Below are 288,358 nucleotides of genomic sequence, written 5' to 3'. Positions count from 1 at the left end.
GATTAATTCCAACAAAAAATAGGTTGGGTTGAGTTTGTTATAAGCAGGTGGGAGATAGTTGAGTATAGAATGTAAAACAAGTGGGTACACATTATGGTAAGAGATATCATAATCCTACAAATCACTATTATTATTACTGATAACAGACAGTAGTTAAGATACTTGCGCTTGAAATTAAGAGCCTATAACATAATTTGATTAAATTATCATCAAACAGAGGAACTTTTTCTGCATAATAAACATCCCTTCAGAAGACAGAGACCAAGCAGTGTTAATATCTCTTCCAACCTGACATCATCTGATGCTCAGCCTACAACCCCTGAAACACCATCTCTACTCAACCTCGGATAGCGACTCTTAGCACTTAGCTGACAGAATAAAGACAAGATGGTGACAAAGGTCAAATATCAAGGTTGAATAATGTAGTGGGAGCATGGCAGAGTGAGTAAATGAGAGAGGTGTGTGGCTTACTAAGAGTAAAAGGGCAGCAGGGCAATAGCAGTGAATCACTTCGTTTGCCGTTTGGCCATGAATGGCAAATACATTGTATTCCCATTCCTTACACTTGGTTACTGTTATGATACAACTGTCAGTGTGCAGTGACTGGTGCGCTGTCAGATTAGAACAGCAAACCTATTATTATGGCTGCTCCTATGTATTTGATTATGTATTACGATTATGACGGAGAAATGATATCATGAAAGTTACAGTGCTTATGTGGTAAGTTGCCAAAGTGCTTTGTTTTGAACGTTTTTACTGAGCTGTGTGGGGTTTGTTCAACTTTTAAAAGATGTTTGAATGGTGATATACACAGTGATATATGTTAAGGACTAACGTTTATAATAAATACATTTGTATTTATTTTAAGATCTTTTCATACAATCATACGTATTGGGATCATTTGTATTAATGTGGACAACAAATGTGACGACTCTGACGAGCATAAATGTAACTTTCCTTTTTTATTTCAATTCCAACTTTGGTCATGAATAATATGTTTCTCTGTTGTCCACGTTCATAAAGCATAACACAACAGCATCAGAGCACGGTGCAGAGTCTCTGAGTTTACAGTAGTCCCTCGTTCTTATTGAACATCCATGTTGTAGTCCACTGTATAGAAAACTGTAGTTTCCATAGTTTCCCCACAGCAGCAGACGCACAAAATGACGTCCGCTGGCGCATCATAAACACGTCGGATAGTGCATTCGGATTCTCTAAAGTACCGCAGTCTCTTCTCCTAAATCCTTTTGAATTCTCCTATCCACTATCCCTTAACCCTGTGACGTTTCACTCAGAGGTCAAGGAATAGACGATAGGGTTATTACATTACATTACATTTAGCTGACGCTTTTATCCAAAGCGACTTACAATAAGTACATTCGACCAGGAAGACACAACCTTGAAGAAAACAGAATCATATAAGTACATCAGGTTTCATAGAGCCAAACATTTCAAGTGCTACTCAACTGGCTTTAGGTAAGCCAGTCCTTTATTAGTATAAAAGTGCTTCGTTAATAGTTCTAACGCTCGAAGTGGAGTCGAAAGAGATGAGTTTTCAGTTTGCGCCGGAAGTTGTGCAAGCTATCTGCCGTCCTGATGTCAATGGGGAGCTCATTCCACCATCTTGGAGCCAGGACAGCAAACCCACGTGTTTTCGCCGATGGGAACTTGGGTCCCCCTCGCAGCGAGGGCGCAACAAGTCGTTTGGCTGATGCAGAGCGTAGTGCACGCGCTGGGGTGTACGGTTTAACCATGTCCTGGATGTAGGAAGGGCCAGATCCATTCGCAGCATGGTAAGCAAGTACCAGTGTCTTGAAGTGGATTCTAGCAGTTACCGGAAGCCGGTTATAATTTAGGAGCTGATTTTTGGACTATTCGACTGCAGCCGCGGTCTCTAGCTTACAGTCAACTTTTACTAGAAATAATTAAATATTTAAAACAATGGTGTACTTAATATGGATGTTACTTTTTCCAGTGAAAGAATAATTAACACTTGCAAAGTGAGTTATTTGACAAAAAATGTACAACAAATATAATTTTAGAATAAATAACGAAGACCACTTTCAAGTTAAAGTTCTTATTATACAGTAAAGAATATTAACATCAAATCCTTTCCTTTCAGTATATATCTTTACCCATCATTAAAAAAGAAAAACCTTGCATTAATTGCCTGGTCATTTTTAATTATACATTTAAAAAGAAAAAAGGTCCTCTCAAAACTGATCATGTATGGTGCATTGCCGCTATACGTGCATTTAAAAATGTTGTGGCTACTATAACAACATACTAAGTGTACAATAAAGAAAGATCTAAAGATAATGTACACAACTGTTAGGATCTGTCTGTGTTGTAGTTTTGTATGTCTGGTTATGGGTATTTTCATCCTTGTATATTGTCTGGTCCTTCTTCCTGTGTTTTTCCTCCCGTCGTTAGTTTCCCTGGTGTGTCTAGTTGTCTGATTGTTTTCACCGGTGGCCCTTGTGTTTCTCCTCCCCTGCCCGGCTGTGTCTCGTCTTGTGATTACCCCTTCCTGTATTTAGTCTTGTCTCTTCCTGTGTTCAGTGTCGGTTCGTCTTGTGTTGTGAGTAAACTGCGGTGAGTGTTCTGTTCTGTCTCTGAATATTGTAGCCTTGAAATAAAGGAATTATTTTGTCACTTAAATCTGCATTTGGGTCCTGCTTCCTGCACACCGTAACAACAACAGGGTGTCCTAATAGGTGAAAACCAAAACATGGAGTGTTTTGTTTTCTGCAGCGGGACACTTTTGGCAACATAATTATGTCCGGATTTTGAACAAGAAACACATGGTTCAACATTTGAAATACCGTTCTTCTAAAGTAACAACATCTGGCACAGTCAATATTCTCCTAAAATACAGGTAAGACAATTAATAAGTGTATTTCCCAAATTGTCTACTTTTCCTTTGAAAGTGTATTTTTTCTGTTTCACCAGTGAAGTAAGCCTAACTGTAACAGTAATAACCGTTTCTGTGGGTAAATGCAGTACCTAGCCCACTGATTCAGAACAGTGGTCATGTTTGGTCGACAGGAAACAGGTTTCACTATGTGAGTGGACACCTGCCAGCCAATCAAGCTGCTTCTAAGCATGACGTGCAGCTGGCTGCACGTCATGCTTAGAAGCACACACAGCTAGAAACAAAAGTAGCAGAGGACAAATGTGCGAGTGGTTGCAAATTCCCACCAGATTCTGGATTGCCGTAGGCCTATCTCCACAACACAGACACACACATAAACAATAATGTGTATATCCATCAAAATGTTAGCCGCTACAATGACATTCAATTCATTTTCAGAGTATGGCCCACACACACACACTTCTGCCAAATCTCTGTCACGTCCCATACCCTGGCTGGCATTCCTCTAATTTGTCACTTGGCCTTCCAAAAAATGCTTCACAGGGAGTGTGAGACGAGCAAATAATTTGATTAAAGTGGGGCATTACAGTGAGTGTGGAAATCAGCATGACAGGAATATGTCCCAGATGTTAGCTATTGGACAATGGATATGTAGAGGGATGGGGGGGAGACTGTTGGCAGTTGGCACAGGTTCATTCCCTACATCAGAATGGCCTCATTCCTGTCCTGTCCGTCTGGAGACTTAAAAATAGTAACGGGGGCAAAGAACAGTGGATAAATGTGCTCTCTTAAGGCTTCATTGACCTGAGCCCAAAAGTTGCACTGTCATACATGATTGTGATATTTTTCTTAGAGTAGTGTATAGAAAGCTATGATCAGACTATATACCTTCAATTTGTCTTCTTTGTTTTTACTGTCAGCTCTCCTTGGAAGACAAAACACCAGAAATTCCCCCACAATATTGCGTCACATGCCTGGCCGACAGATCACTCTTTCTGATCATCAAAACAACTCTGCAGCATTTAGTTTTTTTTGATGGCTCCTCACTTATTGGAAAAAGGACCGTAGTGCCATCGACCATCTGCAGTCATTATTGTTTTAGCTCTTTTCCTCCAAATGTTCATGGTTGACTCTCCTCCCAATTGTTGACTCTACCATCTCAGCTCTCCAACAGCCCCCTCTCAGTGCGTACAGCCGTAAAATGTCTAGCCTGCCCAAGCACAGTCGCTACAGTGGTTTCCAGGAATGTGTGCTGCTTCCTTGCGTCAACTTACAGTAAGATACACAATTGGTATTCTTAGCAGAGGCAGCAGATTTCACCCTGCTTTTCTCCCTCTCTGCAGATAGTATCCGTTTCATCCTTCACTACCCGCTTGAAGAACCTTCCCCAGTCAATATCAGTTTGCCTTTCATCCAGATAATGAATTGAATAGTTGTGGGAAAAGCAGTTTTTTCCTCTGCCACTACCTGTACAAGTCAGTTGATCCTGCTGAGCTGGATCCTGCACTGTTAACTTTCTGCCACTACACTTTTAAGTGAGACGTCCCAAACTTTGTTTTAAAACTCAAACATGGCAAAAAGGGTTGGTTTAAAAGCTGGGCACGACACCTTTTAGTTTTTCAGCCAAGGAAATGCAAAGACAAGAACAAATACAATTAAAATAGGCTAACTTTCAGGCCTAAATTCAGAGCATAACAGCCAAAAACTGTTTTCTAGTTCTGCCTTTTAGGTAATTTTGGAGGACCAAACAAAGACTTCCTAATTTTAAAGGTCCCATGTCATGGCCATTTCTACTGATCATAATTCCATTGTTGAGGTCTACTAAAATATATTTATGTTGTGCAATTTTCCAAACTCACATTGGTTTCGTATACAGCATCTCTGTATAGTATGTGTATTCACTCTCTGTCCTAAACGGCTTGTTGGAGCTCCTTCCCCCCCCGAGAGCCCACTGTGCTCTGCTTGGTCAGCTCGCCCACTCTGTTCTGATGAGTCTACCACCGTTACAGCGGAACATCAGTGATTATGTGTTACAATGGCGTTAGCAACCAGAAAATGACACCAGTAATGACAAACAGATGAGAATGCTGCGTGGGGTCTGGGTGCCGTGTTGGCGGGACGTTGCGCGGCTCGCTGCTGTGAGGAGTGGACAGTGTGAGCTGGGTTCATTTCCTGGTTGCTGTGTGGGGTCTGCGAGACAGCGAGACATCGCGAATGGACGCGGAAAGGGGGGGGTGCTGAGGGGGCTGCAGCACCCCCATCTGCGAGGCTCCACTAGCACCCGCATTCCCCTCGCCCGCACCCCCACATGCGGTACTCCTACAGTGTAAGTGCGCCACAGTTTCGCCGCTGCAATGGATGCAGAAAGGAGCAATTCCCATAGACCCCATGTTAAAATGCCCAACTTTACAGCAGAAATAAATATGTTTCTAGCCTGGATCCAATAAAACTTATTCTGGATATAGTTAGATTCCACCTTCGTGACTATGGAATAGGGAGTGCATTTTTTTACCGTGAGTAAGTAAAGTAAGTTTTTCCGTGATTGAATGAGTCTTATTTCTTCTTGAGGTCTGCAGTGAAGTGTGTACACATTTACTGAATATGAAAACACTCTCAGTGTGTGCCCACTGTGCGACTGTCAAGGATAAACAACCTGTAGCCGCCGAGCCAGTCAGGTGGATGTCAGTTTTACACACATTCTGAGGCCGCCGTGCCTATGTTTTTGTTTTCACTGCTAGTTTATGCTTATGCTTATGTTTAATCGCATTAAAAAATAAATAAAATCATTAATGAAGTTTCAGCTCAGACCCCACGCTTAATAAGTCTTCCCCTGGCCCACCTACATTTCTCCAGGCCCACCCACACAATAATTCCTGGCTACGCCACTGCAATACGCACAAATAAAGAACAACATACAAATCACCTTTGCTACTGCGCATTATCGGCGGCACAGACACCGGTAAACAACAACATGCACGAGCATAAAGTGGAAAGTCAACTCACAACAAGAAACATCACAGCAACAGCTGCCCCGGCCTTAGATTTGGCCAACCACTGACCACAGCAGCAAATGCATTTACATAGAGCAGGGGTCGGCAACAGGCTGACCGCGGTCCGGACCCGGACGTCGACCTATCAGCGTAAACTAGAGCTGTGTGGGTTGTCTGATTGAAAAAGTGGCCTTGGTCGATTTTGGCTGAATCTACGTCTAATTTCTGGAAACGCCAGGTGAATACCCCACTTGTCACAATAATATTATCATTCCATTGCATATTATGTGGTATTTTAGAGTTGACTAGATATTGATTAAGGCAATAGACTATGATATTCAGTACAGGAAGCTTAGCAACACCTAGAGCAACACCACATAACGCACAAGGCAGCAGAGTATTTAAACAATGTGGAAATAGTTACTCACTGTTTGATACTAAAGCTGCAGACGCCGTTTCCTGTTGAATGAAATCTCCTTAGAAAATCCTCATTGTCCATCCTCTCATCCCTGCATTTTACAGTTTGAGTCCTTTTAGAGTTAAATCAGGTGATTCGGTGAATCCGTGGACTGTCGGAAATCGCTGTAAATGTCTCGGCTGTAAACGAGTTCTCACATTGGAGGCCCCGTAAATTAAGAGACTTCCATGGTCTCTAGAATCGCGGGAGAGTAGTGTAACGCATACACACTTGCTTACTAGATGTGTTCTGATATGTGATTGGTCTATATGTGGGCTAATCACAAATAGTCTTTATTACACACGTATTCGCTTTATATGTGTTTTGGATTTGACTACCCGGCCCTCCCTACAGTACATGGAAACTATAGAAATTAAAAAGCACTCGCATCTAATAAAGGAGATGTTCTTTATTTTTCCACTGCAGTAATTATGGGGTATGGATTCGGGGTAAATCAAGTGGCATGTAAGTTAGTGAAAATAAATGAATACAATAAAAAACAAATATTCATCGAAAGTCATGGAGTACATTTAAATAAAAAGTGGTGTGTCTTTCTTGTTCATTGTAGTTATACAATGCTGAATATATTTGGAGTTACCAGGTCACATGACATGGAATATATTGAAAATACATTTTTTTTTTAAATAAACATTTGAGTTTTCATAAAAATATCCATGTAACAATAGAAGTATACTAAATTCAAATAAAACTATGTTTGTCATTTTTGTCCAGTGTAGTAATAATAGCTGAGATGACATTAGGAGTGATACCGTATGACCTGAAATATATTGATACAGCTATTAAAACGTTTTGTTTCAAACAAATTCATGCAAGCACATTTATTACATTTTTTTGAATAATTTTCACCAAAATGGCTAAGATAGCTGCTACAGTATATCCAACCTATCTAGTCTTTTCTCATGATTTATCAGCAAACATTACCAACATGTGTCGTGAGGGTTACTGATTTGCAGTAAGCAGAGTTGCTGTGTCTCATCTGTTGTTCCTCTGCTGAATTTAATTGATTAAATCCTGTATTGGATTTGCAAGAGGGCCCATTTGCCCACATGCAGTGCAGTCTTGTATTTATATATGTGTATGTTTGTCGTTAAACAGCAAGCATTTTATAGACAGACAGTAACAAATGAAGGTCTACTTTACAGTGTGAATGGGCCTCAGCTCTCAATCTGTGATGAATGGCAGCCTAATATTGGCCATAAGTTTGAAGTGAAAAGTTAATACAGCGTATTTTTGGTATATTCATTTTAATGACACCTGATATATAAGAGGTGTGTTGCATCATGTTATCACTAATATATGTGTGGTTTTATACATTCCTGTGTGTTAATAGTTGAAGGAACAAAGTACATTTTTCCTCTTAAATATAGAGGTTTTTTATATATTCAACAATGTTCCCTTTTTCTTAAAAGTAGATTAGCGCAATAGTCTTTTTCTTCCACTTTTACATATAATCAAAAGGGTGGTTTTTTTGGCTATTTGTGAGTAAGTAAGGTGCAGTATAACTGGTGAGTTCTGTTTTGAGTGAAAAGATTACCCGTTAAGTGTTTTTCAGAAAGTCTTGTTGCAGTTAGAGGCCATCTTGGTAAATCATCAATGGTCTTTGCAAATTAACAAGGGAACTGCAAGGGACATTTCCCCCAGATATAATGGTTAAATTATTTTTAAGTTAATAATGCACATCCTGCAGGCCTTGAGAATTGAGTCACACAGTTAACAAGACAATAGTCGGTCTGAATTGTCAATGAATGCATTCATTCCAGTAAACGCTGACTTCGAGGTGAAAGGAAGTTCACAGAAGCCCTTAAAGCTATAAGAACAATTAACTTCTGTTAATGCGAAGGAGTGTGTGTCTATTTGAGCAGCTATATGTGAATTCTGCTCAAACAATACCTGTGTTTGTGTTTTATATTGATTTCTCTGTTTTATTCTTTCATGTGTGGGTACTAAATTGCTACAACATTATGGAGTGGTTGGCTTAAACATGTTTAATTACTCTGTATGAAATAAAAGCAGCTTTTTCATGACAGAAGACTAGAGAGGTAGGGGAGGAAACATTCTTCTTAAAATCTCCACCATGTCAGGGAAGTCTACATATCTTGAATAGTAGATGTGTGTGTTTAATTACTTTGTATTAATAATAATCAGTCTGTGTAACCAGAAGTTGGAAATATGAGAGATGAAATCTTTGTGTTATCTTTGTGAGCAAGGGAATATTCTTTAGACACAACTGAAGTTTCTGGAATGCTGCAGGATGGGCTCTGTGGGAGGAGAATCTCACCCGACTCCTCCCCGTGGTACCTCTATACCTCCTGTTTGTGTTCGTGTGTTCACTCTCTCTTCCTCCTGCTGCCAAGACGAAGTAAGTTAGATCTCCCGGCGGGAGGAACCAGAGCCGGAGTAATCCGGATTACTTCGTGATGTTGTGTTATTGTATCTTTTGCCATTAAATCAGCATATTTGTTATAACCTTACCAATGGTTGCTGTGAATTCTTCCTCTGTTAATCTGACCCATTCACAAAAGGACGCGCAGAGGCAGAGGGGGGCCTTAGAGCCCCCGCCAAAGAATGACGGCTGCCACAATATGACACATGTGGTTTTAGTTGTCAAAGTGGACAAAATGTTCTAAAGTCTTGTTCTGGTATGTTGGAAAGAGCATGTTTTTCCTATTGGTCCAGCTTGTTGAAGTAAATTATATTAAATGTTACACTAGATATCCCTCTTAAACTAATACAATTCTTTACATATCACATTTAAAAACAATAATTGAGAATATCTTTCCATATATTTAAAGTTTGCCAAATGATATTGAGGAATGCTGAAATCACTTGCACTTCCTGCCGCCAGCAATGTCATTGGAAAGGAAGTACTGTACTTCAAACATTGTAAATAACATTGCAGGAAGATTACTTTTCAAATGCTTCTTTAAAAATAGAAAAAATATAATTGAACATTATTCCCAGCTTTTGGTTGAAATGTAGCACAAAATGCGAGACAAGTATTCTTTCTGTGAGTTCCCTCATTCTGTGTCGGTGAGTGAACATGAAGGCAATTAAAAAGGTAAGAGGGAACAAATGAATCAGTTCTGATGGTAAACATGCCTCCAAATAACTGTATTCCTCCTTCATAAAAGATGCAACACAGAGACAGAGATTTTCAGTAACATGAAACCATTCTGTATCATAAAGATCAATTATTACTAACTGTGTTAATGACATGCATAAGTCAAATTCTGATATAAATCTAACTGGGCTACACACACACACACACACACCAGGAATGGCCTAAACACGAAGTGATGCAATCTATCTGACACATCCTTCAATAGGTACGATTGGAGAAGCTAACTATTCACTCTTTTTTGAGCTTGAAGTCTCATGCCCATGCCTCTTCCCTCTCTCCCAGTTCCTGGGTGATGAGGGTGCAACAAGCATTAAAGGGCTGCTTTGAACAAAAATATTCGGTATGAAAAGGAATGGGATATTAGGCTCCATCAAGGGATCGTGAAGCAGCAGCTCTCCCCCTCTTGAAGCTGTCATATAATTAGATAAAGGTAGACGCTCCGCTGCGAGTCCATCCCCGTTGAGAATTTCCTGCGACCCACAGGTCAGCCTACAGATAGAACGGCAGGGGGAATGCAAGATGTTATAGCTTCATGTCAAGGTGACATCACCTCACAACAATGAGGGAAATAATAGAGAAGAAACACTCAAAGAATATTGAATGAGGATAATTTGATGATACAAGAAAGTACGAGAACATGTCTGTAAGGTAAAAGCAGAGTGATTGAAGTTATCACAGTGTTTCCCCCATGCAGGGAGCCTGCTGCACAGTGCAAATCACAGTTTAAATAGCAAGTCATGCTTACCTCTATGGCATGGCCTATTTTTATATAAATCTCTCCTAACAATGAAGTTATTCATATAAGCCGTGTGGGGAGGCAATGTGAATAATAAATATTTGGTTAAAAAAATCTTTACATCTGTAATCTCTCACATCTTGGCAGCCACTGTTCTCTGAGAGCAATCGATGTAATGCTACCTGAAATATCTTTATCTAAAAATATAAATGTTCTTTGCCTCAAGTTAGACACGTTGTGTAGTTCAATCAATCACATAGCTTGACAGGCTTTAATAAGCATAGGTGCACATTTTCCACTTTCAAATCTTTCCCCTCATTCTGACCCAGTTTTCACAAACCCTGTGTAATTTACTGACAGGCAAGCTCCTGTTATGCACTCAAAAACTTCACGCAATGCAGGCCTTTGGGCAATTGTTATCTTTGAATGTGATGTAAAATCCTGGATATTCTGTACAGCAAAACCTTGGAAATAAATCTAACATCCACTCCAAAACATCGTCTGTCATGTCATTATCATAAGTCAGTTAAAATGTGAACTGCAGCAATAACAAATCCAAGAACAGACAGTATATTAATGTACTAATTTAAGTGATATGAGAGTACTTTGCCTAACTGAAGGAGGTTAAATCTGTGAAATTATGGAGTCATTTGAAATGTTACCCTTGAATGAGCTTAATTTCTCCACAGCGCTGGCAGTTGTATGCTTGTTACGGCCCAGCTCATAGGCTGCAACAAAGATGGGAGACAAGTTAAGTATAACAAAAGCATATTTATTTACAATACCACAAAATGTAACCAAATTATGATATTTTCCTTAACACAACTAAGTTGTTTTGTTGCCTAAACGCATGTGTAACTTGCTTCCCAAAATGGATATGTTGCGAATTTGGTCAGAGTCAACTGGAGCTGATCTAATTATTTTTTCTGAGACTTGGCTTTCAAAGAAAATATTGGATAAAGATGTCGGAATTTACGGCTTCAATATTTATTGTTCGGACCGCCCCAGGAAAGGTGGTGGCGTGGCGATTTACGTAAAACATAATCTTGCTGCACAGGTCATCTTCTCCAAATCTGCTGTTAAGCAGTTTGAAATCTTAGCGCTAAAGATTGATTTATCTGGTGGTCAGTTTTTAACTGTTGTTGGTTGCTATAGGCCCCCTTCTGCTACAAACGACACATTATCCTCGCTAATGCAGCTTTTATCTCAACTACAGTTTAAGGAAATCATCCTGGTAGGTGATTTTAACTGGGACTGACTTTCACCAGTGTCTGATGATTTTAAAGCTCATTGTATGTCTCTAAATGTTACACAAGTAATTGAAAGTCCTACTCGTCTTAATACCAGGTGTCTAAAAAAATCATCTCTTATCGATCTTTTAATTACTAATCAACCCCATAAATATACTGCAACCGGGGTCTTTGCTAATGACCTAAGTGATCATTGTCTAGTTGGTGCTATTAGGGATACCAAAATCCCCCGTACCAAACCCTGTGTTCTGAAAAGAAATGTTAAGCACTTTATAAAGCAAGCTTTTCTTCATGACTTAGTTCATTTTAAATGGGATCGTATTTTATTGATTGGTGATGTTGACCATGCTTGGAAATATTTTTATGACCGTTTTAGTAATTTTTTAGATAAACATGCTCCGTTTCGCCGGTTCAGGGTGAAGGGCCGTGATAACCCCTGGTTCACTTCTGATCTGGCAGCCCTGCGCAAGAGGAATCTCCTTTGGGCTGCTGCGAGGAAGACAGGTTCTGAGGCTGACTGGCTTCTTTTTCGTCAACTGCGTAATCGCTGTACTGCTTCCATTAAAAAAGCCAAAAGCGATTTTTACTTATCCCAGACCACAGACAGTTTAAATGATCCTAGGAGATTTTGGCATACCATAAAATCCCTCTCTGCCAGCTCTCGCTCCTTAGAGCTGCCTCCTAACATTGTTGTTGACTCTACCCCTGTGTCAAATAAGACAGAGATGCTTCATTGTTTTAATAAGCATTTTATTGCCTCCAGTTCCTTGTTTGACACAAGGAACTGGTAAATCATCTCCCTCCATCACCACCAGTCATGCCTTCAGTAGCCTCACTTTCTCCTTCAACCCCTTCAATGTTGGGGAGATTTGTAAGGCTCTAAAGGGCCTAGACCCCAAAAAATCAGCAGGCCCGGACGATCTCCCCCCTTATTTCTTACGGCTAGCTGAAGATATTATAGCCAAACCACTGTGTCATGTTTTTAATCTTTCTGTAACATGTCATTCCAGATGTTTGGAAAACTGCAAATGTTCTCCCCTTATTGAAAGGTGGTGATCCCATGGTGATGAATAATTACAGACCAATTTCCAAGCTCTCTATTTTAGCTAAAGTACTTGAAAGGCTGGTGAATGATCAAATCAAAGAATATTTAAGCTTGAACAACATTCTATCTCCTCACCAGTCAGGCTTTAGGAAGCAGCACAGTACAGTAACGGCTGCTTTGAAAGTAGTGAATGGCATGGTTGAAGGCTTGGACGCAAAGAGCTACTGTGCAGCCCTTTTTATAGACTTATCCAAGGCATTTGATACTGTGGACCATGGCATTCTATGCCAGAAGTTATCTCATATAGGCCTGTCTGACCAAGCTGTTGGTTGGTTTGCAAACTATCTTTCAAATCGCAAGCAATGTGTAAAATTCAGGAGAAATTCTCTCCTCAAGCTTTCTTAATGTGCCCAGAGGCGTTCCTCAAGGTTCGGTATTGGGACCGACCCTTTTTACTATTTATATAAATGACGTGGGTCAAAGTATTGATGCCTCTGTACATCTAGATGCAGATGATACTGTTGTGCTAGCACTGTTGCCCTTGCATTTGAACATCTGCAGTCTGCTTTTGACACTTTTCAGTCACATCTGTTCCACCTTAGGTTGGTGTTAACTTCAGATAAAACAAAAGTCATGTTGTTTTCCAATAAGAAAAGATTACCAACTGTTCTTCTCTGTATCATGTCTGCACAGCATAACCCCATTGAAGCTGTTACCTACAGTACAGATACTTAGGCATCACCATAGATGAACATCTCTGCTTCAAACCACATATTGACAATCTCTTAAGGAAATTGAAATTTAGAAATAAGGCCTGCTTCTCCACAAGTGCGAGGAAACGGCTTGTAGCTGCCACATTTTTGCCGCTCTTGGTCTACGGGGATGTTGTGTACATGAACGCCTCAGCTCTCTCCCTTCATCTGCTGGACGCTGTCTGCATGGGGCTCTGAGGTTCATAACCAACTGTAAACCCTTCACACACCATTGCACGCTGTACTCTTTAACTGGACATCATTATCAATGCGCAGAATCACTGCACTGGTACAAAGTCATCTATACCACTATGCTTGGACTGCTGCCCCTCTACATATCCACTTACATATCACACAAACAGTACAGCTATAGACTACGATCTCAAAATTACATCACTCTGTCCGTCCCCTCAGTACGCACGGTGCTTGGGAAAAAAGCCATATCATACTCTGCCCCCTCGACCTGGAACACACTTCAGCAGGAACTTAAGCTGACCAGTTTGATACCCATCACGGATTTTAAACTCATTTTAAAAAAGCTGGAGAAATCATCTGTGGGTGTTTGCACCTGCTATATCTGACTGCTGTATATGGATTTCAATGACTACTTTTTTTACGATGTTGTATTTGAGTGTTGCCTCTGTGTTTAGTGTCCTGTCTGTCTGTAACTTTGTGTGGTAGTGTTACCACTGAACAGGTCTCTCTTGAAAATGAGACCTTGTGTCTCAATGAGATTTTACACCTGTATAAATAAAGGCTAAATAAAAAAAAAACTTAAAACTGCTACTGTGCAACCATTTCCCAATGTTAAATAGAACGACAATATATACTTTTTGAGGGGTCCTCTGCAAACCACCTTTTCTGTCGTCTAGGTCTGAGGACGTTTTGGTGCTGATCCATCCAAATGTAATGTGGTCCCTCATTTATGTTAATAATCACATCTGTGCGTGTCAGAATGTCTTCTGGGAAAATGTCTAAAGGCACAGACCATGAAAGGAAAAGAGAGAAGAAAAGAAAGTCCTAAGAAACAATAGGGTGCCACTGCACCTTTGATGCTTGGTCTTCTAATAATGATCAAACGTAGACTTTAAGATCTCTCACAAAGGCAAGGGATTGAGAACCATGACTCATCTCACTAAAGTCACTGATCCCCCTCTTTCTGTTCTTTAAAGTTTGCTTCAGACACACAGAAATTCTAAAACTGAAATAACTGTGACATAGAATTATTTTTCATTTAAGGTTAATGCCAATGGAAGACAATCTGTTATTTCTGTGAGAATGTTAAGGAATGTTTATTAAAAGCCTTAAATACCAAAGGTCCAACTACACACAAGTGTTTTTACTAAATGTACAGGATCAGAATCCTGCTGTGTTGGCCTTAATGCAACTGATTCCTTCAATTACCTGTTCCCTGTTTGTTGGACCATTTTTTACCTTTAAAACTGGATGCACTCAATTCATCCTGTGTACTGTATATATATAATTGTATATAAGATTATTCCTGATGAAGGATTGTTGAGTGTTCAAATCTGGAATAGCATCATGCAGAGACGTGTTTTCAGCATCTGTTCCGGTATCCATCTCCTTAGAAAGAGATTTCATTTGGATGCAGCTTATCAAATTCCGCAAAAAGCCGAAATGTCAGCGTTCTCTCATAGGCAGAGCAGATGGTTGAATCAGGTCAAACAGCAGCCTGCTACACAACACAAGAGCCACACATGTCTTCCTGCACATCCTAGCCAGCACACAAATTCAACAGGAAAATGGTGGCAAAGACAGTAGAGTGATTTTCCATTTGGAACATAAGAAATGTGTTTACCCATTACATTGTTTAAAATGCTCTTTGAACAATAAACATAGAGCAGTTCTACCTACGCCAAGGAGGTTATATTTTAAGTATGTTTCTCAGAAATATGGAATAACTATACTGGCTTGGTGTTCATGAAACTTTGTTAAAGAGTGAAGCATGGGCCGAGGAAGAACCCATAAGAACTTAGATTAGATCTTAATAAGAGAGCTGACACATGTATTATTTTTCAATGATGGAATTGACCTTCGCGGACGCCTGTGTTATCTGAGTTTCCTTGTGGTTTCTCCATTTTCAATAATTTTCTTCAAATCAATGCCATTTAGCATGCCAGTTTTACATGATGTACATTTGAATATCAAATTCCTAGATGGCATTTTGATGAAACCCTGTAATTCCCTGCATACGTAACTATCTCATCCTGAGCACAACTCTGATCAGACAGAGTAATTTAAGTCATTTTTGTGATTGTGAAGGTCCTAGAGCAGGGGTGTCCAAACTTTTTTCTCCGTGGGCCACATACAGAAAAACATACAAAGGGCTGGGCCACTTACTAGAGGTGAGGTAAATTGACTCATACATTGAGTTATGAGTTAGCAAAATCAATCAAATGTAGGCAAATTATGCTTTATACTTGAATATGCTTTAAGAAAAAAACAGCCAACATCACAGCTCTCCAGAGGGTTTAATTTATTTATTATATGTTGGTCATTCCTTAAAACAGAAGCCTCAGATTGGTCATAATAAGGGGAAATATGAAGGGTATATTTTGAGCTGGTTATGGAAATAAGTGATTAGGCTTTTTTTTATCAATTTAGATTTGTTAGAAAAAAAAATGCAACTTTAATTGATGGAATTCATTTGAAAGTGGGTTTATTAACACGTGAATACTACTGTGTAATATATGTTTACATATTTAAGAAGTATAATACAAGCAAATATTTCATTTGTGGGCCAGATTTCATTATACTTTTTGAATTAGCTGAGGGCCAATTCAAAATGGCCTGCGGGGCGAATTTGGCGCCCGGGCCGTGGTTTGGACACCCCTGTCCTAGAGGATAAGGGAGAAGAGGTTTTCACGGTTAAAAGGAAACAATATTGACTTTGGTAGTGAACTGACTTTGTGGCCTGACCTTTTCACAGCAGCTTTTGCTAAGCTATCACATGTAGGCTACAGACTTTCACAATAGTGTCTGCTTTGACACAGGATTTTTTAAGAATGTTTCTAGGTCTTTCCTGGCAATACATTCAAATTATCGGGATTATAATGCAATCTTACCAAACGTTTGAGGTAAATAAACAAAGTTATTTAGGATGAAGGATTTCAAGGGTTGTTCAAGGTTGAACAAACTGACAAGGAATTATTTTAAATATGTATGTAATCCTTGCCTTTTATTACATCGAAAATACTCAACTTTATTTTTAGAAGCATTTAATTAATTAACGTTATAAATGATCGTATAGTGTGTAAGCTAAATTACACTTTGTAAGCAAGGCTCCCTCCCACACTAACAGCGTACTCAGTAAGCAAGACATTCGTGGGCCGGGGTTATGTCAAGCCTACCTCCCTTATGCCTTAGCCAACCCCAGAGAAACAGCAGTTGGTGGCTCCAGCTGGAGAAGTAAGACATCTAATAAACCCAAAGAACTTCAATGCATCATTGAAAGGTGCTGTTTGAAAGTTGACTTCAGTAGCCACTCAGTGTCCATGGGTTCTAGCAAATGTATTTATTTTCACATAAATTGTGCTATTGTTTGCCAATATTGTGTGATTCTCTTTTTGCTGAATGTGCATTTCATAGCTTAAAAATGTGGTTTCATTTGATTGCCAGTACAAAGCCCATTGTCACCAAGATGGATGTTGCACTTGGAAATTATTATCCTGAGATCGGGGCAGGTTGTGAAGCTGGGATTATATGCAGTGTCAGTAAATGTGGTGGTGGGTGCACCAGAGTTGAGATCACTATTTGGAGAATATATATATTTTGCTTGGAGCAGAAGGTGTGTGAACATATTGTATAGCTTGTAACTCTGGGTGACCAAGATCCACAGTAGGTCTTATATCAGATTCTTACTATTTAAAGTCTACTTCCAAACACCTACCCTCCTCCAAATATCCCAGAGTGCCTTTCTCGTACGCATCCATGGCCTTTCCCCTGTCCTGTGCACGAGCATGAACACCCCCTGTTTTTGATTGGCTGGAGGATTATTTTGTGGCTCAGTACTCGTTTTTTTACTTCTCCGCAAGATAATTATAAAAACATTTACTATTTCAAACATTGATTTAACAGGACACATTGCTCTTAAAGGCATATTTTTATTTCAGACCTTGCTTAAAATAATAAAAAAGGCCCCCCAAAAAACGTTTCAACCAGAATAGATTTTTCTTTGCTGGTGGCATTTTAATTTAACAAAAAGGAGGAGGAGAACTGCACAGAAGATTGACTCTTTCTTGACTCTCTTTTAAATCAAAAAGAATGATGCTGTATCAAAGGTCACCATTTTGGCATCATCTGCATTACATTTATCTCTTTCATTATTTTCTTTCTCCATATCAGTGCCATCTTGCAGTCCAACTCATATATCTACATGGAAATGAGCCGAGGATGAATGAATAGTCATTTACTCATAAACAATGCCACAGTTTCTCAGTCTTAACAGGAATTTTGTGAAGAGTTTGAAAGCAAATCAAAAGGCAACCTTGTGTCCTTTCTCCACTCTGATGCTGTACACTGCTGTGGGCTATGAGTCCTTAATTGTGCTCACTTACAGATGCTGGCCGGATGGTCAGTTCTTAATCAATCACCATTTTATCTGAAAATTAACTTGGTGGTTGTCCAGTTGCATTCTTGCATGAAAATGAGGTCTCATAGTGTTTGCCGGCAGCGCTTTGTTTAATTTCATAATTTTATGCAAATCAGGTTCAGCCACAACATCATGGTTCAACAGTGATGTTGTTCTAAAGCATACAGTCCCTGAACAAAGAGGTGAGGCCTTTTGTAGCACATGTTTCATGTGATGATACAGAATGGTGAATCATGGGAATAGCCTACAGTAGGACAGCACAGTGGGAATTTCTGTCAGGAATTCAAGGAATTTTTATGAAAAGTAATTGCAAGCTATTTTGTAATTGATGCAGTGAAAATTGGTGAGCTGAGCGTATGCATGTATGTCATATGTATTTAGGCCTCAAATTGTAAGAGGGCAGTAGAATAATTTATAGACTCCCAAGCCTGTATGTTTTTTAATTGCCATTAAGCTAAAATCCCCATGCATCATTATATTAATAATTAACCTTCTTAAAATTGTTGCTGCTCTCCCTCATTCTGTTTTATTTTAAGTTTAGCCAAAACTAAATAATCAAATAAAAAATATATTTAACATTTCTGTATTCATCTTCTCATCCTTGATCCTTGTGTTTCTCTCCATGGGATGCATTGTTTTGGAGGATGCCTCTCACAACAGGTTTGAAAGTTAAGAGCTGCTTTCAGTGGGACTTTAATAATAGTGCCAAACAGCACTTTCTGGTTGAGTAAATCACCCAGTTGGAGTGATTTGATTAATCTTTCCTTTTGTGATTCACAACTGACACATCTTTAAATTAATTTTAATCAGGAAGAATGAGCCTTGCCCACCCGTCTACATGCCAGGCATGCAATATGCTTGAGCACCTGGTCAGCAGATTATTTCTCATATCTAGAGCAATGAGCAGATAAACATCCTGGCAAGTGTTTGAGAAATAACAGTCTTTCTTTATCAGTAAGTTGAAGCCTCAAAGTTCCCTTAAAAAATATATGAAAATACCATGTTGATAGCCAAGACGCTGTTGTTCTACTGTAGCTCAAAAGTGACAAAAAACTTGACATGTTTAAAAGAGTACTATACTATAGTATATACAATATATTTCCAAAAATAAACATTGCATTAGGGCTGGGATCTATTTTCATACAGGTAATTTCATGTCTCAATAACAAAACACACCCAAATATATCGTGTTTTCTTGTAATACAGTTAATAAATAGTCTATATGAAATGACAACACGGTAAAGCATTTATTTTGTTACTCCTGTGTGAATTATGAACTTATTAAATAAAATGTACCAACAATTTTTCTGGTTTAATTAAGAATTTTTGTGCAAAATGAACAACGCAGTTTTACGTGAAAATATAGAGAAGTATGTACAGCTGTACACTATGTTTACATGCATGGACACAAATGTGGAGTATTCGAATGAAGACAATAGTGAAATGTCTGACCAGATCTTTTGTGGAATATTTGCCTTAGTTACGTCAAATTGACTGTCATATCAAATCCAGGCGACTGTTTACCATAATATGTGGATGTGATTTCATCACTGTATATTTACATTGCAAGATGAGAAATAAACATAATGCACTCAGCCCTAGCTTGCATGATGCACTGTCTTTTTTTGCATTGCTGTTTTTTTTATACATTTCCCAAATAGCATAGACTTTTCTGATCCGAATCCTTTGTGGAAGATTATATCAGGCATTGTTCAACATTCTGCAACCTAATAATAGAAGTTAAGTACATTTGGTTGGATGAGTACTGTTGGACTTATTATCCTTGGCTTGTTCCAGGACTAACACTCATGTTTCTTTAGACAATTTGCCTCTTGCTGCTGGATCCAACAGAGGAACATAATGCTAATAATCCCTTTGTGTGGTCTATTCAGACATCAAAGGAGTGAACACCATTGGCGTAGCCTAGTTTTTGAAGGTTTTATCCAGGGAATACAAACAGTGACATCTGGGACACGAGTATGTAATTGGGAATCAAGGATCCAAAAAAAAGTTTGTCATTTATTGTATGCTGGAAATATCAATTTTAAGATTTGGGGAAGAAACATGAACTGCAGCTGGTTTAGACATTGCTGCATCTCAGGAGCGCTGGTCTGTTCGGCTGCAGCACTTTGTAAGGATGCTAGAACAGAAGACTTCTTGTTTCCATGGTAACTCTACGAGTGTACAGTATGAATGAAAAAGAGGGTGCCGCGGTGTAGATGCTTTAGGTGAGTACATGGAACAAAATGATTGGACCATGTACTATTCTTCCTATTATAGCTGGGCTGGTGCTGTGGCATCTCAAATGTCCGTGCTGGAGCCCCCAAAGTTTTTATTTTATTTTGGCTTCCAGCTGAGCATGTGGCCCACACTGTAGTTTCTCCAAAAATAAAACTTGAGACTGAGGGTTGCTGGTGGGAGACTGTTACGTTCCCTATTAGGCTAGGGGAACTAAAGGGAAGAAACACAACCAGATTGGTATAATTATAAGTGATTTATTTTAAGTATCAGCGGTAAACAAAATGGACGGCATGCAGCCTGGAACAAACAAAAGTGCCAAAAGGGCACCGGTTGACAAATAACCAAACAAAGGGAGGACTCTTAAAAAGGAGTCTGTGTGTATATACAAAGAAATAACACTCACACTAAATAAATAACTAAACAAAACCTCACTTTAAAAGTGGTACAGACTAACACAGGGAATTTATACAAAATACACAGCTAAACTAAAGGCAACAGTCACAAAACCCTAAGCTACTCTAACCTCTAACTAAGATACTCTAGACACTACTAACACACAAGATCACACTAGTTAACCACTGGTTACACATTTGCACACAAACGAGAGCAACAAGCGAGAGGCCTCCGCTCACACAGCAGAGCCTCCAGAGTGGTGATAGTCCGCAGCCTTTGTACTCCTCCCCAGCAGGTGTGTGCCGGCTGTGCGCTGCGATTGGACGACGTCAATCCAATCCCCATCTTCAGAGGCGGACCAGAGGATGGGCAGCTAATGATGTTGGGGCAACCACACAGCTCATTTGCATAATCACACACACGCACACAGCTGCAAACAATCCCAGCAGATTAAGGAGCAGACAAACCGCAACCGTAACAACCGAGACTGACATGTCTGATGAGGATATCTTCACTTTTCCCCCCTCCCTGATTATTTCAGAAGGAGGAAGTGCTTTGATGTGTAAGAAAACCCTCCAGAGAGTTGTGAAATGTGTGTATGATGCATAATATATTTAAACTTACTGTAGCTGGTGAGTCTCCAAAGACTTCCTCACTAACTCTTATCTTCTGTGACCTCTAAAACTGACATGCTTATTCTGTACAACACTGAATTGTGGAATATCCAGAACTGACTAAAAACAGATAAAATATAAAGAGTGGAAAAAAGTTCAAGATGTCAAAATGTGACCTTCTTGCAAAGGCATACTTTGTTCATTAATCTTAAATATAGAACAATAAGTATTGTAATTGTCCAACTAATTGCTTGCTGAATATATTATTAAAGTAAATGTCAAGTATGCTTAAAATGTGGTGAAAAATGCAGCATGCTTTAGTTTGAATCTTCTGAATTGAGGTATATAGTCTGGGTTTCCAATTTCAAGGCAGTAATTACACATGAAATATCCTCTAAATTGAAAAATAACCACTTAAATCTATGTGTTAATCCATGTCTCAAATATGAAGTTTAATTAAATATTTCATGTCTAGAGATAATGACATTTCCAAAATCTAGATTTAACTGCGATAAATAAAATGATTCAATTGCCTCCAGAATATTTGTAGCTTTTACATACTTATCTAAGAGAGTATAACAAAATCCCATCACACTTATAATGGTCCTTTTTTTCTTATTGCTGTTCAATTTTGTTTAAAGAAGAAAAATGTAAATGAACAAAAAAAGAGTCCTCCTAGTTTAATTCAGACGTCACATGCTGAAAAGGTTGAAACCCACCGGAGAGTTATGCCCCTGCCAATCAGCTGTCAGGCACCAACAGCTTGTACTTCAAGGGCCACTGAAGTGCTGCTGTTTCTTCCCTCTAGCTTTTGGAGAATAATTTAGCGGCCCCTTAGTTTTTAAATGGGACTACGGTAAGTACCACACCATGTCTTGTGTCCACTACTGTTGTGGCTTTTGCTCATGCAATACAATAAAAGCCAGTACTCATGATGCACCACTGCTGGAGAGCAATAACACATACTATGTAGACATTAATGGGCGGCTTGATGTACCATCACCAGGCTGTGTCGATGCAGTCGTCTTAAAAGCTTCTCGATTTTCAGTAGGAAAAAGACCAAAGTACTTCAAAAGTCCATCTGGAGGCAAATATAACAGATGGGAATGTTTTACAGGGCCATTTATACATGAAAATGATATTCCTAAGGCCAGATTCAGCCATCAACTGGCCATCATTTTTATATAAATGATTGTTGTTTTGAGAGTGTAGGCTTGGATCCAATAACTGACTTTGAAGTAACACACAGTGAGTTGTGTTCGTAAAATAACTGCCACCCAGCAGTAGCAGAAATGTTACATGGATTAGCTATAAGATTAAACGGTAAAATAAACCCAACTTTCATTCCGGTCTTTATATCCCTCGTTGCTTTCTCATGCTTCCACCCACTCCCATTACAAGCTGTGTGTTATGTTGTTGTTGATGTTTATTGCTCTAGCTGCTGGCCATGTAGCTCTGAAAACTGCAGCTCATCCCTCACTGACACACAAATCCTACTTGTTGTTCTCACTAACATGCGCCCATAGGACCAAACCACATCAGTAGGTGCCGCACCAGAAGCCATTTTACCAAAGGAGATGCTGGGCTGCTGTGGGAATTATATCTAGGATCAAGGACAAACCTTTGGAACAACTAGAAAAACCATTATGAAGTTCACACCTATTGGTTTCCTGCCGAGGGCTTATTTTGTCATTCCACACTGTCCTTTGCTTCGATTGCTACTATAGTAAAGATGAATCCTTTTTTAATTCAGACGTTATTGACAGTATATGATGAACAATGCCGTCTCTTCACCCAGTCTTTGATTTGATTATAATTTGTGCCAAAAACGAAACACCCCTGTCTTTCTCCCCATGATATTTGTTTGAGCTCATGTCTGATTACAATACACCATGCTGCGAGTGCCAACACAAGCAGATAATTATCATAAAGTGGAGTGCAAATATCAGGGGTTTGTCTTTCCCTACACATTAACCTCTATCAAAACTGCACTGCATTTGCACCAAACATCGTTGTCACTTAACCGATGAGTCAACTTGTTATTTGACACTGTAATGATTTTCCTGTGTCTGAGGCTGAGCATAATGCATTTCTGCTGCTCTTTGGTGTAAGTGCTACCGTGACTTGAATTAGAAACCACTGATGTATTTTGCAATTTCTGCTAGTTTCATTAAGAATAATTTATCAAATGTGGCTGTCTCTACTATCTGTGAGAGACATGTATTTGGTATTCTGTTTGATCTGAGCTATAATTTGTTATGCAAAGACATAAAAAGTCTCTTGGTAGAAATGTTTCCACAAATGTTCCCCTAAATACAGAAGAGAGTTACTGAATTTCTGACTAAAGTCAAGCAAACTTTAGTTTATGGGAGATTTGTCATCAAACTGTGATGTATAATGTCAAAGTGATGGTCTTGTGATGTCACCAGTATTAATAAACCACATTTCTGACAAAATCTCATCACAACATTCAGGTTTAAACACTCTGGAGACATCTGTAGGGTAGATGGTTCTCAAAAAAGAAAACTGAAATGTGTTCTTAAATCTGCATTACTGATTTCCATTCTACATTTGGATTCATTCAACTTGGAGAATATAAACCCACAATTAATTGACCTTTTAGCTTCTTGGTTACTATATTTTTTATATATTATAGATAGTTGCTAGCTTTGTAAGTTAGATTTTTTCGCTCAAAACAGCTGCCTTCTAAATCAGGAAACACGGTCGATGTGAGCATAAGGGAACTGAGGAGTTAGAAGATATTTCTCTGTCACTGCCTCACCAGGAGAAACCATTTTCACATGAAAGTAATACTTTGATCAATTGTTGTGAAATATTATAGAATCTAGATGTACTATTGCAGTGATTTACTGAATCCTATACAAAATGCAGGGACATTTCTAAAGTCCTACTTTAGAAACTCCAGGAGACCATACACCCTTTGGAAAGTTTGGATGAGCATGAACGTTTGCGTTTAAGGTTTTGTATTTAATACATCTGTTACACTGGACACTTGTGCTTTCTGAAAGTTGTGTAACTCATAACTCAAGTGTAAGATAATTAGATTATTATCAAATCCTGCAAGTATCAACATCTCATAAAAGCTCATCCCAAAGCAGATGTCTGCTAGAATTAATGACTTGGCCTTGTGCACTGAAAAACATTTCAATATTTAATTCAAGTCACTCCCACCACACCAGTGCTGTTACCTAGTGCTTCATAATCTTTTACATGTCAATACTAATGTTTGTAAGGGTAAAAGGTGTACCTGTAATCACCAATGTGTTGGATTAGCCTAAACAGCGTTGAATGTGTCTGGACCATAGACTGGTCTGGACCCTTGGATTTCAGTCATTCAGCAGTGGCCTGAATGAGCATGGGCTCCTTTTGAGCTAATTCTGACATTCGCTTTTCCACTTTTGCTCCATGTCATTTGAGAATCCATTATTAAATGATTAAAAATCCAGATGTTTGATCATGTTTGATGTCTAATTAATACCTCACAGAATGTTCATCTCAGGATGCTGGAAGATGAAACAAAGCTGCCGCTGGCCAATATTTACTTGATGTTTTCAAGAGAATATTTGGACATTTTGGAGAGTACTGTCGTACTCATTTTGTTCTTTGATGGTAGTTTACGATATATTTTTTTCTTTGGAGCACACAGAGGTTACATTTTGTGTTATATTACCTTGGATTTGTTTCTAACAGCAGTCTAATACACAGCATTGAGATACACACATGTTAGCTTGAAGACACAACATCATTATTGAGTATTCACACTTTAATTCAGTTTGATTCAGTGGTGGAGCAAGCTTCTTCTGTGGCTCAAATAACCTTGACAAATAATGTTGCATGAAAATTGAGAACTTGAGCCATGACACTTGGATAACAGGACTGATAGATAGATAGATAAATCATCATGTTGTTCCAGCAGCAGAGTGTTCAGGCATTAACATATTTAAAAGATGGAAAAAGGTATAACATATCTACAATAGAAAAGCCATATATCACAAGCAATATAATAATAACGTTCTATAAAATACCAAAAATACTGTAGCAACAGAAATATAGTATACTCTAGGAGCAGAGACATATATAGGATAGTATACAAATTGCAGATGTACTGTACTGTTCATGCCTGAACAATTCTCTCTGGGACTTTTTATGCCACAGCGTTTCCTGTGATCAAGTGGCGGCAGTAATAATACACGGAGGACCTTCAGGTACACAAAGGGTCCATTTGAGCGATCAGTGAAGCAGACACTCTTACTCTCTGTAACCCCACTGCATATTTACATCTGTTATACTTATATACACAGTATGTTTTTAAATGCACTAGCATCTAATGACTTGTTCCATAATTGAACTATTGAACATCATGAAAATGTTGTAAAAAGGACATTTTGTACCATATATATATATATATATATATATACAAATGACTTTTTTTTTGATGATCGTTTTTTTTAAATTCTTCTTTCTCTTCACCACATAATCAAAGGCAGGTGTATAAAGAGGTGTTTCATTATGCTGTTGAAACGACCATAGCCTTCTCAGTTTGAGTCCTCAGTATGTTCACATCTTCTTTGAAGAGCAGGTGCAAATCTGAGATTGTCTGATAGAGGCCTACTGTTAGCAATGGTTTTAGACATTTGTGCAAACTGGAGACACGCTGTTTATGACAAATAGATGTCCTTATGGTGTCCCACACTGAATTTCATTTCAGCTTACTGTAAAAGACATTGTCACAGAATAGCTATTAAGCAGTGCCTCCCAACAGCCTTCTCATTCACACTCTATAATAGTCAAGCTCCCGCAGGTTGTTTTGCTCTTTCTCAATGTAGACCAGTGCACACACTAAACACAGCTCTTATTTGAAGCCATGAACGCAGGCATAAAATATACTCATCCATAATGCTTTAATGATAAATTGAAGGTGATGGGCTTGAGATGCTCTACCAGCAGGAAGATACTGTAGCATTGAATATTTTAGCAAAAGCCTGATTTTTTTTTCTGAGCAGGTGCTCTTAGTCGGGAGAATAGTCAACGTTGGTAGGGGGTCTGCTGGGATGCACATAACCAACCGGTTCCAATACATCAACTCAGGGAATATGTCAAGTACCGACTTGATACTACTATTTTTCACATATCTAAAATATAGACCTTACTGCATGCAAGGCTCCAGTTATTTGCAGCAAAATGACATGAAAGCTGAAAAGTATAAAATGATTCTCCATTGCATTGTTCATAATCTATAATTGGTTTGCACTTATAACACCTCAGAATAAACCTCCCACATCTCATATACTGTCCATACATGTATGGTATTGCAAGGGCTAATGTTAGTGCTTTAATTAAGCAAACACACTTCAACGTATTAAAGTCATTTCTATTGAGGTTAACATTGTGAGATTAGTTAGCACCATAAGTTCAGTATGCTACCGACTGAAACAGAATCAATGCAATTTATTTCAACACAGATTTTTATATCAACAAAGCAACTGTAATTGATTGTGAACCAGTGACGTTATGAACAATAACAATCTGTTTAATAATTTCAGTGTCGGCACTGTTAACAATCCCATACACTGGACCGGGACCAGTGTTATCTTAAGGCATGGCAGGGCAAAGGGAAGGATATACAGTACAGTGCTTGATTAAAGATTTGAAAGTGGTGTAAATAGGTCAGATATTGTCTCAAAAATTACTTGCCTTTTGGTGAATTACTGTAATATCAAACATGGCCAAGTAATAAACACCCCCTCCGCAGGTAGTAAAGCCAAGAGGTATATGTTTGAACAGCAAGGAAAACATTTAGTAATTTATGAATATATCTTGATTTCAAAACTGCAATGCTTATACACCTTAGTTGAATTTACAATCGGAACAATAACACAATAAAGGCTCATCATTCAGAAAAATGCACTAGCAGAATGGCTACAAACTCATATACAAGTATAAAACAAACTACACATTCTGCAGAGAAATTAGCTACATTTAAAGTTGCATTAGGAAATGGGCTTTTACTAGTTGTCACGGCTAGGCAAACCAGTATGAACCCAAAAGCACGACTCGACAAACAAAGTACAAAAGAAAGTCTTTACTGAAAAATAGTGGCACTGTGAGCTCTCCGTAGAGGTAACAGTAGTGATGTTACGTATTGCGCCGAGGCTTCGGAGCGTGTGTCGAGTAAACCCCGAAGCTTTTTGTGAAGCCTGTATCGAGGTTTGTATCGTTTTGTGCCAGTGACGTCACCGATGACAAACGAAGCCTCGCAGCCTGTCGATACCACGTGACTGCTTCACGAAGAGATTCAGATCGGTTGAACCGTTGAACCACAACGCTCATAATACCAGAAGAACTATATTACCCCTCCTGTACCCGGGCCCGGTGACACGATGGAATCAAGAGAGCTCAGACCCTCACTTATATAGAGGTCGGAACATGTCATAACGTATAAATAGATACAAGCATAAATAAATGTAGGAATAAAAACATGAATAAATACAGAAATAAATACAGGAATAAATATGTTCCAGTGTTTTCAGGGAGCTGTAGTGTGTGTGCTGTGGCTCAGCTGGAAAGCAGTTGACTCACGACCGCAGGGTCTCTGGTTCAACGACTGAACAATACGTATTTTTTGTTGTTTATAAAAGCTACAGCTAAATGAGACAATGTAGTTAATACATGTATTCTTTGATATGGTTTAGCCTTTCTCAGGCTACAACATGGTTACGTTTATGAAGGAATGCAAATCCCTCTTTGCAATGTTTACCAGCCTCCTTAGACTTTCCAATCACAATCATTCAACTGGAATAAAAACAATATTGTTAACATGAAGATATGATTTAATGTTCGTTGTTAATAGTTATTCTAAGGCTTTACTCATTGGGAACTCGGTATGAGATAGAGCACACTGTTGAGATGTCCAATCTGCCTGTTTTACACACTTTGACCAACAGGGGGTTTGTGTTCAAATGAAGCCCATGATGAAGCCTCATGAGATGAACCCTTTTGCAAACCAATTGGCTGGAAAGCTTCAAAGCTTCATAAGGCTTCATCTCACCATCACTAGGTAACAGGTTAAAATAACAAAAAACACTCTTACGAGGAAAAGGTTAACATAGTATAAAAAAGTCAAAAGATAAAGTAACTTCCAAAACCTTGGTTCTTAGCTCTTAGCAGAAAACATGGACTTCGCGCTGGCAGTCAGGCACATGGGACGAAACGAACTGGCAACAAGACAAGGGAGACAGAATCTATATACAGTATAGGCAGGCTAAGGGGGAACAGGTGCAGACAATTAGGGCGGAGTCGACAATCACAGTGGAGGGAAAACACACAAAGGGAGGTAGTGAGGTAATCTGCAACAAGAAGGAAAGGTTACTACAAAATAAAACAGGATACAAGACTGAACTAAAAACATTAACTTAACAGATTTTACGAGACATAACACTAGTCTATCCAATAAATAAAGCAACACTAACATACTAAAAAATATGTTACTTCTTCTGAATTATTTTCTTAAATAGATGCCACAGTTATTTTCCTTAAGCATAATCAATGTGTGCACATGGACGAATTGTTATCATGTGATATTTGTATTAGTGTCTACAGACATGGGAGACTGCAGAGGGAGGAAACTGGGGCTATTATAAACAGTGGAGGAGTAATAAGGGCGACTGAAACAATTCAACAAGATTCAGGTGGTGACATGTGATGCAGAGGAGTCAGCCATGACATTTCATAATGGAAAACACTGTGCATCTTGCAGCTAAAATAGGGCAGCTGGAGTTTTTGTTTCTGAAGGGCACATTGCTTTCAGCTAGGGAATACAAATGTCTTTATGGTTGGTGGTATTTTTCGTTTGCATAGTTAGGGCTTGGTTTAAAAATATGTCCATGAAACTTTTGCAGTTCTGAATTTAAGATGAGTGAAAGTGGCAAAGAGGATTTGTTCATTCTGACAGCAGGAACATTTCAAACAACAATCAGAGAAGTGGGGGACAGAGTGTGGGTGGAAATGAGTGCTATTTTGAAAACTCCAGATGTTTAAATTTACAATAAACATGTATTGCACAAAGTATACATTATTCCTTCTGAATCGTTCAAAAATATATAATTGGTTTTCTCTTAAGCTTCCTTTCAATCAACCCACATCTCATAAACACTATGTGTTGCAATGGCTCATGTAAGTACTTTAAAAGAATCAATCTAATCACATTAATAACACATTATGTCGAGTAAAGACGCATCAAGGTATCTGTTGATTTCCAATTATTGCCTAAAAATTGTGTCACAGTGGGTAGCAGAAATAAGGATAGTGTGTGTGTGTGTGTGTGTGTGTGTGTGTGTGTGTGTGTGTGTGTGTGTGTGTGTGTGTGTGTGTGTGTGTGTGTGTGTGTGTGTGTGTGTGTGTGTGTGTGTGTGTGTGTGTTGTGTGTCTGTGTGTGTGTCTTTTTACAGCTCTCTTTCAGTTTGTACAGTCAGTAACAATACATCATTATGAGCTTTGATACAGGGAGAAAAGCTAATAAAGGCTTTCCACAACTTTTACTAAAACGTATTCCCCAAGTTACCTGCATTTCATCTCCAAATCCCAAATGAAATGTTTATTAAGTACATTTGATGCATAGGTTTTAAGGGACCTCTCTTATCACAATGCGGCATATTTGAACTGTGCCAAAGTAATATTTTTGAATGCTTTTTAATTAAACTATAAATCTAATCTATTCAAAAACATTCCCCGTATACCATTCCCCCACGTGCAAAATATATAAAACCTTGTATGGTCAATCCATACATATATCTTCCACAAGGGTGACATACGTTTGGAGTAGATACAAAGAGGCAGGTGATCTCTTGCCTCTCATTTGCTCTGTATCCTCTGAAAACAACATCATTTACATATTCAGCTTGCCTTGGGAGTTTCTGCTTGAGGCTTGGTCTCTTGGTTTTACACCACAAAAGTCTCCTAAGTTCAAACACAACAATAGAGGGAGGCTAGCCTCCTGAGAAGAGACAATTAATTAATTTAGCATGAATAATAAAAAAGGTTTTCCTTCTAACATTAGTTGTACAGTGAACTGAACCGTTTATTTTGGCACATGGCCTTTTATGCACACAGGCTATTTTATTGGTACAAATGTGTTCTATGCTGTAATCCTCAACAAGCGTACAACTCATACCTGCTGGGACTCATGGTTGCATCATTTCTAAACATTTAAGCTCCAAAACTCTGTAGACTGAATGACACTGCTGGCTCAGAAATCCTTTGGGTTAGTCATTTAAGCTGTACACATGGTTTATCTGGATAACTCCGGTTGAGACAAGATAATATAAAGTCACTTTAGCTTGAAGCTATGACTAACAGTCACTTGCAATTACTGACTGTGACTAAGAGGACAACATCATAATATGTTTTAGTGATTAGGTGTCATTGCAGCTTTTAAAAGCAGGAATTAAATGAAGACGTTTTAAAATAGCAAACAAATCTCTGCACTATACTTGAGTTGATAAAGCCTTCTAAATGTTTTCAGTTGATGTTTTTGTTGTTTAAATGTATAGACATTTTGATGGTCAGAAATGAAACGCTACTTTATGGTAATACATTTAGTTTTCTTTACTCTTGTCATGATGTGCACACTATCTAACCCTTCAATTGAACCTTGAACAGATGAGTTCTATGTTTTCTCTCTCAAAAACCTAAAACAAACTTCTCAAACAGCATTATTTGTTACATTACATTACATTACATTTAGCTGACGCTTTTATCCAAAGCGACTTACAATAAGTGCGTTCGACCAACAAAATACAAACTTGAAGAAAACAGAATCATATAAGTACATCAGGTTTCATAGAGCAAAAACATTTCAAGTGCTACTCAACTGGCTTTAGATAAGCCAGTCCTTTATTAGTATATACTGTAAGTGCTTTGTTAATAGTTCTATCGCTCGAAGTGGAGTCGTTACAACCCGCTGAGATTAAACCCTCAGATGTACTGTGAATCTGGATGAAAGCGCACAAAGCCCAAACATCCATAGAAGAGACTAGAAGTCTGGTGAGAAAGATATAGGAGGATCTCCTAGAATGTAAGTAGCATAGTAATCACATGACTGATGGCATTTCACCTAATATCCAATATCTGAAATATAAAAAAACATACAACTATTGGCACAAAGTCAGATGATATAATCGTTTTACAACATGCAAAGTCATACACTCCATGACTTGTCATGTGCTCTCCCACACTCCATTATGTCTTACTCTAAAAGCTTAGCCATCACCCTGGGGGTTTGAGGTGGAGCTAACAGACTCCCAGATCCTCTCGGTTGTCTGCGTCAGTATCAGATACAGGAGATTATGGAGCAGGGAAGTCCTCCACCTGCAGTGACCCCTCAGTAGTAAAGCACACTGAGAGTCAGTGTCCCACTAGCATAGGCTTAACAAGCGAGACTGAGCAGTAACGAGAATATGAGGTGAGCCCCTCTATCACAGAGACACACACAGTTTCTTTGTGGCTTTCCACCCCAATTACTGCCATATTTCCAAATGTCTAGTCAGCAGAGACAGACTGAAAAGTGTGTCTGAGAAATCTTTGATGAACTGAATCTCACTTACCAGATGCAAGTCAGATTTCTTTCTGCTGTGAAAATGCATTTTGACATATTGAGCTTAAAACCGTGGGAGGTTCGAGCTTCCTGATTTACGTCACGTTTTTAAGCAAGATAATTCATTTAAAATCTAAGTGGCATTTTGATCAGGAAGACTTAAAATATACTTTTCACATGGTCTAACTATAAGTGACCTTTTCTGTGCCAATACAAATGACCTTTTACATGCAATATGCAGTGTCAAAGGTTAAGATGTGTCGTTTGTATCTGAAAGTCTGTTACCCATTCACCCAAACAACAGAGGATGAACAAATGGAGGAGATACTCAAATACAAGGACATTACTTATATTTGCCAATTTGATGGAGCGTCCTATTGATGAAGGTGTTATTGTCCAGGATTGTCTAGTGATCGAGCTGAGTAGTGCAACCAATACTTATTGTATTTTGTTTAGCAAAGCACTGCCAGCAGAGGGAAGGGGTCCTGCAGCAGCCGCCCCACAAGATGACCCGTTGAGAAAGTTAATAATATTTGGTTCATTATGAAACTGTGGAGGGCGGTGATGCTGTGATGTGGCCCACTACATGGTTAAATATAGGGCAATGTCCTCCTATTGGTTTTTGTGGCTTGTTCTTTGTCAGATAGTGATGAGGAATTGAAAGTCAATACATATAAATATAGTCCACATAATGACCAAATCATAATAAACCGTGATAATTGATGTCTTAGTGAAAGATTACACCTTTGATCAAGTCAAATCTGATCTGTCGGTGGTTCATTATTTACATACATTAAATCATTTTAATTAAAATGGAGCCCTTCCCAAATAAGATCTGGAATATATGTCGACAATAATCCTCGTGCAGCGTGAGAGGGGATGCCAGAATTAATGGGCTGCCAGTTTTTCATTTTTTTTTAATAAATGCTGAGTAACATAGAGCAAATGAGGATTAATTCAGTACAATGAACACTAATCAACATACATTCCAATGGGATTTACTTTTGTTTAAATGCTTGTGTCTGCAGAGTAGTTAGGCTTGTAAAACTTACAATTCTCCTCCGGCTATCAGCTCAGAGGGTTCTCAGTGGAAAAATAGCAGCATTGTTCATTTTATCTAAAACAATCTATATTTATGTTTTACTGACAAGCATCCTCTCGGGCTGTGCAGATAATGATAGGTGTCCTTGAGAGGAAAACTGTAAGAAGCTTAATGTTGTGATACAGCAGGTACACCACCAACATGGGAAGTTGGGGTGCATGATGGAGTTACATTTGGTTTATTTTACCACAACCAAGTTTGTTCCCTAACCGTAACCACATTCCCTAATGTGACCCACATTCCTTCCGTTATCTTAACTAAGACTTAAGAGTCTCCATAGATTGCATGCATTATTGACATTAAATGTAATGTTCCTTCTCAACAATTTGCATAAGGTGACTGTGACGGAGCGGGTCACAGAGTGACTGACTCCGCCACTGACAGCCGACACACCAAACATTTCCTGCTCTCTTCCGTCAAATGAACCATGCAATTTCTTATTTATTTTTACTTTTGTTAATTATGGGGAATGACGGTTAAGAGGTAGTTAACCTGTGTATGTTTGGTGCAGATAGTTTCCTCATGTTGGAGGAAATTACATTTATGTTGACAATGTGGTTTGGAGTTGATTGTGTCACCTGTTGACGGTGAGCCTGTGGGAGGGGCCATGGGTTCAAAAGGGACGGTGTTGGTTCCTTGTGGGGGCGGACTGTGTCACTCGAAGAATGTTGTAGTGAAGGCAACAGCTGGGATGTGTTCGGGGGTTTGTTGCAGAGAAGGCAACAGCCAGAACACGTTTACTCTGAATGAGTGATGGACGGCCTGTTTTTGTCTTTTATTTTTGTTGTTTACATTGTGCTGGTTCCGTTTTTGTTTTGTTGCTGTAAATAAAGTTGTGGAGCTTAACCCAACCGACTAGGCCAGTGGTTTTTGAACGGACAAATAGAGCCCCGTCACAGTGACACTGTAGCATTGCTCTTCATGTTATGAGGTAATGTGACGGTTCTTCAGGGAAGTCTGGGTAATGCTTGCAAGGCTAAAACTTATTTTCTTTGACCTTGACACCTTGTGGAAGTCAGCCAACCAACAAAAACTCCCCTCTTGTGTTGTGTCCTCTCTTTTGTCCCCTCTTGTGCCTCAATTTGATTCCACTCCCTTATCCTCCTCCTCTCTGCCTGCTGCACCATGCAAACATTTGCTGTACTGTGAATAACTGGACATAATGAAAAAAAGAAGTCAACAGTAGTCCCAAATATGTGTCCATGCATGCCACAGCAGTCCTGACTTCTGCTCCCCTCTCTTAGAACTAACGTTTGTAAACAGAGAACTAAAAAACGTTATGTTATGTAATTAAAGTAATGACACAACTTATCAATTTAAATACATTTGTTTCCAGAGTTAGATGGCCAAGTCTGTTTCCTCTCTTGTTTCATATTATATATCAGGTCACACACTTTCAACAGTAAAAAACAACAAGTAGCTGATCAGCTCGTCTCAACACATCACGTCCGGAACAATTTATATTGCAAGGCTCTGTGGAGCCCTCTGTGGAGCAGTGGGCTCCACAGAGGGCGATTTGAATAGCTTCTGGTCTGCCCTACTTGCTATAATTAAACTAATTCAGTGTATCTCTTCTGTGTGAGTTATTCCTTTCATTACGGGGAAACCTATGCAGTATTGCGTGAGCATGTTGCAAGTTACTGGTTTAATTTCACAAAATACAGGAGACCATGCTGTGCGGGTCTGCGGTATATGTTGGTCTTTTGCATATTTTTTTAATTTAAATCTCCAAATCCACCAAAACAAAAAGAGATAAGCGGCAAGATTATGCAGTTTTTGTGAGTTTTGCTTTCTGAGTAACTGTATCATCTCAAACAACTGAAAACATTTGATTTGCCGTGAGAAGTGGAAGGGAAGTGTCGGTGGGGTGAGCGGTGACTATTGTTTACTACTATAGTCTGTCAAACAGCATCAAATGTGCTCTAGCCGTGCATTTATTCAGACACTCTTACATTTGCATTAATTTACATGTTTTTGTTTTTCACATACAACTTTGCAAGTAGATCTTTCAGCCAGTTTAGTTTTTGTATAGCTTGGTCCAGCTGCTTAATCACATGTATTCCTGCAGCAACATACATCTCTATTAAGCACTGCTAACCCATTATATACAATCTGTCCAGCATAAATGGCACATATGAAGTGAGTGACTACATTCTCTATTAACTTGAATACAACCCAAGCTCGTGTTTCTTCTAAAAAGACGAGGTAATCTTACCTACAGTCATATTAGTCAGATATACCAACCCAGTCTCACGGCATTTCGTGTTCACCAACACGATTTTTAATCTATTGATTCGTGTTCACCAACACGATTTGCCCCTTTTTTTTGTGTTGCACAGCACGATTTTAAAAGCAATGTATTTCTACTGTCTGCAGCACGTCTTTTTCTCCGGTCGGGTCGTGGGAGACCGGAAGCTGTGTGGTTCATAAAAACATGTTCTTACTCAATATCAAGCCACAATTATTGCTTTTATTTGAAATCGTATAATTTCGGACTTTTGTTGCCGTCTGTGAGGAAAATAAATGGGGCTCAGAGCCTCAGAATACGGAAATCTGTATTTTTAAATATTTGTTTCCTTCTAATTCGTTATTCTTTTCAAAATAACACACTGTTATTTACTCACCAATAACACACAATTATCCTTGCTTTTATTTATTGGTTTAATTCCATAATCTCGGGCTTTTTTGGCGTCCGTCAGGAACTGAATTTCAAAATAAAAATAACCGGAAACAGACGTAGGCCGTTAAGGGACATTTCGAGTATCATTGCGATTGTCAACATTTCTGAGTTTAGGATGGTCGAAGACACTACACTACCCATAATCCCCAGCTATCGTTTAGGACTACAGTCCCGTAAGGTTACGCAGAGCGTCAAACAGCTGTGTGAAATGGAACGAAACCACGCCAGACTATCCAAAACTGGAATCGAACGCCCCCCCAGAACTACACATGCTGGCTATTGTGTTTCGCAAAATGTTCTATGGGACGTCTCTACTGAACGTTTTCGTTTTTCCCACAATTAGAAGTTGTCAGTATTAAACACATTGGTGTTATCAAATGTAAAACATATAATTAATAAATGGGTTAAAATCGCTTGTGTCCATAATGCGCAGCATTAATACCCACATGACAGCTCATTGTTACTTTGTAATTATACTACAATTCAGAGGTTAACCTGGTATTTTTACTCCACTGCATTTATTTGAGTTACTTTGCAGATTCTGATTAATTATGTGAAATATAAACAACCCTTAAATCAGATTTTAGTTACACCTGAGTAAAATTCAGGTAAGGTGATTGTCAAGTGCCAACAATCAGGAGAGATATTTGATAGTTGGTGCTTGAGAAGACTAAACATGTATCTGCAATTGACATGAATGGAAACGAGTAATAAAGTATATTCATTACTCGTTATTCTCTACTAATAGTTAATTAAAGACTGTATATTATGGCTATTTTGCACATCCCTTTCAAGATTTTCAAAGGTTTATTGACATATCATATACACAACTACGGTGTAGTTATGCAATGAATGAAACACTTGGGTCACAGGTTCCTCAACAAGACATCTATCAATATGTGTGTACCTCCACCATCAAACTGTCATATTCTGCAAATGTATTATTCTATCTATCTACATAAGAGAATAATCCATATGTATAATATCAGTTAAAAATAAGTGCTTCAACATAGTTAACATTGCAGGAAAGCAATATATTAGACGTTAAGTACTTTGTCAGGCTTAATATTTATCTGTAGATAGATACCCCCAAAGTTTTTTCTAGGGGCGTGGTCAGCTGCTGCTCAGAATTCTCAAAGACAGGCTTGGAATAGAGCGAAAATGAGCGAAACGAGGCGTGGCTAAAAAATGATCTGTTTGGTATTTTGAAAAATAAAATGTATAAATATACCTTATATAGGTATGGTCATACACTATATCATTTAAATATAGCATGATAGGTCTCCTTTAAAAGAATACCTTAATCTGTTATTTAATGTTTAAATAAAGGTTAATTCGTTTTTCTGTTTTGCACCTCCTCCTATTAATATCTTTGTACATTCTGCACTAAACTGTTTTATTGTAGAGATCACTTAGAGTATCTTCTTGATTTTTTACATTCTATATTTATACTTTCCCCCTATGAAAGTATGTACTCTTAATATTTTTTTAATCAAATATAACAATAATTCAATAACGTGCTTTAACCACTAGGAGGTGCACACAAGGTACACACAGCCATAATAACTTTGTATTATAAATGTAGGACACTTGTGTTTTCGTACAACATCTGAAGATGTGTAGTTTTATGCATGCTTTCACATAATTTTACAGCATATTGCTATACTATTTCAGACTCAGTATTTACATTCTTACATTCAAAGAAAATCAGTAATATCTTTAAAAACTACAGTCCTTTTATATCAGCTGTGCACCGTTATGGTTTAAATATAACCTATCTGTGAATTAGATCAAATGTAAAAGTCAGCCGAATTAGTGTTGATACTGCAAGGAGACGTATTGTGTGAAGATAAATTGAAGATGTTGTTTAATTGTTGAATATATTTATGATCCACTTTCAAGTATTCAGTTTCGGCGGCATTTTCTCAGTTTTTCCAAATGTCTTCTCATCAGGGCTCTATAAATAAAGAACTACGGCAGATCTGTAATATGTAATGCAGCCGAACCGTGTATTACAATGCCGTTATGTGATGACTTTCAAAGAGAAAAGCAAGAGCGCTCGGAATTAAGTATTATTTTATTCTTTTAAAATGTTTTCCGGATTTCATATCATATAAACACCAAATCCCAGCATGCATTGCGGCTAAAACATCCAATAAGCGAGCTTAAAACCATAGCTGAGGATCTTGGGTAATCGCTCGAAATGCCTACGTCTGTTTCCGATTATTTTTATTTTGAAATTCAGTTCCTGACGGACGCCAAAAAAGCCAGAGATTATGGAATTAAACCAATAAATAAAAGCAAGGATAATTGTGTGTTATTGGTGAGTAAATAACAGTGTGTTATTTTGTAAAGAATAACAAATTAGAAGGAAAAAAAGATTTAAAAAATATAGATTTCAGTATCCTGAGGCTCTGAGCCCCATTTATTTTCCTCACAGACGGCAACAAAAGTCAGAAATTATACGATTTAAAATAAAAGCAATAACTGTGGCTTGATATTGAGTAAGAACATGTTTTTATGAACCACACAGCTTCCGGTCTCCCACGACCCGACCGGAGAAAAAGACGTGCTGCAGGCAGTAGAAATACATTGCTTTTAAAATCGTGCTGTGCAACACGAAAAAAAAATGGGCAAATCGTGTTGGTGAACACGAATCAATAGATTAAAAATCGTGTTGGTGAACACGAAATGCCGTGAGACTGGGTTGGATATACAGTATACGATGGATGATAATGTTGTTCTGCATCTGCTTGAACACAGGATTGTTTTTCCATTATATTATTTCAATGATTCATTTCATGTTTGGTAAAGAATGTTGAAAATAACTGAATTATTGGGGTGATTAGATAGCAGTGGTAAACCGTCAGGGCCTTCAAGGTATTCAGAGAATACCCTGACACACTCAGATAAAACAAACACAAAATTGATTTAATTATATAAATACAATGTAATACAATTTAAATAAAATGAATAAATGAGAATGGTATCTGTGTTGTTGATCTGTAATATTACAGTGTTACATTGATTTGTTTGTCCTTCTCGGACCATGCACTACGCATTTCAGTGGTTTTGTGTTAGAAAAGAAAGCAACCAATCAGACATTTTTCTGGGTCCCTGGGTAGAATATCCTTCAACCAAGGTATTCTACATCCTTGATAGAATGCCCTGGCCGTTGCACTGAATGAGAGCGTACGTTTGGACTGACAGTTTGATCAACCAATCATATATTGATTTGTAGCCAATGAGCGTATTCTTTCAGAGCTTCCCTCGGTTCCAGGGTATTCTAGAAGGCCCAGTAGTTCAGAAGTCAGTTGTGATAGACACGGTTCGCCACTGTATAGTATGTGTTCATTGAAAATATCAGAATCAAAAGATATTTAGGTAATTATCATACAAAGAAAAGCGTCAACTGCTGATAATAAAAAGCCACAACAAGAGGATCTTTGATGTTCTTGGTTTGAAAATGTTAAAAGTTGTCAAATTAGTAAATGATCAGTTCCTAAACTGCCTAATGGTTCCCACAACTGTGTCAACTGACCTAACAATATTTTCCATAGAATGACATTTAGACACTGAAAAGCATCATGCTGATGATGAGTTTGATTAAATAGGATCTTTAAAGAGAGTTGCCAAATATCTTGGATCCTGCGGCAGCATAAAGTCAGCCTTCTTTTCCAGAAACAATTATTGTCTGTGCCCAACGCTCTGCACAGCTTTCTCTCCAGACACTTTTACTAAAAACTAGCTTTTTTTATTATCCAGCAAAAACATGCAAATGATTGCTTGCAGCTGCAGAGTGAAGAGTGTACAGTACACAGTAATCTTTGTTGAGCTGCACAAATTAAATATTAAAATTATATTTCCTCCTTTCTGTGATCATAATGTAGTTATTTAAAGACCCACGGTATTGCTCAAAGTAAGAATTAAATCCCTGCTAAATAATGTAGTGTTATTATCCACCACATACAGTCTCTCAAAAATGTTGGTGTTTATCCGCACTGAGGCGTTAAATCCTACCTGAACTTTATAAACATTGGCCTTTGTGCTTTGAGTTGCTAACTGGCTTGAGAGAGGAGCAAGATGCATTTGACCATTAAAGTGTTTTGCTGTGCATTCGACCAGTGCAGGTTACCCAGAGCCATGTATGCAGGAGGATGTATTTTGTATGGCGTGGGCCGTAATTAGAGTGTTGACAGCTATTATAAGTTTGGGATGGTTGAGGGGTTTAATGAGCATTTTCACAGCATCGAAAATAAAAGTGCATCATTCTCTGCAAAGGCCTGTATATAGTTATTGGTCAATTATTCTAAAAGTGTTGTTGTAGCTACAGCCTATTTTTAAATCCAGCATTTAGAGAAGGTCTGCTGTTAGGGGAACAATTGTATTCATCCCAACTTTAATGGTGCCTAGTTGTTTACCAAAACATTTCGGACTGCTCTCAGCGAGTGCCTGACTGTGGAACATTTTTACTGGAAGCTGAACAGTGGCGTGGGGAAAAAAATAGGGGAAGCCAATAATACGTCCTTTCTTTTGGGTCGGGGGTGTGGTGGTCAATGTAATAACGTAACCAGATGAGTGATTACAGCACCCGGTATCATTTTACACACATTTGTATCATACAGATGCAGGACTTACACACGCCTGTTATCTAACCGACAGGTCCGCACGCACTCTCCAGCCGAAACTCTAATAAGCATTCATTCACAAACAAAATCAGGAGACCTTTAACGTTTTACGTCCGATTCGCTCCTTTGTTCCTCACTGTACACAGCTCCAGTTTGGGCATTGGCCTGTCATCGGATTTTATTTGTTGTTGCTGCTGTAGCGGAAGTTTAGTACAATTATGTTTGAGTAAATACTCCAAATCTTCACCCTCCATATTAATTGCACTTGCTTCAGTTGCTTGCTACTTTCTAACAGCGGTGAGAGTGGTGCAGTGACGCTATCTATCTTCTATCGATTAGATTTATGATTAGAAAATTATAAAAGTAGAGTAGACATGTGGATATTATCCGACTGAACAAAACGTGCATTTATCTAACAGGTTCGTTTTCCACTGACCTTATTTCGAGCTATTTTCCTAAATCCTATGGAGAAATCCCATTGCTTTTTTGTCGAGGGAAACCGAGCGCAGCTTACTTCCGGGTTTTAGGACTCGTCACTGCAACACTAAGTTGATGCGATTTGATTGGATTGTGAGGCAAGGGAAGCCAGCAACAGAGAGTGCAATCTACTGTTTCACCATAACATCTAGAGGGGCGCTGTTTCACTATTTGTAAAATATTCAATGAGAATGGGGGAGAGACGGGCCGGCAGCAACACACAACAAAGAATTTCCGAAACTAAACGAAGTGTTTTTATTTATTTATTAAAATTATAACTACAATCCGAAAAAACCACTGAAGCTGAATGCTTTGAAGCCTTTTGTTTGAACCCACCGACCACAATTAGTTAGTGCTTCTGCATCTTATTCTGGGCTGTAGTAAAGGTTGGATAATTATTACATTACATTACATGTCACTTGTTAGACGCTTTTATCCAAAGCAACTTACATACTCAATACTGTGGGCAATCCCCACAGGAGCAATTTGGGGTGAAGTGTCTTGCCCAGGGACACAACGACATGCTGACTGCAGTGGGGTTTGAACCTGTGACCTCCTGATCCAAATACCAACTCACAACCCACTGCACCACACGCCTCACGCCTTATAGAGCAGAAGCATTAAATGACCCAGGACTTTTTGTGATTTCAACTAACCTCACTGCTTTGTCCCGAGCTAAAAGTCCAATAATATTTGAATCATTCCCAGAACATTAATCAGCAGCTTATTAAATAATGTCCTTTAATCATTTTTCAAGTAATCATACCAAACATTAGCTTGTGCTTAAATGTGATGATTTGATTATTTTCTTTGTCGTGAAAGGTAGTAGATTGAATAACTTTGGACTGTTATTCCTCCCTGGTGGTGAAAGCCGAGGCTAGAGGCAGTACGGTCATCTGTCTGTCAGTCCCTTTGTTGTGAACACAATATCTCCGGGAAGCATTAGAGAGGGTGCAGTGGTAAAGTGCTATTTTTATAAGTGGGGAGTGGACCTAGGGGTTCCTCACCTCCTCTAAGGGGGTCCCCCGGGAAGATTTTTTTTTAAATATTTAAGTTAAAAGCATCAATCTGGTGCACTTTGAGAGCAACATTAAGAGATCTATGGATGTGCTCTTTGCTTGATTCATGCCTTCCCAGTCCCTTATCACGTACAAGAGCATGGCGCCAGTTGTTGTAGCCCGTTGTGGTGAAGGCATCTGACTTACTTGAACCGAAATGTCTACATGCAAAGCAGAAGATGGCATCTTTTTTACATGAATATTCCAGCCAATCTCTGTTTTGAAACCATGAGCTGCAAAATGAGCGCTTCACCCCACTGTACACGCGAGTTGGGTACTTTTTTAAATATACCTGGGCAGGCTCTGTTTTGCCGAGGTCCTCTGGCACTTGTGTGGCGCCGAGGGGTGGCGGTGTTTGGGGCAACGAAGACGGCTGCGGCTGCTCCGCCTCCGTGGGCGAGGCGGGGAAAGCCGGCGAGTCGGGCAGAAGGACGTTAGTGTCCACGACAGTGAGAACAAACGTAATGTCCCCATGATCTGAACTGTTATTACCTGCAGTAGATGCAGTGTTACTGCTGGCGATTAGGGCTGGTTGTTTTAACCATTTTCTGATGACCATCATTGACTGCTGTGTAAGCACCTTGCAGATGACGAACGCGCAGCGGCACAGGTCACGCGCACCTGACATAATAACGTTACTTACTGTTTAAATTGACCAAATAAATGCAGCAGACAATGTTATTTAACCACAATTACAATTTATTTGATTTCAACTAAATTATTCTTATTATTATTATTACTACTATTATTATTATTATTATTATTATTATTATATATGTAATGTTTTTCACTTTTCTTTTTTTTTTTCATTTTTTTTTTTTTTTCACTTTTCATTTTTCAAATGAGGGTGCATAACGACTCAACTGAGGGTGCAATGCACCCGTAGAACCGGGCCTGCCGGGAAGCCTTGAGGGGATGTCTTCAAATTTGATACATTGTCGACTCAAGAAGGAACTGATTTTATTTTGGTGGTCAAAGGTCAGGGTCACAATGACTATAAATTAATAAACTAATCGTGAAACAATTGGATTAAATTAGCTTTCATGTCTGAAAGGTCAAAGATCAATTTCACTGTTAAATCAATATAATCTGCAAAAACTAAATTACATAACTCAGGAAGGGAAGAATAGACAGTTTGTATTTTTTTGTTTGCTACAACCCGCTGCTGCAGATACACGCTTTACAACATCAGGAAGATACGTCCCCAGCTGACTCAGAAAGCGACTCAGGTTCTGGTCCAGGCTCTCGTCATCTCACGCCTAGACTACTGCAACTCCCTCCTGGCTGGTCTACCTGCATGTGCCATCCGACCTCTGCAGCTCATCCAGAATGCAGCGGCTCGTCTGGTTTTCAACCTTCCTAAATTCTCCCACACCACTCCGCTCCTCCGCTCCCTTCACTGGCTTCCGGTAACTGCTAGAATCCACTTCAAGACACTGGTACTTGCTTACCGTGCTGCGAATGGATCTGGCCCTTCCTACATCCAGGACATGGTTAAACCGTACACCCCAGCGCGTGCACTACGCTCTGCATCAGCCAAACGACTCGTTGCGCCCTCGCTGCGAGGGGGACCCAAGTTCCCATCGGCGAAAACACGTGGGTTTGCTATCCTGGCTCCAAGATGGTGGAATGAGCTCCCCATTGACATCAGGACGGCAGATAGCTTGCACATCTTCCGGCGCAAACTGAAAACTCATCTCTTTCGACTCCACTTCGAGCATTAGAACGATTAACGAAGCACTTTTATACTAATAAAGGACTGGATTACCTAAAGCCAATTGAGTAGCACTTGAAATGTTTGGCTCTATGAAACCTGATATACTTATATGATTCTGTTTTCTTCAAGGTTGTGTCTTCCTGGTCGAATGTACTTATTGTAAGTCGCTTTGGACAAAAGCGTCAGCTAAATGCAATGTAATGTAATGTAATGTAATGTAATGTATTTCACATTTAGTTAAATACTGAATTAGTATCAATACATTTTGGCGTCCACCTTAAACCTTGGGTGATTGTATAGATTTCCTGCAGAACCGTGTGAAAGTTGAGTGTAAAGCATCCATTTATATATATCCTTTTTTCGGAGAAAAATAGGGTGGCCGACAGGCGCCAATGTGTTACAACGGCCCAAAACACTTCCATGAGGAGACATTTGCTGCGGTTTAAAAAACGATGCACATACATTTTTTTTTTTGCCAAAACACATGCAAATTTAGTAACATCTTCACCATCTTCACAAAACTTGCGCTGTATAAACAAACTGCTGCAAATACAAAACGCTGCAAGAAGTTCAAAACACAAGGGAAATGGGGACAATAATGAGTGATGGACACAACTGGGACCAGAGCACTTGACGTTCAGGGATTATAGAGTTGGCCAAAGCTTCTTGCAAGGTTTTGTATTTAGGGTTTAAGCGTGATTGTACCTGTCGGCCACTGTAGGACATGCACACTTGAAGCATTGTCTACAGTCAATCAGTCATGGCTATGTTTTTTATCAGAGTCAGATTTCTTTGCCAAGCATGAGAAGGAATTTGAGTCAGTTTTTTTCTGTCTCTCAGTTAAGCTACAGATGAATAGACATACAGCAGAGCAAGGACAGCACGGCTTAACAAAGCCAAGGCAAAGCATTCTTATTACTTGTCCCTCCATCAGATCAAAAATGTTCCTCAAGGGTTTTCCGAATCAACCCAGCAAACAACATGTGCCAGGTTTTGATCTTGTTGGCCTTAACAACTTATTGAGACTGCTGACCCCAGAACCTTCCTTAATGCCGCAGCAGAAATAACCGAGCTCTACAGACAGATCTACAGGAACCCGTTTGACACTCTTAGGGGTCTGAGTCTCATCAGGAAGAATAGTGCTCTGTCTCTGTCTTGGACCATTCCCATTTTTTATTTTGCTCCACCTGCTTTGACCACCCCAATCCTAGAATTCAACCTTTATTTTGATCTGAACTACACATCAGTAAAGTTTTGTTACAGCATCTTGCACCCTCACAAAATCTGTCTTCAGGCATTTAAACAACAACTAAAATACCTCCCGTGGTAGTTCCCTCTACAGTACGGGCCTCCAAGATCAGATATTGCTATGATGACACACACTCCAGCGCACACAAAGAGTGAAAAGAATACCACTGCAGCACTGTTTGGGGCTGGTAACAACCATACCATCACTATGGGTGGAGCCTTGGCTTTATCAATATTTATTCTCTCTACAAATAGGTTCAAAGACCTGTCCCTTGCCTTTAGCAGAATATTCTAACTTTATGATGTTAAAATGCGAGTAGGTAGGGAATAAGGGTGTCAACCTCAGACGACAGAGAGTTCTTTTTGGGTTCCAACAGTGCACAGACCGGAAAAATTAGTTTTGTAAGCCACAAATCGAGCTCCTCTTATTGGTATTGATCAACCACCCCATTCACCCTGGGCAGATATATTAAGGTCATTTTTTGCTGTGAGGTAATAAAACCTTGCAAAAGCTCATTTGATATAAACTTTGACAGAAAACTGTCAATGAGTTGCAACTTCCTGGTCACTTGATATGTACATTAGATTATTGTTGTAAAACGGAAAGGATCTGTTCAGATTGTGCCCTTAGAATGATTATTATTAATAACTAACCTCATTTTCAATTCATGTCTGACACGAAGGGCTCACAGGAACTCAGATGCACGATTCAGTTGACTTCAAAATATATTTTATTTATAAAAGACTTTTCAAGCTACAAACAAAAGATCACTAGGTTCTACTAGGATTCTCATAAGATCTCTGGGTTCAACTAGGTTGCTCAACAGATCACGTTACAGACATGGGCTGAAGTCGAATAGTCCATTTAGCTTAGGAACCTTCCTAACGGAGTGAAATGACCCGGAAGTCTCTCAGTGGCAGCCATGATAAGTGCCTTTCGAATTCTCTAGATGAAAGGAAAGGAGGTTTCAAACTTCCTTTATAACCTCCTTTAGCTTAGGAACCACTGGACCTCCCTTGACGAAAGGAGAGGAGAAAATGCTGACCCACAATGCCTTGCGGCCGCAGCATTTGACCGATTATGACCGAGAAATTATATCATGAAAGTTACGGTGCTTATTAAGCTTTTTGTGGTACTTATGTGGTAAATTGCTAAAGTGCCAAAGTGCTTTGTTTTGAACGTTCATCAGTATTATAATCAAAGAGAAATATGAACGTTAGTTTTTACTGAAATCATCAAATAAAGTCAACATTTCACAGTCTTTACTGAGCTGTGTGGGGTTTGTTCAACTTTTAAAATATGTTTGAATGGTGATATACACAGTGATAGATGTTAAGGACTAACGTTTATAATAAATACATTTGTATTGATTTTAAGATATTTTCATAGTTCATACGTATTGGGATCATTTGTATTAATGTGGACCGGAGGGAGAGGGTGACGACTCTAACGAGCATAAGTTTCACTTTCCTTTTTTATTTCAATTCCAACTTTGGTCATGAAGAATATGTTTCTCTGTTGTCCACGTTCATAAAGCATAACACAACAGCGTCAGAGCACGGTGCAGAGTCTCTAGATGAGTTTACAGTAGTCCCTCGTTCTTATTAAACATCCAACCGCAACCATGGACTCGACGTGGAGACAAGACGAACTGACAAAAGACAAAAGGAGAGAAGGGCTATATATACACACACACACACACACACACACAGGTTGCGTTCGGAAAGTTTAAAAATCAGCTCCTAAATTCTAACCCTATCTCCTATTCCTTGACCTCTGAGTGAAACGTCACGGGGTTAAGGGATAGTGGATAGGATAATTCAAAAGGACTTAGGAGAAGAGACTGTGGTGCTTTAGAGAATCCGAATGCACTTTCACTATCCGACGTGTTTATGATGCGCCAGCGGACGTCATGAATGTGCGTCTGCTGCTGTGGGGAAACTATGGAAACTACAGTTTTCTATACAGCGGACTACAACATGGATGTTCAATAAGAACGAGGGACTACTGTAAACTCATCTAGAGACTCTGCACCGTGCTCTGATGCTGTTGCTTTATGCTTTATGAACGTGGACAACAGAGAAACATATTCTTCATGACCAAAGTTGGAATTGAAATAAAAAAGGAAAGTGAAACTTATGCTCGTCACCCTCTCCCTCCGGTCCACATTAATACAAATCATCCCAATACGTATGATTGTATGAACTATGAAAATATTTTAAAATCAATACAAATGTATTTATTATAAACGTTAGTCCTTAACATCTATCACTGTGTATATCACCATTCAAACATCTTTTAAAAGTTGAACAAACCCCACACAGCTCAGTGAAATGTTGACTTTATTTGATCATTTCAGTAAAAACTAACGTTCATATTTCTCTTTCTGATTATAATACTGATGAACGTTCAAAACAAAGCACTTTGGCAACTCACCACATACGTTTTAAAATGCTTAATAAGCACCGTAACTTTCATGATATCATTTCTCCGTCATAATCGTTTGTGTCCGTGAACGGCCGACTGTTGTGTGACGTCAAATGCTGCGGCTGCAAGGCATTGTGGGGCAGCATTTTCTCCTCTCCTTTCGGTAAGGGAGGTTCAGTGGTTCCTAAGCTAAAGGAGGTTATAAAGGAAGTTTGAAACCTCCTTTCCTATCATGTAGAGAATTCGAACGGCACTTATCATGGCTGCCACTGAGGGACTTCCGGGTCATTTCACTCGGTTAGGAAGGTTCCTAAGCTAAATGGACTATTCGACTGCAGCCCCACACACACATGTCAAACACACATTAGGTTATGGGGCACAGGTGGAAACAATCAAGAGCAGGAAACAACAATCAGGCTGACAGGTGACACACAAGGACAGGAAGTGTAGACACCTGAAACGAGAGGGTAGAGTCATTTACCAAAATAAAATGAAAGGTCACAAGATATGAAGACAAAACAATAAACTAGAAGGATTCTAACGCTGAAACCTTACAATGTCACATAGCGATATTTAACCACATATTATATTCTTTAATTGTTTTACACAGGTGGAATGAATTGAATAGAATAAACACAGTAATAGAAGTGCTTATTCTTATAAATATTGCCCACTATTATGTCCAATCCATTTACTATTTCTGAATGTACAATAGGTATTGACAGGCTCAGGTCAATGGGCAGAAACAGACTTTGTTCTGAGGGTCACCTAATGCTTTTCTAAAATAAATGAAAAACTGTGTTTATATGAATGAATACCAAACGCAATCAAAGCTGAGTGCCCCTGCAGCGAATCGATGTTTCTAAAACATTGAGAAAATGGTAATTACAATTCTATTTTTCCTTTGAAAGCCCATTGAAAAGGACACTTCCTCCAGTGACAGTAATATAAAGCAATTTCAATGATTAGGGCCCGCAGAGTTGCTTTTATGATAGGAAATCATTTGTCTAAAAATATAAATAATATCTATATGACTGTTATTCAGTCAGATCCCCTTTTGTGTTGTTTTGCTTTAAACTCCGTGAAGAGATTTATTTATTGCTTTTATAATTGACTTGAAATGACTGAAGAGCAAAAGCTGTTAGATGTACACTTTTACATTGTCACGTATAAGTCTCACATTTTGAAAACAAGAAACAAAATAGGCAAATGTTTTTTATTGCTTATTCAATGACATTGGAGCAGACCTTGCCTCTAGCAGCATCTTTATCTGAATTTCAATGTGAAATAATGTGGGTCTCAGCAGTGCAAAGCCACGTTTAACATGTGACTTTTAAAGCTTGTCAAATCAGAAAGGAAAGGAGAATCTTCAGCGTCACATTAAGTCAAGCGGTGATGACCCTGAGCATCCTTCTTCCTTATTATCTCTTTGACTTTTCAGGATGCTTTCAAAGTACTTTTTACAGGTGTTCAGGGAGCGAGTGTTAGGAGAGGGAAACTGCTGATATTCGCAAGAAGAGGATAGGAGTGCAATGACATCATACTTCATATAGATATTGGTCATGATGACAAAACAGCCAGGTCAGCAAGTAGAGGCTACCATTATCACACTTAATTAGATTTCTTTCAGGGACCAGGCAGGGAGCCCTGCTCTCTATGAGGTTGTAGTTATCTTCTTCATCTTACAGGGAGAACTGTTTCTGTTATTTAAAAAACTGTTTTGGTTTTTCCATCTTATTCACCATGAGACATTACCAAATAAAAAATGTGCCTTGTGTGCCTCTATTGAAATGCATACATGGTAAGATGAGTGTAGTGGATTTTTTACGTACCAAAATTACAAGGTGTCAAATATGTATACGCTCATACAGTTAATTATGCATAACCCAGGTCTGCCTTATGAATACAACAAAATTATTGGGAAACTAAGTTTTAAGTTTAGATATTTGCGATATATATTCCAGGTCATCTGTTTAATGATGGCTAAATGTTCACGAGAACAGACATTTCATTTGGTCCAGATTGTGGAAACAAGACCTCTGTAGCCTGATATTCTGCTGTCTTGTTTTTCTGAAAGATCAATGAAAATATAACTAAAACCAATGCCGTAACAATTTAGCCTAAATTGTTTTAACTCCTGGTAAATTGAAGCAAATTGAGAAAATGAACACATTTGAAACCCCTGGAGGTACAAGGGGGGTACAAGACATTTGTATTTGTAAATCGTTTCCTATGACTGCAGTCTCATTAGGAGCCGGTGTTTGTGCAACTGGGAGTTCTGGCAGTAATGAGTGCCAGACAATCATACAGTAGGAGAATATTAAAGTCAATGCTAATCTGTGACGGACATCTCAACACTGGCCAATAAGCGGGTGCTCATGTGTTCCTTATTCTGTTCCTCAGCACAGGTTTAAGGTAATGCTAAAAAAAAACATGTGTCCAGATTTCTGATTGGTTCCCACGCGGTTCTGAATTGATGGGAGTGCGTCGCAGCTCTTCCATCACAGCCCTCCACCTCATTAAAATCATTTAGTCTCTCAGCGCATTAGCAGGCTGAGCTTTAAGTGTTGTGGATAAAGGAGCAGATGAAGTGGGCAATATCGACACACTTGTGCGCTCTCTATAAAGATTTTGCAGTCATTTGTGTGTGTCGCAATTCAGCATCTCAACTGCACATGTTTAAATAGCGAGGGCTATTCACAGCCATAATGCTGATGACTTCGGCTGTCTTGAAATCGAATTCTCCGTTTGTAATTTAAAGCCATGTTTTTCTTGAATGCACTTCTGGGTTGCTAAGTGTGTGTAGTAAAGAAATGAAATCACTTGCTATTACCCTCAATGGGAATATGTCTAGATGAAATATTGCTTTCAAAACACATACTCATAAGCTAAAAATGTAAATGTGATTTTTATACAAAGGGAAAACAAAGCGTTTTAAAAAACAAAAATCATAAGGAAGATTGAGGGGAAGGTAATACATGTAAATTAGTCTTTCATAGTGAAATCACAATAAGCACAAACAGAAATATCTCAACAGCAACTAGAAATACTACAATTTCAGAGTTCAAGGGCACTTGAATACAACAGATCTATTGTGTGTTAAAAGTGACCTGCACTTTTCCCACTATGACATTTACAAATGTCTGCTGTGAAAAGGGCCTTTTCATTTGACAAGTGGAAGATATGTCCAACCTGATGTAGGAAACAACCCTCCCAGGGGATATTTGAATAATGTTTTGTGATTACACAATTTGTATGTGTGTAAGTGGTCCAAATTGCATTGTTAAAATCAAGTTTTGAGTGAAAACTAGCATGTAATTCAGTGAATGCAACCCACTAATCCTACAGTAAATTACGTTATAGACTTTTCTTTTCGTCAATTTGTGGCTATGTTCCTCCCACAGCTGGATGAATTGCTGTGTAATTAAAGAGAAGCAGTTTCAATTTCCAGCTAGTATAAAAACCCATGCCTGTATCTGCAATTGTGCCAGCCATGTTGTAAGGTTATTTTGTAAGGTTATGTTGTTCTTGATTCAAATGATCATCCTTTATTATTGCATATCCTGATCCAATACCAATATTAGCCTACATGTTGATACAATATTGATCCAACACATTAAAATGCTTTCAGTAGTTTTCCAACATATATCCAGTCTGCTTGACCCACATACTAAAGCCCTGGTGCAATCTATAGGGGGATCATGTTAAATTATTGATATGCTCTGAGTTTAGAAGTACATCTCTCCTGAAATTGACATGAAGCGATCCACTACAAGAGAAAAGACCCTGCTGGAGTTTGGCCTACAAAAACACACGGTCCACTAAAGGGTTCAGCGACAGTGACGCTTCATTTAGCTCCAAAACAATCTTTGGCAGACACCGGCTCGCAGAGCGCTCACAAACCCACATTTGAGTTTATATTGGCGGTCCTCAAGTTACTAACAGAACTAACAAGGGGTGGTGGTGGCAAAGTCGATAGGGAGTTGGCTTGGCAACTGGAAGGTTACCAGTTCATGTCCCGGCAAGACCAAGTGCTACCGAGGTGTCCCTGAGCAAGGCACCGTTCCCTACACTGCTCCCCGGGTGCCGTTCAAAATTGCAGCCCACTGCTCCTAACACTAGGATGGGTCAAATGCAGAGAAACAATTTCCCCACGAGGGATTAATAAAAGTCCATCTTCTTCTTCTTCATTAATTAGCAACAGCTGACCTGCAGACGGTAACGGTTTTTATGTCACTATTAGAAAGGGTAAAGTGTGATGAGAAGCTGTTTCCTGAAGGTTTGTACACTGATCTCGGCTAATGAGAAAGAGAGTGGAGGGATAATAGATGTATTACCTGTTGATTAAAGAATCGAGTCAATCACCGAAGCAACTGAATACTCTAAACACTCAAATTGTCCTTTGCATATGCAGTTAAAGGCTAAAAGTGTGAAACCCAGCTATCATTATAGAGAGCAGTACTTCAACACTAGCAGACTGTGGACACAACACAGTTAGTAAGGGATTGGATTGTGATCTGATTTGTTTAGCAGAGACAGATCCATTAAAACATGTCTGGATCTGGACCTTAAAGACCGCTTCGGGAGATCTTTAGCTTCAACACATAACCTCTGCAGTAAAAGGCATGGCTTGTTATGCTCATATCAGACATCATGACAGATTATAACAGATATAGCGTTTGCTTTTTTTCCACATATGAAAAGTTGCTGTACGGTTTCGACAGATGGGAGAGTAAAGATTTGTGTAAGAGGATAGTTTGTGCTGCAGTTTTGTCCTGTTGGCATCTTTACTTAAAACGTTAACAAAGCAAAAAGAAGGCACACTGTCGTAACTGTGACCCCTAAATAGTAAAGAAATACAAGTGTCATGTTTACAATAGGCCCTTTTTGTATTCAAATAAAGACGCTATTTTCCCACCGACTGATCAGACATTTAAAAGAGGTTTCAGCTAGAATGAATAATTCTGAGTTAATATCTTGGAAAATACAACATGTCCCATAGCTGAAGGCAGGGACATGAATATGGCTTACAGAACCCACTGTTCCTTTGATCAAATCCCAAGCTTGTTTACTTCATAGCGAGCTCTCCATCTTTCCTCTCCCCCACTGCTCCGGTCACCGGCAGCTCGGAGGTTTAATGGCAGCATTTGCAAGGTCTGCCTTCAGTCTCCAAATCCTGGCGACAGGCCCTTTTGTTTGCTCTCAGCAAGACGTAGAGCAGACCTGGAGGAGGTTTCTCAAACTTGCAAAAAAGATGGATTACAGGCCTTAAAATAGAGCTGTGCACCTGTCTCCTAACATTTTCCAGCCTGGACCTTCGTGGATCCAGTGACCGCGGCAAATGTCACACGATGGGGATGCTGTGACCACAAAGCTGATTGCTTTCACAAACAAATATAGACGCTAAACATATCGGAGTGATGTTTCTCAACATGTAAATTATGTTTTAAAATGGTGACAATGACATTGTAGAGATGAGTGGTACTGTATGGTGAAATAGACAATAGAAAGTAAGGGACTGGCTGTGGCTTTCTTTTGTCAATTCCAATACTTTCTTTGTGCAAATGTATTGTGTGACTGCTGTGTGAGTGACTGATCTCATATCCCCCTGTGGACGCCCCTATTTCTGTTTCTTTCAGTTTATTTTCTTTATCCTCCTACCAGACATTCACAAAGTAAAGTCATTCAGACCCACCATAAGCCCAAAGGATTTGATCGTTTGAAACCATTTTAACTTACTTGCCCTCACAGGCATCATTTGCATCCAATTTGCATTGAGTTTATAGGCAACAAGCCACCTCTAAAACCTGCTTTGTGTTAGTTCTGAACACACCCTTAGCGTCATCATCATGATCCCATTATGAGCTCCCAAAATGATCTTCTACAGCTTGTGTTTGAAGATTTGCAGTCATGGAGGTGAGTAGGAGTAATTAGTTAGAGGAGGCCTGGTTTGTGTTTTGGACAATAAAGGTCATAGTGTGACCTTCCTCATTCGTATCAGATCATTATTCAAAGTACATTTTATTATGTATGTAATGAATAATTTAGTATTAGTACTTTATTTTTGGGAAAATACGCATTTACTCTGACCTCAGACATGTCAATTCCGCCTCTTCTAGTAATGTTTGACGTGTAATTGATATTCACAAGACGCAAATCCTAATTGCTCTTTGCACCGTGCAAGTTTTGCCTCCGTAGATCACAAACATACTCACTCATTTCTTTACCACGAATAACCGTTTATTTTTCACACATTTACTGAAAATTACAGTTTATTGAAAGGACACAGAAAGGTCAGATAACACAGATACATGTAGCTAGGAGTTACTACTCAGTGCATGGCACATTCTCAGGGAGACGACCCATTGTGAGTCTTTGGCTCTTCGCCTCTGGAGTGTTGGAGGCAGAAAGAGTGCTGAAATATTAAACGTTGAGCAGTTGGCCAGCCAACTGGAGCCTCTATATTTCAAAATGTGGAGGAGTAAATTAACCTTTTTACAATGAGTGACAAACAATAGTTTAAGTTGGGTAGTAGTAGTAGTAGTAGTAATAATAGTAATAGTAGAAGTATTTTTTTAATTGTCAATTGATATACTTATCACAGGATACAGTGTCAGACCTCACCAGTACAAAGGGATTTTTTCTATAAAGATCACACATTTAGAAAGCAGTGTCCTCACTCAGAATAAAACTCAGAAAAGGAAACAACAAATAAACAATCATGAAACAAGTTACCAGTGCCATTGCTACCTTTAAAAAAAGAATTTCTAGAATGCATGCCATTTTACTATGGAGGTTTGCAGATGACAGTTTGAAATCCAGTGTCTCAGCTTTTGCAAACAATGCTGATATGTGTGTCTGTGTGTGTTTGTGTGTGTGGGCGCACAGAGGTTTTTGTGTGAGTGCGCAAGTGTGTGCTCTTAGAAAGATCCTTCAGGCAATGCAGGAGCTCTGCATTTTGGATGATATGCCGTCCGCTCAGTCGTAGTCATGTGGCTTTGTCTTTTTGCTGCTGCCTCCCTCTGCATCCTCGCTCGCGTCGTCTGAGAGCTTTGTGGTGGATTTTACAGTCTGCGCCTGGCTCCTCTGCTGTTAGGTTAAAAAGATAAAGATTCTTAATGAGACTGCACAATAATATTCCACAGCATGCGCGGTGGTCTGTAATCTGAGCAGGAAATGCCTCTTAATATATCTATGGGATGCAAAGGAGGTTATTTAAATATAATATTCATGGTTACTGCTGGGCATCTTAAACAGACTTCAGTCCTGCTTCTGAACACACAACTGCTGTCCTATTTTAGGAGCTCCATACTTAATTTGGTTCAGCTAAATGCTAGCTTTTGAGAGGCTGAATGCTATTGTGGTCTGAACCTCCCCATCCCCACCATTCAGACTGAAGGCAACATTCAAAATATTGTCATTGGCAGTTTGGTCCTCTCCAGCTGAACAGACATTTTTAGGCAATCACAATAATACAATACACGTATGAACACACTGTGAAGGGTTACATTTCTAAGAGAAAATACTGGTAGCCACACCCTAAGGCATAATCTGCTTTATCGTAAATAGGACGATAATTGACTAAATTATCATGACACTGAAAATAAGACTTGAAACTAACCATTGAAACTATAAACAGTTCAGGAAGTGGTGATACATCAAGTGAGAAATAGGATTTTATTTCTCATATTTTTCTATACAATGTGAATTTCTTTGCAAGCGGTTCCCCTGTCATGGCTGTTAGAGGACATGCAAGGTTGCCGCTGGCTTAACCTTCAGTTTTATCCGAAAAATGGCCATGTCCAAAATTCTGAAATCGTATTTTGTGTGACGGGGGTGAACATGCTGTGGCCTTACGAGGAGTAAGCGGGCACATAATTCATTTTGACTGATACCTAGGTCGCAATACTTATTATATTCTTGACCCTTTATCATACTCTGTTTTAAAATGCTGATTTTGAATGTTGTATTTTTTGTGGTGGGGGAAGCACCTACAGCTGTTTTATATTCCAGCTGTTGAGAAAATGAGTTGCACTTGGAATACATGCATTAACTACCTGGCGGGATGGAAACCATCAGATCCAAGGTTTTGAAGACAAACTGTAAATGTTTAAAGCCGAGTGGCACATTGTGACACGGAGCAGTTAAGTGTGTGCTTGGAGGATGTGTGTTCATGCATGTTATCACAAATTCCCACTAACATTTTAAGGCAATATTATTGGGATGCAATGTTTTTTAACAGAGTGCCATTTTATTTGGTATTTTTAATAATTAAGTTTCAGCAATGACATTTGTAAGCACTGCACACAGCTTTAGGAAATCAATTCCCCCAGCAAAGCATCTGTTTAGTGTTTACCAATGTCACTTTGGAGAATGCCTTCAGGCTTATACTGGCTGCAAACTATTGAGTTACACATCAGTCTGCATTGCAGAGGGTTATAGCTCCAACACCTGGCTGCAAGCATTTACAATTGGAATCCTTTCAGGACAGCGTTATAGTAAACTCTGAATTCCACCATACTATATCAATTATATAATAATATATTATCAAGTAGTAGATTTATTTTAGTATGTACCATCATTTGGTGACTAAGTACTCAATGACTCATTTCTATCTGCAGGCAAATTATTTCTCACTCTTGTGGCTTCTTTCCAAACTCAGTTGCCGCCCTCTTTGATGCGAGTTAGGGGTTTTCCTTTTTATGTGTGTGTCTTTATCACCAGCTGAAACTCCCCTAATGATATCCAAAAGTTTTTGTTTGAGAGTGGAGTTTTTAATATACTTGCAACAACTTTGTAAGTAGAAGCAGTACCACAGAATGTCGACCGTGAAGCTTTCTAATTATGTTTTACTCTAATCTCAATAGTACAGTATATGACATTCTGATTTATTTTGCTGTTTTAGGCTTTCTTTTCATTGGATTGAAAGATAACTTTTGATATATATATTTTTAAGGCTATGTTAAGATGATATGAATATATAAACACTTTGAAAAAGTAAGCTACCCTCTTCTTTGCCCCGTTTTATTTTGGGTGTCAGTGATATTGCAGGCCAATAACTAATTATCTAAGTGTCTGTGCCACAGATGGTGTGTTTGTATTTATTGGTATATTCTAGAAGCCAAAACAAATTCAACACATTTCTTATTGGTATTCTTGGATATTGAGCCCAGCTTTTTATAAAATCCCAAAACACATAATTCTTGAAAACCCTGCATCAAGAGCTGACAGATGTCTTCATTTGAATGATTCATTGTTGAATGAATTGATGATTTTGAACAAGTACATCAAGCTCAGATGCATTCTTCGGTTGCTTTTTCCTACATTTACCCTTTCTGATTTGTGATTTTTCAGTTTACACCTTTAAAATAGAAAAAAACCGGATTTAGAATAGGGCGAAACAAACAACGCTTGCTCCACTGTGCTCCAGGGATATGCTCTGTTGTTAAGTATGCCAGGGTTTTTGCTGAAGTGTTATGCAGTTATGTTTTTGACTTCAGAAAAAACTGAAATAAAACTTTACTCTCAATGAATCTTAATCACGGAGTCGAGCAGATACGCCTAACATTTGAATATATCCTACAGGTTGGATTGCATAATGTGGCTTTAACACTGTATATTTACAGGCTTGAACAATGTTATTATCCTCCGTGTTGTTGACATTCGAGCTAATCTGGCTGGAGGTCCTGTGTGGGTTTGTGCTGTTGGACTGTCAGCCTGTCGATGTTCAGGCCACATCAATGAGCCTCTCTGTCTGATCACTCTGCCAGGGGAGACTCAGTGAATAGGCGAGAGATTATTGTACAATATGTTGCAGCTAAAAAGTGCCGATGTTGCTCTGTTGTTATTTAAACCATTCATTGTGTTGTACAAAAACACAACAGGTGCAAGACTACAAAAATAGCCTTTTCTTCCAAAAGCAACCTAAGGAGAGATGCCTCCCAGGGTCTCACACTCAGGAATCGAACACATAATGAAGGTGGAGTAGTGACAGGAATAGAAGGCACTTTAATGCAGATTGATCCACAGAGACCTGAATGCAAATCATTACTAATCAGATTGTTTACTACACCATAAATGATGAGTGCTGTGCATGAGGGATGCCGACCGACAGCAGAGAAAGAGAGACGATTGTTGGTTCACTGCTGGAACACAACGGGAAGATTTCCCAATTATTGAGATAAAAAAAGATTTCGCAAGAAACATTTGCATAGATGTCTGAAATGGGATTTGCTGAACTGAGACGTTTCAAGTTATCTCTCTTGTTTGTCAACTTTGCAACTGCTCCTAAAATATTAATCAAATAGAAGTCAAAATGTATTAAAACATTGGAAATCACAGAAATCGTCTTTTGTGTTTAATACAAAAACACAATTTAATCTACAATGTTAATTGTTTAAGAAATGTCAATCATTATTATGTTTTTTGTTCCACCTTGCTTCCTGTGTTGACGCAGAGCAGCATAAATGCCTCTGGGAATAAACTGCTTTTGACTCAATGTGTTTATTATAGTACATTGTCTTAATTCTACACATAATACAATTATCTTGTATCATTATTTGTTTTATTACATACAAAAAAAAATGTTTGGACTCTCACAGAAAGTCTCCCAGGCACAAGACAAACAAGTCAAATCTGCCCATTTGTCGAGATCTCTTTTGGAATATTCTTGTATTCTTGAACGAATAGTGTGAGCGTCTAAAAATGGATCGCTGCCACTTGGAATGCAAGGCGGTTGCTCAGTTACACGGTATTGCACTGCATTGAAATGAGATTCATTGTTTTGTTGCACCATCTGGCAGCGCCAAACAGGTGTGACTCAATTCAATAATTTGATGAGGGAAGCAGTTAAGCATAGGCTTTGGCAAGGCATTGAATATCACATATTATAGGTGACAGTGGCACACTGAATACAAGGTTTTATCAGGTTGGTTGCCTTTTTATTTAGAGACTTTCCTTCTGCGTTGTGTGTCACACTGTGTCCCCTGCTGTGCTTTGTCTCACGTGCATGCTGAGTTTTACATTACAGTTAATTGTCAGTCTCTGTGTGTATTCACACTGGGATGGTCACATCTATTTCTTTCCATAAAGTCCTTTAAAACATGATTGTCGTGCTCCTTCGTTTTCACATTTTAATTATGAGATTGTAGTGGAATGGAATTTATTTTTAAATAGCTATAAAAAGCTCTCTTGTTGTCAAGAATCAAGAAACAAAACAATTAATGACTTAACCCAGTAACAATGATTTCTCTGTGAATATTTATCCATCCAAAAAGATTAAAAACACATTAATTAACCACAAAGATGCCCTGGCCGACGTGTTCCTTCATTATCATGAATACACACACACTGTAGTTTATCTTCAGTCATAAACGATGCCTTAATGAATCCAAAGCTTGATATAGACCACCAATAAATTCCTAATTTACGCCTGTTGGGGTAGAGTTGGCAAACAACTGCAATTCCCAATTGTTTTAAGAAATATCTAGGCCTTTTAAAAGATTTGATTTGTGAAACTGTTTGTTAATATTCACATTTTAATTGGGAATAAGTGTCAGACATGATAGGCAAGCAGAAATGTCTGGACTACATTGTGGATTTTGGTATTTTAAGGGATTTCCTGACAATTAATACAAATCTATAGGTAATATTAGATTTAGCAAGTATGGCATTTCCCATTATAAACTGATATATCTTTAATGTGGAGCAAAAACAGCAACAAGTAAACTTTGAAATGTCTGCATCTATTATGATCTAATCTGACCGCGCTCACCTGCTGTGGCTCTGGTAGCTTTTTACTATCTGGAGCGGATTCCTTCGTCTGATTCTGAAGGCAGTCGCCCCCGGTCTATAGGAGTAGAGAGAACATATTCAGTGCAGTGTAGAGAGTACATGCTGTTTGTATTCAGTGAAAACACAATATGAACAGACCTTTGTATGGGACATTCAAATCCCCCTTTTTATTTTCACTAGAAAGCAATCAGGAGTCTTATTGACTTCTTCTCAAAACCATTCAATAATCCAAATATGTTTCTCACTGTATCGACAGTGATTTATTTAGCCTGTTTACTTGTGTACAGGACACACATGTTGTATTCTGTGTGTCCTGTACACATTTACTAATTAGTCAATCAACAGTTATTCAATCAACAACCAAATTGTAAATCAGAAAACCAATGCCTGATATTTGTTGGTGGTTTCATAAAGATCTGCTGCTCTCCTCTTTTCTTTTCTTTTCACCGTAGCCTACTGGTTGGTTGGAAAAAAAAAGAAGCAATTTCAAGATGTCACCTCTGGCTCACAAAACCTCAAACAGACCTTTTTTGCAACTTATGACGTAAAAACAATCAATCTTGAAATGATCAATAAAGAAAATAATGATACGCTGCATCCCTACAGGATCATGTGTTATTGTTTTTTTTTTAAATGTGTGGGAGCGCCAGGGTCTGATAGGAACGGAGGATCCTTCAGACACAGGAAAGGCTTCCAGCTTCATCTTCCTGTACTATCAATGACCTGGCGACGAGGACGCCATGATCACTTTCGATACAGGGTGGATGTGTTAGTGTTGATCTGTTACAAAGTTGCACACGTCGCTAAAAGCATCGTCAATCATTCCCCCCCTTCAATAGACTTGCCAATTTACCAGCTAGGTAATAGCTTTGCTTTCATGTAACATTGCTGCCAATTATTATGGCTAAAACTAAGCTTTGTACAGATTGAAAACTAAATGTGGACATTACAAAATACATGAACTGCTTCTTTATAAAATAATAAGGTCAATTATGAATTACTTCATGGACCTGCTGTATAGAAGAACATTTGGATGCATCAAACCACATGTAAGATAAGTGAACGCAGTCTCCTGCATGCATTTTATTTGAAATATAGAATTCAAACAGTTAGGTGTGACTTCTTTCTACAGTGTGACAAGCTGTTACGTGCTCTGTGTTTTTCTCTGTCTCTCTGCTGCGCAGGTACACCTGATCCACCCCTGGCTCCGCCTCCCCCAGGTGTCCTAATTGCATTCTGCTGGGGATGACTTAAAAAGGGAGAAGCTGGAGGAGAAGAGGTCTCTTTTCCTGCCCTGATGCGAAGGGAATACGACCGTGGATTTCCTCCCACCTCGTGTGGATTTATATATATGTTGCTGTATTTTTTTTGTGTGAACTCTGGAGGATATTAGTATAGGTTTTTCGCGGCTTTGTTTCCTTCCCAGTAGGCTGTGTTTGGACCTTTGGGTAGAGGAGGGAAGTCTGGGTCCTACGGCTCATGGTGTGGCTGGCCCAGGCCCCCTTCTTCTTTTTTTGTTTGTTTTATGATCCTCCAGACCTGGTTCCTTATTGCTGGTAGGCATGCATGTGAGTTACGGCTGTGCTGAAAATAAATGCCCGTCGATAACTAAATTCTGTGTTTGGCGTGGTTGTTTTTATGTTGCGGGTCTTCCCACGAGCCACTACCGCTTGGTAGAGGGACGGGACGTAACACAAGCAAATCATTTGACAGCCGCAAATGTATCACATTTCATTTTCAAACTGAAACACAGGCCGTACGCTACACGCTCACACAAACTGTCTCTTGTCATTTCCTCCCGTCCTACAGGGGGGGAGGACAGCGGGAGACGTGGCGGTGCTCACGAGCGGACACCATATCTGAGTGTCTGTTTCAAACATGTCTCCTCTTATCTGTATCAAAAATGTTTCTCCCTCTCGCTGTGGGATATTTTTCCACCCTGCCTAAATGATATAAGCAAATATGGGAGACTGCTGAACATTGTTCTTGGCATAATGTCATTAAAGAACAATCTCTTTGACGCGGTTTCCACAGAGGGTAATATCCTCTCTGGGTGGCATCTGTCCGGGCTCCCCTGTCTTCAGTGGTCTTTCAACTTTTATCTGTAATAGTTTTTGATAGTTGTAAAAATCATTAGGCTTCCCCATCAGAGATACAAATTCAGAGCTGTCCTCAAAACTCAATCGTAGAGAGGCAAATCTGTGACCATTAAAGCACCTCCAAAATAATCTGAACATTAGAGGTCAGTTTCTCCTTCTGTCTCTCCTCCCTCAGTACCAGCGTTCAGAGTGCTGTAGCAACAATGCACTCAATGAAGATCCTCAGTGTAAAACACAGTGTCTGTTTGCACTGGGCAAGTTGAGCTGTAAGTGAAAAGCTCTTTGAAGTTGGGTTGAGAGTGAAAATAGTATCTTCACTGAAACGACAGTTCTCTTTCAGCGCAGTTAATGAGTTGCTGAAATCTTCCCTAAGTGAGATTTAAGGCTCTAAGAAACAATGATGTGGAATAATCCATTGTGGCATTTTGTAGATGAATGAATCATCGAAAAAACAAAAATATCCTCAGATTTGAGAAGCAGAAACTCGAGCATGGTGCTAATTGATTTACTCAAGTTACACATCATTAATTTTACCAATTTTCTGCTGATTGACAACTCATTCATCATTTCAGCTGTGAAGTGTATAGTTATTTCCTGCGGCGAACGCAAGGCTCCATGCGAGATATTTTTATTCCTCTTAATTTTAGCTTTCACAAAGAATAAATATGCTCTCGTGAGGTTGCATAACCTAAGCAGTGTTTTAAATGCTTGCGACCAGGGCAGATCACAACTAATTACCATCACATTATTTTTATTATCATAAAAGACGTAGCAGAGAGGCTGGATTAGAACTAGGTGCTGCAAGAAACACTCAACCTTCATACAAGGTGAGGTACTGGCCGCCATTAGCCAATCATATTTGACGATAAATCAATCAACCATTTAGTTTCTATAATCTGGAATACACTCAAAAATGGCCATCACAGTAGACACGTGTCAAACCAATTTTCCAATACCTGAAAGATATTTAATTAAATATGAAATCAAATGTTGCAAAAGCACAATTGTCAAAAAATTGTTTATGATATTTTCTGTTTCGATAATTGTTACCATACCTGTTTATGGTCAATATTGCAATCTAATAGCACAGTATAATTATTTGAAGTGATTTAACTCAAGTGTACAAGTTGAACTTGACTATATTGACTGAAGAATGATGGAAGAATACTTAAACATTTAGAATTTTTTGCATCAAGTTTTTTGCATCAAGTTTTAGAACAAATAGACCTACTGTAGAAGAGGCTTGTCTGATTTCAGATGAGGGGCTTGAGCATGGATTCAGTGAACAGATGAACTTTATGGACACAAGCCCCCAGGTAACATATGCCATTATAGTTTAATTACTCTAAAGACTCACCTTTTCCATCTGGCAGTCCTTATCTCCGCCACTCTCTCTCCTCATTACTTCCATGTTCATGGGTGATTTACTGGCTGTGACAATTCTCTGAACTTTAGAGATATCCTGTTGGCAAAGAGAAGACAACATTATAATTTAGGGTTAAAAATAAAATGTGTAAATGGCGTGTTAATGCAGCTGAAGCAATGGGGTTCTTTGAATGTAAGCAGTTCTGACTCAAAGGTTCACAACGGCTTAATTTATACTTGTTCATTTATATTAATTCAGCTTATTTATGAGTAGTGAATAAATCATTGTTGGTGTGACTATTTCCCAACAAGCAGCAGAAAGGGCAAAAAACTGCATAATGACAAATTAAAACATAATTACTGAAATATTAAGGAGGTGATTCTAGTCTAGTTATTTCAGTCATTACATATCCAATGACGGGGAGACTGACAAGTGACTAAATAAATTACTAAAAGTCATCACGCTGACAGGAAACTGCCTTTAGCTTTGATGCACAGCAGTGCATGTAATTCCTTTTTAGCATAGCGTTAGTTTTTTACTTCTGGGAATTGCATTTCCCTTAAAAAACTGGTCTTAAAGGTGGGGTTGGTAATTTTGGAGAAACCAGCTCGAGTGCGCTAGAATTTGAAAATACACAGCCGGAAGAAATCTGCCACTTCCTCACAGAGCCCCTCCTCCAACACACACGAACGCGCACATGACCAATGAGGGCACGAGATAAGTTTGTGCACAGATGGAAGGCTGACAGGCAGGTAGGCCATCCAGTTATTTTAGCCGGGCCGGCTAAAATGATTGGTCATGCTTTTTATAGTACTACGGCTTCCACTGATGACATTTTTTGTCAAAGCACAACATATTCATTGCTATTGGGATGTTATGAGCATTCCATGGAATATAACAAAAAGTGTATCTCAAGCCGGTTTCTTACCTACCCCACCTTCAATATGAGGAGAATATCTGCTTAAAAAAACCTGTTAAGTATCACTAACATGTGTTGGCCACAAAGCTCATTTGGTGCAATATACTGTAACCATATCCAATGGGAAAATCCTATTGTATTTTGTCTAGCAAGCACTTTAAGATGCTAACTTCTGTCAGCAGCATTATGTACTGTAAACACCACTGTTGGAAATGTTCATGAGTTTGGTTGAAGGGTATATTATTCTTTAGAGCAGATCCAAACTACAGGGCATAAAACACATTATTTTTCACTTTCGTTTAAAAAAACAGATAGAACAGTTAGCTTTGGCGCATCGCTCCGAGTGCCCTCTTAGTTTTGTTATGAAATTACATGTAGTTGTTGTAGGAGCCACATTTTAAGTATTTCGTCCCCCATGTTGGACCTTCAAACCAGCATGTGATTGATGCCTGTACTGCGAGTGAAAAGTAAGCATAATCCTGGGTGGTAGATTTGAGCATTACAGCTGTGAGAGCTTCACATGATGGACAATGATGTTACAGTGAAGTGACCCGGTGCAAAAACAGCCAAAGCAATTTCAAGATTGTAGATTCTCTCTGGAGAATATAGAGCAATCTATATCTCTACAGAAGGAAAATGACTTTAGTGAGGTTGATGTGCTTTGAATCGGTGGTGAAAGAAACGCTCTATGCGTATAAAGAAAAAAGAAAGAAAAATAAAGTAAATAAAAACAGATTTCAGAAGTGTTACATGGCAGGGTTGAGAGAAAATTATTTTTTATTTCATAACATAATCCATCATTAAAATAATGATGATTGATCCTTTGGCAGGCTTCTTTGCAGAGACCATGTTGTGGTTTGTCAAAGTGAACTTTTAGCCTTGCTTGAGATGAAATTCGTAGCCTGTTTTGAATCACACTGTTAAACCCCAGCAGGATCATGTTGTCATTTATAACTTATATGTATAAGAAAATATTTCAAACCGCATTATTTTAACATACACAAAATTGTATCTACCTTCTAAATGTTGACAGCAGCAGAGTTGTTGAGTTGTTATCCTATACAGTAGTCAAAGCTTTTCTTTGAGAACTTTGTTGTAATGCCAACAGGCACCATTGAGTGTGGCAGTGCTAACATGAATGTGTGATAGATATGTATCAAAACTAAGTATCCACAGATAGCAAGTGCCAAAAAAGTTAGTGGATAATCTTTGCCTTCAGGCTCCCTGGCAGTGTAGTGTGGAGAAGACTGATGTCAATATCTTGATTTTATGAAAAATGTTTTCTACTTAGAGGCCCAAGTACAGCAAGGGCCTTCAGTTTGACCCTCCTGCATAAGGAATATTGACATTATTTAGTGTTGTCCCAAGTTCTCACCCAATGTAGTAAACTTCTTACTACTACAGAAACAAGCCAATCCAAAAGTAAGATACTTGTATTTGGTACAATCTATCCCTGCTAAATATACTGCTGATCCATAGGCCAGTGACTTACGCAGGCGTTGAGACTACAATTCAGCAGGAAAGGGCATCCCTGTCATGTATTCTGTAATATGCCAACATTTACAAGCAGTGCAGAAAATGTACGGCGTGGATATTATTTATTTAGCATGTTTCCAGACACAGTCAATTTTGAATAATTCAGCAGTACTATTCATAAAAATAAATATAACAAATCATGCTTAGATAAAACTTTTGTTTTGCTTCAGTATACAGCAATTTAGTTAGTTGGCAACAAACAGTAGAATATGAACTACATTTTTTACAGCAAAAACAATTAAAATCCTCTCCGTCTCCTGGAGCCGGTGTTCTGCACCAGCTACATAGTACCTTACCTAACTGGGTCAAAAGTGGTCTCTTGTGAGATGAAGCAATGGTTTCAGGCAATTGTAACCTGTCACTGTCATATCCCATTCTTACTTTGTCAACTGAAATAACATATGGCTTTACTTGTGAAAGTGTCCACTTTGGAGTGAACACTTGATGCATTATATCCTGACTTTTGACAGCATACGTCAGATCGAGGAAGCATTTGACAGTACAGCAATGGAAGAGGGAGGGCATTTAACAAGCTGTTCTGTCTGCAAAAGTGTTTCTACAGTAAAAACTTAAAAAGGAGCTTAAACTGTGAACATTAATAATCATGGAATGTCTGTTTAATTGTAGACTACTTTTGTAAAGTAAAAATAAAATAGTTTAACGAAAAAGAGCTTAATTAGAAAAAATGACTTGGACTTCTTAGTCATTTCTTGCATTTTGACATGCATGATGCAAATGGAATTTACCATTCAAATTCAGCCGATAACTATCTTCTCCGTCAGCCCTACTATCTCCTCCCTTCGTGGAAGAGATTAATATCCCGTTGATTTATAAAGACTAGAAAACAATCATAAAAGTAAATATTAAGTGCTGAGGGCAAATAAATTCCTGATCTCTCCTCCAGCTTAGTAATGTGAGCATCTAAGACATCATCTACCATTACTTTGATGAAAATTGCATGCTATCGGACCACAAGGCTTGGCCCTCTCCCCGAGACTCTTAAATATGAAGTAACTTCTACTCCAATCTTGCTGATCTCTGCATCCTCACACTAATGAATCTTTCACCAGCGAGAAGAGCTTTGTGTGTGTGTGTGTGTGTGTGTGTGTGTGTGTGTGTGTGTGTGTGTGTGATTGATTGATTGATTGATTGAAAAGTTTATTAACAGCTTGTATATTGGGTACAGTACAGTACAGCTCAAAACATACAATTGTTAAGGGGATGCAGACCAGAGAAAGACTTTCGTCTTGTTTACATCAGGGTCCCCCATTTCCAATTCATCATATCATTTAAGACATTTAAGACATATTTGACATACAGATGGCTTATTTACAATTTACATACAGGTGGTTTTTTACATACAGATTGCTTATTTACAATTTTCATTTTAGATTTCGTTCTAATACATCCTAACCGGACATTTAAGACATACCAAGTCTACAGATATACAGTTAGTAACAGAGTCTAAAATGCGAGTATATACATAGATGGGGGGGGGGGGAAGCTGTCCATTGAACGACAGGTTGAGATGTGTACCATTACCGGGGCCAGTTTTGCAATGCTCTCCCCCGAAGGTGCTCTTTAAGAGAGGTTTTGAAGGTAAGTATAGTTTTACTTTCCTTTACAGTTGTGGGAAGAGCGTTCCACCTTGATGTGACATAATTGCGAAACGTGTATTCCCCCTTTTTTGTGCCAAATCTGGGTTTCACATGATTTGTGTGTGTGTGTGTGTGTGTGTGTGTGTGTGTGTGTGTGTGTGTGTTTGTGTGTGTATGTGTGTGTGTGAGGGACAAGGCCTGGGAGAGTCTTATTTGTGACTTCTACCAGAGCTTAAGCTCCATTATGTAAACGCTAACTACGAGCGTGAAGCTCAAAGTGGTATCAGTGAGTGCTTGAACAAACATCCCTGTCCACTTTGGATTTCAAAAACACAAAGCGGAATTCAACTCAAAGTGTTCTCATGAAACTAAAATGTAAGATTTATCATCCAGGTACTGAATAAATGATTTCTCCATATGTTAAACGCCTTAGGGGAATTGATTTTTCGCGTTTTTTATTGTCGGTATAGCGATAATACTCTGCTGTGCGCATAATTATTGCCTTTTGATCATCAACAATATTAGCATATGATTAGCCATGCATTTTCAGAAAAGTATAGATACATATACAATCCACTTATACTAATATGTCTTGTCCAAACCTACACAAAAGAAACTAGGAAACAAGGATAGAATAATAAAACTACTGAGTGTTTGATCCTGTTAATGAGCATCATGACCACGTGGTCATCAGAGACCCATGTTCCTGACATTTGCCTCTCTGTCAGTGAATTGTTTCCTAACTTCTTAGCTGCAGGTGATTTGGCTCGTTTATGCACAGTAAGTGCTATTTATATTTATAGTAAGTGCTGTTTTTAACCACTTCATTTGAGATACATTTGGCAGTGGTTAACATTTGCTTTGACCCACCTCTACTTGCACAGGCAAAGTGGACAGATGGAACACCCCGGCAATCTTTGCAGCGGAGGTGTGCTCAGATTTATCAGACAGCCCGTCAAAGTGTACAGCGGCTACAGGAGTTAATGGAGCTAGCAACAGCTCACAAGTGAAGTGCTGCTATTGGTATGCTAATAAAGTAAGAAGCATACACTTCATTAGCATAAGAAAATCAACCCACACCTACCTTGAGTTTCCTTTACCTCTTATTTAATGAGATGCCTATTGTGTCCATGTGCTTGCATTTATGTAGCTCTCACTAATGAAAGGAAGATGACAGGGAATACACTTTTGGTATAATGGGATTATGTGTTTTATTTTTGGCAACTCCTACCAGATTTCCAATGTGGACAGAAAGTGTCAATTACAGAATATTGCGCTGTATGAAGGCAGAGCAGAGGGACAGCGGTGACAGTGGTGCTACTGCTGCACGATAAGAAATGAAGAAAACAAAATAAAAATCCTCTAAGGCATGTAAAATCTCTTAGGCACCCTTGAAAAAGACGCAGGGTAAATTGTCACTGCCTTGCTGAGAGAAAAGCCTCTTTAAGACAGAATTGCTCACCAGGATCATGGCAGATAAGGCGCTGTGGTGCTGCGGCTGACTTGATGATTTCTAAGTGACTGCAGTGACTGCTTTTCAGGGACCAACTCAATCTCTGATTAAGGATGACATGAATGCTTGGTAGACGGACAAATAACCACAGGTTCTATGAGCGACATTATGAAGAAACAAAAATGATGTGTATAACGGCTCCATTTCGGTTTATAGATCTATAGAATAAAACATGTATGTTTATAACACTGTTACATGTTTTTGAAATGTTGACATGAAGTGTTTGGAGAATAAAAACATGTGGACTGGGAAAAATCTTGACACTTGAAAGGAGTCCTAACGTATCAGTGTTTCACTAGCAACACAAAAGATAATATCTTCACTGAAATGGATTAAATCCTGAGCCTGTTGTTTAATCTACTGTGACCTTGACTGTGAGAATATCCCAACAAAGCCTGTTTCATATACCTCATTCACACCAACGGTGTTTCAGGGCCGGTTCGGAGCTGGAGCTTCAAAAGCACCAGGTTTTCCTGTTCACACCGCAGCGGAGCAGCCTCTTAGCTCCGGAATCCGGTTCGTTTCAAGCACCAAACATTTTTCCGGCCAGAGCAAAAGCACCGCATACGTCACGCTTACGTCGAGGCGGGGGCAGGGGCGGGATCAACTCCTGAACAACAACAAAAAGCCCGCGTTTTATCCACTGAAGAGACCAGCTACCTACTGGGAATCTGGTTTTCCGAAGAGGTACAGAGGATGCTGGAGCACAATCGGCCATTGTTGTTGTTGTCGGTGTGAGCTGTGAGGGGTTTCCGCGCGGTTTGGCTTTATGAAGCAGGCACATAGAGCAGGCACGCAAACGGTTACATCATGACGCAAACGATGACGCAATGACGCAGCACCAGTCGGACTCTGGGCAGTGTGAAAAGAGCCTGAGCTAAACCGAAGAACCGGTTCTGAATCTGAAAAGCTCTAGCACGGAGCTTGAACCGGAGTTGCGTTGGTGTGAATAAGGTAATAGTGACTTAATCGTATCTTAGCGAACAGACTTTAAATCTAAAATATGAAACTCTACAACCCTGTCTCCTCAAAATTACGTAATGTGGGAGAAAATACATTTGTAACTAAACATAATTGAGAATGCAGTTTAGTTCTGTGGGAACGTCATTTTGAGGAGACAGGGTTGAACTCTAACAACACGTTCAAATAATTAGGCTTGTAAACTACAGCACCATATTAATAAAATACTAATATTTAAGTGACTGCTTGATTTAGACATGTTATTATTCTGAACAACCTCCAGAACTGTGTTTGCCTAACCTGTATATTTGGTAGTAATTATTTCCTGGGCTATTTCTCTCTGGAGAGTGATACACAGGGCATCAGATTGACAAATAGCCACTTATACACACACAAATGGCTACCACTTAAATACATGTCTCATACAGTGCATTATGTGCTGTGATGTGTGGTGAGGTGAAAATGTTGGCACCAAGTTATATTCCATGATGTCACAAGGCTGGGACATCATGGAGTTACAGTGTGAAATGAATTTTAATTTGAAAGTGTTTACACAAAGAGGAGCAGAAAACAGCAGCCGCCTGCTTTATCTTATCTGAAGAGTCAGAAGGAAATTATACTCCGCCATTACAGAGGCAAATCCTTAATCCTGCTTGCATTGCATTTTCAATGATTGCACTTATCTTATGTTCCTAAAGCATTGTAACTGCTGTGTTTAAACTGGGGTCACTAACAGTCAAACTGACCAGATATTGTGACACAACTTCAGGCCTTTTCATTGAAGAGAACCACAGGTGTAATTAATAACATGATTGAGTGCCACACTCCATTTAGCTCTACCTGTTTCAGGGCACTACTGATTAATTCTGGCTGTGTTTCTGACACTTCAATGGAATACAGTCAATGTTAATGGTACCTGAGTTTGCCTGCTATTACAAGTCAAAATGTTGCCTGTGAAAATGGACCATTGTGTTGCTGGTTATTTCAATGGGCTGAGGAAATGCTTTTTGCCTTCAGCCTGCAATGTTTATTCATAGCCACAGTGAATTAGGCTGCCTTGCAAATGCAATCAACCATGATTACCACAATGACCTGAATCCACGCTACTAAATGTGTGGCTTAGACTTTTTTCTGATTTCATCTACACTAAATGTTCACTCGGATTAAGTTAGAGAACAGCATAGTTAATTCAACAATACTGGAGTTCAACAAGTTTAAAATGTAATGTAAGACTTTTAAAACAATCTTAAGTTCAAGATAAATGTTTCCAAAAATAGTAGACTAGGTCAGGCGTGTATTTGTGGTAAATTAGATCTCAAGAAAGTGATAAAAGATGTAATTATTGAAGTTCAAGCAGTCATTCATAAATGTTTTTATGGCTTATTGTGCAGCCCGATGTTTTTATGGAAGAAATCCACCAAGGTTAATTTATTTCCTGAAATATATAAGCGAAGTTTTAAGGAGACAGAAAATAGAGAGGGAGTTTTGGAACAAGTGTTAAATATATGTGCTTTCAGTGGCTATAAAGCTTTAAAAAAAGACCTTACTTTGAATAAACATGAAATGAGACGTGAGTGAGTGGAATAGTGAATTACCTTGGCATGTGGCTGCTGAAAGGTGACTCTGGAGCTGTTGATGAGCGATGAGTATCTGAACAGGTGGGAGGGGAGGAATCTGGGGCTGCTGCTGGGCTGGTTGTGCAGGACAGCTGAGAAGCAGATGTGAACTGTGTCCTTCAGCGCCTTCATCTGAGACTCCTGTCCCCAAACACAATTACACACAAAAGCACATTTCTGAATCCCTCCATGCCTCCTTCCATGCATCCACAAGAGAAATGTACTTAAGCATTAAAGCCATTGGCCATGCTTGAAAGCAGCTTTAGGACAGCTACTGTTGGAGGCATCGTTAGGCAAGGCATGAAGCGCAACTCACTAGAGTTATAAAAGAAGCAATGCTCAAAAGATTATTTCACTTGAAATCAATAATAATAATGGACAGAATGATTGTTTCATCTTTTTTACAAGGGCCTCTGATGTCAGTACAAAATAATTCCCTGTTCTCATTCATAACACTCCGTTCGATGTCTCACTATGGGACAATGCCTCATCGCGGAGCAAACAGAAGCATCAATCTCATTACGCCAATCCTGATTGGCTGGTGATCTTGACGTCAGCGTCAGGGAATTCACCCCCTATAAGTAGCTTGCGCCACGACGCATGCGTCATTCAAACACCTCTTCTCGCTTCAGAGCACATCTCTATAGTAGCCGGACAAGCTTAACGGTCCACAGACTGAACCCAAATATAACCATTTCGGTCGACGGGCGCTCGCCGGCTACTCCTTCTGCTTCGCAAGAAGACGGTAATACTAACGCCAGTTAGTATTCAAATCGACCTCGCCGTTTCTTTCCCCGGAAAGTAAGGTAAGGTTTTGATTTTTCTCAAGCTAGCTACGCACCTGTTGCTAGCTAGCTTCCCCTTACTACCGACACCACGGTAGCGAGGACGCTTTTCTTTTTCTCTCTCACGGAGGAGAAAAGGATTAGAAGTATATTGACACACCAGTCAATATTCTTTGAGAACAAAGGACCCACACCGTCCCTTTTTCTCCGGATTAAGGACGGGTTGGTAACACTTTTTCTCTCAACGACGTACCTGTTACGAGCGGGTCCTCTCCACGCCACGAGGCGAACAAGATGGACGCCTCTCCCCCTCACACCAGAGGAGTCAGGGACTCGGAGGCTCGGTCATGCGGCTGCGGGTTGAAGATAGCAGGCACAGACTCACACCAGGTCTGCTCGTCCTGCCTCGGGCTGGAACACGCCCAGGAGGCTATCGACAACCCCGGCTCGTGCGGGCATTGTGCCCGTTTCACCCGAAAGAGCCTCCACCGACGGCTAGCACACCAAGCTAGCTTGTTGGAACAGGACTCCCTTATGTCCACTGATTCGCCGTTTGGCAATCAAGACACGGGGGCGTCCGCCGCAGAGACTGAGCCCCTCACTGTGTCGGTCTGGGGCTCACTAACAGCTGCGGAACCGGGATCCCACGCCGTGTCAGGCCGGGACCCGGTGGCGGCAAGAGACGCGGGAACGGAGCCCCACGCCTCACCAGGCGGGAGCTCCCGGCGAGACCTCACCAGGCTCCGCATACCGCCGATGGAACTGCTGGTGGCAGCCCACTTCCTACCGAGGATAGGCCCGTCACCAAGCAGGAACCCCCACGCTGCCAGCGAAGGTGGACCGTTTCCAGTCGACCATGACTGAACGGTCCTACAGAGCCGCAGCGTTGTCCGCCAGGGCTCTGAACGTTTCCTCACTGCTAACCGCATACCAAGCGGAGCTCTGTGAGGATATGTTGAGTAATCCTGGACCGGCCGTTCTGGATCAGTTGGCCGCGGTCAAAGACATTTGTCTCCGTGTCCAACGCTGCGCCGTCCAGGCCACGGGCAAAACAATGGGGATCATGGTGGTGCAGGAAAGAGCTAGAGGGCTCAACCTCACCAACCTCCCAGACCGGGAAAAGAAGGATGTGCTTGACATGCCCATCGTTCCCGAGGGGATTTTCGGCTCCGCTCTTGCCTCCATGCAGAGGAGATGCGAGTCGAAAAAGAAGGAGGACGAGGCCCTCTACCTCTGCCTCCCTCAAAGGGCTGCCGCTGCCTTCACAGCGGCAGCCCTTCGTCCAAGCTGCCCCGAACCCTGCTCGGTTCAAAATACCGAAAACGCAGAGGTCGCAGTCCGCCCCGAGTCCCCAGCCCAGGCAGAGGACTAGGGCGAGCTGGCCTAGAAAATCTCCGGTTCCGGCTGCAGCCCAGGCGCAGCCAACCCAGAATTTCGAGGAAGAAGAAGCGAGCGGCGTGACAGCCCCTCCTTCTCCCCTCTGTGACAGAGCTGGAAGTCTACGGTTCCCCTGCTCTAAATGTGTTCCCGCCGCCTCGAGAGATGCCTCAACACCATCCTCAAGTCCGCATAAACACATGTCACACACTTATTGATTTTTCTGTCATAAAACATTTTCCGCTGACGCATCCAGGCTTCGAGCCAAGGGCGCAGCTCGAAAAAAATGAAAAGAAAAACAATAAAAACAATAAACCGTCAACTGTTCCCCTTCTGAGAGCAGCTACGGCCTCTCTCAAAGGGCGGACAATTGACGGGTCTGTGAAGGCACCACCGTCACGCGCATGCGCAGTGCCGGCTGGAGCCGTAAGGGCACCACCGCCACACGCATGCGCTGTGTCGGTGGGGATTGTGGAAATGGGGCACCACAGTGCTCAGACACTGGAGGGCCCCATAACACAACAAATAGAGACTCAGAGGGGAAGAGACGTGACATCTCAGCTGGGTCTAAGAGCATACAGTGGGAGATGCTCACGACATCTGCTTGGGTTTCTCAAGACAGTTACACGGAGCTACAGACTCCAAGTCACCGTCACCCCCCCCTCGCTTCTCAGGCATTCTGCATTCGCAGGCCCAAGGAGAGTCAGCCCATATTCTGGAGAGAGAGATTCTCTCACTCCTAAAAAAGAGGGCTATATCTATTGTACCCGCCGAGCAGAGTCAGGGTGGCTTCTATTCCAAGTACTTCCTCGTTCCCAAACGGGGAGGGAACGGAATTCGGCCAATACTTGATTTGAGGGCTCTGAACAAATATCTAAAAAATATATAAGTTCAGAATGCTCACTCACACATCTCTGCTGCGGCTCGTGCGACAAGACGACTGGTTTACATCAGTCGACCTGAAAGATGCGTATTTTCACATCCCAGTATATTACCCACACAGGAAATATCTGAGATTCGCATTTCAGGGGATCTGTTATGAATACAGAGTACTCCCCTTCGGTCTGTCTCTCAGTCCAAGGGTGTTTGTACGATGTACGGAAGCCGCGATAACCCCGTTAAGACAATAGGGTATTCGCCTGGCGACCTACCTGGACGACTGGCTGCTTCTCGCACAGTCGGAGCAGGAGGCTGTTACGCAGACAAATGTCCTCGTAAAGCACCTGCTCAACCTGGGTTTCATAATAAACACAGAGAAGAGCATGTTGTGCCCCGCGCAGACTATACTCTTCCTGGGTTTACGCCTGAACTCGGTGCACTTTTCAGCTCGCTTGTCAGCGGAAAGAGTGAAAGCTTTCAGAGCTTGTCTCGCTCTTTTCCAGCTGCGCAAACATGTTCTCTTCAGATCATGCCTGCGATTGCTGGGGCTCATGGCGTCAGCCATCCTGGTCGTACGACTGGGACGCTTACACATGAGGGAGTTTCAGCGCTGGGTGGCCGCCCTAAAACTAAAGAGTGATGGTTACTGTGAAATGCGTAATGGCACTGCGCCACTGGCTGCAGCCGACTTTTCTAGTACGAGGTGTGCCTATGGGTGCTGTCCTTTCACGGAAAGTGGTCACCACGGACGCATGTCTGACAGGTTGGGGAGGTATTTATGAAGGTCGCCCGGTGAGGGGTCTCTGGAGCAGAGACCTCCAGCGGGCGCACATAAATTACCTGGAGCTTTTAGCGGTGTTTCTCACCCTAAAACGCTTTCTGCCTTTCCTCAGGGGACATCACGTCCTCGTGAGGAGAGACAATACGACCACAATATCGTATATTAACCGCCAAGGGGGTTTGCGTTCTCTCCAGTTACACACACTGGCGCGCAAACTGATCCTATGGAGCGGTAGACGTCTCCTCTCTCTGAGAGCGACGCACGTACCGGGAGTGAGGAACCTCGGGGCAGATCTACTGTCCGGACGTATACCACTTTATGCAGACTGGACTCTACATCCAAGGATTGTGAGCCAGCTGTGGGTGCGTTACGGCAGAGCCGCGGTGGATCTGTTCGCATCGAAAGACAATGCTCAGTGTCAGCTGTTCTTTTCGATGCGCGATCTAAATGCACCGTTAGGCGTGGATGCACTCGCGCACGATTGGCCCCCGGGCCTTCTGTACGCGTTCCCACCCCTGGCTCTGATACCCCCAACTCTGGCCAGAGTGAGAGAGCAACGCCACACACTTATCCTGATAGCTCCGCACTGGCCAGCTATGTACTGGCTAGCGGAGATATATCAGCTGCTGTGCGGGCAGCCATGGCAGCTCCCACTACGCAGGGACATACTGTCCCAAGCGGGGGGGGCGATCTTTCACCCACACCCAGAGCGCTTGGCTCTATGGGCCTGGCCCGTGAGTGGTACAATCTGAATACAGTGTGACATGAAGCTGACCCTGGCAGCTGCCAAGCGAGCCAGTGGCACTCATGCACTATCTGTACAGTTGTCATGCACTCAGTTTGCCCCAGGGCAAACATAGTGTGGTTGAAGCCCAACCCTGCCTTTATCTTAAGGCGGTTGGTTCAAGTACCACATTTGACATTGAGGCATCCTCCCCGCCACTGTATTCCTCCGGGGAACAGCGGCCGGATTTGCCGTGTCCAGCCCGTGCTTTACGCACGTACAGGGACAGATCAAGGGTGCTTCGTCATAATGACCAACCCCTTGTGTCCTGGGCTAACCCTTATAAGGGCAAGCCTGTTACTAAGCAACAGATCTCCCACTGGTTTGTGGAAGAAATTGCTTTGGGGCTCATACGAGTCAGAGTTCGCAGGCACCCTCGGGTCCGCGAGCTCTTTCGACTCAGGGTCTGGCTGCATCCTGGGCTTTGTCCAGGATGTCTCCCATCCAAGACATTGGTGCAGCGGCGAGCTGGTCCTCGCCGCTCACTTTTGTCCTTCTCTTAACAGGCTGGACGTTCTGCTCCCAGTGTGACTCAAGCAGTGCTGGGCACCTGGTTGAGTCAGAGCTCTACCTGTTAAGTTCTGGTTGGTTTGGTGATTTTCGAGATAAGCTCGTCTGACAATACGGGAGCTACAATTTCCCATAGTGAGACATCGAACGGAGTGTTATGAATGAGAACTATAGGTTACTTACGTAACCCCAGTTCTCAGAGTAACATGAAGTGAGATGTCTCACCAGACGGCCCTCCTTGCTATGGTGAAGTGAGAAGAAGTGCTTATTTTGAATGACGCATGCGTCGTGGCGCAAGCTACTTATAGGGGGTGAATTCCCTGACGCTGACGTCAAGATCACCAGCCAATCAGGATTGGCGTAATGAGATTGATGCTTTTGTTTGCTCCGCGATGAGGCGCATCCCATAGTGAGACATCTCACTTCATGTTACTCTGAGAACTGGGGTTACGTAAGTAACCTATAGTTTTGCTAGGCAACACTTTCCTCCCCATGTATTTTTAAGTCATCTAACTTGCCCCCAATAACCACATTTATAAACATTATACCTCATAAATGAAAACTGCTGAAGCTAATCATCTGGAAAATATATTCTCCTTAATGAGACACATGGTTAACAATCATCCTCAAACTGCACTCCCTAGAACAGGTTAACAGACTAACATTACTTAACATACTTTATTCATTAAATAATTCAAAAGCAATTTTATTATTTATTCGGTGTTTGACATTGCAGGGTTTAAATGGGTCAAATGAGAGGGACAAGATTAGTTTAAAGTTACACAGACTATAACACCCCTTGCTGTTAAATACCAACCAACTATGTGCAATATGTGCTATGTGTGCAATATATATGCATGCCGTTATAACTGTGTAATATATACATGGCTAATAAATCCTAAGAACTGTTAAAGGGTATTTTGTAAATTGTGCAACTTTTTATTTTATTCTATTTTTTATTATAACCTTTTTTTACTTGAATACTTTTGTATGCATGCTTCTTCGTAACATTAAGCTGCCTTTGGCTCTTTTTCTGCTGTAACAACGTACATTTACCTTCTGTGGGACTAATACAGGTATTCTGATTCTGAAACTACGTATGATGGGGGATCATAATGTATCTCCCACACATATACAGGCTTATGTGTTGTGTGGACTGAACCAAAGTAAACAAATGTTGCATGGGTATAAAACAGCAGGAAATAATAATTTCTTTCACCTTATCCAGGGCAGTCTTCTCCAGCTCTTCCTTGGCGATGGTTAACTTCTGCTCCAAGTCCATTAGCTGCTGCCCCTGCAGAAATACATGGCTTTTGAATCAGCTCGACCCTCTTTGTTCTGTGCACACAAAGCATTTTCTCCAGCCCCAGTGAGTCTCCCCAGCACTATCAATAACACAGATCTATAGCATACAGGATTGAGACTCCTCCTTATTACATTGCCGATCATTCCCTTTGTCCTGACTTTTTTTAAATCTGCATAATGACACTTCACACATATATACACATCGATTGGGTACTGAACCCCATTTACATTATATGCTTTTAAGAACTCAATGATTCCCTTGGGTCTTTACACAAGAGAGCATTGGGATCTCATAAACCTCCATAATCATAGTTGCGTTATATTGATACTTGTGAGTACTGAACTGCTTTATGAATAATACCTCCGAGCTATTTCCTGAGAACAGAAAGGTGCGGAATCCAGAGGGATTAAAAAATGCATTCAAAGCCACAATTAAAATATAGATCACATCAGTTCTTTAGAAAGAAAGGTTTAATCCAGACAGTTATAGGAGCAGGCCCCCTGGAACCACCAAAGCCCTTTAATGAGCAGATCATTGCTAGAGTCTAATCCCTGAGCTGAACAACACACATATATATATATATATATTCTCTGCAGTAAATGAGCCAGTATACGCCATATGAGGATCAACAGAGTATACCTTCTGATGCGTCTTTCATTATTGATAAACTCATCAACAAGAAGAAAATAAACTATTTTTGGATCATTTGCATGCCGTCTGCGTACGTAGAACTTGCCTTGGTGATTGACTTTGAGCCACAAACTTTTATTGGGTGTCTTTTACTGGCCTCTAAAAATGAAAAACTGCATGGGCCTACATCCTGAAACACCCAAGGTCAGCTTGTCAGCTTACCCAACACACAGCATCCACAATCTTTGGGAAGAAAAAGTGTTTGGAGATTTTTGGAGATGGGCAAAGAGGCTGATTGTTTAACTTTTCTCTGATGGATGAGTCATGCAGTGACAGTCAAGGACAGGGCAACTTTCACCACAATGAGTTTTTCACAGAAGCCCAGGAATCAAATCTTTCTCTTAGAAGATGTTTTTTCCAATTTACAGTTTGGAACCATTTTAGAAATTCATTTGTACTGTACTGTAGGTGTCGGGCTGCGCACCGTAGGGAATTTAAAGGTAATATATTTGGAGGAACAGTTCTTTAATCATCAACACAAAAGATTGCAAATCATTTCTTTGTGGCAAATGAAAAGCATTCACTGATATACGTTTGGATTATTTTCAGCATAATGGGGTACAGTCCAATTCAAGAAGAAGTGTGACATATCATTGGAGATTTGCCAGTAAAGAGCTGGATAGGACACTATAATAAGATGTTACAATCAGCTGAAAGAACAAACATCAATTCAAAACACTTCACTTGGAGCTGCTATAAACATTGCTGCGTAATGTATATGTGTGTTTGGTTGTGTAGTAGAGCAATGAATAATGATGAGATCAGGTTGCAAACACATTCATCCAGCTCTTAGCTTGTCTCCAAAGACTGTGTGTTTGTTGTGTAGCATCACAGTAATGCGCCACCGTCCATTACACTGAGCATCATCAGCGGAGAGACCTCTGAGGGCTGCGGGGAACATGGCCACTGACCCAGATATGCTGACTTTCAGGGTTAGTACCTCCAGGTCTAAAGCTCTATATTACTGCACTGAGTCCATTACAGAGGTGACGGGTCAGTGGGTCACTAGCCACTGCGAGACAAGGCATGCAAATGCAAACCATCATTTTTCTTTTCACTCCTACGCTTTTCTTGAGGAGAAACAGCTCTGGGGTAAATGTAAAAGTGGTCTGACGGAGTGAAGATGTGAAGGCTTGAATAAGGCTCCTCGGCCAAAAATATTGTCTTGTAGGGATACGCGGGGGAAGGCACTGTCAGTTCCTCTGAAGTTTTATAATGTTTTGGCTGAGCAAGTGAAGGGGAACCTGCCAGTGTTAATATTTACAGTTATGTTCTGGGGCTGCATAGTTTGGATTCACTGAGTCGGGACTCTTTTTAAGTTGTCCTTCAAATCTGTGGGCCATTACAAATTATGCACTTTAGAAAACATTCAGAAAACAAAAGGCTGCTTTTCTGTTACTGTGGGTGTAATGTAGCATGCCCTCATTTTTTTAAAACTCGCACTATTGCATTGTGTAAAAACAGTGCAGTAGTTTTCTGTTTTATAATTCTTCATCTTTTATGGCGTCCCAAGACAAAAATAGTCAGAGTTTGAGGTGTCTTTATTTTGTTGTGTGTCCAATATTGCAAGGTTGTTGTGTCTTTGTGCACTGTGACACTGCTGCAAAATGCAGTTTGATATGGTGCAACGCCCGTCATAACCAATCCAACTGCCTGCCGGTCAGGTGCTTTGACTGACACCCCCCCTGTGAGGCTGAAGACATTTCAGAATCTTGAGTGACTCTTCTCTGCTTCCTGCTCCCTAGTCTCCCTCTGGGCTTTTGATCACAGCATATGTGGAATACATATGAGTTTTCAAAAATAGCAACTGGGATCAGGGAGGTCAGACGGACATGATGCATTTCCCTCTGACCTTTTCATTAGAAAAAAAGCAGAATGTCATCTCTCCTAATATGAGTATGATACCATTAGGCTTATCCATCTGCAAATCATATAAGACCATAATGTTTAAAGGGCCACATGAATCGTTTGGTGACATTGAGCATAAGGTTATGTTGTGTGAGTGACTGATGCAATTTAGAGAAAACGATTTACGAGCAATGACACTAAGCAAACAAGTAAAAAGCATCCATAATTCTCAAGCTAGAAATACACGGAGCAGGACATTCAGGGACAATATATTCAGGCGTAGAAGCATAACGTTCAGTCTGCAAGGATTGAGTCCTTTTTATCCATTAATGTCTGACACAGCTTTAGGAACGATAAGTCTGCGGGATCAAAATGTACATTTAAGAAATGACATTGAAGGGCATTGCTGCAGAAATGTCAACTGACATTTTGACAGTGCAAACAAGGCCTGAAAGGTCAGTGCATTTACCAGTAAATGCCAATAAATATTACATATTGCTCTCAGATGGTTGGACATTTAATCTTTGCAAAAACAAAGGGCAGTGGCGTATGTATGGGTACAATACTGAACAGTCTCTTGTTTGCCACTCTTTGCATTACAGAGGAAGTATGTGTGTGGAAGATACAATTCTGATGCCCCATCATATATGGATCCCACCAAATTGGAGCGTTACATGATGTCATCTTTAATTTCCGTCTTGAAGATTCCCTTATAGGTTCTAATGCATAATTCTGTTTAAACTTCACCCACTGCTGTCAACATCATTTAACCATATACCTCCCATGATTGAAAAGGATGGGTTGGATCTTGTAGAGTGGAAATCAGAGGACAGGGCTTATGTTGTGTGTGGACTGAGCGCTGGCCAATTGGCTTTGCGCGCTGCTGACAGGGTGGGACTTTGTAATTGCCGACTGACTTAATTGGAGTACCTCCTCTGATGGGACCATCCTTTTCAAGGTGGTCTGAAGTACCTGTTTACCCCTGGTCTGGAGCTACTATAAAGACACCCCCTTCAGTTTGAACTTACCTTAAAAATTAAATCCTTTTTCCCGTACCGCAGTTCTTTCAGTTGAGCCTGGATTTTTTTTGACTGCAAAGAGAAGATAAGGAAATAAGTGTTAGCTTATTCAAATAGCGAAATTGGTTTTAGATCACGAAGCAGGATTCTGCCAGCTGCAGCAGAAGACTCCTTTGTGAATGTTCCCTGGGCAAAGCTCTGGCTCAAAGGAAGCCCCTACTGAGAGGAAGAAAATATAAAATCTTCCCTTCACTGAACTGCATAGTCCACACAATGATGCAGTCATGCACTGGCTTCTTGCTCAATGTCTAAACCTGTATTCTCACTCCCAGCACACACATTACCTCTAACATCACCGCTCACATAACAGACCCAGGTTAGAATGGGCTCTCGCCTGCACACACACACACACACACACACACACACACACACACACACACACACACACACACACACACCACACACACACACACACACACACACACACACACACACACACACACAACACACACACACACACACACACACACACACACACACACACACACACACACACACACACACACACACACACACACACACACACACCACACACACACACACACACACACACACACACACACACACACACCACACACACACACACACACACACACACACACACACACACCACTTAGCAGCTTTTATACCGCCACCCCTAAACTGACACAGTGGCCATCGCTGCCTGACATTCACCGCTGCTTCACTTCAGTAGGCACATGCAACATAGAGGCTGTCTCCTAGATAGCTTGATACACAGTCATCCTCAAAGCTGCTCATGATGTGAGCATGAACACTGAAGCCTCCACATGGGACTCCGCACCAGTTCAGAGGGTTGCTCTCTGTGACTTCAGTGAGGCTAGTGTAGTTTTATACCGCTTTCTTTGTTATGAAGCATGGTGGACAATAACTATGTAATTGGAATGGAGATCAAATTGCCTGATGTATTGGTCAGTGCATATTTGAGTCATTGTGATTCATCAAGAGACAATCCTACTGACCTCTCTCTGACCTCCCCTCTGTGATCTGCTTGGGCTTTCCAGGCTGCCGTACTTCCATTTAATTAAAAGATAATGATACAAAAAATCATATTTAAGATCTATCCATCCATCTTGAACTTGTTAACTGTATATAATAATAATAATAATAATAATAATGTATTCACCTATATCTAACTATATGTATTATACTTGATCTTTCTACAGTATAATTAGGGGACTTTTTATCCACCTGTTTTTATGTTTAATTTGTGCATCAGAACAAAAGTGGAAAGCAGAAATAAAATCGAAATATCACAAAAGGTGTCCTGCTTGTTTGAGTTAAAAATGTTGGTGTATCAATAAAAACAAGATGCAGAATCAGACTTGTGCAAACTTTGGCTATAACAAAGAACCTCATCATGTTTGAGTTCACAAGGAGACTGTAAAGTTCAAATAAGAAGCTTTAGGGTAAGAAAACATCTAAAATGTCTGCAGCGCTTTTAATGATGTAACTTTGTCTAGCACTTATTTGGCAACTATCAGAGACAGAGACTGGACATTCCCCATCTTTTTTATAATAAACAAGACATTTGGATAAAAACGTAACTAATATATACTTTTTTTCTTTCTATCTTTTACCCATCAGTTTATATCTCTGTCATTATATCTATACACATCTCTTCCTTTGTGCCTGACTGTCTATATCTATAAACCTATCTTGCTCTCTTCCTATATATCTCTATAATTCCTCGACACAGACAGTACAAATGTGACACAAGGTCTAATCTTTCACCAAAGCGCACAGAACCCGATGCTGTAGGACAAATTCACTTCAAAGGGTTTTGTGTACTTGACAAGCACCCTCACCCTTTTTTTACGAGTCTTTATCTTGATATTCCTCTTCCCACTGTGCTTCCATGTCCCAAGACACTCATCTCTGTCATGTGTAACTGGATTCAAAAATTGCATCCAGAGGCTCTTCATAAAAAAAAATGGTATGGTTAAATAAACAAAGAGCTAAAGTTAAACACTAACTCACAGGGCGAGCCATAATCTGGAATTGTAAAGACTGTTGCTGTGATACATTATTTTAATTTATATCAGTAAGTGTGAGAAATTCTCTGTTAATGCAATGACTCATATTAACAGGCTACAGAGTCACGCACTATTGAGTGGTAACTTATGAATGCAGATATCTGAACCTCGAAAATGTGCTGCGCTTTTCGACTTGTGAAAGCATTGGTCTATGATTTACTCAGAATAAATATGTTCCCTCGGCCCGAGAGATTCACAGCAACATCTCTGCCATCTCTGATGGTTCGAATCCTGCAAGGCTGGGACCTGAATTTCAAATAGAACTGGCACAATGAAAAACACTGACACAGCTTGATGTAGTTGAACAGTTCTGCCTAACTTTTCCTAAAATAATGTATGACTGAGTCATTGTCCTTGTAAAAATGATGACAAAACTCAAACAGTCTATTCCAAGGACAGACTTGTTAATGTGTGCAAGTACTGTATATCTTTGATACTAATGTTCTGCTTGTATTATTAGTTATGTATTCCTAAAAATCAAACTAGAACTAGAGGATGCCAGGCTCTGAAGGGATTTGGTCTAAAACTGAAGGGAACTTTTGGGAAATAGGTGTTTGCATAAGCATAATCAACAGTTTTGCATAACACAAAGACATTTGATTTGTTATTAACATAAAATATTCATATGTGCAATTAAAATTATGAGTTTATTTTAATGTCATAACCAGTTAATTTAGTCCCTTTTTCTGAAAAGCATGCAATGCCATCCCATAGTTCAAAGACAAGTCAACTGGATGTTCATTAATTCCTTTGGGAGCCTCCCATGGACTGTAACATATGGACGCAGTGCCTGTGATGTCACCCAAGGGTTTCTGTAAATCTATTGGTTCAAAGTGGTTGACTCTGCTCATCGCCATCTTGGCATTGACAGTCCTTCCCAATTCCCAGCTAATCCAAGATATATATACCCACATTTGGAATGTGTCCAATTAACTAGCCTTCTTGTTTTGATATAGATCGTTTTTAAAATATAGATTTTTCTAATGTCTTCATTGCCTTCCATTCTCCGCGGTGGGGGCCGAGGGAACCGGGCAGAGTTTTTCGCCAGTCAACGTGTATTAAAGTTTAAATCTTCCGGACAAAATTATAAAAGTGCCGGTCATAGGTCTTCTTTGTTATTTATTGAGCTTTAAAACAAATGAATAACGACTCTATATAATATAATAATAAAATACATGGAGCCTCTCTTTTTCCTCCCTCTCTTCGGACAGCGTCAGTGTCTGTTTCATGCAGCAGCTGATCCAGTAATGAGTGACCCGGCCGACAGTAAAAATAAACATATTTATAACTAGTTTAGGTAGTTTGAGAGGTAATTAAAATAGCTAAGGGTGATGATCTGACTTGAAATGTGTGTTTTATTCCGTTCACCGCCGCATCACAGCGGGAGGAGCTGCAGGTAAGCAGAGCTGCGTGTCTCCGTCCTGTCAGATTAGACTTCACTCGCGTTTAGGTCCATATCGAGAGAAAGATAAATAATCTGAATTCAGTGTGCAGTTTACTTTGACGCGGGGGTGAGCAGCAGAGGTGGGGAGAGGCGGGGCTATTGCCTCATCATTATCAGAAAATGATCGTATAGGGCGTACACACGGAGCCGTTGGACCCCCCAGAGCGTTGCGTATGCCGTTCTATCCACCTTGGGACCCGTTATCGTTTCCGCAGTCGTTTAGTGCCGTATTCGGTCGTCCTCGTGTGGCCGAACGGTCTATGACACTAAACAGTAACGCAAACGACTGTTTTCGTCCTCGTGTGGCCGGGGCCTAAAACTGCTACTGCAAACATTTGTTTACTTTTGGCAATGAATAGAACAGTTTTGTATGTACAGCCTTTGCCATACATCATTGCCATGAGAGAACAGCAGAAGTGCTCGTATCTCACAGAAGCAGATTGAAACAGGTAACATGACACCTAAAGGTGATGGTGGTAGGTGTGCAAATTGACACCCTCAGCATACATCTGTATGCACATTTGTAGCAGGAGCACAGACCAGCTACGTTTCCCCGTTTACACAGATTGCCCTTCTTGTGGAGTGTGTCTGATTGGCTGAGGCATGGAACCTGAGATATACAAGTGACTGGCTGCCAGCCAAAACGTACTGACTGAAGAATATATTTCATTTCAGTCAGGGTAATCTGATTTATTCAATATGGATGCTGAATGAAGAAGAGCATGGAACTACATTTTTCTTATTTAAAGGATTATGCACATAACTATTGTATGGAAAGGTACACATATGAAGCTTGGAGCACACATCTTCCTACAAATGCATTATCACACCTGCCATACACCGAATACATAATGTTAAGACAATACATTGTCCTTTTGCCTATTATGTTCTCGATTAATGTTGAAATAAAAAGGAATTACAGTGTTTCACGTCACAGAAAAACAACAATATACCACTTAATCTGATATGGTAACTTACATTCAAATACATATGACCTTTAGGACTTGCTTTAAACATCTTTGTAGTTCAAGAATATGAGCAGACGGTAGGCATACTGTACACCCCCTTTCTCCCTCACACACATGCAAAGTCTATTAATACAAATGTGCGAGGAACATTTATTCCAAACTGATGCCTCGTTATTAAAGACAATGGGATCAGTTAGATTTATCGCTTCAAAATACTTAAGATGATAAAGGCATGCTGCTCCATTCAAAAAGCCCCGTAGAATTAATTAGATGAGGCCATTCACCTTGAAATCAGTCAATACTGGAAATCCTCCCAAATCCAATTACAGTATTATATGTTATCTTCATATAAGGTTCAGGTTACTAGATGTTTTCAATAAATCCTGATGCAAGAGAGATATTTAATTCTGGTGATAACAGAGCTGAAGTGTTACGGCATCCTTCATCCAAATGACTTTGCAGCAACACCATACATTTTAGTAGGAAACAGGTGATACATTCTCGCTCTTGAGGAAAAAGATTAAACAGATTAAATGGCATCTCTAATGCCATGTGTCGCTCTCCTCCGCTGAAGGGTCTTAACCTTGACTTTGATTTAGGTTTCATAAGCCATCTGATTTAACATGTCATTTTACCAATGAAATAGATAAAGAGCAAAATAAATAATCCGATAGCATATATATCTGTAAAGCATGCACTAGTAGTTACAGCATCAGCATCAGCAAACTGAGCAGCATCTAAAATGGACTGCTGAATTTAGGAGTGTTTGTGATTTGTGAAGTGAACAAACACTCTGAGTCAGGGCAGTGGCTGCCTGCCAGTGGGTTTACTGACTGAACCTCACTAAGCCTTTTATACTTGTTAGTGACCTATCTTTATCCTTATTTGAATCATGACCGGGAGGCGTGTGGTGCAAACACAGGTTCAAACCCCACTGCAGTCAGCATGTCGTTGTGTCCCTGGGCAAGACACTTTACCCCAAATTGCTCCTGTGGAGATTGCCCACAGTATTGAGTATTTAAGTCGCTTTGGATAAAAGCGTCTAACAAGTGACATGTAATGTAATGACCATAGGAATACAAGATACATGTTTAAATGTAGGAAGAGTGTTATTCATACATATATGACAGGGATAACATGTTTCTGAAAGATGATCATTCTTCTTCTAGACTAGAGCAGGAATGATCAATCATAATTAGGGCAGAAAATGTATCTGCAACTATTTTAATAAGCTATTTAGGCTTTAAATGTGTATTTAATTGTTTTAAAGCAAAAATGTTCGGTAAACAATGGCTCTAGCTTCTCAAATGTGAGGATTTGCTATTTTCTGTAAATATAGATTAAAATAACATTGGACTGTTAGTCAAACAAAACAACCCATTTGAAGCTGTCAGGGTTTTAGGAAACTGTGGCAGGTTATCTTTAACTATTCTTTTACATTTTGCAGTTTAAATTACTTATTTTCATTAACATCAGTGCAGCCTCACCCCTGAAGTTCTCTCTGGATCAACTACAAAACAAAACAAACATTCTTAACAAGAGCATTATTTATTGGTAATACTTTAGTTTCATTAGTGTAATGGCTTTCTGAAAAATATAGCAACTTTGTTTTCGTCTCAGGCAGGATCAGCTCATGCATTTTGGTGTAAAAGCAACCGCTCGACCTCCTTTGAAGTGTTAACATGTATTTTTAGCGGAGTAGTTCTCACCACACAACACAGATTAAGAGCACAAAGCCTGACATAGCAAGCAGAAAGCACAAGTTAAAGCAGCTTTCTAAAAAACTACACCAAGTGAAATGTATTCCAATGTACAATGTGGGAAATCCCAAAGCCAATTTTTCACTTGCAGAAAACACAAATCACACAAAAAGGAAAGCTGTTACTAATACAAAGTCTAAAAATGGCAACAAAAGGAGTTTAGAAAGTGTATCCGGGGCTAAAACAGAACAGGGCTAATCTCAGTTATTGGAGATGGCTTCAAAACTGATTTTATCACAAGCTTCTTTATAAACTCTCAGGAAATCTTAATTGAAAAGACCTTTTGAAGATTATTTTTAGACAGCAATGCTTAACATGTTATTCTAGGTTCAGTTTGGGTGTACTGTACGTGCAACAAAACAAATATTCCATAATATTTCTATACAGACAGAGCATATATCATAATGTATGTTTACTAGAATCATGTATCACAATAACCTGCTTTAGTATCTCTTTCTGTGCTTCTGCTTTCATTACAGCTCAGGGGCGGTTCTAGGGGGGCAGGGGGGGGGGGGCAGTGCCCCCCTAACACTGACCTCTGACCCCCCTGTGGCCCCCCTAACAATGAAACGTTTTTAAAAAAAAAATTTTTTAAATGTTAAATGTGTTAGTGCAAACATTGCACTATAACTTAACTCTTTGGAGTCGACCGTCACGCCGGCGTGATCAGATCACATGACCTGTTCAAGCCGGTGCCGCATAAAAACAACAGTCCGGACAACATTGCCGTGTGTTTCTGTCGAGAGTACTGGCTTGAAACTATATCCCAGTCTTTGTTTCATGCAAAAAGACCCAGTAAACACGGATATACGATGATATAAAGTTAATACATTTCAAAAGTATGAAAAATGGAAGCACATATTTGAATATATTCGCCGTATTTGATCATTTTACGAAACGGAAAATACTGGAAACTAGATCCTGCTCAACAGGATGTATATGTGTATTTCTGTCGAAAGTACTGGCTTGAAACGATATGCCAGTCTTTGTTTCATCCAAAAAGACCCAATAAACACGGAAATACGATGATATAAAGTTAATACTACTATTTCAAAAGTATGAATAATGGAAGCACATATTTTAATATCTTCGCCGTATTTTATCATTTTACGAAACGGAAAATACTGGAAACTGTAGATTCTGCTCAACAGGATGTATTTACCAGGGAGGGGGTGAGGTAATCAGGTAAACGGAGTGATACGAAGCGAGACGAAAAGAGACGAAGAGGGACGGCGGGAACCGAAGAGAGACGGCGGGAAATGGAGAGAGACGAAGATATACGAAGACAGGCGGCGGGAGACAAAGAGAGATGGCGGGAGACTGTGATTGAAGTAAAGTGACAGACAAACATTGAGAATTTAGATATAGTTAGATAGATTTTGAGTTTTGAAGATGCAACTATAATGAAGAGAACTCTGAACATGAGTCAAGCTATAAGCTTGTTTTTTGACATGGAGGAGGAGGAGGAGCCTGTGATGTTGCCCTCTGTGTCGTAGTTGACAGAAACTGCTTTGAAGCGTGGCACAGATAAAGACAGAAAAAACAGATTTTTGTACATAATGTGTCTATATATATATTTGTATTATATTTATAATAACACTTTTGCCATATCAGAATAAAATCACATGTACATTATTTAAGCTTTTAAATGTTTTGTTGTGCCTACTGTGTCACTGTTGACAGAACTTGAGAAATGAGGGAAAAAAGCCTTTGGATACACCTGTTATTTGTTCATAACATTTGTATATAGGTTCATGCTACCTAAATCAAACTTTCACATTATCATAGTGACATCCCATGTATATATTTCCAGCTTTCAAATGGTTTCGTTGTGTATGTTTGTGTTACCTATATTAAAAATAATATCATTTTCAAAATCTGTTTTTACGTTTTTTTGTGATTTTGGGTCGGAAATGTTCATATAGTATCTCAAAATGACAGAAATAACTATCAGGTTATATAGGTGAGGTTGTCCTTAAAAAAAGATACCAAACATTGACATGCCAAACATTTCTTAATGGGGTTTAGTAAGACAAATCAAAAGTATGCGAAAACGGCCAAATTAGCCCTGGACTCCAAAGGGTTAAGCTGAAGCTAACAGTAATAACTATAAGATCTATCTGAAATAATTAGTGTACTGAAACAAATACCAATAACTGTATTGCATTGTTTTCTTATGCGCAATTACTTCATACTGTCTAGTTCTCTTTTTCGTCCTGCATTTATTGTGCCCCCTCAGAAAATAACTGGCCCCCCAGTGGCCCCTCCAGTCAAATTGGTCTAGAACCGCCACTGTTACAGCTGCAGTCTGTAACCCTTCCCCTTTAAACATAAATAACTTTCCTGGATGAAAGGAAGGGCATTTAAGAACATTCTCTTACTGATTTACTTCAGTTTTATAGACTCACAAGGTAACTGAAGACAGTGACCTTCAGTGATCTACCTATTAGAGAAAACTCTCCTTAAATTCTTCCTTAACAAACCCAGAGTCTGTTTGCCTTTATGCCACCCATATACGCCCCGTAGAAGAACACATACTGAGCGTAATATATTATTATATTCAAGCACAAAGCCAAGCAGTCATATTTTTAGCCGCTCATAGATCATTCCCTTTGCTGTCTCTAGAAATGTCCTGGCTCTGCGCAGACTGACCGACAACTTCAATCAGGACCTCTTCCTAGCCTTTGTACTCTTTCCAACTCTTTCCGTAAGTGTTATAATCAGACTTGGCTGGGATGTCAAATGTGCCATCATCGTCTCACAGTTTGAATATGTGATGATGGCTTGGATCAGCTAAACTGGTGAAATGTCAGGGACGTTCAGCTGGAAGCTTTGTAGAAGGAAATAAGCATGTAATGTTCAACACCAATGGCACGTGTTCCCAAAATATCTCAGGAATAACCCTAGTGGTGGAGCAGACATCAGGGTCCATGAAAAGCTCTTTAACATCAAGGGCTTCCAAACATTCAAATCTCTTTGTGGACTTTTGCGCTGAAGTGTGCATGTAACTTGAGTCCATCATTGCTGATACTGTTAAAGTGGAACAGGAACCTTCACAGGTTGTTGCTAGTATAAAGTCAGTTTCGGTGAAGCATCCATGCTAAGCTGCAAGTTAGCTGCTTTGTGCTGAAGTGCCAACTTATGTTCCCTTGAAGTTATTCTTTTCTTTTCAATCGACCTTGATCCTTTCGTCTTTTGGAGTGATCAAGCTTCATTGGCTGTTGTGTCAGCAGTTTTTCCAGAACACTTTAGTTGCTTGAGGAGGCATTCAACTATGTAATGATTGTGTAAAAATAAACACTGAACACTGACCTTTACCATAACTATTTTCAGATCATAGTGAAGGTAGGCATTTATATTTTAAAAAAAACGTCAAACCGTTATTCTTTTTAAAGGTCTCCCATTATAATGTTTTTTATCAATATATTATACGTCTCAGATATATACAAAACATGTCTCTGACGTGTTTGGCTCAAAATACCAAACAGATCATGCATTGTAGCATCCCATAATCCCCTCTGTTTCAAAAGTGCTGATTCTCTGTCTTTTAAAAAAGAAAAGAAGGAGCCACTCCCCACGCCCCTCTGAGAGATATTTGGTTAAAAAGAACACAATGGTGCTCTAGAAGAGATAAGGGGGGTACCTTGGTTGGTGATTGGCTAATGGTTACACAAGCCAAAAGATCGTTATGACATCATAAAGTGGCCGAAATCTGATCAGCTCATTTTCAGACAGGTTGTTATATAAATGGATCAGGAGAAAAAGTGAGCGAATCTTTTTCTTGACATTTTCAGAATCTCTTTACACAGAGGGGACACATGTTGATGTATAAAAGACAGGAACAAGTGGATTTTGCATAATAGGTGACATCGGGCCATTCGTGAGGGCATCTTAAGCCATCGTATGACCGCCGGTGGAGTTTCTTAGGCTCCAGCAGCAACTTCGTGAGCAGTGGCAAAATCTTTGGCATGCCAAAAAATTGCCGAAAGACCTTGCAAAGGTTCATTTTCGTGTTGAATTTGTGTGTCAATTTTGCCCTTCCTAAGGCACTCGTGAGGGCATCTTGTCAAATCGTGTCATCTTCGTCTGATCATCGGTGCCATCGGGCATTTTTCGCCTCACGAAGACAATATGAAGGAAACAAGAAGCTGCCCGATTGTCTTAGGAAGGCAACACGACTACGTGAAGCCCTCGCAATCCGTCGTGTAGCCATCGTATTATAGTACGATGACATCGAGATTGCATTTATTTCACAACAAAATCATGTAAACATATTATGTAAATAACCCAATTTGTGTTCTGTGAAACTGAAAAAGATATTACGTTGTTTTTGTTACTTTCGTTGCAGTTGTATGCGTAATTTAGGTTAACTTCCTGTTTTATTTAGGTGCTTTTATTTTGAAGGCGAGTTTACGCTGTTGACAGGAAGTTATTGTTGCTATGGAAACAACATGACGGAGATAAGTAATATCTTCTAATCTACATATAAAGACGGAGAAAGTAAGGAATAAAGTGTATGTTTAAATGTTAGCACCCCCCGAAGAGGCACAAGCTTTTACGTTGAGTCTGGATACATTCTAAATCATCAGTAAAGTCTACGACCATATAGTGTGTGGTTCGGGTGCCATCGTGTGGCCTTCTGTAGGCATCGTACTTGCTTCGGCTGTTGCTTGGCTGTTGACCAAGTTCGGGGCCATCTTTGTGCGAAATTTACAATTCTATATATTCGTGTGTACATCTGGTGTCAATTTCGGGACAGTGTGACGCAGGCTTTAGGGAAAGCCTTCATCCCATTCACATATTTAGACTCACATCTAGAAGCTGCTAAGTACAACCATACTCTGATCTGGTGACCACTGAGCAGCAGCACAGGGCCATGATAGGGCTTCTCAGTGGTGGTAATGAAGGAGGGACAAAAGTTATTTCTTCCCATATCTATCCTGCCGGTCAAGTTGATGAAACAAGACATAAAAGAGAGCCTATCAAAGTAACATCCTATTTGTTTAAGAATATACACTACAGTACATTGCCAGTTAATTTGGAACACCAAGCTAGAACTGATGCAGTTTCAACCATAAAACTGTTTCAACAAAAGCTCACTTTCACAGCCTTAATGAAGTTAACATGTATTGCAATCTGTTGGGTTGGACTGAAAACGTTTTTTATCTGCTTTATAAACTGCCAACTGAGTTTGTCTTCAAAAGGGCATACACAAGGTAATATAAGAGGTGCTCAAATTGATCATATTTCCTGTTTTTAAAAAGGGTTTCTTATTTGAAAGGAACAGTTAAAGGGAAACTATTCTGGGAGATGAATTCATGTGAAATAAATGCTATTGTCCGAATGACACTCTTTATTGTGTGAAAGAGCGTGTAAATAAAATAAATTAAGTATGTCAAGTATTAGTAATTGTAAATATTTTGTTGTGGGTACAGATTCATGATGTGAAACGCTAACATATTACTGTTTTCCCTGTAATACCTGCCAGGCTGCAGAATTCCTTGTCTTCTCCTGAAAATGCAATCACTAAGTAACAACTGTGCTGTTATTCAAAATCCTTAGTAATATTCTCTGCGGCATTGACCAAACAAGCCTCAGCTGCCTTGGGTGAGGTCTAGCCGAGGGTCTTTGTAAAGAAAAATGTCCATCTGCACACCAAGGTTGCCATCTATCAACTTGTCTGCATCAACACACTGCCCTTGTTAGGATCACTGCAATGATCGTGGAAAAGGTAGGACCCAAATGCAGACTACAAAAATGGAAAAAGGTCTTGAAACAAAAGGGAGCTTTATTTAAAAGCTGATTAACAAAACATGGCATAACTTGAAACGGTAACAGAAAACAACTACACAAAAACTGAACGTGAGAAACATGGAGGAAGACCGGAGAGACAAACAAGAAGCGTGACGTGAAGGGAGGACAAACAAACAATGAACCGACAGGGAACACAGGAAGAGACAAGACTAAATACAGGGAGGGGTAATCACGAGACGAGAAACAGCCGGGCAGGGGAGGCAGAAACACAAGGGCAACAGCTGAACACAATTAGACAATCAGACACACCAGGGAAACTAACGACAGGGAGGAAAACACAGGGAGAAGGACCAGACAAGAAACAAGGAGGAAAACATGAAACAGGGAGAAAAGAACAGCAAAACAAAACCCATTACCAGACACACAAATCTAAAACCGTGACATAACACCAAGATCGTGACAGCCCTATGTTGTAAAAATCTGAGGTTATTCCAAATACTGCAGCCTTGGTACAGAAAGTGCATACATATTGAGTCCTCGATTACACTCCGGTTGCTCTCACTTCTCATCGTGGTGCTCTCCTTCTGCCTTGTAAGATCCTGCATAGCTAAAACACAGCCTAGTATTGGTCAGCATGACGGCAGGAGCAGGAGTTCAAAGCCCTGCTTGAAGTGAACCTGGTGCATGCTAGCAGACCGTAACAACTGGCAGCAAAGCCAAAAAAGAAAAAGAGCAAAAGTCGGTGACAGCTAAAATGACACAGATGAAAATGTACTCGAAGCTGCTCTCTATACAAGTTTGGCTCCCCGGATTGCTCTGTGCAGCCTTCAAAGAGCATTCTGTTAAAGAAAACTTGTCCTGAGATTCATTGGACAGCCAAAACCAGGCAAAGTTTGCATGTGGGTGAGAGAGTGAGAAGGACAGGAATAGACTGCATCTAATCTATAATGTGAATCTTACACCGTGTACCCACCGAGAGTTTCCTAATCACAGTTAAATTAATAGTCCAAATGATAGTGGACAACTTGTTTTAATTACAAGCAACAAGAACAACTATTCTCATTTAGATGTTCTAATTTGTATTTGGTTAACATTGCTTGCTCACAAGAGAACGACATGTGTGTGAACCAACAAGTAGTGGGAGCAGATTAATAATGAATGTGAGAAAACCGAATGTTATAATTGAAAATCCTTACCTCTTCGGCATAGGCATCACAAAGTTTGTGTCCCGAGAGTAGTTTAGTTTTCAAGCTCTTGTTCTGAAAAGGAGAATAGAAAGAAATGAGTGATGCCATTGGTAAGTCTCCTCTGTGTTCGTCACTTCATGTGCCCTTAACTTTTTTGCTGCTTTATAAAAAGTACTATTTACTCAGTAGGCTTCAATTTCTCCAACAAGGCACTTGGCTGTTGAGGAGCCCTGACAGCAAGTGCTTGGTTCCTTCTCAGTTTGAAGAGCAGTCAGGAGTGCCCTGTCTTAAAGAGCACTCAGGCCCGAGGATAGGTCAGCATTGTAGCTCAGGGCCAGACCGCTACTGAACTGTATACGTGATCAGTAAAGCATTAAAATCATTTGACTGGCAGCCTGTGAAGACACGCCATAGCACGGGTCAAAGGGTGTTGTTGTTTGGTGCCAGTTAACATCCTTGTTGCAGTTTTCAAACAATCTGGAGGACTGACTGCTACAATGTGTTACAGAAATGTTCATGAAGTACATTCAACCAAAAGATGTCTGCTGTTGAAACCAAAACGGTGCTACTAACAATGCCAGATTCCTTAAAAATCTCAATTCAAAGTAAAACAATGTCTTGATAAAGAAAAGTCACTTTTAAATATGTATTTCTGAATAATTTATCTTGGGTCAAATAAGCATGGTAAAACAAGTATTTTTAGTACAGTCCCTGTATCTTAATGCTATTGTCACAGTCAAAGGCTTGGGGTGAAAAGGACTAATACCAAGATCTTTCTCACTTACAGTAATTTAGTTTCAGTACAATGCACTGCTATATATTTAAAAGGAGCCAAGAGGAATCATGTAAAGACACTAGAGAATGGGACCTGAGGGTGATAACAGCTTTTGAGAGGAGGGAATTTCCCCTTTTAATTGACAATGATCTGTTAGTAAGAATGGTCTTAAGCTGACTGAATGCTTAACCCAAAGTACCCATCCAGACCTCAAGATGACCCAAAAAAAACAGCAAAATCAACCATGAGGAAAGTAACACTGAGTCTGAAAGAACTACAATTGTACAGTCTCCAGCATGTGCAGTTAAGGGAAAGTCATTAGGGGTAGACAGTCTCCGCTGTGATTTTAAATTAGATGACCGTCGCGGAGATTTTATTACAGTGGGAACAAGAAAACTGCTTGAGAGAAAACAGTATAATGCAGTGGACAGAACATACTGCACTACACAGCATATGTATTTAACAATCCATCTATGAAATACGAAGGCAAACTCAGGCTTTTATTGGTTTGTACTGCAGCAAGCCTGAAGCTTGAGTCCATTTTAAACAGCTCCTTAGAATATGTCATTTCAAAGTTAATATTGTTTCTGCTAAACATAATGGATGATCCAAGACTCAGTCGTTGTATCTAAGCTATCACATGCTTTGTGATAATAAGAAGTTTAAAGACAATGGTCTGTTCATTTTTGTGTGTGAGAATGTGAGTGAGAATGAGTGTTTACTGAAGCATTTGGGGAAATATATAAAAAAGGCATCACAGATCCTTGAGATGGCTGAGTAAACCTAAAACTCATCCAACATCATTGTTGTATATTGACAGGAAATAATTGCCACTCTTGCAAAATTTAAATTGTACCACTTGTTTTATCAAAAGAAAAAATACAATTAGATGCAACTTATTCATAGCAACCGGTGGATATTTATTAACACTTTTTCATTGACTCGGAATAACATTTAAAATTCTAAATGAGTTTATCAATGATCCAATTAACTGTAGTTGAGGGTCTATTATTCAAACTCGTCCATTCAAACTCAAGTGAGAGCAATGAATATTCATCACTATACTCAATTCAATTAAACTGAACACAGTGACGAACAGAAACAAAGCACGACAGAATAAGTTGGCCCTCGCTCTTCTCATATAGTACATGCATGCATTATGTTATGCTACATACAATAAACAAGTTAATACCACAGCAACTAGTGAACAGATTAGAGTGTATGGGCTTAGACTGGGATATAACAGACTTTGAAACAGCATGATGGATGCCAGGAGGGTGGTCCTGAGCATCGTCAAGACTGTGTCGTGTTGCTGGGCTTTACCATGGCGGTAATCTCCCAACTGCACGACGAATGGACCAGAAAACCTCTTCACAATGTTTGCTATGTGGGAGGCAGCCCTTTGAGGATCTACATGGTACATGAAGAGGGTTTTTGCGTTCCTCGCTAACGCACAGTTTTAAACAGTCAACATCGAGGGTAAAACCATTTGTTCCAAGAACACACAATGCACTTCGTTTAAATGACAAATCTCATGAAAACCAAATGAAAGTATTTTTCATTCATTTAATCGTTTATTTGAACCGGGACAGTGCACATTGATGAACACTTTAAAACAAAATAATGCTTACAAGTGTAAATGAGGCGGATTTTAGATTTGAGCTCATTTCCATCCGCAGTCCCGTCACATACAACATACAAGAACATGACATTTATATACATAGCAAAATTAAATACATGATATGCAGGAAGAGCATGAGCAGCATACAAGTATTTACCACATGGCAGTACAATGTACAGTAGCAGCTATGATATATAAAGTGCAAGATAAGATAAAAGTGCTACATAAAGTGCAAGAGGAGATACCTCTGTATAAAAGTGCATTTAGCGGTGATTACACGTCTGTTTGTTGCTCAACCATTCTTTAAGTTGTCCGTTAAAACTATTGAGAGTGGGACAATCCCGTATCTCAGTTGGGAGGCTATTCCACAATGAGCTGCCTTTAATGGAGAGGACATTTTGTCCAAAAGTTGTCCTTCTATATATATACCATTATAGTTGTAAAGATATGTTTTTATTACTCAAATTAGGAAAATGTGGTAATTATTACACAATGAGCACAAACAAATATTTACATTAGGAGAAAAGGATCTACAGTTCCAAAGATATTTAAAAACGAAATCTCAACAAGCTGTTTCAATGTTTCATTAGTTAAAACTGAAGGAAAAGCAGATCTAACCAGGAAGATTTGGAAACACACATCTCAGACACTGTAGGGAAGTCTGTTTGTCCACCCTTCAGAATCAGTGCCAGTCAGTGCTTTTTTGGCTTCAGTGCAAGTGAATCAAGTTTGCATTTCTAGGAGATTTTTTGAAATCACAACATTTCCAAAAGCAATTATTGCTCATTGATACTGCATTGATCTTATTTAGGTGGAGATAACACATTTATCTACTATGTTGCCGTGCTCTGATGATGGATCTGCTGCTCAATATAATTAGGTGACGAGATGGCTGTGAACCACAGGGATATTTTGGATACAGGACGAGTAGGGGTGTGTGCATCCACCAGCTGGCCCTTGATATCTACTTATAAATGATGTGGCCACATCCACAATTCTCCCTCTGTGTCATGGAACATGCTGACTGCAATGACAATTGCTCACAACACAGCTGCATATTATGTATAGTTTGAATTAGCCATTTGTTTGCATGTTTTTACCACGCTTGAAGCTTCGATCCATACTGAAATATCTCAAAAACGATATGATGAAATATTGTAAAGATTGTAAGACTAGGGATCGAACTGAATTTGATAATGTCCTGACTTTTCATCCAACCCCACCACAAGGTTTACTGTTGTGTCAACCTGTTTGCAGGACTATATTGGGAACACAGCAAAAAGCTGCATTCAGATAAAAAAGTGGCATTTTCTCATATACGGTACTTCCTGGTCTGTTTCTTTCCTTTGTGATTCAATTCTTACTCCCACACACCTGTACAGTGTGCTGGTACTCCAGCACATGGACTACATGCACACTGAGCAGAGGTAATTAACTGAGATGGCAGTTGTTGTTGTGATTCAGAGGCAAATCTGTCCGTGTATCAATTCCTCACAGTTGCGCACCTCTTCTCGCCCCTACAGGAGGACCACCATTCGAGGACATGTAGAGTTGGCAGCTGTCATAGAAAAGTGACGCAGTTTAGCCCTGAGACATTCTCAGAGGGAAAATTAGATCCTCTGGAGCTTATGTGCCACAGCGCATTATTCAAATGTTGATACACTGAGCCACATATGTCGTACCGTGTTATTCCCGCAGCGCAGTCATCCTGCTGACCTGAAAATAAATGTCATATTTATATGTTGCTCATATTTTCTATTTCGAAAAATGCAATAGTGCACAAATGAGTTGGGAAAAGTATTTCTGCCACAAGGTCTTCATCACTGATCCTTGGCTTGTGCGGATTCCAACTTTGAATACAAATCACACGAGGGAATGATGGTTCGTTGGTAGCTTTTGGTTATTTGATGATTTTAAATGCAGAATCATATTATATTCTCTTTTCGCAATCTGATTGCAGGGGGTTAAATCATTGAATAACTCCAACTTGCTTGCTGGTACCATAAGTGACACGTGAAGGTGGAGCAAAGGTCAACCGAGCGCTGAACGTTGAAGAACTGAAGACACAGTGAGATAGTGTTAGTGGTACAAAAGAAAAGTATGTTAACCAGTTTAAGTACTAGCAACCAGTGCATCAAAGTAGAAATGCAATAAAGCACAGACAAATTATTTTCTTTAGAGAATACCGGAAATTAGTAATTGAGACCATAAACTCATGATCACGATGTTTACTGAGGAAAATATTGACTGAGAAGGAGGGTAATTGTTTTCTAAACTTCTATACAATCAGAATGTTTACGACCAGTAGAGTCGCCCCCTGCTTGCTATGAGAGAGAATGCAAGTTTAACCTCACTTAGTGCCTCACTTATTAGCCCTGAAGGTTGCGGCTTGGTTTGTTGCCAAGTGTTCACAACACATGCCATATAATTGCAACTCTCAAGGGTTGATCTTTGTCTCTCACCATCCCCCTCATTTCTGTCAAATAAAAAGCGAGATTGACCAAATATCTAATAGAAAATCACAAACCATCTCAAGGACTTCAGCACTCAAAAATGTCAATCAGACTGAACTCAGGAGTTTCTTTCACACATTAAAAAATGCTTGAATGTCAACGTCAGCAACAACACTGAGGGTGTTGATGCTTGCTGTCCATCTAGGTCAACTTTCACACCACTTGACACACATCACTGGCTGCTAGATCCTTTAAGCCTTAGTGTGAAGTGGCGGAAACCACATTTACACCATCGGGGTGAGAATGCAGTAATGCACAGTTAATTTTGCCGTAATACATATTTTATGTCATCATTAAATTCCATTTCCGATGTTAAGATTAACACCTCGCGTGAAGCCTTTTGTCACAATGTTTAAATGACTCAAGTGCGATTTAGTACGACATTTATCTTTTCGCTGCGGAGTCACACTAGCCATGGCGTGCATTTCTCTTGACACCTCTCAGCTGTACAAGCGAGGGACTGATGTCACAACATATTTAAGCTTAAAAGGCCAATAAGCTTCATCGTTATGATAAAGCCAACAAAATGACAAGATGTTTCTTTTGCCTCCTGCCTTTAATAGCGTTGGCATCTTCGTCGTAAAAATACGACTTCATTATTCATGTCAATTAAAGGCCACAATGAACTGCGACCATGAACCAAAACAGAGCCACTGTTTTAAGTGGAGGTTAATACAAGACACAGATAAGTAAATAGCCCTAAAATGAATCAAACTATTTAGTCTATTTAGTCTTCAATGTAGTTTTAAATTACATGTTCAAGAGATTTATGTTTAGCAAACCAAATATAGAAGTGCTTATTCTTGCATCAATTCTTATTATTGCTTCTCCATCAATACTCACTACTCTTCATGTAAGAGGTGAGTTTTATCTTTGAATTCCTTTATTTCATATCATAATTTCGCTTTAGAAATTCACACAGCTCTCCTACAAACTCTTAGCCTGCAGGCAGCAATCAGCATTTGGTGAGACCTTGAGAGACCGCACAGTGTTTGGCATTGTAGAAATTGGTGTGAGAAACTGCTTTCAGCCATTGTTCGCTTTGTTTGGTTGGAGTGGTGGGAGTGTAGATGGATAATAATCACTGTTGTCAGTGCTTTCTAGACTTCCCTTTCATTTGAACTTTGAAAGACTCCAACGCTGAACCACTGGGGTAAACGAAGGGGAATTATAATTTTATGGATAATTTAGAGTGTTTTGATTTTAAGTCAAAAACAAAGTCCTTTGTTGTGGGTTCTTATTCATGTATCGCATGTTAAATATTGAGTTGTCAAAGTGTTACAATTAATTATGTGCCAAAGAAAGCATTGAAAGCTTGTTTTCTCTATGTATAATAATAGGATCAAAAAGTCATGGGGTCACTTAAAGTAGAGGGCCCAGCACCCTCTAGAATATTCCAAAAAACAGGCTTCCAAAATACAGGTCTGTTGATGAAGCAAAATAGAGTTGGAAATGAAACAGGAACTTGGCTTGCCGTTCAATGTCAGCTCAGCTTTAAAAACCTTAACAAATAACATTGAATAATTAACAGTAAATAATTCTCGAGGAAACTTCTTTTCAGCAAATCCCCATATTTTCCTGACCATTAAAAACTGTTATTTATGAATGGCAGCTTCAGCAGTTTTAATCTCTTATTTAACAGATTTCCCCCCTGGATCTTGGTCCTCCTTATAAGTTAAGAAATGCATTCCTATTATAAAACAAAAAAACCACATTCGATCTATTTGACATCCTCCGTCATATTTTAATGAGAAGATTCCACACATAACATAATCAATTACAGTCTCTGTCCGTACTGTCAGACAGGCTTGTCTGCTTTAAAAGCCACATCGGAAGAAAATTGTGACGGGGCTTTAGCACTTATGTAGCTGTCGAACGCATCTTATAAATATTACTGGCATTAGCAAAGCAAATGTTCACTGTGGATAAGCTATTAAATATGACACGGCCCCAGGCGTCTTACAAAGCATTTGGCGGCTTAAGCTAAACTCATCCTGGCAGTTTCTTAAGGGCTCTTCAGGTCAAAGGGGGGATTATACTTTAGTGAAAAGATTGCACTGTGTCATTGTGTCATGATTTTAGTGTTGTGTGTTTAGTTTTCGGTTGTATTTTGAAATTCTGTTCTCCCTGTGTCTGGTCTTCCTTCCTGTGTTGCCCTCCTGTGTCTGATTGTCTCATTGTATTCACCTGTTGCCCCACCCCCCCTGTGTTTCTGCCTCCCCTCCCCAGCTGTGTCCTGTCCTGTGATTACCCTTCTGTGTATTTAGTCTCGTCTTCCCTTTTGCTTGATGTTCAGTCGTCGTCTTTCTCGTCCATGTTACCCACCTGTTCCTGTCTGTAAGCTTGTTCCTCGTGCTCCACGGCTTGCTGATGTTAAGTTGTTTCTTGTTTTTCTTTGTCATCTGCTTTTTTTTTTTATTAAAGCTCGCTTTTTGTTACTAGACCTTTTGTCTTTTTTACTGCATTTGGGTCCTATTTTCCCCAATCCTGACAGTACGACCGAACCAGTATGGACCCAGCAGTTTTTTCATTTTCACAAGAGCTGTATGAGCTTGAGAACACTCTTGAGTGCATCTTTAATGAGTGGATGAGAGCCTCATCTAGAGGGGCCAAAGAGGCTGTCCCGTTGGGGGTCCCACCGACACCATGTCCTGTTCCGTTGGGGGTCCCGCCGACACCTGTTCTGCCCGGGTTCCTGCCAACACCATGTCCTGTCCCGCTGGGGGTCCCGCCGACACCTGTTCCACCGGGGTCCCGCAAACACCTTGTCCTGTTCCGTTGGGGGTCCTGCAAACACCATGTTCTGCTCAAGTCCCTTCTCCGTCGGGGGTCCGGCCGCCACCAACTCCTGTTCCGCCGGTGGTTCTGGCTGCGGTTCATGATCACCCTATATTCCTCGTTGAATGGCCTTTGAATGAGCAGCTGTGTAAGATGCTTGACAAGGCCTCACGCTATTTCGAGGAAAAGAGATTAGATGAACTCTATTGATCCAGCCAGGAAAAGGGCTGGCGTTTCAAAGACGAGGAGAAATATTCCATGCGAAGTAGTCTGAATAACCATCAGCATAATAGGAGAGCTGCAGATCTCTGCAGTTACCCACCCACCTGAACACTAATCTTTTCTGTCATTTATTTCATTGCCGTTCCTTGTATTTGTTCAAGCTGAATAAAAAAGCAAAAAGAACAAAAACAGCAGAACAATGTGATAAATCAGATGGAAATGATGACAGTGAGGCCTCTTATGCAGAAAGTGAATTATCTGACAGATTAATTGAAACACTTGAACTGTAACATATGAAGAACGCCTAGACAAATTATTATTCTTTCAAATTGAATAAATCAAAAGTAGATACAAACAATGGGTGCAAGGCACTGCTTCCCTCACTCTGAAGTGAAGTAGTGAAACAAAATGTATTTTACTGTGATGTTTCCCCAACAGCTCTAAAAAGTTTAAACTGATCTGTAAGCGTGTGCCCGCTTGACATTAAGTCCGTATTCAGATTATTACATCTTGCTTTGAGTTGCTTTAAGGAACGAGTCGACTGTAGCTCAAATGATGAAGAAGGTTACCGATTTATCATACAGCAGGTAGATCAAATCATCCATTAGCAGGACACTGAACTCTAAACGGCTCCCAAAGCTTGTGAAGGATAAAAAAAGGTCCTCTAGGACTAGGTAATGGAAGAATCTAGACATGGTTAAAATAGACAAATGTTGGTTTAAGACATTATACAAACTATGGTCTCCAGGGTCAAAGCTGAACATTCAGTTTACCACTTCCTGCAATAGCATAACATGTAACTTTATACTGAATCCTCCAAAATAAAAAGGTAATTTTGATGCAGATTGTGCTGGAAACTAGCAAATCTTGGAGCTATTAAGGACATTAAGGGACACATCTTTAAACAAATCCTTCAAAAATCAATACGCTATGGATGTGAGGGTAGCTTATGAAAAAATATGTCATGCACTGACATACAAAACAATAACTATGTTTGTTCCATTAAGATAAATGTTGATCATACCTTATTGGACCTAGAACAGTAACATATGTCCTTATACTGATTGTGCCTATTGTACAATACAAAAGTACAATAACTTTCGTACTACTGAGTCAGTCTAATGTAATGTAATGTTGTGGTAAAACACATCGAAGTAAACACATTCAATGTACTAAACTGTTGTTGCCAAGAGATGGAACAACAATTTCTGTAGCTGGACAAATTATGTAAATCATACTGCATCGCATTAAGTTCAGGAATCTGTGTCCGAGTTCCACTGCAATATTTGCAAGGAGAAAATAAAGGATAGAAGTGAATATTGATTTTATGTTACCAGATATAATGGTACTTCAGCAATACAATCTTAGAAAGTCGTCAGCTATGGGCCAAATATTATCAATTTGTAGAGGGCAAAAAAACTAGAAAAACAGACAAATTTAAATCGTATAATCAAAAGGACATTGTGTGGTAATTTAAGGCGTATATCCTATTTGAAAAGGTTGTACACATACATATGGAATAATAACTTTCCCCCACTACCCCCCACTCTCTGCAGTTGAAGTTTTAAGCAGTTAAAAAAGATAAGCACTGCTGGGGTTTAACATTTTCTTAAATAACTGTTTTAATAGTGGCAAACACAACATTGACACATCATGGAGCTTCAATAACTGTCAAACTAGGGGAGGAAGAAAGTGTGAAAGAACAATTTAGCACTGATTCTTTACTTCCCACATTTCAGATGTGATAGATGTGCTCAGGATTAAATACATCTTGATAGAGAGGGGCATGGTTAATAATTGATCACCCCTTCCTCCCTGGAATATCAATCTGTACATCTGAGTACACTAGAATGTGCAACCACAACACTGTGATAATTATCTTTTCATCAAATTAAAAGTTAAGAAAAGTCACATTGAAGTTTAGTTCAAGTACTTAAGGCAATTTGTACATCCTCCATCATCAGACAGTTACTCAATTTCATTTCTTCAGCCTGCAGGTAGAACAGGTGGGTAAAGTCACAATCTGCATGCTTGAATACCTGTTTGTGTTTTGCAACTCTACTGTTTTGCAGCTTTTAAATCTATCTTCTCTACTTCCACAATGGGGGTCCCAATCTCTATGGGTCTCAATGGTGGTGGTGATGGTTTTCAGATACATATTTGTTCCCCCCACTCAAATATAAATGAGTCACATGGCACACTTTGATTAAATGAAAGTAAGAGTAAAAGTAAAAGTATATAATCAGCCCACCACTTTTGTTGAAACATTTTGTCAGTATAATGACAGGAAAACTTGCTTTGCAGGAAGGATTTTCTTTCTAAAATAATATCTGATATCTTCACACAGTCCAGGTGTCGAGAACTTCTAAAATCGAACGCCTTTGTAGCCACAGTGTTTTTAAGAAAACCTCTAACTTCAATAAAGAAGGAAAAAAAAACTTTTTGTGAACACGTCAACAGACATATCTACAGTCACAGCCTTCATCAAAGTTGAAGCACTTGGATGTATCTGAGCAAAAATATAGACAATACACTTTCCAGTGTCACAGAATACCACAGAAAACCGGTCACTTGTCTGGAAGCAGAGGGCCAGAAATGAATAGCCATGGCAGGCTGTGAGGAATAAAGCAACACTGCTAAGTGACAGCATGGCACCGCGACTCTGAACACAGGCCTGTCTTTACCTCCCTCAGACAAGTTTCTATGATTCAAGTTCAGCGCCAGTGCCCACATAGGCATACGGATCCAAAAGGCAATATTATGTGCAAAAACAGTGTGCGGAGTGCTACAAATGTAATACGACTTCTAGAAGAAATACAAAGACTTATACATACATGCAGGAGCTAACAGCAGGTGGCTGACTTACCCAGAAAGACATGCCGCACACTGCAAATTAGAGAGTATGATTGTTCACTTCAAGTTCTCGCGAAGTGAAGAGAGAAGCATCTCCTTGATGGCTGCTGGCGTTGGTGGTAACTTGGTGGCTGATTGTTATTATGCTTTCACTGTGGAGCAGAGGGTCCACATGATCAGAGTTTTCCGACGGCTTTTAAAATGCAACAATATATATAACTCTGAATCATCAAAGTCGTAACATAGCACCTCGCTCCAGTCAGAGTTCCTACTGTATAAATAAGGGCATCAAACTCTACATCGCTGCAGGCGCTGAGATGGTCATTTGCAGGTCTAGATATTGATGTTAAAGCTTGAATACATTTGACTGAAAAGCATAGGTCTTTAGATGTCTTGGTTGCACTTATCAGCTTTTAAATGATTATAATTCAACATGTAGTTTGGGCCTGCTTCACAGGTGAATCAAGTCATTAAAATGCTTTTGAATCAATGTAACCTATGATTAGCTTTTAACCAAGCTTATCTTTTGATTTGCTGTAGATTGTCCAGCTAATGGCCACTTCCGGAAGGTTTCCTTTCCAGTTTTGTTATGTAAGCTTTATACTGTAGGACTTATGCAGCTGCAATGAAAGGGAGACACACTCACTTTCATCTAAGACATCTGTGGGCTTCAGAATATTCCAGCTGCAAAAGTTTATATAAACTGATAGCTGCCATAGACAGAAACAAAGAAGAAGTTTGTCTCCTCTGATTGTCACGTATGACGCTGCACAGAAAATGGATCAGAAAGATAGAACACTTGACTATGACAGCATCCCAAGAGCTTTTGTGTGCAACAGCGAGCATTTTGGGACAGCTAAATGTGAAGCTATTTTGGACGAAACAATTCAGTACATTGACATTGATTATAGATTAAAGACTTGTGTTTATTTTTTCAAATACTGTAAGAACATTTTCAAACTAATACAACAATCCTAGGCTGTGTGGGTGAAATTCAATAAGTGAGATATTACCTGTAAACAAAAGTAGATAATATATTGACCTTTTCTCAGAAGGTTATTTGTCTTTATGTATATTACAGTACTTTGGCAGTGTTGGGAGGAAATGCAGATTTAATACAAGCCTCGGTCTCCTAGAGGAACACAACCTCCTTTTAGTACGAGACACTGAACCAACACATCCTGCTTTCAGGCAAACCTGTCACTCCAGAGCTCATTACAGACACGCTTTGGCAGGATTACTGTACTTTATGATTGCAATATTCTCTAAATAGCTTTTATTTCTCTCTGACAAACCACTAGATTTGCTCTCTCTGTTTATGAACTCATTGTCCAAGGAAGACCCTATATAGAGCCATCAAAGGGAATTAATAAGGCTTATTTGCAATCCCTTAGCCCTTGGTTATCAGTTTTAATTTAAAGAAAATAAACATCAACACAAACATTGCAAAACTAAATAGGGAAGTTCACAATGTGACTCACCATGACCATCCCTTGCATAAGTGTTAATGCTGATAATTAATTAACACAACCCTGACAGGAAACTTCTCCAGCACACCAGCCTCTGCTATGGGTGACACAGTGTGCAGCCTAACCCAGATCACAATGAGACAACAATCAACTGCAGGTATTATCCATATAACTCAATCCCACATTTTTTTACTCCAGAAACATGACTCTTACTTTATCTTTTATACATGTGTTTGCAATCCTCAAAATGTAAAGATCAATTTCCTAAGTGTTTGTGTTGTATACTGTAGACCCAGGCTTTTAACTAATTCTGCTCAAGAAACCAGTGAATGGCATATACATTACTCTCTCTTTGTGCAGCGATAAATAAAACAAAACTGGCTTCTTTGCACTAAGCAAATAACATTGATCACTTGATATCTGATGAAGGCCACTATTCACCTTATCTACAATTCAGCATGTTCCCTCAATTAATAAAGAGAGATAAATTAACCTTAGCTATTTGCTTCTTTAATAATTTATTTCAGCGTTGCACAGAGGAGGGACAGTTCCATTCTCAATCAGGAACAAGATGCCTGTCAATGTCAGGGAAGCATAAACGGACTCTTTATTTCTGTTAAACTGTCCATTCAGTTATATAATCTAGCACATTATAAATGATGTTTGCCTGATTCCAACTAAATTATTTTCCTGTCTTCTTTGCCACACTCAACATCAAAGGTGCAGCGAGACCATGTTAGCAGTTGTCAAAATAAATTAGCAAACACTAATATAGATGTATTTAGTCCTGGACACTGATTGACAAGCAGAGGCGTGTCCACTACAAATCACGTCTAACCCTGAGCAACATTCGATTCCACGCTAAACTGTGCAATGAATTGATCGGTGTGTGCGTGTGCTATTTGAATCAACTGACAGGCTCTCCCAACCTGATCTCAGTGCAGGGAGAATCAATGTTGCGCGAAGACAGCGCGGAGATCAGAGCTGTTTTGGGTACTGAAATCTGAAATATGAACATGATGTCATGAAAATAAATAACATGCTCTCAGCATGAAAATAAAATAAAAGAGGAACCAGCAGGATGGGCAATCCTCATACACATCATAGTTAGATTTTCCAATTGTAATGCTTATTGATAAAGTTTAAACCCTTAGTCAAAGTTTTATGATACTGATAATAGCTTCATTAAAAGTATTTTACTTATCTTTAATAAGGTTCAGGTAGCTTCGATTGTTCGCATGTGTTGATTTTTTTTTGGTATTCTTGCCGTTGTCAGTATATTAAAAACATTTATTTCTTAATTCCCAAGCATGTACATTTTAAACCTGACCACTGCTTTGAACTGGGAGTTGTCTTCGATGTGTAACGGACCGTTACAATCTATTATTAGTTTAGTTTTCTACTCATACTGTTTCTGGATGTGATATTTCTTGTGGTACTTGTACCTTGTGTTAGCACATTAGCATAGCAACCGAAGACAAATGGATAACATGTTCCAATTGTATTTACCTCTAAATAAAATGCCCATAACATCCGAGATTCTGGACTTCAGCGAGAATAGTTGTAATGAACTATGATGAATTCTAGTGGATATGATTTTTCATGTAACGTAAGTGTTTTTCACAGTACATCATGAGTAATCATGCAATTTCCTGAAGCTTCAGCTTAGCTCACCTTTCAAAAGGCAAACAGATGAATCAACATGTCAAAAGATGCTTCTTTCATATTTTTAAACCCAAGCTAGAGGGAGATAATGGTCATCATTTTGAATTCACATCACATTAATTTGTTCCAGAGTTCATGTTCAGTTTACAATAATGTCACGGTTGTGTTATTGTAGTATTGAGAGCACAACATGCACAGATGCCTGCATCAGTTACGGGCTGCACAGATCTGTTTCCATATGCTGCGGTGGCCAACATGACCTTTTATTCTACAATGTTGAGTTTAGATAAGAAGGAACTGACTGTACATAATTTAACCATGAATCCAGACTTCTAGCAGTGGTGTCATTCTGGACTTTCTTTGAATCTTAATGGATATATTACAAATCTCATACCTCTAAAGAAAATCAAATAAATACAACTGGGAATTTGAACATGTCTCTGTGGCTAACCCTTCACAGTGTGTGGAGCAATGGATCCTGTTAGCATAGGCAGGAAGGACATGGCTTATTTTTTAAGTCAGTTTTGTTTGCCTCCGCATGCCTCAAAGAGGTGATGCATCCTTTACAGGTTCGGATAAAAAAACATGCTAACTGTGTATTTTCACCAGAGTTAATGCACTTTAATATATCATTGCCATCTAACTAAACCTTTATCATTAACAATAAACCCTGTCAGCCTTGCTGGTTGTCAAGTCCACCATTGTTCTCCTGACGTAACAAGTCTGGCCTGCTGTGCCTGATATATGAACACCATCGATCAGTTTCCACATCGCCTGTTTGTCCAGTGCAAAAACAACGACATTGTATGCCATGACACGTCTCACTCTATTTCAATTAATCCTACATTTATGTCAGCTCACGTTGCTTTTAATGCTTGTTGACTCAGAGTACACACTTTTAGAATATTCAATTTCCTTTCTCATTTTATCCGTGCTTTGGTGAATTTGAAGTACTTTAAATAACAATAAAACTTATAAAAACATCTATTTAATGTGTTTTATCACTTTCTGAAGATTATGATCAAGTAACTTTATGGCATCAATAAGTGTTTTTTATATTTAAAGAAAAAAATGATATGACTTGCTAGACTATAATATTATATTAACTGCAGTATCTTTTTCTTTATCCTGTTCAACACTTACACTGATGCACTTTCCATTTTTGCCTACTCTCCTTTCTTGACTCTTTATTCCAGTTGGAGTATCACTAAGAGACACTGAGAGATCCAGTAAATGCCCTGATGCATGATATTTTGTAATGCCGTTTAGCCGGTGAAATTACATCCAGAAGAAATGAAAAGAAGACAATGGTGGGGAAGCGATTTTAGACAAAAAAACATCAGCATCAGCAGCGAGTAGCTGAGTGCGTGGCAAAGCTGTCCATTATAATGCTCGGTGAGAACCTGATGAATCCCAGCAGGATCCAAATCAGTCTACAAATCATTCTCCATCAAAACATGCATAAAAGACCCTGAAAGCAAATCATTGATAATGGCTCCACAGCCGTAAAGCTTCCCTGCTGACACCACCATGCAGTTCACAGTTATTTGCAAATAAAAAACACATTTTGAATGGCCAATGTAAACAAAGAATATGGTTAGCTCTACATATGTTCCTTTCAGCTCTATGAGGGAGATATTTACAGACTCACAATTTTGAGTAATGTTATTGCATTAGAACCATACAGGACGTGAGTTTAAGCTAGATATGACAGTTTATTCAACCCAGTCTCACGGCATTTCGTGTTATAGTCACGACATTGAATCTATTGATTCGTGTTCACCAACACGATTTTCCCCTTTTTTCCGTGTCACACAGAATGATTTTAAAAGCAATGTATTTCTATTGGTTACTAAACTTTTGAGTTACTAAAGCGTGCGCACGAGTTACTAAAGCGTGCGCACGAGTTAATAAAGCGTGGCCTCGTTTTGTGTGTGTGTGTGTGTGTGTGTGTGTGTGTGTGTGTGTGTGTGTGTGTGTGTGGGGGGCATTTGTTTATGATAGTATCGTTCGTTCCGGTGCACTCCGGCAGGACTATAGCACATCGAGGTTATTTATTCTAGTATTTCACTTGGGAATACATTTAACTATGGAGAACCAGATTTGTGTAAAGTACTGTTCGTGGTAATTTGAAAACAAATGCCGGTGGTGTCGGATACACATGAACACAGAGCGGAGCGCACACACACACAACACACAACACACAACACACAACACACAACACACAACACACAACACACACACACACACACACACACACACACACACACACACACACACACACACACACACACACACACACACACACACACACACACCACACACACACACACACACCACACACACACACACACACACACACACACACACACACACACACACACACACACACACACACACACACACACACCATCATCATCATGCGCCCCGGTGACAGGACATCTCCTTCATAAAACGAGGGGGAATACTCTGGTAGTTCGATGTGTGTATAGGTGTGTGTGTGGTTAAACGTAGCAGCCTCGAACTCTATTCAGCTGTTCTAGTGAAGGGAAACGCAGTGAAGTAAACAGTAAAAGGCACAGCTCTTTGCAGCTGGTGCTGCTCTTCTCAGATTCTGCTGAGTTACACGTTACTGCCTCCAGTGCCCTGTACGACGAAGCCAGTTCAACAGACCCTGGACCTGGATATGTTCGATTTACCCGGCTTAACTAACCCTAACAAACGCGATGTCGATAAGCGGTCCTACGAAGCTGGTTATCAACTCAGTCAATCAAGCAGGGTTTCTCTGTCCGGCTGAGAGCGCGTTCATGTGAAAGGGACGTGGTTAGCAACATTTGACCAATCAGAAACATGGAGACGCGTGCTGACAGCGCAGCGTCATACTTCATGAATGAATAGTGTAAATAACAAATCCTGCTTCGTAGTACAGGCCACTGGTGCCGCAGAGATTTCATAAAGTGAAGGAGGTTTTCCTTCTATAAAACAGCTGTGGGCAGCAGATACTGTGAGTCACGGACAGGAATCCCTCAATTTAAATAAAAGGAGGCCACGCTTTATTAACTCGTGCGAACGAGAAAATAAAACGTGGCCTCGTTTTATTTATTTTTCTCTCAATGAACCCTCCAGGGCTCCGTACATAAGTGTCCTACACTAATAATAAAAAGTATAATTTGTTGTGTTAACACTTTAAACTTGACAGTTTTTTAACCTGCACTGCCTAGTGGTCAAAGCACCTTATTGAATATTTTGTTGAATATGTTATAGTTGATGAAATCAATATTAATAGTAGCCTATACAAAATAGGGTGAAATTAGAAGGTCAATGATAGAAATATAGAATATAAAAAATCAAGAAGATACTGTAGTGATCTCTACAATAAAACTGTTTAGTGCCGGATGTACAAGGATATTAATAGGAGGATGTGCAGAACAGACAAACAAATTAACCTTTATTTAAACATTAAAGAATACTTTAGGTTAAGGTCTTCTTTAAAATAAGAACAAATATTTGGGGTTATCTAAACGTCTAATATATTGCTTTCCTGCAATGTTAACTATGTTGAAGCACTTATTTGAACCGATATTATACATAATAATTATACTCTTATGTATGTAGATAGAATAAGAAATGTGCAGAATATGACAGTTTAATGGTGGAGGTATACACATATCGATAGATGTCTTGTAATGCACTGTTGAGGAACCTGTGACCCAAGTTTTTCATTCATTGCATAACTACACCGTAGTTGTGTATATGATATGTCAATAAACCTTAGAAAATCTTGAAAGGGATGTGCAAACTAGCCATAATATACAGTCTTTAATTAACTATTAGTAGAGAATAACGAGTAATTAATATACTTTATAGAGATCTGCAGATAAATGTTTAGTCTTCTCAAGCACCAACTATCAAATATCTCCCCTGATTGTTGGAACTTGACAATCACCTTCCCTGAATTTTACTCAGGTGTAACTAAAGTCTGATTTAAGGGTTGTTTATATTTAACTTCATTAATCAGAATCTGCAAAGTAACTAAAACCTCATGTTTAACATTACGGCAGCATCTTTTATGGTGATATTCAATCAAAAATAGTGTATGCCTTTATTCCTTTTCTTTGCAGCTGCAGACTAGTCGAGAGCATGCAATCGGACTGAGAATAGAAGATTCTGCTGATGATAATGCTTTAACACTCCTGACCTTTTAGTTTGTAAAAGGTTTTTTTTCCGTATCTCACAAGTGTATCAGATGCGGGGAAATTATTCTCATGATTCCCTGCATGTAGCCACTACAAATGTCAGAGTGTCATAGATGTCAGAGAAGTTCCCAGATGTCTGTTGACTACAAATGACCTCACTGTGATTACAAAGGCCCTCACACCAACAGAGACCAAGATAGATATATTTGGAATAGAACAAGTCAAACCTCAAAATGTCAACAATGATGCACTCGCATGACAGGGGGGAGGGCAATGGGTCTATGAAAGATGCTTTCCGTTTGTACTCCTGCTCTTTGCCTCATCCAGCGGCCTTTTGACTAATATCAGTTACTAACCTAAGTGCTACTTCACCTGGTGTGCAAAGGCATTACCATGGCATTTCCACCAAAAACTTCTGTTTATGTTTCCAATTTGTAAATAACATTTCAGTTCACTCCAATTCAGGTCAAATTGTTGGCAACGCTGTTTGCCAGCTCTTTGAATTGGAGCGATTAGTGGGTACATCAACAAATGACTTGTGGTAATGAGGTTTGGCAGAAAACTAAAATGTGTGTGGCAAACATCAGAGCAAATTTCCTTTTTACGCCGCCCTGTCAGTGTTTTAGCACCTGTTCTATTTCCAAATAAGATGTAATTTAAGATAAAAATAAATCCCTAATTGTTAATTACAAAGACAAATCATGGCTTCTTATATGAGTCATTGAGTCTGTAAAAGCTTCTGCTCCAGAGGGTTGCCTTCATGTGCTACTACCGACTGTGAAAATGACTTGATTCACGTGGATTTGTCTCTACATTTACCTCTGATTACCCCTTAGAGAGTTACACACGCAATAAACATTCCAATGGGAAACATTCACAGACACCCTGAATTAAACCGCACATTGAGATGTTACTTTTTAATCGATCAATGAAAAGGATTCAAGGCCTATCCACTTGAGAACCCATTTTATTATATTTAGTTCTTTGTCTGACAAGTATTTTAAATACGTTTTCTTTTCAGATGTGTCCATTCATTCATCGTTAAAATATTTTTGTATTCATTGCTCCTCTCAGCATTCAATCATAGCCTGAATACACAATCTGGATTCCTCTGGATTCTGGTGTGCAATATTATATCTATTATATCCGTCAGTTATACAACGGCTGTCTTTGTGGTTGATATAGTCACCCAAACTTTGCCAGAACATATTACAAATGCAAATTAGTGTTGAACTTCTCAGTCAATGGAAGAAAATAAAGACAAGCGTTATATGCAACTCATAGATCCTTAACAATAGGTTTGTTCAATATTGACAAGATAGCGGCTTCAAAAGAAAGCTTACATCAGCTGCAGCCATCTTGTTTTTGAAAATGCCTCGAGAGCTCTCTTATTTACAGCCTTTGTCTCAGACATGCGCCCTTATAGATAAATGGTCACGTATCAAGTTGCTGGAAATCTTAATAGTTATTGTTTGTCTGGTTTCCATGCAAACAATATAGCGATGACTGAATGATAGCAATGGCAACATATTGATAATGTGCAACACAAATATATACTGGAAAATAAATACACATAGTGTGAAATAAAGGACATTAGGGGACTTTGATATTTGAACAACAAACAGAAAATCTTAGCTATGTATATTTGTGAAATGCCAAATGTGCCATGTGTTCCTGAAGAAAAATTATTTTCTAGCTAATCATGAATGTATTGCATTTTGTGTGGTGTCAATAAGGTTTCAGATGACAGGTACATCAACATGAGCCTGTCATCACACAAAAACTGCAGTCAAAATTAAATAATTGTCGTGTTTCTATATTTCAAATGGAGTCAATAAAAACAAAGAAACAGTGGTATGAAACCTTGTGTCATTCATAAGCAGGCTTTTGAGTTAAGGGCCTCAAATATCTATCAAGTTCAGTGAAAACCATTAAGTGGCTGTCGCTGCATGTTTTATATAATGTTTTCAAAGTACTGGTCTTCACAAGTTTTATCTTGACAATTTTCCTATGTGTATTGCTGACACACAAACAAAAGATACCAATGGAAACATCCATCAAGAAACCTCTTTTAAAAGCTGCTGCAGATGTAGCTCTGCAGCATTTAATGGGCTGATGTTGTTTTGATGTTATATTTTGAGTATTTTATTCAATTTTGTTCACAGATAACAAGCCAAACGGCAGATAATGTGGTGTCACAAATTCAGTACAGTTACAATGGTATTTGCCAGCAGAACTTTTTTTATTTTCTCTCGCTGTCTAAGGAATCAGCGGTAAATGTCAGGCTTTGGTGTCAGCCAGTCAAACAGAAAAAAAGATGGAAAAAAAAACTTTTATTTTGACAAACTATACTGCACTGATGTTCAACAATGACGCAGTGAGAAATCCAGCGCAGAGGAAGAATAGAAGAAGCTGATTTCTCAACCAACGCAAGCCATGACAGTCTCGATAACGATCATGATCACAACAGACTCCAGTGTTTGGAAAGTGCACGCTCAAACAGATACATGTTTGCAAGCAAATGTCCACCTCTGATTAAAAGCTACTAGCTCTCTTCTGGTCCCTGGAGATATTCAGAGGGCATTTGGCAAACAGATAATCATTAAATGACAGAGGTGGTCAAAGCGGGGAAAGTGGGTTCCTGATCGGTCAATTTGAGTAAATGATTCCTTTATGGCTACATAATGCATCTCTTAAACGCACTAACTGAGAATACATGTTGTTTAAAGCAGGGTTCAAACTAGCCTAAATGATGCTTTGATGACTCACCTCTTGCTGTAAGTCCTTGATGATTTTGGTTTTTTTCTCCATCTCCACTTTAAGAAATTTGATCTGAAAACAGAAACAGAAAAAAGATCAAACTCAATCCCCCACTTCATTGTTTGTTTGTTTTCCATTCAGTGAACATATTTAATGAAAGTCATGGAGGCTGAGCATCACCGCTTTAGCAGGAGCTGTATGGGAAATTAAGTGCATTGAACTAAAGGGATTATGACAATGAACCAAAATCAGTGTCCATACATGATTTATTGCCTTTACTTTACGAAAGGTAGGCAATATTTTATTATTGTTATTCTCAGCAAAATCCCATAAAAATCCAGAACTATCAAAGACAACAGGATATGGACATATATGTGTTTTGTGTAATATTAACAGACTTGTGATTTGCTTTGTGCTATTACTAATATTGATGAATATTTTCAATATTCAATGTTGTACAGAAATAACACATTTAGTTCTCTTTTTGGTCAAATCAAAGTGACATGTTTTCCTCTTCCATGGAGGCACCGCGGGTAACTAGATCAAACCGGTTGAGTCACATCCCCAAGCAGAGGGCATGGTATAATCAAAGGTCATGTTCAGTCACTGTCACTGCCCCTGAGGGTAGTAACAAAATAATTGAAACATATAGAGAGAGCAAAAACATCCTGATGCAGCATTTAGTTTGTTCATAAGGTATTTAATAACATACATTAAAAAAGCCTGTATGCATTAGCTGAGTGAACTGGAGGCTTGAGATGAAGCCAGTGCAAGAAGCAAAGACAGTGTTAGCACTTGATTTACTGTCTTTAATTTAACCAATATGAGCAGCGCTGGTACGTTTACATTGATGCAGTATATTCAGGCTCCAACCATAATTGAACACTGTTTCTTATAAACTGACAGTAACCCGGAGGCCCCTTTGCTGTAGTGAAATTTTAATACACAGTGTTTAGCTGGCCACCCATCAAGGCTTAAAGACTTTTTAACTCTGATGGAAAACCTGTCACATATTAAATTCCTCTGGTGTCGTACAATCTGAGTTTAGCATAACAAGTGTCCAGAATCGTCTCATCCGGGGCTCTCTGAATGCGGCACATATATACGCGTAGGCATTTATTCCACAGTGAGTGACTACCGACTATCCACTGTGTGCCTGATTTAATAGCCCATATGCTTATCATTTCAGAGTGATATCTTTGTTTATGCCTTTCATCCTGAGCTCAGCATGTCTTGCTAGTGCAGGCCTGTGGCTTGTGTTTTTACAGTTAGACGGAGGTTCAAACACTAACTGCAGATGGCAAACTGCTGCCATGGGCTACCGCATGTAAAAATAATAAGGTGTGTGGGATAGATAGGCCAAGGTCTTGTCTTTCTTTCTTTTCTCTTTTGGAAAGACCTTTTTTTGTGTTGCATGTCCTTGAGAGAGGTCATCAAGATAGTGTGGAGGACAAAAAGGAAAAGCTTCATGAGGCTGGTGGCCTCATAACAGGTGTGTACCCTAGGCCCTAGGGAACTGTAAACTAAGCCTCACCAGTTGACTCATATCCCAAAGCAGGGTGAGATAACATCAAAGTTTACGTTTGAGCCTTTCAGTCACCGCCACAGCCCTCAGGAACAGCTCGAAAAACAAATACTGGTGCAGCATTTAGGGATCGAAAGAGAGATACAACAAAACAGCATTACAGCATACTAGGTAAGTCGGATGAATTAAGAAGCTATTGTTTGTATTAGTTATTACATTTGTTCAGCAATCAAAATAAGTTAATTCTACTGTATCTCATGTGAAATGTACATAGATTTTGTTTTCACTGATTCTCAAGTCAATGTATTTAAAACCATTTGAATATTGATTCGTAATTTGTGTGTGTCAGATGACATATTCTATTGGATAAATGTTTTTTAATTAAAGACTATAAACTGAGAAATTGGAGAGTAGCGACAATAAATATTTATGCACAGAACAAAAACTCCCTGACGCAAAACACTGTCTAAAAAAGAGATTGGCTTGATATATCTATCTGCACATAAACATTTAACAGAACATAAATGTCAAACTCAAATCATAAAACCGAGCAACTGGGATTTGTCACCGTTTTAGAAATTGGCAACAATGTCCCTTGAAATGTTAGAGTTATATTAATGATGTGCTTTGATTGTTTATTGTTGTTGTCAATGAAATATCACGACAGTGCATAAGAAGCCGGGACTATTACATTTCATCTTTTCATTAGCATATACTGGACATCCCAGAAAAACTCCAGCGCTACTCTATAGCTTTCTTTGCAGAACAACAGGCTTCAGGGTGATTTGTTGATAAGGAGTTGTGTTGCAGAATAAGAAGAGGTCTATCTGAATACTATGGAGACACATATGTTGCGCAATAAAGTAAGATAGAGCATACAGTATGCATAGACACAACTCAAACCAAACATCTATAGACTAGCTGAGTACAATGTATGTTAAATAGGTTTGTGTTTACAACGGCAACATATGTCAACAAATAATGTAGTGAGAACTTCATGCTATAGGTACTACCATGACTACACAACAGTTCATTGTTTGGAGTAAACCCATAGACTGTATATCAAATGGAAAAAGTCGCACAGAAAATCTCTATCACTAGTTGCTTTGTTCAGTATAATTCAGATTCCAAGAGTTTGTCACTACAGTATCTTGTTTTTGTTTTTTTACAAGCAGTGACACAAGAGGGTGGGGCTAAGAACCACTGAAACACATTTGTTTAGGCAACTCAAATTTGTACAATTAATTTTCATAAACTAAAAAACACAATCTCATAAAGTTGATGTTCAAAGACAAAAACAAGAACAACACTGGGGAAGTAACCTGTCAATCACAAAGTAGCATACACTGCTGTATGGTCTATTTTACTCTCTATGGGACTAACATTTGCAAAATAAACATTATGCTGTTAGAAGGATATTTGAAACCATAAATTAAGACCTTACATTGATGTTTACAACAAATAAAATGAGGAGTATGGTCATTTTCTCATAGACCTCTACACACTTGCACTGCTTTATGCAACAAGAGAAGTCGACCCCTGCTGGCCTGAGGAAAAAATGAAGGTTTAAGGCGGTTCTAAATGCTTTTTAAAGAACCGGAAACTGTAGGCAAACAACTTTCATTTTGATGATTTGCTACATTTGTCAGAGAGATAAAAAAAAGAAAAAAAGAAAAGGTTTATTTTAATTATTTGCACTTGTGTCTGCTTTCACTATAGAAAATAATACTGCGGCTCGGATAGTAAATCAAATAAGTCATAACATATTTGTAATGACATTGTTATATATTGTTAGCAATATGATTATCTTGCTACACAGCATTTGAAAAGGCCCTAAAATATAATTAGTATAATGACTGTAAACAAAAGCAAACATGCTTTTATGGACAAATGTAGGCTGTGGCTAAGTGGTTAAGTGAGCTGTTCTTCAGATCATGGAAGCAATGGTTCAATCCCAACTGCAGTCAGCATGCCCCTGTGTCCCTGGGCAAGACACTTCACCCCAAATTGCTTCTGTAGGGATTGGCCACACCATTTAATGTATATAAGTTGCTTTAGGTAAAATCGTTCAACAAGTGACATTTAATGTAATGTAAACATAAACTTAATACACAACATAAATAAATATATACATATATTGACCTATTCAATGTGCAATAATTCATATAATCACTTCAAGATATTATTAATTTGTTTAAAAAAATATATGATCATTGTTTTGATATAGCTGGTAACTCAATCCAGTTGTTTCAGTGTCCCTAGTACGGACAACAAAGGACTATAGCAGTCATTTTTTATATCATTGGTAACCATTATGTAAAAGTGCTCTTAAGTAGCAGCAGACCATGTACTGTAAGTTCAACAATTATCACTTATTAATTAATTAATTCTGTCAAGGCAGCATTTTTTGATGATTCTTAGCATTTTCTTTGTAGTATTGCCACAGTCATGACAAATGCTTGTCGAGAATATTTCTTTGGTAATTTAATTAGTTTCAGTCATGCATATTAATAACTCTAAAGACCTATGGGTCAAATCCTTAACCTGTTAAGCCCCGAGCCTGTTTTTAAGGTCTCAGGCTCGAAAATGACATTCCCAGAACAAATGACCATATCTTCCCTTCTAAATGGGTTAAATTAATAATCTTTTTTCTCAAAGCAAGGTTACACCTGTGAGTTGGATGTAGAAGTGTCAGAATCAATATAGATATTTTTATTTTAAAGTAAATTCAGATTGAACACAGTAAAAATGTTTTACTTATAGTGAAAACCACCCTTGAATGATGGGATGGTAGACTAAAAGCTTTAGGAATCCAAACTACAACATATAATAAGTACCCTGTATCAAGATTGATGCAAAACAAGTGAAATTTTACCTTTTTAGAGAGATTTAGCAAAACAACCCACTTCTGGGGTCATTTGGGTGGATTTGACCTATCTCTGGCCCCCCTTTCTCGATTTTGCTGATTGACATCTCTTTCTAACCGTCAGAGCCAATGGAATCGAGGGGAACTCCCACATACTCCTTATTTGTTAATGTGTGTGTGTGAGACTGCCGCATAGCCAAAACCGGAAGCTGCGATAACTCTGGTGACTACCATTAGCAGCTATAACTTTTACTCTCCAATTTTTACATAAAAATGGAATTGTGGATTATAAAAAAAAATAAAATAGAAACATTATCAACCTATGGATTAACCTATTCAGCCGCGTTTCTTCTCGTTTTAATGCCATTGAACACGTCTTTTGATCAGATTGACAGCTACGGTGAGATGATCTCCCGTAAAAGCTACGTAAAGGTACGTGTTGTGATGTCTGTGTTTGCTTCCGCTATCGCGAGTTCGGATCACTCAGTGATGATACTATACCTAAATAATCTGTGGAACATCAGCTTTCATCGGATATCTTGTATGTGCAGCTACGATAAGTAATAAGGGTATCTTTTATCTTGTGCCAAAGTGCGTTAGCATTTTTTGCTCAGGGGTCATTTAGATGCTTCTTATGAGACTTGTGTTTTGTTTTGGTAAAAATTGTTTGTATCGTCAGTTAGCTGAGATTATTCCCGTTAATCTGGTATAACACATTAATAGGTTCTTAAATATAAAGATGCCCTGAGACAGTGTCGTGAAAAAAAGCATGTCTACTGTAGTTCTGAGGGGGCGTTCGATTCCAGTTTTGGATAGTCTGGCGTGGTTTTGTTCCATTTCAAACAGCTGTTTGACGCTAGGCGTAACCTTGGCGCACTGCCACTCCAACATCCAATCCCAGAGCTTGAAGATTAATCATGGGGACTGTAGTCCTAAACGATAGCTGGGGATTATGGGTAGTGTAGTGTCTTCGGCCATCCTAAACTCCTAGAGGCCTACGTCTGTTTCCGGTTATTTTATTTTTAAATTCAGTTCCTGACGGACGCCAAAAAAGCCCGAGATTATGGAATTAAACCAATAAATAAAAACAAGGATAATTGTGTGTTTTTGGTGAGTAAATAACAGTGTGTTATTTAGAAATAATAACAAATTAGAAGGAAAAAAAGATTTAAACAATACAGATTTCAGTATCCTGAGCCTCTGAGCCCCATTTATTTTCCTCACAGACGGCAACAAAAGTCAGAAATTATACGATTTAAAATAAAAGCAATAATTGTGGCTTGATATTGAGTAAGAACATGTTTTTATGAACCACACAGCTTCCGGTCTTCCACGACCCAACCGGAGAAAAAGACGTGCTGTAGGCACGAAACACATTACCAGTAGAAATACATTGCTTTTAAAATCGTGCTGTGCAACACGAAAAAAAGGGGGAAATCGTGTTGGTGAACATGAATCAATAGATTACAAATCGTGTTGGTGAACACGACATGCCATGAGACTGGGTTGTGCATAAACACAACCACTATTTTATTAATCATTACATTTCAAATGAATGGATCTGAAATGATAAAGTTAATAGCTAAATTAGTCATCAGGTTAAACTGACAAAACATTAATCTGTTACCACTGGAAACAAGTGTTAATGTTCACCTTTATATGATTCCTTCAATATTAAACTCAATATATTGACGTCAGAGAATACTGCTCCAATTTCAATACATCACCTTGGGCTTTGGGTTCTTCACCATTTTACTGAAATGATAAAGACCTTGTGATTAATTTAAATTATTTGGCAGATAGTGTTTAAGACCTGTGTGGAATATAAAGCAAGGTGTCAGTGTATTGTGCAGCAGAGATAGATAGGTACAGTGGATGGATACTGTAGACAGTGGGATTGATTGATGGATAGATAAGAACATGTTCTTAGGTTATAATGCCTTTGTCTGTTCTTATCAAATATTTCTGCGTATAGGGTAGGAGGACACAAAGATGTCTCTTTCAATTTCTGAGAGTTTCAACTAATGATGTATCAAGGAGGCGAGAGAGTTGGCTGGGTAATGAGTGTGGATAACGGGGGGCTGTGTGACAGGTGACAGCGCTGGTTAGGGGAGACTGGATGTTGACGGTCAGGTCAGCTCTCTCTTACCGTGGCCTGCTGCTTCTCCGCTCTCTCATTGGCCTCATCCAGCTGCTTCTGCAGGGCTGTCTGGAGGGACTTCATCTCCTCTCTGTCAAGTGGGAGGGAAGAGAGAAACACCCTGTTAGCAGACCCTGCTCACACCATCAGCGGCTTCGACCACACAAAAACTTTTCTTTTAAATACCACTGGGGAGAGTCCTTTTGCACAGACACTCAGTAAGGTAATTTCACATCACAGTAGTAAAGCAAAAAACAGAAGGTGCATTTTTGACATGGTGCAATGAAAAGTTGGAAAATTGCTGACAGGTTTTCCGTCTGCATAGACCCATATAAATAAACGTATACATTATAGCAGTTTGTGAAGAAAATATAAATACTGTAAATTCAAGTGTCAACAATCATAAAGCACTCAATTCAATATGACTTTTATCTTTTAAATATAACAATTGTGGCTATACCTTTTCCCAGTAGGAAAACTGATGCAGTAATGCAAACAGTGGCACCTTATTTACAGTGTAATTAGGTAATGAAGATTATGTGTACCGGTAGCTAAACTGACTGCCAAGAGTGCTAACATTTCCTTTTTTTTTATTTGCTAAATTCCATTTAGTTTATTTTAATTGATTGTCTTTGGGCAATTTGCATTTGTTTTGCAATATTCTTCAGATAGTTTAACATTTATTTATTATCCTTTAAAGCTCCCCTGTTTTGATTTAACGGTTCAGCTGCAGATTTTTTTTTTAATGTTGAATTTTTTTTTTCTCAAGATAAAGTACAGTTTAACGACCAAGAAGGCAAATATCAATAATGGCAAAGGTTACAGACTTAAGGTCAATAATGCGTTAAAGAATATATATAAAGAAAACATAAGGCGCGTTCACACCGCAGTACTTTTCCCACTTTAGTTCCGATATAGTTCCGAAAAGTCGCGTTCACACCAAAAAGAGCCGGAACTAAAATTAGTTAATCAGAACCTTTTTACCCCCTTTTCAGTCCCTGCTAGAGAGCAGGTACTTTCGTGGGAGAAAAAGGTTTCTATGTCTGATTGGCTGGGCGGATTGCAAACCACGCCCCGTAAAACTCCAAAAAAGTTTTGTGAAACCGCCATTTTATTATTCTTGCATTAGCATTATTACCATTAGCATTAGCCCAGCGCACAAACGCAGAGAGACTAACTTATGGCAACACAAAATAAAACATGGGAGCGGTGGAGATGAGGAGGTGTCGGCGTTCTGGCGATTTACTCGGAAGGCTTCAGTAGAAGCTGCTGGGAGTCCCTGCAGCTTCTACTGAAGCCAGTCCCCAACTCCGGGGACTTCCGGCCGGGGACTTCGGGTGGCAGTATACGCCGTGAAGTTGTTTGCGGCCTGCCAGTAAACCCAAAGCAGAAGAAGAAGAAGTGACGTCAGCGGCTTCATTTGCCTAATCCTTCCCCAGGAACTTATTCCGGTGTGAACGCGATCTGTACTTAGTTCATGAGAACTAAAGAGTTCTGATTAACCTTTGTGGGAAAAGTACTGCGGTGTGAATGCGCCTATAGTGCTTCACACTGATTTAATGCATGCTGTTTGAAGGCTGGTGCTGCATTCTTTATGTACTTAACATAAATTTTAATTCTTGGTATGTCAGTATCGTTTGATGCTCATATGCACAGATAACAGCAAAGCACACTAAATTATCAATCAAGTGGGCAAGGGTTGTGGGTCAGTAGTTTCAAAAACGCTTGTAGAAATCACACCACGAGGAAGCCTATAGTTATTTTAGAGGTAGCATTTGATTTACTGTTTCCATGCATGGCTGTACGTTCAAAAGTCCATGATGCGTTTGTAGTCTGCTTCTGATGTCAAGCGGCCAATGTTTGTATGGAAAGGGTGGCATTGCATTGCAGCTATATACACTCTAGGATTTCACATGCCAATGGACTTGTCTCTTGGCATAAGTTCAGCTGAGCAACAATTTTCTTTACAGCGACCAGCCAACCACCACTGCCACGGAATTTCATTTATTCTCTCATCTCCTGCATCCAAGGCTTGGACAAATTCAGATCAAAACTGCCCAAACTCACAAAAAAGGGCACAGTAAATGAGACTCTAATTGTTACGATTATTGTGTTATGTCACGTTTTGTATGTCTTGTTTTGGGTGTTTTGCTGTTCTCCCTGTCGTGTTTTCCTCTGTGTATATTGTCTGGTCCTTCTCCCTGTGTTTTTCCTCTTGTCATTAGTTTCCCTGGTGTGTCTAGTTATCTGATTGTGTTCACCTGTGGCCCTTGTGTTTCTCCTCCCCTGCCTGGCTGTTTCTCGTCTTGTGATTACCCCTCCCTGTATTTAGTCTGTTCTCTTCCTGTGTTGGTTCGTCTTGTGATTTGGCTTGTCCTCGGTGAGTGTTGTGTTCTGTCTTTGTTAGTATAGCCTTGAAATAAAGGAATTTTCACGTTAATCTGCATTTGGGTCCTACCTGCTTCACACATCGTAACACTAATATACCTTGAAAGCAGAGTAGTGAGCATAGAACACAATACTTAAAATAAGCAGCAGGTTAAATCACAGCGGAATTCCTTGTTACTATTTTTAAACCTTAAAATATTATTTGTTGCCGTCTGCATCTAGTCCTTTTGTAAATATGTGTTGCTGCATTACAGTTTGTGGTAAACATATTTTCAGAAACCAAAACCAATCAAATAGCTGTTAAGGGTTGTCAAAAATAAACGACTTGCAATGAATCACCTGTCTACATGCACCGTGATTGAGTCAGCTAGTAATCACACTTGGCAGATATTGAACTCCAAAGTTGGATTAATAACATTTTAAAGACAAATTGCAGCTCTCAACTGCTAGCTAAGCAGCATCGAGCTAAGCAGCATCGAGCCAAGCTGCGGCTTTATGGTTTTTAGCTTCATGACATGTGAGTGCTGCCTGCCGTACACTGGTGCTAGGCTATTGATTGGCTATCAGGATACTGCACACAGAAGGTTGGACTTCAATCAGGCTGACATTTCAGAGAGCATGAAGGCCACAAATGACTCGTAATCATTAAAAGTCTCATTACACACAGCATTAATCAGACAATCCTAACTGGTGAAGCACTTTAGGTAAATGCTTTTCCAGCTTGCCCGCACAAAGATAAAGCAATACATCACAGACATTTGATGTGCTTTTTCAAAAAAAGCAGACCGGCAAATTATTTTCGAATATACAAGAAGGATTTATGATTAGATTATGCATTCTCCACCTGCTCCTTTATATAGTGCCATGTTAAAGCAAACAGCAACACCTTAAAATAACCAACATCAATAATAGTAACTCAGACATTATTTAATGCTTCTCTCTGCACAAGTATGTGATCCAATATGAACTCTTTATTTTCCACCCATGGTGAATCAGTCATTTCAACTTGGCAGACGTCGCCAAATACTGCAACTCCCATGAGCTAAGGTCCCAGACCAGAGGTAGAATTCTAGCAATAAGGACTTTAAAAATGTTTTTCCTCAGCAATTGGATGTTGGTTGATGAAATACACCTTGGGAGATGCAGTAAGTGCCTATCAAAAATATTTTAAGAATCCCTGGCTTCTACCTTTCTTTTTTTATTAACAAACTAGTACATTTCTAACACATTTGTTCATCTTTTGTACTGATGAGTTAACCAGGAGAGTTTCATGCCAACCAAAGCTATAGAAGTGCATCTCTCATGTAAAATACTCATGTTACGTTGATGGCAAAAATAACTGGAATTATGACTTTCCGATCCAGGGGTGCTCAAAGTATTTGTTACTTGATTTGAAGAGTTTTCACGAGCTTAAATAAGTAATAACTATAGTAAGATACTTACATAAAACTGTATTTAAAGCAATGATTTGTCATTTTCCCAACAGCTATGGCAGTGCCCATCTTTAATATTGTGCTGGAATCTTATCAATCACAACTGCTTCAGGTTATTATAAATGCATAACCTACATTTTGATGACAGGCGTGAGCAGCCTGTTACTGTTGATAACTCATGTCATCCATGATGCTTCACTTTACCTCTGTTTGTGGCTGAGCTCCAGAATCCTCTGCACATCCTTTTTGGCCACTGAGTCATCCTTTTTCAGCGACTGAAAGAGCACAGAAGAAGACATTATTTCAAAGTACCCCATAAGGCCAGAGACAGCAAATACTCTTTATAAACATTCCTTGAATCTTGCAATACATGTTTCAAAAATATAACAGTTTTTAAGGTTACAAATAACCTCAAGCAACAGGGAAAAGCATCAGTGTTAATTATGCGACTCCTAAATGTAGAATACTGAAACGAAATGTCAAAAGCACCAGACTCTTAAGGTAATTGAGGTGAATATTATTGAATGATGAACCAGATGTAAAATGGTGTTGATGCAAAACACCCCTTATTGGAAAAACAAAACAAAGAAACAAACCCGAAATAGCCTATATTAATGTTGGGATGAAAGACTTCCTAGAATCCTAACGAAGGCACAGATTAGGGTTTTTAGGTGTCTAAGCATCTGCCTGATGGCTAATTATGGATTAGTCAGGTCTCTGATTGCTCAGCAAGCCCTCCAAGATATTTCTTACTTGTTATGAGCCAAACAGACATTTCCAGGCTCCTAAGGGAGTGTGGACGCTTCTCTTTAAATGTGCTTGAAGGGAATATCTATGCAATTAACACAACATTTCCATAAACCCCGATTCCTCCTGTCACAGAGGAGATGTTTCTTCTCCGCAGCAGCCCCTGAATTCATGTTCATTTATGTATGAGAGCTGGTCTAAAAACGGGACCGAAAACAACTCTTGACAATAGAGAATGTATATTCACTTCAGATAATTGAAGTTGTGCAGTTCGAATAATAAAAAAGCATAAACATGTATGTTATTTGCAAAATAACATCCCTTTCTCTCTCTTGTCATGGAGCCAAGATCTAAATGACCACTTTTCTACTCCCCCCAACATTATTGTCCACAACAAAAGAAAGATAAAAGCCCAGGCTTCTTATTTTAACAAGCATTGTTTTGTCATTTACTGTCACAAAAAGAGCTTTACTGTTTGGATGAAAATAATCTCCAGCACACAGTCTCAATTGAAGTTGTAGTTGAACATAATTTATCCCTAAGGCCTAAAATGAATACAATATATTTATAAAGACAAGAGGAGATTAAAAAAAACAAATTATTTTGTGTGGTTTTATTCTCCTCTCTGCCTCAATTAATTTCGTCCATAAAGAAACCAATATAATTTCTCATTAAAAATAGGCCCAGTTTAACACATTGTAAAATGCTTCTGCAGGTCTCCCTTGAAAAAGAGATAGTTGATCTCAATGGGATTTTCACCTGATTAAATAAAGGCTACAAACAAACAAGTTACATAGTAAGTGAATATGGCTATAAATTACAGTTCCTACATGTTTATGTTAAAACTAAATGGATCACATAAGTCTCTGTTCTTCACATACATCAGTGTTCTATTATTAGTGTTTCATTGTGAAAAATACAGTTTACAAGGTTCTTCTTCAAGAGATGACTCAAAAGCTACACAATAAAATATTTTTAACTATCAAACTGCCTTTCTTTTTTTTTACTTATGTGCAAATGTCCCATGTTAGGATAATCTAAATTGTCACTAGAGCCCACAGTATGTGGAAGGATACAAATATAGATAATAATGTCTAATCTTGTACTAACTGCTTCGCAGTATTTGCCAAGAATAAATTCCCCATCACACAAAGCTTTATTATAAAGGGTTTCTGACCACCACCTATGGGCGACTCGTTAAAAACAATAAACACTTGCTCCATCAGGTCTATCCGTATCTACTAACGGCTTCACCCTGTTGACTTGATTCCCCTTTAAAAGCTGATGATTTATTTTTATGTAGATGATGTTTTCCCCCTGAAGCTTTGTTCCAGAGCACACTATTCCAAATCTAACCCAACCTCTGTCCTGCCCAGTGTGCTGGCTTGGGGCTCGGGGCCAAGATGGATGCCAACCTGGCTAGCCTTGAGTGAATAGACATCAAAGCCTGCCCCGCGGATAATGATAGTCTATCTACATGAGCTTTTCCCAGACACATTGGACATCTCTCGCATACACACATAAATGTTGGACAAATTGTGTACATCAGGTTCTTGATTTTCAGACAATTCTATTAGCCTATAACAATTATCTGAAAGTGGAAACATAGACATCCTGCGAAGAGGAAACTATTACTCACACTGTAGCTGTGAGAGCGCTGTGCAGAAACGCAGGGCATCTGGCATCAAAGCTCTTGATGTCCAAGAGGGGGGCATGTTTTGCATCATTGTTTCATACACTAATGGGACTAAAAGATAATAAATGATTCAAATGTGTAAATGTATAATTGAGTTTCTCTCATTTCTTGTCATTGCCAGGAGCCATAATGAAGTTGACCTAAACTGACTGCTGGGAAGTGTGTGCAGTATGTGGCACTGTGATAATTATGTTATGCGAAATGCTCACATCATTATAATCTCACCAATAAAATGTGGTATTACTCGATGAAAAGTCCAGGACCAGAATTTGGGGGAACCAAGGGATATCTCCTTTTGCAATAAGGATAATAATCCTCATTACCATCCATCTAAAAGCTGTGTTATTAACCCATTTATATTCCTACATTATGGAAAATAAGCCTTTCTGTAGGAGCTGGGGTAAACATTTTTGCATATTTTCAAAATGTAAAAAGGCGTTTGTGGGCATAACAACTGTTTTTTAGATTATGGTGCATTCATTTGTATTCTTTTATAAATCCATCAGAAAAGGTTGATTACAATCTAGGGGACAGGGATTTGTTTACATTCTGGTTTTAAAAAGACATTACATTTTTTAGATTCATTGGAAAATGAACAGGTTATGGTGAACCAATTTAAGGGTTTGTAAACAAGCGGACAGTAAAAACAATTTATTTGTTATCTTATAGACGTAACATTTAAATTGAGTGGACTAATATGATGTTCAAAAAAGTTGTTTGGGTAACTGTGATGGATGTTTGTTTGCCTGACATTTTATCTATTTTTGGTGATGTTCCCAGAAGCAATTACTCTGGTGTGAATTGTTATCATAACTGATATAATCGAGGGATGGAGCTTTGAAAGTAAATCCCACGTTGTAATTAACTGTAGTTCTCCTTTAAGCAAAGTATTGATCCAAACAGTTAAAGGCTTTAAAATTGGATTGGGAAGTGTTTACATTTTTCTGAATTGATGGTGCTGTCAATCTTTTCAGTTTTATCCTTCCATCTCATAAGCCGTGTTGCCGCTGAAAACGTTCACTTGCTAATTGATCGGATTGTCCATCTTGCATTGCATTTTCAGTAACTGCATTTCCAGTAATACATGGCGTACATAACAATGGGTGGGCTCGCCAAATTGAAAAACATTTGCACATTAATTTGTAATAACTGCGAGTTGCTATATAACAGATTGATTGAAACAGAAGTGAGAACAGTCATGGGTTTCCTTATATGGCTGAAAATACAGGATGGAAAATAAGCTCCGGCCGAATGACGGCCGACAAAGCCGGCTAAAACGGTTGTATCTTTGAAAAATAAACACTACATTCACAACCTGAAGGTTGCCTTTTATGCTGTCCAACTCCTTTGATGTCTTGGAGAGCTGATGCAGGATGTTGCTCCGTTCACTGAAGACTTCTTTTAGCTTCTTTTCCAGCCCATCGTAGCTTTGTCTGTTGAGAGAATGAGATATTTAGATTTCAATATAACATTTCTTACACTGGCTACGATAATTCACTCTTTATTGGCACCCTTGGGAGGAAGAGGTGTGTTTAAACTGGAATGAAAGCACAATCTTTAAGGCTAAAGGCTCTAGCTATAGGGGAGATAACTAATATCTACTCAGCACAGTCTTTGGAAGAATAGAAGAGAAGGAATAACTTATATTCCTTTCAATCAACCAATTTATTGAAGGCTCGTTTTACTGAGATATTTCTTGTGACCTGAGGTATGATCCTGCTTCTCCAATTTAAATATCCGCATATTCCAATTATTAAAGAGAACTTCTACAGGGCACATTTATCAAATCCTGTTTGTCTCTTGGCACTGCAGAGAAGTTATTTTCATGTATAACTGAACTCTGAAAATATGGAAGATCAGGGCACCAAAAGAGGAGTTTAAGGGGCCTGTCGGTAAAGGGAAAACAGACTCAAAGGAAAAAGGTCACTTGGCTAAAAGACCCAACCAATTTGGCCTATGTTGGATCCATTGTTGACAACTGAATTTTCCCTTTGAACCCTTTTATTGATCCATATGAACATACCACATAATATCTCTTACTTCTGTACACAAATCAGAACACAGACAAATATATTGTTTACAACCTTGTTTTCTGAATCAAGGGCAGCAACAACTGATATGAGAGGTGTATACAATCAAGTATATCTGAATGCGATCCCCTACAAATAAATAAGAGTCTATGCCCTGTATTTCTATTATAATAATAATGATTCTCATACACTTGAATATTTTGATGACCTCACAAGTCTTCCGACTGTTGATGTTGATGCTGTCACAAGGACAGATACAGGAAAACAAATCACAATCCCCTCTGGCTGGCAGAGAACTCTCTGCTCCATAGTTTATCTCTTCACCGTACATTTTACATTTATATATTCAGTGTAATATTCCATCCGTCACATACTTATGTAAATATAATACCTTGCTTTATATGTTGTTATTGCTCATTTGTAAATTAAACATGTATTTTCTACTTTCTTGTTTATTTCTTGTCTTTTAATTTGTATTGTGCAATGCCATGTCTTTTTATGCTGCTGCAACACAAACATTTCCCGAATTGGGATCAATAAAGTTCTATCTTATCTTATCTCTAAAACTATCCATAACCCATCCAATGGCCACTCTCTGCTGCTCTGTTATGAAGTTAGCCGGAGGAGAAGTAAAAATAAGAGATAATTTTCATTTGAAATAAGAAATGTTATGCTTTTTTTTAAATGTTAAAGATGTTTTTCATCAGAATGTGAATAAATTAAATGGCCATGCCTCACTCTTTATTTGCCCTATTTTACTTTGGCCATTTCTTAGCAAGTAGGCTAATGCAGTGGTTGCTGCAAGGAATAAACTAATTTCACTCTTCAACAGGCACCACACTCAAATATGACTTATATTTGAGTGTGGTGGCCAGCCAGCCCAGCCATTGAGGAGCCGGAAATATTTTCAATTCCTTATGAAACCATGCCTGGATAAATTAAACTATGGCCAGGGCCACAGTCTATACAAGTAATGTCAAAGACTGTGCTACTTGGATCAAGCCAACTGTTCCCCTTAATATAATGTAAAACATGAGGATACATTTGTGTTGCCCCTTTAAGAGGGCCTGCAAGGGTTTTGGGTTTTGCCACTCGTGTGTCCATAAATGCTTGCCGTAGGTTTCATGTTCTGTCTGTCTATGGAGCACATGGGTTTGTTCCCTGCCAACAAAATCCTTGCTCAAATCCTAGGGTCTTTATTAGTGATGGTGAGATGAAGCCTTATGAAGCTTTGAAGCTTTCCAGCCATTGGTTCGCAAAAGGGTTCATCTCATGAGGCTTCATCATGGGTTTCATTTGACACAAACCCCGTGTTGGTCAAGTGTGTAAAACAGGCAGGATTGGACATCTCAACAGTGTGCTCTATCTCATACCGAGTTCCCAATGAGTAAAGCTTAGAATAACTCTAAACAACGACATTAATCATATCTTCATGTTAACAATATTGTTTTTATTCCAGTTGAAGTGAATTGTGATTGAAAAGCCTAAGGAGGCTGGTAAACATTGCAAAGAGGGATTTGCATTCCTTCATAAACTTAACCATGTTGTAGCCTGAGAAAGGCTAAACCATATCAAAGAATACATTTATTAACTACATTGTCTCATTTAGCTGTAGCTTTTATAAACAACAAAAAATACGTATTGTTCAGTCGTTGAACCAGAGACCCTGCGGTCGTGAGTCAACTGCTTTCCAGCTGAGCCACAGCACACACACTACAGCTCCCTGAAAACACTGGAACATATTTATTCCTGTATTTATTTCTGTATTTATTCATGTTTTTATTCCTACATTTATTTATGCTTGTATCTATTTATACGGTTATATGACATGTTCCGACCTCTATATAAGTGAGGGTCTGAGCTCTCTTGAATCCATCGTGTCACCGGGCCCGGGTACAGGAGGGGTAATATGGTTCTTATTATACATCCATGGGTATATGAGCATTGTGGTTCAACGGTTCAACCGATCTGAATCTCTTCGTGAAGCAGTCACGTGGTATCGACAGGCTGCGAGGGCTTCGTTTGTCATCGTGACGTCACTGGCACAAAACGATACAAAGCCTCGATACAGGCTTCACAAAAAGCTTCGGGGATTACTCGACACACGCTCCGAAGCCTCGGCGCAATACGTAACATCACTAGTCTTTATGTCTGTAAGTACCATTCCATGTATTGTCTGTGTATACTTAGTTGCACATTTAAATTGATTATATGCAAACATGAGAACAATGAATGATGCTAAACTGTTAGCCTGTGAACAGCAGTGGAAATGTAGTAGCATTTATGCTAACCAGGTACTCTGTTGTTTGGAATGTTTGTTTTAGCCTAGTTTCTTGTTTATTTAGTGTTTAATGTGACAATGTCTCATGACTTTGGGTTTGTTTGTATTTCAGTTTTAAAAAATGGAAATTAAAATGGAAATTAAATGGAACTTAATCAGTAAACATCCAAAACTGAGCTGCTGTCTCCTGGGTGTATTTCCGTGTTAAGCTATCTGCCAAGCCTGCAATCCGAAAAGTATTCTTGCGAGGGCAGAATAGTAAAAAGACAACCACGCCTGTAGGATTTGCCACAGAAGATGGGATACCAGTAGAAACAACCGCATTCTTCTGTCATCAAAGCTACAGTCTACATGATGGCAGACAACAAGGATGAGTGGGAAACACGATCACAATGCTTCAACACCTCACGTTCAAGCCGCATGTCCTCAGTCAACACCATGGCAGCTAGAGCTCGTGCAAAAGCAGAGGCTGCACGTGTCCTAGCCTATTTTGCACAAAGAGAAGCTGACATGATTCAAAAGAAAGCTGAGCTTAAAGCTAGTCTCAACACATTGCGGCTAGAAAGTGCTGCTGCAGTTGCCATCGCTGAAGCTGAAGTTCTCGAAGCAGCTGCTGAGGATGCATATGGAGATCCAGATTGTGCAAGCCTAAAGAGTGCGTACACTGAGTGGTACAAGGGGAATCCAGCACCTGACTCTCACCAAGACTCAAAACCACAACAACCCATACCACACCGGGGCGCCAGCACGAAATGGACGACGGTGAGCAAGCTAAAGGCTACATGGGAAGAGGTGCTGTATAGCCACGTGGGGTCATTGAAGGTGGATTTCCTAAACTACCTGCTCGACATGCACACAATCAGGAGTGAGATGCCAGCCAGATATATATATAGCCCTGCTGAAGGTCCATCCAGAAACATCTAGTCATCATGAGCAGTCACACGCAGCAAGACCATCCAGTCATGTTCAGCAACCTGCTCAGCCACATGCAGATGTTTCACCCGGAGCCAATGAGTCTCATTCATCAGCTACAGCAGATTTGGCCAAGTATTTAATACGTCGGGAAATGGTTAGCTCCGGGCTGTTACAGTTTGATGACCAGCCGGAAAACTATTGGGCCTGGAAAGCATCATTCCTCAGTTCCACAGAGGGCTTGAACCTGTCATCAAGAGAAGAGCTCGACCTCCTGTGTAAATGGCTTGGACCGAAATCCTCTGAACATGCAAAGAGAATCAGATCGGTTCACATCCATAAGGCGGCAGCAGGTGTCAATATGCTATGGCAAAGGTTGGAAGATTGTTATGGGTCACCTGAAGCAATAGAAAATGCACTCCTCAAAAAAGTCGATGATTTCCCAAAAATCAACAACAGAGAAAATCAAAAGTTGAGGGAGTTGGGAGACATTCTTCTGGAACTTGAAACCGCCAAGACAGATGGATTTCTATCTGGTCTGAGCTACCTAGACACATCCCGTGGCATCACTCCCATCGTCCAAAAGCTGCCATATTCCCTGCATGACAAGTGGGTCTCTAGCATCACGTTACAAAGAAGCACACAGAGTATCGTATCCACCATTCTTCATCTTTGCAAAGTATGTTTGTGACCAAGCCAAGATACTCAATGATCCAAGCGTTGCCCAGCTCACAGGTGGTCAGAGTATAAGCAAGACTGAGGAGCCTTTCAAACCCAACATGAGAACGCCACTCTCTGTAAGGAGGACAGAGGTCTCAGCAAACTTTGATAACAGCTATGAAAGCTCAGCAGCAAAAAGAGCTGTCGACCCAGATAAGCAATGTCCACTCCACCACAAACCACACCCTCTCAGGAATTGCCGTGGTTTCAGGTATACATCTCTGGATGAGAGAAAAGCCTATCTTAAGGATTCAAACATTTGCTTTAGGTGCTGTGCATCAACCAGCCACCAAACCAAAGACTGTGACAAAAAGGTTCAGTGCAGAGAGTGCAACAGTGACCGCCACCCTATTGCACTACATCCAGGACCGGCTCCATGGACAACAGGGGCCGCCGTAACCTCAAGATATCAAGGCGGGGAGCAAGACGAATCTCCTCGTTTTGCTGTCACGTCAAAATGCACTGACATCTGGGGGACTGAAGTAAAGCCAAGATCATGCACCAAGATGTGTTTAGTCAGAGTGTATCCAGCAGGCCAGAGAGAGAGAGAGCTGTCAAAATGTATGTTGTCCTAGATGAGCAGAGCAATAAGTCCTTGGCAAAAACAAAGTTTTTTGAACTCTTTGACGTTAATGATGACACGGCATCCTACAGTATACACTGAATACATGTTCAGGAGTCTTTGAAACCTCAGGGCGACGAGCAAACAATTACATAATGGAGGCATTGGATGGCAAAACGTGTATTTCACTTCCCACTCTAATCGAATGTGATATGGTCCCAGATGACAAATCTGAAATTCCCACGCCTGAGATCGCAAAACACTACACACATCTCAACCGGGTTGAGGACAAGATCCCTGCACTAGATTCTACGGCAGACATTCTCATACTGCTTGGCCGAGATATACCACAGGCACATAAAGTTTGGGAGCTGTGCAATGGACCCCACAACGCCCCATATGCTCAACGCCTCGACCTAGGTTGGGTGATAATAGGAGAAGTCTGTCTTGGAAAAGCCCACAAACTAGACAGCGTCAATGTCTACAGGACAAACGCGCTGAGTAATGGACGTACATCTCTTTTTGACCCTTGCATTAACAATCTGCACATCAAAGAGCGAGTGGACACTCCAACTCTCCAACACCCTGTCCTGCCGGGGGTCCTGCCAACCCTATGTCCTGTCCTGCCTACACATGTCCCTCCGACACGGGTTACTGTCCCGCCGACTCCTGTCCCGCCGACAACGGTTATGGTCACGCCTACTCCGAAACCTGTCTCGTCCGGGGTCTTACCGTCTCCCGATCCCAGTACTCCTGCACCTCCGGCGATCCAGCGGACTCTGGAGGGGTCCCATCGCGGCCTACGCCACCCTCCTGCCCGTCCTCCGGAACTGTCCCGTCGCCGCCTTCCTGCCCGTCCTCCAGAGCTGTCCCACATTGGCGACAAGAATACCTTGCAACACTACAACCAAGAAGAAAATGGCAAGCAGATAAGCCTATCTTTGCAAATCGGAGACGTTGTGCTTCTGAAGGACGGACAGGTCAAAAGGAACGAATAGCCTACTGGACTTAGAGTAAATACCTTTCCTGGTCAAGACAACAGGGTCCGTAAAGTGGAAGTACGGGTGATTAAAGAAGGTTCTCCCAGGGTGTATTCAAGACCAGTCTCTGAAGTTGTTCTCCTTCTCAAAGGGACTTAGTGGTACATTATACCAAGCGGGGAGTGTGCTGCCCCTAGAAGAGGGCCTGCAAAGGGTTTTGCACTGTGTCCATAAATGCTTGCCGTAGTTTCCTGTTTCTGTCTGTCTATGGAGCACATGGGTTGTTTCCTGCCAACAAAATCCTTGCTCAAATCCTAGGGTCTTTATGTCTGTAAGTACCATTACATATATTGTCTGTGTATACTTGGTTGCACATTTAAATTGATTATATGCAAACATGAAGAACAATGAATGATGCTAAACTTCTTAGCCTGTGAACAGCAGTGGAAATGTTTGTAGCATTTATGCTAACAGGTACTCTGTTGTTTGGAATGTTTGTTTTAGTCTAGTTTCTTTGTTTATTTAGTGTTTAATGTGACAATGTCTCATGACTTTGGGTTTGTTTGTATTTCAGTTTTACGAAAATGGAAATGAAAATGAAAATGGAACTTAATCAGTAAACATCCAAAACTGAGCTGCTGTCTCTGTGTTTATTTCCGTGTTAAGCTATCTGCCAAGCCTGCAATCCGAAAAGTATTCTTGCGAGGGCAGAATAACATTCAATAAAGATTCCATTGTTTTGGCTAAACCCTGCACATGTAAACACCTTATTACTTGAGCTTCAAGTCAACGTTGATTTTTTTTTTTTGAGTGGCTAAAAATAACCATGCAAACTGTGAATCCTGCTGTTTAGTCATTGAAGATTTGGCTTATTACGTTAATGAAAAAACAAAGTTCGAGCAATTATTCCTTTTCTTTTTTGTTGCAAATAGGTCCTATATATATAATTATCTGGAACACATGTTTGTTATAGTCAAATAAGGTTTCATTTTTTTAAATCAAGCAAACAACAAAACAGCTCTGTTAGTATATTGTTCCAAATAATTCAAAATATCAAAATAATTTTCTCTGCCTACTTCCTTATGTAATCTGAAACTCCAAATGACATCAACAGCTTTAAGCACTACGTATGCACTTGACATAGCGGAATAATTCCTCGCTAAATACAAAAATCTCACATTCATTCCCTTTTACATGAATCACTTATAGAAACACTCTACCATTCCCCACTTGCTACTGAAGGTACCAACATTTTTTTATTCTGCATCCATGGCTTCCTTTCAGGCTGGGCCCTCTTCCAAAAAGCCTGCACACCCCATGTCATAGATCATAGATCATACACAATAACACATAAATCACTAATAGAATAGCAACACCTGGGAAATAAATAAATAATACGGCATACTGAATCCCACACATGACTTGCCACCATTATTTTTTTTTTATTGTTTGTTGTTTTGTTTCACCCTTTTTAATTTTTAATTTTGTAGCACTTTGAGTTTTGTTTACGCAAATGAAAAGTGCGCTTATAAATAAAATATATTATTATTATTATAGCATTGGCGGGGAAATATATTGCAGGTTCAGGAAGATGACGAGGGAAGATGGGGTTAGAGATTCCTCCCTGTCTGCCATATTATTCACTGCCCAATGGAATAGGCCCGTGGGTATCTGTGAAATGAAAGCAACCTATAATTTGAGGCCCACTGACACAGACACATATATGATATCACAGGCTTGTTGGATTAGGTATGGACTTTTTTTTACAACAAATCCACTATAAACTGCTCATTGCAGAAAACAAATGGTACCAGCTGCATGACTACATCATGACCTCTAAAAGTCCAGTGTTCTAGCAGCCTCCTCCCAATTTGTTTAGTCAGAGATGTTTAGAAATGAGGAGCAGAATGCCTGAGAAAAAGGCTGATGATCAGAAATAGCACCACATGGCCAGAGCAGTGGAGAAGAGATGATTACATATTTAATTTAAGACATCTGCAGTTTGAAATCACTCACTTGGTGTCTTTATAGAACTCATCAACTACCCAAGACCGATGCCGAGACATATTTTATTGGATCCGACTATGGAGGGCAAATATGTCTGTTGGAGTCACAGCCGGTTCTGAGTTATATGAGGCTGACCTTGCATTGTGGGAAATAACTGCTGAGGCTTAAGAAAAACACTACAGTGAACAACAAAACAATAGCTTAATAAAGCAATCCAAGGCTATAGCATAACAGAGAAATCTGCAAGAGCTTACGTTCCATTGTTGACAAGAGCTAGCTTCTAAATACAACGCTCATAATTGCAGCTTTTCCTGAACAGCCTAGTACTGCAACCACCCATAACACGCTGTTGACTATGATAGTGTTTGACATGGGAATAGAAAACAATACAAGTAGTTAAAATTGTGACCCTGTGTCGGCAAATGTTTTTGTGCGCCCACACACCAGCATTAGGAGCTTGAAGTAATAGAGAGCAGCCGGTATTAAACTAATATCCTTCTGCACGCATCTATCTCAACACACAGTGATGCCGGATGTACCCAACGGGTTGCGTTGCTATACCTGTTTCATCTTTGTTCCATCATTATGCTCATTTTGAATAAACTGTCAGAGAGCTGTTGTAACTGGGAATGGGTAATAATAAAATAAAAGTAGAGTCGATAGCAGAACAATGGCTCCTCGTTTGTAGAGTCCAGTAAAACTAAATACAAAGACATTGAGGATATCCTCCACCATCATCTGCTAAGCAATTAGCTGTAGTACTCACAGAGGAGCTCCGTGTGCTCCGTGTGTTGAGTAATCTAATGTCTCCCCCCTCCCTAATCTTAATTCTCAAAGCTATTTTTGGAAAATGTGCAAGATGAAGTCAGCGGTTCAGGCAAGGACGAATGAAAGGATTCCCCTGGGCTCCGTGTCTTTGGAGGCCTCTCCACCACCAGACTAGTTATTTTAAAACTCACCCAGAGCTGAAATCTGAGCAGTATCAGTAATTTATTCAACATGTCATCTACAGTATACACATAACCCAATGAACATAACAAATGTGCAGCCAAGAATATGTCATTTGCTTTTCTGAAAACGGCCTCTGCTACTCTTTCTTATTTGGTTGTATGCTTTCAAGAACATTATTGGAGACAATGATGAAAAACAATCTATCAACATTTAAAGCTATAGTGGCCATCCACCTCTTTTAGCTAAAAGAGACTTGTCGTTACTACACATTTTCCACCAAATGTCTATAGCTCAGTAATGGTTTTTTAAGCAGATATTTATGTAACCCTTCTAAATTGAACAATCCACATGTGATGTCATGTGTACCATCAATGGCAATGGTAGATTGCAGACCTCAATAACGAAAATAAAACATAAATTGCGTATCCGGTGAGTGTTTCAGATCCACTCCAAATATTGGTGGGTTGTAAATTGGCCCAATTTTGACAGCCTCCACAACAAGTTTCCTAAAAATCAGACTAGTATTTGTGTTCACACAGACACACTGCTGACAGAGAAGCAGACAAACAAACTGAGCCAGATATAAAACTTACATTGCGGAGTTTATATTAAAGGGGACCTATTATGCTAAATTCACTTTTTGATGTCTTTTATACATAAATATGTGTCCCCGGTGAGTCAGGGAACTCACAAATGGCACATTTCCACTGCAGCGGGGTAGCCCCGTTTAAGCGTCCCTAAGCGTCCTCGCTCAGGCCTCGGGCTGCCTCGCTAGCCGTCCGAGGCCGTGGCGCATTTCCATTACAGTTTAGGACCTGGGGTAGCAACGCAGTGTAGGCGGGGCGATCGGATTTTTTTTTTTTCACATTTCGAGTTGTTCCGTCGAGCTCCCACTGGATTTTATCATCCCCACGATATTGAACCACGATTTTATGGGGCCGGAAAAAGAGGGAAAAAGTACCCGCTAGCCGGTGCTACGCTATATGGAAAGGCCACCAAAAACTGGCCTGGCCGCTTGAGGACGATTAAGGACGCTTAAACGGGGCTACCCGCTGCAGTGGAAATGCGCCAAAAGCTAGTGGCGAGCCGTCAGGGCCCTCTGTGAGGCCCTAAGATATTCTAAAAAATAATATTTGAAAACATTAAAAAAAATACATTTTTTTTTTAAATATAATTTTTTATATTTTTTTGTTACATTTTTCATTAATTTTACAACAGTACCAAAATAACTTGATTTAATTGTATTTAAAATAATATTTCCAAAGAAATAAATCCTTCGAATCTGCCTGTTCAGTTTCTGTTGGAATGTGAAGGGTTAAATGCTGTCTCTGCGAGTTACTGTGAAGACCGGAGAGCTTGTTGGTCCCGGTTGGTCCCTCTCTACATTCACAGAGAGCCCGCTATAGTAACTCAACGAGAGAGTAATGTCAAATGACAGTACAATTGACCAATCATATCTTCCCTCTAAATGGGCGGGCTTTATTTTCGCGGACTTTCTGACAGGATCCGCCCGCTGTGAGGTCTATGCATGGATGTATAATAAGTATGTAGGATGTATAATGGTCTATGCAAGTGGTGCAGTGACGCGTCCTAAAACCCGGAAGTAAGCTTCGCTCGTTTTCCCTCGACAGAAAGCAACGGGATTTCTCCATAGGATTTTGGAAAATAGCTCGAAATAAGGTCTGTGGAAAACGAACCTGTTAGATAAATGCACGTTGTGTTCAGCCGGATAATATCCACATGTCTATCCTACTTTTATTATTTTTGAATCATAAATCTAAACGATAGATTTATGATCGATAGATTTATGATTAGCATAAGTTCGTTCATGATGGCTCACTTCAGTGATAGTGATGACATCGTTGCGAAATTATTAACCGAGTAGTTACAATGATAAACTGGAGTGGCAAAGGATCAGCTGAATGACCCGCAAGTGCTTCATCCAAAAGGACAGGAGGATGGACTTTGTGTTTCAGTGATTTGATCATCAAAGGTAGGCCTAAGTCATTTTCAATGCGGGCCGCCGTGCGGACTTAATTAATTTGTAATTGCTACTTGGCTGTGGGTGCCCTGTCATGATAGGTGTTTATATAAATGATGTTGTTTTGTGTGGTAGAGGGGTTGCTGTCATTGATGCGTTTTGCACCCCGGACCACCGTTTGATATTCCGCTGAAGTCTATGTTGAGACGTAATATCTCTTCTTTTTTTTCGAGGGAAGGGGGGGTCAGAGGGCCTAGGTATAAAAGTCACGGCTCGCCAATGGCCAAAAGTGTCAGAAAACAAAACCCCTCTCTCTTTTCCTCCAGAATTTTCGCTTCTATTACGTCATTGGCGACATCCGGCCGACATGACACATCCCAACCTATCGTCTCCGGCACACGTGACACGTCCCAACCTATCGTCTCCGTATCTCTCGCAGCTGTGTGTCTGTGTATTCAGCAGGATGTCTGCAGGAGGCACTAAGAGTACAGTTGTTCTATATATTATATATATAATGGCACTGTTCTAGCGGTAAACACTTAAGAAAGAACATGTCAAGCTATATGCTGTATCAGAAACAATGCGTGGCGTGTTTTGGGAGTAATATGCTCTGTGTTTAGATTAGCAAGCATGCTAACACTCAGAGCTAACCATGGAGCTAACGCTGTAGGCTACTGGAGAGAATATGTGAAACGTAATGTCTTTGTGGTAAACCCTGAGAGAGAAAGGTTTGAGCTCCATACTGTTTCATAAATAATGCTTGAAGTGGTTGGGAGCATATACAGTATGGCATTTAATCACCGCAGCGTTTAGCTGAGTTTCTCCCGGTAGAAAACTCTCTTAGCAGGGGAAATCTGCATGACGCTACAAAGGGGCGTGGCTAGCAGCAGCTGTTCCATTTAAAGCAGAATCAGCCTTTTTGGAACAGGGCTGCAATAGAGGGGTATGAGCAGTATGAGGCATGGCTACAACGGGTGATCTGTTTAGTATTTTAAGCAAAACACTTCACAGACATGTTTTGTATAGGTATGGCCCTACAATATATTTTTCAAATATAGCATAATAGGTCCACTTTAAATAATTTAGTCCAAATAAAAAAGCATAATTCGACAAGTCAATTAAGTATTTTCAACACACTCTGTTGGTATACATTGAAGTCATTGCTAACCTGGAGACCTTTTATATGTGCTGTGTCTTTTGATTGTCAATAAATGTAACAAAATCAACAAATACAGCACAAAGGGAAATAAAATAGTGTCACCCTTCAGTTATTAAACCAAAATTAAAAGTGTAATATTTACTCTCATTTGTTTGCAGATTGCTTGAAATTCAAACAAGTTATTCATTATGATTATTTTTTGTATTTAAGCAGTGGAAGCAGAAAGTTATTGGCTGGATGGTTATATTTGAACTATAAGAACATCTTAACGTTAGATGTAGTCATTACATGAACATCGTTGGACTTGAAAATGGAAACACATTCCAAACAATAAGTGCAGTGCCAGTGTAACGCATCGTAACACACCATGCCATGTCCCTGGTAGTAGGATCACAGTTAAATATATATCATGTTACAAGGCAGCAGTCACAGAAACCAACAGCTCCTAAGCATAAAAGCAGTTTATTTGCCATCATGCAGATTATAGGCAGACAGCGGTTTATGTGGGACTTCCAATTTCAGGCTGGATTAATTATGCCATTAGGAGAGGGCACGTAAATAGTTTTAATAAGGGGGACAGCCCAAGGCCTATCAGCAAATTAATATATTCCTCTAGCAGAGCATGACCACCAGCTAACATCTGCAACAAAAGTCAGTCATGTTTACAGACTGTTGTATAAACATAGCACACAGCAGGGGATATTAATTGCATGCATGTCAGAGGATGTCTGGCACTAAATCCTACCTAATTGTTTAGAGGGGGGGACGTAAAGAAAACAATTGGTGGTGAGAAAGCCAATTTTGCCTTGTCAATAAAGGTCAAAGCAACATATCCAGGACATCTATTGCACGTAAATGTAATCTGGAAATGTCAGAGAAGAAATCAATAAACTTAAAGACAATCACAATATTGTTAATTTTATAATGATGTTCTTTTTGTTATTTTGAACTCTAGGTAATACAATCTTGTAGAACTTGAGTTTATGTTTTGGAACTCTTTTGTCTTATTGCAATGCCAGTGTTGTCTGCAGATATTCAAGAATAACCACTCCTTTATCTTGCATCTTATCCAACTGAGTGTAGACTATATCAAATATATAATTTATGTTCTGGGCACCCCCAAACGTCTATTATTATCTCCCATATTGCTATTTTTTATGTGGAAATGTCTATACTTATGGACACTGTTGTGTAATACAGGTTTCCATTTGAAAGGAAACGTTTTTCTTTTCTTTTCATGTGTTGCTAACTCTATTCTTTGCAACAATTATGAGTCATTTAAAAAAAAAGCATGAGTCACACAAAGAGATGTCATTGGGTATTACTTCAGTACTGCTATGGCACTGACACTACCATTGTTGAGGATTACCTTCTCTTTTCAGTGAAAGGTGCAACAAATATAGCTTGTTTAACATTGAAGTTGACTGAACAAATATTTGAAGTTGTGGGGGAAAAAATGATTAACAGAAGAATGAAAGTCTTCATATTTAGTTGAATTCAAATGCCAATCTAATGATATGATGCAAGATTAATGATTTGGAAACAAGTACCATCCAACACTGAGAGCCTGATGTGTCTGAAATATAATGAAGTGAAAAGCAATTTGAACTTAAGTATTTTATCATTTAGATGGATGAAATTGTATTGGTATGAACCGATTTTACACATGAGCAAAAATACAGTCTGCATTTCTCATTCTTTATTTTATTATGTGGTTGAAATTGAGAGCATGCAGAAATGAAATGGATTTTCTGACCTGTTTGTGAGAGTTGATGTAAAGATCACAGCACATTTTGACCTCTGGTTAATCATGTAAACTGCCCAGAAGGCTGCGTTTGAACAGCGGATATAACATTACAGTGGCAGTGATTAAAATGATATAAGAACTCTCCATTTTACACATACTCCTAATTTGTTCATCAATTAAGTTATGTAATCTTCCACCATGGGAGGTTTAAGGCATTGAAATAGAAATACTTAACATATTAAATGAATAATTCAATGATTACTCGCAGGCATTTCTATGCATAAGTAGATGGCAATTACTTTCCCTCGACATTGAACACTTTCATTCTCTGCCTGTACTTCGAAACAATACTGTTTCTAGACCATTTCTAGGTTCAATTGTCACATAACAATCCCACAAATGGAACAGAATACACAATATATTGCAAAACTTAAGCTGGTAAAACAAAAAATAAAGCAAATAAAGCTATTAAAGAATACCTGAAACATATGCATCCACTAACACAGTGGTTCTCAAATGGGGGTACGTGGACCCCTAGGGGTACGTTGGAGTACTGCAGGGGGTACGTGAGATTTATTTTATGTTAATGAAAAAAACAACATACGTAATGCATTTAAACAAACTACTAATAGTAGATTAACTACTTTATTCAAAGGTTTACAGTAATTCTGGATAATAAAATGGGGAAAAATAAATGCGGTGCTCTCTTTTCCTCTCCCTCTCCTGACAGCCCGTCAGTCTCGTGCAGCTCGCTGAACCTGTAATAAGTGACCCGACAGTAAAGAATACACATATTTATAACTAGTTTAGCTTGTTCCAGAGTAGATAAACTAGCTAAGTGTGTTAGGTCTAACTCTTAGTATATTTAATTTTGCTCCACTCAACGGTCCGTCACAGCGGCGGAGCTGTGATCATGTAGAGCTGCGTGTTCTCCGTCAGCAGCAGCTGATCTGATCTCTCTCTCGCGTCCGGTTAGACTTCACTCGCGTTTATGTCCAAATCTGTCAGATCTAGCTAGTTCTAATTAATTATATGACTGCCTGCTTATCAAAGGACACCTAAACAATAAGCGTTGTGGCCGCAAGTATAGCGCATGAGGGGTCAAAATCCCATGCTCATAAAATGCTCATATATTTTTTTCTCTTTATTCCCATGCCCCAAAATAAATAAATAAATAGATATACCAATTTTAGGAAAGGTAATGAAGTTTGAGCAGTGTGGGTTTTATATTAACAGTTACACATATTTCAGTGTAATAACTGCAGTGGCCTTCCTGTCTCTGAGAATAACAAAGGTTCCTCAGTGAAGCTCAAGCCCATGTTTCTCACTAAATTGTACAAATTATTAAAAAGATCAGTTCAATGCAACTAATATCGTCTTAGTGTTATTGCATAATGTTAAAATTGGTTTGCCATGAATTTAGTTATGGATTTTAAACATTTTAAATGTAGCATTTAAGTGTTTCTCAGTTACAATGTTGTTGTTTTAATAAATGATGGTGCAGCACTGTAGGCCTATGTACCTCTTTATGTAGGCATTTTTTTCCTTAACAAATTGTTTTTGCGCTGATCAGAGGGTAGCTACAGAGCCCTGGAGGGTTCATAGAGAGAAAAATAAATAAAACGTGTCCACGTTTTACTTTCTCATGCGCACGCTTTAGTAACTCGTGCACACGAGTTACTAAAGCGTGCGCACGAGTTACTAAAGCGTGCGCACAAGTTAATAAAGCGTGGCCTCGTTTTATTTAAATTGAGGGATTCCTGTCCGTGACTCACAGGATCTGCTGCCCACAGCTGTTTTATAGAAGGAAAACCTCCTTCACTTTATGAAATCTCAGCGGCACCTGTACTACGAAGCAGGATTTGCTATTTACACTATTCATTCATGAAGTATGACGCTGCGCTGTCAGCACGCGTCTCCATGTTTGTGATTGGTCAAATGTTGCTAACCCCGTCCCTTTCACTGGAACGCGCTCTCAGCCGGACAGAGAAACCCTGGTTGATTTACTGAGTTGATAACCAGCTTCGTAGGACCGCTTATCGACATCGCGTTTGTTAGGGTTAGTTAAGTAAATCGAACATATCCAGGTCCAGGGTCTGTTGAACTGGCTTCGTCGTACAGGGCACTGGAGGCAGTAACGTGTAACTCAGCAGAATCTGAGAAGAGCAGCACCAGCTGCAAAGAGCTGTGCCTTTTACTGTTTACTTCACTGCGTTTCCCTTCATTAGAACAGCTGAATAGAGATCGAGGCTGCTACGTTTAACCACACACACCTATACACACATCGAACTACCAGAGTATTCCCCCTCGTTTTATGAAGGAGATGTCCTGTCACCGGGGCGCATGATGTGTGTGTGTGTGCTCAGCTCCGCTCTGTGTGCGTGTTCGTGTGTATCCGACACCACCGGCATTTGTTTTCAAATTACCACGAACAGTACTTTACACAAATCTGGTTCCCCATAGTTAAGTGTATTCCCAAGTGAAATAAATGTGTTTAATCTTAATCTCGATGTGCTATAGACCTGCCGGAGTGCACCGGAACGAGGTAGCTACTTGGCTGAATCTTTTTTTCAAAGTGGGTACATTATTGAAAAAAGTTTGAGAACCACTGCACTAACAGATACATCATCATCTCTATGAAGCATTTTCTTCATTGTAAAACCAAGTTATTACTCTTTCGTTCAGCTTCCTGCTATATGTAAAGAGAAACATTTTTCTGTTCAAGTTGAGCTGATCACAGTCCTTTATGTCTTATCATTCAAAATATAAATCCCAAATCATATTCATTACAACATGAAACCTAGCATGGCTAGAAACAAATCTGCTTTGGACTTAAAATTATCCAGGTCAAAGCCATGCCCTTTTTTCTAGCTAATTATATATTCACACCGTGTTTGTTTTCTATACACTGCTCCTGTATTTTACATACATTTAACATTGCAGATATGTTAAGTGCTTTCTTCAGCTTGATGTATGATGTTGATGTGACTCATTCTGTATTCCTATGGCAGAATCTCTCATCTACGGATCTACTGTATATCACACAAATTACAGCTTTGAAAACATCCCAAGGACCTCGTACGGTTGCCAGCTTAAATTACATCTTGGATTTGAGTATATCTAATGCATTTTCGCCCAACCTCGCTTTCCAAAGATGTGTAACACTGTGTTTCCAGCTTCAATAATTGTTGCGCTATAATCAAGCTGCGTTGAGCTCCGTTTTTTTTCTTTACGATGAAAGGCACACTGCTACTGCGAACAATAAAAAGGGATTTCTTTCAAATGGAAGAGCCTCACCTTTTCCCTCTGAGACATTTCATGACAACTTCTAATCCAGCATTGTTTCCGTTGTTTTGTTTGGAGAATGCTACAAGAAGGAAGCTGTTTTACACCAGAGGCAAATTCCTCGGGAAATTAACACTACAAGCTCAATACTAAGTGTTTCAATCTCAATTTGCTAAAGCAACAGCACGATGTGACAAAAGGACCAAACATGAACAATTGTAAAAATGTAAGAAAAAACCCCACAGATCTAGGTCAATGCATAAGTGTTCTTTTTCAGTGCAGTTCATTTATCTTAATAACCCTTAGCATGTTGAACTCATTTGTTCTGTCATTTTTCTGCACTAGTTGGAGCTTCTAAATAATGCATTGCAGTGTTATAACAGTATAAATCCAAGAATAAGACGAGTGAAACACTTGAGGGACAGTATTGAAAAATAATGCCCTTTTCACTCAAATAAAATAACATTTAAGGGCACTTAAAAACAACTCAAATTGATGTTACATTTGCAAGGCTCCCCCAGGTGATGTAATAGCAGAGATGGAAAGTGTTTAATGGAGGATTTCAGCCACAGGAGGACACAAAGCACTCGTTAAAATACCTCTGTGTGTGCGTGATAGCAACTCATTTAAACAATCGTCCAGCTATTCAATTTGAACTTTAGGCGAACCTCAACACAATGTTCATTCTGTTGGGAAAAATGTGTGTCCAGTAGGCATTTGCCTTGGGCTTGACCTGTGATGCAGAGGTAATGACAGCAGGATAACAGTTTCTGGCGTATACAAATATGTAGCATGTGTTGCTTATTTTCATTGCAGCTTAAAATTATAAAATGTTTAACAGGAAGGGATTTAATGACAACTTTTCTCTCAACTAAATTAATTGTCTGGTCTATACAATGTCAAAACTAATTGTGACAGAACCATCATGTTTTCCAAAAGCCCAATAATACAATTGAAACTGCTCTCTTGTGTGTAACCAACAGACCAAACGATTTTCCCTTTCACTTCAAATCCTCATATCTTAAAAGTCAATTGTCCATTGGTCAACTAATCCATTAATTGACTTATTGTTTACACTCCATTAATTATTTATTCTCACACTAACACGTTGCTCATGTTTTATTTATTATTTCCGTATCAATAGAGCATCTTTAAATCACAAAGTTAGAGAGTGTTATGATAAATAAGTTATCTAAATAGTTACAGTGAAAGAGGCCCTTCTATGCTTTTCCCTTTCCTCTAGTATGATAAATAGGTTGTTGTGCATGTAAAGGGTCTGCAAAGCTCTAATCCCAAAGTTTCTCCCCTCCCCCCTGCCTGAAACACCTCCATTGGACTCCTTTGTTTATTTCTGGAACATCATGACATCACTATAACACTTGCGCTCATTTTGGCTAGCACTCCAACACATAGTATGTTAAGGCTAACGGGCGGGACATTTTAAAGTGGTTGGCCAATCACAACAGAGCTGGCCAGCTAACCAATCAGAGCAGACTGGGCTCTGGTTTCAGACAGAGGGTGAAAAGAGGTGCTGCAGCACAGGAAGTATGAGAACAATAAAGAGCTTTTTGAACATTAAAGCATGGAGACATGTCACAGGAGAGACACAGAATACAAATATGAACCTGAAAATTAGCAAAACATGTCATCTGTATATAGAGAAAAAAACATTGGGTAAAAGATGAGTCTTAAGAAGAGATTTCAAAAAAGAGACTGAGTGCCACAGCGCATAGAGATAGATGGCCTATTGGCTATTATAATGAAGCAGGTATACATTTATAAAGGTGTGTGACGAAGGTAACTTCATCACTGTGGACTGATGGCTTCGGGCCTTGCATACTGTATGTGCCCATTTTTATACAATTTATACTATTTATTGATGTAGTGTTTATTGTATTTTATTTTGAAATGTGTTCCCCTTTCCCCATGTCTGTTGCTGTTGATTGTGTGCACCTGGTGCCCTGTGTTGTCTCCTTCCCCCTCACCTGTGTCCTGTTGGGTTGATTGGGTTGTGCATTTAGGCTCTGGGGTTTTTCTGTTATGGGGAGTGTGTGTGTGAGATGCTGGTGGCTGCAGGCTGTGCTCAGGGAAACAACAGCAGGATTGAGGCTGTGTGTCATTGTGTTGATCATTTAATAAATGCTCACACCGGGTTATATTTGGGACGTTCTTCCTCTGCCTCCTTGCTTGGTCGGGCCGCTCAATTGTCGGCCTCACAAGGTGTATTAAACTAAAAGAGTAACAGAAAAGTTGCACGAGTCTTTTTTGTATTCCCCCCTCCATCACACCAATGGCTAAGAAGTTAGGATGGGCTACCAGCAGGCAGATGCATCTGATTCACATCAAGGGCAATCAGTGAAGCCTCTCCCCAACTTCCAAATATCACTCCGGGAAAACACCCGAGGACAAGTTAGTCAGGCAGAGGAGAGGGAGGAGGGGGGAGCGCGAGGTGGAGAATTTGGAATTGGATGACGGATGTGACTTGATTACTGGTTAACTACCCTGCCGGTGCACCACTCCAATGTGGATGAGAAACCCACTGGCAGCTGGATTATCAATTTGGAGTAGGCAAGACTATTTGAATCTATTGTTTAATTCCAGGCTGACAGCACCAAGGCCCTTGTCTTTCACTGAGTTGGCTTTCTGGCTCTTACATGCCTCAGTGATTTGCCAGCTCACCAACCCTTTAATCAAATCTCCTATCAAGCTTTTCATCAGATGTATTAGTCTTCTGTTGGTTTATTGAAGCATCTGCACCTGCCACAACATGGTGCTTCTCACACAAACCCGCTGGTCACAGTTAGGACTGACATGATTAAATGAGAAGGCAGACATCCGGAGAGAAGAAAGCCTTCTCTCACGAAAGAACACTTCAGAAGAGAGCCGGAAAGAGTTTGATTCTGTGTCAAGTAAAAAAACATGTTTTGCGATCCAACTATTGTGTTTTTTTCAAAGTATACGGGATAGGATCATAGCAAACTGGGTAAAATGACCATTATTGCAGCGCTATTTTAAATAATTACCTATCTTTCGCAACCCATTAGAAAGAATGGGTATATATCTTGACACATCCCAGTTCTTCCACGCATAGTTACCGAGTTGGGAATCAGCCATGCTCCCAACACCCACATGCTTACCACCCTGGAATCAGTTTGTGCTTATTATTTAAAATAACACATTTTAGAATAATATGTTATAACCTTGTGTCCTTCCTAAAAGCCTACGTACTGTACTACTGCAAGTTGTGCGTTTTCATGGCCTCCACTCTTACACATCTTATTAAATGTGCTGTTATAAAGATCTGGAAAGCACCGCTGTCTCTGGTGGATATTTGTATGAGTATGTTGTCTCTGATGTTGTTGCTGGTTTTCCAAAAATCATCCTGAGGCAAAGAAACCAACCTACACACAAGTTGCTGGCCAGTGATTTCCTGCACACTTACAAGCTGCAGGCTGCTTCTTGTCTGACCTCAACAGCAGATTTGACATTGCTCCTGCAGGTAATGAGCGTTATGATATGTTTACGGGCAGGACACTCATTTATTGATTTCTCATTATCCATAACAAGCTTTGGATTTAGTTCACTGCTTATTGACATAAAACTGTGTTTTTGAAATACCCTTGAATAGGTGAGACATAACACTACTTAAGTCAGTCTGGCAGTGACAAACAGGAAGTATACTGTATATCTCAGCTCCTGCCTGTTTTAAGCTAATAACATTAAGCAGTTTATACCACTAACATAGATAATACTGGATTAGGATGTATGCATATTGCAATTTGCATACTAATGCATACATTATATTACTGATGCCTCAATATGTAGTGACTATGAACATGCGTAACAAAGCAGTCAATGCAAGACAACCACAATAACTGCTGCAGGTCAGTGTATTGAACACATAACAAAATGATAACACATGTTTGAGGTTGATTTGCAGTGTTGTTACTTAGAGAGAACATATTTTTAAGCTACCACATACCGGAGGAACTTTAGCAAAGCTTCCCAAGGTAGAATATAGAACTAAACCACTACTTAAAAAGTATTTCAAACTTCTTAGATATCATATTAAATTCAAACGAAATATTATGCACGGAAACACATGCCAGCAAAAAATACCACCTTGATTCTTTTTTTCTAAATTACCCTCTTGTTTACAGGTCAAACATGAATAAAAACAAATGGAGTAACCCATTACAGATTATTTTCCCAGCTCCTTTTTAGAACGTTTCACTGACTTACGCATGTTCTTTTACACAGTACACAAAGCCTAACAAAACTGGTATAAACAATGGACTATCTTTTGTACTGTACTTGTCAGAAAGTAAGCATGTTTTTAGCGTTTACAGCCTAAAGTAGTCAGTACTTTTGGGAACTACACAAAAAATGGCAAATAAGAAGAATCACTATGCAAATATAAATGTATCTAAATGAACAGCAAGCTACTGTAATCTATTCAAACTACGAGTTTAATAACATGAAGTTCACTCGTCCCTCAACACATATTTCCCTGCTGGATATAATCCATTGCTGTCTAAGCCACCATAAATAGCATTTCCCCATTGATCAGAGCAAAAAGGATGAAATAGAAAAATCTCAACTAGGACAAATTGTAGTATACAGAATATATAAGTATCCTATAATGGCTCTCAGCATTCTGGACTGAGCCATCTTTTGTATATAATAATTATGCTATATTACAGGATCAGGCATATTTCAGGTGATGGGAGGATGATAACAGGGTTCCTGAAAGTTTGAAGTGTGCCTTTAATGCACCGCTGTGTGCTTGTGCTTTGCAGGGAATCAAGGGGAAGCACCACGCCGACACCTGTTAACACCAAAGCATGTTTTTTTTTTGTGAATGACAGGGACTTCTGTTTCCTTAATGCATTAATTTTACCACTACAATCAGACAAGCTTTTAGCAAAAGAGCACTCGAGTCCCCAACCTCCAAAGTGATGGAGGTTAGCAAAGTGTTATTCCAATCCAGGAGCCAGGGATACAACATATTGTAAACCAATTATCAAACAAACACAATGGAAATAGTTTGACCAATTTGTGTGACTTTCATGTAATTTAATTTGTACTGAAGGAGCAGGATGTGCAAAGCACGATTTATGGCTGACTCGAATGTGTGTGTTATACTGCCGGGTGGGGATTACATAGACACACAGTTTCTCTTCAACAGGGCTCTTGGGAGTCTGCACAGTTTAAACAGTGCATACAAAAAATCCTCACAACCACACGTTCCTATTAATGTGCTGACCGAGATGAGCGTGATGACGGACAGCCGGATGCTGATAGAAGTTTCAGGTCAGAGCAACAACCTTGATTTCGGCACGTAAACAACACGTCACCTGCACCTTCAACAAATGCAATTTTCTCAGCACCAGACACATCAGTCTTGACGGTGAAAGCAGGTTATTGTAATGCAAACACACAAACATTATAAAGTCTGCCTTTTAATCAAAGCCATGGTCGAGGAAATCCCATGTTATCTGACAGAATAAGACACATTTAACATGTTGATATGCAATAGGCAAAGATTATTGAACTAATCCGCATGGATTTCAAATCAAATTCATAATTATACTTCTTAGCATATTAAGTATAACATTCAACTCTAATCTGCAGGTCATTTACGTCCATTATGCTACATTGAAACCAAAATGATCTACCATGCCTACAAGTACCATCAAACTGAAAAAAAGGATTGAAGGTTAATAGAGGTCTTCACCCACAGATGAAAAGCAATAATGTGCCCATCTGAGGCTTGGGTCTTGAGTGACAGGAAATCCATTGACAATATAATGTTAATCTATAGCCTGCTCAGAGAACCATCCAGTCATCTGATATGTTGCTTTAAAAGACAATGCGTCCTCTGATATCCACGGGTATGGGAGCTGGATGCTGTTGCTGAATACTGAAGGAGGGCTATTTACAGAAACATGAGCAGGAACAATAAATTACTGTAGGCTTTGCTAAATTGATTATTAGCAGACAGAGCAGGATTTAAAATAATAGCACATTGCTGATCATCCTCTGACAGTCTGGTTTAAAACCAGATTCAAACAGCATGTCATGGAGCTGCTTGTATATTTTTTTCAGAAATGTTTTATTTAGGGAAATGAATGGACACAAATATGTCCATGGGGGATTTTGGTCGCATACAATTCATTAATATAAAATACCAAAGTCAAGGTTTTTCTCTTCATATAATAGGTTTTTAAAGAGGACTTTTCATCATTGAATCAAACGCTCCTGAAAGAAACCTGTGTATCTGCTTTTTTCAGTGAGAAACAGTAATAAAGGCTACTTTGAAAAAAGGATTCCAGCGTTTTCTTTCACGTTTACCGGTATTATTCACAAAGCACATTTCTAACTGCCTTTGTATTGGCATAACTCTGCTGCTATGTGTTGTGCTATTTCAGTGAAGCAGTCAATCAAACAGTGTGGTGCTATGCTCCCTGGTACGTGCCTCTCAGTCTTTGCCATCTGTTAAAATGCTTAATGTGCTGCATACTCTTTTAGCTTGACCCCATCTCAAATCACATTTCAGCATAAAAGCATACATCTCTTTATGATGTACTCTGCTGCCTCAGTATCTTTTTCACTCGAGTAAAGCTGCAACGGAAGATTTCTCAAATTGCTTGTCTGATGAATAAACTGCTGCTTGATTATTTTTGTTGGGGGGGGGGGGGGGGGTTTCGGAGACACTTTGCCCTGAGGCATGGGACAATTTGAAATAGGTCCATCATTCATTTCTTAAAATCTCCTGCAATAGCCCTGCTTGTCCATGAAAATTAATAGCATAAGTAATAGTCCTACAGTATATCTTCAGCTAAATGCTGATGAAAATGCAATTTAGTGTCTATTTGCAGTGAGGTAAGATATGGGCCTCATGTGATGTCTTTAACTAGGCATGAAACAGGATTATACAGACTTAAGTCTAAATGGAAAGATTAACGGTCACACTTATTTGCTGAATCTAGATTCAAGTATAGACTAGCACATTATATTTGATTACTTTAGGTATTCAAGTGTTCACTGTCTTACATATTTATATCGCTTTTCTGCTTTTTACATGGTATTGCCATACAACATTCAAGGCATTGCTGCAAATGGTATTAAATCACTAAAAAGGTGGGCAACGCTTCGATTTTTACTCGTCAACAAAGGTCAAGACATTGTGTACATCCTCAATGCCTGACAAAGACTTTGGGTCCATGTCCTCATAAAATATTTGCAGAGCTGATCTTTTGAATGATTTCAAACCTGCCTTGTTTACATCCATGTTCGCTGGCTGTCAGTCTTCCCTCAGTGGAAAAGTGTGTATGTGTATCACTGTCTCGTGGACAGGCATGGAATACAAACTAAACTCTGTTTTCAGGCCAGGCAGATGTTTTGACAGAAAAAAAAATCTATACTTGCTCAGCACCAGAAAGCAGACAGACACAATATGAGAGACTAGCTGGTTTTTGTAGTGGCTGGAGAGCAAGATACCCCCTACCGGAGCTGGTAGAGACCAAGATCAGAGCTAATACACAGTGAATATTGGACTTCCAGTGTTTGAAATTATTAGCATAGAAATATGTTATAAAAGGATAAAAAGGGATAATATGTCAATGCTTTGGTCAGAACCCTTCAGCTTAAGTGTCTGAACAATTGCTGAATAATGTGGAAATGTCTAACAGCTCTTGATTTTTTAAAGATGATTTTGTATTAGAAATTGATTAATCTACACTGGTATAACGGTTGACATGCATACATTTTGAATCCAAATAAATCAGAATCAGAATACCTGTATTAGTCCCACAGAGGGGAAATGTACGTTGTTACAGCAGAAAAAGAGCCACAGACAGCTTAATGTTACATATGTTACATGCATACAAAAGTATTAAAGTAAAAAAAAAGTTAATATAATAAAAAATTGAATAAAATAAAAAGTTACACAATTTACAAAATACACATCCTGTAAGAGTTCTTAGAATTTAGCAGCCAGGTATATATTGCACAGTTATTAACGGCATATATACATATATATATATATATATATATATGTATACAGTATATATGTATATATATGTATATATACATATATATATACATATATATACATATACATATATATATACATATATATACATATATATATACATACATATATGTATATGTATATATATATATATATATATATATTGCACAAATAGCACATATTACACATAGTTGGTTGGTAACAGCAAGGGGTGTTATAGTCTAGGTATAGTATAGGGGCCGTACTGGTTATATAGTCTGACCGCTGCAGGAAGGACTATATTTCATTATATAGTAAAAATCTATCCATTTCCCCTTGAAATGAAGCATTATTACTGTATGAAGTAGCAGAGAATGATAAGTGCTTTAAACTTTAAGAACAGTATTTGAGTAAAGGAAAAATGACACTATTCAATACTGATTATCCAACAGTGAAATAACAAATTACGTATTGATGTATAATCTTTATTGGGCTCTTGTGATTAAAGGTTGGTTTTTAGAATAAATAAAAGTCGGAAACAATTTTCTTTTTACATTTTAACTGACCAGCCATCTTGATGTTCCCACGATGATTAAAGAATTACAAAATAGTATTTAAAATAAAGTGTCATATTCAACTTCCGCCTGGCGCCTCAGGGTTGTGAACCTTTTTTTTGGTATTTTTGTATGGTGAGTTTTCCAAGGAAACTAAAAATGTCCAGGTTTTAAATGAAGTACACCATTAAACTAAGCTTTTAGAAGGAAATGAAGGCATACCTTTGGTTTCTTCATGGTGTTCAATCAACTAAGACATTCGATAGGTGAATAGATTTCAGCCTTGGTTTAATTTTGCCTAACGTTGTCTCAGCACACACTAGTTGAAAAAGGAAAGCGAGTGTCCTCTATCTTAATGGAGAGGATACAAAACAAATCCTGTGCCCTTTAAATGCTCACCACTTACTAATGTAAGCTCTTTAAGTGAGCTGCACTGAGTTGAAATAGCCCACACACTGTATAGTGGCACCGCTTAAAGGTTCTTTCAGACTTATTACATGGACCTGTTATCGTATAGCTCTTCAAACAATCAATGTCAGCATCGCCCCCTCACAGAAGGGTCTCACTCTGAAACAGCCACTTGAGGACTAACAAATGGATACAAAGCTTGATAAAATGTGATCAACGAGGTTTGCAGAGGCTACACAAAATGTCATCACTAGTTATAACATTTCTCTTCAGGTAAACATTATTAAAGAATACTAAACAAAGAGCAATATGACAAGAACACATCATTAGAAGGTGTTAGAAACTCAATTACAAGATAAGTAGTTTGCTGATGTCTTCTAAAAGTCATATGAGTTTACTTGTGGAAATGAAATTGGAGACTCTCTGCACGCTAGTATACAACCTTTATCACTAAAAATGTTTTACATTTGTGTTCACATTATGTTATATCCTGGTATTTCTTATTGTGTTCACACTATTTGAATATAACAGCCGGATAATGATGCTGCTTCACATTTACCGCAAACAAAAGATATTCCAAGATATTTTTCTTCATCAGTCCCATCACAGTCAGCACCAAACGTAACACCAAGTCACCCCGTCTCAACACTTGGAGCTGTCACCGACTTGTTCAAAGCTTATCCATCCTCTTCAGTGACATTAATTAACTGAGCATGGACTGGCAGCAGCTAATCCTCTGCACTCCGAGTGTGAACAAGTTCAGAGAAGAAAATGAGAGGCACATGAGAGGCGGGCTGATACAAAATAAAGGGTCGTCTATCAAAGAGAAGACGATGTCTAATGAACATATTCACAGCACTTGTTTCCAAATCCCAAGAGATGTTTTTCTTATTTGTCGGGAAGCAATCTGACAGGAGAACATTTATTTTTACATTGAAGCAACTGTTGATCATGTTATGAAAAGGCTTACAGGAGTTTTGATTTAAATTCAGTTTAACGTCTATACTTGGTATTAATGAGTTACTTTAGATGGCATCCTTGAACTTGTTCCACATGAGGCACAGGAGGGGTTGGTTTTGTGCATTGTAATTTGTTCCAATTGTTAATTATCTTCAATGTGACATTGTGGGTAATGTTTAGATTCTTTAGTACATTACATATGTTGGTATTTTGATGCATCGGTATTGGCAAATCTTAATCTTTTAAGTATAAAGGTTTTACTTTGAAGGTTTTCAGGCACACAAATTATTAAAAGGGTCAGTTCACCCACAAATACATGCAGCAAATTGCCTCAACCCTCTGTTATATAACCAAACAGATCGTTATATGTTGAAACCTTTCTTGAGCAGAAACAAGCCATCACACCGATGTTAATCATTAAAAGCCATATGTAAGACATGTAAGACATCAGAAACAATGGGCACACGTCCTGGTTGTGAATCAGTGACAATGACTTTTATCACAGTGGAATTGAATTAAACTGTCATCTTACTTTGGAGAGCCTTACAATGTGCTAGAGTGAATTGTAATACATGTACACGTATGCTCGATGAGGCCCATTTTTCCTCCAAAATTGGACAAATGGAGGAAGAATTGCACACTGGGCACGAGAGACAATTTCATTACAGACAAGTCTTTAATGATGTCTCATCTGCATTTTTCAATTTGAAAAAGGCCAAAAATAGATCAGTGGCTGGCCAGGCTTTGTTGAATTGACTCACGTTAAATGGATAGCAGTGAGACAATCACTTATCCAAGGCCTACGTGTCTACTTTACCAATGTCCCATTAATATGTTTAACAAATCCTTAGTTATGATTAAATGATAATTTCCTGTTGAAGTAAACACTATCAAATTTCTATTTGGATTTCAGTTATCCATTACAACGTAAAACTATAGGCTACTTACGTAACCCCAGTTCTCAGAGTAACATGAAGTGAGATGTCTCACTATGGGATGCGCCTCATCGTGGAGCAAACAGAGGCTGGTGATCTTGACGTCAGCGTCAGGGAATTCACCCCCTATAAGTAGCTTGCGCCACAACGCATGCACCATTCAAAATAAGCACCTCTTCTCGCTTCACCATAGCAAGGAGGGCTGTCTGGTGAGACATCTCACTTCATGTTACTCTGAGAACTGGGGTTACGTAAGTAACCTATAGTTCTCATTCATAACACTCCGTTCGATGTCTCACTATTGGATATTGTAGCTCCCGTATTGCCAGACGAGCTTATCTCGAAAATCACCAAACCAACCAGAACTTAACAGGTAGAGCTCTGACTCAACCAGGACAGAGCCCAGGATGCAGCCAGACCCTGAGTCAAAAGAGCTCGCGGACCCGAGGGTGCCTGCAAACTCTGACTCGTATGGGCCCCAAAGCAATTGCTTCTATAAACCAGTGGGAGAGCCGTTGCTTAGTAACAGGCTTGCCCTTATAAGGGTTAGCCCAGGACACAAGGGGTTGGTCATTATGACGAAGCACCCTTGATCTGTCCCTGTACGTGCGTACAGCACGGGCTAGACACGGCAAATCCGGCCGCTGTTCCCCGGAGGAATACAGTGGCGGGGAGGATGCCTCAATGTCAAATGTGGTACCTGAACCAACCGCCTTAAGATAAAGGCAGGGTTGGGCTTCAACCACACTCTGTTTGCCCTGGGGCGAACTGAGTGCATGAAGACTGTACAGATAGTGCATGAGTGCCACTGGCTCGCTTGGCAGCTGCCAGGGTCAGCTTCATGTCACACTGTATTCAGATTGTACTCACTCACGGGCCAGGCCCATAGAGCCAAGCGCTCTGGGTGTGGGTGAAAGATCGCCCCCCCCCGCTTGGGACAGTATGTCCCTGCGTAGTGGGAGCTGCCATGGCTGCCCGCACAGCAGCTGATATATCTCCGCTAGCCAGTACATAGCTGGCCAGTGCGGAGCTATCAGGATAAGTGTGTGGCGTTGCTCTCTCACTCTGGCCAGAGTTGGGGGTATCAGAGCCAGGGGTGGGAACGCGTACAGAAGGCCCGGGGGCCAATTGTGCGCGAGTGCATCCACGCCTAACGGTGCATTTAGATCGCGCATCGAAAAGAACAGCTGACACTGAGCGTTGTCTTTCGATGCGAACAGATCCACCGCGGCTCTGCCGTAACGCACCCACAGCTGGCTCACAATCCTTGGATGTAGAGTCCAGTCTGCATAAGTGGTATACCTCTGGACAGTAGATCTGCCCCGAGGTTCATCACTCCCGGTACGTGCGTCGCTCTCAGAGAGAGGAGACGTCTACCGCTCCATAGGATCAGTTTGCGCGCCAGTGTGTGTAACCGGAGAGAACGCAAACCCCCTTGGCGGTTAATATACGATATTGTGGTCGTATTATCTGTCCTCACGAGGACGTGATGTCCTCTGAGAAAAGGCAGAAAGCGTTTTAGGGTGAGAAACACCGCTAAAAGCTCCAGGTAATTTATGTATGTCTCTGCTCCAGAGACCCCTCACCGGGCAACCTTCATAAATACCTCCCCAACCTGTCAGACATGCGTCCGTGGTGACCACTTTCCATGAAAGGACAGCACCCATAGGCACACCTCGTACTAGAAAAGTCGGGTGCAGCCAGTGGCGCAGTGCCATTACGCATTTCACAGTAACCATCACTCTTTAGTTTTAGGGCGGCCGCCCAGCGCTGAAACTCCCTCATGTGTAAGCGTCCCAGTCGTACGACCAGGATGGCTGACGCCATGAGCCCCAGCAATCGCAGGCATGATCTGAAGAGAACATGTTTGCGCAGCTGGAAAAGAGCGAGACAAGCTCTGAAAGCTTTCACTCTTTCCGCTGACAAGCGAGCTGAAAAGGGCACCGAGTTCAGGTGTAAACCCAGGAAGAGTATAGTCTGCGCGGGGCACAACATGCTCTTCTCTGTGTTTATTATGAAACCCAAGTTGAGCAGGTGCTTTACGAGGACATTTGTCTGCGTAACAGCCTCCTGCTCCGACTGTGCGAGAAGCAGCCAGTCGTCCAGGTAGGTCGCCAGGCGAATACCCTGTTGTCTTAACGGGGCTATCGCGGCTTCCGTACATCGTACAAACACCCTTGGACTGAGAGACAGACCGAAGGGGAGTACTCTGTATTCATAACAGATCCCCTGAAATGCGAATCTCAGATATTTCCTGTGTGGGTAATATACTGGGATGTGAAAATACGCATCTTTCAGGTCGACTGATGTGAACCAGTCGTCTTGTCGCACGAGCCGCAGCAGAGATGTGTGAGTGAGCATTCTGAACTTATATCTTTTTAGATATTTGTTCAGAGCCCTCAAATCAAGTATTGGCCGAATTCCGTTCCCTCCCCGTTTGGGAACGAGGAAGTACTTGGAATAGAAGCCGCCCTGACTCTGCTCGGCGGGTACAATAGATATAGCCCTCTTTTCTAGGAGAGAGAGAATCTCTCTCTCCAGAATATGGGCTGACTCTCCTCGGGCCTGCGAATGCAGAATGCCCGAGAAGCGAGGGGGGGTGACAGCGAATTGGAGTCTGTAGCCCTGTGTTACTGTCTTGAAAACCCAACCACTGTATGCTCCTTAGAGCCAGTGGAGATGTCACGTCTCTTCCCCTCTGAGTCTCTATTTGTTGTGTTATGGGGCCCTCTAGTGTCTGAACACAGTGGTGCCCCTTTTCGACAATCCCCACCGACACTGCGCATGCGCATGACGGTGGTGCCTTCACAACCCCAGCCGGCACTGCGCATGCGCGTGGCGGTGGTGCCTTTAAAGCCCCAGCCGGCACTGCGCATGCGCGTGACGGTGGTGCCTTCACAGACCCGCCTGTAATCCGCCTTTTGAGAGATGCCGTAGCTGCTCTCAGAAGGGGAACAGTTGACGGGCTGTTTATTGGTTTTATTGTTTTTCTTATCATTTTTTTGAGCTGCGCCCTCGGCCTGAAGCCTGGATGCGTCAGCGGCAAATGTTTTATGACAGAAGAATCAACAAATTTGTGACATGTGTTTGTGCGGACTTGAGGATGGTGTTGAGGCATCTCTCGAGGCGGCGGGAACACATTTAGAGCTGGGGAACCGTGGACTTCCAGCTCTGTCACAGAGGGGAGAAGGAGGGGCTGTCACGCCGCTCGCTTCTTATTCCTCGACTGCTGGCCGAAATTCTGGGTTGGCTGCGCCTGAGCTGCAGCCGGAACCGGAGATTTTCTAGGCCAGCTCGCCCTCGTCTCCAGCCTGGGCTGGGGACTCGGGGCGGGCTGCGACCTCTGCGTTTTCGGTGTTTTAAACCGAGCAGGGTTCGAGGCAGCTTGGGCGAAGGACTGCTGCTGCGAAGGCAGCGGCTGGACCCTTCGAGGGAGGCAGAGGTGGAGTGCCTCGTCCTCCTTCTTTTTCGACTCACACCTCCTTTGCATGGAAGCAAGAGGGGATCTGAAAATTCCCTCGGGAACGATGGGCATATCCAGCACATCCTCCTTTTCCCGGTCTGGGAGGTTGGTGAGGTTGAGCCATCTCGCTCTTTCCTGCACCACCATGATCCCCATTGCCTTGCCCGTGGCCTGGACGGCGCAGCATTGGACACAAAGACAAATGTCTGTGACCGCTGCCATCTCATCCAGAGTGGCTGCCCCCGGGTTACCCGACAGGTCCTCGCAGAGCTTCGCTTGGTAAGCGGTTAGCAGCGAGGACACATTCAGGGCCCTGGCGGACAACGCTGCGGCTTTGTAGGACCGTTCAGTCATTGTCGACTGAAATCGGTCCGACTTTGCCGGCAGCGTGGGGTTCCTGCTTGGTGACGGGCCCTTCCTCGGTAGGAGGTGGGCTGCTACCAGCGGTTCCATGGGCGGTATGCGGAGCAGGCCGAGCTTCTCCATTCCGTCACAGTCTAGGGAGGAGGCACCCTGGATTAGGACCTTGTTGCTGAAGGGCCGGTCTCTCCACGAGACCGACACCTCATCCAACATCTCCGGGAAGACCGGAAGGAGTTGCCTCTTTGTCCGCGCTGCTTGGGGAAAATGTTTCCCTTCGTAGCGTGACCTGGAGGTCTCCTTGGCCATTTCAGGCCACGGGATGTCGAGTCTGGCCGCGGCGCGTTTACACACGGCCTGCAGGTCCATGCTCAGACAGGGCGAAGCTGGTGTGCTATCGCCCGGGAGAGCAGCCCTCGCTCCAGGCTTTGCAGCCTGAGCCGATGACATGAAGATGTCCTCTTCATGTTCATCCGACTCGGACAGGAGGAACACCGAGGCGTCCTCTTCGTCCTCATCGTAGTCCAGCTCGAGGACATCCTCCGCGGGTGAGACCATGGTGAGGTCTAACCGGGAGCCCCAGCTCGGTAAAGCGTGGGGTCCCGTTCCCGCGTGTCTTGCCGTCACCGGGTCCCGGCCTGCCAGGGCGCGGGATTCCGGTTCTGCAGCCATCGCAGATAATGAGCCCCAGACCGACACGGAGAGGGGTTCACTCTCTGTGGCGGATGCCCCCGCGTCTTGACTGCCGGCCGGCAGGTCAGAGGACATGGGAGGTCCTGCTCCGACAGGCTAGCTTGGCGTGCTAGCCGTCGGCGGAGGCTCTTCACGGTGAAGCGGACACAATGTCCGCACGAGCCGGGGTTGTCGATAGCGCCTCGGGCGTGTTCCAGCCCGAGGCAGGACGAGCAGACCTGGTGTGTGTCTGTGCCCGAGATCTTCAACCCGCAGCCACAGAGTCGAGCCACCGAGTCCCTGACTCCTCTGGTGTGAGGGAGAGAGGCGTCCATCTTGTTCGCCTCGTGGCGTGGAGAGGACCCGCTCTCAACAGGTAGGTTGGGAGAAAAAAAGGTGTTACCACCCTGTCCTTAATCCGGAGAAAAGGACGGTGTGGGTCTTTTATTCCCAGAGAATACTGACTGGTGTGACAGTATGCTCCTTTAATCCTTTCCTCCTCCGTGGGGAAGAGAAAAGAAAAAACTTCCTCGCTACCGTGGTGTCGATAGTGAGGGAGCGAGCTAACGCTAGCTTGAAAAAATCAGACCTACCTTACTTTCCGGGGAAAGAGAACGGCGAGGTCGATTTCAATACTAACTGGCGTTAGTATTACCGTCTTCCTGCGAAGCAGAAGGAGTAGCCGGCGAGCGCCCGTCGACCGAAATGGTTATTTGGGTTCAGTCTGTGGACCGTTAAGCTTGTCCGGCTACCATAGAGATGTGCTCTGAAGCGAGAAGAGGTGTTTGAATGGCGCATGCGTCGTGGCGCAAGCTACTTATAGGGGGTGAATTCCCTGACGCTGACGTCAAGATCACCAGCCAATCAGGATTGGCGTAATGAGATTGATGCTTCTGTTTGCTCCGCGATGAGGCGCATCCCATAGTGAGACATCGAACGGAGTGTTAATAATGAGAACAATATACTACCACAGTAATAACCATCATAACAATATATAAAAACAACATAAGTGCCTAAAATGTAATTAAAAAGCAGATCTACACAAATATATGGATGAGTAATCAGCAAAATATTATTTTATTGATCAAATCAAGTGATTCAACGTTTTTCTGAAAGAAGAATTGAGAAATCATTTACGGATTAATCAGAATCCTACATTTCAGCAATTAATGTTATACATTATTAATATAATGTTCAAACATTAGCCGTAAATATTGGTTGCATTCAAGTCATTTGAATCATGTTAATAACAATAGTCATAACAATTTCAATTGCGAATGGTATATTAATACTGTTGCATTATACAAATGAATGCTAACTAAAAATGTAAACTTATAATTGCAAGGACTCTGCCTGTTACTGGCAAGTATTCTCTCCTGCTGCTGCTGTATCATATTTGCATAATACAAGCATGATATTTGAATATGTCATGTGCAATATTAGCCAGTATGTGCACAGAGTGTTACTTCCCCCAAGGCGAGGCCTGCCCTGCTAAAAGCCTGCTAAGAGCCTCGGCCTTCCACTTCACATTTGGCTAAGCCAGTGACAACACTGAGGCTCTTTGTTTGTTATTGCTACGCAGCCATAGACTATGAACATTTGGATAAACTCAGCAGGGAGCCTTAATAGAAGTGGATCACAATCAGATGCCTGTGATGAAGTGAGACAGATAATGGGTAAAGCTGGCACTATTTAAGGGGTCAGAAAGCTTTATTTGTCGGTCTGGATTTTGCATTCTTCTCTCAACATAGCTCATGATATAAGCTCCTCATAATGTCTCCACTTCTTCACAAAGGCAGAGCAGGGAGTGCCGGCTTAGGCTCCACAACACACCCCTCCCTCTCGCGTGGCTCTTATGTCCCTTTATGTGAGTGTCAAAGTCAGAACAATCTCTTATTCTTCTTGGTCTCGGTCCTCAGTTCATTCATGACCTTTAAGATTAAAGTTAAGTCAGAAGGGGTTTGCTTCACTCCACCAGTCCTTTTTCCGTTTATTTTTTGCTGGTTGATGTTTGATTAAAGATTTCGAATACCATTTAAAGGAGCTCTAAAGTGGCATGATGTGTAAATATAACTCAATCAATCCTGAGAATTAGGTGTTGTACGGCTTCACGACTAAAGAAATGCTCGATGAGAGTCTCTTCCAGCAGAGAAGTGAAAGCATGCCTGAAAGATTCCTGGTTAGCTCAGGACGAAACCGAATTCAACACGTATTTCTCCAGGAGCTACGACCCTGGCCGTTTCTCAATGTCGAGTAAAGCTGCTGCAGAGCCACTATTTCAGGTATACTACATCATCGAGTGGCGCCGAAGGACTGTTTAAATGCCCAGCATTCGGCGCAACTCGATGACGTAGTATACTTGAAATAGTGGCTCTGCAGCAGGTATACTCGATATTGAGAAACGGCCACAGTCTGCTAGCTGACTTTAAACATTAGCAGAAAAAAAGTTAGCGCCATGTGCTAGCTGCAAAAGAAACAAAGGAATCACCCTATTCTCTGAGCTACAAAACCAGAACACAGAATAGGAAAGACACAACTTTCTAGTGTGACTGATCCAAAACCATTGGAATCAACCGCTAAGCCAACATAGCATAATGCTAACTGCTCTCCCGTTCATGGACTGAATGTTAACTAGGCATAGTTTAGTTTAGTTTTACAGCAAAACTTAACTTATGAGTGGAGAAGAGGTAAGTAAGAAGTTCAACCTAACCAATTGATACAAAAGTTCAAAGCACATATCATTAAACTTATTTTTTCCGGCCTATCTTCAGAACATATAGAGACACTTACACACATGTCTTCCCTTCGTTTAGAAATGTTTGTGTCTCACCTTCACTCTTTTTTTAAATAAATACATTTTGAATACTGGTCTATATTATGTTGTACAATTCAATTCAATTCAAAACCTTTATTTATCCAGATGAAATCCCATTGAGATCAATGATCTCTTTTTAAAGGGAGACCTGCAAGAGTGAATGCTGCCAAATTATAATGCTTAGACCTCCCAATTCCTTTAACCTTTCCTGTTAATTGGTTGTAGTTATCAATTAATTATAAATAACATCAAAATAATAATAATACAAATAATTAAATAGTGAACTGACTATATTTTCTTTGCATAAGGTTCAGATTTGATAAAGTTATTATTCAATATATTTGTTCTATAAATACTGATAGCCATTTCAACTCCTTTTTTAATTGCTGCACCTATAACGTGTGAAGAACAGAGCTTGCTGAGGCAGAAAGCTTTGATAGAAGGATACAAAATACAGAGTGACATAATCCTCTCTGGCAGCACAAAAACATCACACGAACTCCAGCAGATGTTTTGTTGTTGTTGATTAGTTGAGTAATTAAGCACACGTGTCATTCCGACCAGCTTTTCTCAAACAAGACTGAACAAAGCACTCATCACACAAATAAGCGCCACTGCCCGCTGTTACATGATAGTAATTAAAGTGGCTTACAATATAAACACTTTACAGTAAACATAGAACAATATCATTCTATTTTAGTCAACCCATACATTAAAACAGTCAAATGTTTTGTGAATTAATTCAAATGAATTATCCATATTTAAACGTGTGCAAATAGGTCTACCCGAGCTGCTGCATTAATGCTTTAATAAAGAAAATATTGTAAGGTAAGTTAACTTTATGTTGCTATATGATAAGGAATGACATGCTATGACTTGAGACAAAATAAAGGAAGAGATTTTTAGGCTGAAGTTCATAATAGAGTGTTACTTTGCCACAAGTATCCTCTATAACATTAACATGCTCACATTGGGTGTACAGTATTTATCACTTTATCAGTTTAAACTGATGCAAATTGATAAAGATATAACTTGGCTGATATGGCTGATGACACTTTAAAGTTTCTCGTATAAAATAGTTTAACTTTTGATCCTCAATTTGATATTAAGAAATAAGGATAAACAAGTAATAAAAACAATTAAATAAAGAAAATCCACTCGCATGTCAACAGCTAGGACTGTCTTTATGTATTGCATTTGTTAAGCCTGTCATCTTAATTAATGTCCTCTATTTGTTTAACAGATAACCACTCTGTAAGAGTTGTTAATAAGCATTTGCCCACCGTCTCCATGGTGACAAAATAGTAAGCTCATACTGTATGCCTATTGCCTACAGGCAGTGATGCTTTGTCAGACTGAGAACACTTGAGACTGAGATGACATTTTAAATGTTATGTAATTTAATTAAGCTGAATTATAAACATGCTAATAAATAAATCAGATGTCTATAGACTTCTGTTAGGAAATATTGAATCAGTCTTCTCAGAAAATGTAAGCTTTACATGTAGCATTAATGCTATGCCATACACAAAATGTAATATAAACATATACAAATGTAAAGGTCCCTCAAGGGACACAGATTAAATATATAATTGTGTTACTTGTCAGGAGAAATCTGTTCACATTCAAAATAGCTCTTAAGACCAGCAGAGATAAACTGAATGTTTAATTGTGCAATATTTCTCCAAAAAATGCAGGATGATAATGAAAGTGTAAAGTGGACTGGAGTTAAATACATTATTACATTTAAGATATTTGTATTTACAGTTAGCCAAATGTGTTAAAATGAAACACTTGGTTGTGCAGGTTGACATTCAGTGGTACCATTCGCTTCCTAAAAATAAAGTTATAGATAATCAGACATTTTCAACTCCAGATATTTTTGGAGTGGCATGGAAATAATGTCCTTGTTAATCTGAAGAACACACATGAATATATATTTGTTTGGTCTCTCAGTCCAACTCTTATCCTCCTCCAGTTAACACAAAGATTCAACAAGTGTTTTTCTTCGAGAGCTAAGGCACTGAACGCTGCTTCATCTTGGAGTGCACAAAAAGAGTATATCTGATGAAGGTCCAACGGTGCATTTACCCTCTTAGAAGTCTCTCATACTATGTTCAATCTATACATTGTGTTTTGCTGTATGTAATAACTGCATGTTATATTGGTGTCTCCTTTTATCATAAAGCTGTGGGTCAAATGCTTTTGTTTCACAAGTTTTAAAACAGCATTTAACTAAATGTTATAGTTGTCTTTGGCTGCTAACATTATATCAGATACATTGAATTTTGTATTTAACAAATATTGACTCCTTGTTCCGCCATCAGAGTAAATAGAGGACAATATTTAGAGTCATTATTTAGTTTCTTACTCAGACATAGACTCAGAGTTTGGCTTCACAGTAGGACTCAGTCTACCTGTGTAAACAAAGCTCTCACTGTAGAATTGAACGGTTTAATCAGCTGCACTGCAGGAATTTATTCACAGCGCCTGCTGTTTTGTTATGGTGTGTATGTGAATTAGTGTGCAAGCTTGGAAGAAGAAACATTTCAGAAAGATATTTTTATAATAAAGTGAAATATAGTCAAATATCACATCTGACATCAGGAAAGACATAGCACATACTGACAATAGCATTAGCCTGGTTGATGACATGATAAACACATGACCTCATGTTTAGGCAACATCACAACATTTTGTATTCTCTAACAGTCACTGATAAACCTAAGACGAGACATTTCTAACTGAGGACTATAGACTCATCAAGTTCTCTCCAGGAGCGAGAGCAGTATGTTCCCAGCTCACCAGCGCTGCAATTTGTAAAGCAGTCTCAGTGGAGAGTAGCAAATAGAAAGACAGAAAACAAAACATCCATGATTAATCCTTGTTTAAAATCATATTATTGGGTTCAGCTGGTGATTGTGTTTACCAGGGGGAAAAGATGGGGGGGGGGGACTGTGTAACAATGAAATAGTAATTAACTGGTGTCCAAGCCCATATTAACCCTAACCCCCTCATCCTAAGTGATAGCAGAATACGTGTTCCTTAACCCTATATGCACCTCTTTCAACTCATAAGAAGGATGTTGTGACACAAGTCAGAGGAATGGATCTGATGAGTTCAAGGTAGATCAACATATCTAGAAAGAGCTGCATAACACAAGAACATTAATAAATCAAACAGTGTATACAACCACTCGATATACTCACACTTCCTTCTATACATACATGAGCAGAGTGTCTGCAGATGTAGGGAACGTGCAGGGAATGATTAGTGCCTAAGATATATGTACTAGTTGCGACTACATGCTCTCTATGGACAGACCATAAAACCCCACATCACTGCTACAGCAGTGATGTGGGGTTGCACTATACTTCAAAGCTACATCGTAGCAGGGTGTGCGGGATGTTGAATTAAGTTTACTCCACAGAGTACAGGTGCATTCAACTGCAGAATACAATACTAGCACTTTTTTTTCAGGGATCTTTTAATGTAAGGTAAAAGGTAACAACAATCACATATTGTCCCACATATTGTAGCACTAAAGACATATACCTGCTCATTAAAAAAAACCGTTAAGTTATTTAAGTTGCTTATTTGGCATGATATATATACTTAAAGCTCTTCTCAAGACACTTTTTAAAGTATATACAGATACCCTGCTACATTTATTTTAATATATTTTCGTAGTTTTCTCACATAACATGTACAACAACAAAAAGCACTCGGAAACAGGGCTGGAAGCACATTACTACTACACGTGCCCCTTCATTTAGTAAAATAATGGCTCTATGAATTTGAAAATATTACAGGCCTTGTCCTATCCCATCACTACCACTTGCACTAGGCTTAAAAGAGAAGTGCACATCAGGATGGCATTACATGTTTTACCCAAATTAGGTATCTAACGTGCAAATGGCAGACACATCCCAAACACTAATGTGGTTAGAATCGTGTTTTTTCCCCGTTTTTATGAAACAGCGAAAAAGTTACAATGACATCCATTGGTATTGCTATTGGTATATGTCAGCTAGTGGAGAGATATGTAAGCTCCAGGGCTCTGATGACATCAAAACACTTTACACTCATGTTTACAATTTAAATTATAGTATAATAATTACAACTTTTAATTAAAAGGTTTGTGACACAAGTCAGTATAGTCAAGGTCAGACAATTTAGGGGATATAGACAAAGAAAATAAACTAATTTGTTGAGTGACAGGGTACTGATTTTCAGGCCCTTGAATAAGGTAGGTGTGTCCACTCCAAAGGATCGGATTGGTGCATCCCTCCCACAGAGGCCAGTGAAGCATAAACCCTTAAGCAGCTACTCGAGGCCCCATCACACCAAGCAAACTGTCAACTCATGTTCATCAAACATGGATGCTTAGCCCACTGACAGCCCATCAGCTCTAGTGTTTGTGTTGTGTCCGGCTCTATTAACTTGATGAACCTTATCATTAGCCGTTCATCCGATTGATGTTGAAGAGGGGATTCATGTTTGTTCCTAGCTGGAAGCAACTCAGTGCAACTCGGCTCGATTGGACACAAAGAACTCCTCTAGCTTTAATGGAGGATGTGAGGGTGCTTTGATGATCAGCTTGTAAATGGGCGAAAAATGGATTGGAGGTTTCAAACGACTGTAGTCATAGAAAAAAAAATGCTCTCATCTTATTACCTGCTTTTAGTGATGTTTGTTCTCATGAACTTTAGTGTCTCTGGATTAGCATCAGCATTGCATGTTGTGAGAGGGTCAGCAAAAAATGTGTTTCAATGCCAATACTCAGTTTGCAATGGATAATACTGGTATATGGCCATCTTTGAAATCTAACAGTACGTATGTTAGCACACTGAGCCCTGTGAATGCTTCATCGCTGTAACGGAGGTGATCTCTGGGGCCGTAGATCTAGGTCTCTGTTACGTATTATATAACTTCACTATTGGCGAAGCATATTCATTTGTTCCACGGTAAAACATTGCACAGGAAGCATTTTATGTATAAAAGATGACAAGAGCTTGTGTGGCATTCAAACCTGTTTTATTGAATGGTTGACGTCAGTATATTAATCCTTAATGTCGGGGGGCTGGATTGGCACGCAAACCTATGGGTGAACAAAGTGTGATTAGCGTTTCTAGTAATTCATTAGATGTTTAGACTAATCAAATGCTCTTTTCAAAAGCTAAAAAGACACCAGAAACTGTTTTAGATATTGAAACTACGCAAGGAATAAAACTTGAAGTGGTTACCTGTTACAAATACCTTGGTATCTGGCTTGATGATTGTCTCTCTTTTAAACTTCATGTCAATAACCTGCTTAAAAAGCTGAGGGTTAGGCTAGGTTTCTTCTACAGGAACAAGTCCTGTTTCTCGCTTGTGTTGGACTATGGTGATTTGATCTATATGAATGCACCTGCCCATTGCCTGGTCAAGTTAGATGCTGCGTATCACAGCGCACTGAGATTTGTGACAAACTGTAAAGTATTAACCCATCACTGTACCCTGTATGCAAGGGCTGGTTGGCCTTCACTAACTGTACGGAGGCTCAGTCACTGGTACATTTTTATATACAAAGCCATGTTAGGGAAACTTCCATCCTACATCTGCTCTCTGATCTCATGGCGAATTCTAAGTGGCTACTGCCTGAGATCTCATGCTGTGGTTTTATTAAATGTGCCAACTGCTAGGACTGACTTAGGGAAGATAGCTTTTAGATGCGCAGCTCCTCTGTCTTGGAACAGTCTGCAAAAGGAATGGAAGCTGAGCAATTTGGTTCCACTAAATGTTTTTAAAGCAAGGATAGATGCTATAGAATCGGAAACTGTTGGAACCTGTAAACGTTACTAGCTATGTAAACTGTAGTCTCTGTAAATATGCTGTATGATGTCCTTTTTGTTTTTCTGTTATGTTTATATGTATTCATGTGGAACCTACTTGCAGCAGGTCACCCTTGAAAAAGAGATCAATGATCTCAATGGGATTCACCTGCATAAATAAAGGTTTGAAATGAAATGAAATGAATGTATATTTCTGTTATATTTGTCATATCATCTCTGCCGTAGTTGACATCATAACACTCACCTCCACCTGTTCTCCCGTCTCCGGTCCGTCACCGTAAAGAGTCTCCGGGAAACGGTGAACCCTCTTTTATCGTTCCGGATGGGGTTAAAGAGCAGGATGGAGGCAGGGGTGGTTTTATATCGTGTACATTGATGATGTTGGTTTATAATATTTTTCCTTTCATACATTAATTAGTTATAATTTAATTAATGGATGTTTGTTATTTTCAAGTAATGTTTAATTTTCTGTAACTGGTTTCATTATCTGAGCTAACCATCTTTGAACATACCACCCCTTTTGATGGTACAGTCCAATTGTTGGGCCTATAAAAGGTGGCGTGGTAGGCTCATTGGGTGGGGGAATAGTGCTGGAGACTAGTGATGTGTCGATGTTAAAAGAGCCGGCTCTTTTAAGTGAACGACGGGAGCCGGCTCGCACCCGCGAACGAACCTTTTGTTAAGTAATACGAGACATGATGATGATGATGATGATGATGATGATGATCGCCGCGCTACAGCTGCTCCGTGCATGCATGCAGTGACATGGATTAGAGACAGTTGGATGCTGCTGTTTTGAGCATTGCAATATATTTATTTTCACTATGTTATTTATTTATGATTACCCTTAGGCTCAGCAAAGATTTGATGTAAGCTGCTGCTGTCTTTTTTTCTATAGTTAATAGTTACTGAAATAGAGCCCTGCTGTTTTGTCAGGGCCTTTTCTTTAAATATAATTGTAACATGTCCATACAGTAGCTTACATTTTTATAGGTGTTGCTATCTGCTTTGTGTAGCGTGGTTCTACAAGCAATTCAGTGCATTCTTTGCGTGGTATCAGAGAGTTACACGGGTCTGTAAATGCAATGAAAACATTTGGCCACAGAAAATCATTACGTTAAACATGTAATTTTTACTTTTCAATACTTCAGTACAAAGGATGTATTGAATCATTTAAGTGATATATGTGTACACATACAAATCATTAGTCAAAACAGGGCTACATTTGATTTAATTATAAAAGGTATAATATGTGGTAAACTGAAGAGCCGTTTGGGAGCCGAAAGAGCCGGCTCTTCTTGGTGAGCCGAGCCAAATGATCTGGCTCACCAAGAAGAGCCGTAATTCCCATCACTACTAGAGACAGTCATATGGATGATTGATGCTGTTAATACGACTGTTAATCATGTACCAATGATTATTAAATGCCCACACCGGGTTGTATTTGGACGTTCTGCCTCTGCATCCTTACTTTGGTCGGATACAAAAAAAAATAACGAAAAGATTGGCCCCTGCAGCAGATTCTGTCTGAACAGAAGAACCTCTTTCAGTTTAGGAGAGCACGGCTGCTGGTTTGACTATAATGTATTTTCTGGTGGATCGAGTTGATACATAATTCAAAGTGCAATCTTGTGTTTGACCTTCTATTGACCATCTTCCACCACACACACACACACACATGCACGCACGCACGCAGGCACGCACGCACGCACACACACACAGGCCATTTCATTCTGTTTCCAGCTTTCCCACAGATCTACCTTATCTGTTTGCATCTACTTATAATTTGTGTAGATGATCATTGCACCTCATCACAGAGTGTGACAGAAGAGGGGATTTTGTTTCATCGCTCTAAACCAAGTACCCGTTGCAAAATATCGTAATGAGGTACAGTTGTTACATGAGGAATACAGCTGTTCATTTCCAGTGAATTTTGCTTGAAATCTTGGGGAAGGAACTCTTACTAAAATCGAGCAAAAGGAACTATAGGTTACTTACGTAAGCCCAGTTCTCAGAGTAACATGAAGTGAGATGTCTCACTATGGGATGCGCCTCAACGCGTATGCAAACAGAAGCATCAATCTCATTACGCCAATCCTGATTGGCTGGTGATCTTGACGTCAACGTCAGGGAATCCATCCACCCTTTAAGTAGCTTGCGCTACGACTCAGCGTCATTCAAAATAAGCACCTCTTCTCGCTTCGCCTTAGCAAGAAGGGCCGTCTGGTGAGACATCTCACTTCATGTTACTCTGAGAACTGGGGTTACGTAAGTAACCTATAGTTCTCATTCATAACACTCCGTTCGATGTCTCACTATGGGATATCGAAACTCCCGTATTGCTAGACATGCTTATCTCGAAAATCACCAAAAAGAACCAGAACTTAACAGGTAGAACTCTGTCTCAACACGGGACCCAGCACTGCGCGGGCCACACTTGGAGCAGAGACATCTAGCCTGTAAAAGCGGACAAAAGTGAGCGGCAAGGACCAGCTCGCTGCTGCACAAATGTCTTGGATGGAAACACCCTTGAAAAAAGCCCAGGATGTAGCCAGTCCACGAGTAGAATGAGCACGCAGGCCCGTTGGTGCCTGCAAACCCTGACTCGTATAAGCCAGAGCAATCGCTTCCACAATCCAGTGGGAGAGCCGTTGCCTGGTAACGGGCTTGCCCTTCTGAGGGTTAGCCCAGGATATAAAGAGTTGGTCATTACAACAAAACTCTTTTGACCTGTCCATATAGATGCGTAAAGCACAAACTGGACACAGCAAATTCGGCCGCTGTTCCTCAGAGGAACACAGCGGCGGAGGAAATGCCACAATGTCAATGGGGGTACATGAGCCAACCACCTTAGGTATAAAGGCAGGGTTGGGCTTCAGCAACACTCTCGTTTGCCCCGGGGCAAACTGAGTGCATGAAGGATGTACAGAGAGCGCATGAATGTCACTGACTCGCTTGGCAGATGCCAGAGCCAGTAACAGCACTGTCTTCAGTGACAGGAGTTTCATGTCAGCTTCTTCCAGGGGTTCAAATGGAGGTCGAGTGAGCCCATCTAAAACCACTGCCAAGTCCCATAAGGGCACCACTTTCCCTCAAAGCCCACATGGCATGCAGCAATAGCAGCCAGGTACACTTTGATCGTAGAGAAAGCTCTGTGTTTATCAATCAGGTCTTGTAGAAATGATAAAATCACCCCGATAGGACATTGAAAAGAGATGTGTCCTTTTTTGAAGGCACCACTCCTCAAACACCCTCCACTTACAGTCATAGAGAGACCTGGTGGAGGAAGCTCTTGCACTCTGAATAGTGTTTATCACCTTCTGAGGGAGCCCCACTGTATTCAGATTGTACCACTCACGGGCCAGGCCCATAGTGCCAAGCGCTCTGGGTGTGGGTGAAAGATCGTCCCCCCCGCCTGAGACAGTATGTCCCTGCTTAGTGGGAGCTGCCACGGCTGCCCGCACAGCAGCTGATATATATCCGCCAGCCAGTACATTGCAGGCCAGTGCGGAGCTATCAGGATAAGTGTGTGGCGTTGTTCTCTCACTCTGGCCAGAGTTGGGGGTATCACAGCCAGGGGTGGGAACGCGTATAGAAGGACCGGAGGCCAAACGTGCGCGTGCGCGTCCACGCCTAACGGTGCGTTTAAATTGCGCATTGAAAAGAACAGCTGACATTGAGCATTTTCTTTTGATGCGAACAGATCTACCGCGGCTCGGCCGTAACGCACCCACAGCTGACTCACAATTATTGGATGTAGAGTCCAGTCTGCATATAGTGGTGCACCTCTGGACAGCAGATCTGCCCCGAGGTTCATCACTCCTCCACGTTTCGCTTCTCAAAGCGAGCGGAGATGTCACAGCTCTGTCGTCTGCCCTCAGTGTCTTTATTTGTTGTGTTATGGGGCCCTCTAGTGTCTGAACACGGTGGTACCCCAGGTTGACAACCCCGGCCGACACTGCGCATGCACGTGGCGGTGGTGCCTTCACAATCCCGTCTATTGTCCGCCTTTTGAGAGAGGCCGTAGCCGCTCTCAAAAGAGGGGCAGACGACTTCCGGTTGGGCATGACGGAGTAGAGACGTGCGTAGTTCTGCTCCCGCAAACTTTTGTGTTGTAACTTTTCTGAAGCCCATAACTCTTCTCTAACTTACATTTAAGTGAACATTAATATTATTCCACTCACAACGCCACCGTAGTATGCCGTCCAAACCGGCGAAAAGCAACAAAAAAGAACAACCCGCCAGGACCGATAGCCCCGAGCTAGCTAGCAACAATCTCAGCATGGCGGGCATAACTGGCCTCCTTGAAGACCACCGTAGAGCCCTCTCTGCCGACTTTAAGTCTGCTATCTCAACTCTCGAAGCAAAACTAGACCGAATCCAAGCGACTGTGTCAGACAATTGCTTCGCTCGTGTCCAATGCTAACTTGCAGGACGAACGCATGTTAGCCCTGGAGGCTACTTGTGCTATGCTAACGGACAGCAATGTTACACTGCTGGCCAAAGTCACTGATCTCGAGTCCCGCAGTCGGCGCAACAATATAAGAATTGTCGGTTTGCCAGAATCCATTGAGGGCCCTCATCCCTCGACATTCTTCCCGAAGCTGCTGATGGAGGTCTTTGGTGAGGGCATCCTTGATTCGCCGCCGGAGTGCGACAGGGCCCACCGCTCACTCACCGACAAGCCCAAGCCGGGGCAAAGGCCACGGCCGGTCATCATCCGCGTCCACAGGTACCAGCAGAAGGAGAAAATTATCCGCGAGGCCCGGGCCAGGAGAGGCAAGCTACCGTACCAAGGTACGCCCATCGCCATCTACGAGGACTACACACCCGAAGTGATGGAACAGCGCTACAAATACCGAGAGGTGATGGCGGAGCTTTACAACCTAGGGCTCAAGCCAGCCCTGCTGTTCCCTGCGAGGCTTTCCATCGTATCGAAGGAGGAAGGTAAGAAGAGATTCTCCTCGGTGGCAGAGGCTAAAGGCTACATAGCATCCATTCGTCCTGACGCTGACTAGCACTAACGGTGCCGATAACTCTTGCGTCCGATGGGACGTTTAGTAAGAGACTATTACTACTTTTTTTTCGGATTCTGCTTTCATGGACACTTTTTGTACATGCACCTATGCATGCATTACACTACATGGGACCCAAGTGTAATGGAAACTTCTGTGTAGCTATGCAGTGGGAGTCACCGACTCAGGAAGGAGACACGGGAAGAGCAGTAGCTTTGATGTCAAACACATGATGGTTTATTTGGAGTTAACGGCCGGAGGATTCACATCACAAGTCCAAGAGTCAGAGGTTCTGACTTCACGGTAGAGTTGCCACGTCAATTCTGGAGAGCCTCTCTCTTGCCAGCCCATCTAACTGGTTTCGCAGAGAGTAAACAACATATTTGAGAAGATAGCCTAAACAATGTGGGAACACTGAGCTACTTGCCTCGGACACCTATGACCTCGAAGATTTTACCTTGGAGTCCACAAATACAGAGAAGGAAGTGTCCCAGTGTACCCACAACACAGACCATCTGTATCCCAGTATTGACCGGTCACAGAATGGGAACAATAACATTATTGGCTAAGCCGCCTGTGTCCTTAAAGAAGGTAAACAGACATCAAGGTTTGTCCTGTATGTTACTAATTGGCGTCTTATGATAATTATTTCCACAACACCAAGTACTTGGACTGTTCTGAATGCTGTTTGAACTGATTCCTTCTATGGGTTTTAACCCTTAAAGTGCAATTTTATTTTGTTTTACTTGATCTCTGGGCCTTATTTTTTTTTATGTATGTTACTTGAGATCTATGTCAGTGCCTTATTGCCCTCTGCTATGTTTATATTGGCTGGCTGTTTACCTATCTATGGATGTTGTTATAATTACTATTCTATGCATATATATACACTTGAGTTTTTGTTTGTTTGTTCACTTTAATACTCCTCCGTGTTACAATGGGCTTCCCGCTTTTAGTATAGGGAACGGGACCCCGGAAGATAAGTTCAGCTGTTGAGCTTTGAGCTATAGCGCTCAGACAAGGTTTGTATTTGGGATGCTCCAGGTATGGTCATATTTGGGTTTATGGGTTGTGTTTTGTTTATGGTTTGTCTATTTTTGCCTTTGCTTGGTTTTTTTTGTACTGTTTTTTTCCCCTTCCCCGGTCTTCTTCTTCCCCCCCACCACTCCTCTCCCCTCAGTCCTCGGGAAGCACAACGGTTCCAGACCACCTTCATTAGACTCCCCATATGACTAACAGTATGACGACTGCTGGCAGAAATGTGCGCCTGATCTCCTGGAACACCAGAGGAATGAACAAAGCTATTAAAATTGGTAAGGTCTTGACTCGACTGCAACATCTTAAAGGGGACATTATATTTTTACAAGAAACACACCTTAAAACGTCTGACACCCTTTGCATCAAGCGGGCGTGGATGGGCCATTACTTCCACTCAAGATTTTCTAGTAGAGCCAGAGGTGCTGCCATTATTATTCACAAGTGTGATGTTCGTACCAACAACTACTATTCTCGACAATAATGGCCGCTACGTCATAGTTTCAGGTGTCTTGCAGGGCATGCCTGTAATTTTGGTTTCCGTTTACGCACCCAACTGGGATGATGACCAATTATTTATGAACCTTTTTGCTAAAATCCCGAATGCAGACAATCACCGCATAATCATGGGTGGAGATTTTAACTTGATTCAAGATGTGCACCTCGACAGGTCATCCCTTAAACTTGGCACTCTCTCAAAATCCGCTAATGTAGTCTCAAATTATGCAGCACAATTAGGAATCTCAGACCCTTGGAGATTTAAAAACCCTCAAAGTAAAGCTTTCTCTTTTTTCTCACACGTCCACCACACATTCTCGCGAATAGATTTTTTTCTGCTTGATGACAGCTTGCTACACCTTGCCAGCGCGTGTCAATACCATCCTATAGCCACCTCAGATCACGCCCCTGTATCAATTGACATCCACTTCCCTCTTAGTGTTACTCCCGCTAAGTTGTGGAGGTTTAGTTCCCACCTGCTGTCAGATGACAAGTTTAAGGACTTTGTTAATTCACAGATTCGTTTATATATCGAAATTAATGACACTGCTGATGTAAGTTGTGGAACAGTGTGGGAGGCTCTCAAAGCCTATGTTCGTGGGCAGGTTACTGTATATCGTATGTTTCCAAACTAAGAAAGGATGAAAGGGTTCGGCTGTCGGCAATTTTGGAAGAACTTCTCCGAATTGATGAATCGTATTCCTCCTCCCCCTCACCGACCTTATATAAAAAACGCATATTATTACATTTGGAACATGACCTTTTAATGACGAGCGTAGCGGAGAGACAACTGAGGCAAACTAAGCAGCGCTTTTTTGAACAGGGGGACAAGGCTGGGAGGCTTCTGGCTCAACAGGCTCGGGCAGTTAACGCCTCCAGATTAATCCCCAAAGTAAAGTCGCCCGAAGGCAATTTAGTCTCTGACCCGATTGAAATAAACAAGTCTTTCTTTGAATTTTATAATAAACCCAAAATCCTCTTGACTCCTTAACTTTCCCCCAAATTGACGTAGTTAACGCAGGCGGAATGGGGGACCCCATTTCCACTTTAGAGATACAGGAAGCCATCAAATCTATGCAAAATGGGAAATCCCCTGGTCTGGACGGCTTCACAGTCGAATTCTACAAGGCGTATTCATTTCTTTTGGCCCCAATTCTAGCAAGGATGTATAATAATTCCCTTAAAGAAGGCAGATTACCTCAAACCCTATCTATGACATCCATCTCTCTACTATTGAAGAGGGATAAAGATCCTACTCTTTGTGGCAGCTACAGATCAATTTCCCTCCTAAATGTTGATTGTAAAATACTGGCTAAGACTTTGTCCGTCCGCCTCCAACTCGTGATACCTTCTATAGTTCCACTTGACCAAACAGGCTTTATGATAGGGAGACACTCTTTCTTCAATACCAGGAGGCTACTTAATGTTATTTTCTCGCCCCCGTCCAATGTCCCTGAAGTCATAGTTTCACTCGATGCAGAAAACATTTTTGATAGGGTGGAGTGGAGCTACTTGTTCTTCATTTTAGAACAATTTGGCTTTGACTCCAAATGTATTTCTTGGATTAAACTTGTATACACCTCCCCTTCTGCATCGGTAAACACAAATGGCATTCAATCGTCTACCTTCCCTCTCCAACGTGGGACACGCCAGTGCTGCCCACTTTCTCCCCTATTGTTTAATTTAGCCATCGAGCCTCTAGCTATATGGCTTAGAGGCCACAATGGGTTTGAGGGCATCACTCGCCATGGTATAGTTCACAAACTTTCCCTTTACGCGGATGACCTTCTCCTATACGTCTCCAATCCTGTGTCCTCTCTCCCTCCTATATTGTCAATCCTTGAGCAGTTTGGTCGTTTATCAGGTTACAAATTAAATCTCCAAAAGAGCGAACTATTTTTTGTAAACCAACTGGCGAAGACACTCCCCCCAACCGCTTTTTCCTTTAATATTGCATCAGACGGCTTCAGATACTTGGGGGTATCCATCACCAGCGCCTTTAAAGATTTGTTTCCCAAACATTTCCAACCACTCTTAGCTAAATGCAAATCGGATCTATCTAGGTGGTCTTCCCTTCCCTTATCCCTTGTTGGCCGTGTCAATCTTATTAAAATGGTAATTCTGCCGAAGTTCTTATATCTCTTCCAGCATATCCCAATTTGCATCAATACATATTTTTTCACCAGTCTTGACAGTCAACTAAATGCGTTCATTTGGGATGACAAACCCGCCCGTCTTAAAAAATCAATTCTTCAGCTCCCCAAGTCGGCACTCCCGAACTTCCGTCACTACTACTGGGCCTCTAATATTAACCGACTCCTTTACTGGACTGGCCCCAAGACTCCTAACTCCAGCCCACCATGGGTTCACATGGAGATCTCCTCCTCCTCTAGCTCCTTACACTCTGTGATTTGCTCCCAACTTCCCGTAATGACACACAAAATCTCAGTCAACCCAATTGTTACCAGTACTATTAAGATTTGGCTTCAATTCAGAAGGCAACATGGCTTACACAGAGCCTCAATCCAAGCTCCGATTCTAAATAATCACTCATTCTCTCCATCCTGCTCGGACCCCACCTTCCGAATGTGGGCTGCCAACGGGCTTGTCACAATCAGTAATCTTTACTAGGATGGGGTTTTCTCCGACTTTGCATCCTTGTCAGCCAAATATCACCTGCCAAACAGTCATCTTTTCCGCTTCTTCCAAATTAGGCATTTTGCTCAAAAGCAATTTCCCCATTTTCCCAACCGCCCCCCTGAGTCAGGAATTGACCAGTTCTCATTCATAACACTCCGTTCGATGTCTCACTATGGGATGCGCCTCATCGCGGAGCAAACAGAAGCATCAATCTCATTACGCCAATCCTGATTGGCTGGTGATCTTGACGTCAGCGTCAGGGAATTCACCCCCTATAAGTAGCTTGCGCCACGACGCATGCGTCATTCTCAAACACCTCTTCTCGCTTCAGAGCACATCTCTATAGTAGCCGGACAAGCTTAACGGTCCACAGACTGAACCCAAATATAACCATTTCGGTCGACGGGCGCTCGCCGGCTACTCCTTCTGCTTCGCAAGAAGACGGTAATACTAACGCCAGTTAGTATTCAAATCGACCTCGCCGTTTCTTTCCCCGGAAAGTAAGGTAATGTTTTGATTTTTCTCAAGCTAGCTACGCACCTGTTGCTAGCTAGCTTCCCCTTACTACCGACACCACGGTAGCGAGGACCCTTTTCTTTTTCTCTCTCACGGAGGAGAAAAGGATTAGAAGTATATTGACACACCAGTCAATATTCTTTGAGAACAAAGGACCCACACCGTCCCTTTTTCTCCGGATTAAGGACGGGTTGGTAACACTTTTTCTCTCAACGACGTACCTGTTACGAGCGGGTCCTCTCCACGCCACGAGGCGAACAAGATGGACGCCTCTCCCCCTCACACCAGAGGAGTCAGGGACTCGGAGGCTCGGTCATGCGGCTGCGGGTTGAAAATAGCAGGCACAGACTTACACCAGGTCTGCTCGTCCTGCCTCGGGCTGGAACACGCCCAGCAGGCTATCGACAAGCCCGGCTCGTGCGGGCATTGTCCCCGTTTCACCCGAAAGAGCCTCCACCGACGGCTAGCACACCAAGCTAGCTTGTTGGAACAGGACTCCCTCATGTCCACTGATTCGCCGTTTGGCAATCAAGACACGGGGGCGTCCGCCGCAGAGACTGAGCCCCTCACTGTGTCGGTCTGGGGCTCACTAACAGCGGCAGCTGCGGAACCGGGATCCCACGCCGTATAAGGCCGGGACCCGGTGGCGGCAAGAGACGCGGGAACGGAGCCCCACGCCTCACCAGACGGGAGCTCCCGGCGAGACCTCACCATGGTCTCGCCCGCAGAGGATCGGCCTGCTCCGCATACCGCCGATGGAACTGCTGGTGGCAGCCCACCTCCTACCGAGGATGGGCCCGTCACCAAGCAGGAACCCCACGCTGCCAGCGAAGGTGGACCGTTTCCAGTCGACCATGACTGAACGGTCCTACAGAGCCGCAGCGTTGTCCGCCAGGGCTCTGAACGTTTCCTCACTGCTAACCGCATACCAAGCGGAGTTCTGTGAGGATATGTTGAGTAATCCTGGACCGGCCATTCTGGATGAGTTGGCCGCGGTCACAGACATTTGTCTCCGTGTCCAACGCTGCGCCGTACAGGCCACGGGCAAAACAATGGGGATCATGGTGGTGCAGGAAAGAGCTAGATGGCTCAACCTCACCAACCTCCCAGACCGGGAAAAGGAGGATCTGCTTGACATGCCCATCGTTCCCGAGGGGATTTTCGGCTCCGCTCTTGCCTCCATGCAGAGGAGATGCGAGTCGAAAAAGAAGGAGGATGAGGCCCTCCACCTCTGCCTCCCTCGAAGGGCCCAGCCGCTGCCTTCGCAGCGGCAGCCCTTCGTCCAAGCTGCTCCGAACCCTGCTCGGTTCAAAATACCGAAAACGCAGAGGTCGCAGTCCCCCCCTGTTCCCCTTCTGAGAGCAGCTACGGCCTCTCTCAAAGGGCGGACAATTGACGGGTCTGTGAATGCACCACCGTCACGCGCATGCGCAGTGCCGGCTGGGGCTGTAAAGGCACCACCGTCACGCGCATGCGCAGTGCCGGCTGGGGCTGTAAAGGCACCACCGTCACGCGCATGCGCAGTGCCGGCTGGGGCTGTAAAGGCACCACCGTCACGCGCATGCGCAGTGCCGGCTGGGTTTGTAAAGGCACCACCGTCACGCGCATGCGCAGTGCCGGCTGGGGCTGTAAAGGCACCACCGTCACACACATGCGCAGTGCCGGCTGGAGCTGTAAAGGCAACACCGTCACGCGCATGCGCAGTGCCGGCTGGGGTCGTGAAGGCACCACCGTTACGCACATGCGCAGTGCCGGCTGGAGCTGTAAAGGCACCACCGTCACGCGCATGCGCAGTGCCGGCTGGGGTCGTGAAGGCACCACCGTCACGCACATGCGCAGTGCCGGCTGGAGCTGTAAAGGCACCACCGTCACGCGCATGCGCAGTGCCGGCTGGAGCTGTGAAGGCACCACCATCACGCGCATGCGCAGTGCCGGCTGGAGCTGTGAAGGCACCACCATCACGCGCATGCGCAGTGCCGGCTGGTGTTGTGAAGGCACCACCGTCACGCGCATGCGCAGTGCCGGCTGGAGCCGTAAGGGCACCACCGCCACGCGCATGCGCTGTGTCGGTGGGGATTGTCGAAATGGGGCACCACAGTGCTCAGACACTGGAGGGCCCCATAACACAACAAATAGAGACTCAGAGGGGAAGAGACGTGACTTCTCAGCTGGCTCTAAGGAGCATACAGCGGGAGATGCTCACGACATCTGCTTGGGTTTCTCAAGACAGTTACACAGAGCTACAGACTCCAAGTCACCGTCACCCCCCCTCGCTTCTCGGGCATTCTGCATTCGAAGGCCCGAGGAGAGTCAGCCCATATTCTGGAGAGAGAGATTCTCTCTCTCCTAGAAAAGAGGGCTATATCTATTGTACCCGCCAAGCAGAGTCAGGGCGGCTTCTATTCCAAGTACTTCCTCGTTCCCAAACGGGGAGGGAACGGAATTCGGCCAATACTTGATTTGAGGGCTCTGAACAAATATCTAAAAAGATATAAGTTCAGAATGCTCACTCACACATCTCTGCTGCGGCTCGTGCGACAAGACGACTGGTTTACATCAGTCGACCTGAAAGATGCGTATTTTCACATCCCAGTATATTACCCACACAGGAAATATCTGAGATTCGCATTTCAGGGGATCTGTTATGAATACAGAGTACTCCCCTTCGGTCTGTCTCTCAGTCCAAGGGTGTTTGTACGATGTACGGAAGCCGCGATAGCCCCGTTAAGACAACAGGGTATTCGCCTGGCGACCTACCTGGATGACTGGCTGCTTCTTGCACAGTCGGAGCAGGAGGCTGTTACGCAGACAAATATCCTCGTAAAGCACCTGCTTAACCTGGGTTTCATAATAAACACAGAGAAGAGCATGTTGTGCCCCGCGCAGACTATACTCTTCCTGGGTTTACGCCTGAACTCGGTGCCCTTTTCAGCTTGCTTGTCAGTGGAAAGAGTGACATTTTTCAGAGCTTGTCTCGCTCTTTTCCAGCTGCGCCAACATGTTCTCTTCAGATCATGCCTGCGATTGCTGGTGCTCATGGCGTCAGCCATCCTGGTCGTACGACTGGGACGCTTACACATGAGGGAGTTTCAGCGCTGGGTGGCCGCCCTAAAACTAAAACTAAAGAGTTATGGTTACTGTGAAATGCGTAATGGCACTGCGCCACTGGCTGCACCCGACTTTTCTAGTACGAGGTGTGCCTATGGGTGCTGTCCTTTCACGGAAAGTGGTCACCACGGACGCATGTCTGACAGGTTGGGGAGGTATTTATGAAGGTCGCCCGGTGAGGGGTCTCTGGAGCAGAGACCTCCAGCGGGCGCACATAAATTAACTGGAGCTTTTAGCCGTGTTTCTCACCCTAAAACGCTTTCTGCCTTTCCTCAGGGGACATCACGTCCTCGTGAGGACAGACAATACGACCACAATATCGTATATTAACCGCCAAGGGGGTTTGCGTTCTCTCCAGTTACACACACTGGCGCGCAAACTGATCCTATGGAGCGGTAGACGTCTCCTCTCTCTGAGAGCGACGCACGTACCGGGAGTGATGAACCTCGGGGCAGATCTACTGTCCAGAGGTATACCACTTATGCAGACTGGACTCTACATCCAAGGATTGTGAGCCAGCTGTGGGTGCGTTACGGCAGAGCCGCGGTGGATCTGTTCGCATCGAAAGACAACGCTCAGTGTCAGCTGTTCTTTTCGATGCGCGATCTAAATGCACCGTTAGGCGTGGATGCACTCGCGCACGATTGGCCCCCGGGCCTTCTGTACGCGTTCCCACCCCTGGCTCTGATACCCCCAACTCTGGCCAGAGTGAGAGAGCAACGCCACACACTTATCCTGATAGCTCCGCACTGGCCAGCTATGTAATGGCTAGCGGAGATATATCAGCTGCTGTGCGGGCAGCCATGGCAGCTCCCACTACGCAGGGACAAACTGTCCCAAGCCGGGGGGGCGATCTTTCACCCACACCCAGAGCGCTTGGCTCTATGGGCCTGGCCCGTGAGTGGTACAATCTGAATACAGTGTGACATGAAGCTGACCCTGGCAGCTGCCAAGCGAGCCAGTGGCACTCATGCACTATCTGTACAGTCTTCATGCACTCAGTTCGCCCTAGGGCAAACAGAGTGTGGTTGAAGCCCAACCCTACCTTTATCTTAAGGCGGTTGGTTCAGGTACCACATTTGACATTGAGGCATCCTCCCCGCCACTGTATTCCTCCGGGGAACAGCGGCCGGATTTGCCGTGTCCAGCCCGTGCTTTAAGCACGTACAGGGACAGATCAAGGGTGCTTCGTCATAATGACCAACCCCTTGTGTCCTGGGCTAACCCTTATAAGGGCAAGCCTGTTACTAAGCAACGGCTCTCCCACTGGTTTGTGGAAGCAATTGCTTTGGGGCTCATACGAGTCAGAGTTCGCAGGCACCCTCGGGTCCGCGAGCTCTTTCGACTCAGGGTCTGGCTGCATCCTGGGCTCTGTCCAGGATGTCTCCCATCCAAGACATTGGTGCAGCGGCGAGCTGGTCCTCGCCGCTCACTTTTGTCCGCCTCTTAACAGGCTGGACATTCTGCTCCCAGTGTGACTCAAGCAGTGCTGGGCACCTGGTTGAGTCAGAGCTCTCCCTGTTAAGTTCTGGTTGGTTTGGTGATTTTCGAGATAAGCTCGTCTGACAATACGGGAGCTACAATTTCCCATAGTGAGACATCGAACGGAGTGTTATGAATGAGAACTATAGGTTACTTACGTAACCCCAGTTCTCAGAGTAACATGAAGTGAGATGTCTCACCAGACGGCCCTCCTTGCTATAGTGAAGCGAGAAGAGGTGCTTATTTTGAATGGCGCATGCGTCGTGGCGCAAGCTACTTATAGGGGGTGAATTCCCTGACGCTGACGTCAAGATCACCAGCCAATCAGGATTGGCGTAATGAGATTGATGCTTCTGTTTGCTCCGCGATGAGGCGCATCCCATAGTGAGACATCTCACTTCATGTTACTCTGAGAACTGGGGTTACATAAGTAACCTATAGTTTCTCACCCTTGATTGTGACCAAAAAAGTCTGGTATCTACTATTTATGGAAAACTTGCCTTCTTTGACCTAGCCTCTACTACATCTATAAAAGAGTCCTGGGAGGGTGAGTTGGGTGTAGACATATCTGACAGTAAGTGGAGGGACATTCTTCGTTTGGTGCAAACCTCATCTATCTGTGCTAGGCATGGTCTAATGCAGTGTAAGGTGCTCCACAGGGCTCACTTTACCAATGCTAAACTAGCCAAAATATTTCCTCTTAGAAGCGATGCCTGTAACAGATGCAAGCAATCTCCTGCCAATCACACACATATGTTTTGGTCATGCCCCAGCCTGAATGCCTTCTGGTCTAGTATTTTCAAAACCCTTGAGCAGGCCCTTAACACACCCATACCCCGTAACCCTCTAACTGCCTTGTTTGGCGTCCCCCCAACACAGAACATGCCCACCACGACTCAGCGGGTCATCGCCTTCACAACCCTGCTGGCCAGGCGTTCCATTCTTCTTAAGTGGAAGCACGTCTCCCCACCCACACATGACAGGTGGATACAGGAACTATTACAGTGTATTAATCTCGAAAAGATACGATTTTCACTACAAGGATCCCTGACACTCTTTCATAAGACCTGGACTCCCTTACTACTGCTAATCAATGACCTTACAATCAACCCTGATGCTGATGAGGTGTGAGTGAACCCGGTGGGGGGGGAGGAGAGACCTTCACTTCCCCCTTTCCTTATCTCCCTAATACATTGACCATTACTTTTTTTGTCTTCTCTGTTTCCTCATGTAACTTGCAGTACCGTTATTTCCCTGGTATTTATTTTTACTGACTATTTACATGAAGAAGCACCTGTATTTGTATGTAATTTTCAGTTATTGGTCTTTGTATTTCATGTAATTTCTACCCCTCTTTTTTTATGCTGGTGTTTTATGTTTTGTAACTTTTTGATTTATGTCTTGTTTATAATGTGATCATAGCCCATAGGGGTGAGGGTGGGGGGTGGGAGGGAGGGGTGAGGTAACTATTTAATTTTCCTACAGACCATCTTCTATACATGTGTACCTACTGTATTGCCATTGTGATGTCTGTCAAAAAGCCAATAAAAAGATTTTGAAAAAAAAAGAAGAAGAGGGGCAGACGACAGACTGTTTATTGTTTTTATTGTTTTTCTTTTCATTTTTATTGACTGCGCCCTTGGCTTCAAGCCTGGAAACGACAGTGGAAAATGATTTATTAGGAAACAACAATGATGACATGTGTTTGTGTGACTTAAACAGGCAGCGGAACTTGCTGTCTTTGATGTTAAGTGCATTTCCCTGATGGCGCAAACTTGAGGATGACGTTCTGGCATCACTCGAGGCGGCGGGAAGATGGGGGCATGATGGCACCCCAAAAACACATGTGCATCTAACACTGGAACGTGCTCTGGAGCTGGGGAACAGGGAACTTCCAGCTCCTTCATCGAGGAGAGGACGCTGTCAGGCCGCCCGCTCCTTCTTCCTCGCCTGGTGGCTGACAACCTGGGTCGGCTAAGCCTGAGCGGCAGCTGCCGGAACCGGAGATTTTCTTGGCCAGCTCCCCCTCGCCTCGTGCCTGGGCTGGGGACCCGGGACGGGCTTTGGTCTCTGCTGCTTCGGTATCTTGAACCGGGCAGGACACGAGGCAGCTTGAGTGAAGGCCTGTCGCGGGACCATTGAAGGTGGCGGCTAGACCCTTCGGGGGAGACAGAGCTGGAGAGCCTCGTCTCCCTTCCTTTTTGATTCGCATCTCAGCTTTATCGAAGCTAGAGCAGAGCCAAATATGCCCTCGGCATGTCCAGAACATCCTCTTTTTCCCGGTCTGGAAGGTTCGTCAGGTTGAGCCACCTGGCTCTCTCCTGTACCACCATAATTCCCAGTGCTTTGCCCGTGGCTTGGACTGCACAGCGCTGCACACGGAGGCAAATGTCCGTGATCGCTGCGATCTCGTCCCACACGGCAGGCTCAGGTTTGCTCGACAAGTCTTCACAGAGCTCCGCCTGGTAGGCGGTCAGCAGCGAGCAGACGTTGAGTGCCCTGGCGGACAAAGCTGCGGCTTTATAGGCCCGTTCGGTCATCGCTGACTGGAACCGGTCTGCCTTTGCCGGTAGCATGGGGTTCCTGCTCGGTGTCGAAGCCAGCCTCGGTTGGAGGTGGGCTGTCACCAGCGGTTCCATGGGCAGCATTCGGAGCAGGCCGAGCCTCTCCATACCGTCACAGTCCAGGGAGGAGGCACCCTGGATTGGGGCCTTGCTGCTAAAAGGGCGGTCTCTCCACGAGACCGACACCTCGTCCAGCATCTCCGGAAAGACTGGAAGGAGCTGCCTCTTCGTCTTCGCTGCTTGGGGCAAGTTCTTCCCCTCGTAGCGAGATCTGGAGGTCTCCTTGGCCACTTCAGGCCATGGGATGTCCAGCCTGGACGCAGCGCGTTGACACACGGCCTGCAAGTCCATACTTAGGACGGGCGAAGCCTGTGTGCTTTCGCCCGGGAGAGCGGACATCGCTCCTGGCTTTGCAGCCTGAGCCGATGAAACGAAGATGTCATCCTCATCCGAGTCGGACAGGAGGAACTCACAGGTATCCTCTTTGTCCTCCATATAGTCCAACTCCAGGACATCCTCCGCGGGTGGAACCATGGTGAGGTCCAGTTGGGAGCCCCAGCTTGACACAGCGCGGGGCTCCGCTCTCGCGGCTCTTGCCGCCACCGGGTCCCAGCCTGACACGGCCTGGGGCTCCGGTTCAGCGGCTGCTGCTGTTGTTGAGCCCCAACCTGACACAGCGCGGGGCTCAATCTCTGCGGCGGACGCCACCATGTCTTGATTGCCGGCCGGCGAATCAGTGGACATGAGGGGGTCCCGTCCCAACAAGCTAGCTTGGCGTGCTAACCGTCGGCGGAGGCTCTTACTGGTGAAGCGGGTACAATGCCCGCACGAGCCGGGGTTATCGATAGCCTCCCGGGCGTGTTCCAGCCCGAGGCAGGACGAGCAGACCTGGTGTGAGTCTGTGCCTGAGATCTTAAACCCGCAGCCGCATAGCCGAACCTCCGAGTCCCTGACTCCTCTGGTGTGAGGGAGAGAAGGGTCCATCTTCGATCGCCGGGGTGTCGGCGTGGAGTGGACACGTTAGTAACAGGTACGTTACTGAGAAAAAAATCCAACCTTGCCGTTAGTCCGAAAGGAAAAAAGGCGACGGTGTAAATTGTATTCTTTAAAGAATATTAACTGGTGTGTTAATACCTTTTTATCTCTGTCTCCTCTGGTGTGAGAGAGAAAAGAGAACGTCCTCTTTACCGTGGTGTCGGTGTGGAGGGAAGAACAAACTAGCAACAGGTATGTTACTAGCTTGAAGAAAAATCAAACCTTACCGTTATTTCGACAGAAAGAACGGCGAGGCAGATTACAATATTAACTGGTGTGTTAATATTGCTCAGTCTTCTTGCAAAGCAAAAAAGTAACCGGCAAGCGCCCGTCGACCGAATGTTAGCTTTGGGTTTAGTTTAGCTTTGTGGACCGTTAAGCTAGCCCGGTTACTGATAAATCGAGATGTGCTCTGAAGCGAGAAGAGGTGTTTGAATGACGCTGCGTCGTAGCGCAAGCTACTTAAAGGGTGGGTGGATTCCCTGACGTTGATGTCAAGATCACCAGCCAATCAGGATTGGCGTAATGAGATTGATGCTTCTGTTTGCATACGCGTTGAGGCGCATCCCATAGTGAGACATCGAACAGAGTGTTATGAATGAGAACTCAATGTGTCAAAATCGGGGGCTACATTTTAAACATAATGTATTACCTTTTGTCTAAATCAATTGAAACACTCCAACCTTGCCAAAAAACCTTCTTCAATAGGACAATCACACTGCGTAAAATTACAATTGGAATTTCTGTAATGACAAACACTCGTAGGTAGATTAATTGACAATAGCATGTGCAGAAACGTACTATAACGTAATTGGAAGGTTGGAAAGGTTTGCTCTGCTGAATCACAGCCTCTTGTGCTCATTGGATTGTGCATGATAAACAACATGCATAGAGCCGTGTTCATTTATTATATTAATGGACTGCAATGAGGTCTACACCATGGAGTGTGCACATTTTTAACCTCAAGGGAGCTGACAAAAGGATATTCATATAAACCTAAGGCAAGCTTTTGTGAGTGTGTTGGTTTGTCAAATTGCACGTGTAATTGTTTCTGTTTTTCCATTTAATACGGGAAACAAATCTCCAAGTTGTAGAAATGACTGCCCCTTTGGCTTTGTTGGTCAAAGAACACATTTTCCATGTAGAAACAAATGATGCAAATGATGCATACTCATTGCTGGAGTCTCAGTCAAGCCTAATAGCAGACAACTCAAACAGATTTGTTTTAAATGTCCTTCATGACTGGATAACCCTCCCTCTGTGTGATCGGTTGAAATGAGGATGCTAGCATTGCATTAATCAAGCTGATACCCTTGTCATGTTGCTGTTGACCAACCACAATTAGAAGGGCTCTTAAGTCTGCACATGTCTGTACTTCAGCAGGGATACTTTGTCATTTGAGAGCTGGGAAATGACTCACTGAAGCTTAAAACACCCATAGCAGTTTTTGTAATTTCCATTAACAGAATATCATTAGGACCTGAAGACAGTATGTGAGATATTTCTTACAATAGGCATCCATCAATAATTGTAATCCATTGTTGGTCTTGTTTCTCCCCTCCAGTGTGAATCTCATCATGTTTAGGTTTGTCTGCATGTGTCATTTTTGTATCTTCCATTAATATGAATAACTGAACTGCCTTATAACCCTCTGTACACACACATACTGTACACACATGCTTCTCCAATCAAGTGTGTATATGGTGACTTATTAACACTGACATATATGGTGCAGATATTTTGATCCAAGGATAGAACCAAGTGATCCCAAAAGTCAGGGAAACCCAATTGACCAAGTGACAGGTAAACTTCAAATGTAGGGACTGACCCTTTAAGATGCCCCCCAAGTATATGTATGTATAACTCTGTTTAACAAGGACTACAAATAATGGTTTCCCGTCCATGTACATTAGTTATTTAGTAAATCAATTTAATACAGACAATTAACAAACTTCTCAAAGTTTGGTCAAGCTTTTCCTGTTTTTCTTTTGCCATCCAAATGCCTCAGGAGTCCTGACATGAACGTAGTACCATACGTAGATCATGACATGAACTGAGACATCAATGAATCCATTAGAGGATGATGACTGAAGTGCAGCTAAAAGCCTTGGAAAAAACGAGTAATGGACCTTGAGTTAATATATTTCAAACATTTGTCATTAAAGGTCAAGACTTATTTTAAAACAGACCTTTCTGATTCTCTGGAAATCCCTGGAGGTGAACTGAAGTTTCTACAAACTTTGATTATCTTATTAGATGTTAACTAAGGTTAAGTTAAGGTGACAGTTCACCTCAGACAAACTATTGTATTTAAGACTTGTAGAGATCTTAGACTATTAAGCAATTAACTCATAAATGTTTATCTTTTAAGATATAAAAATATCCCACGCCACAGTTTAGTAGGCCTATCCACTGTGTAATTAACTGTTTCACCCTGGTTATGAACCCACAAAATAATTATTGTGCTCATGGAGTACGCATGTTATGCTACTTAGGGGATGATTAAAATAAAACACATTCAGTGTCCTTTAACTGCCTGCCAAACTGCAGTAGACTACCTTTATAGTAAATGACCCGCAACATGAGGACAAACATGAATTAGAGTTAGTTATATGCCTGTCAAACGTGTGCATCTTAGCAAAACATTGTATTACTGAACATGTCCTTCAAGGATAGATTTAAACACCACCATTTCGTTTTAAATGAAGATACATTTGTAGAAGAGTAATGCCGGGCTTGTAAATGTCACAAAATGAAGTCCTGAATACAATTAGAGAAGTTTGCTAACAGTCAATACAACTTTCAAGATTGTAGCTTGGCCTTCATTTGTTATACTGAACAATATACAGAGCCAAATTCTGATCTTGCAATAAAAGCCTACTTTAAAATAAAAAACAAAGCCGACTCCTCTTCATTTTCAATGTCAGATAACACAAAAGCAAACATATCTCACAAGCCACTGAAGAATTGTTTGCTCTAGTTTTAACACCTAAACGCGTCATGTAAGAGAATCCCTTACAGAAAGAGATGGTTGCCATGTGAGAAAAAAATAACGAAGCAAAGGTGAGAAAGTGGCCAGAGGGAGTGTGCTTTTATCTATCTGGATAAAGACAACTGCAGGTGAGAGTTCGGGGGAACATTGTTGTTTTGGTACAATATCACAGGTAGGATCTCAGAGCAGGGCTTTGAGCTGATTCAGATGTCCCTCATTCCCATTTATTAAATAGGTAATATTACATTAATTGACTGAGTATAACAGTCAATATAGAAGCTGCAAACTCTACCTGAATGTCAATAAGCAAAGAGTAGAATGGCAGTGTCTGCCATTTTATTTAAGATACGACTCTTGGTATATTGAAAGAGATAACAATCATAGATTTATCTGCTTAATATGTTTTGTAAAATGTACTGGCACAACACAATATCTTGTTTTGTCCGATATGCAGTTCAACAATCCGTAAGATATAGCACCAGTTCACATTTAGACCCCTGAATCTAGGCCAGTTTTGTTTATGAAAATGGTATAATCTATTAATCTGAAGGTTAATTAATCCATTAAACTGTAAAAGATAGCGAGGTAGACTTAAATACAGCAGGCAGAGAGGAAACACAAACAAAGAACAGGTGCTGATTACAAAGGTAATGGAGGCTAGACTTCTTTCCAAAAAATAATTGAGGGCATTGCTAGAAATGTGGCTTGCTGCTATTATTTTTGGTTGATTACCAGATGCCTTTAAACCCGGACATGCTGGGTTGCATATCCTATTTGCAATCTGCATAATACTGACAGGTAAAAAATAAATCACTCACGGTGGCAGGGAGTCTTCTTTCTGCTCTCATTAGCGCTTCTTATTACTTCTTATAAGTATATAGTGTGTTTTTTTAAGATTGAGAGAATCAAATTGGACCCTTGTCTGCCTCTCTGCTTTATTCTACATAGTTAGATACCAGGGCATTTTCCTCTCCTTAGAAGAAGTCACTTGCTGTCAGTCATTGTCAGAAAAACAACCTCTTAGACTTCAACAATTCCCAAGTAAAATAATCCACTGCATTGAACATGAGCCCTAATTATTCCTCAGTTCCTCTTGAATTATGTTCTGCGTATACCTGACATCCAAAGAAGGAAATAAAGGTGAAAGGAAATACACACAGTTTCTTACTTATTAGTCCCATCTAGCAAACAGTATGTGAAAACCTAGCAATACATATGATGTCTTGAGGGTTATAATGTTCAGTTTTGTGGAGTTGAGATTGAAAGTTAATTCTTGACCTCAATCCTAATATGGAGAGAAGCCCTATATATCATCAGGAAAAAAATAAATAATTGACTATATCTTTAAAACTGGGAAAACAAGGAACATGTTGAAATTTGATTGAAAGCTATAGAACAGCTACACATTTGATTTGTTCTTTTAGCCATCTGTTTTAGTGAGGTCACCAGATCTCATATTTTTCTTGATAGAACACTGTTTCAATCTGTGTTTCTCATTGCTAATGTGTACATTTAAGCAACAATTACAATTCAACTAAATATTCAAAGAGGTTTGAGAGTCTGGAGCCATGCTAGCAGCTCTATTAGCCTGTTATAATGCACATATATGCATTGAGTTAATGCATGAGCTGTATTATACCTGTTGTAGCAGGTATCATGTTTACCATCTTTACCATTTTAGCTTAATAGCATGTTCACATTTGCACATAAGCACTAAACACAAAGTACAGCTGCAGGCTAATTGGAATCCTATATTATTAGCAGGTTTTTGTTACGAAACATATTGAAGTATTGGACCCTTTGTTCATTACAATTAGTCCTAAAGGAAACATGAATATCTCAAATGACAAGGCAATATTTGTTATAATACCTTTGCAGATATTTCACTGAAAAGCACAAGTGTGACCTAATGGTGGATCAGGGAAGTTAAAACCATTGAAAACAAACTATGTTTTCCATTGCATCCCGTAAATGTTGTATTTGACAGGATAAGTGAAAAACACGAGCTGCTGGTGGCTCTACACAAGTCAGGGGATAACACAAGTCATTAGCTTTTATCCTACCAGGACCATAAATGTCTGTACAAGATCTTGTAGCAATCTGTCCAATATGTCTTGAATTATGTTGGACTGGACAAAAGGGTTGGAATAACCAAGCAGCCAATAGACCGTCCAAAACATTGCCATGCCTACAGCCAAGCTACTGGCACAGCTGATATTATACAGCAGGCATATCGGAGAATGTTTGGGTGGAATGCCAATTACAAAATAGTTGTAGACATTACTCAGGGGTCAGAAACTCCATATGACACTGGTAATGTTCCTGGAAATATCACCTGCAGTGTAGGAAAGAAAGAGTCTGCGGCGTATCTAGAATGCAGTGTATATTGATTTTCCAGCTCTGAGCCCGTGTATGATACTGATTCCATTTATTCCATTGGAGCGACTGGCCTTGAGGTAGTTTTCGAATGTCCACAGTATCACATGAGAGCAGAGGACTACATCAGGAGAAGAGACACGGTGCACACTTATTTAGTACAGCGGATTCAGAATTGAAGCTTTAACCCTGAGATGAGGCCTTATGGGAAGCTCATGGAAACAGGACTGAGTTAGGAATCTGCTTTCATCAAAAAGGCACTCATGAGATAACACACACACACACACACACACACACACACACACACACACACACACACACACACACACACACACACACACACACACACACACACACACACACACACAGTATTGACCAACATCCTACCTTTAAGTGATACATTGGCTTGGGGAAATGAGAGTTATTTTCTCTGCCTCTCCATTTCCAGTCTTTGTAGTGTGTTTCTCTATGGTGATAACCTTTTTTTACAATGCGTACAAAAATAATTCAATTCAATCAAATGCAAAAGGACAGTACTGAGAATTTCAAGGCTGCAAAACCTTGTTTTCAGTGTAATGCTGGTTGATTTCTTCAGTTTTGTTTGTTCTACAATTGTGTGAAAATTGATAAATATGCCCACATATCATAACTACCGAAAACTGAAACAGACATCTTATGGTGTCCTATTGTGTCCAAGAAATTGGCTTAAAAGGTTGAATGAACAATCACATGTCTATAAATTGTTATAATTATTAGCAATAGTATTATTATGATGATTAATAGTAGCAGTAGAAGTACTTTTGAGTACTTTTTTAATGAGTGCACTAGGCCGTTAAGAGAACAAATATAATAAAGTTGAGTATAAGGCTCAAATGTGACATACTATTCACCATACTATGACATTATGAAGGGATGCCATAATCACCATTACAAGTTAGATTAGACTGTGAAATTCAATTAAATGAGTACAATTAAACAGAAATGGAAATAATCCAAATTATTAATGCATTAGAATGGGAGTTTGAGATGATTTACTTATAACTTAAATGTTTTCTCCTTAACCCCCCTCTTTTGTATCTGAGTATATATCTAATTTTGCATTGTTTGGTTGTTGTTGTGCACAGATTGTTGTTTTAAACCCTTGTTTCTTCTTCTGTGACTCCCCTGTGATCCACCACCTGCCTACACAGCTGCTTCACATGTACTGTACAGTATAGTTAGCAGTTTTGTCCTTGCTCTTCATCTAAACAGTACTAGTGTTGTTACTTTTCTATTTTTCCATCCTTTCCATTTCAATATTTTTCTTGTTCCTACAGAGTGTTTCTCCGGTGCCTTGTTAGAGACTGTTAAGCATGCCTGACCACCAAGTAGAGAGTTTTTTTGCAAGCATCTGCTGCTGAATCCTCTCTTATTACAATGACTATCATGTATTCAAGCCCTGACAGCTTTATTTGACAGCTATCATACAGTCATGTCGGAGTGCACTACACCCACAAAGACGAGAGAGTACAGGAGTGACATGTTTATGTGTTTATATAAGCTATATAACTGTTAAGTGCACATCTATGCAATCCCAGTGATGAAAAGAAACTCATGTCTTAACACATTTCCATTATTTTAATGCAACAAATGCATATGGTTGTTCCACCTAGGAGATATTCCATCAGCTAAATGAGGTTCACACCCTGAGTGCAGAGTGCAAATTATGTTTTTTATGTCACAATCCGAAGGCTCACAGCACTGTCACATTTCCCAAAATGTAATCTTGGGGCAAGTAATCTTCCAGAAAAGGTCAATAAAGCATCACTGGACTTTATTGAGATCCTTTGATCAGACTATTTGCAGAAACCTGAAGGTTTATTGTTTAATGTGTTGTCTCTGGGCGGCAATCTTTTATAACAGCTAGTGTGACATTGTACAAATTCCATCCCAGTTGCCTAAATCCCTCAAAGTGAGTTGCCATTAACCTTGAAATGGTGAATTACTTTGTAGATGACAGTGGAAGCTTGGAGCAATGTTTCCCCATTTTCCGCTTGATGAGGAAGCAAATGGCCAAGAGTGTTACATATGTCAGCATGCAAGGACAAATGTCAAATGATGTTGATTGCTAATTCAAAGGTCACTCACAGCATGTTATTACATATACCACAATGATTAATAATCCTGATTAATTTAGTTTCTTCAAAAGGAAGACAGTAATGCATTACCTCAAAAAGTATGGGCACAAATTAATATATGGGTTTGCTAAATGTCAAATTGTATAATGTATTCAGTGTCTTGATGAAAACCAAAATCAGACACAATGTGGAAAAAATGTAGATGTTCAAAAAGTTTTTAACAATTGTATTCAATAAACGATGGTGTTAAGCCCATGGTATATTAGCTATAGGTATAGCTTGTAATACACATAGCTTGGTTAGTTTAATGATTTATGACACTTTATTCATTTAAATTCTATGTGACGGATAATAATTGCATTAGTTTCATCACAACAGGGAACTAAAAAGCAACATAGAATGTGCGTGCTGACTTCCTGTAATTACTACTTGTGGCTAGAGCGGTGGCTGTTCAACAACATTTACACTGCATCGCTTAAAAGAGGCACTCTGTAACCATAGAACAATGATATGTTATGCTGATAACACTTATCAATGGCAGTGACAGATGAATAGGTAGCTTGTCCTTCTTAGGAGCGCAAGGTATTAGTTACATGTTACTGATTTACTCTGGCTCTCTATACTTTGGAATGTTAGCACATGTTAAACCCCAAGCCTGTTTTTCAGGTCTCAGGCTCGAAAATGACATGTCCAGAAAAAATGACTATATCTTCACTTCTAATGCCCCTTTCACACCAACGTGGTTCCCATTCTAGCTCCGTGCTTGCGCTCTTCTGGTTCGGAACCGGTTTTTCTTTTCAGCCTCCGTTTTGTTCACACCGCCCAGAGCCCGATTGGTGCTGCTGCGGCTGCGTCATGACTTCACCGTTTACGTCGCTGATTTTCGCCCCAACGGCGTCGGGTCGATGATTATGTTGCTTGTATCATACGAAGCCAAATTAAATAAAATAACTACTTCTCAACCCTTACAATTTTCTCCAGAGTGCCATGGTTCATTGTTTATTAATGTGTTTCAGCGGCATTTACCGACCGCTGCCGTGCTGCCCGCTGTTTGACATCACAACGCTGTTATGAACGTTTCTCTGGTATAAAATGGGTGATAGCATAGCAACCAAAGCTAAACTGACTATCTTGACTACTTGTTGCTATCCTATTGTGGCATAAGCCGTTTTCTACAGGCACATTTTACCTTTTCATTATGATTCTACTTGTGATAGTCAGACAGGACAACCTGTGCAGCCCATGTATTGATTCCATCTGATAGCTGCAATAATACAAAACAAAACATCTGCCTGCTCTCCACAATGATCAATGACAGAGGACGGATGGTCAAAGTAAGGTACAAATAAACAGAATCACACAAAGCCTGTGTTGCCTGACTTTATAAAGTGTGTTTTTTTTAATAAGTGTGTGGTTGCGTTCTAGTCACTTTGGTCAGCGCTACTACTTGTTACAACTTTAATTTGCCGTACTCGCCATAAACTGTTATTGTTCAGGTTGATCCCGCCCCTGCCCCCGCCTCTGACTTAAGCGTGACGTATGCGGTTCTTGCTTCTAGAACGACAATTTGTTGGTGCTTAGAGCCGGCTCCGCTGCGGTGTGAACAGGAACCGGTGCTTATCATGCTCTAGCTCCGAACCGGCCCTTGAACCGCGTTGGTGTGAAAGGGGCATAAAAGGGGTAAATTAATAATCTTTTTTCTCAAAGCAATGATAAACCTGTGAGTTGGATATAGAAAAGTTGGAATCAATATAGATGTTTTTATTTTAAAGTAAATTCCGATTGAAAATAGTAAAAAAAGAAATTCGTCCAAAAAAAAACAAAACGTTACTAAAAGTAAAAATCACCCTTGAATGATGGGATAGTAGACAAAAAGCTTTAGGAATCCAAACTATAACATATAATAAGTACCCTGTATCAAGATTGATGCAAAACAAGTGAGAATTTGACCTTTTTAGAGAGATTTAGAAAAAAAAAACACTTCTGGGGTCATTTGGGTGTATTTGACATATCTCTGGGCCCCCTCGGTCGATTTTGATGATTGACATCTCTTTTGAACCGTTAGAGCCAATATAATCAAGGGGAAGTTCCTAAATCCATCTAAACATTACCATTGGTGAATATGAGTGATGCACAGCCAGCATGCCCAAAACCGGAAGCTCTCTTACACTCTTGTAGCTCTCATAGCAGCTCGCACAGTGATGATACTTAAACCCAGGGGTGCACATAACCTTTTTAGTGAGTTACTCAGATGAGTACCAGGAGACAGCGTTTGGTACTCACCCCACACCAAATGTGGTGTTAATAAGTGCAGTCTTCCTCACTATCCTCCTCACTGCCCTCTCGTTCCTCTTCTTGCAGATGATGAAGATGATGAAGATGCCCCTCCCTGTCTCTTTTTAAGCCTCCGATTTGCTTTCTCCAAAACTTGTTGCCAAAACTGTGAAGTCCTTGCATTTCCTGAGGCCAAGTTGAAGAATACTAAGAAATGATCACATGACTTGAAGTCATATCTGATTTCAGATGTGGGAAGTTACAACAGTAAGTACACTTATTCAAGTAAGTACAATTTTGAGATACTTAAAATTCTATTTTATGCTACTGTGTACTTCTACTCCACTAACATTCAGAGGTAAATGGTGTACAGTTTACATTTATTTAATACCTTTAGTTACTTTACAGATGTGGATGAATGATGTGAAATATAATCAACCCTTAAATCAGACTTTAGTTCCACCTGGAGTAAATTTACAAGCTACCCTGCAGTATACAAAGTCATTCAAACTAGCTGCACCTTTACCAACTTTGAGAACACTTTATTGATCAATCATTATAAAACATATCAGATATATTATTCTGAAATGGATCAATCTGCACAACGACTACTTTTACTGTCGCTACTTTAACTATATTTTGATGAGAATACTTTTCAACTTTTACTTGAGTAACATTTTGAATGCAGGACTTTTACTGTAAGTAAAGTATTCCTACACACGATCTGAGTACTTCTTCCACCTCTGTCTGATTTAAAACTCTTCCATTAACACCCTGAGTAAGTTTGCAGCTGTGTGTTTTGCTCCAAATAAAACTGCAGCAGCTTGACCACAGAGCGTGAACGTTGTGATCAGCTGATTTTGCGCAATTCACCAGTGTGTGCGCGGGGCACCGAATGTGCACAGAATGTGCACAGAGGAGTCTCCCACTGCAGCCAGTTGGCGGAGTTTTGGTACAATTCCGCTGTACATACCGACGTTAACAGCAGCGCCGCCTGTGCACACGGCAACCAACTCTGTCGTCCAGTGACGTAAGTAACCCCCTAATCGCACCAGGAGCGTCTGCGCCGCGCTGCGACCTCCTCCTGCGTCATAACCCACCAGGCGCGTTTCAAAACGTTGCGGAAGTGGAGCGTCGTGTGTGCAGCCTCGAAGTTGTTGGATGAACATTCCACTTCCTGCCTGCGCCGCGCTGCGCCGTGTCAAAAATAGGATTCATCCTATATTTTAGAAATTCCTTGCGGCGAGGAGCTTCTGGGACGCTTCGAGCCGCGGCGCTGGTGGAATAGCACCCATTGACTAGAGTGGCCGCGATCGCTAAAAAAAACGCCGCAGCCGCAGCGCAACGCAGCGCAGACGCTCCTGGTGGGATTAGGGGGTTAGCCTCTGCCTCCTGTAAAAGCGTCACAGGTCCGTCGGTTATGTCCCGCGCGGCTCGCCCAGCTCCAGTTCAATCAGTCAAAGAAAGTCCGAAGATTTTTTTGTAGGGAACAAAAAGCCAAAGTGGCTGCTTAATGTCTTTTGTTTTTTTGGACATTTCTTATAGTTTACTCCATTGAGTTTTGACAAGAAACACGTGTAGACGAAATGTGTGTTTAGTTTTGATTACCTATCAGGTACGCAAAGGCGCTTAGTGACACAAGTGATGTTACGCATTTCAGATTGAAGTATGAAGTATAAAATATCGCTACCGTGAGTTATGTGCTAAGTGCATTGGCACTCTTTCGCTCAGTGCTAATTCAGACGCTCGGCGTTAGAGTTGTGTTTTGTTTAGGTAAAAATGGTTCATATCGTCAGTTAGCTGAGTTTCTTCCCGTTAAATGGGTATGACACATTAAGAGGTTGTTAAATGTTAAGAAGCCCTGAGACACAGTTTTGTGAATATTGTTGTGTTTTGCCCCCGGGGGCATGGGGTTTAACAGGTTAAATGCATGATCGCGGAACTACTGCAAAACATAACCACTGTGAGTCAGCAACTTGCTTCCAAACCAATTTGTAAAAAAGGTTATACAAAATGGTTCACATTAAAATGTTTGCTGCTCTGACCATCACTCCACGTTGATTTGAATAAATAATGTCTGTTCTACTCCTATTCTATTTTTGATGCCCCAGGGTTAAACCATGTTCAAGTAAAGGAACAGCAGCAGAAATATATCCAGACGTTCAGTCCTATACTACAGGTTAAGCTACCAAAACACTGGATCCTACATTGTTCATAATGCTTATGAATGGCACCATTTGTTGAGACCTCCTGCCTGGTGAACTGAAGGCTATGTATTTCTGTGCAAAATGTCAACACACATCACCAATTTGAGATAACTCTGATTATATTGTCAGAGGGGTTTTTCTCACACTTCTGGAATGTACCATTGAGAGCCAATGAGACATTCAACACCTGTTTTCAGGGTGACAAGTAAACTGATCTTTATGTGTAAAATCTGCAGAGTGATTGCCTATTTCAATTTTTGTTTGTTTTACAAAATAGCCAAAAAAAGTACATCTAATATCCAGAAACATAAATTCCTGAAAAGGATCCCTGTCAAATTAAGTGAGACAACACTCTGTGCCAGAGTTGCTCTGAAGTTCAATCTCTCTGAGTCAAGTGAAAGTCTGACCTTCACGGCTCTTGCACAATCAATAAATAAATCTAATCAAGGAACGTTAGTCGGGGTTCAAAACTAAATGATGTCAAAAGTAAGGAGCTTAGGATTTGTGGGCAACCTGTTGAATCAGGGCAGAATGTTAAGGATAATTTCATTAATTGGCAAGCACTTCAATGTTTGCTTCATCTGTTATACATTATAAGAACATTTGGGTCCTCTAAACGGGTTCTTGGTTGCTAATCATCCTTGAGTAATGCTTGCAGTTAACCTTTAAAAAGCCACTTTGAAAAAGTCATTTCCAAGCGAAGTACAGACAGCATCGAAAGTACACCCATAATATACCATTACTACTGTACATTTATATGCACATTTCACAGTCTTTGCATGCACACATTGAGAGGATTCAGCTTATATCGCTCAATGTACTGCAAGCTGGTCGTGTTTATTTAACAATCAGACTCATGTACTGTTCAGGATCCCTTTGCTACAAGCACCATCAGTCATGTCTAACCTGTCATCAACAGGAGTCATTCTGCTGCCCTGAAATGTATGTTAGATGTTACTTCATCACACTTTGTCATACACACTCAGGGTGGGCCCACTAGTTATAAAGAAAGACAGATGGGTGTAAAATATAACAACCTCAGTATTTTGATTTAGTACGTTGATTTTATGATGTGACTAATTTTGCAGAAATTCATGTTTTCATAAATACTTGGAGCAACATCACTGGGCAGAAATAAATTAGGATATAATCCAAAATAAATAGTCTGTTCTTTAAAAGTTAAAAAATGTATTTTTTCATTTCTGTAATGTATTGCATTATTTATGCATTACAATGTGATTTGTGAGGCTATATTTAGAAAAGAGAGAAGCAAGTCCATCTGTTGTTGTTGTTGTTGTTCTTGTTGGAAACTGGATACTTTACTTTTTTAATATGATTTAAAGTTGGCCCAAAATGGAAGATTTACAATGGGTTTTTTTCTTCGAAATGTTGGGTCTCTTACAGCGATTTCAACTGATTTTGTCTGGAAGAGGTGCAAAGTAAACACCAAAGGAAAAACTGGAAAAAGACAACTTCCATGTAATCAGCATTTTTGAAATTGGGCCATTACTTTGGTCTCATGTAAAATGGGATCGCAATTTCAAAGGAAGCCCAAGAGCTAATCATGAAATTGTCGACAACACAACATCTGCAAAACCAGTTTTAGAATGCATTTTCATACCTGTAGAAAGACTAATCCAACAGGCCTCACTCCACCATCAAAGGCAGATAGCAGCAGTGCTTTGGTAAGATTCACTCCTCTGGAAAATCCTTTGCCTGGCCCGTGGCAGATGGATTTTAAGGATAATTTAGGCCGGAGCAGTGGACATTTCACCTTGGTAATTCAGTTCTTAGGTGAGTGTTTAGGTTTATTGGGGATCCGACTTGGTATTCATAGCCGGGTGCATTGCCATGCAGGATAAGAGAGTGAGCAGTGTGCATGAGGTACAGATGTGAGGCAGTGCTCATTCAACAACTCGCTCAATCGGTCAGTAAGCTTACAAGGTTCCAATTTCCACACACATCTGCCTATGACCAGGAGACTGAGTCGGCGACTTTGTAGTTCTGTCACATTCGAGGCATCTCTTCGTTTTCATCAGTCTTCCAAAGCAGCCACACTATCAAGTATCTCCTTGGCTGCATCTCTCGAACTCCTCTATTAAGAGATCGTCACTCCAGGGTTCTTAACTAGGCTAAAGCATGTGATTGTATTGGATTCTGAGAGATAGTCAACACACGATCAAATAGTCAATACACATTTTGGAGTGGCGCTGAGCATCTGATCAGTTATCCGAGGTGTGCAACATCAAAGCTTCAACTCAAGGCTGGGAAAACTATTTTGCCGAGAAGAGAGCACAGAGGCAATGCTTTAAAATCTAAAGGGCCAATAAATGTATCTGTTGCCCAACAGTTTCTCATTTTCTCTGCTCATATATCCATTTAGTACTGTTTTCTACAAAGCTCAGAACACATTATGGCCCTTTTCCTTTCTTCCCTAAACTAGATTGTATTTGAGGTTACTGTATTTGATGTCTTCACCAAGTTGGTGATAGGCTACATGGATTAGGTAGACCTCAGGTTTTCTCCCAAGAGTATATAGGCATGGTTTGCCTTTGTCCTATTGGGTTAAGTTATATTTTATCATTTGGTTTTGTGATTTTAAATATGTTTTATAAGGATACGCTATGTCTTCCACCGATTCATTTGCAGCCTCAAAGCTTTAAAGGGCTTCAGGGAATGAAAGGGTTTTTTGGAGAAAACTCTAGTTAACTCTTAAAAGGAGAAGTTAAATATAATGTATAACCATGTATCCCTAGAATTACAATTGATTGATTGATTGAAAAGTTTATTAACAGCTTGTATATTGGGTACAGTACAGTACAGCTCAAAACATACAATTGTTAAGGGGATGCAGACCAGAGAAAGACTTTCGTCTTGTTTACATCAGGGTCCCCCATTTCCAATTCATCATGTCATTTAAGACATATTTGACATATTTGACATACAGATGGCTTATTTACAATTTACATACAGGTGGTTTTTTTACATACAGATGGCTTATTTACAATAGGAATGAGATGATGGAAACAAAGAAAAATGTGTGAGCACACTAATTTAACATTAAAAAAACAAAACATACTAACAACCATGTTAATCATATTAGAGCTACAATTCCATGAAGATTTTTTACTTCCAAAAAGAAATGCAAATTGGTCAACCTAGGCTCTGGAAAACATTTGGGATTTGTCACTGACAGTTCATACACAAAACTGTAATCATCAGATTAAGCAGTTTAATGATGCAATTAATCATGAGTCGCAGCCCAAACATTCTATTATATCAGCCCTATACCTTTTTAGTCTTCAGTGATATTTAAAGATACTTTCAGTCTACTTGCAGCTGCTCAGTTCCCAGCATAAAGTGAAGTATGAAGAGAATAAATATGACCTTACTCGTCTGATAGTGTTGATTACCGTTTGCAACAACTCACACAGAGCCCGGTGCGCTTTGGATCTCAGGAAAATGTTGTATTTACAGTTTATTTTGTTCTCTGCATAAGGAGGATAAAAAATACCATCAATCTCAGAAGTATTTTTGCCGTTATTTGTTATACCAGAGAATTGTGGACATTTTGTGACAGACATAACTGATGCTGACAGATTGATATCTTCAGCAATAATACACTGTCAACACTTATAAACAAGATAGGGTTTCAACTGAGGGCAGCAAACTAAAACTGTCTTTTGTTTTGTCTTCTTCTGTCATATTTTCTTGAATGTTTTATTGCATCATTAGATATTTTGTTTGATCCAGTTAATTTAACCAACAAGTGTGTAGCCCCAAAGGTTTATAGGCTACAAGACAAAGAGGGTTTATAAGGATTTGAGAAAAATCTGCCTTCCTGCCTCTTGCAGCGAAAATATCAAACTGAATTTAACTTGTGTTTAATCAAAAGAGGAACAGAGCTTGAAGCTCCATTAAATTATAACAGGTCTTGGACGTCATTCATTTTTTAGAATTACTCTTGGACATAATTCATTTGTAGAAAAGAGCTGCGTAATGGCACAAAGATTCCAGAGGACTTGGAAGAGAATAGATTCTACAAGCTTTGTTTGATGCAGCCTGTTTGGGGAAGAATATAACATCTATAATAAACAATGGTTAAGACAGCTATTTTTTGCAAAATTGATTACAAATCATCCCAGTAGAAACTGCGCGACATATCAATCCATTGATTCTCAATTTATGTTTTCTTGGCAAAAACATTATTCTGACTTTACATACATTTAGTCAAACTCAAACTTGAAAGTCCTGCTGCCAAAAAACGGGCATGTTGTACATAGTTATTGGTGAAAGCAAAGTCAGATTTGTTTCATTATGTTGAATACTGACAGCTTGTTGCTTGATGTATTAAAGCAGCAGCAGCGTGTACCGACGGATAATTTTCTATTTTGCTTCCATTATACTGTCAGCTTTGGATTTATCCAATTAGGTAGCAATTATGTCAATAAACACTGACGCTACCAAATTATGCTCCTCATGTATTGATTTTTTGAGATAAACTTTGGAATGAAGATGTCATTACTCTACCTGCAATGATCAAGTAAAGCATGGGAGCCAAACATTTCCTACCAAGGATAAAAAGAAAAAAAGCAGCCAGCTATGCAGTATACAGTTTATTTTAACCTTAAAACAACATATTGAGGTGATTTGCATTTTCTTCTCAAGCCAATCCAGCCTTAGACATGGATCTACTGTACCTACGCAGTTGGCCTTCATAAAATACAATGTTGGTCTCAAACCCCGGTAACTTCGTCCTTTTCACTTCCTCTTATCCTGTGTTTGGTTTCATTAAGGCCAAAACAAACAGAAGAGTAGCTTTTTGTAAAACCCTGAAGTAAGGAAATGAAAAGCTGCAATCCAATGCAGGCCGTTCAAATTAGCTCTGTGAAATCTCTGTGAATGCTGACAGCAGGATATTATGATGGATGCTCTTGATTTTGTCCATTCCCAATCCATATAAATCAATATGGGTCCCAACCTCTCACCACCTGAACAGTTTCTTCCCCTCCGCTACCAGCCTCTCAAACAAGGCCCGGCCCCCCCACTGACACTTTACCTCAGCCACAACGTAGTCTCTATATGCATTACATTAATGCACACAATGTTCATACTGCTTACTGCACATATTCTTATTTAATATTTAATAGTTTATATTCTATAATTCATTACATTCTATTTAGCTGTAAAGTACTGCTTTATTGTATTGCTATTTAACAATATTTTATGACAGTGTCCTTAAAGATTAGTTTTATATTTGATGTATGCACCACGACATCAAGTCAAATTCCTCATATGTGTGAACCTACCTGGCAATAAATCCATTTCTGATTCTGAATTCTGCTCCGATTGGTCCCATTTCCCCCTTAGTCACCCCAGTGTGAGTGTTTGTATTTTTTCTTCAGGACGATGAGTAGAACCAAACAGTCCTCTAGGGAGGTTTAGATGATGTGCCAAGTACAGACTAGGGGATAATTAACTCAGTTTTTCCAATTAGGACAAAACAATCCGCTGAGAATACAAGTAGGGGGAGCATAAACAGGGACAGAGAGATAAATAATGAGGGGGAAATACACAGGCTAATGATAAAAACAATCAAATGCCACAATATGGGATTGATGCCATCGCGCATGCCTTTATGCTTTGTTTACTATGTAATGACTTTTTGAGGTATAATTATCCATGTGCCTTCCTGGAATCAAAATATGAGGATACTTTGTCCGTCTAATAGAGTACATGCATAGGATTATGTTGAATTAATATACATCTATTTGATTGTTCAGTCTGTTTCCCCTATTTTCTCCAGTTAGACGAAAACACTGCTCAAATAAATAGTCTAGTGGTTCCCAACCTGAGGACCGCGGACAAGGAAAGCATTGCAAGTGGACCGCAACATATTTTAGGTTGACAAACAAAAACCACCGAAAACACAACGTGGCAAGCATATTTATTATTCCTTTAATCCCACTCTTCGTTAGAGCTAATTATTTCCCATTTCATGGCGTGTTGAGCCACCCTTTGATTTCTTTGTGGCAATACTTTTTTCCAAAATAAATTGTATTTTGTATCTACTTGTTTTTCAAAAATGTTTTTCCTTGCATGGCCTCAGATCTACTTCATATAGTAAACAAATCTCTTCACTCAGGTGTTTTTCCACAGGCCCTGAAAACTGCAGTCATTAAACCGCTCTTAAAAAAGCATAATCTAGACGCTTCAGTAATGAACAATTACAGGCCCATATCAAACCTCCCATTTCTAGGTAAAATCATTGAAAAAGTTGTTTTTCAACAGTTGAGTAATTTCTTGCATTTAAATAGCTGTTTAGACGTGTTCCAGTCAGGCTTTCGTCCAAACCACAGCACTGAGACTGCTCTTGGAAAGGTCTTCAATGACATCCACTTAAACACAGACAGTGGCAGAACTTCAGTGTTAGTATTATTAGATCTCAGTGCTGCGTTTGACACTGTTGACCACAACATATTACTAGACCGACTGGAGAACTGGGTGGGACTTTCGGAAACAGTTCTAAATGGGTTTGAATCCTACTTAAAGGACAGAAACAACTTTGTTTCTATAGGTAAATACACATCTGGATTGACAAATATGACATGTGGGGTTCGTCAAGGCTCCATCTTGGGGCCTCTTCTCTTTAACATCTACATGCTACCACTGGCTCAGACAATGAAAAACAACAAAATAAGTTACCATAGCTATGCGGATGACACACACATTTACATAACAATTTCACCAGGAGACTATTCTCCAGTTAAAACACTGAGTAAGTGCATTGAACAAATCAATGACTGGATGTGTCAGAACTTTCTCCAATTAAACAAAGACAAAACTGAGGTAATGGTTTTTGGAGCCAAGTCAGAACGTATAAAAGTTAGCACTGAGCTTCAGTGTGCAATGTTCAAAACAACAGATAAAGCCAGAAACCTAGGTGTAGTCATGGACTCTGACCTGAGTTTCAACAGTCACATTAAAACAGTTACTAAATCAGCCTACTATCACCTAAAGAATATATCCAGGATTAAAAGACTAATGTCACAGCAGGATTTGGAAAAACTTGTCCATGCTTTTATCTTCAGTAGACCCGACTACTGCAATGGTGTCTTCACAGGTCTCACTAAAACATCTATTAGAAAGCTGCAACTGATTCAGAATGCCGCTGCTCGAGTCCTCACTAACACTAAGAAAGTGGATCACATCACTCCTGTTCTGAAGTCTTTACACTGGCTTCCTGTGTGTCAAAGAATAGATTTCAAAATACTGCTGCTGGTTTATAAAGCACTGAATGGTTTAGGCCCAAAATACATTTCTGATCTTCTGCTAAATTATGAACCATCCAGATCTCTCAGGTCTTCAGGGACTGGTCAGCTTTCTGTCCCCAGAGTCAGAACTAAACATGGTAAAGCAGCGTTCAGTTATTATGCTCCAAATATCTGGAACAAACTCCCAGAAACCTGCAGGTCCGCTGCAACTCTGACTACTTTTAAATCCAGGCTGAAGACTTGTCTTTTTGTCGCTGCATTTAATTTTAATTGAAACTGAGCCGTTGTGTTCATCAGTAAAGTGGAACTTCTGTGTGAACTATTCATATCTTAATGCACTGTAACTTTTTATTCATGTATTTTTTCTTTTAATGTTTCTTTTATTATCTTTTACTGTTTTTAAATGCCTTTGTCTGAATGTCTTTCATTTTTGTAAAGCACCTTGAATTGCCTTGTGTTGAAAGGTGCTATATAAATAAACTTGCCTTGCCTTGCCTTACTCTTCAAACACCTTAAATTAAGATTACTCCTTGATTGACTTTTAAAAATATGTATTTTACTGAGAAGAATAGTTTTATTTATTAACTGTGTGCGGTCTTCACCTAAAAGCCCAAATGAAATATTAAAGGGTGTAAATGTAAATTCAATATTTGCCACCAAATAATTTGCAAAACATTATGATTTGTGTGGAAACATTTTCATTTTTAAGATTTTGTTTTATTTGACTTTTACATCGACTGAGGCCAATGTGTTGACTCAATTCCCTGAATAGACTCTGCAGACCATTGAATGTCATAGCTTTTCTTCCAGGAGCCCATGAGATTTACTTCAGTATAGCATTTATTTTTGCTAAAATCACTATATATAGCTTTAACAAAAAATACTTTATGCCTTTGTTTTCAAAATAAAGGATTGATAGTTCAAGCAGAGTACACACTGGTCTTTTGGGTTGGGTTTTCATTGCAGATTCAGGGGGTTGCAATCATTTGAAGCGTTAGTAATGGTATTATGTACCAGTTGCCTGCTTCCAATCTTCGCCACAGTAAAATCGCATCACTTTTAGCCTATGTCTCTGTGTAATGATATTGCTGAGAAGGTTCAACTGTGGTCAATCTGATTTAGCTGCTACTGCTGAGCTTTAGAGGAAAATAGTACACTTAGGAATAGAAATATTTGTCATTCTTATGCCAATGCTCTTTTCTTCTTCTTAGCATGATACCAAACAAATCCAAAATCATGTGGTGCAAGGACAATTTCAAAGAAAAATACACACTGAATAGGATTCATTTTGTTTCGCACATGTTATCCTAGTCTTAGTTTCTCCACAATTACAGATCTTCTGGCAGTGAAATTAGCCTGACATGGAAAAAAGGACAGTCACCATATTTATGGTTTTAACATAGGATATACAGTATTAGAATACAGCAACTGGTGAGCAAACATTAAAAGTAAACAACACAACTATTCAAACCAAAACTAAATGTTGACATACGTGTTTCTTTTTCTTTTTTACATGTATCAAATATAAAAAAAACTGTGTTTTCTGTGTTATAGTTTAGACAAGCTTCATGAATACTGGGTGAACTACTGAGGCATGAATTCTGTTTATGGGCGGATTGTTTTTGAATACCGGCGCTGTGCTTCATTTCATCCACTGACACTGATTAATTTATTCATAGATATTTATCATCATATCCATATCTAGTGACAGTGGCTCAAGGCCGATGGATCACAAAGTCATAAATACAAATTCATGCAAGAAAATGAGGTTAAATAAGAAAGCTCTTTAAGGGTACAAACAATTATATGATATACTTTCTACATGATGATTAGGGATCATTGTTTTTTTTATTTATCAAAAAATCTATGAAATCCATAAAAAGTAAAACATGGATTTTCACAGAGCTCACATTTTGATTTGTTTATTTTTCTTGGTTTCTCAGCATATCTGGTTCTATCCACACCTTTTCTGGAATAAAAAATAATTTCGAAACATTTGAATTTGTAAAAGTCGTAACTTGATCTTGATTAAAAGCAAGATGTTGCATGCACTGATAAAAACGATTTGTTTGCTCTAGTAAATAATACTATGATTATGTGTTTCAATTATACAAGAAATTACTAATAATTTTCTTTTACTCAAAATCTCTCCTTTTATTTAATATGTTATTTGCAAGTAATTGTGTATCTTCATTTTGATAAGTACATTTAAATCATAGCACCAAGTAAATGTTAACTATAGTAATGTGTTGACCTACAACCTGTGAAAAGCTAGTAAAATGTACCTGGTTAATGTGAGTAAAGGTGGGCAACGCCCCCATGACGTCAGAGGAGTTTGTGCAAGGTACAGACATTTGAAAAAAAAGCAGACGGTTCCAGTTGAAGAGAAGGGCGCATGGACCCTCGTCCAGTGGTGTAGTGGGGATTTTTTACTGGTTGGACGGGGCGGGGTGGACGGAGGCACTATGGACGCGCTCGTGAACTGTCAACGGGGGGGGGGGGTACACTGTGGACCTCTGTGTCGCCTGTCAGCTCAGCATGATGTCGTTTAAACAATATAATAATAAAGCACGGTGTCGGCCGTCAGCGAACTGATCCGGCCTTTCTGCGCGACTGTCCCTCAAATGCGGGACAAATAATACAAATGCTGTGTGTGCAGTCGCAAAAAAAGCGGGACACCTGGGGGGTATACTACGAAGCAGGATTTTCGCTTAGCCGGCTAACTTCAGGGGAAACTCCGGCTTTCCGGTCCTACGAAGCTGGTTCTCTTTTTAGCAGGTTAGATCTCCATGGTAACTTATGCTTAGCGGCTAACCTGGTCGGGACCAGGTTAGGTTGCAGGCTAAGAGCTCAACTCAGTGAAAGCACTGACTGCTGACCAATCAGAGCTCAGTGTGCGGAGTTTAAAGCGATCAAGTCATATTACAGGAGAAAGGAAATACAGAAAAGCTGCCGTCGCAGGAAAGACGGCCGGCAAAAATCACCGACTGCGTGAACGTGAACATTAATAGAATATCACCTCCCATCTTCAGAGCAATCTGACTATTATAACATTAGCGTTAAGAAAGCTTACTTAAATATCTGCCACAACATAAGTAACCGGATCAGAGTAACATTAAGTAGCCTACAGTCCGCGGCATATCACATCATAATGTATCATATATCTCCTTATCTGAGTCAACTGAGCCGTATCTGGCCGTGCAACACTCACAGTGTCACATACTGTATGCAGAAGTATTATTTTAAGCAACACATTAAGTTGACGAAACACTCGAGACAAATGTAATTAAAGTCAAATCGTGTTTTAGATGGGGCAGTGATATCATAAACCTGTTAATGTACGCATTCAAACACTTTTTCTTTTGCCAGCTGTATTCACCTTGCAGGTGCAGCTATGTGGCTTTTATCCTGGATAAAGTGTTTAAGTCATGGATGTTTAAAGTTTAACTTTAAACATTTTTGACTAGTATTAAAGTTCACTTTTCATTCAGGAAGTATGACGCTGCGCTGTCAGTACGCTTCTCCATGTTTGTGATTGGTCGAATGCTCCAAATACCACCCCTTTCATGTGAACGCGCACCTAACTAGATAGGAAACGGCTGGCTTGAGCGATCCACTTGATAACCCGCGTCGTAGTACAGTTTAGCGAGAGCGCGTATGTTTTGGATTAGGCCAACCGGCTAACTCAAACATATCCAGGTTAGGTTGAACCAGCTTCGTAGTATAGGCCCCTGGTCACCCCACACACACACACACACACACACACACACACACACACACACACACACACACACACACACACACACACACACACACACACACACACACACACACACACACACACACACACACACACACACACACACACACGGTGCTGCCCCTCACACACACACACACACGCTTCAAATCAAGTTGCATAAATGCTTGAGCTACATTTTTATTAGCCTATAATTACTGTGAAATCTGCCTATTATGTTTTCGTCATTATTACAACAAATACACACTTGCAACTGATAATACTGGCAATGATTTTATATTTATTAGACTGTTAAAAAAATTAATCATGCTTCAAATAAGTGGGGGTACGGCGTACCCCCTCGTCAAACGCCCACTACACCACTGCCCTCGTCTAATATGTATGCTCAAGGATTTTGAATCATGTAAGTATATTTGTGTACTTTATTAACTCTTTACATCCCTGATAAATTGTCAGCTTAATGTTGATATCAAACATACGTTAGCTAACGTCAGTGTTTCAGCTTAGCTAGTTAGTGAGATAGCTAATTTAGCCTGCTGTCATGGATGAGGCACACACAACATGTAATACTTAGTTGTTTAGTAGTTGCTTCAAATTAGTTAACAGCTGGCGAAATTCACTGTTTTGAATAAAACATGTGGCAGTGGGGCATTAGTAGTTCAGAAAAGTTTTTTGACGGTGTTCACGCTACATTTTCAAATGCTGCTCGGTAGTAAAGCAGTATGTCGCCAAACTGAGTTTTCCTTTACTGTGGGAGTCAAGTCAGTTCACTCACATGTATCCGACTGTGTGTGATGCACATGTGTGCTTTTATTTCCTGTGTACACTGAGACAGATAGCGGCACCAGATTCCTAAAAAAAGGGTCACATTCATTGCCATGGTTGCTGCTCTGTGTAAACTGCCTGTGATGCAGCCTGTTTCACTGCAGCCTAAAGAAGGTGAGGGGTGATCCAGGAAGACTACCGTTGAACTGTTGGTGCCTCCTTCTGTAGCCCGTTAAATTGAAGTTAAGGCATAATCTTTGTTTCCAATTTCTTTCTGTACTTACAGTTATGTGTGTTCGATACAATAATTGAACCACGGCCCTTAGCTGTGATATAATGAGCATATACCACGGCCTGTCATGAGCTATTGCTTAAATATACGACCCTCCAGAGCATTTGCAATTGCCGCAAATTGTTGTTTCTTACACGACCACTAGAGGTGCTAAACTTTAAAACGTGACTATAGGTCGTAATAAGCTGCTGAACAATGGACCTACTTGGTCGTTTTTTGGAGGAGGACAGGCTGAAATTAGCTCTGTTCCATAATTGAGAAAGCCCTATTTACATTTTTAACAAAGCAAATTACTAAAATCCAGACTTGCAAAACTAATCTCATATCAATATTTATTCAATACTTCCGCTTTCAGCTGCATAACAAATGCTGCATAATTATTTAACAAAAAGTGCATTTTGTCTTAAACTTGTAGTCTATTTTCAGTCTTTATCTGCCAAAAAATAGAACCGAAGGGTCGCCGGTTCACGTCCCGATCGGACCAAAAAAAAAGATGGAGTGAGCTGGTAGCTGGAGAGGTGCCAGTTCACCTCCAAGGCCACTGCCAAGGTGCCCTTGAGCAAGGCACCTAACCTCGAAACTGCTCCCTTGGCGCCGGGTACCTGGCAGCCTCTCTGCTCTGCCACCTCTCCTATCTGCATGTGGTTGTGTGTGTGCATGTATATCCTCTGCGTTTCTGCGTATATCCTCCCCTGTGTGTGTAATGTGTGTAAACACAACAGAGTGGGGAAATAAATGTCCCTGTAAGGGATTAATAAAGTGTATCTTCTTCTTCTTCCTGAAGAAGTTGTGTTGCTTATTTTCACTAAAATACTTTGTAGAGCACTGAATATAATAGTTATGTTTTCAATAGCCAAGGAGTTGTACTTTTATATAATTTATTTTGCTATAATGACTACATACAGCCTGACTAGTTTTTGGAATAGAAGTGGTAGTGCAAAATGCATTACAACAGTATTGAATAGTTTGAGATAGTAGAAGAACCCCATGAGCAAGTCAAGGTGTGTGAGTAGCTCAGACCAAATCACACAATAAATATATAATGCACGAAGCCAAGGTCCAACGAGGTGAGCTCTCTTGTTGCCATACTTTTAAACCATTATGGAATACTTTTTTCCTTACAAAGTAATCATTGTTAAAATCACAATACTTTGCATTTCTATTAGCAACTGCTGTCGTGGGTGCTGATTTGTTTCATAATATGGAGAAAAACCCCAATTAACATGTTTACTATTTTTCCGAAAGACATGAAGAAATAATGGTGGATGAGATATTGCATTGAGTTCCAGGAACAGGTGGAAAGTGAAGCTTTTTGATAAATCCAACCAATAAGCAGGTCACACCTGAGCAGATAGAAAGCATGTTAGGTGGAGGGATCAGAGATAGCCTGCTGATACAAGGCAGAGAGACAACTTGAGAATGAAAGTAAAAAGCATCAGCCCTAGGGTTGGATGTTCAGAGACAACCTGTCTGTCACGATCTGTCTGTGTTGTTGTTTTGTCTTGTCTTTTTCTATCTTTGGGTTTCCTGTTTTATTTTGTAAATTGTTCACCCCCGTTTCCTGCCTGTTGCTTTCTGTCTGTTTTCCCTCCCTGATTACCCGATTGTGTTCACCTGGTGCCTCTGTGTTTTCTCCTACCTCCTCACCTGTCTCGTGTTTGTTTGATTAGTCCTGGGTGTATTTAAGTTCTGTTTTTTCCGTCTGTCTTTGTCGGTTCGTCTTGTGTTTTGAGTAATTCTGCGGAGAGTGTTCTGTTCTGTGTCTAGATACTGTAGCCTTGAAATAAAGGAATTATTTTTGTCACTTAAGTCTGCATTTGGGTCCTGTTTCCCACACAAACCGTGACAGAACGAACCGACCAGAAATGGACCCAGCAGATGATCCATTTGAGGTGGAGCAACAGCATTTTTCCTTTGGTTTGGCTTGCTGCTGTGATTGGTGGAGTGGAGCGTCCAGTTTTCGGCAGAGGGAGGCCGCTCTGGTAGAGGCGCACCGGTAGGCTATGGAGAAACCAGACTTGGTGAAGTTCTTGCCTGGCTGGATTTTGAACTTCCTCTGGGTGTGTGATTTCCAGCCTGCTGACTACAAACGTCTTGGTGTGGTCCGTCTGGAGTCAGCCAGTGCTTCTGCCCCAGTTCCTGCTCCTGTCCAGGAGTCATATTCCGGAACTCGTCAGGCTTATGGAGGTCCACGGAGTATTCAGGAGGCTGCTAAGAGAAGTCGTCGCAAGGCCAGGCTAGCAGCCCGAGCCCCAGCAGCCATGGTTCCGGCTCCAGTACAGGCCCCAACCGCCTTGGTTCCGGTTCCAGTGCCGGACCCAGCAGCCATGGTTCCGTACTCCAGTACCATCCCACATAGCCATGGTACCGTGCTTCAGTACCACCCCACACAGCCATGGATCCGTGTTCCGGTTCCTTGCCCAGCAGCCATGGTTCCGGCTCCAGTGCCGGCCCCAGCAGTCATGTTTCCGGCTCCAAGACCGGCCCACACAGCAATGATCCAGGCTTCAGCTCCGGACCTTACAGCCATGTTTCCGGCTCCAGAACCGGACCTTACAGCCATGTTTCCGGCTTCAGAACCGGACCTTACAGCCATGTTTCCGGCTCCAGAACCGGACCTTACAGCCTTGTTTCCGGCTCCAGAACCAGACCTTACAGCCATGATTCTGGCTTCAATTCCTACCCCCGCAGCCATGGTTCCGGCCCCGGAAGCCATGGGCTCGACTCCAGTTTCGGCTACAGAGCTGGCTCCCCAGCCGACGCCAGCTCCCGAGTCTTGTCGGCGTACCGGCCGACTCCAGCACCTCGTCTTCTGCTGGCTCCCCAGACGACGCCAGCTCCCCGAGTTTTGTCGGCGTACCGGCCGACTCCAGCACCTCGTCTCCTGCTGGCTCCCCAGACGACGCCAGCTCTTTGTCCTGTCCCGTTGGAGGTCCCGCCGTCTACTCTCCTGCCGGGGGTCCTGCCAACCCTTTGTCCTGTTTCGTTGGAGGTCCCGCCGTCTACTCTCCTGCCGGGGGTCCTGCCAGTCCTGTGTCCTGTGCCGTTGGGGGCCCCGCCGACTACTCTCCTGCCGGGGGTCCTGCCAATCCTATGTACTGTGCCGTTGGAGGCCCCGCCGACTGCTCTCCTGCCGGGGATCCTGCAAATCCCGTGTCCTGGTCCTCTTCCGTGGGGGATCCTGCCGAGGCCTGTCCCACCAGCTCCGACACCGGGTCCTGCCCGGCCTCCGGCACTGTCCCGTCAGCGCCTTCCTGCCCGGCCTCCGGAGCTGTCTGGTCTTCGCCCTCGAGCCCGGCCCTCTGAGAGCCGCAGTCTTCACCCTCGAGCCCGGCCCCCTGAGAGCCGCGGTCTTCGCCCTCGAGCCCGGCCCCCTGACTCTTCCTGCCGCGGTCCTCGCCCTCGGGCCCGGCCCCCTGACTCTTCCGGCCGCAGTCCTCGCCCTCATGCTTGGCCCCCTGACTTTTCCGGCCGCAGTCCTCGCCCTCATGCTCGGCCCCCTGAGTTCGCCCGCGGTGGCCTTCACCCCTCCATAACCCCCATTTTGGACTCTGCCTTGCCCCCGGGCCGTCCGCCCGAGACCCCTTCCTGGTCCTCTGCCTTGCCCCCGGGCCGTCCGCCCGAGACCCCTTCCTGGTCCTCTGCCTTGCCCCCGGGCCGTCCGCCCGAGACCCCTTCCTGGTCCTCTGCCGTGCCCCTGGGCTGTCAGCCCAAGCCCGTCCTCCAGACCCCCTCCACCCACCCTGGTGGCTTAGTGATGTTTAGTTGACAGTGCTAATCAGCCACGCTTCATTCATGACTGGCATCGTCCATCATTAAGAGGGACAGACTTATTCTTAAAACACACCAGATGTGAGAAATATAAAATAATAGAGGGGGAGAGAGATAGTCTTTGAAGATACATTGAAAAAGTGTTCCTGGCAACCGCTGTATGCTGCTTAATTAGTGATATTAAAGTCCCTCTATTTGTGTTTCTTGACATGACAAATTACCTTTGAATTCTTGTTATATCGTATTAATTGTTTTCTGGTAGAATTGTATATGATCTGTTGAAGCACAGTTTGGAAACTGCCATGTTAACACAAAAAATAATGTACCTTTTGGATACCAGTTATAGTGTCGTCCCTATGTAGAATCTAATATTACAATTTATCTAATATTACAATTTATGTTCATATCTGTTCTATTTTAAGAAGCTATGGCATTTCCATGTCTTCTGTACATAAACTGCTATACTTTACAACCAAATAAATCTATTTATCTGGGGATTTTTCTTTGTGAAAACAACAATGGAGCAGCATTATTGTGCTCTACAGTCAGACCACAACACAATCTGGAATTAATACTGGCATATATAATATAATGAAAAATATGAATCTTTTTTTAAATCTTTTTTTAGTGGGATCACAATTAACAATTTCATGGTTTAACAATAAAAGCTTTCTCAGGAATCGAAGAAAATATAAGTCTCAGTTCAGGTTGGGTTAGTGTGACATCACTTTCAGTTTGGTCGCTGTGTTTTTCCAATTTGAGTGACAGGACTGTGGAAATCCAATTTGAATCTTATTTCAATTTACCTCCAAATGTCGTGGCGATCAGATTTGCAAAAATTAAATTAAAAGTCTGTTTCAGCCCAGACTTTCTCAAATCAATGTGGATACAATATGGACAAGCCGGAATTAAACAGATACGGGTTAGATATACACCTGGGTTGGAAAATACCGAACAAGCCCTTGAACATTTTTATTCGCATTAACAGCAAGAAATAAATAGCAGTTATGTTCCCTGTGCTGTAGTTTCTACAATACGATACGATAATACTCGCACCCCATCTCAACCCCCCGCTAAACAGTAACAACACAGTGTCAGAATCCTCCCAATGGAAGGGTTAGCATCATGTGTTTGGATTGCTTAATTGACTGGACTTTATAAATATATGTTCGCCCTTTGGCTAATTGACTCCATTCCTGACAAAATGATTGGCAGCCACCAACATAATCACACCACAATCTCATGTGAAGATTGTTGGATATTTGAGTGTTGCCATGGCGACGGGCCGTATCTGAATCACAGAGTCTGCAGTAAGTCTGCTGATCATTTGAGAGGTTCATAATCTGATCAGAGACTTTAATATCCAAAGGAAACACAATATCCACAGGTATAACATGTCATACAAGCCATTCGCAGTAACTATATGAAGGGAGATGGCTCAATTACGTGTAATATAAGCTTCAAGCTATGTTTTTAATAACAACTTCAAAGTTTAATTTCATTTGTCAAGTTCATACAGCTCAAAATGGACTGCCAAGGGATATATTTAGGGGCGTACAGTACAGTATGTGATACTACAATAGGAAATAGGTTGTGTCATGTTGCAACATGGTGGTGGATAAGTGGTTCCTACCGAGAGCAAACAGCTCAGCAGGAGCTCTGACACTCAACAGCAACCCTTTATAGAAAATCATTATAAGGTGCATGTATTTCTGGAGAGTTGGGTGTGGGTGTTGAAAAAGCGACATTGAAAATGAAGAAAGAGCAGTGGCGTATACATGTAGTGACACATTATAACAACAATTACTTGACTTGATGCAGAAAGATCACTTATTTGCATATCTCTTTATAATTCTAAATATATATTTGATGTTATATTGTTCTTGAATTTGTAACAACTCAGTACAGGATTTATAAATTATAATAATAACTTTAAAAAATGTATATCCAGAGATATGAGAAGCGCATCATTTATGATTCATCATATATGATTTTCTCAGCTCATGTGTGACCTTTTTCCTCCCTGAGGTATTTTTAAGCACAGAAGAGGAGCAGATTAAGTGTAAAAATATGACCTTAAAAAATGAAGGGTTTTTATCCATCTGCTCTGATAAGCATGAAAAGTCTGCTTTCCATCTGCTAAATGTCACTTTATGTCGGCATTGTTTTCAGATGAACTGAGCAAGATATTCTCACAAGGTCACTAAACACTGTCTTTTATGTGCCAACAAATGCAGACACCTTGAGTGTGTATACATGTTTAATACTTAGACTTTTTAATTAATTTAACAACTATCATAACATGTGCCGTCTTTGACCTATCAGATTGTAATCTGTCATAGCTAACACCTTGCGTGAAATATGTCCCTGCATAGACAGAGGACACAGTTTATTATTTGCCGTCTTTAATGTGTCCATATTATGAGATGCAAAACTCTTCCCAGAAATCTGACACGTTCCCTTTTTCACCTCTGACGCCTCCAACAAAGGCATGTTTTTGGAACCATTGTCTTGCATTTGACATTGTAAATCTCATTATGTAGATATAATTGATTGGGGGCACGTTTGAATCACCGGGTTGGACCGCGGGGTCGAGCTGATAAACTAATTCAAAGTGAAAATACATTTGTGTGAGGAGATGAAGGTGATGATGCCCTCAGTTCAAAGCCCCCGGTGGAGACACTATTCACTGTCAATGAATGTCTCAGTGGCCTTCCATTACATTATTCCTAAGGACAGCTGTCTAGTGACACATAAATATGTACCCCTCATTCCAATAGGGGTCAGTGCAATCAATGCCCCGCTGAGGATTGGCTGTCACATTAGGTGTCGGGGTAAAAGCATCTTTAAGTGAATGAAGGGGTTCTTGCGGTCTGAAGGACAATGAGGGTGACTGATATTGATTTGAGGGGTTGTAACTGTTATTTATTGGGACCATGAATTGTTTTATATCAATGTTACTGGAAAACGGAGCGTCAATATCATACTATAACACCCCTTAACATGAGTAACAAGAAGAATATTCAGACTATTTAAACATCCTAATTTGTCTGACGTTGCATATCCCAGTGCACAAAACTGCATAAATAAACTGCAGGCATCCTCTGGAAAACAGACGTTCCTGTTGGAGGCGCCTGCAACAGGGCACCATATGTGCTTGCTGAGATAAAACGGAAAGGATAAGCATACCCCCTGTAGGTAAATACTCATCAGACCAGAGTATTGGCTGCTGTGTTATGAGATTATTCCACCATTAACTGGCAGTGCCAGACACTGTCCTGCAGTCCTCTGATGAGTTCGGACCCTGGTGGGCAGGAAACAGGCAAAAAAAAAAATCCTTCCGCATCCCTGGAAGGAGCACATATGTCTTGTTTTCCGGGTAAGTGGCGAGTTAATTGGTAGTCTCAATTCTTGTTTTAGGGACCTGCTTGGACAATACTGATGTAGCAAATCTGTTTCAATGCAGTTTTGCTCATTAACAAAAAAAGGTACATACTTTTGCCGCACACTCGGACATATCCATGATCTTTGCTTTTTATGTTGCTGACATGTTATGCATGTGTAATAGTCCTTACTAGTTCAAGATCCTATTTTGAAGAATGGTTAGAATCACATGCTTGTGCATTTTTGATGGATGTGGACATGGTTTTCTGATAAAAAGATGCACGGAAAAGTGCAACTGAAGTCACCTGGCTGCCAGGCATGCAGTATTCATGAACCACCATATTTTCTGTTTGCATGCTGTGAAGCATAGGCAGCCCTGCTGTTCACATGGCCGCCATAAAAAATTCAATTAGAATCAATTCCATAGTCTCATACACATCACACTGGATTGTTCAATGAACTTCAATGGAGCCGCGATGAAGATTTAATAATATAAATGCAATAACTGACTATGGTTTAGTCACTACAAAGATAAGTACTGTGCTCTGCTTGGAGATGTAGGAAGATGAGATGAAATGTTTTGCACAAATACAGCATGCGTACGCCCTTCTCCAGGATACAGGCTCCTTATGACTGATGTGATTATGTTGTCACCCAACCGCTCCTATCTGATGTGTCAAACGGCCCATAACTCAGAAATCATGTGCTGCCTTTTCATTACGGTCCGGCACGACCTACTTGGCATTTGTGACTCTCATATTCTTCAATGGCGCTTGTGATGAATCATATCATATACAGCTTGGACCTTTCCCATTAAAGTCGCAATAAAAAGGACTTTTGTTTTGCAGATTCTCCACAGCAGAATGAACCTTTTTTTTTAAATCTGAAATAAATGATGCTCACAATATGTGTTTATTTCCAGGAAGAATGTAGCCTAACACTGTGCCAATAATTCAAGATTCCCAACTGCCTCTCCGTTCCTCTCATCACATGAACTGTCATAATGTGCACAATGTTTGCACCATGGTGTGACAGCACTAGATAATGCACAAAGCAATTCACGATTGCTTTACCAGATACACTATGGAGTGGGTTTTACTGCTTTTGTGTTTTTAAATCTAACTCAGCCACCCAGCTCTGTTTCATGCAGGAATAGCTCAATGTACTGAAGCATCACACCAGAGAAGCTGTCTACTGGTACATAGAAAAACAGCTGATATGTAGACTGATGCAAAGACCTTTCACATATAGGTATACAATATCTTAAGATTTAGCCATCCTTTAATGGAGGATTTAATGTAGCGTATGACATGTGTTCTTTTTCAAAAAGTATCCAGAAATGGTTGATGAAGTGCCCTTTGTCGATATTCAAATGCATATTGAAAAAACTTGTTTTAAATGTCTCTAAAAGTAAAACAGTACAAGATACAATTTGTATTTCAAGTGCCTTTGTGGGGTTGAAGCTTTGTGGGGTTGAAGTGTGATGTATTATCTGATAATGTCATTTCTGGATCCACCATGTCTATTATAATATATTATGCTGCCAATTCTGAGAGTCAGCCACTTCATTAAAATATAAATAAAATAATAAATCAACCCATATAAAGGTTAACTCTAAGATGCACCAGGCTGCACATCTACTGAGTGTCATGCGGACAGCCGCGAGCTGTCAGACTCTCATCGCGGTAATGGGAAACCCCAATTAGTGACATTGTGCTGGGAGAAGAGGGCGACATCAACATGAGGCTGCTGCAGGTGCCTGAGAGAAAATCTGCATTTCCTGTCCGAATACAGCGAAGGCAACTCAATTCAATATGTCACATTCATTAGATTTATAGAACAAAAACATTACTTTTATGGACATTTAATATCATTTCACTTACTATAGATCCTGTATGTGTTCTGTTTGTCTTGATAAAGGTTCCTTGCTGTTATGTGTTCTTCACTTACAATCAAACAGGAGATGTACACGAAAGTGGCTCTCTTCTAGTTTCTGTTCTTGTTGCAGCACTGGCTCCTGTTTCTGGTAGGTGTCTAAACTGCCTCTCTGTCAACCAACCTCAAAGCTCCTCAAAACTCTCTGTCCTCTCTCTAATGCACTATACTCGTTCTTTCAGCTTTTTTAGACTTTGCTTTCTGCCGGATAAATCTTTGATAGACTTAAACCTACTGTGTTCTTTCATTTATTTCCCTCTCCTTTTTTAAATATTTTCCATTTTTCAGGGACTCAGTTCTGATCCTCTGTATATCCTCAGTATCTTTGTCCTTGCATGACTCTTGGAGTTTCCAAAGTGTCATTCCTGTCATTGTTTGTACATAATTTCATCTCATTCATAAATAAAGGGGTTAGCATCTCTAAACTTGCCAGTGGTAAAACCTGAACATATTATTGACTGATTGTACTTTGTGATTCGCAATAGTGTGTTTTGTCAAATGTCTTCAGCATGTTTTTTTAAATAATATATGTATATATATATATATATAAAAATATAAATCTCTGCACAAGGTACTAGCTAGTTTAAGGTCATTCATAATGCACAGCGGAAAGTGTTATTTTTGGACCTTAAGTGAAAAAAAATTCTTTATAGATGACGTTGTGCACTTTATACATTTTATTTTGAGTTTCATTCTTTAATTCATGCACATCATTCCTTATTCAGTAACTTTTATATTGTATAAAACGCTAATTACTATAATGATATCTTACACCTAATGATGAAAGTAGTCACCATGTTATCTTGAAGTCACATGGTTTTGCTGCCGTGTTGAATAGACTCTAGAGCATAATTAATTCATCTCGCCTTAAAGATAATTTTGGATTTACTATTAAGAAAACATTTGTTTTGTATATTTGTGAGGCTTGTCAACAACCAAACAATAACTGTCTTCAGAACATAGAAAGCTTATTGTTCATTTTTAGTTTGTCAAATCACGGCTGGTAATTTAAAATGTTCTAAGAATAATACAACTTTCTGCATCTGAACTACCTTTTGTTTTTCAAGTAATCTACTTTAAAGATAAGTGAGGCAGCTGCTGCGTGAAGATTAATATGGATGCTAAAAAGCTATTGATACGAATATCCATATCATTTCAACTGTTATGGTGTGTCATTCAAAAAATACACCATACAGTGATGGGACATTTTGACCGTTCCATCATTTTTGTTTGAAAATCCAGATCTGCCGGTTGACCTATGTACCATTATAGAAAGCCCTACATTAGTGAACACATGCTACATTTAAACATGACCAAAGAGGAGGTCACTCTCCAACCACACAATTACTGCACTTCTTGTTTGAGGTATCGCTCTATCCACTCTAACTGTTGGCCCACAGGAGGGCCGTGACTTGAATGCCAAATATGTATCTCTGCAGTAACAACCCGAGTTAGGATTCTGCAGTGCAAACAAAACTACCTTTACCTGTCAGAAATAAGACCTCAGCGCTGTCACAACACATTACCATTGTGAGCTGGGTGAGAGTTATATTCCTTAACTATTACAGAGGATCTGATGTAACTATACAGTGTGCTATGAAATTGGGGCTAAAGGCAATGAAGTGTTTGCATGCAGGAGAAAAAGGTCTCAGTGGTCTTATCAAGTGTTCGACTCCTGTCAGGCATTTCATTAAATTAGGCCCAAGATACCTCCACCAGCCTATGCTATTACAACATCTCTGAGTTATCTGTATTCATATATACATGCACATGATTTAAATGATGTCTCTATAGCAGAGTGGACATGTTAGCTCATACATGTGTGTATGACCAGATAACCCCGTTAGTAGCCTGAATTCTTCACATTTCATCTGCAAATTATGAGATCTATGGTTTGAGCACTGTATTGTTTTCCTGTCAGTCCAATTTACTGGTTCCGCTTTCCAGGCTACTTCAGAATCCAGCTTGTCAAAAGTCTTAAAAATAAAATCTTCCTGAACTATGTCTGCCCTCTTCGAAGTGATACAGTGTTTATTACCACTGGAGGAATTGTCACAGTTTTAAATGTCAGTTGAAAGCAAGCTCCTTCTTAACACATAATATGTGTGACAGTCCTGATTGCGTTTGTTTTCATAGTTACTGTCCTTTCTCGGAGACGGAGGACTTTGATAAAGAACATTTCTGCAATGACCCTACGTCCTATATCTCACGTTGTCATACTTGGCCCTCTTCCTATTCTTGATTTCCTTCACCAAGAGATCCCAGCATCTCAAGCAAGACAGGGTTGGGCATTGTAAAAAAATGACCATATCAGTACAAATATCCTTAAAGTGAAGGTAAGTGAGCAAATAACACGTTTCATTAAATCGAAGAACTCTTACGGTGATTGGCTGCGAACAAAACCGTACAAGGAGTCAAGAATCAGTACAAACAGAATTGAATGCAGGTAGGGATTGACTGGGTTTGTTGCAATACTTGGTACTGGATTATGTCCGTCAATACCAATATTTTAAGAGGTATTAATCCCGATATCCAACCCTAACTATGACCCATTTGCTTATGTGACTGAACGAATGAGCCCCTACAATATTTTGCCTCAACTTCATGTTGTTATTGGCCCTTAAAATCTTAAGGGTTCTCTCTAAACTTGGAGTTTTGTGTAAACAATCCCATAGCAAGGGAACATTAAAGACGAGGAAAATATATCACTCATCCTAAGTAGACCAGAGTCCTGTGCACTAGGGATGTTAAGATTCACTGATTCACATCGGTGCACCGGCATAAACGTTCAAGATGCGAGTGCACCGGTTGAAAGAGTACACATCGGCTACAGTTTGGGTTGAACTCGCGATGCATCGATTGTAGCGTCTTTGCATCTATCCTCTCATCCTGTCAGCACTCAGCAGAGACGATCACATACTTGCCAACCTTGAGACCTCAGAAATCGGGAGCATTTCAAAACCACCGCGGGGGGGGGGGGGGGGGGGGGGGGGGGGGGGGTGGATCATCGCCGGAGCTGTAGGCCTATTAGATTAACATTAACATGCTTATTGTAGTAGTAAGTGCACTGCCTGTAGCACCATCCTGGAGCAAATGTGGGGGCTGGACCTGTATTTTTGCAGGAAAGGAGTGAGCAGAGGGTCGTGTTGTCGATTCTTGTTCAGTTTTCTGTGACAATCTTCCTCACCCTCTCAGACTTTGAGTTGCGCGCGCTGCTACCATGGAAACCAAACTATGGTGTAGCTGTATTAAAGTCCGAGTGGAAACAGTCCTGAGTAAATCTGATTTTGTCAGAAATCGGGAGAAATGCGGGAGAAATATGACCCCGGGAGGAAACCGGGAGAGGGCAATGAAATCGGGAGTCTCCCGCGAAAATCGGGAGGGTTGGCAAGTATGGGCCGAGAGTCTCAGTTATCAACACACATGGAAGTCGAGGAGAAAGAGAAACACAGCGCACCGAAAAATACCTACAAATCAAACGTTTGGCAACACTTCGGATTTTTCAAGAAAGACGGACAACTTGAAAAATTGCTCGCAAATTGTAAACGATGTCGTGCCGCTTTAAAGTACACTAGTAGTACGAGGAACTTAGCGACGCACATAAAGAGGGGACATGGGGTCTGCGGCTGAAAAGTAAAACCTGAAAGTTAGACATACGAGTTAAATCACTCAGTGAGGTGTTCTGTCAGAGAGAGTGGTGTTTAGTTTACAGCAGCCTGTGACGGCCAATAATAATGTAAATGTCTTCCTTACTGTAAGCAGTTATGAAATACCTGTTTGTGAAAGGTTATTTGTATTCTTTATTGTTCATATAGAAACCACTGCTTTCTGCTCACTGGTGAGTTAGCCTATGAATGAGTGTTAAGCACATCAGGCTGGCAGCTGTATGGGCATTGCTCTATGGTAGTTCTTATTTACACATTGTTAATCATGGGCAATGCATCCTTAAATTGTTTAACTGTGAGGTGTTATACAATTGTACTTTACTCTGGAGAGGTTTTTAAGGTACAAATGGTAAAAAAGAAACAGCATGATGGGATGCGCAGTAGGCTACTAGTAGAGAAAAAAGCACTTTGAATTGCCTTGTGTTGAAAGGTGCTATATAAATAAACTTGCCTTGCCTTGCCTAGAGAGAACCAAATATGTAAAGCACTTTTTTGTTAATTTATGATTTGCTGCATATAAGGAATAAAACAAAAATCCTCTGTCGTACCAAATTGAAGTATCATTATTTAGCATCGTGTTGAATCGCATCGTATCGCCCCGAATTGCATAGTGTTGAATCAAATCGTATCGAACTGTATCGCAACAGGGGTGAATCGTATCGTATCGCATCGCCTATTGTTTCAAATGTATCGTTAATGTATCGTATCGTTGGCAACGTATCGAGATGCGCATTGCATCTCAGTGATGGAGATGCACATCCCTACTGTGCACAGTGAAACTCAATGTTTAGACTTGCTTGCTGATTCACTGTGTCCTACCTTTTCCTTTCATCTGCATTTTTTGTGACGTGAAGTTCACAAACTTCTGATTGCATCCTCCTAGGCTTAGCATTCCCTTAGCTGACCTGACGTGCATGTTCTTGGCATTAAATCATACTGATACTGTGAGGTGCAGCAGTAGGCACAGAAAACAGACTGTTTTAAAATCCCTGCCTTTCCCCCCTCCTTGTTTGCCCCACATGCATTTAATATCGTTGCTCCAATCTATGAACACAAAGCAGCAGAAGTGAAATGAACTTGCTTAAAAGCTTTGTATACAAAAGAGGTGTTTATATGGAAAAGCAGCTCAAATTCCCAAGTGTACAAGATCACTGTTAATCCAGTTAGCCTGGAAGAAATATGTTATTATTTGTCCTATCCATTGCAGTAATTGGATTCTGCTCACTATGCAGCCAAGCACCATATTCTTAGGAACCTGTTGTCAACTCAGGTTGGGAGGTATTGGATTAATGTAAGTTGTATAACATATTATACAAGCTTTGAGACTCTCAAGGGATGAGCAGTCAGAGATATGGTTCGCCCCAATATGCTACAGAGACTCTGCTTAATACTAAGAGGGAAAGTGTATAGGTGCCAATGGACTGTTTTTTATTCTATTGGCACCTATGCTTCTATCTTTGCACTACATTGGATTCAAAGGGGGATTTGAAGGACTCACAATTGAAGAATCTTTTCTAACTCAAGGAGAGACAGGCACACGGAGAGTTGGCCCTACTGGGTTGCAGTCAATACCGCCGGCAGGTGACACTGCAGACCCTTTGTCTGGATTGAGGCTGATAAGGAGAAGATTGACAAGGTCGTGTCCAGAAGGGAACATTTCTGGCTCCCACAGGTGACCATTGTTCATGTCTTTTTAAACCTGCCATGTTTCCTGCCCATCCTCCCCATTGTTCGACGTTCTCTCACACTGCCATGTGGAGTGTGTGTTTCAGTATAATGAGTTTTAAATCCTACCAACAACAAAACATTGAATTGATAAATTCCTTGAGTCCTTAAAATGTTAATCAAAATGTCAAATGTGCATCTTAAAAAACTAAATTGAATTTACTTTCATACAACCAGAACATATTCATATTTTGGGGGGAGGCTGTGGATAAGTGGGTAGTGCGCTAAACTTCGAATCAGGAGATGGGAAGTTCAAACCCCACTGCAGTCAGCAAGTCGTTGTGTCCCTGAGACACTTCACCCCAAATTGCTCCTGTGGGGATTGCCCACAGTATTGAGTATGTAAGTCGCATTGGATAAAAGCTTCTAACAAGTGACACGTAATGTAATATTTGAGTAGATGGAACCTGCTATTTTTTCTTGTCAAATAACTCGACAAATTAATTGAGGGACAACATGTTCCTGATTAACAACACTGTGGCATTCACCACATTGACTAATGGTTGGAGCTCTAGCTGAATAATCTAGGTATTACTGCTATTATTAATAATAATAATTACGGAGTTGCTTGCTAAACAAGACATCTGCACCCCTTTTGTTTATTCATACAACAAGCATACATAATGTGCTCGCCAGGACGAAGACATTACACCACTTCTAGCAACAGGACAAATTATTCATAATGCCTGCAGGTGGGCAGACACGATGTGCTTTGTAATGCAGATTCGTACCAACTTTGCTTTATTATATTCTAAAACATGTGACTTTGTGATTTGGCTCTCTATGTGAAAGACATACTGAGCTTCCTGAACATACTGAGAATCATTCTGCTCACTTTATGGACTTACATTGTTTGTCTCCCGAAGGTTCAGCTCTCTGCAGGAGAGAAACTAAATATTTTCATCTCGTACTGTGTCAATGACCTAAGTAACATAGAATGAAGGAATACAAGTTTGCTTAAAGGTGTTGGTTATCTAGACAATCCTTTCTTGAAATATGATATTAACAATAACCTTGAACATAAAATAAATGCAAATTATGTTGAAGATTTTAAAAGTTAATTGTAGATGTGGATATTTAAGTGTTAATTATTGTGTTTTAATTGAGTGATGGTGGTTACACATGGTGCATCTAATATCCTGCTGTATTTAAACTAAATAAGGTATGACTATAGGGCGCAGGAATATGGCAATACAGCTTTGTTAGAAGAAGAGACTGATCTCAGAGGAGTATATTGTTTGTTCAAATGAATGTAGCGTTTTCATTTCTGTATATAAATAAGTATTACTGAGGTGTGGACTAGAGAAGTTTTTACATTAAATGGAATGCCTGGAGGTAAACCCTGAAGCTTTGTTTTCCCTCCATGCTTAACAGATGTGTGAGCAAGTCTGTTTTTTTCACCAATAACAATATGGCAAATAGAATAGGAGGTATTTTTAGAAAAATAAAATATTTGTGTTTGGGGAAAACAGCCATACAGTACATGCATACATTGTATTTATTCTTAGAGGACAGAATAGGAATAGTGTCACTGCCATCAGAATCAGCTTCAATCAACAATCACACATCTAGGTAACCTTGGAGATCGTTGCCTTGTTAACAACCTTGTGCATGCATTTCTAATTAAGCATGTCATCAAGATAAGAAACGGCGTAATGACAGTCATATTACAGAGACACATCACAAGGAATTTCATACTCGCATACTGTGAGGTTTACATGCTAAAATAAAGGTATAATTTACACACGAGTAAAATATGTGTTCTGATGTTGTTTCAGTGTTTTCGGTGTGTAGATAAAGTCCCATGAACATTTTAATGGATTCACAGCAGACACTTTCCATTCGCTTATCTCTAAAAGTATCCTGGAAACTAGATAATCCCAAAATTCATCCTCCAGGGACTTTCATAAAGCTCATTAAATCAGTTTTAATCCAAACACCTGTCGTCAAATGCTAATTTGCTAAACATACCATGCAGGTTGTTTGGTAATTAATTTAAGGATATGAGTTGTGTTTTGTCAAAACACCTCCAGATGCTTATTTCAGTGACAAATTGTGAATTCTGATGTCAGTCTTATAGTTTTAAATATGGAGTAAATGTCCCAGATAACCTCCACAGTCCCTTGAACTAGTTGATTAAAAGGGCTCTAGTGTAACTGGGACCCCTACAAAACAGATTATGAGATTAGAGACACATTAGAATGCAACTCTAATCCCACCAGTCAAATCAGGACAGTAAGCAGGGCAAGGAGAAACTCAGAGAACACATGATCTGCGCCTCCAACGACACTGAATCTGCGCTTAGACACAAACCATCAACACCTTGTCAGGTAGTATATTTTTCTACCTGACAGCTAATTGCAGTTGCTGGGATGTAACTTTACCCACAGTGTGTGCCAGGGGCGGACTGGGGGGAAAAAGTGGCCCGGGGATTAATTGACAGACAGGCCCACTTAATGCGCGGCATGTATCGGCCGGCCGGCGACGAAAGTATGTAATTTAACAAAAAACCCTATGCATTTAATGTTATTTTGGACAATTATTCATATAGTAATCACATTATCTGAGCCCTTGAGTTGCCTAGAGCAAAATAGTTACGGCATATATTTAGTGATTTTAATGTTAACAGATCATTTGGACCCAATTTGCCTGACTTGACACATGGAATAAAACATGGGCGTAGGAAGCATCCTCAATGTGGGTGAGACAATTTAACAGGGGGTGTGGGCAGATGGTGGACCGCACCTCCTCTAGGGGGGTCCGGGGGCAAGCTCCCCCGGGAAGATTTTTTTTTAAAATGTTGAAGTTAAATGCATCAATCTGGTCCATTTTGAGAGCAAAATTAGGGACTAAATCTATGACAGTCAGTAGGGGCTTGGACTGTGAGCCGTAGGGTCGCCGGTTCAAGTCCCCGACCAGACCTATTTGGAGTGTGGACTTCTACCGTGGTGCCCTTGAGCAAGGCACCAGACATCCCCCTTCCCCCCTCACTCCCATTGCTCCCTGGGCGCTGTACAATAGCTGCCCACTGCTCCTAGTACTAGACTCCTGGTACTAGGATGGGTTAAAAGCAGAGAACACATTTCGCTGTGTGCTCTGCATGTGTGACCATTAAAGAGGGTTTCATCCCTCCCAATTCTTCTTCTTCTTCTTCTTCACCCATATAAAACAGAACTGTTAACAGATTAACTTTTTCTTTCAACATGTATTTGAACAGCAAGTGGAGGCAAAAGTGACCGCACCCAAAACAAAAAACCTGCTAGCTAACTAGCCTAAACTAAGTAACAGAATGTGGGCAACACGTTCTTCTCCACAGCCACGTGACCTCTGAGTCAGACGTCACTTCCCCCTTTTCTATCCTACGGGTACAGCCGTACAGCCACTCCCCCTGAACCCTGTTGTAACAACATAATACACTTTTTGAGGATGCAGCTTGGGATATGAGGATATGGCTTAGAAAGGGCGTGTCGCCTTATGTCCTGACAGTGTTAGCAGGACATGAATTAAAATGTCGAACTCGGACTTCATTTTAAGGAAATTTCGGCCAGGGGTGTAGAGCTATATTTGTTTAAGCACCGGATTGGCAAAACAGGAGAGTGTGTGCACCAGTCTGCCTTGATCTATGTATTCATGTCTGTGACTCTCACAGTATCTGCTGCCCGCAGCTGTTTTATAGAAGGAACACCTCCTTCACTTCATGAAATCTCTGCAGCACCAGGAGGCAGCTGGAGGGTTAACTCAGCCTCTGAGAAGAGGAGCGTGCAGTGCCTTTCACGCACCGCCTTCACTGTGTTTACCTTCAGAATCATTAGAAAGGCTAAAGAGCGACCGCAGGCTGATGTGTTTTAACCACACACACCTCTACACACACACGACTTAAACGCAGACTTTTGTTCCTCCATGTTTCGTTGTTATTGTTTCACTGAGCGGACCCGCCCCTTTTTTTCAAACGCTCCCTTTTTTGGTCCATCTGCGGCGGTAAAAGTTGTTGTGCGCTGTGATGATTCGGCTGTACCTTTAGTAATGAATATTAAATGTTGTGAGGAAATCTTTCCACCAATAATTCCAATAAGTAATCCAAAATGTATTCACTTCAGGTTTACGAAAGTAACTGTAATCAGATTACTCGTTTATCAAATGTAACACGAGCTGAATACAGTTACTTGATTTTTGTATTCTGATTACGTAACACCGTTACATGTATTCCGTTACAACCCAACCCTGGCCACACCCCACTGGGCTGGGCTGGGCCGGAACACTTACAAATGTGGGCCGGTAGGATTTAGGCAAAAAAAAAAAACTTTTTTTTTTTTTTTTGGCCCTCCGGCCCACACACAGCACCGGCCCACCGGGGAAACTCCCGGTATTCCCAATGGCCAGTCCGTCCCTGGTGTGTGCACAGTTTGCTTGTATAAGAGCAGGGACTGTGATGATGTTCTACATGCAAGTGACCCTGTGTGTTTTATGTAAATATTCAAATGAAGGGTCATGCCTTTTAGAAAGCACAGCTCTCTTCCCGTTAACTTTTTTTGGTGTGTCGGCGCTCATGGGGAAACGGTGCTTTGCTGCAGAATTGACATTCACTGGAGTGTGCCCCCCCTCCTGTCATTTTGTCAACACCATCACTGTGTGGGGCTCAGCCAAGCAAGACATCTGACAGACAGGCAAATGGGAGTGGTGGACTTCAGCAACATAACACCCTCTCGCTGGCCCATCTGTGCCAGTGGGGAGGTTCAGTGCCCATACATACACACGCAAAAGAAAGAAAGGCCATATTTCTTCAACCTTGGCTTCCTCTTTACTCTCTTGTAGTGCGCAGTTGTCTTGGGCAAAAGAAGAATCTGGCACAGACACAGATTGATCAGAAAGATGCAATCAGCCAGAGAGACACTGCATGAGTGGGTTTCCATTTGTTGCCAAATAGTGGACCAGACACTAAAAATTGATCGGCATGTGACAATACCCCTTTTGTCTAGAAGCTTCATCCGGAGAACAATGTTGCAGGGTCAAGAATTATGACACTGTGCCATGGGATGTTTTTCTGCTCACAATTAAAGCCTTGTTTTAATCTCTTTGGAGAATTGCAAAGAGATTAAAATGGCACATTGCTAATTGAATGCCATCAATGAACAAAAAAAAAAGGTTTAAAAAAATGGGATGATCTAGCTGTCATTTATAACCGGCATTAGTTTTATAGTGGCCACAAATTCATGCAAACTGTGGCTCCTTTGACTGATGCCTGTGGATTAATGACATCTCTGACTCTTCACATTTCCTCAAGACACCATTTTTCTTCTGCAGTGAATGAGCTGGAGTCTCAAAAGTGCCATTAAATGCTGAGGTCTGCAGGCATAAAATCCTCGATCAAAATACAAAACAAAAACATTTATGAGATAAACTGCAACCATGGGCACCGCGGAATGGCTTCTCTGCGCTAAATGCTGTGTGTCACTGCTGAAATCCTTCGCCCTCCGACAAACAGCCTGAGTAACACACTTATCAGTAAGGTGTCATGGCAAAACACTGGGAAAACAGGGCGATAGGGGACTCGCATGGAACCAGCACTTGTCAGCCAGGATGGATCCTGACACCAGAATATGCTCAGGAAATGATTAGATAAAAATAACAGAATCCGCCCGGGCGTCTTCGAGGAGGTGTGCTGGCGGCTGATAAAGGACTCAGATTTATGTAGCCTTCACTAAAAAAGGAGATTGTGTTTTTTTTTCTCTTTGAAAAAAATGGTACATTGGAGCTTGGCTGTGATGTACAGTATACTCAGCAGCGACAGAAAATACGGAGGGGTTAATAAAAGACAGGAAATGAAAAAACACCGCTCCAGTCTGGCAGAGCTCTGTGATATCTTAAGGAAACAATTTCAACTCTTGAACGTACGTTTGTTGCATGTGGCTTTGAATATTGACAGTAAATCTCTGTCGGACATGTTTTTTTGTTTTATACCCATGCTGTTAAGAATGAGTGTCTTTGTAGCAACTGTAGCAGGTTTGTGTATTAGCGGAAAAGAGCTTCGTAATCAAGTGAGCAACTCACATCAAATATGTTTTGTTGAATTATGCTCAAGACCACTGACAGCAGTTGAGTCAATTCTGGCAGCTCAGACACTCATCCAACTGGCGCTCTCAACACTGATCAGACCTCAATTACTCAACGACACGGCACCTACACGAAGGCTTACACTTAGTGTGCTGTACTGCACCAAATTCATTTCAGATTTGCTTCGGCCTCAACTGCAATAACCCATAAGGGACAAGTGTCGCAAAAGAGTTTGAAATGGACCTTAACAGTTCAGAAAGCAAAGCGAGAAGAGATTAATCCGATACAGCACGGCTCGCCTGAGAGAGCTTGCTCTGTAATAATTATTACAGGGGGAAGGGGAGGCTGTAAAAAAGTGAATCCCCGCCCCTCAATATTGTGCTGTGTTCATAGAACAGCTGTATGCAGGAGGTTCTGCCGATTGTTCACGTGCCTTCACACAGGTGGCTCTGTGGGGCGATGTCAAAATGTTGAGGATTGAACAAAAAACTGTCTAAAACTCTGCCGTACTGTTTCTACCAAGGTACAATATCTATTCCTCTAAATGTGCTGGTTATTTCTGAAAAGAGCTTTTTAATCAATGCCCTGAAGTAGCTAGAATATGCCTGGCATCAAATCAAGTGATTCAACACACAGTTATAGTCAGATCTATTATGACAGCAATAACAATACATCCATCCGTCGTCGTGAGGGTCAACATGTTGAGTTTATATTTATACTGTTCTAAAAGTGTTAACTCTGCTGTCAATCCTTTTTTTCTACTGTTTAGTCAATACAATGTATGAACATTTTAAAGAAATATCAATCCCAGTTTCTCAGAGTGCAAGGTGCAGTCGATAAATATCCTGTTTTGTCAATGCAAAAGCCAAAGATTTTCAGTCTAATGAAAAAAAGGGTAAATTACCATTTCTGAGAAGCGGAAAAACAGCATATTCTGACAATAATAATGTAATATGTATTGGATGTGATTTATTGTTGTATTTGGTAAAAAAATTGAGGTGTTTCTAATGCTGTTTTGTATTATTGTAAAAAATACATGATCCTGGGGTGCCTGTAGCCTTGACCTGAAGTTAAAGACATAAACATGTTTTGAGAATAAAAACCTGCCAATTTGGATAAAGACTGAATATACAGAGACAGGTACATTGTTTTACCCTTCAGCACTTTAGCTGTGTGTGGTTCATAATAAACCAAAACACTTTTATGAAAGCATACCTACTGTAGGGCACAGTGTGGGAAATAAAATAAAATGCATTGAAGACTGCAACCCTGAATTAATGGCGCAGCTGTTTGACTGGACTGCATGTTTTTGCACAGGTGCCTGGTATTATGCCCAGCACTTTAGCCGAAATAGATGTTACGTCACATCTCCCTTTGTTTAGGCCACTGACCACTTATAATTGAGTTTGTGTATCCCATTGTACATTATAATCATTCACTGGGTTTTAACTCTCACTCTAAGCACCTTTTGTTGTTAGCAAACAGGTATTTTTGCTTGAATTACACTTGAATCATCAATAGGCTATAATTTGCTATCCAGATCCCAGCAATCGACCTTACCCTTAACTTCATAAAACTGGATGGCTCGTGTATTGATTGGGCGTTTACCAAAATAATGGTGAAGGACGTTTTCAAATGAATGAATAAAAGAAACCTTTCAAATGTTTGCCATGTCTCTTAAAATGCTACTAATGGCAGCTTTTACAAAACAGAGCAGTCTCATAGGCGGCAAAAAAGAACTAGAGCACAGACAAACACTGTAAATATATTGATGAAAAAGGACCAACCACTGCTTCTCTGTGTGATTTTTCACTAGATGTAAGCCTTGTGTGTAAACCTGACTGTATTATTTATGATGCTGTTCAATCCAAAACCAATAGCTCTACATTCTCTGATCCCTCATATCCTGTGTTTAATGCCTCTGAGCACTTTGGTTCATTCCATAGTGAGCCAATTAAATTGCAGAAAATAATGAAACCTGGCGATGGATAGATTGCTGGCAGCAGCTTAATGATTAGAGAAATAGGATATGACTGAGAGCTGAATCCCAAGAAGGGAGGAGAAAATAAAGAGGTGGGGAAGGGGAACATGTTACCCCCCCTTATCCATTCTTCCCTCAAAAAAGTACTGTAGAGGAAGTCTTAGGTCAGCCCTAAAGTATCTGCTTCAGTGGAGCTGTTTAATAGATGACCATGTGATCTATGAAGGGCAGCAGTGAGTGTAACTTTATGAATAGTGGAACATGGCGATGCAGATAGAGGCAGTATCTGATTAGTAACAATGGCAGCCAGGTGGCACAGAAGGAAGACAATCATTCAAAAGCAGGTAACATATTTATATCCCTATGCCTGAAAGACATACAACTGACATTTAAACAGTATAAGCAGAGGTGGTCTATTATGTTATGGACTATGGAAAAAACGACTTCACTGAATGAGTATCTATCATGAGGACGATTCAGATGTACTTCAAGAGAGTTTGTTTGCAATGTTGAATCTGTACATTTCACATAGATATGTTGAAGTATATGGAATGAATTAGCTGGAAAAATGCTTCTGTTATTGGCAGATGTTTGATATGAATTTAATGTACTGAAACTTTCTGCATTTGACAGTATTTTTGAGTGACTTTACTGCGCCATAAGGGATGTTATTTTTTATGTCAACCAGCAACAGCGAGAGGGGGTCAAAAAAAGAGGTCAGAGAGATAAGCAGTGCAAAGCAGCAGAGCTGTAAGTGTGGTGAAAACCAGAGAAGCCTGTAAGAAAAGTTTCTGATTGCGCCTGATAGAAAATATAAAAATAATCAGAGAAAGGATTTCAGTTACCAAAGAAAAGATGATAGGAACATTTGTAGGGTGTGCTCTTTGGGGGTGGAACTTAAACATGCATGTGCATACGTCACAAGCATGCGTGCAGTGTCTGTTTAATTGTTCTCAATGCTGGAGGGGAGAGACACAAATTCCACACTGCGGCTTTAAATTCAACTGTCCTAACACAGATGTCACATTTAAACTGAATTAAATGATATAAAACATGGTAGATAAATTCACTTCAACTTAAATCAAAATGCCGTGACTGACATCTACATTAAAGAAAATATGAAAGGCCCCAGATATCAGTCTATGCATGAGCAAATAACTGATGCACTCTCCTTTAGCTTCAAATGGAATAGCGGCTCGGAAACAACAAAAGCAGGCACTTTATATGTAGTGCCACGTTGAGGAGGGATGAGGCTCAGCTTCTGTGTATTATGATCATACATCTTGCTCTTCACAGTAAAACAAAAAGCCAAGCCTTCCGCCAATGACTCATCACTGAGAGAAGAAGACAGGCATCATGTTTACAGGGACGGAGCAATTAGGGGCCTGCCAATTACAACAGTGACAAACCAACGCTAATATATATACTATACAGCCAATCAGGGAAATAAAGTGCTGGTTGATACAGCAATACAGATTTGAATTCAACTAGAAGCTTCTTTAAATCAACAGCTATATAGATGTGAGGTGCAAATGAACTCAGCAACAGATGAGTAGAAAACAAGCACTGAGCAGTAACAGGAAGTAGAAAAGTCTGTTGGGATACTGAAACGCATTTGGCAATTCAAACATTATTCTTTATAATGTATCAAGTGTCTTTGTGTAATGTGAAATGTGTCGCTTCTACTTGTAAGGTCACAGAGAATTATCACCCAGCTTTGAAGCTCTCTATATAAGGTTTTATCATCTTTATGCTCTTTGTTTTGCTTTTGCAGTGAGTAAACTCCGCATGCAGCTCATTTGCAGAAAAAGAAAATCATCAATGTTCTCACATAACCAGAAAAAAAGAACTAGGAGTAGAGTAATCATTTGTCAGTTGGAAAAAATACATGTTAATGTTGCTTTATGTCTATTGGATGTTTAAATTAGGAACTGCTTGCTAAAACTTCCACAAAAAACATATTTATAAAAAAAAAAAAGGTAAAAATACAGTGGGGCAAACAAGTATTTAGTCAGCCACCAATTGTGCAAGTTGTCCCACTTAAAAAGATGAGAGAGGCCTGTAATTTTCATCCTAGGTATACCTCAACCATGAGAGACAAAATGAGAAAAAAAAAATCCAGAAAATCACATTTTTAAAGAATTTATTTGCAAATGATGGTGGAAAATAAGTATTTGGTCAATAACAAAAGTTCATCTCAATACTTTGTTATATACCCTTTGTTGGCAATGACAGAGGTCGAACGTTTTCTGTAAGTCTTCACAAGGTTTTCACACACTGTTGCTGGTATTTTGGCCCATTCCTCCATGCAGATCTCCTCTAGAGCAGTGATGTTTTGGGGCTGTCGCTGGGCAACACGGACTTTCAACTCCCTCCAAAGATTTTCTATGGGGTTGAGATCTGGAGACTGGCTAGGCCACTCCATGACCTTGAAATGCTTCTTACGAAGCCACTCCTTCGTTGCCCGGGCGGTGTGTTTGGGATCATTGTCATGCTGAAAGACCCAGCCACGTTTCATCTTCAATGCCCTTGCTGATGGAAGGAGGTTGTCACTCAAAATCTCACGATACATGGCCCCATTCATTCTTTCCTTTACACGGATCAGTCGTCCTGGTCCCTTTGCAGAAAAACAGCCCCAAAGCATGATGTTTCCACCCCCATGTTTCACAGTAGGTATGGTGTTCTTTGGATGCAACTCAGCATTCTTTGTCCTCCAAACACATCTAGTTGAGTTTTTACCAAAAAGTTCTATTTTGGTTTCATCTGACCATTTGACATTCTCCCAATCCTCTTCTGGATCATCTAAATGCTCTCTAGCAAACTTCAGACGGGCCTGGACATGTACTGGCTTAAGCAGGGGGACACGTCTGGCACTGCAGGATTTGAGTCCCTGGCGGCGTAGTGTGTTACTGATGGTAGCCTTTGTTACTTTGGTCCCAGCTCTCTGCAGGTCATTGACTAGGTCCCCCCGTGTGGTTCTGGGATTTTTGCTCACCGTTCTTGTGATCATTTTGACCCCACGGGGTGAGATCTTGCGTGGAGCCCCAGATCGAGGGAGATTATCAGTGGTCTTGTATGTCTTCCATTTTCTAATAATTGCTCCCACAGTTGATTTCTTCACACCAAGCTGCTTACCTATTGCAGATTCAGTCTTCCCAGCCTGGTGCAGGTCTACAATTTTGTTTCTGGTGTCCTTTGACAGCTCTTTGGTCTTGGCCATAGTGGAGTTTGGAGTGTGACTGTTTGAGGTTGTGGACAGGTGTCTTTTATACTGATAACGAGTTCAAACAGGTGCCATTAATACAGTTAACGAGTGGAGGACAGAGGAGGCTCTTAAAGAAGAAGTTACAAGTCTGTGAGAGCCAGAAATCTTGTTTGTTTGTAGGTGACCAAATGCTTATTTTACCGAGGAATTTACCAATTAATTCATTAAAAATCCTACAATGTGATTTCCTGGATTATTTCCCCCCATTCTGTCTCTCATAGTTGAAGTGTACCTAGGATGAAAATTACAGGCCTCTCTCATCTTTTTAAGTGGGAGAACTTGCACAATTGGTGGCTGACTAAATACTTTTTTGCCCCATTGTATGTCGGTGTCAGCTTATTTCACTGCTCACTTATCCATTCAAACGTATGTATTTTTACTCTTAAATTTCAACTTGTTGCATAAAGTAAAATGTAATGCGTTTTTAAAATAATGAATTGTCTGTGTTTAATTGACAGCAGATGGAGGGTGCCAGAGTGTCAGAGTTACATTGTAGGGAACCAGTGACAAATAAACAAACGTGGGGTGTGCCCTACCTACATGACATGATAGTGTGTTAGTGGTGCTGATGTCTGAACACCCCACCAGCATATAACCCTGATTAGCTATCTAGCCTGCAAATGTTGTTAGCAGTGAACTTTAAGAATGTCTGTGTGGTTGTGCCTTCAAAAAGCTTAGGTGAGGAAGATTTCTTTAGATACTGTAGATCATCATTATTACTTTTCATCACTGTGCATCTTTAAAATGATGTTTGGAGAAATCCCTAGTGCATTAGGTACACCAAACTAAAACTGCAATAGTTTGCAGTAAATCCTCCCTTTATGAAGGCTTTCATTTCCATTGTTCTGTTGAAACTGTTTCAGAGAGGTGATGATTACATTTCATGGTGATTATTGCAGCTACTATACAGATAAAGTATAGGGTTGAATTATACTGAGATGTATTTCTGATATATTGTTCAGCCCCATTTATATCACTAACTATCGACTAACTGCTATAAACACTACTCAGTATACTACAATTACAACTACAGCTTCCATCATTTGAATAAAGTTAAATCAACATCTGTCTAAAGTGAACGGTGAAACCTTTACAAAGGTAGCATTTAGTGCAGGATTAGTATGTAATCATTTTTAGTTAATTGGACTTAATACAGGAAACAGGATGTATGTCCATTAATGTTAAGTACCTAAAAGGTCATAAAAGCAGCAGGACCATTAAAACAGGACTTTGTCATGTTGTCTTTGCGTTAGCTTCATTACTTGTCATATTTGTAACCAATGAAAGCATTATAGTTTGTATTTAATTCATCTGATTACATTTAATTAAATCAGTAATCCAGTATAGAGCAGAACATCATGCCCTGCCATTCAACTGTAAACACTCAGTGAGGAAACAATTAGTATTTATATTATCTTGTTGCTATTGCCACGCAGGTTTAGATCACTATAAACCTTCAGGTCATCTCAAGTGCAGTCATCTGTCAGTGTGACATGCAGCGATGTGATTGGTTCTCTGGCTGTGATAACGAGAAGGCACGTTTCGCTAAAGAGAAGAATGATGATTTTGTCTTACTCTTTCAAGTATAGGTTAATGGCAGGTCAGAAAGGTTTAACTGCAGAAGTCAAGCAATTATACTGACTTCTAAACTCTTTATACACTTTGACCATAAAGATAATTTTTTTTTGCAAAACAAGACACTGCCAGTGTGCCAATGTCTGTTAATTTGTGATTACTCATTCAGTTATAGTCAAACCAAATCTCTTTGTTTTTACACAAAGCACATATTCAGTGTCTCGAAAACCACATTAGAGGATGATGCTCCTTTCACAATAAAACACTGTGTTCCAGGAAACGCGATAAAGTAATCTATGACACACACTTTCCATATTTGAAGAGTAAACACTGCTGTCATTTCAAACGTCTTCTAAGAGCAAAAGCAGAGTACTTGAACTGTGGCCTGTGGCCTTGAATATAAAACGCACTGAACGAGGTCCTTTTAATTACTTTCTCATTTGTAGGAGCCACCCAAGGTTGTGTATATTGTAGCCCACTTCATTACTGTCATGTGGCCAATGTGGTTGCTATGGTGTGAACATCACGACATGTACTTTGAATTTCAATCATCATTCACGGTTTAATTTGTGCTGGGGACATCTGCACAAATATAATTTCCTCTCATCTTGAGGATACCGCCTTCCCCTGAAAGTCCTATTTAATATAATGTCTCTGCTATAGTGTGGATGTCATTTCATGGCATGAAAAACCGATGTAACTGGCACACAACATAAATGTTTCCCAGAAATCTCCACTACACACTAAGTATGTGGCTGCCTTTGCATTAAAATGACGTAAACGGCACTCTTGTAAGAGTCCACTTAAGACACTTAGGCCACTCCAAATTGCTGCGCTGCAAAATGCATGAATGTTTACCCAAGGGTGTCATTTCCAACATGCCAGACTTCTCGTCTTTTGGTATAAATAAAGCACCAGTTAATTTAGGTAATGATGGAGCTCTCAGTCAATGACAATCGCTGCAAATGGAAACCAAGCCAACCCCACTTAAAGAAAGAAAATATTGGTAAGCTCCGCACACGATACTTACTTAGGTGAGCCTCATTTGTTTCCTATAGTTGCTTTTTTATCACCCAGTCTCTAAAGAACGCCCAGGGAGAAGAGGCGGATTATTTCCGCTAAGTCATTATCCCTGCTAACCATTTCCAGTCTATCAGTGCAAAGATTGACATCACCATCTCCCCCTGGTCAATAGCTGGGTCTAATTTTACGGCTGCTTCAAACCTGACCTATAGTCAATCCTCAGGTTCTCTATGTGCGAGAAAATATTTGTTGACGAACTAGATTTGTTTCATCTCGACACAATAAAGTGCAAAGCAAAGCAAAATTCAGCCTGCGAGCATTCATTCAATGAGACATCATGTGGAGTTGATCTCCTCTGCCGTACATCTTGATGGTATTTATTCATTGTCCTTTCTTAGAAAGCATTGATTGGATGTAAATTATGATCTGTGGAATGTTTTCAACTCGGCAAACGTGACGGATTGAGACAATGGAGGCTTCTGCTGTTGTGATGAATAATAGGAAGCTAGGCACCTTTCAGCTATGCAATCAGTTGCATAGACATTATATACTTGAAAACGGTTTCTTTGACAAGAAAATATAAAATACCGAGCTGTTTCTGCATCATGGCAATCATTTTAATGTAAATGATGACATATTGTTTGGTTTGATTGCCAAAAGTGTCATAACTGGATATACACAACATACTGATAATACACTTGGTTATCATACAAGGAAAATGCATAAGGTAAATAAAAAAGCAGACATCTCATAAACCACCTTCCTTTTCATGTCTGACCTTATGTACTATTTAAGAGAGATTCTCGATTTAATTGACAATATGCTCATAATCCACAGGCAGATGTTAAGATATAAAGCAATATGGCTGTGTATCTACGCTCTGTGTATAATCCAAGGCTCTCTGTAGTCCGTTTAATTGCCATCCAAAATACTCATAAATATTTGATGTTGTGGATATCCCACCAGATACCACAGTTTCCAAGAAGAGTCTACTGAGATAAGAGACATCAAAGGTAGTGTCAAGAAAATGTGTCAAATATATTTCAAGGAATACTCTGAAAGGGAATATTTGAAAGTGTAAAAAGGTGGAGGTTTTTGATCTGGATAGGGAAGAGAAAACAAGCCAAATGCAAAAGAGCAGCCTTACTGTAGTAGTCTCCCGGCCCTGACCCAGAGGTGGACAGTCATATCTCATGGGACTAGTATCAATGCAGTCTTGCTTTCTGGCTGAGTGCCAATTGATTTCTGCAATGACACATAGCCTTGCACCCCCATTATGTGACCCAGTAATCCACTCGATTCATTACAATCAAGTCCACCTTAATCAAGCTCTCATATGAGCACAGGATTTTCAAAAACATAGTAGTACAAAATGTATATTCTAAAATGTTTGTAATTGTGAATAAATGTACAATGTTTTTTCTTTTAACAATGCACATCTTTGTTTAGGCATGCATAATATCTTTAAGAATTAAGCGTAGAGCAAAGGCTTAAAATGCTGCTATCATGCATACAAATTGAAATGGTTCCTATTTCATTAATTCTCGCTCCTCAAGGCGACTTTATCAGGTCACAGAAAGGAGGTTTCAGATAACATAAGAAATGGATTCTCTCACGCACCACTGATGTGATGATCGGGAATCAAGCAAAGGGAGGCAGAGCAATGCGTACACTGGACAGCTCCAGTCACAATTCATTTTCCTGCTGCTGAAACACCTTGCATCGGTCTCCTCCATGTTTCACTATTACAAGAAAAAATGAGGATGTCACAAATGATAAGCCTTATGTGGGATTTTGACCTCCAGAATAGAAACAAAAATATGACAGGAGCTTGAGGAACTAATCAACCAAAGTAACAAAAAGGTTGTGTGTTGATCAAAGGCAGCGTCCCCTGGCCTGCTTGTGGTTTTGATCAAAAGAAAAAGAGAAAGCTGAATATTTTGAGTTTGTAATAAGGTACATCAGAAAACAAGACCTAAAGTCGACACTTCTGTGCTCCTTTTAATAAAATCACCCCATGTCAGCAATAATAAAACCAATTTCCAGAGTTGTATTCAAATGCATCACTGCCAACTGGTATTGCCTCAGCAGAACTACTCTAGGACGGCACTACATCAAAAGACAACATACAGTAGCAGCAAAATGCACTAGCTAATTACTGCCAGCTATTATAAACATTGCTGATCCTGTATATCTGAAAGGGGAGGAAGTACATGTCAACCGCAGCAGGAGCCTTGGAACATGATGAAGCAGAGAGGTGGCATGGATCAACTACTCTCCTGTTCAGAAGTGACCTTTCATCGAATCCATTCATGGATGGTGATGACAAATCTTTAGAAACAGGAGAATACATTAAGCTGTCCTAATGGATGCTGCTTTATTAAGGATTGTTCAATGACATGTAAAGAAACATGTTCAGCATAGAGTATAGCCTTTTCACAAACTCAAAGCCTACTAACAAAAGGGGCCTTTTCCTGTAGTGTGTTATATTGTTTTTTGTGCATGGTCTGCAAAGGATACAATCCAAAGTTCCCTTCAGAAGGAGTTTCTCTCCCACACTCTACCTTGCCTATATGCCCCGATTGGACTCCCTTGTATACTTCCATAACATTGTGACATCACTTTGTAACAATCAAGCTTATATTGGCTAGCGCTCACAACATTGTATGTGATAGGCTAAGGGAAGGGACATCTCCAAGCAGTTGATCAATCACAACAGAGTCATCCAGCTAACCAATCAGAGCAGACTGGGCTCTGGTTTCAGACAGAGGGTGAAAAGAGATGCTGCAGCACAGGCAGTATGAGAAAAATAAAGACCTTGTTGAACCTTAAAGCATGGAGACATGTCAGAGTAGAGACACAAAATACTAATATGAACCTGAAAATAAGCATTATAGGGCCCCTTTAAAATAAAAGAAATACACCAGTATGAGTGTCAAAGGTCATTGACTAAAACAGTGACAGTGTTTCCTTTACACACGGCATCTATTGCACGTCTGTCCGTCCTGGGAGAGGGATCCCTCCTCTGTTGCTCTCCCTGAGGTTTCTCCCATTTTTCCCTTTAAACTGTGGGTTTTCTCCGGAAGTTTTTCCTTGTACGATGTGAGGGTCTAAAGTCAGAGGGTGTCGTATTGTCATACTGATATTCTGTACAAACTGTGAAGTCCACTGAGACAAATGTAACATTTGTGATATTGGGCTATATAAATAAACATTGATTGATGATTGATTTACTTAGATCACATCATGTCAACTCAGAAAAAGCAAGTTCCAAAAAAAGAAGCTAGTAGAAGGTGTTAAGAACCTCTCAGTTTAGTGTTGTTTTGAAAAAGAAAAACTAAAGCCTCAATAATTACTTTAAACTTCAATCAACAAATGAAGCGATCTAAAAAATAACTGCTTAACATTTATTGTTTAAATAACTTGTAATCAGAGCCCATTCAATCGTTAAAATGTCACTAAATTGTTGTAATTGTTTTCTTCCTCATTAAGCATGTTAAATCATGGTAGCTTGTGCTTTCTGTAGGCAAATCAGAAAGTTATTTTCCATTTGAAATCACTCTATTCTTTGAAAAACCTTCTGCCTTTGACAAAAACCAGCCTTAGGGGTAGAGTCTCAAAACAAATTAATAAAAACACTGATTGAATATGCATGTTCTGGTAATTACCTTTCATGACATTCGCCCTGAAGAGGTAGCACACAATCTGTGCTGACCTGCCAAATTAAAAGCAACATTTCTCCCTCTCCAATTAGAGCCCAAAAGATCATCTCAAAGGCTGATGATGGTAAACACTATTTTAAAAAACCTTTAAATGCTGTTTTAAAACACATTTTCATAGCTTAAAAAAACTTAAAATGGTGATAAAACCGATAGAATGTTTCCAAAGCATTTGCCTGAAGCTTATTTATGTATTTGCCTCATGTACATTAACATTGTAGGTGGGTTAAAGGGTGTATTGGTGCTTCATTTGCTGACTGATTAATGCAAGAGGTTAATACATCAATACAACCCCTACTTGTATGATTCATACATCATCGGTATATTAAACTGCGTCTGACTTATAGATAAGATGTAGGCAATAACCTTGACAAATGTCAATCTTCTGTAACTCGTGAGGCAAAGAAAATAACTTGCATAGTAGCCATGCTGGTGTCTGGCAACACACAATGAAGAACGTAGCAATTTATTTGTATTCTATCTAACATTAACAACAGAGACCATCATCCTCCATGTGCACGCATTCCTCAACATTCAACTCCTTTACTCAGAAAAAGATAACCACATTATCAAAATATCTTTGGGCAATGAGGAGTAGATGGAAAAAAGGCAAATTGTATTATGCATGCGTTCCTGCGTATGATGTCTCCATGGTATAGTCAGAGCCTTGCATTTGCTCTACCGGCACTCATTAAGGTAGTGGTGTAAGGCAGTGGCAGAGAAGAAGGATGATTTTATCAATATTTGAATTAATCAACACACACACACACAATTCCCTCTTATTCCTTCTTCTTTACCCATCACTCTTCCCTCGGCTTCTTCCAAAGTATTACATCACACACATAGAAAGACACATAGACCTCCTATTTTTTAAGACACTGCAACACAAGTAGCTTTGTCCTTTCCCTCAGTTTCCCTGACTCCAACTTGCTCTTTCCCAGACACACCAAAAGTCCCGAAAAGCAATGTCGCCACTATTCAGGACGCACTGCATTCAGCGAATTACCACCACAAAAGGACAAGTGTCTTTCAGCCTGCCCAGAAACTGACAGAGATAATAGCGTAGTTGAACAGAAAAGCTCTTCCTTCCTCCTTTCAAGTCTTTCAGTCTATGACATGCTCAGCACACAGAGAGCCTCTGCCCGGACGGATTAAGGCATTCAGCATTTGGCAGGAATGATCTTTAGATTAGTAATCTAAAGATTTCTCATAGCACGGTTTGAAGCTTTACCCCCTCTTTTGTTCCTGAGTCTCTAACCGGGTGAAACTGAGAAAAATAAAGACAACCATCTGCTGTTATTTATCTCTTACCTGGTGTTGAGGCTCAAAGCTGGACAGAGAAGCAGTAAGCAAATAGCTTGGACGAATTTCATAGCTGTCTCACACTCCCGTTCCTTCTCCCTTCTCTGATGCTTTTTTGCCTTTTCCCCGTGTCTCACTCCCGACTCTCTAGCTCTCCCACTGGCTGCCTGGGTTTTTTAGCGCACTCTCATACACACACACCGAGACACACAAGCAGCGAGGCAGACAGATGCAACACAGTGGCTTCGGCTAGAGAGAGGATCTCTGGCTTTAAATAACACAGGGACACGGACCGACTCGCTGGAAAGGAGCGGGTGGGGTGGAAATCAAGATGTGGGAGATGTGGGAGATGTGGGAGATGTGGGAGTGATATGATGTCAGCGCCCGTGCAGCTCCGGCTATTGGTGAGAGGCGTTCTTGCCATTGTTTGGTGCCGGTTGTTCCTCCAACAATACACCTTTTCCATTCATTGCATTCTGCCTGTTTACTACCTGCAGCCTGATAGGTGGAAGTGCAGCAACACAGTGAGCTGGAAGAGTGGGCAGCCGGGTGAGGGTGAGGAAACACTCGGGGATTAACAGTTAACAGCAAAGTCACAATTCAGTAAAGGCAAGACGCTAATGAAATTAAAGTGTAATTAGTAATGGAGCCCCTTGTTTCTAACAGAAGGCAAGGTTAGGATGTTAGTAAATGAACAATGAAAACAAATCTATTCCCTTTAATTACCCAAACTAATTTAAATAAGTCTGATGCTAAGTTATGTATGATTTTTGTTCTTGCTGCATTTTCTACTTTATTAAGATTAAATGTTTTCCCTTTGCTTTCCAGATTAATGATGTAACAAATAGCATACAAGAAAAAAAAGGCCTTTTTGTGTTAATCAGCTAACCCTGGCGGCACCTAAATAAAGTAAAAGTAAATACTTGATGAAGTAAAAAGCCCAAAAACTGTAGTCTGAGAAAAATAAATTAAAACTAATAAAAATATGAATAAAATATAAATAAAGAAAGACAGATATAGGAAAATGTTCAATGAAGAAAGAGTAGGAAAATAATTTGCTATTGATATCTACAAACATGATAACTATTCTAAAAAGGAAGACATACAAATAAATAATGAAATTAAATCCTTACTTTATGTAGTACATTTGGTCAATTTGAATCAAATCCTTTATTACAGCATATGTACAATTATGTTAAAAGGTTTGATATAGAGTTTATTTTGATAAACGCATTTATATTAAATGAATTACATTGACTTTTACAGGTAAAATAACATTTGAAATGTCTATTTTTGTCTATTCTAGTGAAATAAATAACTGTAAATTCAAGCGAAGCACAGGAATGTATGGATAGATTCTATGGCAAAATAACTTATGGTAGATATGTTATATAAGCCTGGGGTCATCCACCCCTACAATACAGTCGTATATTTTAGAATAGTTTGGAGGAAAAATAAATGATGGCAAAACTCCCACAAAACTCCTTTTTGTTGGATGAACTGTTTTCATAATACTGCATAATGTGCTCACTCAGAGTTAAACCCTTTTGTAAAGTAGCAAGGACAGTTCTAATTCTTTATATCAGGGGTGGGGAACCTTCGGCCTCCGGGCCGCATACGGCCCGCGAGACAATTTGGTACGGCCCTCGAGGTAATTTATAAACACAAGCAAAAAAGAAAAAAATGTAAGAAATCTAGACCGCAAAAAAATTAAACAAGCGAGTGCCTGTTTTTCCTGGCCAAGGTCATGTTGTTGCTGAACACAACACAAGCCTAACGTGTCATCACGTGGTATATGTCTCATCTGACAGGAGTGCAGTTCTGACGGAGCACCAGAACGCCACTCCAGCACTTCAGAAATTGCAGTACCCATAAGGAGCCGTACACATGCCGCAGTTTCTGCGTGTCTGTGTCTTTAGTTGAAAGCCCAGTGGCGATCTGCTCATCTGTCATACTGATCATACAGTCAATAACTTTGTTGTTATTAGCATCTGGTTAGCTAGCTATGCTAACAAATATAAGAAGCTTTTTCTACAACCAGTGAGGTAAAGGCACATCTTTATATGATCATTATAGTTATAAAAAAATAAGAGAATAAAGTAAACAGGTATAAAATACTATATGACAGTAAAAAAAAGTTGTTATTAATAAAGAAGAATACAGTTTGAAAGGGGAGTGATTTGTCAAATATTCATAAAGAAAAATAAATCTGCTTCCAGTTCTGTTTCATATGGGTGTTCATATGGGTGTCCATAGATCTCCTAATTGTGATCTCAAAGTGCACCAGATTGATGCTTTTAACTTCAACATTTAAAACAAATCTTCCCGGGGTTAGGTACCCCCCCACTTAAATCATGTCCACATGGATAGGAAACTAAATACATTTGCACACATCTTGTGTCCATATCTTTCTGTTTTGGTGGTCACGCCACACCGTGCACGTGCCTGAATATGCGAGTCATGGTGAGATATCTGGATTAAGAGGTTGCTTTTTCTTTGCACAGATTGAAGTGAATGGGCTGTGATTTTAGTTTTTTTAAGCAGAGGTCAATAATTTGTACGGCCCTCTGAGGATATTGTAAAAATTGAAATGGCCCTTGAGAGGAAAAAGGTTCCCCACCCCTGCTTTATATCAACCACTACTGGACAATGACGGGCACATGGAAATGTGTTGCAATGGAATCATCTCATGCCACACCTCTGGTCTTTAAATTGCTCAGAAATTCAAGGTTAACCTTATGAAAGTAAAAGCAGCTCAAGAACAACATGTTGAGGACTAAGAGGATGTTCCAAAAGAGACTCAAAGCCATGTAATACAGGTAGAATATTAAGCAGTGCATACAAAAGGTGGAGGTCACACACCAAAGGCATGATAAATGATTTCCATTATAGGATTAATAGAGTTTCGAGCCTATTGGGCCACAGCAGTATCCCATTTTCTATACCTCAAGATCTTCACCCATTTAGTTGGTCTAATTACAAGTTCATGCATGGAAGCCAATGGTGACCAGTTGTAATGAGTCTGCTAGACCGCGGCATGCCTTGGTTACCGGGGGGAAATTCTCGGAGGACCTCAGTATTATGTCTCAATCATGTAGCACATCAGCCAGAAACTTGTAGTCCCAGTGCTCCGAGCAAACCTGTTGAGCATCTTATCATAATGAAGAATAATTACCCTAAAACGGGCGTGAATGGCTGATATTATGCAAGATTACATTTGGATAAATCCCCATAGCTACAGTTAGCCGGAATGCCACATCAATTGATTTGTATATTTTGTTTACGAATGCCTCATTTGAATTTTGATCATGCCTAACTGGGCTGCTTTGATTTAGTCGGAGCGAAGCACTGTTTAGAACACTGGAATGCCAATGCAGTGTTCCACTGCATTGGCAGGAACACGTTTCTTGTGGGAAATATATGGGGATCCTTTCTTTGCATATTTTCAGTCCTTAAAGCAGTTTTGCAAACAGAAAAGTTTAGCATTGAACGTGCTAATTCCTTTATATTTACAGAATGTAGAAAATCACTACACATGTTAGGCAATTACGCTTGGTGCCCCACAATCTGAGCTATGCTTAGAACTGCAGTATTCCAGCTAAGTATGTTGCATGAACTAAAACAAAAATGAAAAGGCTGGTGAGGGGATCCGCAAGGCTTCTTCACACTTCCTCCAATCATTTGTTAATGGCCGCAAGCAAAGTTAGAGTCATAAACATCCACGGAGTGATGCAACACAAATCTGGTGCATGCAATTTTCAACATTTAAGCTAAGAAAATGTAAGTAAATATATCAGCTTTGTATCCACACTGTGGTCACTGCAGAAACAAATATGAAAGATATACCTAACCATCAGGATCTAAAAATGGTACCATAGTTTTGTTTTGGAGGTCGGAATGATGTCAGGACTGTATGGTTTTGAATTATTTCAGCTTTAAACTGTTAGATTATAATATTTGGTAAAAAAAAATTATATTTGTGTGAGATTGCTAATCTATGGTTTATAAGAAAATCAATGAGTTTTACTTTGTTTTATTCTTGGGTTTTAAACTAGTATAGGGTTAGAGTCAGGTTTAGGGGTATGCATGTAATAAGGGATCATGTTTTATTGTCTTGTATAAGATTATTATCTCATAAATTGGGCTGTCAAGTTAACGCGTTAAACATTTTTTAACGCCACAAAATTATTTTAACGTGCTATTAACGCATGTGTATTTGTCCTCGGCCCGCCCCATAGTTTCAGAGCCCAAAGGCTTGACGTTGTTGTTGTTGTTAGTTGGATGGTGGGAGATTCTAGCGAGAGATATGGATACAAAAAAAGGTATTTTAAACAGCAAGCCAAGCACACAGCTGATGCTGACAGCCCTGCTCCTGCCGCTCGCTTGCGGCAGACAACGCTTGAAAGTTTGCCGGGGAGATGCCTGGACAACAACAGTGATAACAAATGGGTGGCTACAGCATAACATTGTGGAGGACAGGGGCTGCGTTAGATAATTCGGATCGCATCCAACGTGTCGACTGCACATCACAGCGCATTATTTTGACCTTAGGTGGGAACTTCAGTCTCATGCTTTGACTGTTACGAAGACAGAGGAGCGGCATTTCGCCGACAACTGTAAACAGGCTTGCCTGTTTGAGCAACTGGCTCAGTGCAAAGAAGTACACAGGGTTGGGAGAGAGAGAGAGAGAGAGAGAGAGAGAGAGAGAGAGAGAGAGAGAGAGAGAGAGAGAGAGAGATTATTATAATCTTGTCAGTAAGAGCTTTCACAAGAATAAGACTGTAAATGTGTGTTTGTAGCTTTATGATAATTTTTTTTAAATAAGGAAAAGGCAAAGATATCATAGAAGCTGTCAAAAAAATATAGTAGGCACGGCATATAGTGCTTTTAAGCCATACAGTCTATTCTTTAGACTGAATCCAGTATAAAAGGACTATGTCTAGATCTTTTTTGTTTCCTTTAAAACCCTATATCTTTCCATGAAAGGCTTTTGCAATGTGCTTTACAGAAGATACTTCATCATCCTGCTTCCCATGTACACATTTAAAAAAAAAGTCAATACCATTTTTAACTAAGTAGCTGCACTTGGCAAACTGGGTTAAGTGCCTTGCTAAAGAGCACTTATATTGGCTCTTGAGGGATTGCACAACTCAATCGCTGTGTCCATCCACATTTCTCTTTACCAGAATCTTATTTTTCTAGCTTCTGGTCAAAAGCACTTATTTTTACCTTCAGGCTGAAACAGTCCCAGCAGGCAACTTTTCCACTCGTCTGCAATAACATAGTCAAGGACAGTGATATTGACTGGCAGTTGCCTGAGTAAATCAAGATATCCTGGTTCAGAGCGAGCTAAAATAATGGCCTGTCAGCAACAGTGCTGCTTTGACGATTGTTTGTTTTCTGCAAAGATGCCTCCCGTTCCTCACCTGCTTTTCTTCTGCATGCATAGTAAGCTCAAAAAGATAAGTTAGCAAACACTGAAATCTCCATAGTCTGTTATGTAGGTTTACTGAGGCTTTTCACAAAGACAGAAAAAGTCCAACACTCCCTTGAATACATTTCCTTTCTCCAAATCTATAATGCTGTACAACATTTTGTGCCGAAAAGGAAAGACAAAACCAGGAAAGAGAAAGGTCTGGCAGCAAAAGTAAAGCGTAAGGCTCTTCCCTTTCAGCTGGTCCATTCTCTCAGAGCAGGAGTATAATGTGCTTTCACAGAACTGGTGCTGAAATGAACTCTGAACATCTTGTCTGGAACGTTTTGTTTTTCAACATCTGTTCAGAACAAATGAAAAGAGATGAAAAAAACACCCTAATGCCGGCAAGCACAAATATTACAGCTGTTGTTGGTTAGCAGGAGCTAGGATTTGAGGAAGAGGTGTTAGTAAAGCATTCATGAGAGACATCTGTTCAGATGTAACACATCCACAACAATGCAATTATTTCAACCAGCCTTTTTTTAGTGATTCATGTCAATGTGCAATAGAAAAATAAATGTGAGTAAAATGATTATCAAAAGGAGGTAAATCAGCTAAAAGAAAGCAATGGACACAAAGTGAGCAATAAATCATGTATTCACACCAAAAAAATCAAATATGTCAGGCTGAATTTAAGGGGAGAATGTGTCAAATGCTGTGCAAGTATTTAGAATTTAAAAAAGTCAAGCCAATGTAAAAGACCACCCATTATCATAATTCTTTATATGGCTTGAGTGTTGGAATAACACATTAATCATAGTCTTGTTTAACAACAAGTTCTTAAGAGAACATATTACTGCCAAAAGGAGAAAAAAAGGTTGAACTATATCATTCGAAGTTATACTCACAATACGTTAGTATCCCATTGAACCTTGAAATGAAAACAGTTTGTTAACGAGTAATATGCCGTTTTTATTTTTAATACTAATCAGCCTATACAATTTTTGAAAAAGTAAAAAAAAAAATGTCAATCCCAGTTTCTGAAAGACCATGGTTGTGTCTTGAAATGTATTTTTTTGTCAGTCTGAACAAAATTATTTTCAGATTGATATGAAATAAAACAGAGATAAGCATGAAGGCTGCATATTGGAAAAGCCGGAAAACCTTGTTGCCTGCCACTTTTAATGAAAATGGTGATACATATTCTGTCTATTGGACAAATCTGTTGACTTTGACGCTATATTTTCGATTGGGTCCGTTGGGTCCAAATTCTGTGTAACATTATGTGTAAACTTGCCAGCTCTATACGGCGCTGATAATGATTGAAGCGATATGTGTGTGCTTGTAACAAATGACCTGCAGTGCCTCAAATGCTCAGGAGGTGAAGGGTCAGAGCAGAGGTCAGATCCGGAGAGCAGAGATGATAGCATGTTAGCAATGCTAAGGAAAACGAGCAATCGTTATTGTAATTCAAAAGGTCTTACATTCAAAGTTATCTTTAAAATGCTAGATACAATATGCAAAGCCAATTCAAAAAGATTTAAATCCATCAACTTGACAGCAACTGGACTTTTAAGATTAAATAAGGGGGCTTGCCAAGCTCTTTTTAATCAGCAAGAGAAAGAATAACAGAACTACTTAATTTGTTTCAACAAGTTTCTTGTCAAGGCAGATGGATTATACTGTACGCTTGGTAGTCCCAAGGGAGAAGGCTGCTAATGTTACATTAGGCGAGACACAAAGTTTTGTTTTCTCAAAATGAATGTTGGGGGAATTCCTAAATAGTCACTCCGAGCGACGGAGGGCATAAGGCACAATTTGGACTGTTCGTAAATTCAGGGCACCTATTGTACCCTTTTGGTAATTCATTGCAGCTCATTCTTGGAACAGCAGGGCACTCTGGGTACCAGAGCACCAAGCACTGCACTATTTTATGCCATTCTCTGTAATAAAACATTAACACCAATTTGTTTTCATAGGCATATTGCTGCAGTCTATACGCTTTCATATTTCATCATGATCATCTTTTTCATTGTCATTCTAACTAACAAGTAAAAGGCTCTACATTATATTATACATATCGATAGGAACATTTTTCCTTAATGCATTTAATCCTACCAGTCCATGAATGCATACAGTATAGAACTAAAACGATCTGTCCAAACAATAACTCTCTTATTTTAGTGTCAAATTGGATAACCTTTCACATCCATTTACTTGTTAATTGCAATCAACAGTGAAATAGGAGATTATGGCTGAGGGGGTTTGTGCGCTCATCTTCAGATCAGGGGAGCACCGGTTCAATCCCACTTTGATACCCACTGTAGTCAGCATGTCGCTGTGTCCTTGGGCAAGACACCTCAACCCCAATAGCTCCTTAGGGGATTGCCCACAGTATTGAGTGTATGTAAGATGCAGGGATGCAAACTCATCAGGTATGAAAAAGGTGACAAGGATCCGAGCCCCCCAACCCCACGGAATATCGGCTTTAAAATTAAGAATAACAGAGGATTTTAGCAGTCAGAACAACTAAAGCAGCAGTGTTAATAATAACAGAAACGCTAAAGAGTCACATCTAATAGAAATATATAAAAGCATTTATTTTAATTGTGCAGCAGTCAGTTTATAATTTTGGCAGCACTGTTGAGCATTTTGAAAATGTATTTTCATGCCTCTGTGCAAGGTTTACCCCCTAATCCCACCAGGAGCGTCTGCGCTGCGCTGCGGCTGCGGCGTTTTTAGCGATCGCGGCCACTCTAGTCAATGGGTGCTATTCCACCAGACCCGCTGCGCCGCGCTGCGCCGCGGCTCGAAGCGTCCCAGAAGCTCCTCGCCACAAGGAATTTCTAAAATATAGGATGAATCCTATTTTTGACGCGGTGCAGCGCAGGCAGGAAGTGGAACGTTCATCCAACAACTGCGAGGCTGCACACACGACGCTCCGCTTCCGCAACGTTTTGAAACGCGCCTGGTGGGTTATGACGCAGGAGGAGGTCGCAGCGCGGCGCAGCCGCAGCGCAGACGCTTCCGGTGGGATCAGGGGGTCTGTCTTTCTATCTTTATAGCCAGTGGTGTAAAGTAACTAAGTTCATAAACTCAAGTACTATACTTGGGTACAATTTTGAGATACTTGTACTTTATTTAAGTATTTCAATGTTTTGCTACTTTGTTCTTCTTCTCCTCTACAGTTCAGAGGTACATGGTGTACCTTTATGCCACTACATGTATTTAATACCTTTAGTTACTTTACAGATCTGGATTAATGATGAAATATAATCAAGTGTTAAATCAGACTTTAGTTCCACCTGGAGTAAATCCACAAGCTACCCTGCAGTCTACAAAGTCATTCAAACTAGCTGCACCTTTACCAGCTTTGAGAACACTTTAATGATCAATCATTATAAAACACATCATAAATATTATTCTGAAATGGACCAATCTGCACGACTACTTTTACTGTCGCTACTTTCACTATATTTTGATGATAATACTTGTATACTTTTACTTGAGGAACATTTTGAATGCAGGACTTTTACTGTAACAGAGTATTCCTACACTCTGGTACTTCTACTTTTAATCAAGTACAAGACCTGAGTACTTCTACTTTTACTGTCGCTACTTTAACTATATTTTGATGATAATACTTTTGTACTTTTATTTGAGGAACATTTTGATTGCAGGATTGTTCCTACACTCTGGTAATTCTACTTTGACTCAAACCTGAGTAGCCTACTTATACTTTTACTCAAGTACAAGATTTGAGTATTTATACTTTTACTAAAGTACAAGATCTGAGTACTTCTACTTTTACTCTAGTACAATATCTGAGTACTTCTACTTTTACTCAAGCACAAGATCTGAGTGCTTCTACTTTTACTCAAGTACAAGATCTATACTTATACCACCTCTGTTTATAGCCTATGAAAAAAACTATTAGAAAACGAAGGCTAAAGCTAACGTTAGCAGATAGTGACAATGTATGCTAGTTAGCCAGCTCAACGATAATATTGCAACAGAAACACTTTTCAGTGCACATCACGCTCTGCCGCTCCGACAGGGAGCTCTGCTCTGAACACCTGAACGGGCCGTTCTAACAGCAGTTCACCAGCGGTCCAGTCTGTGCCACAGTGACTCCGGATCACACAGTTAACGAACGCACCCGTAGGTAATGTAGCTGCTGAAGCTAGACCATCATCGCGGCCGCAGATTACTTTACCATGTTTAGTTCTAACTCTGGGGACAGAAAGCTGACCAGTCCCTGAAGACCTGAGAGATCTGGATGGTTCATAATTTAGCAGGAGGTCAGAAATGTATTTTGGGCCTAAACCATTCAGTGCTTTATAAACCAGCAGCAGTATTTTGAAATCTATTCTTTGACACACAGGAAGCCAGTGTAAAGACTTCAGAACAGGAGTGATGTGATCCACTTTCTTAGTGTTAGTGAGGACTCTAGCAGCAGCATTCTGAATCAGCTGCAGCTTTCTAATAGATTTTTTAGTGAGACTTGTAAAGACACCATTACAGTAGTCCAATCTACTGAAGATAAAAGCATGGACAAGTTTTTACAAATCCTGCTGTGACATTAGTCTTTTAATCCTAGATATATTCTTTAGGTGATAGTAGGCTGATTTAGTAACTGTTTTAATGTGACTGTTGAAACTCAGGTCAGAGTCCATGACTAGATTTCTGGCTTTATCTGTTGTTTTGAACATTGCAGACTGAAGCTCAGCGCAACCGCAGGGTGGGGGTCCGTCATATGTTTTGTGCGGTTACGGGTACAAAGCCTCTAAATTATAGAGGGGTCGGTTTGTTTGGGGTTGTACATTTCCAGATATTTTCGAGTTGGGTCACACATTTTTGGACGCAAGAAGACCTCTTCTGTGAAGCACCAGTCCCATCAGATCAGTGCTAATAACTGCAGCTAAATATGGCAATCTTACCTCGCATGCAACAGCAGTATAACTACTATAGTCAGTGGCAGAACACCCACAATCTGAGGCAGGATGCCAGGACACCCACATTTAACAGGCAGGAAACTGGCAGGACACCCACATGGAGCAGTAGAAAAGATCCCAGGACAAAGTATTTTAGCAATAAGACATCGGCAGAACATTGATGTTGATTGTTTAATGGCAGAGCATGGATTTGTATGACTTTAACGACACAGCACAGGCCTTTTCAAAGCCAACACAATCCAAACCAGCAAGGACAACCGCAGTCATTGTACTGGAGCTATGTTCACCCCAATGCATTGTAATGTTCCAGCAAGAGCCTTGGCCTTAAACCATGGTGATGTTGCCACTGGAGACGAGCATTTGTGTGGGATTGTGCCTCAGTTTATTGTGATTCTGTGGGCTTGTGAGCCATTGAGCTACTTAACCAGCATCCTCCGAGTGAAGGCAAAAACTGCTTAACAGCTCACTAATTATTCACCCATGTGATTGTTCTAAGAAGACTATTATTAATGAAGTTAAATATGTATAATTAAGTGCTGATTATGCTTTACATTTCAGAGCTTTAGTTGATAATCTTACTAAGAGCAACTCACAACAGAATAAGTTCAAAGTCGTCTTACTTCAGCAATATTACATGCATCTCAGTTTTAGGAAGTGGAAGTGGTGCTGCCAAAGCAGAATGATAACATGTGTATGAAATATTTGGACAGATTATCTTGATTGGGGAATGGCTGTATAATGACACAGAAGACTGACAGTACTGTATATGTGTTTTCTCAAGCATAGGAGGGATATATAGGAGAAATGCATGAATAATATAGATTCTACTTTAACAAGTTTCCATTCAAGGCCAGCGTACATACTGTACAGTGGGTTTCTTTAGGAGAGGGTTTACTCTTGCCTCCTTGAGACTGTTTGGAAAGTGACCAGAAGTTAGAAAAGTGTTGATGAAATGGGTGAGAAACGGTAGAATATCAGGAGCGATAGTCTGAAGGAGGTTTGAAGGGATAGGGTCCAGAGGACAGGTGGTAGGGCGGGCAGAGGTAATGAGGGTAAGAACCTCACTTGGAGAGAGAGGGGAAAAGGAGGTCAGTGTGTGGGAGGAAGGAGGGTCTGGTGACCCAGCGGTAAGTAAAGGTGAGTCAGAAAAAGAAGAACACCTTTTTTTCAAAGTGGATAACAAAGTCGCTTGACAGAAGTGAGGAGGGGGGAGGGGCTTTGGGAGGGTCCAAGAGGGTGGAGAAGATGGAAAATAGTTTTTTGGGATTGGAATAGGAAGATTGGATCTTATCTTGAAAGAAAGTGCTTTTTGCCTGAGAGATCGAAGCAAAGAAAGAGGAGAGGAGAGCCTGATAGGTTAAGAGGTCGTCATGGTGTTTGGATTTCCACCATTTCCGCTCTGCTGCCCGAAGGACGGTTCTATTAGCACGCAGTGCATCATTTAGCCAGGGAGCAGGAGGGGACTGACGAGCCTGCCGAGATGTGAGAGGACAGAGAGAGTTTGGAGGTAGTAGTTGGAACAAGTCAGATGAAGGGAGGGCTGAGAGCACCGATGAGGCAAAGGTAGAGGGGGAGAGGGAACGAAGGTTACGGCGGACAGGTGCAGGATGAGAAGAGATTAGTTTGTTTTGTTTGGAAAGGGATAGAGAGAATGAAATGAAGAAGTGATCGGATGTGTGGAGCGGGTTTACAGCGAGGTTAGAAGTAGTGCAGTTCCTTGAGAATATGAGATCAAGGACATTGCCAGCTTTATGAGTTGGTGGGGACGGAGACAGTGAGAAAGCAAAGGCGGTTAACAGAGATGTTAGTTCATCTATCTTCCCTGTCTGGAGGTTAAAGTCTCAGAGAAGTCCAGCGGGAGGGCCAGTTTCAGGGATGTGTGAGAGGAGATTATCTAATTCCTCCAAGAAGTCCCCCAAGGCGCCTGGTGGACGGTAGAGAACAACAATGGTTAATTGTATAGGATGGGTTACTGTGACGGCATGGAATTCAAAGGTGGAAGGAGTGAAGTTAGGTAGCTTGAAGAGGGAAAAGCTCCATTTGGGAGAGAGCAGGAGACCAGTACCACCTCCTCTGCCAGTGGGTCTGGGTGTATGGGAGAAGGAATATGCTGTGGAGAGAGCTGCTGGGGTGGATGTGTTGAATGGAGTAATCCAGGTCTCAGTGAGAGCAAGGAAATCCAGAGACTGCAGGGAGGCGTAGCCAGAGATGAAGTCAGCCTAAGGAACAGCTGACTGGCAGTTCCACAGGCCACCTGAAACTAGATGTTGGATCTTAGTGGAGCACGTGGGATAGATGAGAGCAGGCCGGTTATAGCGATTAGGAGATACACAAGACCAGTGATAATTGCGAGAAGACACATGAACAGGAATGGAGAAAATACACATGATTATAGCATGAGGGGCTAGAAAACTAAAGAAAAGAAAAATAAGACACCAGCGGTAATTAGCTGAATCAGAGTAGGATTTGCCTCCTCTTTGCCTCCCTCGTGACTCCAGCAGGACTCCAATGTCTTTGTCAGTCTTACTCCCGCAGGACTCCAATGTCTTCGGCTGTCTGACGCTAAAGCTGATGCTCCAGGAAAGAGCTACCTATAATGGACGCCTGATTGCTGAGTTCTCACAGCTGTGGGGCCACGCCCCTCTAATTAGTTAACTCTCTACAGCTGATGGGCGACAGCAGACTGGCCCTGCCTATATTGTAATGCAGGCTTGAGTGCCCACTGCGACCTGTGTAACAGGTTCCCTTGAGCAGATCTGAGATTTCAAATCTCTCAAAAGCGCCGTTTTAGCTACAATAACTACAGAACAATTATACAGAGTAGAATAAATGAAACAGAGAAGTCTAATTACACAAGAATATAACTTACAGTGGTTGCTGCGTCAATAGGTATTGTCGTCACCCGGTCGAGATGCACACTGAGTTCATCAGATTTTAAATGCGGTATTTGAATGCTTTTTAGCTGGAAGATGACTAATTTACGCTTTTGTATCATTAAATGACCATTTCTAGAAAGGATGTTCGCCCTTTAGCTCGCTTTTGCTCACACTGGAGTCGGTCTGGTCTTTAAAGGATGACCCCACAGGACACATTTAAGGCAATATAGGTGAGTTAGTGTTTATGAAGACCATTGTTCTGAAATGCTTGCTAGTTTGACCATAAGAGCCTATAAAGGAGGTAGGTGGCACATGGTTTAAAAATCTTAATTGCATCATGCATTATTCGAAAGATTTTACCATTTAAACTCAATTAAATATGCATTGCATCGTTGAACAAAATGAAACCGATTATTGTTCAATGCCTGTATTTCCTGTGCTACCATGGTTTCAATCCGTGTGTTGGAACATCAACATGTAGTTTCAATCCATAATGTAAAAGCAGAAAGACGGAAAGATGCCTCTCCGTCACGCTATGGACAAATCATTGCAATTGACCAAAGACAAACAATTGTGAGGGATTTGCATTTGGGACTGTATATTATATTGCTTTGACCACATCATTTTCACTGAAATTAGGGGTCCCTCTCTGTAGAACTGTTGTTTGAGCCAAAAGGAGAAAATGTATCAGTAAACTTCTGGTTTTGTAATGGAGTTCACATTCCTGTGCCATCCTATGAGTGGGTGTCCTTAATCCACCACTCCAGAGCAGTGAAGTACTACAAGAATACAAACTGAATTGTCTGCGGTGAAAGGATTAACAATGGCAATACATCTGAGGCGGTCTGCTATTTAAACTCACCGGTGGATTTTTACTACCATCTTCAGGTTGCTTTGTAAATTGCAGGCAATGTGTTGACTGACCACAGCAGCACTATTTCACTGTTGTAGGATAGAACTACAAGAGACAGTAAAGCTACAAAAATATATTCATCTTCAAACTAAATATGTCCCGAAATGCATCGGGGTGTGCATTATATTGATACTGGATGTTGCTTGTTTGTATTTATTCACAAAAAGGCTAACCCATTTCCAGTAGGCAGTGAGGCATCTTTAGGATCTTGCATGGTTTTTTCTTCACAGCTGCTGCCTGACCTGGATAAACAAAATGCTGCAGTGACAGCAGAATTATCAGCATACTGCTGATGTTATGTATAAAACACAAGCAGAGACACATGCTCTCTAGTATAAAGCTACATTTAAAAGTGAATAGTTACATGTTGAGAAAGATTGAACTTTTCTCTGGGCCACAACATGTATTAATCATTGATTATACTACATGTTTTTAACAAAAATATATTGTGATATTTAATTAATAAATAGATCAGGTCACTAACCATCTTCACCATCCGTTAAAACATTATATAAGTAAACATTTGTATGTCTCACTTAACCCAGGCAGAGCCCCGGAACAAGTATTTATTGACAGAATATAAATGTGAGCTAAGTGGTATATGGGGTCAGGCAGCTGTACCTTTAGTTTAAAAAAAACCTTTCAAGCTGCATTACCTCCAAGACAACAGTCTCAGGATAACACTCAAGTTGACAAGCTGGAGAACAATGGCGAAAGACCAAGAGGGGTCAACAGCTTAAACTGATGTGCAGTCTTGGACTACAGAGGAACAGCAAGACACAACTACAAGAGGATTCACATGAGTAACTGCAGGTGGAGCACGGACTTCCAGACATCCAGCCACAGCACTAGCCAGGAGGACGTAAACATGAAGGTTTATCCGAGCATCTTTGAGCCAGCCGCACCACCTGACAAAATGATAAAGACTGACAGAGTGCAGCTGCGCAGCTCGCAGGGAAGATAAAGACCGAGCCTATGGGAGCCAGCAGTTATATCCGTCAGAACAGAGTTAATATGCTGCAGAGACTTTAACTCGTAGTTGTTTTTGTCAGATTGTGTTGCCGATTGCAGCACAAAGGGAACATTGAGTGTCTCTACTGGTAGATTTCTTTAAAGTAAAGCTTAAAAAAAACAAAGGCCACAGGTTCATGTCTGATTAAGCGTTTCAACAACCAATGTTTCTGGGGTTATAAGTGCTAACATTCATATATCATTCAAAGAAAAGTATTGCTTTTTTGAAGAGCTGTTTTTGAAGAGCTGTTACTGTATGCGATATGGTCTTTTTATATTTGGCCAAAGGTGAATGCTGCCAATTTTTGTACTTAAGTACAACTTTCATCAATACCAATATGTTTAATGCAACATGTGTCTTTTTCAAGTCCACGTATTATCTATATCCGATGATGTAGGCAGTAGGCACTAGTTACTTTGCAGATTAAGATGTTGCATTTAGAAATATATGAAAAGCTTGTCAAATATGATGAGCGTATAAATTAGGTAGTTAGACTCAGTGCCACCTGGACCGGTGACAGCACTGAAATGCTGCCTGCAGGTTTAAACAGCAATAACACTGTGAAAGAGACCATTTACATTAATGAAAAGTTTTACTTTTGATGCATAAAGCCAAGTTCGCTATTACCAAAACATTTCATCAGTTAAAATTGGGAATAGAGGGAATGCATTACTTAAATTGCCTGTGGGTGTAAATGTTGTTGCTGGATTGTCTATAAATGGTCTTTATGTCTGTATTCAATTATTCTCTGTGTTTCTTTCAGTCTGAATGGATTTAATTGTAATGTTGTTGCAATCCTATTTGTCTCTTGTTAAGCCTTTTTGACTGATTTGGATTTTTACTAATGCCTTTTCGAGGTATTCAGAAATTTTAAATCTATCCATGTATCTGTAATACATCTCATTAAAATGCGGTATAAAAATGAAAAGTATGAAACTGATTAAGCCAGTCTTCAGCAGGCCATTTCAACTTGACCCCAAGATAACGAAGATTATGAAATAACTGACAGCATAAAGAGAGAGACTTTGAGTCTAGTTAAGGACATACTGGATGAAATGAGAGTGGTCATGTGTTTTTAGGATTCTCTCTACACCATTGTGCACAATACACAACACACAATGCATGTTGAGCTAAATGAACGAGATGAAAAATTAAAATATCTGTACAATATGTAACAGCATCACCATTCATTTTATGTGAATTTCATTTCTAGAATGTCTGTATGTGCTGATTTGTTTGCCATTGAGTAGCTTTCTCATTTGTTCTAAATGGAACAATTCTCCTGAACAAGAAGCATGTGACACATTAACAAAGACACAACAATCAACATCCATTGTTGAAAACATCTATGGATGAACATTCTGAATACAATTAATAAAAAAGACATTAACAAGAGCTAAGCATGTTCAGTCGTTGGAAGCAATTTTTTCAGATGGTTTTACTAGGTGTAGTGCCAGAGACAAAAACATGAATTCCCTAATAAAGAGATGTGGACACTCCAGCAGAGCTCCGGCTGCATGACAACCCACCGCTGTGTGGCTGTGACAGATCCAAGGAAATTTGGGCTCGGTCCTCCAGGATCCCACATAACTGAACTGTTCTGAAGGAGGGCCGGTCCCTGCCATGCAGACGGCATTTGCTGATGCTGGTAGAGGAATACTCAGAGTGTGTAGCCTGAGGAAGCAGCTGTCATGTAACTCAGCTGGGGTCAGATACTGATGCTGGGGTGAGCTTTACTTCAGCCATGCTCTTTAAGAGTAATGAGACATTCCATTGAAACAAAGAAGAAACGGAGAAGTCAAGGTAAATCTCTGTTCAGGTCATGGATCACGAGCCAATACTTTGACAAGTGTGTGACGTGCATTTTCCTACAACTACACAATTCAGTCAATGGTCTTTGTAGAAGGAGAGGTCAATCATCATGACACATATACAATTTTCAAAATATTGCCTTATTAAACTCATGTCATTTTTATTTAAAGGGGACCTATCATGCAAAATGCACTTTTTGATGCCTTTTATACATAAATATGTCAGAAAACAAAACCCTCTCTCTTTCCCTCCGTACCCAAATCTCTAAAAACCTATTGGTATTTTGAGCAAAACACATTATAGACATGTTTTTTATATATTTTTAATATACAGTATCTGAGACCCATAATATATGCCTAAAAATAGCATAATAGGAGACCTTTAAATTGGATATTAATTGTCACATGATGTTGAATTATTGTTGCCAGTAGGTTTTGCTATGACGATGACTCAATGTTGTAAAAAATTCTAGAAAATGCATTTCCATGCTGAAAATGCGTGTGAATGCTGTAAACATGTGTACATTTGTTGCTGAATTTAGCTGAATATGCAGAAAAATTATACTGCTTCCACTTACTTTCAGCTAGAGACTTTGTTCCAACTTTAAAACGGTCACAAGACATTCAGCTATTAAACTTGTTTTTCAGATTTCTGATATTTGTTACACTTTTTGAGATGTTTAACTTAGTTTGGAGCTTGGTGAAGAGGCCTTATTCAGAGTTTAACATTAGTGTGTATTGCATAGCTCGTTAAGGGTTAGAGTGCGTGATGTCACAGCTAGAGTGGAGGAGAGCTTGAAATTCGCCTTCAACCTTTTTATTCAACCGGCCGTAACTCCCAAACCCTACACTCCTTGGACATAATTGTTCATGAAAAACGTAGGAAAACCTCTCTTACGTAAAATGTCAACGCGTATGTCAGGACCGTGAGGAGCGTTGGAATCTGCTTTTTGTGCACTTTCGGGCCAATAGTGTGGCATTTTTGGCAGATTTACTAAAGGTGTGCAGCTGGTGCTGTGATGAAAGATGACGCTGCATTTACAATGGGCCTTAATGGAGACATGTTGAACGTTTTTGTCACTTCATGCCCTCAAGAGGCATTTTCTTAAAGTTCTTTGCTTAAAATGTTTTTATTTCTCAACTTAAGAGAGGTTTTCATACAATTCAAGCATAAAATGATGTCCAAGGAGTGTATGGTTTGGGAGTTATGGCAGGTTTAAAAAATAAATGTGGGTGAATTTAAAGCTCTCCTCTACTCTGTTTTGAGATCAAAGCACTCTAGACTTAACGAGCTGCGTAATACACACTCATGTTAAAATCTGAAGAAGGCCTCTTTACCAAGCTCCAAACTAAGTTAAATGTCTCAAAAAGTGTAAATGTCATTAACAAGAAAAGTCATAGCACACATGTCCTGAAGGAGCTGACCATTTTAATATTTGAATGGTTTTTGTAGCTGAAAGTATGTGGAAGGAGTAGCATTTGGCGCAAGGTGTAGGTAAAAGATTTGAAGGTTCCTCCCATTGAGTTAAATGTTGAAAAAAAAGTTTAAAAAGCTGAATATTTCAAAAAGCATAACGTATTTTGAAAAAGTTGAAAGTTTCCCATGTGCTGAAAAAGCCAGAATATGCTGATATTTGAATGGTTTCTAGCTGAAAGTAGGCTGATATTAGTTGACGGCAAAATGTTGGTTGAAAGAAGAAGAAGATGATTAAAGATTTGAAGAACTATAGTTGCACAGCATTCCACTGCAAACACCTTATAAATAACTCCTTATATTATTCCCAGGCAATAACAATAGTCAACAGTTTGCACAGCAGAGAAACAATTCAAATATCAAAATATTCAGCCTTTTCAGCACATGATGGGAAACTTTCAACTTTTTCAAAATATGTTATACTTTTTGAAATATTCAGCTTTTGAAACTTTTTTTAACATGAAACTCAATGGGAGGAACCTTCAGATCCTCTTTTACCTACACCTTGTGCCAAATGCTACTCCTTCCACATACTTTCAGCTAGAGACTTCATTCCAACTTTAGAACGGTCACAAGACATTCAGCTATTACACTTGTATTCAGATCTTTGATATATTTTACAACTTTTGAGATATCTAACTTAGTTTGGAGCTTGGTAAAGGGGCCTTCTTCAGATTTTAACATTAGTGTGTATTGCGCAGCTCGTTAAGGCTTAGAGTGCGTGGTGTCACAGCTAGAGTGCGGGAGAGCTTGAAATTTGCCTTAAAAAAAAATGGTTGAACCTGCCATAATTCCAAAACCCTACAGTCCTTGTATTTTTCATGAAAAACTTAGGAAAACCTAAGAATATCAGAAATCTGAAGAACAAGTTTAATAGCTGAATGTCTTGTGACCATTTTAAAGTTGGAACGAAGTCTCTAGCTGAAAGTATGTGGAAGCAGTAGAATGTTGCGCACGGTGTAGGTAAAAGAGCATTTGAAGGTTCCTCCCATTGGGTTACATTGTAAAAATAAAAGTTAAAAGCTGAACATTATAAAAAGTATAAATGTCCAAAACAAGAAAATCATAGGAGTCATGTCCTGAAGGAGCAGAGCATTTTAATATTTGAATGGTTTCTGTAGCTGAAATTATGCTGAAGTAGTTAAACGGCAAACATTGGTTGAAATAAGTTGAAGAATAAAGGTTTGAAGAACAATAGTGGAATGCTGGCATGAATATGATATAAAGATGGAAACATCCATTCATAGACAATAGATTAAGAGATAGATGTATCATGAATGGCTGGTTAAAAGATAAAGACACAAAAGTATGAAGCAAACAAATAAAAATTAAAAAAGTAAGGTTCAAGTTTAGCTTTACTTATTAGGGCCCGAGCACGGAGCGCTAGGACCCAACGGCGTCCTAGCACGAAGTGCGAGGCACCTATTGTTATTGGTGGAATTATTATTTTTCTGCTGGCGTTTCCTGTTTTTGAGGCCTTTAGGACGCTGACAAAGTTGTATAATTTTGCACGGACGCCAGGACTGGTGAAAAATACAATATTCTGGAGTCAATGGGTTAAATATTCCAACGTGCTCGCTAGCGCCACCTATGAAAAACCCATTTCGGAATAAATGTACAAAGTCGCACCGTAACTCCAAATGACCTGAAATTTTGCACACATATCCGGGTGGACCTGCTCTACAAATAATCCTCTTAAAACCCTAAGCTCCGCCTACATTTTTTTAAATTTAAATTAGCATAATGTTCAAAACAGTTAAATATTCACTTAAATTTCAATTTTCAGTTTTTCAACACCAAACTTCGTATACAGCATCGGTGGAGGGTCAGACACATTACCCTAGGAGATGAACATGTTCAAACCATAAATATTTCCGCCATGAATTAAAACGTACTCGAAAAAAGGCGGGGCTTAGAAATAAATGCTCATAACTCATCAACAATGTATCCATTCACCACAGATTTTGGTGGAAAGGTTCAGTCTGTCTTGGGAAATAGGCACACCAAATAATTTTCATTTAGGACAATAGGGGGCGCCAAAAACACCACCAATGTATAACTCAAGAGCGGATGGACGAATTATTATTTTTTTTTTTACACATACTCTCGGGGTCATATTTAAAGTGTCGCAACAAATTCAGAATGTGGGCGTGGCCTATACATTTTTTTTAAATTGTGATAGCATAAAATGACCTTCAGACGCAAAACTTGGGACACACGTCAGAGCCCAGGACCTTTTCGAGAATGTAAAAAAAAAACGTAAATTTAAAAAAAAAACTGCTCACTAGCGCCCCCTATTGTGTGGTAGTCACATAGTTTCTCAGAACTTCACGAATTTTGGCACAGACATTCCTCATGGAATTGCGGACATATTTGTACATACATTCCATTAGCCCCGCCCCCCAAAAAGTCGGCCATTTTGAAATAGGGGAATGATCGGAACAATTCCAATCCAGGACACGTTCAGCCCCTATCCAATATGATACTTAATTGAGGAGCACATTTTTGAAAAATTACTCGTGGAGGTCGTAAGCTAACAGCGAATACACCATTTTTGACGATTTACATGTCGCAAATTACTCCAAACTACTCGGATATAGTTATTCTGATATTCACGAAACGCTGTATATATATTGCTATTATGATTGCACATATATTTCAAATTGCCTTCCATTAGCCCCGCCACCCAGAAAGTCGGCCATTTTGAAAAATGTGCGTTTTTCAGCCATTTTACGCACGTTCTTGCGAACTCCTCCTAGGGGAATGATCAGAAAAATTCCAATGCAGGACAGGTTTAGCCCCTATCCAATAGAATACTTAATTGAGGAGCACATTTTTGAAAAATTACTCGTGGAGGTCGTAAGCTGCCAGCGAATACACAATTTGTGACGATTCACATGGCGCAAATTGCTCCAAACTGCTTGCATATAGTTTTTCCGATATTCACGAAACGCTGTATACACATTACTATTATGATTGCACACATATTTAAAATTGCCTTCCACTAGGATAAGCGGTAAAGACAACCCCTGGTTTAATGATTCTATATCCTCTCTCATTCGACAGAGAGACACTGCCTGGGCTAAAGCAAATAAATTGAATATTCCATTAGATTGGAATCTGTATAGGACATTAAGAAACAAATATACTAAGCTGATTAAAGACTCTAAATGTGCCTACTATCTTAATGCAATACATGACAATTTGAATAACCCTGCAAAGTTTTGGAAACTTGTTAAATCCTCCTCAGGTTCTATCACTCCAAACAGCCTTCCTGATCTCTTAAGGGTAAATCAGAGTGAAATCAAGGGCAAAATGGATATTGCAGACAGCTTTAATAATTATTTTATTTCTGCTGGCTCAATCTTTGATTCTAGCAACTCAGGGATGATCGCTGCAGAAGGAGAGCAAGGTCCTCCGCCACTTGACCCTGATCAACTGTTCACCTTTGCCCCCATCTTGACCTCTCAGGTTCACAAAGCTTTAATGAGCCTAGATGTAAAGAAATCTTCAGGCCCAGACAAGATAGAGCCGTTCTTCTTCAAAGTTGCTGCAGGTCTGATTGCAGAACCCATAACCTCTATTTTGAATCTCAGTCTTTGTGCTGGTGAATTGCCTAGCTCATGGAAGTCGGCCATGGTTCTCCCCTTGTTAAAGGGCGGAGACCCCTCTGACCTAAATAATTATCGCCCTATTTCCAGACTGTCTGTAATGGCCAAAGTCTTTGACTCTCTTGTAAACGAACAACTGCAAAAGTTTCTAACTAACCATAATATTCTTAACGAGTCTCAGTCAGGCTTCAGATCAGGCCATAGTACTACTTCAGCGGCTATGCTAGTCTCAAATGACATAATTGAAGCACTAGACAAGAAAAAACACTGTGCAGCATTGTTTGTTGATCTGTCTAAACTAAAGCTTTTGATTCTGTGGATCATGCATTGCTACTGCATAGGCTTGACTGCATAGGTCTTGGCAAAATGGCTTTGAGCTGGTTTGAAAACTATCTATCTGAAACAACTCAGTGTGTCTCAGTAGAAGATTATACCTCAGCTGCCCTTACTGTAAACAAAGGTGTTCCACAAGATTCTATTTTGGCCCCTGTCTTATTCTCCATCTTTATAAATGAACTAGGAAATGGGATAAACCCAGCACGGTTTCATTTATACGCCGATGATACAGTTGTTTACACAGTGGCTTCCTCTTTAACTCAGGCCATAGAGCTTCTACAGGATGCTTTTAATACACTGCAACACTCCTTGCTAAGGCTAAGACTGGTCCTTAATGCAAAAAAGACCAAGTACATGACCTTCTCTCGCTCTCGAGATAATACAGCTGTCCCTCCAATTCTGACACTGGAAGGGACATGCCTTGACAAAGTAGCATCCTGCAAATATCTGGGCATATGGATTGATGAAAAGATGGCCTTTGATGTTCATATTGGGAACCTACTGAGAAAACTTAGACCTAAACTGGGCTTTTTCTTCCGTTTAAAGAAATGCTTCCTGTCTGAAGCCAGGAAGAGAATTGTGCAGAGTTCCTTTCTGTCTGTATTAGACTATGGCGATGTGATCTATATGCATGCTCCTTCCTCCCTGCTTAAAAAGCTGGATTCTACGTACCATACTGCTATACGTTTTGTAACGGGTGCAGGCTCTCGCACCCACCACTGCACTTTGTATCAGTCCCTAGGATGGTCCTCTCTGTACCAAAGAAGACAATCACACATGTTGATTTTTATCCTTAAGTCATTGCTAGGTAAGCTGCCCTTATATATCTCCAGACTTCTGTCCTTTTATACTTGCTTTTTTAATACCAGACGAGCAGCAAATGGGATGCTTTTAAATGTTCCTTTGATGCAGTCAGAGCTTGGTAAAGCTGCATTCTCCCACTATGCTCCCTTTTTATGGAATACGCTGGAAGTAAAACTTTGTCTAGAGGCACTTCCTACTGTAAATGCTTTTAAAGGTATGCTACGATTAGCCCTTCATGAAACCCGTAACTGTTTTACCTGATGCTATTGCTGATGTGATTATGCTTCTTGCCACTGCACAAATGGCCTTCTGTATTTATATTTGAATTGTATGTTTTTTGTTTAATGCCCTTGTTTTATGTTGAAACTTGTTGTGTGCCGTGTTGGTCAGGACTCCCTGGAAGAAGAGATCTTGTATCTCAATGGGACATTCCTGGATAAATAAAATAAATAAAATTAGCCCCGCTAATGCAAACTCCTCCTAGGGGAATGATCGGAAAAATTCCAATCCAGGACAACTACAGCGCATATCCAATGTCATGCTACATTGAGAAGGAATAGTCCTTCGCTCAAACGGGGAGCTCGTAGGCTAACGGAGAATATACCATTTTTGACCAATTATATGTCAGATAAGCTACTGAGACCTGCCTGTCTGCCTGGCACATCAACTCACACACACACACACACACACACACACACACACACACACACACACACACACACACACACACACACACACACACACACACACACACACACACACACACACACCTACTGTTAGTCCAACAACGCCCTTTGCTGGCGGCATATTCATTACAAAAGACACCTATACACCTCCTAACCCTAACCCTAACGCTAACCCTAACCCTACTGTTTATTTGTAGATATCTCCTAAAGCCTACAAATAAAGTGTGAAATGTAGGCCTGTTACATTTGTTATTGAGCGATATATATTATACACACTGTTCTGCTTTCTGCACTGACCTCAGCAGCTGTTCTCACTGTAAACATCGCGTCACAATGAAAGCAGTTGTGTTGAGAAAAAAAATAGCCTAACATCCAGGGGACATGTGATTAGTGAGTAAACAAACGGTAAAGGGCAGAAAGTCTGATGCACATTTGATCATCTCAAATAACTTATAATCACAACGGGAACAGTTTGCAGAGCTGTGCTTCGTTGACAGAAATCCAGCCATGCGTCACACCTCTTTTAAACATCACTGTTGGCTGAAATCGTCTCAGGAGAATACTTCAGTTTACCCTCGGTTATAGCTCCTTTAGAGACACTCCTCTCTCCTCTAAATCAGTGTATCCTCTGTTACGGCTCCTCCAGACAGCCTCCTCAATAATCGATCCTCGACGAGCCTTTAGAGACATTTGTTTTCCTTCGAGACAGCGCGCCGACATCCGTTTCCGGGTCGTTGCCAGAGGACCTGGGAGTCTGGGACGCGAAAATTATAGAAATGAGAAACGGCTCATTTCCCAGGACTCGCGCGCGTCTGCTTGACGCCGGGACGACCGGCTGCCCTCCCCGACAGGCGCACGGACGCGAGGGCCCGCTCATCACTGCGCGCACAAGTGCGACCGCAGTTTTAATTATTATTGCAACTAGTATCATGATTAATTCTAAATTTGATTTTGGAACACAACTTAGCCTAGACTTTTGATATAAATGGTCACTTATGACTAATCCAATTGGCCAATCAGAGGGCTAATTTCCAATGGACCATCACGGAGCTTACACACGGCGGCGTGCGTTGAAGCTTCGAAAAGCTACGCTTTGCTCCCACAATGCAGTTCGGCGAAGCGTGACCTCACCCCAATCAAAGTGAATGGGCAGAAGCATTGAAGCTTCAACGCACGCCGCCGTGTGTAAGCTCCGTCAGAGGGTTCATTTCAATAGGTGAATCAAATGTTCTTCTTTCCTACTTAGTTTTAACAGAGAGCTTTTGCAATGCCTCATCACTCTTAAAGAGCATGGCTGAATCGATCAACCAATCAGAGGAAACTATCCATCGGGATTATCATAGTGTGTGTTTCAATGCAGTGGCGTTTTCTCCTGGAGGCCAAGGGAAGCCAGGCTTCCCCTGTTTTTTCGGATTGCAGTTATCATTTTAATAAATAAAAACACTTTGTTTAGTTTCGAAAATTATTTGTGTGTTGCTGCCGGCCCGTCTCTCCCCCATTCTAATTGAGTATTTTACAAAGAGTGAAACAGCGCCCCTCTAGATGTTATGGTGAAACAGTAGATTGCACTCTGTTGCAAGAGGAGGCCAGCCGAAACCGGCTTTCCTTGGTGAAATAAAATGGAGGGATTGACCAATCAGACAAGGCTCACGTCATGCCCCTGCCAACCTGTGATTAGTCAGGGCCATGCCAACAAGCCCCCAGGAAGTGCGTCGGACTCAGATGAAAATATTTGTGGTGGCCAAACGGCGGTACTACACTTCGGTTTGGTTGCCAGGCCCGGAAACACTTATTCACCATTGACTTAAATGGCGAAAGAGTGGTCTGTAAATCGCTGGATATATTTTTTTTAACTAAATAAACAACCCAGTATGGCCCTTATTAAAAACATTCGTTCCTCAAGTTGTAAAAATGTGCTAATAATGTTATTCTGAGAGTTATTTCCCTCTGCATTATGAACGCGCATCTAACCCACGGGACCGCGCCGCCCGGCACATTCATGTTACGTGTTCAGCACTACATGCGTTTATCTTTACCCATGGATGCACAATAACAATGGACCCATATCGCCTTACTGCCATCCCACGGAGCTGTAATAATGGATATATTGCACATGTTTGCTGTAATTCATCATTTGTAAAATATTATACTACATGGGCTGTATGATTAAATCTTGTACCGTAAATGTTGTATTAAATAAAGTTAATATTACCGACGTTAGATTAACGTCCCTGTAGCTTATTATTGCACTAAGAAGCTTATTGCACTATATCAAATCCATCATAATAACAATCCATTACCATGCTGTCATGAACGTGCGGTGCTGTTACGTGTACGCAAATTGACGTGCTTGATGTGAACGAGCATTTTGGTTAAAGTTGTGAATGCACTATGAGCACACTTCTCAGGTACTTCTCAGGCATGCCGGGTAATCTGTGACGTTTCACTCTCTCAAAAGTTGGGCCATTTTATCATCATGAGCTAATGAGCAACTCTCATAGGAATGAACCTCCCACGCTGTATCCAGTTATTATTATACATCCATGCATGCCAAGGGAAGCCAGAGGCGGCTGGCTTCCCTTGCCTCACAATACAATCAAATCGCATCAATTTAGTGGTGTAGTGACCAGTAGCGTGGCGTGGGAAAAAAATTAGGGGAAGCCAATAATACGTCCTTTCTTTTGGGTCGGGGGTGTGGTGGTCAATGTAATAACGTAACCAGATGAGTGATTACAGCACCCGGTATCATTTTACACACATTTGTATCAGATGCAGGACTTACACACGCCTGTTATCTAACCGACAGGTCCGCACGCACCTCACTGTAGTCGCATGGGCTACGTACTGGCATGATTTAGGCCACTTTTAATGGGCTTTTGCCCCTCATTTCCCCTGTTTTTTGTGGGTTTTGCATGGATATCGCTCGCTTTGCGAGCGACTAAATTGATTGTAACGATATCAATTATGCGAGTTGCTGGGCTCACGCGGCCTATCAGCCGTCATGATTTCCGAACCTTTTCTGTGCTTTTGCCGGTCGTTTTCCCTGTTTTGGGTGTTTTTCGCAGGTTTAGCGGTCGCTGTGCGACCGATTTCAATAGGGTCTTTGCCGATATAGGTCTCAGACCCTAATAATAACTTTATTTGTATAGTGTAGTGCCGTGAAAAGAGAGTCGGAGGCGGTGTATTAAGAATGGAGTTCCAATCTTTATTATCCATTACTATCAGAGAGGTTAACACATGCACTGCTCTGCCTGATGAGCTAGCAGGAATGGCAGCTAAAGCTACAGGTGTTCCTCACTAAAGGGTCCGTGTGGCAACACAATAAGCAAGGTGAATTATGTCCAATAACGTGTCACCACACAAGCCCCCCCAGAATTCACACATAAACAAAATCAGCATGGCGGGGAGGAACGACACGCCGACCCCCACGACTCCTGAGCACGGGAGTCGGAAGAGTGACTTCCGCCTGTGCGGCCCCCGGAAGGGGAGGGACCGGAACAACAGGTCTTAAATCCGTGACAGGGGACGAGGCCGGGGGGTGGCCCCGTCGCGGAGGTCGAGCCAGCACCACAGGCTGGTCCAAGTCCAGGTGAGCAGCCTTCACCCGGTCCACCGAGACGTGCTCGGCCTTGCCACCTAGGTCGACCACCAGGTGCTTGTCCCCGTGCTCCAATACCCGGAAAGGCCCATCATAAGGGGGCTGCAGGGGGCCTCTGTGCGCATCGTGCCGGATGAACACGTGCTCCGCCGAGCGGAGCTCTGCGGGAACCTGGGACACCTGAGTACCGTGCTGAGTAGTAGGGATCGGAGCAAAGGCCTCAGCGGCGTCCTGCAGGAAAGCCCTCTGGGCCGACGCCGACCAGGGAGCCGATGCGTTAGGGAGGAAATCCCCTGGAACTCTCAACGGCTGCCCGTAAACCATCTCAGCCGTAAAGCACTGCAGGTCTTCTTTAGTCCTCAGGCCCAGCATCACCCAGGGCAGCTTGTCGACCCAATTCCCGTCCTTAAGGCCGGCTTTGAGGGCCGCCTTCATGGAGCGATGGAAGCGCTCACAGAGGCCGTTAGCCTGAGGGTGGTAAGCGGTAGTCCTGTGCAGCTTAACCCCCAAACCGCCTGCCACGGCGTTCCAGAGTTCGGACGTGAACTGAGAGCCCCTGTCTGAGGAAATGTCCGACGGGGTGCCAAAACGACACCCACGTTGCAATGAAGGCCCGGGCAACGTCCGCGGCCGACGTCGAAACGAGCGAGACCGCCTCCGGCCAACGGGTCGTCCTGTCCACCATGGTGAGGAGGTAGGAAAAGCCCTGAGAGGAGGGCAATGGACCAACCAGGTCGATGTTGACGTGGTCAAACCTGTCAGGCACCAGGAAACGCTCCAAAGGGGCCTTCATGTGGCGGTGCGCCTTCGTGTGGCGGTGCACCTTAGCGCGCTGATAAGCCACGCACTCACCAGCCCAAGTCCTCACGTCATTTTTCAGCCCATGCCAGACGAACTTCGCGGCCACCAAGCGCACCGAAGGCTTAACGCCGGGGTGTGACAGTCCGTGCACTGCCTCGAACACAGAGCGCCTCCAGCTGGCGGGAACGACTGGCCGCGACAGGCCTGTGGAGACGTCACACAGGAGGGTAACGCCCGCGTCGCCGAACACCACGTCCTCCATGCGCAGTCCCGCGCCCTCCACCTTCAGAGCCTGGACGCCGGGGTCTGTGACCTGGTCTGCCGCCATGCGGGTATAGTCCAGGCCCAACTGGACGGCTCCGATGACGACTCTGGAGAGGCAATCTGCAACCAGGTTCGACTTGCCAGCCACGTGCTTAATGTCTGTGGTGAACTCAGAGATGTAGGAAAGCTGCCGCTGCTGACGTGCCGACCAAGGCTCCGCCACTTTAGACATGGCGGAAGTGAGTGGCTTGTGGTCGACAAATGCCGTAAACTCCCGGCCTTCCAGCATGAAACGGAAGTGCCGCACGGCTAAATAAAGACCCAGGAGCTCACGGTCAAAAGCGCTGTACCTGCGTTCTCTGGGCGTCAGCTGGCGGCTGAAAAAGGCGAGCGGCTGCCAAGCGCCCTCAACCCACTGCTCGTGCACCGCGCCGACCGCGTAGTCCGACGCGTCCTTGGTGATGGAGATGGGAGCCGTAGATGATGGGTGTGCCAGCAAAGCCGCCTGAGCCAACGCGGTCTTGACCTCAGCAAAAGCGACGTCCGCCTCTGCCGTCCAGTCGATCGCCTGGACGGGGGTCTTGCCCTTCAATGCTTCATACAGCGGCCGCATGATGTGTGCAGCCCGGGCGATGAAACGGTGGTAGAAGGTCACCATCCCCAGAAACTCACGGAGCGACCGGGCTGTGAGCGGGCGAGGAAAAGCCGCAACGGCCTCCACCTTCGCCGGCAGAGGTGCCGCACCGCCCTTGGTGACGCGGTGCCCCAGAAAATCAATGTCAGACACCCCGAACTGGCACTTTGCAGGATTGACGATTAATCCGTGTTCGTCGAGGTAGACAAACACAAACGGCAGGTCCCGCAGCACCGAATCCATCAGGCGCTGGAACGTCTGAGCAGCATTCTTGAGTCCAAAAGGCATCCGTAGGAACTCAAAAAGTCCAAAAGGCGTTATCACTGCTGTCTTGGGAATGTCCAGAGGGTGCATGGGCACCTGGTGGTATCCACGCACCAGGTCCACCTTGGAAAACACCCCCGTACCGGCCAGATGCGCCGAAAAGTCCTGAATGTGCGGCACCGGATAGCGGTCAGGCGTGGTGGCGTCGTTGAGTCGGCGGTAATCCCCGCACGGGCGGAACCCGCCGTTCGGTTTGGGGACGACGTGCAGGGGAGAAGCCCAAGGACTGTCGGAGCGGCGGACAATGCCCAGGCGCTCCATGGTTGCGAACTCCGCCCTCGCTACAGCCAGCTTAGAAGGGTTCAACCGCCGGGCCCTGGCGTAGACAGGAGGCCCCTCGGTAGTGACGTGGTGCTCCACGCCATGCTTAGTGGTAAGCGCAGAGAAGGTGGGCAGCGACAGGTCTGGAAACTCGGCCAACAGTCTGAGAAACGTGTCTGCCCCCGACAGCGAGCCCGACAGCCCGTCATATGCTGCGCTGCCAAGTGTGCACACGAGGGAAGAAAACGTTAAGGCATCAACCAAACGCCTATTCTTAACGTCCACTAAGAGTCCATGAGCACACAAAAAATCCGCTCCGAGGAGGGGAAAATAAATGTCCGCTGTCACAAAATCCCAGCTGAAACGCTGTCCTCCGATGCACAAACACATAGGCCTCACGCCGTACGTGCGAATGGGACCATCGTTAGCCGTCGTCAATCGCGGTCCGTGCCCACCCCGGGTGACGTCTTCATTCGACGCTGGAACTACGCTCCGTTGAGCGCCCGTATCACATAGAAACAGGCTCCCCGAAACGCTGTCGCTGACGAAGAGGAGCCTGCACGTGCCGCCGACGCTCAGGGCCACTACTGAGCGCCGGCCCCTCCGTTTCCCGGGGGTTTGTAGCTGCACGGGGCGATGCATTTCTTCGCCATTGTCCCGAAACGTGCGTGGTAAAAGCACTCTCCGGTGTCTCCACGCCGGCTCGATACAGCCGCGTCCTGCCTCCGCCACGCTTTCTTGACTGCAGATGGGCCGCTGAGCGTCGCGGCTAACGTCTCTGCACCGGGCTGTTGTGTAGCCAGGAAAAAACGATCTGCTTCCTCAGCCAAGGCACGGGGCTCCGCGACAGGCGTGTTGGCCAGCGCCGTCTGGACCCGGGGAGGCAAGTGACGCAGGAAAATCTCCGTGAATAATATCCGGGGATCTTCCCCCCCTAGCAGATTTAGCATTTTCTCCATTAGCTGGGATGGCTTGCTATCTCCTAGGCCTTGAATGTCAAGTATCTGGCGGGCCCTCTCCTTAGCAGATAAGCTAAATGTCTTAAGGAGAAGGGCCTTAATCGCCTCATATTTGCCATGGTGTGGGGGGTCTGTGATAAATCCCACCAACCTGGACGACGTGGAGCTCCCCAGTGCTGCTACCACATGGTAGTATTTCAGGTCCCCGTCATGGACCTGTCGGCAGGCGAAATGTGCCTCCACGTGTGCGAACCATGCCTCCGCGGCGTGCTCCCAGAATTCCGGCAGCTTTATGAAAACATCGCGCTCAGCCATGTTCGTTAATTTTCCGGAAACTTTCTCGGAAACGTCGGGGTCACCAGTGTAGTGCCGTGAAAAGAGAGTCGGAGGCGGTGTATTAAGAATGGAGTTCCAATCTTTATTATCCATTACTATCAGAGAGGTTAACACATGCACTGCTCTGCCTGATGAGCTAGCAGGAATGGCAGCTAAAGCTACAGGTGTTCCCCACTAAAGGGTCCGTGTGGCAACACAATAACCAAGGTGAATTATGTCCAATAACGTGTCACCACAATAGCACCTTTCATACAGGGGATTGCAGTTCAAAGTGCTTTACATCAGTAAGAAATAAGACATAAAATCAGTGTAAAACAAGCAGCAAGAGCAAAGCATAAAGTGGGATAAAATAATAAAAAATAAAAACATGGGGAATAAAACAGAGAAATAGTGCAATGTCAATCACAGAGCAGTATAATAGTGTAAAATCAGTAAAATGCTTTGGTAAAGAGATAGGTTTTAAGCTGCCTTTTAAAAATGCCTAACGTATTGGCTTCCCTAAAATTGTTGGGTAACGTGTTCCACAGTTTTGGGGCGTAGTTTACAAAGGCTGCATCACCGATCTTCTTATGACTCTTTCTGGTGACCTCTAATAGACCTGCATCTGATGATCACAGTGTTCTGGCGGGTGTGTAGTTCATTAGAGAGTCAGCAATGTAGCTGGGTCCTTGTCCATTTAGAGCTTTGTATATGAGGAGAAGCACCTTAAAATCAATTCTAAAAGTTACAGGAAGCCAGTGTAGAGTAGCTAAAACAGGACTAATGTGTTCCCTCCTTTTGGTATTCGTCAGTAGTCTAGCTGCAGAGTTTTGAATGAGCTGGAGTCTTCTAATAGCTTTCTTGGGGAGACCAGTGAATAGTGCATTGCAGTAGTCTAGTCGGCTAGATATAAAAGCATGAATTAGCTTCTCTGCATCATTTTGATTTATGAATGGTCATACCTTCGCTATGTTTCTGAGATGAAAGAAAGCTATTTTGGTCACTTTGTTTAAATGGGGGGTTGAAGTTCAAATATGAGTCCAGGATGACACTGAGACTTGTCACCTCCGGTTTAATCCAAGTGGTTAAGCTTCCTAGATTATTTGTTAGCATCTCTCTTTTTAATTTGGGGCCAACAAGTAGGACTTGTTATTATACCTCTATGTCTGGAAGTATAACGTGTTGATTGGCACATTCTGTATGTACTGAATGTACATGACATCTGCCTTTACATTATTTAATTAAAAGCCCTCCCCTCCCATCTTTTAATGTGTATGAAAAGTCTGACACTGACCATCTTAACAATGTCATCAGTAAGTTTCTGCTTATGTTGTATGTTTTTGTTCAATAACAGTAAAAAACGTTTAATTTCATCTTACATTATCGCTGTGGGGCTGCCTTTGCATTCACCACAGGATACATTTATAATTATGTGCTATTCAAAGTATGATCCCACAGTCAAGGAGACTAATAACAATCATTCGGTCACTGACTGCTCTGAATGGCTATCTAATAACCGGAGAATGAAAAGAAAGGCCACATCATGTATACAACAACCTTTGTTCTCTCACAAGGAGAAAATCAAAGATGATAAAGCCCCTACAGAAACCATTATCGCGGCAGTGATGTGAACGAGAGCTGCTCTGCAAACACGAGATCTGAAACTTGGGGGGTAGTTCTGGAGCAAAATGAAGTACGATAAAGTAGAGTTCAGTGAAGTCATATGTAACACAGCACTGAAGAGTCAAAATACTTCTCTAAAGGCAGGCTGGGTGGTGTAAAATGTGCATATATGCCATGAGTTCTTTATAATCGATTGGGGCGATTTTAGGACTTCAAACATAACCTTCTGGCATTTTAAAACACCAACTAAAGCGATTTGTATGCGTGTTCTTGATTGTGTAGTCCGGCATTTAAAAAATGTACGAACCTTGGAGGACTGAAGTTGGACTGCAGCTAATTAAATCTGACAAACATCTTCTCATGATGAGCAGAGGAAACGTGCTGATATACAATCGAACATGATTTGAAATACACAACATTATGTAGAGCAAGGTCACAGGAAATGGTGCGTGACTGCCAAGTATGGAAGGTGGACACGGATCACAGCTCACACAATCAGCTCTGTGCTCACTGGCATTTTGCCTAATTTCAGGGACAGGTGTTCACATTCTTCTTCATATTCCCTCATCGCAGCGTGAATGAAAAAAAAGAAATGTCTTCAGCAGATATGTCACGCTCAAACGCACACATAGGCTGTTCTTTGACATGCTCCCAGCGCAGTCAGCATCAAGACAGAGGAAGCTGCCAGTGTTCCTGTTCTGAGGGTTATTCACTGGATGAGACTGCATGTTTACCTGCAAAACATCTTTAGCTGCATGTGCTGATATTAGAAGCAATGTTACAATTGTTTTTGTGTCTGGCTGTGCAGCTGGTGGGATTGTATCAAATAATGACAACACTGCTGCTCCTATGTGTGTCCAGTAAATGATACATGTCATTATTTTAAGCATAATGATAATGTGGGTGTTAGCTGTAATGGGTTGTAGAAAGTTATATATTTTTGTTTGGATGTAATGGCTCACCAAAATGGTGGATAAATTGTGCCAATAAATAAGTAGGAATACAGAAATACAGGAAATAATAAACAAGACAAGTGTTATAGCTGCTCTGATCCACAAGATGGGGCTCTTTTATCAATGTTGAGCAAGAAGAGAGAAAATAGTTATGTCCACAGATGTACCCTGGAGATGTCATTTGTGTCATCAGTCGTTATTTAACCATTTATTTCACAGAACTGTAAACAATTCTGAAAAAAGTTTGATTACAACAGTTTCTCATCAAATCCTGTTAAAAAATAGGGCTTAGCAGACTTTCAAAGAAACAGACATTAACTTAAAATGTTAAACACATATCTAAAACAAAGATACATTTAGATTTCCTTATTTTCAAACACAAGGTGTTTTGTTATAGTTGTTCTACATTAACAGGTAACTGTGGCTCTCCTGATACACAATGTGTATTTTTTTACAAAAATGAATTACAGATATCAAAACGGAAAAAATAATGGGAATACATTTTTAAGTGAAATTGAATGCAACAATGTATTTTATAAGCAGATAAACCATTAACGGTGTTTGCAAATGTGCTGTTGTCTTTATAAAGACTGAGCATTTGATTATATCCATCCTGTCCATTTGTATGTTACACTCCAGTGATTCACTTTAATGATCAATGTTTTGTGTGACCGTCTAATCAAACATGGAATATCATTAGCCCCATTACTGCATGCATATCTGGCTGCCAAACACCCATCATATTTTAATCCAGCTGTATTGTTGCCATTCTTCACATTCTTAGCTACTGTTTGTTGAAAACTTAATAATTAAGCACCACTGCACCTGCTGTTATACATTTGTTTTACCCAAATGCTGACCAAAATCCTGTGAGGTGTCTCCTTTTGTTTTATTATGTTCTTTGTCACAAAAAAAACAATGGCATTAGTCTTGTATGTTCTTTAGCAAGTGTGTTTAATACATTATGGTACCTTGCTGGTATGCAAGAAGCCTGTGATAAACAGATTACTTCCACTCTCTCTGGCACTTACAACATTTCTCCTATACTTTATAGCTTGGCACTGAAGAGTTGGAATATGAGTGATTTCATTTCTCCTGCTTTTGCACTTATTTATTATAATACCCTATCATTTTGTGTGAAAACATGACTTTATCATTTGTGTCAAGCTGTTGCAATCAGCCGTTTAATCTGGAATCGCTCAGTGAACTGGTCCATCGGTGAGTGGTCTGCTATTCTTGTTTTTGACCTTTGTCTTTTATTCTGGCGGTCCTTTGTGGTTCCTTGCACAATGTACTGTAGCTTGCAGACAGTGGTGTGTGATTGTGTGTGTGTGAGACAGAGAGGGTATGTACTGTAGAGCAGTGTTGGGAAGAAGATAGAAGATAACAAAATTGAATGGAATATTTCCATTGAACAAGAAAAATCATAGAGAATATGGTCTGTGGCAAACAAAAGTTTATGACTGCAACATACAGTATTGTGTTAAAAAAGACATGGTTCAGTAACGAACATCATTTTGACATTTTGTTTAGGCGGAAATTCAAATTGGCAGAAGTTAAAAGTTAACGTCAGGGAAATAAACGCACTTCACCACAGCCGTATAGCTCAAGTCATGATCACTAAGGCGGCTACTGTTCGAAAAGTTGACCTTAACTAGTGTGATTAAATTCACGAGTGGGATATTAACCAACATACTGAACGTCAACTTACAGAACATTAAAATGTCTTAAGCTTGTGTTAACCACATACCTTATTTCAGGCATTTAACCAATCCTATTTAAAAAAAACAATTGCCTTTAAAAAAACAGAAGCGCTAAAATAAAAACATATTGCAAGGTTTCAAGACTCATTGCTTCAACACTTAACAGGTATATTAAGACACATTGAATAAAAGCACTACATAAATACAAGCATCGACATATAAATGCACCCAATATAACAAATAATCAAGATCATAAATGCTGCTTTGTTTTTGTCTCCAAAAATATATGTCCCATAAGTTGAATGCTCTGCTTTGTTCACACGCTACTATCATTTGGGCAGGCAACATATAGAGAATTGGAGGGATGAAACCCTCTTTAATGTATATAGTGGGTTCTTCCTAGCTTATTCCATGAAAAGACAGTGAGTGATGAGAGCTGTGAGACTCAATCCGAACAGCAAGGTGGTTAAGCTCCAACAAGGAACTGAAAGGCGGCAAAAAGCTCTGCAGAACTGAGGGTGTTAGACCGTGTTTCCGCCAGAACAGGGCTGAGAGGGCTTGCATTTTGACTTGAGCCGTCCCTTATAGATACTAGGGCTGTCCCGAATACCATTTTTCGGGCTCCGGATATTCGGTAGTAATCAACAGCGAATATTCGGTGCGGAGAGATCTTTTCTTTTTTTTTAATAAAACAATTTTTTTTCAACATGTTTTCATAACACGCTCCGAGACACCTGACAACACGCTGTTAAGCAGAAGCGCAGAAAGAGCATACTATTACGATTTATATTTATTTATTGTCTCAGTACTCGCATACATTAAAACTAAATGTGTCCTCTGCATTTAACCCAGCCGCAGTGCAGCGCCCGGGGACCAAATCTGGTTCCAAATTCCGTCTATAACGTGTTACAACCTGAAGATACAAAACACATATTTCTGTTATAACAACAATACTTTTAATAACATATAGGCAGTAACAGTAACAGTAGGCCTAACAGTGTAGTACTTTTTACCGATACAGTAAACAGTATTTAAATAAATGAAGAACGAAAAATAAATGAACGAACTGTATGCCAATAATTGCCTTAGCCCCGGATGTTCCCACATTGCTCCTATTATTTTCACTATTCGGATAAAATTGAAAAACTAATATAAAAAACCAATTCGGTTGCTTGCAACTATTTTCCAAGCAAAGTAAGTGCACGATTTTATCATGTGTAACGTTACTGTTTAAACGGCAGATAAAGCAGCTTCATCATGGCAACTTGACAACAGCTAAGCTAAGCTAGGCTAGTAGCCTACTTACAGCATCCGGTGACTTTTCAGAGTTGTTGTGCCACCATGGTAGGCCAGTTTCTTGTCGCATATTTGGCACACTGCCTTCTTCTTACCGTCGTCCAATTTAAAATGGTCCCACACAGCTGAAGTCTTCGGCATTTTGTGTTCAGGTGTGTGAAGCGTACCGTTTGCGTTCGTGACTGAGTGAACGCGATGTCAGGAGCACAGGCTGATATTGTATATATTTCCGCATTTTAACAGTGCAATTCAAAAGTATAAATATAGTATAAGAATATGGCAATTCGCCTTTATTGATAGCATACATTTAGGGGGAAACAAATATTTTTTTGAAAAAAAATAAAAAAACGAATATCCGAATAATGAAATTGAAACCCGAATAGTTGGCCAACGAACGAATATTCGGGTACAGCCCTAATAGATACTGTCTTTTTACCTTAGTGAGCCGGATCATTTGGCTCGGCTCTCTTAAAGCGCCGGCTGTTTCGGCTCCCAAACGGCTCTTCGTGTTACCACAGTTTACCACAGAGCCTCAGTTTCGCCGCTGCAAGGCTCCAGTGCTCGCAGCTCACGCGCGTGCTCCACTAGCACCGCTCATCGCAGAGATGTTCACAAGTCTTTTTTTGCAAGTCCAAGTCAAGTCTCAAGTCTTTGGTCACCAGTCCAAGTCAAGTCTCAAGTCTTTGTGGGGTGAGACTTGATCAAGTCTCAAGTCTTTGGTCACGAGTCCAAGTCAAGTCTCAAGTCTCTAAAAAATAAAAGTCTCATGTCTCTTCTGGTTGTAATAAGCCTTCTATTGTCTGCTACTATCCAGTCTGTTAAGAATACTGCACAGCTATATCTAATACATTCAAAGCATTTACTGTATTAGTATCACTCCTATATCTATTAGTATACAGTATCAGTACTGATTAGTTGTTTGTTTTATGATCACTTTAAACAGGCTATTGCAATGCAATATGAGGAAAAACATCACACTTTAGCTAAATGCAAACAACTTATAAGCAAAACACTTCAGAATCAGAAATCAGTATCACAAATACTTTATTAATCCCCCGCAGGGAAACTGTGTTAAAAGTACTTAAAAGTAAACATTTGTTCTGTGCCATTTGCAACTAAAAAACTATTGCTGCAATATTATCTGAAATATACTGAACTGGTGATATTAAAACATGACCTGTTCCAAAAGAGATATCTACCATTAACACCATTTACCAGCCAAATGCTGGTAAATCATGCAAGTGGCTGGTACTGTATGTTGCACGCACCAGCCAAAAATAACAATGGCAATCTATTGAGTGGCTGGTAACATTTCAACATTCACTAGGCTAGCCATTTGGCCAGTGGACAAAAATGTTAATTTGACCTCTGCAACCGTATTGTTTAATTACACTGGGTCTCTGTTAAGTCTACTATAAATAAACATATTCCTCTATCCTCTCACTCAAACCCATTGTAATGGTAACCTGATAAACCTGTAACATTAACGTTACGTGGTCAACAATACACCTGTAACCTGCCTATAAACCGACAGATGTATTTATGTATGTAACTATGTATTTTTCTACGTTTAACGTTAGCCAGTAGATCGTGGCAGCGGAACGTAATGATTAACGTTACCGACCTTTTTTATGTCATGTCAAGAGTTGGATGTCAACGCCACTCAACGCAAACAAGTGTGACAAGCAAACATTCACTCATCTTTTCAAATATTCAGTTACAAAGCTAGTAGCAAGCTAAGTTAACATTACATAGCTGATGCTGAGCTAAACATGTTTGCTAACCGTCCATATGCGTTAATGTGACTGACCTCTCCGGGTGAGTTTTCAAGTGCCTGATGAAATTTGACGTTGTTGCACCAGCATCCTTGATTTTAATATTGCAGATTTTGCAGTGTGCGCTCCTTTTGTTGGTGCCGCCGGCGTTTTGTTCGAAGTTTTTATAGTTGAACCTAATTACAAGTGGTACAGCTGCAGGTCTGCCGCCGGTCGCCATGGTGTTACCATGATGTTAATGTTAATGTTAGTAGGTACATTTGAGAAACCGGCTCGAGATACACGTTTTGTTATATTCCATGGAATGCTCTTAACATCCCGATAGCCGGCCCGGCTAAAGTAACTGGATGGCCTACCTGCCTGTCAGCCTTCCATCGGGGCACAAACTTATCTCGTGCCCTCATTGGTCATGTGCGCGTTCGTGTGTGTTGGAGGAGGGGCTCTGTGAGGAAGAGGCAGATTTTCTCCGGTTGTGTATTTTCAAATTCTAGCGATCTCGAGCCAGTTTCTCAAACTTACCTACCCCACCTTTAATACGCCAAAAATAGAAAACACAATGATTGTTCACGAGTCCCAAAACACGAGTCCAAGTCAAGTCCGAAGTCTTTTGAGTAGGAGTCCAAGTCAAGTCTGTCCGTCCTGGGAGAGGGATCCCTCCTCTGTTGCTCTCCCTGAGGTTTCTCCCATGTTTCCCTTTAAACTGTGGGTTTTCTTCGGAAGTTTTTCCTTGTACGATGTGAGGGTCTAAGGACAGAGGGTGTCGTATTGTCATACTGATATTGTGTACAAACTGTAAAGTCCACTGAGACAAATGTAACATTTGTGATATTGGGCTATATAAATAAACATTGATTGATTGATTGATTGAAGTGCGACTCGAGCCCGAGTCACAAACTCGAGTCCCCATCTCTGGCTCATCGCGTCCAAATCGCGCACGTTCCGTGTTGTCCTGTAGCAGGCACCGCCATGTCGGGGAAACGATCTTCAATATTCCGAAAATAATCCCACCAGACTCCTTTGCCCCTACAACAGAGGGATGTCCTTGTCCTTTTTCCTTTTTGTCATTTCAAGCGATAGAAACTCTCGATCTTCTCTCGAATTATTAATATTTTTGGACGCCCTCGGCTCGAGTTCAGCGCGTCAAATGACGGCAAGACGCCCCCCTGGCGGAAATGCTGGTGTTTGATGATCATTCTCAAATGACCTGTAGTGCAGTAAGGTTTTTGCTCAGTTGTATGAGAAAATTCAAACACAGCTTAACGTCATCTGTTGAGCAAGATGTGTTTGTGTCCGGGGAGAGGCTACAGGTGGTCTCACAGTACAAATACCTGGGGGTCTTAATTGATTCAAGACTCAATTTTAAGGCTCAGGTGAAAAAGGTGTGCAACAGGGTCAAATTCAGTCCGTCAAATGTGAGGTTTACCAGAGATTACATGTCAACAGATGTACATGCAGTCATGCACTCTATGGTTCTTTCACCTACTGCTTAACAACCTGGTCACCAGTGTTGGGTGTAACGCGTTACAAAAGTAACGGAGTTACAGTAATATATTACTTTTTGCTGTAACGAAGTAATGTAACGCATTACTTATGAAATGTGGGTAATATATTACCCGTTACAATGCTCAGTAACGCAGTTACAACACATTTCAACCGAAATTAAATGGTGTTTTGTTTTTTAACAATGTACTAACATAGCGAGACATTCCGACACCAGACAAATTGTGCAGGTAGATTAGTAAACCTGGTGTTTACCCTTCAGGCTTCGCATCAGGATCATCGGGCAGTTGAATGTTATGCACCCTCTATTAAAAAAAGAGAACGGAGCGAAAAATACAAACAACAAATTGTGTCAGGTGCGCGTGACCTGCTCCGCTGCACGTGCATCATTTCCAAAGTGCTTCCACAGCAGTGACACACATCTGTGGATAATCATTTATACGAAAATTGTTAAAGCAACCATCACTAAACGCCAGCAACACTGCATCTATTGCAGACACTATACTAAACAAACTACAGAGCCCATTCCGTGTCCTGTTAGTGTTTACTTCCTGTCTGCCTTCTTCTGGCGATTTATCTGACGTCCAGCGCTCCGTCTTTTAACCTCTTTTCCTTTCTCTTTCTGGATCCTCCTTAGCAACCTTCATTATAGTCATTGACAGCAGTCTGTATGACTGTATTATCAACGTGTCACATGTTAAGAATTTACAATCAGAATCGAGTATTCAACTAAGCCGTGCAATACAAGTTGTTAGTAGCCTTAAGGGCCTACACAGTTGTTATGATATACCACATTGTCCTTCACTGGATGTATAATGAGCTGCACTAAACTACATTTTAGCATTTAAAACACCTAGCCATTCTTTTAAGGTTATTTTGGTAAAGTAACTAAAAAGTAACTAAAGTAGTGTAACTCATTACAGAGACAGTAATATTGTAATGTAACTTATTACTTTCAAAAGAGAGTAATAAGTAATATGTAATATATTACATTTTGGAAGTAACTTGCCCAACACTGCTGGTCACATGCCTGTACAACCACTCTTAAACCCCTGGAATCATTATACAAACAAACACTTAACATAGTAAATAAGAAATCAGTTCATTCTCATCATTGCCCAATACTCACAAAATACAACTTGTTGAGCTGGGAAAATGTAATTAGAAATGCTTGCCTCATGTACAAAATAATACACGGCCTTACCTCACCTCCGCTCAGACATTTTATCACCATACGCACACCTGTAACTAGATCAAGAGCTGCAACAAGAGGAGATTGTGTTGTTCCATTAAGGAAGAGTTCATTCAGCCAATCTTCATTTTCTTTTAAAGCTGCACAACAGTGGAACTCAATCCCAGTAACGATTAGAGAACAAAACACAGGTGCAGTTTATTCAAATCTAATTTAAAACATGGTTAGTGGAAAACCAGCTCTGTCAACACTGACACAATCTGCACTTTACAACGTTCTGTTTGTACATGTGCCTTGACCTGTTGCTATCTGTCTGCTTTGTGAATATGTATTTTAGTTTTGTTTTTATATGCTTTTATCATAATATAAGCATCTATGTTGAATGTTGTTTTACTGATTGTATTTACCTGTCATTTGAAGTGACATTTTTCTTTAGGATGACTTTCAACATCTGTCCAGGGACATGTTAATCAATGTGCACTGTCCCTGTCAAATAAATAAATCAAGCTAGACCAACAAACAAACAGCAAGATCTTTAAGTAAAATGTTGACGCACTGGAAAGCAGTCAGGAGAAGCCTAGAGCTCAATTGTCTCTATTCTTTCAATTCACCACAAAACAGGTTTTTCAACAGCATTTTGGACAAGTAGATGCAAATGGGACAGCAAAGCCCAGTTAATAGCCAAAAGGGATGAATAAGAACCAACTACCGAGTTAATTTGTTTATCAAAGCTAGGACTGCGTGAAAGATTCCTCCAGATTTTCCGGCAAATGGCTTTACAGGGTTTCTAATGGTGCTAATGATGGAGTCGGGGAGGCGAAATTTGACAACTCAGACTTGCTCTCATTAAGCTTGAGAAACAGTCTTTGATGTTTCAGTTCTTTCAGTCAATATTCAACGTAAATAAACCTCTTTATATATTATCAAAGATTCTGGCTTTTCAAATTGAAATGTATTTCTGTGTATTCACACAAACAAACAACACATACAGAGCCATGCACACAGAAGCTCCTCTGGTTTTCTAAAGGACCTACGTTTAACTCATGCTACCTCTTCATCATCGTGATTGAATACGACAGAAGCCAAAGTGAAATAACTCTTTAGGCCTTTCGGGCTTCTACGTGAAGTGCAGGCAGTGGAAGTGTCTTTTCTGCTGACCACTCGTGCTCCATGGATGACTTTTGTGTAGCAGTTTCCCTGCAGAGACTAGGGGGAAACTGATGTGTGTATTTTGGGAAATGCCACTGCATGTTAGCTGCTTCGTGAAACAAACTTAATACCAGCTGTAACAGGTCTGAAAACACATGCACAACACAGTTTGGTGTTAAATCCTCACTGATCTGGCTTAATTCAAATATTACCCTACTGAAAAACGCCAACCAAGCAGTCAGTAGCTTTGTCCCTTGACACATTTGTGTACCAGGTATGCTGTGAAGTGTGTATTTACTCTAAATCTGGATGGATCCAGAAGAATTGATGCCACTGTGACCTATTGTTAGCGATTGGCATATAATGACAGACCATGTCAGCATTAACTGCCAGTAACAGTAAGAGCAGGCGACAGGGCATGACCTGGATACAAATCATCCATGTTGAAATCTTCGAACAAAAATATTCCTAGCTAAGCGGTAAAACATGTACTCAGCAGTGAAAAAATGAATAAATCAGGTAGTTAATCTTTAAGCAATAAAGTTGTTTGGCTGGTTGTTGAGGAGGTGGTAAAGAGGTGAAAGGAGCCTTCCAGGTAGTAGCTTCACCACTTAACCGATCATGAATTTGTAATGTCCTGGCAAGGGTCCACAAATAGCACACGCACAGTGTGACTATACCAAAATGAAAGCATCATTATACACATGTTGTGACTGCAGTAATGAAATGGTTGTAGTTGGGGGGAAAAACACATCCAATAAACAGTTAACAAAATTAATGACTGGAGGGAGCAGAATGCTGAGAGAATGGTGCATTGGCTCCGTGAACCCAGAA

At 40.8% G+C, this 288,358-nt stretch overlaps 1 protein-coding gene and 1 non-coding gene across 2 annotated transcripts; both read right to left on the bottom strand.

Annotated features, from left to right (window-relative positions):
* Window positions 1–53,275: 53,275 nt before the first annotated feature.
* luzp2 (leucine zipper protein 2) lies at window positions 53,276–245,616 on the bottom strand. The gene is made up of 12 exons (XM_034221347.1): window positions 245,293–245,616; window positions 128,626–128,743; window positions 125,072–125,142; window positions 121,056–121,137; window positions 114,525–114,587; window positions 93,673–93,735; window positions 80,446–80,508; window positions 76,793–76,867; window positions 70,437–70,598; window positions 62,307–62,411; window positions 58,831–58,905; window positions 53,276–54,146 (listed from the first exon to the last, which is right to left on the bottom strand). The coding sequence occupies exons 1-12, from the start codon at window positions 245,352–245,354 to the stop codon at window positions 54,036–54,038; spliced, it is 1,050 nt and encodes a 349-aa protein (XP_034077238.1). The 5' UTR covers window positions 245,355–245,616; the 3' UTR covers window positions 53,276–54,035.
* On the bottom strand, window positions 59,485–59,611 carry LOC117549447. The gene has a single exon (XR_004569480.1). It is a non-coding gene; the product is annotated as a small nucleolar RNA SNORA71 (small nucleolar RNA).
* Window positions 245,617–288,358: the final 42,742 nt, after the last annotated feature.

This window comes from Gymnodraco acuticeps, unplaced genomic scaffold (genome assembly GCF_902827175.1).
Source record: "Gymnodraco acuticeps unplaced genomic scaffold, fGymAcu1.1, whole genome shotgun sequence".
NCBI classification, from domain to species: Eukaryota; Metazoa; Chordata; class Actinopteri; order Perciformes; family Bathydraconidae; genus Gymnodraco; species Gymnodraco acuticeps.
This window is presented reverse-complemented; position numbering and strand designations above follow the sequence as displayed.

Bases quoted from the DNA above. Each gene is read 5' to 3' on its own strand.
- luzp2 (XM_034221347.1), bottom strand. From the start codon at position 245,354: ATGAAATTCGTCCAAGCTATTTGCTTACTGCTTCTCTGTCCAGCTTTG. The intron at 80,509-93,672 runs GTAAGGATTTTC...TTCTCTTTGCAG, and splicing joins GTGATGCCTATGCCGAAGAG to TCAAAAAAAATCCAGGCTCA. The intron at 58,906-62,306 runs GTGAGTCTTTAG...CTACTCCTATAG, and splicing joins AGGACTGCCAGATGGAAAAG to ACCGGGGGCGACTGCCTTCA.